This window comes from Tachyglossus aculeatus, chromosome 25 (genome assembly GCF_015852505.1).
Source record: "Tachyglossus aculeatus isolate mTacAcu1 chromosome 25, mTacAcu1.pri, whole genome shotgun sequence".
NCBI lineage: Eukaryota > Metazoa > Chordata > Mammalia > Monotremata > Tachyglossidae > Tachyglossus > Tachyglossus aculeatus.
Window position 1 is genome coordinate 5,663,548 of NC_052090.1, and position 259,517 is coordinate 5,923,064.

The 259,517-nt window shown below is 47.9% G+C and overlaps 4 protein-coding genes and 1 non-coding gene across 9 annotated transcripts; 4 read left to right on the forward strand and 1 right to left on the reverse strand.

Moving 5' to 3' along the window:
* Positions 1–6,636: 6,636 nt before the first annotated feature.
* CABYR (calcium binding tyrosine phosphorylation regulated) lies at positions 6,637–27,344 on the forward strand. Of its 3 annotated transcripts, none has more exons than XM_038766608.1 (6): positions 6,637–6,714; positions 19,694–19,878; positions 22,680–22,733; positions 23,410–24,702; positions 25,488–26,090; positions 27,225–27,294. In XM_038766608.1, the coding sequence occupies exons 2-5, from the start codon at positions 19,731–19,733 to the stop codon at positions 26,075–26,077; spliced, it is 2,085 nt and encodes a 694-aa protein (XP_038622536.1). In that variant the 5' UTR covers positions 6,637–6,714; positions 19,694–19,730; the 3' UTR covers positions 26,078–26,090; positions 27,225–27,294. The 3 variants fall into 3 exon arrangements, with proteins under 3 accessions (XP_038622536.1, XP_038622537.1, XP_038622538.1); XM_038766610.1 differs by having other exon boundaries at positions 6,648–6,714; positions 23,410–23,811; XM_038766609.1 differs by lacking the exon at positions 25,488–26,090 and having other exon boundaries at positions 6,645–6,714; positions 27,225–27,344.
* An 80-nt stretch (positions 27,345–27,424) lies between these two features.
* Positions 27,425–203,664, reverse strand: OSBPL1A (oxysterol binding protein like 1A). Of its 3 annotated transcripts, XM_038766494.1 has the most exons (29): positions 203,641–203,664; positions 185,457–185,583; positions 183,792–183,877; positions 183,207–183,281; positions 181,693–181,804; positions 177,015–177,100; positions 173,402–173,546; positions 171,214–171,275; positions 170,519–170,563; positions 167,628–167,701; positions 167,456–167,519; positions 163,971–164,069; positions 162,222–162,347; positions 153,196–153,277; positions 136,203–136,309; positions 91,306–91,468; positions 73,974–74,136; positions 61,275–61,350; positions 51,984–52,118; positions 50,817–50,914; positions 49,198–49,380; positions 48,446–48,553; positions 43,581–43,670; positions 41,346–41,472; positions 39,694–39,810; positions 38,249–38,372; positions 37,068–37,158; positions 34,616–34,636; positions 27,425–28,746 (listed from the first exon to the last, which is right to left on the reverse strand). In XM_038766494.1, the coding sequence occupies exons 2-29, from the start codon at positions 185,575–185,577 to the stop codon at positions 28,644–28,646; spliced, it is 2,883 nt and encodes a 960-aa protein (XP_038622422.1). In that variant the 5' UTR covers positions 185,578–185,583; positions 203,641–203,664; the 3' UTR covers positions 27,425–28,643. The 3 variants fall into 3 exon arrangements, with proteins under 3 accessions (XP_038622422.1, XP_038622423.1, XP_038622424.1); XM_038766495.1 differs by lacking the exon at positions 34,616–34,636; XM_038766496.1 differs by lacking the exons at positions 183,792–183,877; positions 203,641–203,664 and having other exon boundaries at positions 185,457–185,534.
* Positions 73,432–73,569, forward strand: LOC119945653. The gene has a single exon (XR_005456311.1). It is a non-coding gene; the product is annotated as a small nucleolar RNA SNORA7 (small nucleolar RNA).
* A 1,335-nt stretch (positions 203,665–204,999) lies between the features above and the next one.
* IMPACT (impact RWD domain protein) lies at positions 205,000–231,492 on the forward strand. The gene is made up of 11 exons (XM_038766695.1): positions 205,000–205,083; positions 207,270–207,398; positions 214,824–214,876; positions 216,298–216,360; positions 222,014–222,099; positions 223,319–223,441; positions 224,031–224,128; positions 226,201–226,274; positions 229,389–229,479; positions 231,096–231,230; positions 231,342–231,492. Exons 1-11 carry the CDS (start codon positions 205,054–205,056, stop codon positions 231,408–231,410), a joined length of 951 nt encoding a protein of 316 aa, XP_038622623.1. The 5' UTR covers positions 205,000–205,053; the 3' UTR covers positions 231,411–231,492.
* A 9,540-nt stretch (positions 231,493–241,032) lies between these two features.
* LOC119945396 (histamine H4 receptor-like) lies at positions 241,033–246,179 on the forward strand. Its single transcript, XM_038766445.1, has 3 exons — positions 241,033–241,285; positions 244,172–244,338; positions 245,221–246,179. Exons 1-3 carry the CDS (start codon positions 241,033–241,035, stop codon positions 246,004–246,006), a joined length of 1,206 nt encoding a protein of 401 aa, XP_038622373.1. The 3' UTR covers positions 246,007–246,179.
* The last annotated feature ends 13,338 nt before the right edge of the window (positions 246,180–259,517 follow it).

The window sequence follows — 259,517 nt, forward strand, 5'->3', positions numbered from 1 at the left end:
TTTTTTTAAAATGGGCAGTTCTCTTATAACATCTGTTCTCACTCCGAGTTTGGGATAGAACACTGTTTTTGTTTTGGGTTTTTTTTTTAATGGTATTTATTGAGTACGTGCTGTGTGTAGACTGCTGTAAGTGCTTGGGAGAGTACAATATAACAGCGTTGGTAGACGTGTTCCCTATGCACAAGGAGCTTACAATCTAGACTGGGAAATAGACATTAATATAAATAAATAAATTGCCAATTTGGACATAAGTGCTTTGGGGCAGAGGGAGGGGTGAATAAAAGGAGCAGATGTAAGTGCAAGGGTGACACAAAAGGAAATGTGAGAAGAGGAAATTCATTCATTCATTCATTCAATTGTACTGTGTGCAGAGCACTACTAAGCGCTTGGGAAGTACAAGTTGGAATTCATTTTTAGTTCTAATACTGGTGCTTGAAATAACTTATTGGGAAAATTTCAGTCCTTTCCTTCCAATTATCTCAAAAGAAAAAATATTAATTTTCAATCAGTCTGTGGTATCCAGAGCTTACAGTATAGTAGGAAATGAATGGCTCTTGGAGGAGATGAGCTTTTAAAAAGGATTTGAAGAGGGAGCGCATTCCGGGCCAGAGGCAGGACAAAGGGAAGGGGTTGGTGGCGAGATAGATGAGATGGAGGTACAGTGAGAAGGTTGGCATTGAGGAGCGAAGAGTATGGGCTGGGTTGTAGGAGGAGAGCAATGATGTAAGGTAGGAGGCGGGCAAGGTGATTGACTGCTTTAAAGCCGAAGGCAAGGAGTTTCTGTTTGATGCAGAGGTGGATGGGCAGCCACAGGAAGTTCTCGAGGAGCAAGGAAACACGGACTGAACGGTATTGTAAAAATGATCCCGTTAGCAGAGCAAAGTATGGATGGAGTTAGGAGAGACAGGAGGCTGGGAGGCTGATCAAGGCGGGATAGGATCAGTGTTTGGATTAATGTGGTAGCAGTTTGGATGGAGAGGAAAGGACAGATTTTAGTGATGGTGCGAAGGATGAATGGACAGGATCTGGTGACAGATTGAGTATGTGGGTTGAATGAGAGAGATGAGTAGAACGAAGCCAAATTTCCGGGCTCGCGGGACAGGGAAGATGGCAGTGCTTGCCCAAGTGGCTTGCCCAAGGTCACACAGCAGACTTGTGGCGGAGCTGGGATTAGAACCCAGGTCCTATGACTCCCAGCCTGTGCTCTTTCCACTAGACCATGCTGCTTAAGGACCTAGGATCGTTCCTAGTGGGGAGAACGCTATGTGATGTCGGAAGAAACGGCGCTCCCCAAGTGCTTTCCAAGAAACTTCCAAAAGAGTGAGTATTTGAGGGCAAGTTTTCCTGAATACAGGGTTTGTCAGGACTGTATTAACCCTATGTTCTAGGAGGACTGACTGTTTCTCAATTTGTATTCTGCTCCACTCTGAGCCACGGAGGAGAGTAGCAGGAGTTAAGCAGGTAATGCCTTTAAATTTAAATAACCCCTTGTCTTTTGAGGCAAGTTCATAAACACTTAATTGGTCCTAGCTTGTTCCCTGCCCACATGTCTACCAACTCTGTTATATTGTATTCTCCCAAGTGCTTAGTACAGTGCTCTGCGCACAGCACTCAATAAATATGATTGATCGATAGGGACTTGAGGACGAAACACTGCTCTGCCTCTTTCACGGGGAAGGAAACTGAAGGGAAGAGGGATTTTCTGCAGAAGCAGCAGCGGCAAGTCAGAAAACGTGGGTGAAATGCTGAGAAATGTTGGTGTTGGGTGGCTGTGATGGGCTTCTGTGCTTTGGTTTCAAGTCGAGACAAGATGCTTTTGCATTTTCCCTGGTTCAAAGAATCTTCTGGGATAATAATAATAATAATAATGATGGTATTTGTTAAGCACTTACTATGTGCCAAGCACTGTTCTATCCTATTTGTGTCCCCACTAAGGTTCTCCCAGGGGGTCTCACTGGAGTTAAAGAGATAATAATAATAATAATAATGACATTTATTAAGTGCTTATTATGTGCAAAGCATTGTTCTAAGTGCTGGGGGGATACAAGGTGATCAGGTTGTCCCATGGGGGCTCACAGTCAATCCCCATTTTACAGATGAGGTAACTGAGGCACAGAGAAGTTAAGTGACTTGCCCAAAGTCACACAGCTGGCAATTGGCGGAGTTGGGATTTGAACCCATGACCTCTGACTCTAAAGCCCGTGCTCTTTCCACTGAGCCACCCTCTGCGGGCTTCTTGACCCAGAGTGGAAAGTCAGAGAGATTGCTCCCTTTCTAGGAAGTAAGCATTGGGAACAATAATTACCCACTGAAACTCCCCAAATGATTGAGGTTCCCCCACCTCAATCAATCAATGGCATTTATTGAGCACTTACTGCATGCAGAGCACTGTACTAAGCGCTTGGGAGAGAACAACAGAGTTAGCAGACATGATCCTTGACCTCAAGGAGCTGAAAATCTAGCGGAGAATGTCATCGTCATCAAGTGCTGTCGAATCATTTCCGATTCATAGACAGATACTAAAATAATCTTCAGGCGAGAGGAAGAAGGAAACGGGGTTATAGAGTTAGGATTACAACCTTTCTGGCTTTCTACTCTGGGGGTGTAAGGTGGGGAGTTCAGAAATGAAATCAGAAATGAAATCAATACTGTTGTATTCTCCCAAGTGCTTACTTAGGACAGTGCTCTGCACACTGTAGTTGCTCAATAAATTCCATGGATGGATTGAAGCAAGAAAGGACTCCGGGAGGAGTCTTGATTTCAGAAGGCCTTTGAAGACGGGGGGAGCTGAGCTCTGCCAGATTTGAAGAAGGGAATTCTAGGCAGGGGGAGGGTGTAAGCAAGAGGATGAATGAAGAGTGTGAGCAGGGGTGTGGTGGGAGAGGAGACTGGATATGAGAGAGAGAGAGAGAGGGAGACAGAGTGCGGATGGAGCGCCTTAAAACCCACTGCTCGGGGGATTCTGCTTGATCCAGAGAGGATGGCTCAAAGACCCTCTACACCAAAAACTCATTGTGGGCAGGGAATATGTCTGTCGACTCTGTGGTATTGTCCTCTCTCAAGCGCTTAATACAATGCTCTGCACACAGTAAGCACTCCATAAATACCGTTGATGGACTGGTTGATTGATTGGATGGGGGAGAGTGTCAGGTTGAGGTGACAAGGGTTATTGGGAATTAATTAGGGAAGGCTCCCAGCAGGAGGTGGGATTCCAGGAGAACTCTGAAGGGGGAGAGAGCTTGGGATCTATCAGGTCCTGAAGGAAGGGAATCGAAGGCATAAATGAGTGTTTGGAAGCGGGCAGAGCAAGGCCATTAGGCGAGCCTGGGAGACGTGGGTGAAGCACGGGCTCTTTCCACTAAGCCACACTGCTTCCCCTTAATAATAATAATAATAATAATAATAATAATGATGGCATTTTTTGAGCACTTACTATGTGCAAAGCACTGTTCTAAGCGCTGGGGGGGATACAAGGTGATCAGGTTGTCCCACGGGGGGCTCACAGTCATCATCCCCATTTTACAGATGAGGTCACTGAGGCTCCGAGTGACTTGCCCAAGGTCACACAGCAGACATGTGGTGGAACCGGCATTCGAACCCATGACCTCTGTCTCCAAAGCCCGTGCTCTTTCCGCCGAGCCTCTCCCAAGCGCTTAGTACAGTGCTCTGCTCAATATATTCAATTGATTGAGTGAGAGCTGAAACAGAAGGAGGTGTGTAAGCGGCAAATCCGGGGTCCTGCACACAGGTAGCTCACAATCCATACCATTTCGTGACCGTCAAGGAGGATGCTGAGGTTGGATCCCGGAATAGGGAGAACGGTGTTGCCCTCGATGGGGAAAGGGGAGTTACGAGAAGTGGGTTTAAGAGGGAATGGATCTGAATCTCTCAGTTTCTTTGATCTGTTGAAGATTTGGGTAGAATCTCGAGGTCCTCGAAATCCGGCTGACTTGGGACCTGGACATGTCTAGTTTTGTTGGAATTTTTCTGGTTTTCTGAGTAGCGTATGCCTAGTTACACATAGTTTTGTTGCTGGCAGCAACTCTCAGACACACAAACACATACGCACACACACGTTTGACCCCAACTTTCTTCTGATGGCAGAGGCCACACGCACAAACCCACAATTCTATTTTATCCCGACTGCCTCCTAATGGACATCTGCCAACCTGGTGGGGTTCCCTTTTGGCCTTGGAGGTGGACTCTGGCCCCTCCTACCCCTCAACCCCTTCCTTCACCCGCTCGAGGGGCATCAGGATCATCATGAATGGTGTTTACTGAGTGCTTTACTGTGGGCAGACCACTGTACTAAGCGCTTAGGAGAGTGCACTATTCATTCATTTAATTGTATTTATTGAGCACTTCCTGTGCGCCGAGCACGGTACTGATTGGGAGAGTATAATAGAACAATAAACAGACACATTCCCTGCCTGCAGTGAGCTTGCAGTCTAGAAGGGGAGGCAGATATTAAAATAAATAACATATATAAGTGCTGTGGGGCTGGAAGGTGGGTGAATAAAGGGAGCAAGTCAGGGTGACGTGGAAGGGAGTGGGAGAAGAGGAAAGGAAGGCTTTGCTGTTCAACCTTCTTAGCTTCTTTTGAAACACTAAAGCCCATTACTAAATAAATACCACTGTTTGCGTGGAGAGATGTACCAATTAGTTTGGTAATATTTCCCCTATCTGTACTTCATTCAATCGCGTATTTATTGAGCACTTACTGTGTGCAGGGCACTGCCCTAAGCGCTTGGGAAGTACAAGTCGGCAACATACAGAGACGGTCCCTACCCAACAACGGGCTCCCAGTCTAGAAGGGGGAGACAGACAACGAACCAAAACATGTGGACAGGTGTCAAGTCATCAGAATAAATAGAAATAAAGCTAGGTGCACGGGATTAACAAAATAAATAGAATAGTAAATATGCACAAGTAAAATAAATAGAGTAATAGATCTGTACAAACATATATACAGGGGCTGTGGGGAGGGGAAGGAGGTAGGGCGGAGGGATGGGGAGGGGAGGAAAAAGGGGGCTCAGTCTGGGAAGGCCTTTTGGAGGAGGTGAGCACTCAGTAGGACTTTGAAGGGAGGAAGATGGCTAGCTTGGTGGATGTGCGGAGGGAGGGTGTTCCAGGGGAAGGGTGTGGGCCGGGGGTAGACGGCGGGACAGGCGAGAGTGAAGTACGGTGAGGAGGATAGCGACAGAGGAGTGGAGGGTACGGGCTGGGCTGGACAAGGAGAGAAGGGAGGTGAGGTAGGAAGGGGTGAAGTGATGGACAGCCTTGAAGCCGAGAGTCAGGAGTTTTTGCTTGATTCGTAGGTTGCCAGGCAGCCACTGGAGATTTTTGAGGAGAGGAGTAACATGCCCAGAGCGTTTCTGCACAAGGATGATCCGGACAACAGCGTGAAGGTATAGACTGAGGTCTGTTAAACGTAGACTTTATTTAACGTCCCACTTTTCTTCTTACAGCGAGGGCTGTGAGGACATGACTTTAATAGTGTCTGGCTCTGGGGGGAAATCAATTGATGGTGTTTATTGAGCGCTTCCTGTATGCACAGCACTGTACTGAGCACTTGGGAGAGTACGATACGACAGCGGGGGTAGGCATGTACCCTGCCCAAAACTTCCTTCCTGCAGTCCAGAGGGGTCAAGAACACTCACCATTGGCGGGTTAATCAATCAATCAATCAATCATATTTATTGAGCACTTACTGTGTGCAGAGCACTGTACTAAGCGCTTGGGAAGTACAAGCTGGCAACATATAGAGGCAGTCCCTACCCAACAGTGGGCTCACAGTCTAGAAGGGGGTGACAGAGAACAAAACCAAACATACTAACTGACCTATCCGGGCAGACGCTTCTTGACGGGGGTAGACCGTGACTGTGAGCCCATTGTTGGGTAGGGACCGCCCCTGTAAGTTGCCGATTTGTATTCATGCATTCATTCCATCGTATTTATTGAGCGCTTACTGTGGGCAGAGCACTGTACTAAGCACTTGGGAAGTACAAGTCAGCAACATATAGAGATGGTCCCGACCCAACAACTGACTCACAGTCTAGAAGGGGGAGACAGACAGCAAAACAAAACATGTGCTCAGGTGTCAAAATCGCCAGAACAAATGGAATTAAAGCTATATGTACATCATTAACAAAATAAATAGTAAATATGTACAAGTAATAAATAGAGTAATCTGCACAAATATCTCTCTCTCTCTCTCTCTATATATATATATGTCAGGTGCTGTGGGGAGGGGAAGGAGGTAGGGCGTCGAGGATGGGGAGTAGGAGAGGAAAAATTGGGCCCCAAGTGCTTAGTACAGTGCTCTGCACACAGTAAGTGCTCAATAAGTACAATTAAATGAATGAAATGAATGGTAGGCCGGATGGGGCCAAAGCGTGGGGGCGGGCTTTATAATAATAATAATGATAATAATGGCATTTATTAAGTGCTTACTATTTGCAAAGCACTGTTCTAAATGCTGTGGATGTTACAAGGGGATCAGGTTGTCCCACAGGGGGGCTCACAGTCTTAATCCGCATTTTACAGATGGGGGAACTGAGGCCCAGAGAAGTGAAGTGACTTGCCCAAAGTCACACAGCTGCCAATTGGCGGAGTTGGGATTTGAACCCGTGACCTCTGACTCCAGAGCCCGGGCTCTTTCCACTGAGCCACACTGCAGAGTTCCAACCTTAAACCTGCCCCTGGCTTCGAAGTGTGAGTATCTATCCACAATTTTATTGATTGATCTTGATGGCATTGGCACCTGTCTACTTGTTTTGTTGTCCGTCTCCCGGCTTCTGGACTGTGAGCCCGTTGTTGGGTAGGGACTGTCTCTATCTGTGCCGACTTGTCTTTTCCAAGCGCTTAGTCCAGTGGTCCGCACACAGTAAGCGCTCAGTAAATTTGATGGAATGAAGGAATGAAGAGGACTGCGGGGAATAATCAGCCAGGCGAATGCAGTTGGCAGGAATCAGGCCTTGGGCACTCTACTGAGAGCTCACCTCCTCCAGGAGGCCTTCCCAGACTGAGCCCCCTCCTTCCTCTCCCCCTCCTTCCCATCCCCCCCGCCTTACCTCCTTCCCCTCCCCACAGCACCTATGTATATGTGTTTGCATGTATTTATTACTCTATTCATTTTATTTGTACATATTCTATTTATTTTATTTTGTTAATGTTTTGTTCTGTTGTCTGTCTCCCCCTTCTAATAATAATAATAATGGCATTTATTAAGCACTTACTATGTGCAAAGCACTGTTCTAAGCGCTTGGGAGGTTACAAGGTGATCAGGTTGTCCCACGGGGGGCTCACAGTCGTAATCCCCATTTTCCAGATGAGGTAACTGAGGGCCAGAGAAGTGAAGTGACTTGCCCAAAGTCCCACAGCAGACAATTGGCAGAGCCGGGATCTGAACTCATAATAATAATAATGATGGCATTTATTAAGTGCTTACTCTGTGCAAAGCACTGTTCTAAGTGCTGGGGAGGTTACAAGGTGATCAAGTTGCCCCAAGGAGGGGCTCACAGTCTTCATCCCCATTTTACAGATGAGGTAACTGAGGCCCAGAGAAGTTAGGTGACTTGCCCAAAGTCACACTGCTGACAAGTGGCAGAGCTGGGATTTGAACCCATGACCTCTGACTCCAAAGCCCGTGCTCTTTCCACTGAGCCTCTCCCAAGCGCTTAGTACAGTGCTCTGCACATGGTAGCGCCCAATATATTCAATTGATTGAGTGAATGTGAGAGCTGAAACAGTACTCTATTATCTTGTACATATCTATTCTATTTATTTTGTTAGTACGTTTGGTTTTGTTCTCTGTCTAGACTGTGAGTCCGCTGTTGGGTAGGGACTGTCTCTATGTGTTGCTGACTTGTACTTCCCAAGCGCTTAGTACAGTGCTCTGCACACAGTAAGCGCTCAATAAATACAATTGATTGATTGTAAGCGGCAAATCCGGGGCCCTGCACACAGACAGCTCACAATCCATACCATTTTGTGACCGTCAAGGAGGATGCTGAGGTTGGATGGATGAATGAATGTTGCCAACTTGGACTTCCCAAGCGCTTAGTCCAGTGCTCCGCCCACAGTAAGCGCTCAGTAAATAGGACTGAATGAATGAGTCATTCATTCATCCCTGCCGCCGGCCACGTGCGGCCGCGGGCGCCCCCGTGCGGCCCCCTCCTTTGTCCCCCCGTCGCTTTCTGATTGGCCGCGGGCTGCCGGGCCCCGCCCCTCTCCCGGGGTGGGGGCGTGTGCGCGTGCGCGGCGGTGTCTGTGACGCATGCGCCGTGGGTTGGGGGGCGGGGGGGGGGGGGTCTTTCTCCCCTATAAAAGGCGTGGGGCCGCCCACACCTCGCCTCAGAAGCCGCCCCGACGGCCAGGGGCTCACAGGGTCTCGACGCCCGGTCCGCGGCCCCAGGCACAACCGTAAGCGGGGCCCGAAGGGGAGGGAACGCCCCACACTGTGCCCCACAACCCCCCCATCTCCCCTTTCCATCCCCTCCTTCTCCACCTTTCTCCTCCTCCGGAGAAGCATAGTGGCTCAAGTGGAAAGAGCATGGGCTTTAGAGTCAGAGGTCCTCAAATCCCGGCCCTGCCCCTCCATCCCCTCCTTCTCCACCTTTCTCCTCCTCTGGAGAAGCAGCGTGGCTCAAGTGGAAAGAGCCCGGGCTTTGGAGTCGTCAGAGGTCTTCCAATCCCGGCTCTGCCCCTCCATCTCCTCCTTCTCCACTTTTCTCCTCCGTGGGAGAAGCAGCGTGGCTCAAGTGGAAAGAGCACGGGCTTTAGAGTCAGAGGTCCTCAAATCCCGGCCCTGCCCCTCCATCCCCTCCTTCTCCACCTTTCTTCTCCTCTGGAGAAGCAGCGTGGCTCAAGTGGAAAGAGCCCGGGCTTTGGAGTCGTCAGAGGTCTTCCAATCCCGGCTCTGCCCCTCCATCTCCTCCTTCTCCACTTTTCTCCTCCGTGGGAGAAGCAGCGTGGCTCAAGTGGAAAGAGCCCGGACTTTAGAGTCAGAGGTCCTCAAATCCCGGCTCTGCCCCTCCATCCCCTCCTTCTCCACCTTTCTCCTCCTCCGGAGAAGCAGCATGGCTCAAGTGGAAAGAGCCCGGGCTTTGGAGTCGTCAGAGGTCTTCCAATCCTGGCTCTGCCCCTCCATCTCCTCCTCCACTTTTCTCCTCCGTGGGAGAAGCAGCGTGGCTCAAGTGGAAAGAGCCCGGGCTTTGGAGTCGTCAGAGGTCTTCCAATCCTGGCTCTGCCCCTCCATCCCCTCCTTCTCCAACTTTCTCCTCCTCCGCCGGAGAAGCAGCGTGGCTCAAGTGGAAAGAGCCCGGGCTTTGGAGTCGTCAAAGGTCTTCAAATCCCGGGTCTGCCCCTCCATCCCCTCCTTCTCCACCTTTCTCCTCCTCCAGAGAAGCAGCATGGCTCAAGTGGAAAGAGCCTGGGCTTTAGAAAGTCAGAGGTCCTCAAATGCCGGCTCTGCCCCTCCATCCCCTCCTTCTCCACCTTTCTCCTCCTCCTCTGCCAGAGAAGCAGTGTGGCTCAAGTGGAAAGAGCCCGGGCTTTGGAGTCAGAGGTCTTCCAATCCCGGCTCTGCCCCTCCATCTCCTCCTTCTCCACCTTCCTACTCCTCCTCCGCCAGAGAAGCAGTGTGGCTCAAGCAGAAAGAGCCCGGGCTTTGGAGTCAGAGGTCATGGGTTCTAATCCTGGCTCCGCCATTTGTCAGCCATTTGACTTCGGGCAAGTCACTTTTCTGGGCCTCTGTTCTCTCATCTGGAAAATGGGGATTAAGACTGTAAGCCCCACGTGGGACAACCTGATCAGCGCTTAGAACAGTGCTTCTCATATAGTAAGTGCTTAATAAATGCCATTATTGTTATTATTATTCTCCATCTCCTTCTCTACCTTCCTCCTCCTTCCCTATCTCCTCCTCCTCTGTCTCTACCTCCTCTCTACCCTTCTCCTCCTCCTCCTTCCCTACCTTTCTCCTCTATCTCTATCTCCTCTTCTACCTTTCTCCTCCTTCTCTATCTCCTCCTCCTCTATCTCAATCTCCTTCTCTACCTTTCTCCTCCTTCCCTATCTCCTCCTCCTCTATCTCTATCATCTCCGTCTCTACCCTTCTCCTCCTCCTTCCCTACCTTTCTCCTCCTCCTCCTTCCCTACCTCCTCCTCCATCTCTATCCCCTCCTCTACCTTTCTCCTCCTTCTCTATCTCCTCCTCTATCTCTGTCTCCTCCTCTACGTTTCCCCTTCTCGATCTCCTCCTCTACCTTTCTCCTTCTCTATCTCTAACTCTACTTTTCTCCTTCTCTATCTCCTCCTCTACCTTTCTCCTTCTCTATCTCCTCCTCTATCTCTATCTCCTTGTCTACCTTTTTCCTTCTCTATCTCCTCCTCTACCTTTCTCCTTCTCTATCTCCTCCTCTATCTCCTTCTCTACCTTTCTCCTTCTCTATCTCCTCCTCTACCTTTCTCCTTCTCTATCTCCTCCTCTATCTCTATCTCCTCCTCCACCTTTCTCCTTCTCTATCTCCTCCTCTATCTCTATCTCCTCCTCTACCTTTCTCCTCCTCTATGTGCTCCTTCTTCTCCTTCCCTACCTTTCTCCTCCTCCTCCTTCCCTACCTCCTCCTCCATCTCTATCCCCTCCTCTACCTTTCTCCTCCTTCTCTATCTCCTCCTCTATCTCTGTCTCCTCCTCTACGTTTCCCCTTCTCGATCTCCTCCTCTACCTTTCTCCTTCTCTATCTCTAACTCTACTTTTCTCCTTCTCTATCTCCTCCTCTACCTTTCTCCTTCTCTATCTCCTCCTCTATCTCTATCTCCTTGTCTACCTTTTTCCTTCTCTATCTCCTCCTCTACCTTTCTCCTTCTCTATCTCCTCCTCTATCTCCTTCTCTACCTTTCTCCTTCTCTATCTCCTCCTCTACCTTTCTCCTTCTCTATCTCCTCCTCTATCTCTATCTCCTCCTCCACCTTTCTCCTTCTCTATCTCCTCCTCTATCTCTATCTCCTCCTCTACCTTTCTCCTCCTCTATGTGCTCCTTCTTCTCTGGCCCTTCCTCCTCTATCTCCTCCTCATTCATTCATTCACTCATTCGTGTTTGGTGAGCACTTACCGTGTGCAGAGCAGTGTACTAAGCGCTTGGGAAGTACAAGTTGGCAACATATAGAGACAGTCCCTACCCAACAACGGGCTCACAGTCTAGAGTGGGGAGACAGACAACAAAACAAAACGTATTAACAAAATAAAATAAATAGAATAGTAAATATGTACAAGTAAAATAAATAGAGTAATAAATCTGTACAAACATATGTACAGGTGCTGTGGGGAGAGGAAGGAGGGGGCTGAGTCTGGGAAGGCCTCCTGGAGGAGGTGAGCTCTCAGTAGGGCTTTGAAGGGAGGAAGAGAGCTAGCTTGGCGGATGTGCAGAGGGAGGGCATCCGGGCCAGGGGGAGGATGTGGGCCGTGGATCGACGGCGGGACAGGCGAGAACGAGGCACAGTGAGGAGGTTAGCGGCAGAGGAGCGGAGGGTGCGGGCTGGGCTGGAGAAGGACAGAAGGGAGGTGAGGTAGGAGGGGGCGAGGGGATGGAGAGTCTTGAAGCTGAGAGTGAGGAGTTTTTGCCTGATGCGTAGGTTGATTGGTAGCCACTGGAGATTTTTGAGGAGGGGAGTAACATGCCCAGAGCGTTTCTGCACATAGATGATCCGGGCAGCAGCACGAAGTATAGATTGAAGTGGGGAGAGACAAGAGGATGGGAGATCAGAGAGGAGGCTGATGCAGTAATCCAGTCGGGATAGGATGAAAGAATAAACCAGCAGGGTAGTGGTTTGGATGGAGAGGAAAGGGTGGATCTTGGCGATATTGCGGAGGTGAGACCGGCAGTTTTGGGTGACGGATTGGATGTGAGGGGTGAACGAGAGAGCGGAGTCGAGGATGACACCAAGGTTGTGGGCTTGTGAGATGGGAAGGGTGGTAGTGCCATCAACAGTGCTGGGAAAGTCGGGGAGAGGGCAGGGTTTGGGAGGGAAGATAAGGAGTTCAGTCTTGGACATATTGAGTTTTAGATGGCAGGCAGACATCCAGAAGGGGATGTCTTGAAGGCAGGAGGAGACACGAGCCTGAAGGGAGGGAGAGAGAGCAGAGGCAGAGATGTAGATTTGGGTGTCATCAGCGTACAGATGATAGTTGAAGCTGTGGGAGTGAATGAGTTCACCAAGGGAGTAAGTGTAGCTCGAGAACAGAAAGGGACCAAGAACTGACCCTTGAGGAACCCCTACAGTAAGGGGATGGGAGGGGGAAGAGGAGCCCGCAAAAGAGACTGAGAATGAATGGCTGGAGAGATAAGAGAAGAACCAGGAGAGGACAGAATCTGTGAAGCCAAGGTTGGATAGTGTGTTGAGGAGAAGGGTACCTTTCTCCTCCTCCCCTATCTCCTCCTCTACCTTTGTCCTTCTCTATCTCCTCCTCCTCTATCTCTTTCTCCTCCTTCTTCTCTAGCCCTTCCTCCTCTATCTCCTCCTTCTCCTCTTCTCTTTATCCTCCTTCTCTAGCTCTTCCTCCTCTATGTCCTTCTCCTTTTTTTTATAATGATGGCGTTTATTAAGCGCTTCCTATGTGCAAAGCACTCTTCTAAGCACAGGGGAGGTTATAAGGTGATCAGATTGTCCGTCGGGCTCACAGTCTTCATCCCCATTTTACAGATGAGGGAACTGAGGCCCAGAGAAGTTAAGTGACTTACCCAAAGGCACACAGCTGACAATTGGCGGAGCCGGGGTTTGAACCCATGACCTCTGACTCCAAAGCCCATGCCTTCTCTAGCTCTTCCTCCTCCTCCTTCTCTAATCTCCTCCTCCTTCTCCTCCACCTCCCTCTGCCCTCCTCCTCTCCAACCCCCCTGCCCGGCCCCAGCCCTGGCCTGTCCCTCCTTCACCTCCTGCTGTTTTCCAGGGCAAGGGGAGATGGGACTCGTGCCCTGACTCCTCCAGGTGACCCTCTCCTCACCGGCCTCCCTGTAAGCGCCCGAAGGGCAGTGCTCATATCTCTTAGCACGGTTGTATGCTCAGTAGAGTGCTGTGTTCACAGTAGGCGCTCAGATATGCTCAGTGTTCCCATAGGGGTGTCACACCAAGACGTACATACACACAGAGCTTGCCCCCCACTTTTGGACTGTGGCTGTGTTGGGCCAAGCCCTGTGGAGACCCTCTATTCCTGAGCAGAGGAAGCAGCAGACTCCAAGTTCTTCCTGCCCTGCCCTGGGCCCAAACTGGTTGGGGAACTCGGAGCAGGAGATGACACCAGGACTGTCAGGGGGATGGAGTGAAATGGGCCAGAGCGGGCTGCTCCCAGCCCTGCCTTAATTGGGGGGTGGGGGAGAGAGACAGAGAGACAGACAGAGCCGCCCCTCGAGTCCCCTTGTCAGATGGGTGTGAAATGAACACAACTCGCTGCAGGTGGGAGCATCCCTGTTCGGGCACCCCCTCAACTGCCCTTCTAGACACTGGGGATCCAAACCCAAAACAAGCTTTCCAGTCTTTTTTCTCTCCTCTGGAACAGGGCAGGGGCCTCCCGATCAACTCCCCGGTGGAGCTGCCGCATCGCCTTCTCGATTTATATTTATTAGGTTACGCGGGCGGGTCTCCAGCACGCTAGAATGATGTGGGCGTCAGCTGAGAATTGTAGAGTCTTGGGGTGGCCAGGATTGGGAATGGCCACTGGGTCACGTGACGGGTCTCCTGAAAGCTTTGTTCTCAGTCAGGGCCAGAGGGGTTTTCCCTGCTGCCTTCCAGGCTCTGTTTCTTTCAGCTCCTTCGCTGCACGCCGTCCCTGGCTGGGAAGCCGACTCTGATCCTTCACCTCTGACCCGGTCCGTCCTCTTAGAGGCCCCAGGGAACTGGGGAGAGGTGGACCTTGGACCCAAGACAGTTGGAGAGAATTTGAGAGAGAAGCTCTGCCCGCCCTCCCTAGTAGCCACTCCAGTGGCCGCGCTCTTCCAGCCTCCGAATGACCAGTTGTGAGTCGGGGCGTCGGAAAGAGGCTCGTGTCCGAGGCGTGCAGAGATCACCCCTGGGACAACCGAGCGGCTCACAGCGGAGACTGTGGCTGGGCAGGGACAAGGGTGCTCTCTCACTTCTTAGTTCGCGGCGCAGTTGTCAGGAAAGGGTGGCCCCTAGCTCACCCCTTCTAGTCCTCTCTACTGCCAAGTTTTCTGTCTGAGCCCCTGCCCACCCCTTCTCCTTCAGCCCGTTCGAGGCCGCCCACCAGCGTCAGGCACAGCCGGGTTCCTGGGCAGGGCTTCTGTCGGGAATCCACCCCACTCGGCTCTCACGGCTGTCCATTCCGGGAGCTGCTACTCAATCGGGCCTCGTCCGCTAAAGCAGGGAGCCTCTGTCTCCTCCTGGCTTCAGGGGGCTGATGCCGGTTCCTCTTGCCCGTAAGTCTCGGGGAATGTGGAGTTGTCCCTTGGGCCATTTTGTAGTTCCAAGCGGACCTGTGACACCTGGGGGACATGTCCCACCAGTAGGACTTCTAGAGAGGTCAGTTCTCGTTTACACAGGCACATCCTTAGGACCGTGTTTGATTTAGATATCCACCTATCCAGTTATTGGGCCGTTTCATCTCGCTGCGTTTGAACTCCTTTCTACTTTGTCCTTGTTCTTCTTCCTCCTGTTTTCACTGCCTTTAAGTGATTTTGCTCTGGCTCCCCTCATTCATTCATTCAATCGTATTTATCGAGCGCTTACTGCGTGCAGAGCACTGTACTAAGCACTTGGGAAACTGTCAGCTCCTAGAGGGCCGGGAGTGCACAGCTACTGTCGTGCTACCCTCCCGAGCCCTCAACCCTGGGCTTAACACTCAGTAGGTTTGATCTTCTCCTCATGTGCCTCCGATATGTAATTGTGGGAAGCCACTGGGGCTGGAACTTTCCGCGGCTTTTCCAGGATACAGTAGGGTGGTGTGTCACCGTTTTATTGACTTGGAAATGACAGCCGTAGGTGATTATCCCAAGAGGTACTCGTTTTAAGAGCTGCTGAACCTGCCCCTTAGCCGTGGTTGGGAGATTCAGCCACCCCTGGAAGATCAGAAGACCAAACGGTCACCCACGGGTCTCCTCCCGAAGCCCTGAGCTTCAGGGCTATAGGGGGTTCTGCTTCAGGAGGACCAGAGTGTCTGATGGGTTGGCAGGTGTGTCCATCCTTCGGTGTGACAGGGCTTGCTCTGCTTGAAATGTATCGATTTAGGTGTCGGGGTCCTCAGAAACCCCACAGTCTTGCACACTTTCAGAATCTCCAGCTGATCAATCATGTTTATCGAGCGCTTACTGGCGTCATTGTTTCTTGTTTTTTACGGTAGTCCTAAAGTGCGTACTGTGTGTTCGGCGCTGTTCTAAGCCCTGGGGTGGCTACAGGTGGATCGGGTGGGACACGGTCCCCTGTCTCATAAAGGGCTCACAGTCTAAGTAGGAGAGAAAACGGGTAGTGAATCCCCATTTTACAGTTGAGGACGCTGAGGCCCAGAGAAGTGAAGTGGGTCACAACAGACAAGTGGCGGAGCCGGGGTTAGAACCCAGGTCCTTTGATTCCCAGGCCGGGTCTCTGTCCATGAGGCCGTGCTGCTTCCCAGTTGAATTGTAGGCTCAGGTCTGGTTGCCAGCTTGTACTTCCCAAGCGCTTAGTACAGTGCTCTGCACACAGTAAGCGCTCAATAAATACGATTGAATGAATGAATGAATGGCTGTCTCTCGAGATCGGCGGACAATCGCCAGAGGGGCCATGGTGATTTGTCTTCCTGCCCCGGGGTAATTAATGAGGGTATTTGTTAAGCGCTTACTATGTGCAAAGCACTGTTCTAATTCTTCTCAGTCGGTTGGCCTGGATTTGGCCCGCCATCCAAGTGTCGTCCTCATCCGCGGTGTGAATTGAGCCCCCGGGAGTCGCGCTCAGTTTGGACATCGCGGGTTTCCCCGATATCCATCAGGCTGTGACCTGGAAGGAGGGGAAGATGCAACGGTCCGGGTTCGCACCTGGCCCCTCTAGCCAGTCACCGGTCCCGACACACATTCATTCATTCATTCATTCAATCGTATTTATTGAGCGCTTACTGTGTGCAGAGCACTGTACTAAGTGCTCGGCAACATATAGAGACGGTCCCTACCCAACAGCGGGCTCACAGTCTAGAAGGGGGAGACACACAACAAAACAAAACATATTAACAAAATAAGATAAATAGAATAAATATGTACAAATAAAATAGAGTAATAAATACGGACAAACATACACTTCCGGTCCACGCCGTACCCCGACTTCCTTGGGCCGGGCCCCCGTCAACCCAGTGCTTCCCTGTTCCTCTCCCGGGGGGGCGGGGGGGGCCTTGCCCTGATGACAGCATGGCTCGGTGGAAAAGAGCATGGGCTTTGGAGTCAGAGGTCATGGGTTCAAATCCTGGCTCTGCCAATTGTCAGCTGTGTGACTTTGGGCAAATCACTTAACTTCTCTGTGCCTCAGTGACCTCATCTGTAAAATGGGGGTTAAGACTGTGACTGTGTTAAGACTTTTAACCCCCCCAGCGCTTAGAACAGTGCTTTGCACATAGTAAGCGCTTAATAAATGCCATTATTATTATTATTATTACTATGACAACCGGGGCCACAAAAGCTTGGTCAGATTCCTGGAGAAGCAGCCTGGCCTAGCGGATAGACCCCGGGTCTGGGAGTCTGATGGTCATGGGTTCTAATCCCGGCTCTGCCGCTTGGGCAAGTCACCCCACTTCTCTGGGCCTCAGTCCCTTCATCTGTCAAATGGGGATTAAGACTGGAAGCCCCATGGGACTGTTCAACCCGAGTTACTTGTATCCACCCCAGTGCTCAGTACAGTACCTGGCACGCCGTAAGCGCTTAACAAATACCATTATTATTACTTGAGTTAGAGGGGCGGGGGAGACGGTGGCTCTAATTCCGGCTCTGCCAGTTTTCTGCTGGGTGACCTAAGGCAAGTCACTTAACCGCTCACCGCCCCGATTTCCTCATTTCTAAAATGGGGAGTCAATACCTGTTCTCCCTTCTCCTCAGATTGCGAGCTCAGTGTGTGACAAGGAACTGTGTCTTACCTGATCATCTCACCTTCACCATTGCGCTTAGTCCAGTGGTTGGCACCCACAAGTCACCCAACGGACACAATTATTTTTTTATAATGTTTTGTCTTGTCAGTTATTCCTGGAACATTTGTTTGAATAGTCCGTAAGCATATTTCCCTCCCTTTCTGACCTGGCATTTTTAGTGGATGTATTCATTAGTCATTTGCTTCATTTGATGCAAGGCAATTAATGCTGTTGGTTAATTAATTTGATCAGAAGTTGTTTTTGTTCTGAGAGAGGCGTTTTAGGGTGCCTGTGAGTTGGCTGTGTTTTCCATTTGTCTTTCCAGGTATACATTCCGCTGTTTTTAATCCCTTCACTTCTAATAGGATGATTTTAGTAGCTCTGTTTTTATGAGATAATCACTATTGGTGATATTTATTAAGTGCTTACTGCATGTCAAGTACCCTGCTAACCAGTGGGGTTGATACAGTATAATTACTATGCGGTCAAGAGCGTTTACTGGTTGATTATCATAAATAATCTGTTTCCAAACCTCTCTCCCCACTTTCAACCTGTTACCAACCATCCTTCAGCTCCTTGGTTTCTTGCTCTTCTGTTGCTTCCTGTCTCTATCCTTTCTAATACTTTCATTTTATATCCTCCTGTTTTTTCACATATTTCTTATGGTCCTTCCGGATGTGATGCTTTATTCCTATATGAAGTTATTGATATCTCAGTGAAATGTGGGAGGCTGCTGGCCTAGTGGGGAGAGAATGGGACTGGGAGTCCATCACACGCGTGCTGTGTGATCTTGGGCGAGTCACGTAACCTCTCTGGGCCTCTGTTTCTGCATTTGTGAAAGGGAAAAAAATAAATCCCTTTCCTCGTAGGCCGAGAGTCCCATGTGGTATAGGAAATGTATCCGACCTGATTTTTTCCCCTCTCTCTCTTTTGTGGTATTTAAGTGCTTACAATGTGCCCAGCACTGTACTAAGTGCTAGGGTAGATCGGCCATAGTCCCTGCCCCACAAAGGGCTCACGATCTTAATCCCCATTTTACATGTGAGGTAGAGAAGTGAAGTGACTTGCCCAGAATCACACAGCACGCATGTGATGGATTCCCAAGCCCATATTCTGTCCACTAGACAACACGGCTGCTTGTTTACTCTCACTAGATACAAGAGAATCCAGTGCTTAGTGCACTTCTTGGCAAATAATAAGCACTTAATAAATAGCATTGTTGTTGTTGTTATTATTCAAGAGGACTGTTTCTGAGCCTGCCTATTGAGGTGTGTTTCTTTGGAGGTAGTTGGTTGTTGAGTGGCATTAGCATATTTAAACCTGGTCCAGGCATGCTTTTATAATATTAATAATAATGGCATTTATTAAGCGCTTACTGTGTGCAAAGCATTCCCAGTTCCCGCTTGTTTTCCCTTCCTTCCCTTGTACTATACTCTTCTGAGCACTTAGTGCAATGCCCTGAACACAGTCAGAACCCAGTAAACGCCATTGATTGGTTCCCTAAGAGGTAAACATCCACTTGCTGCTAGATTATGACGGTGGCTTCTTCCTCTGCTTTTCTGTTGATTCCCAACTCTTCTGGAGCTGAGAGTTTTGAATTCTAGAAAGCAGGTCTGTCTCCCCGCCCATTGGCCTGTTTTCCATCTGCTCCGTTTGGTTCAGCTGACCAGACTATACTGGCTGACATTTTGGTGCGGGGGCTATTATCTTGATTTCCAACTTATGTGGCTTCCAAGTCCGTTTCTTTCCTTGGTCTTTGCTCCAGTCCTAGGGGCTGCGTAGCTCACAATCGAGAGCGATTGCAACTTGTCGGTCTCGGTGCCGACCGTTCTCGTTTTGTTTCCGATGGGGGCAACTCCACCTGCTCCACCGGGGAAGTGGCGTTGGCCCTGCCGGAGGTCCTGATCCCTTAGGGCCTCCCCGCCAAGCCCCCCCAACCCACGGCCTGACGGCTCTGAGCTCACCTTTCTCCTGAAGAACATGGAGTCACTCCTTGGCCATCCCCCTTCGCTTCCACGGAGAGGAAGAGGGATAATAATAATAATAATAACGGCATTTATTAAGCGCTTACTATGTGCAAAGCACTGTTCTAAGCGCTGGGGAGGTTACAAGGTGATCAGGTTGTCCCACGGGGGGCTCACAGTCTTCATCCCCATTTTCCAGATGAGGTAACTGAGGCCCAGAGAAGTCAAGTGACTGGCCCAAAGTCACACAGCTGACAGTTGGCGGAGCCGGGATTAGAACCCATGACCTCTGCCTCCAAAGCCCGGGCTCTTTCCATTGAGCCACGCTGCTTCTCGTGATCAGATTATTACAGGAGGGAAACTGAGACGGAAGGCCTATAAACTGCCACTCTGTAGGGGCTCTGGGAGGGACGTAGACAACACTATCCTGGAATGGGACCAAGTCAGAGGTGTGTATGTGTGTGTTTTTGGGGAGGGTTTCTCTTGCAGCCTCAGGTCAGAAGGTCGTGCGGCCTCACTCGGGCCTCCCTCTCCCTCCGGGCAGCCCGGGCGGGTCGCCAGGAGGCGTCTCCCTCACTTCCCGAGGGGGGCCGGGGGCGAGCCGGGCCTCAGACTTGGTTTCTGTTGGATGCAGCTGAGAGACTCGAGCCACTGCCACCCCACCCGCCAGCATGATTCCTTCCAAGCCCAGACTGGTTGTCCCCTACGGCCTGAAGACTCTGCTGGAGGGCGTCAGCCGGGCCATCCTCAGAACCAACCCGCCCAACATCACCCAGTTTGCCGCTCTCTATTTCAAAGAGCTGATTCTGTTCAGAGACGGTTAGTTCTGCCGACCTGTCCACTGCGCGTGTGGAAATGCCCGGGTCTGAGAGCACGGCCCAGAGCTTCCTCCTCTTCCCCTCCCTTTTTCTCTCCTCCCTCTGGCTCGTCGCCCTCTTCTCCTCCTCCTCCCTTCACGTCCTCTCTCTCTCTCCCTCCATGTCTTTTCCCATCCTCTCTCTGTCTCTCTCCCTCTCTTTCGTCTCTTTATCCGTGGTATTTGTTAAGCGCTTACTATGTGCCAAGCACTGTACCAAGTCCTGCTCCCTGTCGCACGTGGGGTTCGCAGTCTTCAAGAGGGAGGGAGAACTGAATGGGTAACGAACCCCCATTTTACAGGAAGGGAACCTGAGGCACAGAAAAGTCCAGGGTGCCACCCAAGGGTCTCCCGACTCCTAGGCCTGTCCTCATTCATTCATTCATTCAATCGTATTTATTGAGCGCTTACTGTGTGCAGGGCACTGTACTAAGCGCTTGGGAAGTACAAGTTGGCAACATTTAGAGACGGTCCCTACCCAACAGTGGGCTCACGGTCTAGAAGACTTTCCTCATCCCCCAGCTCGCCCACACGAGACAGGAGACCATGCCCGACTCCATCACTGGCTCAGACCAGGACTGTGCCTGCCCTCACCCATTGGTGTTGAAGCGGGGGTTGGTGGCTGTCCTCAAAACACCTGACCCTTTAATTCATTCATTCGATCGTATTTATTGAGCACTTACTGTGTGCAGAGCGCTGTACTGAGCACTTTGGAGAGTATGATATTCATTCCTTCATTCGGTTATAGTTATTGAGTGCTTACTGTGTGTGCAGCGCTTGGGAGAGTATAATACAACAATAAACACAGTCCCTGCCTACGATGAGCTTAGTCTAGAGGGTGGGAGATGGACATAAATACAAATAAATACAAATATGTACAAAAGTCCAGTGGGGCTGAGATGGGGGGGGAGAATAAAAGGAGCAAGTCAGGGTGACGCAGAGGGATGGGGAGAAGAGGGAAGTGGGGGCTTAGCCTGGGAAGGCCTCTTGGAAGAGATGTGCCTTCAATAAGGCTTTGAAATGGGGGGAGAGCAACTGTAGGTTGGATTTGAGGAGGGAGGGCATTCCAGACTAGAGACAAGAGGTGGGCCAGGGGTCGGCGATGAGACAGGTGAGACCGAGGCACAGTGAAAAGGTTAGCACTAGAGGAGTGAAGTTTGCGGGCTGGGCTGTAGGAGAGAAGCCAGGTCAGGTAGGAAGGGGTCAGGTGGGGGAGAGCTTTAAAGCCAACGGTGAAGTGTTTCTGTTTGATGCGGAGGTAAATGGGCAAACTCTGGAGTTTTTGGAGGTGGGGACGGGGGTGACGTGTCCTGAACATTTCTGTAGAAAAATGATCGGGGCAGCTGAGTGAAGTACGGACTGGAGTGGGGAGAGACAGGAGGCTGGGAGGTCAGCAAGGAGGCTGATGCGGTAATCAGATGGGATGGGATGAGTGATCATCATCATCATCAGTCGTATTTATTGAGCACTTACTATGTGCAGAGCACTGTACTAAGCGCTTGGGAAGTACAAATTGGCAACATATAGAGACAGTCCCTACCCAGCAGTGGGCTCACAGTCTAGAAGGGGGAGACAGAGAACAAAACCAAACATACTAACAAAATAAAATAAATAGAATAGATATGTACAAGTAAAATAGAGTAATAAATATGTACAAACATATATACATATATACAGGTGCTGTGGGAAGGGAAGGAGGTAAGATGGGGGGGATGGAGAGGGGGACGAGGGGGAGAGGAAGGAAGGGGCTCAATCTGGGAAGGCCTCCTGGAGGAGGTGAGCTCTCAGCAGGGCCTTCAGCAGAGTGATGGTATAGACACATTCTCTGCCCACAACGAGCTAACGGTCTAGAGGGGGAGACAGATAAATGAATTACAGATATAAATACATAAATTATAGATATAAATAAATGAATTTCAAGGAGGCTCCACCTTCCCCGAACAGTCCCCAACCCCCTCGCCACCATCTCCCCTTCAGTGAGAACATACCATGGGGACGGGAAGGCTGGCTGGGGATTCCCCACCCCCGCCCCCCACCCATCAGGGATGTCGGACCCTGCCCGATCCCCTTTGAGGACAAACCCGCTGCGCCGACCACGGGCCGGGCCACCCAAACCACTCAGCCGTGCGCTGCCGCCCGGACCATCCTACTGGACTGGGCCTCCACGGGCCCACTGAGTCGGGCCCATGTCCGCAGGTCAAGGAAACGGGAGGCTCCGGGCCACCCCTGGATGGGGGGAAGAAACACGATGCCCGTGCAGATGCCCTCTGTCATCCTCGCCCTGAGCGGTCCGCAGGGTCCCGCTGGCTCTTCGTCCGTGTTCCCATGCACCTTCACTCCTGGACGTGGCTACCCTGGGTTTCCCCCTCCTTTCCTTCTCCTCTGTCCTTTTCGGGTCTCTCTTCCTGTCCATCTCCTGGTGTCCACCCAGTCACGCCTCGTCCAGCCCGTGTCTCTCCAGCTTGTCTTTTGTGTGTGAAAGCGGCGGATGGGGAGAGGGTTCGTGGGTCTTGTCCCAGTATATAAACAGAGACAGAGAGAGAGAATGTGTGTCAGTCAGTCCGTCCGTCCGTCCATCTTTCTGGGCGAGTGCGTCTGTGTCTCCGGATCCTGTCTACGCTGAGGGGTGGATGTGTGTGGTGTGTCTGTGCGGCAACGGTGCTGTGATGGGGAGTGTGTAAGGACAGGGATTTCCCTCTCCCTGGGACGGCTAATGGCAATGGCTTTAATAAGGGTTCTTGGTTTCCTCCGCCTGCCCTTCCAGCAAACTCTTCACTGGATATAAAAGACCTGGTCAAGCAGTTCCACCAGATTAAAGGTAAGAGGCCCTCACTCCTCCTTCCCCTTGCCCCTCGCTGCCCCCCACCGCCCCACTTCCAGGCAGGCTGGCTCCTGGCCCCCGGCCAGCTGTGGTCACCGTGTGAAGAAGGTCTGGGTGCCCTCTCTGTGCTGACCTGGGATTTGTCTTGGCCGGTCGGGTCAGGCAGTCAATTGCTAATATTGAGCGCTTACTGTGTGCAGAGCACTGGGCCGAGCACTTGGGAGAGTACAATACAACGAGTTTACAGTGTAGCGGGGGAGGCGGACGTTGATGGAAATAAATTACAGATACGGGCATAAGTGCTGTGGGGCTGGGGGGAGTCTAGCTGCGGGCCGGGGGTTGGTCAGCGGACGTGAAGAGAAGAGGAAGGCCAGAGGTCAGGGAAGAGGGTGGGATGGACCTCGGGGCCCACGTCAGGGGGCAGATTGCACAGAGAGTGATCCGGGAATGACGGGACCCGCCGGGGAGGCTTCTCCGCCTCCTCCCCGCCCTCACCTAGCACCACCCCGACTCCCGGCTGTCGGGAACCTTCCCCGCTCCCGAACCGCCGTCCCCGCTCTGGTGGCTCTGGTCCCCGGGGCCGCCCGGGATCCGGGGAGGCCGGCCCGCGGTCCAGACTGGGGCCGCCTGGTCTCCCGGCCCCGCTGACGCCCCGCCGCCGTGTTCTTTCCAGTAGAGAAATGGTCGGAGGGAAGAGAAGAGGCGAAGGCGGAGGATGAGGCGTCCAGGGAGGTGCCGCCGCCGCCCCCACCGCCCCAGCCGACCCCCGCCAGCCTCGAAGAAGAGAAAAAGGAAGTGTCGCGGCAGGAGAAGTCGACGGACACGGAGGAGGACAATATCGCGGGGCTGCTGTACAGCAACAAGACCACCCAGTTCCCGTCCTTCCACGCTGAAGTGTCGGAGCCGGAGGAGAGGCCGGAAGCGGCCGTGGCGGCGCCGTCGCCCAAGGCCTCCAGCCCCAAGCTGTCCTCGCCGCCGCCCTCCCCCTCGCCGCCGCCGCCGCCGTCGTCCGCGGCCTCCCCCGAGCTGGTCTACGTCCCGGCCGACCCGGCCCAGCTGGCCGCCCAGATGTTAGGTAACATTGCGTCGTCTTACTCTGAGGTGTTAATGGTGGACGTGGCCACGGGCGTCCCTTCCCTCCCCGAGGTGAGCTCCGGCTCCGAGCAGGCCAGCGGCGTCCCCTCCTCCGAGAGCGCCCTGGGGGCCATCACCACCGTCCGCATCTCCGGGACCTCGGCCGAGTCGGTGGCGTTGGGCCCGGCCTCGCCCCGGGCCGAGGAGGGGCCCGCGGCCGAGCCGTCGGCGGGCCCCCCTCCGGACGACCCGCGGCGCTCCGCCGACCGGCTGGCCCCCGAAGCCCCCTCGCCGCCGGCCGATCTCGAGGTGACGTCCACCGTCGAGATCACGCCGGTCTACGACGAGGAGCCCGGGCCCGAAGGGGAGGCCTATGTGGAGCAGATCCCCGCAGAGATAGTCATCCCCTTCACTGACCAGATTGCCCGTCTTCAAGACACCACGCAGTCGTCGCCGGTCCAGAGCCGGGTGGCCGTCCGGACCCCCTCGGAGGGGTCAGCCGAGTCGGCCCGCCCCGGGGCCGCCGCTGCCCCGGAGGACGGCGGCGAGCCTCCGGGGCAAAGCGACCGGGCGGGGCTCTCCACCGGCTCCTCCGACACGTTCGTCCCCTCGGCCGAGACCGTGCCCTCGCTCGAGGGCGTTGGGGCGGACCCGTCCGCGAGATCGCTGCCCTCGTCCCTGTCGACCTTCCCCGAGGCCGAGTCCTGGGCGATGTCTTCCGCCCAACCCGTGCCCCCGCAGGAGGGCGTAAAGCCCGCCGAGCCTGCACCATCCGCAGTGGCGGAGGCCGAGGCGGCCCCTTCCTCGGGGTCCGTGGCTAGCCGGGGCCCCGCCGACCCGCAGAACGACCCAACCGGGGACCCCGCCCCTTCAGCAGGTTTGCCATCCGGAGGTAAGGAAGGGAGCGGGCTTAGGCCGTTGATATTCCGGGTGAGGTTAGCCACCCGCGCCGCCCGCCTCCCACCTCCGGCCTAGCACGCTCCGCCCGGGCCCGCCTCAGGTTTCCTCCCCACAGGCGGAGGGGGGCCGGAGGAGGCGGCGAAGCCGGGTGCGGCCCGTGTTTCTGGGCACCCCCCCCCGCCACCACCGGCTTCCCCCCGCCCGCCGGGAGGACCCTCCGCCGGACAGTCGTGGTGTCGTCGTCGCACACACGTAGGGACAGAAAGGGAGAGAAATGGTGGTGTTTGATTCTGCTGTTGCACTGGGCCGGGGGACTGTGGGCGGCGGTCCGGGGGGATGGGGGTGGGACTCAGCTGGAGAGGCGGGGGACCGCGTCGGGGTCACGGCCCGGAGACCGGGGCTCGGCTGGCCAAGGGCCCCCTGACGTTCTCTGTGGCTGACGATGTCCACGCCCAAGCCGAGGGCCCATTCCCTTCCTGGGGTTGGCAGCCCGGTGGGGTGCGGTGGCTTCGGGGGGCTCGGGCCCGGGACCTCCCCCGACCCTCCGCCTGCTGTCCCGCGGGAAGGGAACGGCCCCGGTCTGGGACCCCGGCCCATCCTCAGCCACCGGGCACGTCGCGGCCCAGCCGGTTGCCCGCCTCCACCCCCACGGGACCCCCTCTCTTCCTCCAGCTGGGCCCCGCCCCCGTTCCCCTCCCCGCTGCCCACACCCCGGCCGGAGAGGCCGCCCCGGAGAGCAGCCCTCTAATGCCCGCCCGTTGTTTTTGTGTCTTGTAGCAATCGCGGCAAGCGAAGCGGGACAACCACCACCATACTCTAACATGTGGACTCTTTATTGTCTAACCGATCTGAACCAAGCGAGCCACGCCTCACCGCCTCCGCCGGCCGGGGCGCCCCCCCCGCCCCAGCCCGGCCTTTACCTAGCCAACGCTAAGGAGCCACAGTCCGTGCAGCTGCCTCCGAAAGTCACCTCTCCGACTTACGTGATGCTGGACGACGGCAAGAGGACCCCCGCCCCGCCCTTCATTCTAGTGGGCTCTAACAGGCAGGAGGCCCAGGACTGGAAGCCCCTCCCGGGACACGCCGTCCTCTCGCAGCCGGACGCCACCAAGAGATTTGCCGCCGTCCAGGTGCCCGTGGCCGTCCCGGCCGAGCCCGGCTGCCCCCGGCCCCCGCCGGGCCCCCCGCGGCCGGACGGCCCCCACAGGCCGCAGAGCCCGGTGTTCCTCTCGGTCGCCATCCCTTTAGAAGACGTAAAGAAAAAGGGGTCTGGATCTGGAGACAGACGCACCCCCTTTGCAGGGAGTTACGGTATCGCGGGAGAGATTACCGTGACGACCACCCCCGTCCGCAGAGCAGACACGTAGAGCGTGTTGGCAGGTGAGCTCGCCCGCCCCGGCGGCGCAGAGGGCGGGACCCACCCGGCTCCGTCCGGGCTAGCGGGAGGTGAGGCCACCGCCCTGCCGCTCACCCACCTAGTCGAGCCCAGCCGGTGGGAGTCGTGGCTCTAACCAGGTTCAGCCCAGAGTCCAGTTAGGGGCAGGAATGCGGACGAGCCCGCGAGCGGAGGCGGACGCGGTGCTCCGGCAGCAGCTGGGCCGGGGCTGGGGCCGGGCGCGTGGTGGGGGGGGATGGGAGGGGATGGGGGGCTCGGCCTCGAGCCAAACTCGACCGCTGTTAGCGGGGTGGGCTTTGGGTCAGTAACCCGACCTTTCCCTGCTGACTGCAAAGGAAGCTCAGTGGGTAGCCAACGGGGCGGTCGGCAGGCTGAGGTGGGTAGAGAGGTTGGCCCTTGAACCGAGTGTTGACCTGAGGCGGCCTGCGTCCGCGGTCTGTTTCTCTCCTCTCCCCGCCCCCGATCACTGGTATTTAGCGAGTGCTTCCTCTGTGCCGAGCACTGGACCGAGCACTTGGGAGGGAACAGAGTCGGGAGACGCGTTCCCTGCCCGACGCTTGCCGACGGCCCCCGTAAGCCTGGGCGCCGGCCTCGGATCCCACACCCCGGAGCACCCGGGCAGCCTAGCTCGGCTCCCCGTCCGGCTCGGTTTCAGCCAGCGTCGGATTCCAAAGAACATCCGGCAGATCCCCACCTTCAGGGCTGCTGAAATTTCCGGCTGAACGTTTCTGGAACTCACCAGAATCGGCCCTGGATTCCTCCCCGTCCAAATGTGGAGGCTGGAGCCGACGCCCCCCGAGACGGGCGCTGCTCCGGGCTGAGGGAGATAACAGAAGATCCCAAACGGGCACCTAAAGCCACCCTTTCCTCCTCCTCCTCCTCTTCCAGTTGGAGCAGGCCAAGGCCTCAAAAGCCAGGAGGTAGAGGAGAGTTCTCTGGCTGAGTCACAGCTGCCCTTAAGGGTTGGGAGAGACACATAGACACACACACAGAGGTTCAGAGGCCTTCCTGTGAAATCAATTTAGTTTGTTAGTCTCAGGCAATTTAAAAAAAAAAACAACTACTTCACACCGGGCCTAAGCTGAAGTATTCAACATGCCTACCATTCCCTCCCACAGATGCTGAAAATGATGATGATGATGAGGCTGTTTAAGCCAGGATTCAAGGTGGACTCACCCACCCTGGATGGTTTACTAATAAACTTCATGCAAGCAACCCCGCTCTCCGCCCCTGCCCGGCTCCTGGTTCTGTTCCAGACATTGAGGTTAGGCCCGGGGCGGGTGGGGGGGACGTCTTGCAGGGACAACAGGCCGCAATCTGAAACAGTTTAAAGCCTTTATTTAGAAGCAGTTCAATTACTTGATTTGACAGCATTAAAACATTATGCAGAGTGTCAGGCTTTCCTCCCAGAGCGGGGTCTCAGTTTAGACGAGGTAAATATACATATATATTTTATATATATATATATATATATACACACCCGGAGAGAGAATGAGCCATCACTTTTTTTTAATATCTATATAAATACCATTAGATTACACACCCCAATTAATGGGGTCAAAGGTACTGTACAGTTGGTCTCCATCCATCCATCCTATCCGACTACACGGGAGCCTCGCGGATGTGGAAGATGTGCAAGCACTCCTCTGCTACTTCCGATACCTACGCTTGTGCAATTGGCTTTCCCCGGTCCCTAGGGGCCGGCGAAACCCCGACGCATTGGAAGGGTTTTGCCGCGACAAATGAGGTGGTCCGGCACCTAGAGTGTCCTAGTGCAGTTTTTACAGGTTACTGGGGGTCATTTTGTTTTTTTTTTTTTTAAAAAGTCCTATTTGCATCTACATTTCATTCAACATTGCAAGATTTCAGTGGCTTTGACTCTTTCATGATCCACATGAGACTGATTACGCAGAAAGTGGAAAGCAAAATTTCCCGGGGTGCTAAGCTTAAGAAGAAGGCCAAAAACCTTATTAGGTCAGATATTGCCAGCGACCTCCCACCAGATGCATTTTACTTTGGAGGGTTGAGGACCACCGTGATGGGGGAGATGGAAGTGGGCTGGCGGTGAACGGAGGGACCGTCTTCACCAAGGAAAACCCGTATTTCTTTCATGAATGACCTCTTCCCTGCCCTAGCTCTGACCGCGGCTTGGCAGAGGCAGGCTAAATCCCTCCAAGACACCGTCCTATACGTAGGACGGCGGTCAGAAGCCTTAAGGGGTGCGTCCCGGGAGCAGACGCCCGTTTTTCCCAAATTCATCCTCCCCAGCAAATATGGCAGCAGCAAACTGAAAAATCAGCCCCTCGAGGGCTCCCTCCCTTCCCCGCCCACAGTCCGCCTTCTAAAAAGGCATTTTTTCCACTCATCCGAACTCCCACCTCGGCTGCCTCGTTCACTAGCGGGCACGCACCGGGAAGAAGCGGCATCTCGCGGCCGGGAGTTTCTTCGAGATGAACAGAAACAGAGGAAAGACAACCTTTTTGAAAAGAACCGAGGCGTGGGGCTCTCTCGGGTGAGCCCGGCTCCCGGCCTGTGCTTCAGTAGATGTCGGGCAAGTTGAAGTAGTTTCTGTCCCAGTAGTTGCCGGAGAAGAGCCAGTCCTGGGCGCCGCTGTAGGGGTTCGGGCCTTGGTGGAACCACCTGCCGGGAGGAAACACACAACGGCACCCGGCTCGTGAGTGCCAGGGCTTCCCGGGGCAAAGGGCATCTCCAAAGTGGCGAACCGCCCCGGGGTCGCGTAAGGGCCGTGCCCGAGCCTGCCCGCCGCGGGAAGGGGAGTGGCGGCCACCCCGGGGCGCGTCTGTGGTCAGCAGAGCGGCTCGGCCGGCCCGGGAGCTTCAGGGCACGTTTGAAGGAGCAAGCTGCGCTCGGCCGGGCACTGACCTTGTTGCCCAGACACCCCCCACTGCCAACATGCACGCGCTAAAGCAAGCACTTCTCCCTGGCACCCCCACCTAGTCTGGGGGGGATGGAAGGAGAAAGGCCCCACGGTTAGCCGCGCTTGGTCCTTTCTGCCCTTGCCCCCCACAAATCACGAGCAGAAGAGGCCGGGGGGCAGAACCAACAACACGGCCGAGGAGCCAGCGCTTTCTGAGGCCTTGCTTAAGTCATCCTGCCCTCCCCGGCATCACTCGATGCTCACCTGCTACAGCTGGAGCCCGACGAGTCCAGCTGGCGCTCTTTAAGCACTCAGGATGTGCCATGCATTGCCCTAAGCGCTGAGGTAGATGTGAGCCTGCTGTTGGGTAGGCGTCTCTATATGTAGCCAACTGTACTTCCCAAGCATTCAGTACACAGTAAGCGCTCAATAAATACGACTGAATGAATGAATATAAACTAATCAGGTCGGACACAGTTCCCGTCCCACGTGGGGTCACAGTCTTCACCCCCATTTTATAGATGAGGGAACGGAGGCCCAGAGAAGCGGCGCGGCTTGCCCAAGGTCACACAGCAGACAAGTGATGGAGCCAGAATTAGAACCCAGGTCCTTCTGACGCCCAGGGCCGTGCTCTAGCCGCTCTGCTTCCCTATCCGTAACAGGGTTCGGCGATTGCAGGGATAGGAAGAGGACGGGCTGCCCGAATCTCCCGCCTCAAACGGAGGGATTGAGGGACCTTGGGCCGGTGACAGAGGTTGGGGGGCATCTATCAGAACTGAGACATGCAGGGCTGCCTCTGGAGACCAGCGCACCCCCGCCAAACAGGTTTGGGCCTTCACAGCGCATCGTCTCTAGGCGGGCCCTCATTCATTCAGTCGTATTTATTGAGCTCTTACTGTGTGCAGAACACTGTACTAAGCGCTTGGGAAGTACAAGCCAGCAACGTATAGAGACGGTCCCTATTTCCCTCACCTGAAGGGACTGGAAAAAAGAGGAGAGGGGAGGAGACACCAGACACCCGTTTTTCCCAAATTCATCCTCCCCAGCAAATATGGCAGCAGCAAACTGAAAAATCAGGGAGCCCCTCGAGGGCTCCCTCCCTTCCCCACCCACCGTCCGCCTTCTAAAAAGGGATTTTTTTCAGTCATCCAAACTCCCACCTCAGCTGTATTCCCACCTCGTATTCATTGAGCGCTTACTGCGTGCAGAGCACTGTACTAAGCGCTTGGGAAGTACAAGCCGGCAACGTATAGAGACGGTCCCTATTTCCCTCACCTGAAGGGACTGGAAAAAAGGGGAGAGGAGACGCCAGACAGACAGATGGCTACATCTGGGCTCCTCGCCCTGAGCGTCCACACCACCGTGAGCCAAGCAGAGCGGCTATTGGCAGGCCCTTGCCTCGCCGGCTGACGGACAGGGCGGCAAAGGGGACGGTCTCCGCCGCCACCGGCCACACACGTGCCGGCTACGAGAAGAAAGACACCCAGCACAGGAGGACCCGCACGGATCCGACGTGCGACAAGCCGACCGGCCAACAACCAAACAGTCCCATCATCTAGGGAGGACACCCACCCGCTGGGTCTCGAGCTCGTCTCTCTCTGCCGGTCCGGTCCTGGCTCAAATCTTCCCTCTGATCTGCAAGTCCCTCTTCACATCTCCCGGGCCACCGCTTTCCGCATCTTCACGACCCTCCTAAAAACCACCACTCCAAGAAGCTCTCCACGACTAACCCCTCCTTTCCCCACCCAATCTGCCCTCCGCACTTGGCTCTCTACCCCTTGACCCCTTTAAGACTCTCGATAACCTCTGCTCTTTCTCTCAGCTCCAATTTACTTTCGTGTCCGCCTCTGCCACCTTATAAAGGCAGGGATCGCATCTACCAGCTCTCTTTCCCAGCGGCTTCGTAGGGTCCCGCGCCCACAGTAAATGCAACGGATACCCCGGACTCGCCGATTGACTCACACGAGCATTAGTGCCTCATTTTAGCGACCGCGTTGGCCACGGGAATGGGTCACTGGGGCGGACTAGAAGGCGGATTCCTGCTCGGCAGCCGGGCCGAGCAGCGACAGCAGGCATCAGCGCGACCCGTCTCTCGCCTGGCACCAGGGCCTCGCCTCTCCTGGCTCACCAAGCCCTCAGCGTGGCTCAGCGGAAAGAGCCCGGGCTTTGGAGTCAGGGGTCACGGGTTCAAATCCCGGCTCCGCCAGTTGCCGGCTGGGTGATTTGGGGCACGTCACTTCACTTCTCTGGGCCTCAGTTACCTCATCTGGAAAAAGGGGATTAAAACTGTGAGCCCCCCGTGGGACAACCTGATCACCTTGTAACCTCTCCAAGTGCTTAGAACAGTGCGTTGCACATAGGAAGCGCTTAATAAACTTGTACTTCCCAAGCGCTTAGTACGGTGCTCTGCACACAGTAAGCGCTCAATACGATTGAATGAATGAATGAATAAATGCTATCATCATTATTATTATTATCTCCCTCTTCCTCCCTACGCGAGCCTCTCTCTGAGCCTCCTGTGGACCCCTCCCCTCGCTGACGAGCCGCTGCTTTGCCCTATCCTCGCTCGGGGTGATGCTCTGGCCCGGGGCTAACTCACGGCCCGTTGGGGAGGGTCCCCGAGAGCTGAATGATGAACAGACCCGGGCATAGAAGGCGGATTCCACAGCTCGTAGACGAGCGTGTCCCAGGGGCCCTAAAGACGCAAGGCAACCTTCCCTTCCCCCTGCAGAATCCCACCAGAAAGACCGAGGTCCAGAGATAATGACGGTATTTGCTAAGCGCTTACCCTGTGCCAAACATTATTCTACAGGCTGGATCTCTGTAGGCTGGTGATAGAGGAGCAAAGTCTGCGGGCTGAGTTGTAGTACGAGATGAGCCAGGTTCGGTAATAATAATAATGATGGTATTTGTTAAGCGCTTACTCTGTGCAAAGCACTGTTCTAAGCGCTGCAGGGTGATCAGGTTGTCCCCCGTGGGGCTCACAGTCTTAATCCCTATTTTACAGATGAGGGAACTGAGGCCCAGAGAAGTGAAGTGACCTGCCCAAAGTCACCCAGCTGACAATTGGCGGAGCCGGGATTTGAACCCCTGACCTCTGACTCCAAAGCCCGGGTTCTTTCCACTGAGCCACGCTGAGAAGCAGCGTGGAAAGGAAAGGGAGGAAAGGGAGAGCCCATCGAGGGCTTAAAGTCAGTGGCAAATTTGATGTGGGAAGAAAGGGTGGAAACACTGGAAGGCTTGGACGTGGGGACTGAACCGTTTTTTCATCATCATCAATTGTACTTATTGAGCGCTTACTGTGTGCAGAGCACTGTACTAAGCGCTTGGGAAGTACAAGTTGGCAACATATAGAGACAGTCCCTACCCAACAGTGGGCTCAAAGTCTAAAAGGGGGAGACGGAGAACAAAACCAAACATACTAACAAAATAAAATACATAGAATAGATATGTACAAGTAAAATAAATAGAGTAATAAATATGTACAAACATATATACATATATGTTTTTTGACTAAAAAACGGGAGTGACATATGGACTGGAGAGGGGAGATGCCCGAGACAGGGAGGTCAGAGTCAGGAGGCAGGTGCGGTCATCCAACTTGTTACCAACTTGTACTTCCCAAGCGCTTAGTACAGTGCTCTGCACACAGTAAGCGCTCAATAAATACGACTGATGATGATCCAGGAGTGAAAGGAGAGGGTAAGTGCTTTGGTGAACGTGGTAGCAGTTTGGATGGAGAGGAAGGGGTGGATTCTAGTGGTGCCGTCAAGAAAGAACAAGCAGCACGAGAAGCAGCGGGGCCTACTGGGAACACCACAGGGCTGGGAGTCGGAGGATTGGGAGCCCCACGTGCGACAACTTGATCACCCTGTATCCCCCTCAGCGCTTAGAACACTGCTCTGCACATAGTAAGCACTTAAGAAATGCCATTATTATTATTATTATTATTATTATCTGGGTTCTAATCCTGGCTCTGCCACTCGCCTGCTGTGTGATTTTGGGCACAGCCACAAATTCCCTGTTCCTCTGTCAAACGGGGATCATCTGAAACCCACATGGGTCATGGACTGTGCTCCCGAACCTATCTACCCCAGGGCTTAGTACAGTGCCTGGCATAGAGTAAGTGCTAAACAAATACCATTAGGAAAAAAAAAATAAACAAGGACAGGATTTCGTAACAATCGGAATATTCACGATGAACGAGAGAGGTGAACCGAGGACAATGCCAAGGTTATGGGCTAGTGAATCAGGGAGGGTAGAGGTGTTGTCTACAGTGACGGGAAAGTCGGGCGGAGGGCAGGGTTTGGGGGGGGAGATGAGGAGCTCTGACCTTTCTCCCTGGCGGCATCAGCCGGACCACAGCTCTCCCCATCTTCAAATCCTCCTAAAATCCATCTCCTCCAGGAAGCCTCCCCTGATTCATCTCCCGGCACCTGAGCCATGTCATTCCTCTAGCCAACTCTACCACTTCAGAAATACCTCTCACTCCCCTTAGTGCACCCGTATATATGCCTGCTTCGTTTGCACTGTACTTTCCCGAGCGCTTAGTGCAGTGCTTTGCACTCAGTGAGCGCTCAATAAATATGATGGACTGAACTAATATACATATTATCTAAGACCCTAGATTCCTTGTGGGCAGGAAGTGGGTCGATTTGTTCTTCTGTACTTTCCAAATCAATCAATCGTATTTATTGAGCGCTTACTGTGTGCAGAGCACTGTACTAATCAATCAATCAATCGTATTCATTGAGCGCTTACTGTGTGCACAGCACTGTACTAAGCGCTTGGGAAGTCCAAGTTGGCAACCTATAGAGACGGTCCCTACCCAACAGTGGGCTCACAGTCTAGAAGGACTGTGAATGCTTAGTACAGCGTACTGTACCAGGTGGCCACTCAAATCCGCTGCTGCTACTTCAACTATTAAACGGCTTCTACTCTCGTTTTCCTCCTCCCCCTCACCGTTCATAAAAATAAAGCACTGGGTTCGGACGGCTCCGGTCACGTCCCGTCAGGGCCCCTTCTGCAGGTTGGACACGCAAGGGAGCCCTTCACCCCGGGGGGACGGAGCAGTCAAATGTGGATTTCATTGTGGTGGGGATCATTTTGAGGACAATAAAATGGAACTGGTGACCTTTTGAGGACAATAAAACGGAACTGGTGACCTCAGGGGCTGGGGGGCCGCTCAAGACATCTCTCGCGTTTCAAAGGAAACAGAAGCCAAAGGCGAGAAGTCGAGACGGTCTCCCCAGTTTTCAGGATGGGCCTTTGACTTCCCCGGGCAAGCCTTCAAGCGGCCCGGAGTGATGGTGGGGGTATCTCCTATCTACCCTAGCGCTCAGGATGGCTCCCGGCACAGAGTGAGCGCCTCAAAGCTGCCCCAGTTACCATTATCATTAGTCACCAGCTAATAAGAAGACAAAAACCATTTCCTTTTTGAAGTATGGAGTGGAATGACTTGCTAGAAACAGGGGCTGAGGTCCCCGGGGTGGTCCCTGCCCTCTCCCGGGGGTCCCACCCACGTTCTCCCCCGGCTCTCAGAAGCGCCAGCAACGGACACGCTGCTCGGTTCACGCTCAGCGCAGCAGGCGAGGCGGAAGCGAGAGAGGCAAAAAGTGTAAATGGTCAAACCTGGGTCCCTGCGCCGGATTTCTTCCGTTTCCCGGGGAGAGGAAAAAGAGAAAAATCACATTGCGGTGAGACGGTTCACGGAAGCGTTGGCCCCGGGGGTTGGGGGGCTGGAGGGGGCAGGGTTCTCGCTCCTTTTTGAGTCCAGACCCCCTTAGGTGGACAGCGACCTCCCCCTTCTAGACTGGGAGCCCACTGGTGGGTAGGGACCGTCTCTAGATGTTGCCAACTTGGACTTCCCAAGCGCTTAGTACAGTGCTCTGCACCCAGTAAGCGCTCAATAAATACGAATGAGTGAATGAAGTCCCCGAGGAGGCCCCGCCCACCCTCTCCGAAGGGGGATCTGAACGGCCGATTCTATTAAGACGCAGGAGTTTGGGCCCGCCCAACCGGCGAAGAGGCTTGGGGACTGGGGTCCCTAGGTCTGGGGGTCCTGCCCCAGGGGCTGCGGCGAGGGGGGTCTGCTCCCGGCTCACATCGGAAAGATGCCCACGCAAAACGAAAGGAAGAAATCCAGCGCGGGCTCTGGACTCGAGAGGAGAACGTCAATCCTGGAGTGGCCCTGAGCTGCAGGAGGGGTTTTAGGGCTGAGCCCCGTCCACCACCGGCCAGGGTACCAGCTCAGGAAAACCCCCCGCCTCCACCATGGCTGTGCTCGCCAAGACTGTAAATGTCCAGTGGGTCCTAGGCTCTCTGCTCTCCCGAAGCTCCCTGTGGGCAGGGCCACGCCTGAGGAGACCCTGAGCCCTTTGGGGGCCCCGTCCACCATCCCCCCGAACCCCAATCCTTGGAGGAAGCCCAGGAGATGGCCAACCGTTCCTTCCTTCCTGCTGCTCCTTCCTTCCTCTGTCCCTTCCTTCCTTCGCTCTGTCTTAGACTGTGAGCCCACCTTTTAGACTGTGAGCCCACTGTTGTGTAGGGACTGTCTCTATATGTTGCAGACTTGTACTTCCCAAGCGCTTAGTACAGTGCTCTGCACACAGTAAGCGCTCAATAAATACGACTGATTGATTGATTGATTGAAGGACAAGAGGTGGTGGGTAGGGACCGTCTCTATATGTACAGTGCTCTGCACACGGTAAGCGCTCAATAAATACGACTGAATGAATGAATGAAAGAGGGGAAGTCTTCCCTCACAGGCACACTGGGCTTCCCGAGCTGAAGACTCCCACCCCGCTCACCCCTGGACTAAACATCCCCTCCTCTTCCTCTCACTGCCGGGAAGTAAATGTGGGCGGGCAGAGGCACTGAAAGAGGCAGTGAGGCCGGCTGGACGGCGAGCGGGAAGAGAGGAAGGTTGGGGGTCGTGGGGAGCTGCAGGGCCACAAACGTCACTGGCTTCCTAGCCCACGGGCCGGAGCTCAAAACATTTCTAGCCTTCTCAGAATAATAATAATAATAATAATGTTGGTATTTGTTAAGTGCTTACTATGTGCCAAGCACTGTTCTAAGCGCTGGGGTAGATACAAGGTAATCAGGTTGTCCCAGGTGGGGCTCACAATCTTCATTCCCATTTTACAGGTGCCAGGGGACAAGGGGCATTTGGAGAGACCCTGGCCCCTTGAGAAGCGGCATGGATGGAGCACGGGCCAGGGAATCGCCACTGGTCTGCTGTGTGACCCCGGGCAAGTCACTTCCCTTCTCTGGGTCTCAGTTACCTCATCGGGAAAATGTGGGAAGGGGACTGTGTCCAGCCTGATTAGCTTGTAGCTACCTCAGTGCTCCGTACTGTGCCTGGCACATAGTAAGCGCTTAACAGATACCATAAACCACCCCGCCAAAAAACCGCAGAGCCGCAGATGGGGTGGGATGGAGAGGCGGGAGTTGAAGGGTCCCAAACATGATTGGAAAAGGACATTTTCCCACAAACTCTATTGGAAACACAAATGCAAACTGCAATATCAAGATGCACCCAAGGCACTCTCTGCGGCTTAGTAAGCAGAACACCGGAGTGTGAGCGAGCAACAACGGTGGAAGGATTCACGGGTGCCTTGGGTCCGAGCAGAAGGCCATTCTCCAGCACTGGGGGTGTCACCCCCTCCAATCTGGATCAAACCTGGCACCCCGCCACCTCCAATACTGTTCTCCCTCAAATTCGCGACCTAGTCTACATGAGAGGCCGGCTGTCAGCCAGCCGGAGGGCCTTCTCCCCCTCCTTCCCCCTTTAACCAACCCCAGCCTCCTCTCCCGGGCCCAAATCCGCCCACTTGTCGGCCCTTCCAGACTCCTGCAAGCCCAGGGAGCTTCTGATGACTTCTCGGGGCCTGCTCTAACCTCAAGTTAGGGAGAGGAAGCCTCCGGGGGGGCAGAGGGGTGAGGGATTGGAGACAGGCCCCGTCAGGGGTGGCCAGTGGGAGGAGAAGGAGGGACGAGGGCAGGCTCGGAGGAGCGTGGCAGAGGAAGGGGGAGAGAGAGACAAAAATCACATCCCACCGCCACGGTCCCAGCCCCTCACCTCGTTTTCCAGTCCTCCTCGCTCTTGGATCTGTTTTTGCGGGCCGCTCGCTGTTTCTCTTCCAGGCGCTTCTTTTCTTCGCTGGCTTGGTCTGAAGGAGAGACTGTTTTCAGCTGCCGGTCCCAATTCTCTCCCGCCTTTCCCCCGGACCTCCCTCTCTCCCCGCCTTCGGCTTGGAAGCATCCCGGATCGTCCCCAGGGCTCTGTGTTTTCCTGACCCGCCCCCAAGGGCTGGACCGGAGTGGGTGGGGTGGGGTCTGCCGCCTGGCGAGGGGACCCAACTCCTCGCTGGGGGGTCGGCAGCACCGACCCCTCCCTCACATGGCCCTGACGGACGGACGGCCAAACGATAATACACCCCCGGGGCGCGGCGAGACTCGAGCTTGCCAACCCCGGAGGAGCAGCGTGGCTCAGTGGCAAGAGCCCGGGCTTTGGAGTCAGAGGTCATGGGTTCAAATCCCGGCTCTGCCAATTGTCAGCTGTGTGACTTTGGGCAAGTCACTTCACTTCTCTGGGCCTCAGTTCCCTTATCTGGAAAATGGGGATGAAGACTGTGAGCCCCCCTCGGACAACCTGAGCACCTTGTAACCTCCCCGGCGCTTAGAACGGTGCTTTGCACAGAGTAAGCGCTTAATAAATGCCATCATTATTATTATGATTTTTAAGAGAGGGAGTGATCCTCTTTGAGCTTCCCTGCCCCAGCTGCAAAGCAGTAGCATGGCCTCATGGATCGAGCTCGGCCCTGAGAGTCAGAAGGACCTGGGTTCCAATCCCGGCTCCGTCACTTGTCTGCTGTGCGACCTAGGGCAAGTCACTTCACTTCCCTGAGCCTCAGTGACCTCACCTGTAAAATGGGGATGAAGACTGCCATCTCCATGGGGGACAGGGACTGTGTCCCCCCTGATTCGCTTGTACCTACCCCGGCGCTTAGTACAGTGCCCGGCACATAGTAGGCACTTATAATAATAATAATGATGGCATTTATTAAGCGCTTACTATGTGCAAAACACTGTTCTAAGCGCTGGGGAGGTTACAAGGTGATCAGGTTGTCCCACGGGGGGCTCACAGTCTTCATCCCCACTTTACAGATGAGGTGACTGAGGCCCAGAGAAGTGAAGTGCCCAAGGCCACACACTTAATAAATACTGTAAAAAACCAAAAAAAGAAGCGGGCCCTGGTACCGATCTCTCCGTTCTCCATGGCGCGGATGTCGGGTCGCAGCCTGCAGTCGGTTTTGGGAATCACGCTCTCCATTTCTTTATCCACTTCGTTCAGGACCATGGCGAAGCTCGTGAAGTTGTACATCTGAAAGGAGGAAGGAGGCTGAGCGGGCGGGTGCCTGCCCGCTACCGAGAACCGCTCGCTGAGTGCAAGTCCTACGCTGGAGAGGGCCCCTTAGACTGCAAGCTCGTCGTGGGCAGGGAAGCTGTTATGTTCTAGCATCCTCGCCCGAGTGTTCTGCACAGTGCTCTGCATGCAGAAAGTGCTAGATAAATACGCCTGACAGACTGACTGACCCGGCGGGCAGAGCCCTTGAGGTCAGAGGTCTAAATGTCTCTGTCCTCCTGGAGAGTTCTCCCAGAGGCGGTATCATCATCAATCGTATTTATTGAGCGCTTACTATGTGCAGAGCACTGTACTAAGCGCTTGGGAAGTACAAATTGGCAACATATAGAGACAGTCCCTACCCAACACTGGGCTCACAGTCTAAAAGAGACTTCCAGAGAAGCAGCGTGGCTCAGTGGAAAGAGCCCGGGCTTTGGAGTCGGAGGTCATGGGTTCAAATCCCAGCTCGGCCATCTGTCAGCTGTGGGACTTTGGGCAAGTCACTTCACTTCTCTGGGCCTCAGTTCCTTCATCTGGAAAATGGGGATTAAGACTGTGAGCCCCACATGGGACAACCTGATCACCTTGTAACCTCCCCAGCGCTCAGAACAGTGCCTTGCACATAGTAAGCGCATAATATTATTATTATCCAAGGGGTTGGACCGGATGAGCTCCCACCACCTTGAACCACTGGCCTGGGGGGGGGAAGGGTTTGAGGGTGGGAGGGGTGTGTGTCTGTCTCCATGGCAACCCCCCTCCACCCCATCCTCCTCTAAGCAGCTAGAAGGATGGAGCAGGACACCCGATGCAGGGCTGTCCAGTGAATGTCCCCAGCCTGGGGCAGGGAGGAACCCTCCCTCCCCCGCCACCCCACCCAAAAAAAGTCCACACTCAGGGCTCGACTACCACTTCCACCCCCCCAAAAACGGTCCACACTCAGGGCTCCACTACCACTTCCATGGGGATGACTTCCCAATGTTCCTCTTTCCTCCTCCTCTGCAATCCAGGCATCCGGAATGTCTCTACCTGGATGTCCCGCTGGAGCCCGAAGTTGGACGTGTCCCAACATGCCTGCCTGCATGTCATTCATTCAATCGTATTTATTGAGCGCTTACTGTGTGCGGAGCACTGTACTAAGCGCTTGGGAAGTACAAGTTGGCAACATATAGAGATGGTCCCTACCCAACAGTGGGCTCACAGACTAGACATGTCTGTCTGTGCCCCTCCAGCCCCCCGCCTCCGACGCCGGTGCCGGGCCGCAGCCGCGTGCCGCGGTCTCTCACCGCGGCCGCGGACTCACCTGGGCCGAGTTGGGAGGCCTGGGTGAGATCCTCCAGAGCAGGACGCTGCCCGGGATCACCTGGACGCCCTCCGAGTCCGGCAGGGGCATTTCGTCCGGCTCCTCCGAGCCGCCCACCTGCCGGAAGCAGACAAAGGAGCCCCGCTGACGGCGCCTCTCGGCTTCCGAGGCCGTTCCCTGAGCGGCCGGCGCCGGGTTCCCGCCTGGCTCGAGGTCTGGGCTCAGAGGGGACCCCGGCACCCGCCCGCCCGTCCCGGGGGGCCCCGCGGCAAGCCTCACCCTGGCCTCCCTGTTCGACTTTTCCGGCAGCCACCGACACCGCGGATCGATAAGGCGATCGATCGGCCAACGGAAGGAGGAGAGAACGGGCCCTTTCGGCCCAGGTGCGAGACCCCGCCGGGAGCTCGTCCACGGGTGGGCAGAGTTTCGGTAAAATGACGGTTTTGTGGCCCGGGGGAAGAGGAGCTGGCCTGGGGTTGGCGACCGGAGGATGCCACGGAAGTAGCAGGACGGGAGAGAGAAAGAGGGAGTCCCCCGACCCAAGACAGGGAGGTCGGCATGGGTGCTGGGGGGCTGACTGCGGGGGAGACACAGAGATGCCGAGGAGGTCCGGGAAGGCACCAGCCAGCCCGGGGGGGAAGCCACAACACCGGACCGCCGTCGGGGCTACCCGAGCAGGCAACGGAGGGAAGAGTGACACCACCAAGTGACACTACTGAGACGGCTGGACAGAGGGGAGAGACAAAAGGGAGTGAGGCGGGGAGAGAAGGGGAGGAGAAAATGGGGAAACAGGAGGGAAAGTCAGAGGGAGAATGGGGGGCAAAATAAAGGGGATGGGGGAAGGGAGAGGGGTGGAGGGAAATGGAGAGGGAACAAGAGAGAAGCAGGAGAGCAAGTGCCTCAGCTGTAGAAAGAGTGGTAATGGACGATAATCAGCCTGTTTAAGAAGCAATGACGCCTTTACCTCTACCACCACTGCGATAAGTAATTACTTCATTTTCACGGAAAATGTTGTCGTTTGAGACGTTTAGCATAAAGGTAGGCAATACGATGAACAATCGTGAAAAGACGCTGCACAAACCATTACAGTTTAAAGGACCACATTGGAAGGTATGGTTTTTTTAATTTCCCCCCTCCAACTTTCAAACTATCACCCTAAAGCGTGAGGCTGGGTGTCGGGGCCTCCGTCGGCACACGGGGCCTCTGCTCCAAGAAACCTGGGCACACGACATGCCCTAAAGGTTGCCAAAAGCCTGCCCCCCATCCACCGTCTTCTCAGACCCTGAAGCTTCGAAGCAACTTTGGAAAACCTCTCTGCCTATTGCTGTCTGTTCTGAACTAGCTCATGAGACTTTGAGCCCCACGAGGGGCAGGAGACTGTTTTTGAATTCCCACCGGTGTATTTTCTCCCAGCGCTTAGTACCATAGTTAGTAAGCACCTAACAAACACCATTACTACTACTACCACCCAGCTCCAAACCCGCCCAGCCAACTGCCGCCAAAATTCGCTGGTTGAGAAGGAAGCTTTTTCCCAAGGAAGGAAGATGCAGAAGCGCAGCGGCTGCGAAATTCTGCCCCGCTGCTCTGAAAGCATCGTGAACCACCCGGGGAGCAGCCCACGACTCCCTTTCCTAAACGGCTCGCAAAGTCACCTGTTTGCTGGTTTTCTTCTCTTCGGTGTTTTTCTTGTCATTTTTTTTGTAAGCGTCGTAGGTGGCGGGGTCCACGCTGTACAGGCACTCGGTCCACTTCCCGTACAGCACACGCAGTTTCTTTTTGCTGCCGAGAGAAGGCCGTTTGGCGAACTGTTAAAGAGATCCTCTGCCCCGATAATAATTATGGCACTCCCAGACTGAGCCCCCTCCTTCCTCTCCCCCTCCCCATCCCCGCCGTCTTACCTCCTTCCCCTCCCCACAGCACCTGTATATATGTATATATGTTTGTATGTATTTATTACTCTGTTTTATTTGTACTTATTTATTCTATTTATTTTATTTTGTTAATATGTTTTGTTGTCTGTGTCCCCCTTCTAGACTGTGAGCCCGCTGTTGGGTCAGGACCGTCTCTATATGTGGCCAATTTGTACTTCCCAAGCGCTTAGTACAGTGCTCTGCACACAGTAAGTGCTCAATAAATATGATTGAATGAATGAATTATGGTACTTGTTAAACGCTTAACTATAATAATAATAATGATGGAATTTAAGCGCTTACTATGTGCAAAGCACTGTTCTAAGCGCTGGGGAGGTTACAAGGTGATCAGGTTGTCCCATGGGGGCTCACTGTTTTAATCCACATTTTACAGATGAGGCAACTGAGGCCCAGAGAAGTGAAGTGACTTGCCCAAAGTCACACAGCTGACAAGTGGCAGACCCGGGATTTGAACCCATGACCTCTGACTCCAAAGCCTGGGCTCTTTCCACTGAGCTATGCTGCTATGTGGCTTAACTGTAATTCTATTTGTTCTGATGGTATTGACACCTGTCTACATGTTTTGCTTTCTGTCTCCCCCTTCTAGACTGTGAGCTTGTTATTGGGTAGGGACCGTCTCTATATGTGGCCGATTTGCACTTCCCAAGCGCTTAGTACAGTGCTCTGCACACAGTAAGCGCTCCATAAATACGATTGAATGAATTGAATGAATGAATGAAGCCCTGATCTAAGCGCTAGGGTTGATAACAAGATAATCGGGTTGGGCCCAGTCCCTCTGTCGGGCTCACAGTCTTAGTCCCCATTTTCCAGATGAGGTAACTACAGCCCAGAGAAGTGAAGTGACTTCCCCAAGGTCACACAGCAGACACGTGGCGGAGCCAGGATTAGAACCCAGGTCCTTCTGACCCGCAGGTCCGTGCTCTATCCGCTAAACCACGCGAAGCCATGAGGATTTTCCCCAGGCGAACTGTAGGATCTGGAAGACCGAATTCTCGGCTCGTGAAATCGGGGGAGCCCTCAGAGATCTGCCTCCAGCCTCTGGGAAGGTTTTTTCGAAAGCTCTGTTGTTGGGAGCCCCGCCACCTGCTGCCCCCAACCTCTTTTATTCATTCATTCATTCAATCAATCATATTTATTGAGCGCTTACTGTGTGCAGAGCACTGTACTAAGTGCTTGGGAAGTACAATTTGGCAACAATCTCCCATTCCTTAATTTATTTATATAAAATGCCTCTCTCTCCTTCAAGACTGTAAGCTCATAATGGGCAAGAAACGTGTCTGCCAACTCCATCATTATGTTTTTACTCTACCAAGCGCTTAGTATAGTGCTCTGCACTATAGTACTATACTATATATATATATAGTATAGTACTATAGTATAGTGCACACAGTAAGCGCTCAATATGATCAATTGATTGAAAACATTCACTAAATTTTTTTGAATTAACAGAAAGATACTACATTAAAGTTTTTAAATTTTAAAAAGGCACATGTTTTACAGAAAGAGGTCACTGTGGAGCTTCAATCCCATGAGACATACAGGAAAATTGCATCTCCTCCAAGAGGCCTTCCCTGACTACACCCTCATTTCCCCTATTTGGCTTCCCCTCCGCATCACCTATGCACCTGGAACAGAACCCCTTAAGCATTTGATATTTATCCCCCTCTCAGCCCCACGGCGCTCAGGGACATATCCATCTCCTATTTACCTGATTACGTCTCCCCCTGGGGACTGCAAGCTTCTTGTGGGCAGGGACCATATCCGCCAAATCTATTGCACTGTCCTCCCCCAAGCACTTAGTACAGTCCTCTGCACACAAGAAGCACTCAACAAATACCATGGATTGACTGACTGGAATTTTCTGTCTACCACAACAAAAAAGCAAATGCGTCGGTACTAGTGCTCTTCGGGGTGTCTAGAAGCCCGCTCGGTCTGCATCTCACGGAGGAACTTTACCTTTTATCTTGAATGTAGCCTTCAACTTTGTGCAACTCCTTTCCAAACAGGCCACAGGGCTTAAAGTTCAACACGCATTTCTCTCCGGTCCTGTAAATGAAAAAATCTCAAGGCTCGGATGATCTTTCCACATTCCCCTAACCTCGTGGACTAGATAAAGCTGCTATTCACCGCGCTTATCTGGATAAGGTGCGGAAGGCCCAGATGGGGAGGGTGGAAATTAGATGGGGGTTGGGTTTCAGTGGACTTAACGCTTAGGATGTTGCGATGGATTGATCGGTTTTGGCCGCGTTACGGGCTTACTATGTGTCAAGGAGCGTTCTGAGCACTTAGGGAGAATCGAGTTAAGCCGGTTGGACGGCCCCTGTCCCTCCCGGGGTGCGCGGTCTCAGTCGGAGGGAGAATGGGTTCTGAATCCCCATTTTACAGATGCTGAAACTGAAGCCCAGAGAAGTGAAGGGACTTGGCCAAGGTTACCCAAGCAGGTAACTGCCGGAGCCAGGATCAGAGCCCAGGTTCTCCAACTCCCAGGCCTGTGCTCTTTCCATTAGGCCACACTGCCTCTCGAGCTGCTTCTCTGCAGTACCTGAGCTTCTTCCTGGGTGTGTGTGTGTGTGGGGGTGTCTAACCCGGCTACTCTAATTCATGAAGAGTCTTTAGAACTAAAGGTCCATGACCTGGATAGAAAAACTGGGGTGGGGAGGGGGTGTGAAAAAAAAAAACCCATCAAATCAATAGTACTTATTAAGCACCTAGCATTCATTCAATCATATTTAATCATCATCATCATCATCATCAATCGTATTTATTGAGCGCTTACTATGTGCAGAGCACTGTACTAAGAGCTTGGGAAGTACAAATTGGCAACATATAGAGACAGTCCCTACCCAACAGTGGGCTCACAGTCTAAAAGGGGGAGACAGAGAACAAAACCAAACATATTAACAAAATAAAATAAATAGAATAGATATGTACAAGTAAAATAAATAGAGTAATAAATAGTGTGAAAAAAAACCCATCAAATCAATAGTACTTATTGAGCACCTAGCATTCATTCAATCGTATTTAATCATCATCATCATCAATCGTATTTAATGAGTGCTTACTATGTGCAGAGCACTGTACTAAGTGCTTGGGAAGTACAAGTTGGCACCATATAGAGACGGTCCCTACCAAACAGCGGGCTCACAGTCTAGAACGTCCTAAGTACAATTAAATTAACAGTCACGATCCCTGACCTCAACGATTTTACAACCTAGGTGGGAAGACAGACATTACAATAAATGAGAGGCAAGAAGGAGCCGGAGTATAAAGATACTGACGTAAATGCTGTGAAGCAGGCCGGGGGTGTCAGTAGCCAAGTGCCTAGGTGATGGAGAACTGCCCAAGTGGCATTAAGGGGAGGAAATGGGGTGGGGAGATAATAATAATAATGGTGGTATTTGTTAAGCGCTTACTACGTGCCAGGCCTGTGCTAAGTGCTAGGGTGGAAACTGTCACAGTCTCGATCCCCGTTTTAAGGATAGCTGAAGCCCAGAGAGGTGAAGCAACTTGCCTAAGGCCCCACAGCAGACAAGTGGCGGAGCCCGGATTAGAACCTCTGATTTCCTGACTCCCGGGCTCTATCCACTATTCCACGCGGCTTCGAGAAGGCCTCACGGAGGCACGATTTCAGAAAGGCTTTGACGACGGGGAGGGTGGTGTGGCCTGCCCGATCCGAAGGGAAGGGAGTTGGAGCGTGTGAGGGTGAAGCCACGGAGTGGCTTGGCCTGAGAGCTGAGGCAGAGCGGGAGAAGAGAAAGGATACATAAGGGGATACCAAGGACACTGAAGCTGATGGTCAGGAGTTTCTGCTGACGTAGAGATGGCCGGGCAGCCTCTGGAGGGTTTTGAGGAGTGGTAGATGTGCGCAGGATGATGGTTCACATGTATATATGCTTGTACATATTTATTACTCTATTTATTTTACTTGTACGTATCTACTCTATTTTATTTTGTATGTTTGGTTTTGTTCTCTGTCTCCCCCTTTTAGACTGTGAGCCCACTGTTGGGTAGGGACTGTCTCTATATGTTGCCAACTTGGACTTCCCAAGCGCTTAGTACAGTGCTCTGCACACAGTAAGCACTCAATAAATACGAATGATTGATTGATTGCAGAAAAGCGATCCAAGCAATAAAGTAGGGACGAGAGAGACAGGAGGCAGGGAGGACAGCCTTCTAGACCGTGTGAGCCCGCTGTCGGGTAGGGACCGTCTCTATATGTTGCCGACTTGTCCTTCCCAAGCGCTCAGTCCAGTGCTCTGCACGCAGTAAGTGCTCAATAAATACGACTGAGTGAATGAATGAATGACAGTGAGCAGGCCGCCGCAGTAGTCAAGGCGGAATACGACGAGCAATTGGATCTGCCCTGTGGAAGCTCTTATGGGGCGGGAGGGGTGAGTTCAGGAAACGCGGTAGAGGGAGAACTGAGGGGACAGACTGACTGTGGAACTTTAAAGGAAGGGAGGAGACAGGGATACTGTCAATAATAATAACAATAATGATAACTGCGGTATTTATTAAGCGCTTACTATGTGCCAGGCGCTGTTCTAAGCGCTGGGGGAGATAAAAGCAAATCGGGTTGGACACAGCCCGTCCCGCACGGGGCTCACCGTCTTAATCCCCATTTTACAGATGAGGTAACTGGGGCCCGGAGCAGGGAAATGACTTGCCCAAGGGGTCACAGCAGACAAGTGGCGGAGCCGGGATTAGAACCCAGGTCCTTCTGACTCCCGAGTCATGGGCCCTGTCATCACTGACACCCCTTTGAGACTGTGAGCCCGCTGGTGGGTAGGGACCGTCTCTATATGTTGCCAGCTTGTACTTCCCAAGCGCTTAGTACAGTGCTCTGCACATAGTAAGCGCTCAATAAAAACGACTGAATGAATGAATCGGTGATGAGAAGGTTAGGAGGAGGCAAGGTTTGGCGAAGGCAGATGAGGAGAGCAATTTTGGATATGTTGATCTTGAGGACAGTCCCAGACTGAGCCCCCCTTTCTCCTCTCCTCCTCCCCATCCCCCCCACCATTCTACCTCCTTCCCCTCCCCACAGCACTTGTATATATCTGTACAGATTTATTACTCTATTTACTTTACTTGTACATATTTAATATTCTGTTTATTTTGTTCATGATGTGAATGGAGCTATAATTCTATTTGTTCTGATGATTTTGACACCTGTCTACATATTTTGTTTTGTTGTCTGTCTCCCCCTTCTAGACTGTGAGCCCGTTGTTGGGTAGGGACCGTCTCTAGATGTTGCCGACTTGTACTTCCCAAGCACTTAGTACAGCGCTCTGCACAGAGTAAGCGCTCAATAAATACAGTTGAATGATTGACAGTCACGGACCATCTCTATATGTTGCCGACTTGTACTTCCCAAGCGCTTAGTACAGCGCTCTGCACACAGTAAACGCTCAATAAATACAAATGAATGAATGAATGAATGAATCACAGTCACGTGTTGATGTTGCCGGAGGTGGGAGGAGATGTGGCTCAGTGGAAAGAGCCCGGGCTTTGGAGTCAGAGGTCACGGGTTCGAATCTCAGCTCTGTCAATTGTCAGCTGTGTGACTTCGGGCAAGTCACTTCACTTCTCCGGGCCTCAGCTACCTCATCTGTAAAATGGGGATTAAGACTGTGAGCCCCACGTGGGACAACCTGATCATCTTGTAACCTCCCAGGGCTTAGAACAGTGCTTTGCACGTAGTAAGCGCTTAATAAATGTCATTATTATTATTATTATGTGCAACTGCAGGGATGTTTTGTTTTGTTGTCTGTCTCCCCCTTCTAGACTGTGAGCCCGCTGTTGGGTAGGGACCGTCTCTATATGTAGCCGACTTGTACTTCCCAAGCGCTTAGTACAGTGCTCTGCACACAGTAAGCGCTCTATAAATACGATTGAATGAATGAATGAATGAATGAGAGTGGTCAGGGTGGGAGTCAACAGTGACTAGACTGAAAGGTCCCCCCTAAACTGTCAGCTCCCTATCCACTGAGCCATGCTGCTTCTCTGTCTAGGTTGCGGGCTTGACAGACAAAGCTGTCATCAGTGACACCGCTTCGAGACTGTGAGCCCGTTGTTGGGTAGGGACCGTCTCTATGTGTTGCCAACTTGGACTTCCCAAGCGCTTAGTACAGTGCTCTGCACACAGTAAGGGAAGGGGGCTACCAACTGCGTCGTATCAGGCTCTCTCCCGAGTGCTTAGTGCGGGGCTCGGCACACAGTAAGCGCTCAATAAATACCAGTGATTGACAGAGATGGTAGTGAAAGTTGAGAAGAGAAGGGGATCCAGAACTGAGCTTTGAGGGACCCCCACAGTTAGGGGATGGGAGGCAGAGGAAGAGCTGGTGAAAGGGACAGAGGGAGCGGCCGGAGATGGAGAAGAGAAAAGGCTTTCAATGAAACGACAGGGTTTCCAGGAGAAGAGATTGATCCACAGGGAAGAAGCGTGGCCTACTGGCTAGAACACGGGACTGGGAGTCAGAAGGTCCTGGGTTCTAGCCCAGGCTCTGCCACTTGTCTGCTGTGTGACCTTGGACAAGTCACTTCAATTCTCTGGACCTCAGTTCCCTCACCTGTAAAATGAGAATCAAGCCTGCGAGCCCCACGTGGGACACGCACTGCATTCAACCTTGTATCCACCCCAGCCCGACAAACAGTAAGCGTTTAAATCCCGATTTTTAAAAAAAGGCAGCCGAAGGATGGAGGAGGATTAGGATAGAGTAGAGTCCGTTCGATCTGGCCACCAGGTCACCGGTGATTTGACAGAGAACGGCCTCAGTGGCCTCAGGAAATGTCTGCACGTTCAAAGAGCTCGACCTTACTTGTGATTTGTGATTTCTACGTTGCCGTACTGTTCGATCCAGAGTTTCCCCACGATGATATTGTGCACACAGCACGTAGGGTTCGTCCACGTGTAGGCTTCGTTGTGTCTACAAATGCAGGAAAAAAAAGGAGTCAGGCTCTGACTGAGAGAACCTCAGCGTGAATAACCCTCCAACCTCCTTTCCCCCGTGCAGCTCTGGGACTTTGGAAAAATGAAACGAAGCCACCCTGGGATGGCTGGGGGCCTTCGATGACAATGACCTGTGCTTTTTGGGAGGAGGCGGGAGAGGAGGGAAAATTCTGCCTGGGTCCTGGGAGAACCAGAGGCTGATTTTGGGCCCTTACTGGGACAACCGATGGGCTGACTCGGCTCATCGACAGCATTCGCTGGCCAACCCCCCTGGCCAAAGGGAAAGCACAGGAGAAGTGTGGCCTTGGACGCTAATCGCTTCTGTCACCCACCCGGTGGAAGGGGTCGACTAAAGACCACGGGGAAAGGCCGTCGAACCGGCTAAGCTTAAGAATCTCGTCTCCGACGGCCCGATCGGGACGCTTGAGAGGATGGGGCGGGGACTCTGGGCTGTCAGAGCCCTGCCATCTCCCGTTACTCGTGAATTTACGCAGCCCATTTATGAGCCTGGAGGGTTTAGTACCAACGAAGCCTTCTTCCCTAAGAAGCATCCGGGCGGCTCAGTTTCTCCTCGGGCAGGAGAGAACGTCTGGGGCGCGGGCTTGACGGCGGCCGACTTACTCAAGAAGCTCCAGCGTGATGGTCCCCTTGGGCTCCGCTTCCACGCTCTTGCCCCAGAACTTGAGTTTGGGGTAAATGGAGCCGTGGAAAACAAAATCGTTGTTCAGGCCTTCGGCGTGGAACGCGCTCACGGGCGGGTGGTGGCTGACTTGCTCGGAGATGAGTCGGAATCCCAGGTCATCGCTGCCGGGGAGGGGAGAAGGGTGGAGAGACGTGAACCCAGGATCTGGGGAGGGGAACGCGGGTGGGGGTGCTTTGCTGTCAGAGCCCAGATGCGAGCACCACTCAGGCAACATTTAAGCCATTCCACATTCGGAGACGAGGAAAGGTGCGGAACCGTGTCGGCCACTCGGGCCCAACAGGATAAAATCAGGGTAACCAAAATCAGACCGTGTTACCATTCGTGCTATCGTTTGGGCTTACGGCTAAATCGATTCACATACATCCTGTCAAAATGGATACTTCCTTCCAGGGGTCCCAGGGTCTAAACTCTGGAGGAGGGCCTGGGAGACAGGCTGGGATTAGGGGAAAGGAGGGAAAGCAGATAAAACATGACCCTCAGGGGCTTGGAAAACAATCACCTAACAGTGCTGGTAGGTGTGAAGAAACACTCAATGCCAATATACTCATCCAGACGCCCACTCTTTTCACTTAATCAGCTGGACTTTTTGTTTTAAATTGGTAAAAAAAAAAAAAGTTCTAGGGCACTCTGGTGGTTTGCCAAGCCTCCCTAAACCTGGCAGAGGAGGTCCAAGACAAATGCCACGATAAGCAACGATCGGTTTGGATCCAAAGCGCTTAGTACAGTGCTCTGCACACAGTTAGCACTCAATAAATACGACTGAATGAATGAATCCTCTTTTGGCTTATACCCGGAGAACCCGTTCCTCCCTTGGGAACTCAGAACGCCGGCAAAATGCATTCTTTTATTAATTCTGATGCTGTCGTAAGGCCCACCGAAAAGGAGGTCCTTTTGCTGGGTAGGAGAAAATTGGGAAACCTCAAAATTATTCCTTTTGGATAAAGGCAAAATTTGGGTCCAAGAAAACTGTGTGAAAAATCCCAGGAAACCAGATACCCTTGAGAAGAAGGCCAGAAGAACGGGGAATAAGTAGGATACGAAGTGGACAATCTGCAAGCCGCATCTCAAAAGGCCTAAGAGACCCTCCGGACTGGGCCCACCCCATCTCAAGCGCAGCCAGAAGCAGCGTGGCTTAGTGGAAAGGGCACAGGTTTAAGAGTCAGAGGTCGTGGGTTCTAATCCTGACTCCGCCACTAGTCAGCTGCGTGACTTTGGACAAGTCACAACTTCTCTGTGCCTCGGTTATTTCATCTGTAAAATGGGGAATACGACTATGAGCCCCACGTGGGACAACCTGATTACCATGTTTCTACCCCAGTGCTTAGAACAGTGCTTGGCACATAGTAAGCGCTTAACAAATACCACCATTATTATTATTATCAATTCTACTATGCCTACTATGTGCACAGCACTGTACCAAGCGCTTGGAAAAGTACAGTATAATCGAGTTGGTAGACACGATCCTTGTCTCGGAGAAATTTAAAGTCTACAGGACGAGATAGGTAACAAAATAGATTACGGAGAGAGGAAATATTACCGAATTAATTCGTATGTCTCTCCCAGCAGAGGGTTGAATGGTTTTCCTGTTCGCTCCCACTGAGAAGCCACGGCAGACACAGCAAAGGTGGCCACACACTGGGGACAGAATATTCACACAAGATTAAATACGTCACCTCTTTAAAACAAAAACCCACTGCCCCCGCTTTCAAAATAAAAATCAAAGCACTGAAATGGAGTCAAAGACACTTTCTTTCAAAGTTATTTTGAATTTCTTCAGTACCCTTGGTTCTAACGCTTCTCCGGGAAAACGGGACAAATTTGGTTAACGGGCCAGGAAGAGGCCAATTGTGCGCTTTGCTGGAACAAAATGGACTTTCATTCCAGGGGAAAAGATCCATTCAGCTTAGAGGGTCATTTTGCTAGGGTTTGGAGGGGCAAGGTAGCCCAATAACCCCTGCTCGAGGTCAAAGAGAAGAGGGCCAATTCAAACGGATTCGGAATCCAACTCATTTCCTTAGGGGCTGGCTTTCTTTGGATAACCGCTTCAAGGCCTTCGGGGAAAAATCGCTGTGAAAATGGTTTGGGGTGAATCCGGCGGCCCCTCTGAGTTCTTCCAGGTTAAGGACACCTGTACTCTGTAGAATTCAATTTCCAGGGAGAGGAAGGAGCGGGGTGGCGGGCCGGAGATGTGTGGATTACCCCACCTTCCCACCTCCTCTCCGCTGCGGCCTGCACGACTGCACTCGAGAATGGATGGGGATGGATGGATGGAGGGAATGGATGTGTCAACGCGGCTCGGCGCCGGCAGGTCTGGTCTGGGGAAAGGCCCCAGTGGGTCGGAAAGGGAGAAACTAGAGATTTCGGGGGATTTCAATGAGCCGGGCCCTCGTCGAGGTAGCCGAACTGGGCTCTCGGTGGCGTTCTCTTCAGAGAACGCCCTTTGGTGACGAGTCCCCAGGACGACGCACGTCCCACGGAGACGCGACAGGAAGGGAGAGCGGAGGCAACGGGGTTTGCCGATTCCCTTGTGGGACCACAGTCTCCCTGGGGACACTGATCTGGACTGGATCCCCAGACCACCCCCCTTCCCTCCCCGCAATGGGAGGAGACCCCAGGAGCCTCCTGCAAACGGCTTCGAAGCTGTGGGTGGGCCCGGTTCCGTCCGGAGGAAGGGGAGGAGGCCCGGGGGAGAGGCCGGCAGTACCTGCATCCTTTCCACGGTGTCGGAGAAGCCGCTGGCCTGGTGGATGAGGTACGTGTGCTCCATGTACTCGGTGAGCCGCTGCAGGAAGCTCAGGGGCTCGTTGAAGATGACGGGCATGGTGATCTTGGACAGCTCCTAGTTTGGATGAGAGCGAAACGCACGGTGGAAAATCATCCCAGTGGAAACTCGGGGGAGGTCCTGGGAGCAGGGGGTGTTTCCTCTGACTTGGGGCAGACTGATCCCTCCTTCTCCTCCGAGGTGCTCTGCTCACCAAACCCCCCACCCCGTTTAGAGCTTTCTATGTGCCCAACACTGAGGTAGATGGATACGGGTTGGGCCCAGTCCCTGTCCCACAGCGGGCTCGAAGTCTAAGTTGGAAGGAGTAAGATTTCATCCCCACCGTAACGATGAGGAAACTGAGGCCCAGAGAAGTTGAGTGGCTCGCCCAGGGTCACAGAGCATGGAAACGCCCAGACCGGGTTCTTCGTCAATTTAGAAAACCCAGGGTTTGGCTCGGGCAGGGAACCTAGACTGAAATCCTGCATCCTTAAAACTCAGTCTGCCCCGACGGAAAAACGGCAGAAGCCTCAGGACCCACCAGCGGGACGTAAAAGGAGGTTTCACCCCGTTACGATCCCTTGGCCACGTCCTCCTTCGGATCTGGAATCCCGTCCCCAGTTATGTCTGCCAGATCACCACTCTCCCCATCTTCGAAGCATTATTCAAAAATCACATCTCCTCCAAGAAGCCTTCCCTGACTGCGCTCTCTTTTCCCCTGCTCCTCCTCCGCTCCGCGACACTTACGCGCTCGGCTCTGTTCCCTTCAAGCAGCTGATAGCCGCCCCACGGCACTCATGTACGAATTTGTAGTTTATATTAATGTCTGCCTCCCCCTCTAGACCGTAAGCTCGTTCAGGGTAGGGAATGTGTCTATCGACTCTGTTCTACCGTACGCTTAATTCGGTGCTCAATAAGAGCTTAACAAGCATTCGATAAATACCACTGATTGATTGATTATGAGACTAAAGTAGTCATGTGTTCACCTATAAGCAACCTCCTTCCCTCATGATCCATCTGCAATATTCTGACTTCTTGGATGGGTTTCTCAATCGGCTGGGAATTTTTAGAGCCAGTCTAGGCTTCCCTGGAAATATGAAGGGGAACCCTCCGACAAACGACGACCCCTCCAGGGCTACTGACCCTATCCGATCCGGCCTGGAAGACGACCCAATCTTCGGGCGATTCGGGAAAAAGCCTCGATTCAATTTCCCGGGTGGACGGGCCAACACGACTCTAATTTTGGGGACTCCACCCACCCCAAGCAGTCCAAGAGTTAAAAATGATAATAACCACAACTGCGATATTTGTTAAGCTCCGAATTTGTGCTAAGCGCTGCACCTAAGCGCTAGGATAAAGAAAAGTCGGTGGGACCCACACGAAATACCGAAGAGGGAGAGGAGGGTGGTGGGAGTCAAGGAGGACAGGTAGTTCATCCCCATTTTACGGAAGAGAAGAAACCTGAAGCCCAGGGAAGTTAAATGATTGTGTTCAACGACGGTCAGGTTTCCAGGAAGAAACATTAGCCAGGAGGGGGTCTCATCATAGAGCGTTTCATTCAGTCAGTAGGATTAAATATTCATGTCAACCATCCTCGACTCCTGACCCAGCCAGAGGTCAAGGTTTAAACTGATCCATGCCACAGAAGAACCGCCAGTAATGAAACTGGAGAAAGACTCATTGTTCTCTGCCACCTGATAAACTGAGGAAAAAAAAAAAGAGAAAACTCCCACGAGGAGAGGCATCCAATTCACCAGTGAGGTGAGTTCTGACGGGTAAGTAATAAACAAGCCTTGGAAAGTCACAGGCTAGCCAACTTGCAAAGACAGGCTGGAATCGTGCACTTCCGGGTGCGAAAATGAGTTTTGAAGAGGAAATCCCTTCGAGGGTCGGCCCGGATTCGGCTTCCCTGGTGCCGAGGAAACCGGCACTGAAAACTGGGCTTCCCCATCTGCTGCCCTGCTCTTTCTGAGGACCCGGGTGACGAAGGCTAGGGTGCAGGCCGGCTGACCGCGGCCCATTCTGGACTACTTCAGCCCCGAGTGGCCCGTCCAACACAACCAGGCTGTTGGGGCAACGATGCCCATTAATGGTGGCTCTCAGGGGGCCGGTTCCTAAGGCACCATCAACCACTCAATCTATCAATCAGTGGCGTTTAGTAAGCGTTCACTAAGTGCAGAGCACTGTCCTAAGGAGAAGCAGCGTGGCTCAGTGGAAAAATCCTGGGCTTTGGAGTCAGAGGTCGTGGGTTCAAATCCCGGCTCCGCCAACTGGCAGCTGTGTGACTTTGGGCAAGTCACTTCACTTCTCTAGGCCTCAGTTACCTCATCTGTAAAATGGGGATTAGGACTGTGAGCCCCCCGTGGGACAACCTGATCACCCTGTAACCTCCCCAGAGCTTAGAACGGTGCTTTGCACATAGTAAGCGCTTAATGAATGCCACCATTATTATTATTACTTAGTGCTTGGGAGAGTACGATCCAACAGAATTAGTCCCCGGCCCATAACAACCTTATGGTTTAGAGGGGGAGACAGACATTAATCTGAATAAATTAGGAATGCATTTGTTACAATTCCCTCCCTAGCACCGCCTCCACCGCCACCCCCTCCCGGGCTGGGAACTGGGACGGGTGATTTTTAAGGCAAGAAGGGGGTGTGCGCCAAATGGTGGAGAAGCAGTGTGGCCTACGGGAAGCGCCTGGGACTGGAAGCCTGGCTACTCGGGTTCTAGTTTCAGCTGAACTTCTCCCTTGCCCCTTTGGGGAGCCTCCCCACCTCGGGGGATCCCACCACCAGCCTCCCCGGGACCCAGGCCCGGGGCCTTGGTGTCATTCCCGACTCCTCGTCACTCAGCCCTGCCGCCCGCGTCATCTTTCCGGAACGCCGCTCCACTTGCGTCTCCCTTCTCCCTCCGAGCCCTGCAGGAGCAGCCCACCCCTCTTCACACCAAGAGCTCCTGACCGTCCACTTCTAGGCTCTCTGCCGCCTGTGTCTGCCTCACTCACCGCCTCTCCTGCTCCCTATCTTGTCTTCTGCAGGGCCCAGGCATGCTCAGGTTGCAGGCTTTAACCCTCTTTCACATGACCCCCGGGCCCGTTCCTCCCCATATCTCCTAGGTCTCAGCTCTTAGGAGTCGGGGAATAGAAAGGGAAGAAGAGGGGGAGGGTGGAGGGATAGAAAAAGGGGAAGGAGGAGAAAGAGAGGAGAGGGAAGGGGCTTCACGTCACCCCACATCTTACCACTTGTTTCGGTCCAGTATTTCTTTGCCTAATTTTATTTTTTATCATTTCTGCCGGTGCATACTGCTCTTCTGCCTGTCTACTTGTTTCTCCCATTAGGCAGGAATGATTTGGCAGGCAGAATTAAGTCTTTTTCTTCTTTTTTGTGTTCCCAAGGGCTTCTACAGCACGGAAACGGCAGTCGGGATAAGATGACAATGCAGAGATGACCTGCGGGTGACCAGTGTAAGGGAGAGGGCGAACTGGCATTTCATTCCCCTTTCAAAGATGAGGAAACTGAGGCACCGAGATTGTGACTTGCCCCAGGTCGTGTGAAGATGGTTTCTCAAGGAAGCCCCTCCTACTCCGGTGCATCTTCACACGACCTGGGGCAAGTCACAATCTCGGTGCCTCAGTTTACTCATCTCTGAAAGGGGAATGAAATACCAATTCTCCCTCTCCCTTACACTGTGAGCCCTGTGTCCGACCTGATTATTTTGTTTCAGTCCTAAGCGCTTGGCCCATAGTAACTGCTTAACAAATACCACTATTACCATCATCATCATTGCGAGCATGCTGTTTCAAAGTTACCAAAACCAGGGTGACAAAAAACCATTAAAGACTCAGGAGGTAAATTGATTTCTGCCACCTAGAGTGTCCAGACACACAATATGACTAACATCTGATTCCTTTAAATTTAGAGCGGCTTCTACTTCAGACAAGGTGAGCCTTGCTTTCTCCCAACGCTACACAACTGGCCTCGGAAAAGGTTAGAAAGGAAGACTTGTGGTATTCAAAAAAGATCAGACACCATTCTCCCCTTAGGACCGAAAAACGCAAGAATATACTAATGAAAATATGCCTTTAAATGGACTCTGTCCTCTGTTCTTAACTCCGCCTCAGAGGATTTTTAAGATTATATTTTGCCGAGAGCGTTTATAGTCTTCCCACATCCACGGAAAGAAGTGAGAGGAGCAGGCGTTACAGATTGGAGGAACTGAGGTCCAAAGAGGGGCAGTGAATTGCTCCAAGTCAGAGGTTGGCCATCATCATCATCACTTTTGAGTCTCCGCGAGCCACATCGGGTTCCAAGTGGCAGAGAGAGGTTGGGCTCCCTTCGTCGAACGGTGGCTGGGGGAAGACTGTGGCGGCGGGGTCTGAGACGAGAACCTTACAGCCGCGGGATGAGCCAGGGGGCATCTCACAGGGAGATGGAAGTCTGGCTGAGGGTCCGGGCTAACATTTTAATAATTATGGTATTTGTTAATCAATCAATCAATCGTATTTATTGAGTGCTTACTGTGTGCAGAGCACTGTGCTAAGCGCTTGGGAAGTACAAGTTGGCAACATATAGAGACAGTCCGTACCCAACAGTGGGCTCACAGTCTAAAAGGGGGAGACAGAGAACAAAACCAAACACACTAACAAAATAAAATAAATAGAATAGATATGTACAAGTAAAATAAATAGAGTAATAAGTATATACAAACATATATACATATATACAGCTGTCCCTATGCAGCAGACAAATGGCAGCAAACCTTCTGACTCCCAGGCCCGTGCCCTGTCAATCAATCAATAAATCAATCAATCGTATTTATTGAGCGCTTACTGTGTGCAGAGCACTGTGCTAAGCACTTGGGAAGTACAAGTTGGCAACATATAGACAGTCCCCACCCAACAGTGGGCTCACAGTCTAAAAGGGGGAGACAGAGAACAAAGCCAAACACACTAACAAAATAAAATATATAGAATGGATATGTAAAATTAAAATAAATAAATAAATAAATCGAGTAATAAATATGTACAAACATATATACACATATACACCTGTCCCTACGCAGCAGACAAATGGCAGCAAATCTTGTGACTCCCTGGCCCATGCCCTAACCCCATGCAGCAGACAAATGGCAGCAAATCTTCTGACTCCCAGGCCCGTGCCCTGTCAATCAATCAATCAATCAATCGTATTTATTGAGCGCTTACTGTGTGCAGAGCACTGTACTAAGCGCTTGGGAAGTACAAGTTGGCAACATATAGAGACAGTCCCTACCCAACAGTGGGCTCACAGTCTAAAAGGGGGAACACAGAGAACAAAACCGAACATACTAACAAAATAAAATAAATAGAATATATATGTACAAGTAAAATAAATAAATAAATAAATAGAGTAACAAGTATATACAAACATATATACATATATACAGCTGTCTCTATGCAGCAGACAAATGGCAGCAAACCTTGTGACTCCCAGGCCCGGGCCCTAACCCCATGCAGCAGACAAATGGCAGCAAACCTTCTGACTCCCAGGCCCGTGCCCTGTCAATCAATCAATCAATCAATCAATCGTATTTATTGAGCGCTTACTGTGTGCAGAGCACTGTACTAAGCGCTTGGGAAGTACAAGTTGGCAACATATAGAGACAGTCCCCACGCAACAGTGGGCTCACAGTCTAAAAGGGGGAGACAGAGAACAAAACCAAACATACTAACAAAATAAAATAAATAGAATGGATATGTACAAGTAAAATAAATAGAGTAATAAATATGTAGAAACATATATACATATATACAGCTGTCCCTATGCAGCAGACAAATGGCAGCAAACCTAGTGACTCTCAGGCCTGTGCCCTATCCCCATGCAGCAGACAAATGGCAGCAAACCTTGTGACTCCCAGGCCCGTGCCCTAACCCCATGCAGCAGACAAATGGCAGCAAACCTTCTGACTCCCAGGCCTGTGCCCTGTCAATCAATCAATCAATCAATCGTATTTATTGAGCGCTTACTGTGTGCACAGCACTGTACTAAGCGCTTGGGAAGTACAAGTTGGCAACATATAGAGACAGTCCCTACCCAACAGTGGGCTCACAGTCTAAAAGGGGGAGACAGAGAACAAAACCAAACATACTAACGAAATAAAATAAATAGAATAGATATGTACAAGTAAAATAAATAAATAAATGGAGTAATAAGTATATACAAACATATATACACATATACAGCTGTCCCTATGCAGCAGACAAATGGCAGCAAACCTTGTGACTCCCAGGCCCGTGCCCTATCCCCATGCAGCAGACAAACGGCAGCAAACCTTCTGACTCCCAGGCCTGTGCCCTGTCAATCAATCAATCGTATTTATTGAGCGCTTACTGTGTGCAGAGCACTGTACTAAGCGCTTGGGAAGTACAAGTTGGCAACATATAGAGACAGTCCCTACCCAACAGTGGGCTCACAGTCTAAAAGGGGGAACACAGAGAACAAAACCAAACATACTAACAAAATAAAATAAATAGAATAGACATGTACAAGCAAAATAAATAAATAAACAGAGTAATAAGTATATACAAACATATATACATATATACAGCTGTCTCTATGCAGCAGACAAATGGCAGCAAACCTTGTGACTCCCAGGCCCATGCCCTATCCCCATGCAGCAGACAAACGGCAGCAAACCTTCTGACTCCCAGGCCCGTGCCCTGTCAATCAATCAATCAATCAATTGTATTTACTGAGTGCTTACTGTGTGCAGAGCACTGTACTAAGCGCTTGGGAAGTACAAGTTGGCAACATATAGAGACAGTCCCTACCCAACAGTGGGCTCACAGTCTAAAAGGGGGAGACAGAGAACAAAACCAAACATACTAACAAAATAAAATAAATAGAATAGATATGTACAAGTAAAATAAATAAATAAATAAATGGAGTAATAAGTATATACAAACATATATACATATATACAGCTGTCCCTATGCAGCAAATGGCAGCATACCTTGTGACTCCCAGGCCCGTGCCCTATCCCCATGCAGCAGACAAACGGCAGCAAACCTTCTGACTCCCAGGCCTGTGCCCTGTCAATCAATCAATCAATCATATTTATTGAGCACTTACTGTGTGCACAGCACTGTACTAAGAGCTTGGGAAGTACAAGTTGGCAACATATAGAGACAGTCCCCACGCAACAGTGGGCTCACAGTCTAAAAGGGGGAGACAGAGAACAAAACCAACCATACTAACAAAATAAAACAAATAGAATAGACATGTACAAGTAAAATAAATAAATAGAGTAATAAGTATATACAAACATATATACATATATACAGCTGTCCCTATGCAGCAGACAAATGGCAGCAAACCTTGTGACTCCCAGGCCCGTGCCCTATCCCCATGCAGCAGACAAACGGCAGAAAACCTCCTGACTCCCAGGCCCGTGCCCTGTCAATCAATCAATCGTATTTCTTGAGCGCTTACTGTGTGCAGAGCACTGTGCTAAGCGCTTGGGAAGTACAAGTTGGCAACATATAGAGACAGTCCCTACCCAACAGTGGGCTCACAGTCTAAAAGGGGGAGACACAGAACAAAACCGAACATACTAACAAAATAAAATAAATAGAATAGACATGTACAAGTAAAATAAATAAATAAATAGAGTAATAAGTATATACAAACATATATACATATATACAGCTGTCCCTATGCAGCAATCAAATGGCAGCAAACCCTGTGACTCCCAGGCCCGTGCCCTATCCCCATGCAGCAGACAAATGGCAGCAAACCTTCTGACTCCCAGGCCCGTGCCCTGTCAATCAATCAATCGTATTTCTTGAGCGCTTACTGTGTGCAGAGCACTGTGCTAAGCACTTGGGAAGTACAAGTTGGCAACATATAGAGACAGTCCCTACCCAACAGTGGGCTCACAGTCTAAAAGGGGGAAGACAGAGAACAAAACCGAACATACTAACAAAATAAATAGAATAGATATGTACAAGTAAAATAAATAGAGTAATAAATATGTACAAACATATATACATATATACAGCTGTCCCTATGCAGCAAACAAATGGCAGCAAACCTTGTGACTCCCAGGCCCGTGCCCTAACCCTATGCAGCAGACAAATGGCAGCTAAGCGCTTACTACGTGCAGGCACCGTCCCGAATCCCGGGATTGGATACGAGCAGATGGGGATGGGCACCCGGGTGGGGCTCACATTTTGTAGATGAGGCAACCGAGGCCCAGAGAACTGAAGTGACCCACCCGAGGTCACAGACAAGCAGACGAGTGGTGGAGCTGGGATCAGAACCCATGACCTTCTGACTCCGCCCGAGCTCCATCCACTAGGCCAGGCTGCTTCTTTCGAACAAAGAAACAATTCAGTTACAACAGGGACATTCTGGAAGGGCTTTCGGGCGGCTGAGAGCTCAAGTTTTTAAAGACTTTGCTCGCTCATGTGGGTAGAGACCATTCGGAGCAGCGCGCGTGACCCATTCACACGAGATTCTACAAGAGACTGAGATAAGGGAAGGGAGGAGTGGAAGTGAATCCCCAAACAGGCTGACGGACTGGTGAGTCAGTTCTGTCCAGGGATTCAGACGCCGGTTCCGAGAGACGAACGAGAACGACTGAAGATCAGCCTGCTAAAATCTCCTGGCTCTATCGCTCGCTTCATTTATTGTTATCTACTGGACAAAGGAAATCTCCAATGCCGAAGCTTAATTTGGAATATTGACACGGACGGAAGTTAGAGAGGAAAATCAGCTCTCTGCATTCACCCCAACATCGTCATAATCCAACCTATCTTCAGCACGGGCCTGAGACCTGGGTTCTAACCCCGGCTCCACCGCTTGTCTGCCTTGTGACCTTGGGAAAGTCACTTCGCTTCTCTGGGCTTCAGTTCCCTCATCTGTCAAATGGGGAGTAAGAACGTGAGCCCTATGTGGCACAGGGGATCGTGTCCAGCCTGATCAGTCTGTATCTACCCCAGTGCCTGGAACATAGTAAGCGCTTAACAAAGACCACGGTTATTATTATTATGGTCAGTATTCTTACTATCCCTCACCTTGGAAGTTTCCTCTTTCCCATTTCGAGACCCAGGAAACCCGGTTTCCTTTCCCACACCCGAGAGTCGCTGAAAGCGTTTCAATGGTTCTGGCCATGGTTCACGGTGAACTCGGCGAAATCCCGCATCCCCACAGCTGCGCTTTTCTCCCCTGGATCGGGGAGGTTGGCGTACTCACCATCCCAATGCACTTCCGGAGGATGCTCCATATGCTGAAGTCATTTCGCGAAAACATCGGAGAGGGCAAGCTGGTTCTGGGAAAAGAAAGCAAGCCAGAGTTTTCATTTCAGTGGCCTCGCCAAAGGACACAAGATCCATTCTCATTTATGGCCGAGACGGATTCGGGCCAAGGAGCCGTGGGTTCTGAAGATGGTTTTGAAACTGTTATGGAAGACGTGACTGGCTTCTTTAGCTCTGGGAGAGGCAAGCCCAATCTGATGTACAGTTGGATAAACATACATATAACATCCCAGCTCCGCCACTTGTCGGCTGTGTGACTTTGGGCAAGTCACTTCATTTCTCTGGGCCTCAGTTCCCTCATCTGTAAAATGAGGATTAAGACTGTGAGCCCCCCGTGGGACAACCTGATCACTTTGTAATGTCCCCAGCGCTTAGAACGGTGCTTTGCACATAGAAAGTGCTTAATAAATGCCATCATTATTATTATATAAGGGTAATAATAATCATAATTATGGTGTTTGTTAAGCGCTATGTGCCAGGCACTGTACTAAGGGCTGGGGTGGCTACAAGCAAATTGGGTTGGACACAGTCCCTGTCCCACAGAGGGCTCACAGTCTCAATCCCCGTTTTACAGATGAGGTAACTGAGGCACAGAGAAGTTAAGATGGATGAAAATAAGAACGAAAATGCTAGCCAAGAAGTTTAACAATCACTGGCATTTAATGCACGTTTGGCGTGCGGAGCATTGTACTAAGCGCGGTACGATAGAGTCGGGATAATTGAACCTCGCCCGCAAGGATTTGCCGTTTACAGTTTATACGACTTGGGGTGCTGGGAGTTAATTGGGGAAGGCTTGGAGAAGATGGGGTTGTAGGAGGGCTTCCTCTAGGATGTGAGCTCGTTATGGATAGGCAATGTGTCTACTAATTCTGTTGCGTGGTTCTCTCCTAAGGACTTGGTACAGTGACTGATTGATTTGAATGTGGGGAATGGCCGTGCTCTTTTAGGAAGTCAGGGGAACAGAGTGAGGGAGAGGCTGGGGGTGGGAGAGTTTGGGAGCAAGGTGGAGTTGGAAGGTGGGCTTGGGATGAGCAAACAGAGCCAACTGGGGAAAAGTCGGGGAAGGGAGCAGAGGGGTAAGCTGGGGCCTGAGGGTGGAAGCTGAACGTGATGGGGTCTGTGGAAGGACACGGGGTTTTGGGGGACAAGAGAGCGATGGGCTGAGGAAGGCGATGTGGCCAGGGGCGATGATCGCCGTCATCTCGGGCAGGGGAGCGAGACTGGAGACCGAAAGACCAGCGAGGAGACTGAAGCCATCGTCTAACTGCCGTGAAACCACAGCTCGGGCCAGGCCGGTGGCTCTTTGCGGGGAGAGGAGCGAGCGGCTCTGGATTCCGCTCCCCAGATGTTCTCTGGAATAACTACACAAAATGGTCAACTGTTTTCATTTAAACAACACTACAACCCAGCCTGTACAGTCCGCTCATCAGATGCCAATCTACTCTCCATAACTTCATCTCTTCTATATCTCATCCGACTCCTGGCCCAAATTTTGTGGCCCAATTGTACTTTCCAAGTGCTTAGTACAGTGTTCTGCACACAGTAAGCGCTCAATAAATAGGACTGAATGAATGAACAGTAGGACAGGCGCATCCCCTGCCCGCAACGAGCTTCAGAGCCCACAGTCCAATCTGCTTATATTCCATTTCCCCCAATGCTTAGCACACGGCACCTCGCGAATACCTTGTATCCGACAGCCCATCGCTCTCCCCATCTTCGAAACCCTCCTAAAATCTCATTCCTCCAACTGGCCTTCCCTAAGCCCTTTACTTCCCCAGCCACCCTCACCCCCAAGCGCTTAGAACAGTGCTTTGTACATAGTAAGCGCTTAATAAATGCCATTATTATTATTATTTTTATTACTCACCCGATTCATAGTACTTTCGTAACTACTCCTATACTTGCCCGTTTCCTCTATCTGCCTCCCCTCCAGAGTCTGAGAGTTCCCTGTAGCCATCTCCCCACTCTGCCACCCTGTACTTTCCCAAAGCACTTAGTACAGTGCTCTGCGCACAGTAAGCACTCAATAAATACCAGTGTTTGACTGAGTGATTTAAAAATACCCTGGTGTTAAAAGTAAAACCATGGAAATTTTTTTTTAACAACCCAAAGATTAGCTATAGTGAGAAGCATTACCCCTGCATTGCTGGAGTGATTTTAAATATGTGGGTGCTGAAAGTAAAGCCACAGAATTTTTTTTTAATATCCCAAAGATTTGCTCTAGTGAGAAACATTACCTCTGAATTTACAGAGGTGAAGCCTGTCCAAGTTTTTTTTTTTTTTTAACTGGGTGCTCGCCTCCCTCGGACAAAACCATTTTCTGGACCTGCTTTTTAACCTTTCTGACACTCCTCTGCAGGGGCTTGCAGGCCCTGTTTAACACTCGGTTAGAGTCAGTGTTTCAGACAGCTTTACTCGGCGCTCAATTTCCGCAAACGACCGTGAGGAAAACCTCACTGACTGAGGGATACCAAACGTCGGCTGAAGGTCCTAACCCGTCTCCTCGCCCCCAAACCAATCCCCCACCCCTGCGAAACTGTGCTCTCCCCTCAGAGGCCTCCGATCTCCAGATGGCTCCTCACAATGCCTTGGCTGTGCTCCCTGCTAAACCTCTCCTCCCTCAGTTGAGGCACGGGGCCTCAATACCATTTTCTTTCTCAAACCACCCCCTCGCTCCACTGAATCGCTCCTTCGATTCAGGTCCACTAACTCGCAGCTCTGGTTCATCTCCTCAGTACATTTCTTCCACTCCTTCCCTCACCTTCCTTCACCCTGTAAAAACTCCATGCCTCCACTCTTCTTTCCTCCTTGGCCTCCATCTTCAATTGCTTGCTCTCAAGTGGCTCCTTCACCCATGTGTTCCCTATTCTAAAAAAAAATAAAAATACAAATCCTGCTCTGGATCCCTCAGCCCCCTTTGGCTGTCTTCCCACCTCCCTGTTAATAATAATAATAATGGCATTTGTTAAGCGCTTACTATGTGCAAAGCACTGTTCTAAGCGCTGGGGAGGATACAAGGTGATCAGGTTGTCCCACAAGGGGCTCACAGTCTTCACCCCCATTTTACAGATGAGGGAACTGAGGCACAGAGAAGTGAAGTGACTTGCCTAAAGTCACACAGCTGACACTTGGAGGAGCCGGGGTTTGAACCCATGACCTCTGACTCCAAAGCCCGGGCTCTTTCCATTGAGCCACTCTGCTTCTCTGTTCTCTTTTGTTTTTTTTAAATGGTATTTATTAAGCACTTACTGTGTGCCAGACACTATCCAAACTCACCAATTGGCTCGTACGCTCCTGTTGGCTCCACTTCCCCATACTAACTTCCTTCGTGTGATCGACCACCCCTTTCATTCCACTGAACCCATGATAATAATAATAATAATAATAATAATAATGATGATGATGATGGTATTTGTTAAGCACGTACTATGTGCAGGCACTGTACTAAGCGCTGGGATGGATACATGCAAATTGGGATGGACACAGTCCCTTGTCCCATACGCGACTCACAGTCTTAATCCCCATTTTACAGATGACGTAACTGAGGCACAGAAGAAGAAGAGAAGCGGCTTGCCCAAGGCCACATCACAGATGGGTGGCAGAAACCCCAGGTCCTTCTTCTAGGGCCATGCCCTTTCTATTCACGAGGCCATGCTACTTCTCATCCTCTCGGGGGAATCGATGCCCTTCTCCTTGCTGAATCTCATCAATCAATCAATCGTATTTACTGAGCGCTTACTGTGTGCAGAGCACTGTACTAAGCGCTTGGGAAGTACAAGTTGGCAACACATAGAGACGGTCCCTACCCAACAGTGGGCTCACAGTCTAATCTAATGGACTCGACTCTACCCTCCTCGATCTCTAGCCTGTGTAGACCACTCCCTTCTCCCGTACAGTTATCTAATCTTGGTTTTATCAACGGCTCTCTGCTGGTTGTCCTCAAGTGGCTCGGCCCCTTGCCCGCTCGGTGAACTTGGGCAAGTCACTTACCTTCCCCATGCCTCGCTTTCCTCCTCTGTAAAATGGAGAAAAGATATCCGTTCTCTTTCCCGCTTAGCCTGTGAGCTCCACGTGAGACACGGACTGTGCCCATCTCATCATCCCTCCCAGTACTTGGTGGGGAATGTGTCGGTTTATTGTAATACAGTAATAATAATAATAATGATGGCATTTGTTAAGCGCTTACTATGTGCAAAGCACTGTTCTAAGTGCTGGGGGGATGCAAGGTGATCAGGCTGTCCCACGTGGGCTGCTCAATCTTAATCCCCATTTTACAGAGGAGGCAACTGAGGCCCAGAGAAGTGAAGCGACTTGCCCCAAGTCACACAGCCGACGAGTGGCGGAGTCGGGACTAGAACCCGTGACCCCTGACTCCCAAGCCCGGGCTCTTTCCACGGAGCCACACTGCTTTCCCAAGCGCTGCGTGCCGCGCTTTATGACCAGAAAGTGCTCAATAAATATTACCGACTGAATGAATCCTAAGTACTTAATAAATACCACCATCATTGTCATCGTTATTCTGTTTCTAATTACTCTTGGTGCTACCGCTCTCTTAGCCGCTCTTTCTCGTGCTCATCAGTGGGCCTTCTTTCCACCTCTCACCACCTGCGGGTGTCCCTTAAGGCTCTGTTCTACGTCTCCTTCTCCCTCACTCCCTTGGGGAGCTCATCAAGTGCTCAGATTTAAAGCTCCCATCCCTCTGCAGACGTTTACCGAACCGACGGGCTGCGTAACGCACTGCCTCAGCTATGCGGTTTACGCCCTTCCTCATCCATGCCGCTGTCTTTCTGGCCTCTTTTTCCTCCCGCAGCTAAACTGTTTTGGGTCGCACTCCCTCTCATCTGCTAGACCGTCAGCTCCTCCAAGGCCGGGACTGTATTTTCTAGCCCTCCGGGAGTCAGTCAATTGTATTTATTGAGCGCTTATTGTGTGCAGAGCGTACTGAGCGCTTGGGAGCGTGTCATGCAACCATTGACAGGCCCATTCCCTGCCCACGACGAGCTTTCTGAGCACTCAGTGTAAGCACGCGATAAATTCTATTGCTCAAACTGGAGAAAATGTTTGGATTGAATAACGACGACTATCATTATTGTGGTATGTGTTACGCGCTTACTATGTGCCAAGCACTGCTCTAAGCGCTGTGGTAGAGACAACTTAATCAAGTTGGACACAGTCCCTGCCCCCCACGGGGCTCACACTCTTAATTCCCATTTTACAGATGAGGTAAGTGAGGCCCAAGAGGTTGAAAGTGTCTATCTCGGTGCCAGGGGAGTCCGGTTTTCTCTCGCCCACAAGGCAAGCCTCCTGGCACTTGCCCGGGGCCAAAGAGAAGCAGCGTGGCTCAGTGGAAAGAGCCCGGGCTTTGGAGTCAGAGGTCATGGGTTCAAATTCTGGCTCCGCCAATTGACAGCTGTGTGACTTTGGGCCGGTCACTTCACTTCTCTGGGCCTCTGTTCCCTCATCTGTAAAATGGGGATTAAGACCGTGAGCCTCCGTGGGGCAACCTGATCACCTTGTAACCTCCCCAGTGCTTAGAACAGTGCATATATACAGTGCACTGTATATATGTATATGTTTGTACATATTTATTACTCTATTTATTTTACTTGTACATATCTATTCTATTTATTTTATTTTGTTAGTATGTTTGGTTTTGTTCTCTGTCTCCCCCTTCTAGACTGTCAGCCCACTGTTGGGTAGGGACTGTCTCTAGATGTTGCCCACTTGTACTTCCCAAGCACTTAGTTCAGTGCTCTGCACACAGTAAGTGCTCAATAAATACGATTGATTGATTGATTTGCACATAGTAAGCGCTTAATAAATGCCATCATCATTATTATTATTACAGCGCTTGGCACATAGTAAGCGCTTAACAAACACCATTATTATTATTGTTATTAGAACCCACGACCTCTGGCTCCCAAGCCCGTGCTCTTTCCACTAAGTCACGCTGCTTCTCACACACGAAAAAATGAAACTTCATCCCCCCAGGTTATCATTAATGGATATAAAAAAAACATTTTTCAAGGCCCTGGGAGGCCAGGAAGTCGTCAACCACGGAAGAACAATAGAAAAGGAACCTGAGAAACATCCGAGGCCACAGACCTATTTTAAGGTTAGAAGTCATATCCCAGGGCTCAGGCATCTGCTGGACCCATCCAAGAATTGCACACCGGCAGAATTTTCTTAGCAACCGAGATGGACGTGGTCCTATTACAGCGGCACAGGGCGGGAGGACGGAGTAGCTATCGATAAATGGAGGCTGTCATCATCATCATCATCATCAATCGTATTTATTGAATGCTTACTATGTGCAGAGCACTGTACTAAGCGCTTGGGAAGTACAAATTGGCAACATAGAGAGACAGTCCCTACCCAACAGTGGGCTCACAGTCTAAAAGGGGGAAGTCAGAGAACAAAACCAAACATACTGAGCCCCCTCCTTCCCCTCCCCACAGCACCTGGATATATGTTTGTACGGATTTATTACTCTATTTATTTTGTACATATTTTTTCTATTCATTGTGTTTTGTTAATATGCTTTGTTTTGTCCTCTGTCTCCCCAACTGTGAGCCCGCTGTTGGGTAGGGACTGTCCCTATATGTTGCCAACTTGGACATCCCAAGTGCTTAGTACAGTGCTCTGCACACAGTAAGCGCTCAATAAATACGATTGATTGATTGATTGATTAGTACAGTGCTCTGCACACAGTAAGCGCTCAATAAATACGACTGAATGAATGACTGAATGGATCGTAACTGGGATTCCTTATGCCGGCTCTGGGCTTTCTTCTTCTGTCGCGTCTCCCCGCTTAAAATCCCACAGTGGGCGATGAGCCATCCTCCTCCACGTCGAGCAGAAACTCTGAGTGCCGGCTCTAAGGCCCTCATTCAGCTCTCTCCCACGGTGCCCACACATTCATCATGGGCAGGGAAGGTGCCTGTCCCTGCCAAGCGCTTAGTACAGTGCTCTGCACACAGTAAAGGCTCAATAACTACGACTGATTACCTGGCTGGCTCTAACTGGGCCTCCTTTTCATCCCTCGCCATCCGGCTGTTGGCCATGCCCACCCTTGCTTCCTCACAGTCCCTCCCCATTTAAGCTGGGAAGTAATTGCTCTCTCCATCTTCCAAGTTCTTCTAACGCCACATCTGCAGGAGGCCCTTCCAGATTCATCCATTCAGTCGTATTTATTGAGCGCTTACTGTGTGCAGAGCGCTTGGCAAGTCCAAGCTGGCAACATATAGAGACGGTCCCTACCCAACAGTGGGCTCATGGTCTAGATTCCTTCCCTGCCCTTCAGCTGACACCTCTCTGTTCCCCAAAGCCCTCCCCTGGCTCCCCAGGTCTCTTTGGAAGCGCAGGAAACTCCGCCGATCAGCTTCAAGCTCTCCGCCACCTGGCCCCTCTCTGCTCTCACCTGGCAACTAAGACCCTACGCCCCACGTGGGACAGGGACTGTGTCCAATCCAATTTGCATGTACCCACCACAAGGGCTACATGCCTGGCATACAGTACGCGCTTAACAAATACCACAATTATTATTACCATTACTTCGTTGTTGACTCTCCCACCGCCATGACCCTGCTCACACTTTTCCCCTGGCAGGGAACTCCCTCTCTCCCCACATCAGGCGGACCACCGCCCTCCCCACATTCAAATCACAGTTTTCTAGACTGTGAGCCCACTGTTGGGTAGGGACCATCTCTATATGTTGCCAACTTGTACTTCCCAAGTGCTTAGTACAGTGCTCTGCACACAGTAAGCGCTCAATAAATACGACTGAATTAATGAAATCCTCCTAAAATCCCATCTCCTCCAACCAGCTTTCCCCCGATTCCTTTCCCGGCACCCGAGCCACATCATCCCTTTGGTGAAATCTAGCTCTGAAGGCGTTCTTTACGCCCTCCTAAGTACACTTGAATAGGTGCCTGCTCAATTTACTTCCAACGCTGCCAATATAAGTACTTTCGGTTGTCTCTCCCCATTAGAGTTAAAGCTCCTTGTGGGCAGGGAACGTGTCACTTTGTTATTCGGTACTTGCCGAGCACTAAGTACATTGTGCAACACCGAGTGGGCGCTCAATAAATGCTCTGATTTACTGCTCCAATTGTGCTGATACCCTAGGCAAAGGCCCAAAATGTCCATTTGGGAATTTGGTCTCACCATTCAGAAGCTGGATTCCGTGGACTCCGTTACAACAAATCCCAAAAAACTACCTGGAAATCAATCAGCCATATTTATCGAGCACTTACTGTGTGCAGAGCACTGTACTAAGTGCCTGGGAGAGCGCCTAGTACATTGCTCTGCACACAGAAAGCACTCGATAAAGACGATTGAATGAATGAATGAACAGTAGGACAGGGGAATTCCCTGCCAGCAACAAGCTTCAGAGCCCACGGTCCAATCTGTTTACAATCCGTTTCCCCCAGTGCTTAGCACACAGTTGGTACCTCGCGAACACCTCGAGTGGCATAAACAGATCAAATGGCACCTCTTTTCCCTGCTCCATTTCCAGCAGAGAAACAGACTGAGCTCAGGCTGAGGTGATTACTGTCACTTGCTCTCAAAGAGACACCAAGACGGGCGCTGTTCAGAACCTCACCCAGAAAACTTGCTCTAATCACGGTCACCCCGACATCGAGACAAAACAGACACATCTTATCATTCCTTCGTGACTTTTCCTCTTCAGATTAACGAAGCCGGCAATTTAGACTCCTCAAATGTCTGAGTTCCCCTCTAGAAGGACGTGCTGAAAGTACCACTCAATCACCTTTGATGTCCTCCACCTAAAACCCTCCTCGCCTGTCTACGGTGTGGTGCCGAGCTGGATTTTGCGTTCTGCCCGGGAAAGAAAGCAGCCGCGAAATTGGCTGCGGCCTTCGTTTCATCTCAAGTACATTCACAGAGCGGAAGGGGAGTTGGGGGAAAAATCTCCACGGAAAGAACAGCACGGTGAGACCCGCGAAGGACAGATCGGGGAGCTCCAGTGGGGGAGGGGGTCAAAATCTTCATTTAAAAAAACCGGGCCGCACGAGCCGTTCGAACTGCAAGAAATATCACTGTCCCCAACTTTCCCTTCATGTGAAGAGCTCATAGTTGAGAGTAGGGGAAACTGAGCTCTGAAGAGGAGCCTGTTTTAGAAAGGCCATTCTTTTTTCCTGTTTTTTATATGGTTGGCACGTCTCACAGCTGCAGTGCTGCTATTAATGTGTACTGCACTGTAGCTCTATCACAAATTAACCTGGACAACTTCAGTATTTGCACAGGAGTCCCAAGGCGGAATGAGCAACCCCGAACAACTCTTCTTCCCTTGAGGAAGTGTTCTCTTCAAGGCAAAAGTGAGACTGACTGATCTCCGATGGGAAAACTGTGCTTCGGAGTATCTGTGGATCCCAAATCCCAGGTCAACGGAAGCCAGGTAAACTCATCTCTTTGGTGCACTTCGAGAAGGGATGAAATAGGGGTGAGAACTGCCAGCCGAACACCTCGCTGCACCCGGAAAAGGACTTCTTAAGCCCGGGGGAGGGAATGTGCCTTTGTATATCAATACACGGAGCAGAGGTCTTGGGTACAAATATCCCTTCCAAAGTAAGACCGGGAACACGGAAATACTTTTAGGAAAAATAGGTTTCGGCCCACCTCCTCCCATCCTGCGGTATTACGGGGTTTATGAGGCACGTTCAAATAGGGAGAGGATATTTACCAGAAGTTTCAAAAGCTCTAATGATCAGGTAAGAAGAATAACGAGACCCAGGGAACCCAGGGAACAAATTCTACAGGGCTTAGAGGTTACAGTCACCTCTTGTTTACGATTCTGACAACAGAAGTTCACGGCTACCTTCGGGGAAGCCAGCCAAGTGCTTGTTTCCTAAACCTGAAGGGTTTCAACTGAACCTCTCCAGGAGGTTTTGCGAATACGACCGGCACCAAATTAAACGCTCTGACTTTGTTTCACCCAGCCTTGCTTAGCCTCTCCTCTGAGCTCGCTAACCTGACCACCCCGTTCTTCGGATGCCGGTTTCGAAACCCGAAAACGTAATCCTTCCTGTCCACTGTAGTAGTGGGCAGCTCGCTCCTCTGCCTTCTTAGCCCCACGGTTCAGGATGGAGAGCTGGGCTTGGCGGGTGGGTTGGACTAGGAGTGAGGCGGACTGAGCCCTGCTGTGGGAAGCCCCCTCCCCGCCAATGTCTGCCCAGGTGGAGAGTGGGGAGGTGCTGAGAGGGTCCCAGTCTTCCCCAGGGGCAGGGCGGGAAGCAGGTTTGGAAAAGGGAAGGGACTTCTCCCAATTCTCCGTTTCCTCCCCCAATCTACCTAGTTCCCCCAATTCCTCTCTTCTTATTTCTCCCAGTTCTCCCAGCTCCCCCCTCCAATCAGTTCCTGCAGTCTCCCTCCCTCCAGTTGCCCCAGTTCTCCAAGTTTCTCCCTCCAATCCCCCCAGTGTTCCTAGTTCCTCCCCTCTTATCTTTCTCAGTTCTGCCAATTCCCCTCCCTCCAATTCCCCAGTTCTCCCGCTTTCTCCCCTTCTGATCCCCCCAGTTCTCCTAGTTTCTTCTTCCAATCCCTCCAGTTCCTCCCACTCTGACTTCCCCTAGTTTTTCCAGTTCCGCTCTCCCATCCCCTCAGTTCTCCCAGTTCCTCTCTTCTTATTGCTCCCAGTTCCTGTCCCTCCAATCCCCCCAGTTCTCCCAGTTTATCTCTCTGATCCCCCATTTTCCCAGGTCCTCCCCTCTTATCTCTCTCAGTTCTTCCAATTCCCCTCCCTCCAATTCCCCAGTTCTCCCACTTTCACCTTCTGATCCCTCCAGTTCCTCCCACTCTGACTTCTCATTTTTCCAGTTCTGTTCCCCCTGTAGACTGTGAGCCCACTGTTGGGTAGGGACCGTCTCTATATATTGCCAACTTGTACTCCCCAAGCGCTTAGTACAGTGCTCTGCACACAGTAAGTGCTCAATAAATACGATTGAATGAATGAATGACTGAAATGCCATCGGGAGGTTCTCCCTCAGAGTCTGATGGAAATGGGCCTCCCTCATTTTGCAATGAGGCTGCATTCCAGAGAAACACACACAAGGTGAAACCAGGTAGCTGGAATCCACTTGCACCTAGGGAGGCAGAGATTAAGTTCTGGATGCCTGTGGGCCGTTAAAAAGGGGAAAAAAAGGAAAACTAAAAGTCCGTTCGTCTCGTTCCTTAGTTACCCAACCTGATTCCTATTCTTTGGGGCACTCGTTTGCCTTTCGGGTCTCTGCAAAACTCTGGATTTGGCTATCCAGGAAAAAAAACTACGGGAGGTGAGCTTTTACCGTCAAGAGGACTAATAACTAAGGCAGAGGTTACTGCATATAAATGATAACCCCCCCCCTTAAGAACCGTCTTCACCATACCCTCGCCTCTCTGCCCGCTGATTGAAATTTGTACCATAAAATGACAAGTTCGGATTTTCAAAAATTTCCCAGAGCGATGGATGTTGACCGTTTGACCGGCCCCGAAATGCGCACCGAAACCAGAGAATGGGAGTGTGAATTACGTCTTAATTGCTTCTTTGGGTACCGGCAGAGGAAAAGGATCCTGAGGTTATGACGCACTACGAAACAGGTGCAGGACGCAGAAAGTCTTATTAAAAGCCTTTGTTTAAATGTAACTCGGTGTCGCCCGGCTGGCGGCTTCGATTGTTCACCCTTGACAAAAACTCAACAAGGTGATCGGGTGACTGGCAACGAAAATGGCAGGCGGAGGCCGGGTCATGAAAAATGGATAGAGAAACGACAACCCAGGATCCAATTCGGGTGACGTGTTTAGGCAAGGCAGACCAGAGACGGCATCGCCTAAAGCCTGACGCGTTGTACAGTAGTTGATTCCTTTTTGTGTCGTTCCCCTCGCCCTCTCCCCCAAATCTGGCGATGTTTCCGGGGGGGGAAACTACACCTGATGCCACCGAGAATGGTCTCTTTTAGCAAAGGGATAGGAGGCAGGGGCTAGTGAGATAGACAAGCCGTGAAGCCACATTCTCATCCAAGAGCTGAAATGAACTGTAGGGAGAGGTGTTCCACTTTCTTTTATGGTTTTTGTTAAGTGCTTACTATGTGTCAAATCCCCTCTCAGGGCCACACCTGAAGGGTTTCCAGTACTCTACCAGCCTTGACTACGGGAGGGAGAGTCAAGCAGAGGCCTACCCATTCCATTCCTAGCTTGGCCAGTGGCTAGCGAGTGGAAGGCAAACTGCCACAGATCAAAACTCACCAGTGCTGGGCAACAGCGGCACGGGAGAGAGTCGAGGGCGGAGACTCAGTTTACTGTGCGGAAGGAGGTGGTGGTAAATCACTTCCGTATTTTTACCAAGGAAACTCTACAGATCCACCACCAGAACCGTTACACATGGAAGTGGGGAGTTCTGGGAGAGATGCATCCCTGGCGTCGCTATGGGTCGGAAACGACTCGACAGCATAAGACAAAACAGGATGGATCCAACACCGTATGAGTTAATTAGGCCGGACACAGACCCTGTCCCGCTTGGGGCTACAGTCTAAACAGGACTCCCCATTTTATGGGTGCGGCAGCCGAGGCCCAGAAAAATGAAGGGACTAACCCAAAGTCTCTCAGAGTCACCTGGTGCCTTCGGAGAAGTTTGGCCTACCTGTGCTTTTTGATGCCATTGGCCAGAGAACCTCCTCCGCCTCCGCCAGAATCCTTGCCGTCCGACATCCCGGCGGTCGGAGGGCTCCCGCTCTCTGCCTCCTCTTCGAACGAGTACGTCGTCGCTGCTTCGAGCCCACTCAGCGAAAGCTCCGACGCGGAATCTGCCGGGAAACAGGGGCATGTGAACGGACCTGACTTAGGTGCCCGCCGCTCAGACGCCCCCTCCTGCGCCGCGCTCCCGAGAGGCGATTGGGTTTCTCCGCCCTGCTGACGGACCCCGGGGGAAGCCCCTCTTTTCACGGACAAAGGCTCGAGATCGCAGACCCTCCATTAAGCCTTCATTTTACTGGCTCTGCCGCTGAAGCCTCAGTTTTTCTACCGGGACTGAGGCGGCCGAAGAGGGAAACCTTACAGACTGAGGCTAAAATCCGAACGGCAGCTACTTCTTTCCACGGTTATTTTCTTGTTCTTGAAGAAAGAGCACGAGTTGCTTTTCAGCACATCCTCCCTAACCGTATCCCGCTCTCTCCTCACCCGTCTCCTGCTGCTGATCCGCCGGCCTGGAATTCGGTCCTCTCCTCCTTCAAATCCTCCTCCTAAAACCCTCTGTCCTCCAAGAAGCCTTCCCTCACCGATTACCCCCACCCACGGCACACAGACCCAAAAACCGCCTCCTGTTCTGATATATTTGTTTATACCCATCTCGGTCCCTGTCCCAAGCAGCCAAGCCGTGCGCGTACGTATGCATGTTTGGATTGAATGTTCCATTTTGTTTACTTGGATTTTCACTGTTGGTAAATATCTGGATCTCTGCCTTCCCTCACCGGAATGTAAGCTCCGTGCGGGCGCAGGGAATGCATCTGTGGGACTTCCCAAGCGCCGAGTATGGTGGCACAGCTCCTCACCACAGACGGGCACTGTTTTCCCGGAGAGGGGAACGAAGCAGCGAGAGGTCAGGTGTCTCAGCGGGCCAGGAGCAGGATTGGGACAAGAAGAGAAGGAGCGTGGCACAGATCCTAATCCTGCCACTTGCCTGCTGTGTGACTTTGGGCAAATCACCTCCCTTCTCTGTGCCCTCATCTGTAAAATGGGGGTTGAGACTGAGTCCCACCTGGGACAGGGACTGTGTCCAACCCGATTTGCCTGTATCCACCCCAGCGCTAAGTACAGTACCTGGCACATAGGAAACGCTTAACAAATACCACCATTATACCACAGTGCTCTGCACACAATAAGCGCTCAATAGACGTGACTGAATGAATTATTATTATTATCATTATTATTATTAAGTCAGCTCCCAGACTCCAAACTGGTCTCTCTCTCGCCACTATGTCACGTTACCACCAACAGTAGCCGGACAGTTTGCTTCCTTGTCCCTCGTCCGTTAAACACATTAAACAGTCTTCTAGCCTGTGTTGCCAACTTGTACTTCCCAAGCGCTTAGTCCAGTGCTCTGCACACAGTAAGCGCTCAATAAATATGACTGAATGAATCACCACCTGCCCTAGAGCTTTCAACTTAAAAGTGACACGCATTACCTGGGAGGAAACAATCGACTGCAGCAGTTGTGGCCTCGTGGAAAGAGCCCGCGACTGGGAGTCAGAGGACCTGGGTTCTAATCCCGGCTCTGCCAGCTGCCGGCTGAGTGACCTCGGGCAAGTCACTTCACTTCTCTGGCGGTTTCCTCCTCTGAAGGAAAGGGGAGGTAGAAAGAACCCTGCTCTCTTTCCCCCTTGGACTCTGGGCTCCACGTAGGACATGGACTGTGCCCAACCAGATAAACTTGTATCTGCCCCAGCGCGGGGTACAATGCCAGGCACATTGTAAGCACTTGGCAAATGCCCTAATTAGGATTATTACAACTATTATTACTGTTTATTACCCGTTCTTCCCCTGTTGGCACGGGGCATCAAAGGTCACTGTGGGCACAGTAACCCTTGCCCTGGTTGGGGCTGCTTGCCTCCCGGCTCTAGAGGATCCGGCCCATATCCCCAGAGTACACAGAGAATACCGACCCATGCCTCTAGCACAGTTAGAATAACTCAATGGTTTTGCAGAATAACGATCCGGGCAACTGAGGAAAGTATGGACTGTAATGGGGAGGGGTGGGAGGAGGGGAAGCTGATTCAGTCATCAAAGTGGGACAGGAAAGGCGCTTGGATCAACGGGGTAGCAGTCTGGAGGGAGAGGAAAGGGAGGATTCTAGCGATGCTGCCAAGGGTGAATGGGCAGGATTTGGTGACGGACTGAATGGGAGAGATGAGTCGAGGATCACGCCAAGTTTACGGGCTTGTGAGGCAGGGAGGACGGTGGTGTGGTCTACAGTGTTGGGAGAGTCGGGGCCGGGGGGACAGAGCTTGGGAGGGAAGATAAGGAGCTCTGTTTGGGACATGTGAATTTTGAGAGGTCAGCGGGAAAATCCAAGTAGAGACATCCTGAAGGCAGGAAGTCGGCGGGAGAACGGGTACTTAATCCTCACTGCGCAAGATGAGGAGTCCCCCTCTCCATCCCCCCCATCTTACCTCCTTCCCTTCCCCACAGCACCTGTATATATGTATATATGTTTGTACATATTTACTACTCTATTTATTTATTTTACTTGTACATATCTATTCTATTTATTTTATTTTGTTAGTATGTTTGGTTTTGTTCTCTGTCTCCCCCTTTTAGACTGTGAGCCCACTGCTGGGTAGGGACTGTCTCTATATGTTGCCAACTTGTACTTCCCAAGCGCTTAGTACAGTGCACTGCACACAGTAAGCGCTCAATAAATACTATTGATGATGATGATGATGATGATGAGAAGTGAACTGACTTGCCCGAAGTCACATATCAGAGCTGGAATTAGAACGCAAGTCTCCTCTCAGGGCTCCACTGGGCCACTTTGCTTCTTAGAAAAGAGGGGTGGGGAAATGATGAATGCTTTTCCTTTTCAGAGCCCATACATCAAGCTTCACACTGAACAACCCAGAAAACAGCGTTTTGTAAAACATGAGCTTGACTGGGGAATATCCATTTCCAGGACTCTAATTCCCCTCTAGACTGTAAACTCCTTGTGGGCAGGGAATGTGCTCGTTATACCGTTGCGTTGTACTTTTCCAAGCACTTAGTTCAGCGCTCTGCACATTCATTCAATCGTATTTATTGAGCGCTTACTGTGTGCAGAGCACTGTACTAAGCGCTTGGGAAGTACAAGTTGGCAACATATAGAGATGGTCCCTACCCAACAGCGGGCTCACAGTCTAGAGGGGGGAGACAGATAGTAAGCGCTCAATAAATACGATTGATCGATTAAAGGATGGTAGGAAATTCCCAAAGAATCCATTATGATAATTGTGGGTTTTGTTGAGCGCTTACTGCGGGCCACGCACTTAGATACCAGATAATCGGGTTGGACACAGTCCCTGTCCCACAAGGGGCTCACAGTCTAAGGAGGAGGGAGAACAGGAGTTGACTCCCCATTTTACAGATGATGAAACTGAGGCCCGGCCAAGCTCACACAGCAGGCAAGTGGCAGAGCTAAGATTAGAAGCCAGATCCTTTGACTCCCAGCTGTTGAGTACATTAAGTGCTCAATAAATGCCAACGATTATCTGACAATCAACCGTTTGGATGTTATTCTGGTGCTACTGGACACCTGAAGAAACTCATTCTAATAAAATCAGCAAGATGCTCCCTCTCTTTTTTTCCACCCCTCCCTCCTACTAATAAGTTGGGAGTAAAATAAGTGAATAGACATGGGAAGTTTTTGAGGAGGGGAAGAGGTATTTGTTTTCTTCTACAAAGCTTTGAAGTAACAGGGAATAAGTAATTCATGGCCCAGAATACGGATGGCAGAGACACCACCCTCTGGCTTAGGATTTGGGGGCCTGAAGGATTTTAAAAAGATTTTTTTCACACCTCAGTCGTATGATTTCAAGGCTACGAAAGCGACCTTGAAATCCTGTGAACATAATTTGGGATCTAAACTCTTCCTGGAAGAGCAGTGAGTGCATTCCTATTTCCCTCCTTCCTTCATTCAGTCGCACTTATTGAGCGCTCACTGAGCACAAAGCACTGTACTACGCGCTTGGGAGCGTACGATATAACAAACAGACACATTCCTGCCCACAACGAGTTCACAGTCTAAAGGGGGAGGCAGACATTGATATAAATAAATAAATCGCAGATTTCCTGTAATGTATGCCAAAGATCCAGTTAATGGAAGAGTATATTTGGGAATCGATTTCCCTTTCCTTGGCCATTTTAGGTAGGCATTCCAGCCTGCCCATCTCACAAGGCCAATCGCTGTGGGTGAATCAATCGATCGGTTACTCGGCCGGTGGAATTTTTTAAGCGCTTACTGTGAGCAGGGCGTCGGGAGGGAACAATATGACGGAGTTGGTAGACCCATTCCCTGCCCACAAAGCACTGACAGCCTGGAAGGGGAGACGGACATTTATGTAATATGATGGAGATGTGCTAAACGGCCAGAATGTCAAGGCATTAACTTCCACCCAACCGAGCCCCGTCTCGGAAATCACTTGCCACGGGGTCATCACTCCTCTTGGGGTTCAGAGCCCACTCAAAAAAGTCTAAGCAACAGCAGCGTGGCTCAGTGGAAAGAGCCCGGGCTTTGGAGTCAGAGGTCACGGATTCAAATCCCGGCTCCGCCAGTTGTCAGCTGGGTGACTTTGGGCAAGTCACTTCTCCGGGCCTCAGTTCCCTCATCTGGAAAAATGGGGATGAAGACTGTGAGCCCCCGGTGGGACAACCTGATCACCTTGTAATCTTCCCAGCACTTAGAACGGTGCTTTGCACATAGTAAGCGCTTAATAAATGCCATCATCATCATCATCATCAGCCCTCCGGAGAGACCCAACCCCTCTCGATCAATTGGTTAAGCGGTTACTCTGTGCCAGGCGCTGGAGTAGATAGAAGCTGATCAGGTTAGACACAGTCCCTGCCCCAAAAGGGGCTCACAACTTTAATCTTCATTTTACGGATGAGGGAACTGAGGCCCAGAGAAGTGAAGCGACTTACTCAAGGCCATACAGCAGACAAGTGCCAGAGCCAGAATTAGAACCCAGACCCTTCTGACTCGCAGGTCTGTGCTCTATCCAGTGGATGACACTGCTTCTCATCTACTTATTGAGCACTTACGGCATGCAGAGCACTGTATTAAGTTCTCAGATGAGTATTAGACTGTGAGCTTCTAGACTGTGAGCCCACTGTTGGGTAGGGACTGTCTCTATATGTTGCCAACTTGGACTTCCCAAGCGCTTAGTACAGTGCCCTGCACACAGTAAGCACTCAATAAATACGACTGAATGAATGAATGAATGAAATTATGGACTTGATAGACACCTGATGGTCTCCAAGTCAATTGAAGCCCTTCTTGAACTGCCAGAATAATTACCCGGGCCTTTCCCAGACTATCCAGGATCTGAACCTTCTTCTAGAACCTTATTCTAGACCGTGAGCCCGTCCTCTAGACTGTGAACCCACTGTTGGGTAAGGACCGTCACTATATGTTGCCGACTTGTACTTCCCAAGTGCTTAGTACAGTGCTCACAGTTTAGAAGTCACCTCTCTGGGCCTCACTGCCGGGCCTGAGAGCCCCACATGGGACCTGATGATCCTGTACCCACCCCGGCGCTTAATACAGCGCTCAACACGCAGTAAGCACTTAAATCCCACAGTTCCTATTATCACCATTATTACTATTCCGCTCGGGCCACAACCCCGGTCTCTAAAACAACAGACTATTTCGGTCTGTCACACTAGAGAAGCAGTTTCCGGAGGTGCAGGGGTCTCCTGACTTCCGAGGGCAAGGCGCCCCGGAGGAGGGGCAAGTTTCTTGAAGACTGAAAATGTTCCCTTCGGTTAGACCGGGAAAGCATTCCAACGGACCAGCTGATCTCCCTGCGACTCTTGGAGAGGATACAGAATCCCGGCAGGAGGGGGGCGGAGAGGGGATTGAGTTGTTTCCGCCAGCCAAGCCTGAACCAGGAGTTGAAACCCAATTTGGTGTGATGCTTGGAATTTGCAACAACAAGGGACTCTTGTCTGGGATGCCAAGCATCTGAGGGGACAGGCTGTGGGAAATTCCCATCCTGCTTTACCGACAACCGTTGCTGTTTTTTCGGCTTTTTTTGCATTCTGTTTTTTGAAAAACAAAAAAAAAATGGACAGGAGGGAGACTCCCCCAACACCCAAGAATCAGGATGACAGTTGGCTCGTTTGAAAATCCATTTTTGCTGCCCGGCAGGCACGAAGGCTTTGACTTAGGGCTGGGCGAAACCTCTGGCTTCGTCCAAACTGGGAATCGAACAAGCGTCGCCTGAAAAGGGTCTTGGCGTGAATGACTTCTCTCTCCCTTAAAGCCGCAGCAGAAGAGCATGGCTGAAAATAGCAGGGAGCATGGAAAGTCTGCAGGGGGTTGGGGGCATTCCCGGATTAAACAGAGTAATAGTCGTTAATAATAGTAAATAGAATTGATGTATATTAATGCCTGTCTCCCCCTCTAGACGGTGAGCTCCTTGTGGGCAGGGAATGTGACTCTTTATTCTTATATTGTACTCTTAGTACAGCGCTGTGCACTCGACAAGCGCTCGATAAATATGACGGAATCCAAGTTTTGCGGTCATCTTTCCCCACTGACCCCTCTGCTCGCACAGTGGGGTGACTTGTCCCGGTCAGACGGCAGGGAAACGGGAGAGCTGGGATTAGAAGGTGGGCCCTCTCCCAGGCCCGTACTCTTTCCAATACGCTCAGCTGCTCTCCATTGCTGAGTACAGTGCTCTGCACAGAGTAAGCACCCAAGTTGTTACTACTATAGATTGATTGACTGAGCGGGTCTTTCAGCTGTCGCCAAGTCGCCATGGTTTAGTGGCTATGGCCCGGTCCTGGGTTCTAATTCCGGCTCTGCCACCCGTCTGCTGTGTGACCTTGGGCAACTCACTTCATTTCTCTGGGCCTCAGTCCCATCATCTGTAAAATAAGGATTAAGACCGCGAGCCCCATGTGGGCCAGGGACTGTGTCCAACCTGATTACCTTGCATCTACCCCGGCACTTAGAACAGTTCTTGGCACATAGAGAGCTCTTAACAAATGCCATTATTATTATTGTTATTATAGCAGGAGTTTGCTTCAGTTGGTTTTTAAATTCCCTCACCTACTGAAGCAGAAAACACCACCTTTGGTACCCAAGTGAAAAATAGCATTTATGGTTTACTCTCAAGAGAATTCCCCTAAAATGCAGATAGAAGACTTCCCATCCTTTATACAGCCTGACCAACCCTCACACGATAAGAATCTTTAGATACACTGGCTTCTCATTGTTCCTTGATGAAGGAGAAAAAAAACAAAAGCACAAACAATCCCTGGAAGCAATTCGAGGAACAGTTTCATTTTGTGCGTTTAAAAATAGGAGCACAGCAACTGGCAGGTGGATGCTGGCTATCCCGCACGGATCCAGAAACTTCCAGGGTGAAAATCAAACCCACGGGGAGACCAGGAAACTTACCCACCCTAGCAAGAAAGCTAGAAGAAGCCATCAAGGCTCTGGCCTTTGGGGTACGGGTGGACCGTCCGACACGCCCGCAAGACCACGCTAAAGGCCGTGCCGGTGCAACTGGACGTTAGGGTCGCCGCCCGCCACGGCCCCACAATTATCACCCCATCCATCGCGGCCTTTCTCGCCTCTCGGGGATGACTCGAAGCCGTTGAAACCCCCTTCCTGCTTTACTTGAGAGCTCTCTGCTGGAATCTCCATGATGCCCCGTTGCATCTTGTGGTGAATTATTTACGAGCCCCTCAACCAAAATAGCACTAAAAGGAAACCCTAGCAAGAAAGTATTTCTTTAGCAACTGATCTCATCTTGTTTCTAAAAACCACCACGGGACTGAGCAGGTACAGGACGGCTGTATATTACAAATGCGATGGGCATTTGGCCCCTCCTTGCTTCTCCTTGACCACTCGATCTTCAGCCAGTGGATTATCGGTGAACTACTAACGTGAGCTCTGGGAACATCTTGACACAAAAAGGAGCCACCAAAAAAGGCACGAGGCTTGACGGGAAGAGACGCAGCGTGGCCTAGCGGAAAGAGCACAGGCCTGGGAACCCTGATCCCGGCTCGGCCGCGTGTCTGCCTGGGCAAGTCACTTCACATCTCTGTGCCTCAGTTACCTCATCTGCAAAATGGGGATGAAGACTGGGAGCCCCATGTGGGACAGGGACTGTGTCCGACCCGACTGCCTTGGATCCACCCCAGCGCTTGGCACATAGGAAGCGCTAAACAAATACCGCAGCCACTATGAGTGATTAAAATGCCCCAGGGCAGCAAGGGGCAGTCAGAAGACGCGCTCAGTCCGGCGTTGATTTTGTCTGTTCCCACGCACAGTTAAAACATCACCTTCGAGTGGGGCGTCTCCCAACTCCACGGACAACTGGTCGCTCAGAAGTCCTCAAGAAGGAGCGGGTGACACAGACGAGGATCCCCGGGAGGAGTTAATTTCGACAGCCGGCATCCCGGGACCTCGGCACCGTTCTCGTGAGGGCGGTCGAGGCGCGCGTTTTATTCTCCGCGCCCCGTCTCCGGGGAAGTTCAACTTTTGCGAGCCGTGAAACCAACCCAGCCGGCCACTTCTCCTCCGGCTCGCGCTCTGCTCGGCACGGTGACCTCTCGGGGAGAGTCCTGCTACGCTGCGAGGCCTGCCTCTCTGCCCCCAGAATTAAATAGGGCAAGTTGAGCAACGGCCGCCCCGGCCGCATTCCAGAAATGTTTAGAACGGCTGAGTCGCCTACTTATTGGACTCGGTCCGAATGGGAAGGGAGGTTCCTTGTTTGGGCAGCGAAGCCACGAGGCCACTTAAGCCTGCCGAGAGAGAACCTTTACTCACTCTGGGGGGACCAGCCCTCAGTCAGTCAGATTTATTGAGCGCTTACTCTGCGCACAGCCCTGTACTAAGCGCTTGCCGAGGGGCAATGGAACAACATAATAGGCACACCTGTCCACAATGAGCTTCCAGTCTAGAAAGCCCGCTCTATGAGAAGCAGCATGGCTCAGTGGAAAGAGCCCGGGCTTTGGAGTCGGAGGTCGTGGGTTCTAATCCCAGCTCCGCCAATTGCCAGCTGTGTGACTTTGGGCAAGTCACTTCACTTCTCTGGGCCTCAGTTCCCTCATCTGTAAATGGGGATGAAGACTGTGAGCCCCCCGTGGGACAACCCGATCACCTTGTAACCTCCCCAGTGCTTAGAACAGTGCTTTGCACATAGTAAGCATTTAATAAATGCTATCATTATTATTATTATTATTATTATTACTGACCCCTCTGACCCCTGCAAGGATCTTCACGGAGGGATGAAGCAGACCAGAACGACCCCGTCTTCAAAGCCCTACTGAAATCACCTCCTTTTCCAGGAAGCCTGCCCTGACTAACCTCTCGTCCCCCAACCTCATCACCCTACGGTATTGATTGAGCGCTATGTGTGGAATACTACTACTACTACTACTAATGATGACGACATTTATTAAGCGCTTACTACGTGCAAAGCACTGTTCTAAGCACTGGGGAGGTTACAAGGTGACAAGGTTGTCCCACGGGGGGCTCACAGTCTTAATCTCCATTTTCCAGATGGGGTAACTGCGGCCCAGAAAAGTGAAGTGACTTGCCCAAAGTCACACAGCTGACAATTGGCAGAGCCGGAATTTGAACCTGTGACCTCTGATGCCAAAGCCCGGGCTCTTTCGACCGAGGCATGCCGCTCCCGAGTACCACCTTTGCACTTGGGTCTGTACCCGTTAAGCCCTCTGCTATGCCACCCACAGCCCCGCGGCGCTTTCGTTGATATCCTCAGCCTGCTGCTTCCCCTATTCACAATTTATTTTTACGGCCTTCTCTCCCATTCAACTGCAAGTTCCGTGGCGGCAGAGGCTGTGTTGACCAAACCGTACTTAGCACAGGTGTTTAGTACAGCGCTCTGCACAATACGAGCACTCAGGAAATCACTGAGGATTTTTCTTTTCTTTAACGGTTTTGTTAAGCACTTATTACATGCCAGGCACCGTACTGGGCACGGGGACAAGACACAAGACAATCAGGTTGGACATGGCCTCTGTCCCACCTGGGGCTCACAGTCTCAATCCCCGTTGTACAGATGAGGGAACTGAGGCACAGAGAAGTTAAGTGACCTGCCCAAGGTCACACCGCAGATGAGTGGCGGAGCTGAGAGGAGGAACCAGCTCCTCTGATTCCCAGCCTGTGCCCTTTCCATGCTGCTTCCCCGCTGATCCACCTTAAAGGCTATTCTTCCACCCTACAAAAACCGGGACATCCTAAACAACGAGGACGTCTAACATTGAGCAGGGCCGAGTCTGGGAGTTATTAGGGCACAGAAAAACATCTGTTGCAATAAGATCAACTGAAAGTCCCACCCAAATACTCCCGCTTCATCCTAGAAGCAAGTCACCCATGGCTCAGTCAGTCAATGGTATTTATGGAGCGCCTGCTGTGTGCATTCATTCATTCATTCATTCATTCAATCCATATTTATTGAGCGCTTACTGTGTGTAGAGCACTGTACCAAGCGCTTAGGAAGTACAAATCGGCAATCAATCGTATTGAGCGCTTACTGTGTGCAGAGCACTGTACTAAGCGCTTGGGAAGTCCAAGTTGGCAACATCTAGAGACGGTCCCTACCCAACAGTGGGCTCACAGTCTAGAAGGGGGAGACAGAGAACAAAACCAAACATATTAACAAAATAAAATAAATAGAATAGATATGTACAAGTAAAATAAATAGAGTAATAAATACATACAAACATATATACAGGTGCTGTGGGGAAGGGAAGGAGGTAAGGTGGGGGGGATGGAGAGAACCTATAGAGACGGTCCCTACCCAACAGCGGGCTCACAGTCTAGAAGGGGGAGACAGAGAACAAAACAAATTAACAAAATAAAATAAATAGAATAGATATGTACAAGTAAAATAAATAGAGTAATAAATACGTACAAACATATATACATATATACAGGTGCTGTGGGGAAGGGAAGGAGGTAAGGCGGGGGGGATGGAGAGAACATATAGAGACGGTCCCTACCCAACAACGGGCTCACGGTCTAGAAGGGGGAGACGGACAACAAAACCAAACCGTACTAAGCGCTTGGGAGAGTACGATACAACAGACACACTCCTTGCCCGCAATGAGCTTTCAGTCTAAAAGCTCAGTATAACAAACACACTGGCGGGGTGAGGTGGGACATGGCCTGGATTAGAATGGAAATTCCCACTCCTTGCCCACAATATGCTTTCAGTCTAAAAACTCAGAATAACAAACACACTGGCGGGGTGAGGTGGGACATGGCCTGGATTAGAACGGAAATTCCCAATGGGAGGGGCGGCGATTCCTTCAAGTTCCCAACAGTGCTCATCTTCTATCCCTGCCTGCTTTCCTCAATCCCATCCCGTGGGCTCAGCAGCAGTGATGGGGATTACTGATCGGCCGGTCAGATCCAAGACCTTCTATTTAGTAGTTGAGAAGGTGCAGCAGAACAGAGAGACATGCTCCCTGCCCACAGAGGAGCTTACCTCCAGGCAGGGGACAGTATTCCAAATAAGTGAATGTATCCAAAGACTGTGTCCAACCGCTTAACCAACTGATTGAGCGGGGTCGGGTCTCTCCGGAGCGGCGATGACGATGATGGCATTTATTAAGCGCTTACTACGTGCAAAGCGCACTAAGCCATTGTGGTCTTTGGAAGGCCAAATGACGCGGACTTAGACGAGCGTATCTTGGACACGTCGTCGGGAGGACTGATTCTCTGGAGAAGACACTGATGCTAGGAAAAGTCCGGGGAAAATACGGAAGAGGCGGTCCAGCAGCTCGACGGAGAGAAACCATTACAACAGTAACGGAAAAATGGACTATGGCAGGAGACAGGACATTCTGGAAAAAATACATCCATAGAGTCGCTATGAATTGGAAATGACTCGGCAGCACTTGATAATAATGATAGTAATAATAGTACTCTCCCAAGTGCTTAATACAGTGCTCTGCAGGTCAATAAATACCATCGATGGACTGACTAATGTACATCTGAATAAACATATATACCCCGATGCTGAGGGTGGGAATGAAACACCACCGGTAGCTGGGAGATGATGCCGCTTGGAGTCTTGGGAATCCTTTGGGGTGGGTTCATTGGAGGTGGGCTATCAGAGGAGCTTTGTACACAGGGACAGAGCTGTGGTCTGTCAGATTTGAGTTTGGGGATGGGAGAGTTGAGGGGGAGATACAGTTAAAAAGTTTGTTTGGGAGGAACGGAGGGAGAGAGGTGGAGGGAGGGAAGGCGGTGAGAGAAAGAGTCTCCAGGGAGAATACTGAGAGCAACAGTCTCGCCCCGCGAGAATCAGAGCTGGGACTAGGCAGGGGAAGAGGAGGATCTGGGAAAGGCTGTGTGGGGAGAAACTGGCAGGATTTGGCAGGAAGTTGGCATGGAAGAGCTGAGACACTGAGGAGATGAGGATTCGGGAGGTGTGCTGTCAGCAGTGTTGGGAGAGGCTAAGAGGAAGAGAGGATTGGGGAGGGAAGATGAGGAGTTCAGTTTTGGGCCTGGAGAATTTGTGGGCTGGGCCGGGCGGCTGAGCGGAGGGCTCCTATGAGGCAACAGGAGGGAGTTACGTCACATCAGGGGTCAGCCTTGTGAGCTAATGTAACAATAACGACGGTATTTGTTAAGCACCTCCTGCGTGTCCAACGCTGCTCTAAGCACCGGGGTAGACCTAAGCTAATCAGGTCAGACAGTCCCTGTCCCACACGGGTCCCACAGTCTATGCGGGAACAGGGTTGGAACCCCCATTTTACAGCTGAAGAAACCGAGGCCCAGGGAAGGGGCGTGACTCGCCCAAGATCACACGGCCGACAAGCGGTGGATTCGGGATTAGAACCCAAGTCCTCTGACTCCCAAGCCCGGGCTCTACCCACTAGGCCACAATGAGCGTCAGAAGAGCGCTTTGCACACAGTAAGCGCTTAATGACCTTACTTTTTAAGGTATTTGTTTAGTGCTTTCATTCATTCATTCATTGTCGTATTTATTGAGCGCTTACTGCGTGCAGAGCACTGTACTAAGCGCTTGGGAAGTCCAAGTTGGCAACATCTAGAGACGGTCCCTACCCGACAGTGGGCTCACAGTCTAGAAGGGGGAGACGGAGAACAAGACAAAACATATTAACAAAATAAAATAGAATAAATATGTACAAATAAAATGAATAGAGGAATAAATCCGTACAAACATATATACATATATCCAGGTGTTGTGGGGCGGGGGGGGAGGAAGGGGAGAGGAAGGAAGGGGCTCAGTGTGGGAAGGCCTCCTGGAGGAGGTGAGCTCTCAGTAGGGCTTTAACGGGGGGAAGAGAGCTAGCTTGGCGGATGTGTGGAGGGAGGGCATTCCAGGCCCGGGGGATGACGTGGGCCGGGGGTCGACGGCGGGACAGGTGAGAACGAGTGCTTGCCATATGCCAGGCACTGTACTAAGTGCTGAGGTAAATACAGATGATCAGATTGGACAGAGTCCCTGTCCCACGTGGGGCTCACAGTCTTACTACCCATTTTACCGATGAAGCAACCAAGGCCCAGAGAAGTGAAACGGCACAGCAGACCGTCGGGTCCTCCGGACTCTCAGGCCCGTGCTCGAGCCACTAGGCCACGCGGCTTCTGCTGACGGCAGAAAGTCCAAGGGTAAGGGATTACAGACAGGCGAAGGGCCAGTCGGTGAACCTACAGCGCGTTCGGAGAAGTAGCGGGGCATCGAGTCAGCACCGTGTCAGCAAAACAGAGACACGGCAGCGATTCCGGACGGAGGAAGTGGCCTGCGGTATCAAAGGGAGGGGGAAGGTCTCTGGACTTGACTATGAGGAGGTCACTGTTGGTCATTAGAGAGGACAAGTCAGACGCTGCCACGGGGCCCAAAACCTGATTGCAAGGAGTCACGGACGGAACTGGGGAAGAGGAAATGAATTAATTAATGATGGCATTTATTAAGCGCTTACTATGTGCAAAGCACGGTTCTAAGCGCTGGGGAGGTTACAAGGTGATCAGGTTGTCCCACGGGGGGCTCACAGTTGTAATCCCCATTTTACAGATGAGGGAACTGAGGCCCAGAGAAGTGAAGTGACTTGCCCAAAGTCACACAGCTGACAATTGGCGGAGCCGGGATTTGAACCCATGACCTCTGACTCCAAAGCCCGGGCTCTTTTCCACTGAGCCACACTGCTTCATGAATGAAATGAAATGAAGCATTTCAAGCATGAAATGAAGAGCCAGGATGCATTGTCTAGGCACTTGGTTCTGACCTCGTTGGGCGGTTGGCATCCACCCACACCTCTCAGCCCCACGGCACTTCACTCCTTCATTCAATCGCATTTATTGAGCGCTTACTGCGTGCACAGCACTGTACTAATCAATCAATCCATCAATCATATTTACTGCGCGCTTACTCCGTGCAGAGCACTGTACTAAGCGCTTGGGAAGTCCAAGTTGGCAACACAGAGAGACGGTCCCTACCCAACCGTGGGCTCACAGTCTAGAAGGGGGAGACAGAGAACAAAACCAAACATATTAGGTAAAATAAATAGACTAAATATGTACAGATAAAATAGAGTAATGAATACGTCCAAATATAGATACATATATCCAGGTGCTGTGGGGAGGGGAAGGAGGGGGAGAGGAAGGGGCGGGCTCAATCTGGGCACTTATGTCCATCGCCATAATTTATTTATTTCTCTTCACGCCTGGCTCCCCCTCTAGACTGTAAGCTCGTTGGGGGCAGGGGGCGTGTCTACCCACTCTTGTATCATCATCATCACCATCAATCATATTTATTGAGCGCTTACTATGTGCAGAGCACTGTACTAAGCGCTTGGGAAGTACAAATTGGCAACATATAGAGCCAGTCCCTACCCAACAGTGGGCTCACAGTCTAAAAGGGGGAGACAGAGAACAAAACCAAACATACTAACAAAATAAAATAAATAGAATAGATATGTACAAGGAAAATAAATGAATAGAGTAATAAATATGTACAAACATATATACATATCTTGTACTCTCCCAAGCGTTTAGTACAGTGCTCTGCACACAATCAGGGCTCCGTAAGTACAACTGGTTGACAATTTCAGGAGTTTGAATAGGAATGTGAGAAAGGAGATGGGGGTGAGAGAGTGAGTGACGGGTTCAAGAGAGGACCATCATCATCATCATCATCAATCGTATTTATTGAGCGCTTACTATGTGCAGAGCACTGTACTAAGCGCTTGGGAAGTACAAATTGGCAACATATAGAGACAGTCCCTACCCAACAGTGGGCTCACAGTCTAAAAGGGACCATGTCCTCCTTCCTCACATCTGCCAAACTAGCAGACTTCCTCCCTTCAAAGCCCTACTGAAAGTTCACCTCCTCTGGGAGGCCTTCCCAGACTGAGCCCCCCTTTTCCTCTGCTCCTCCTCCCCTCCCTGTCGCCCCCGCTCCCTCCCTCTGCTCTCCCCCCTTCCCCGCCCCACAGCACTTGTGTATATAGGGCCACATTTATTATTCTATTTTATTAATGGTGTGGCTATATCTATAATTCTATTTATTCATACTGACGCTATTGATGCCTGGCTACTTGTTTCGTTTCGCCGTCCATCTCCCCCCTTCTATACCGTGAGCCCGTTGTCGGGTAGGGATCGTCTCTAGTTGCTGCCGAATTGTACTTTCCAAGCGCTTAGTACAGTGCTCTGCACACAGGAAGTGCTCAATAAATGCGATTGAATAATAATAATAATAATAATAATAATAATAATAATGGCATTTATTAAGCGCTTACTACGTGCAAAGCACTGTTCTAAGCGCTGGGGAGGTTACAAGGTGATCAGGTTGTCCCATGGGGGGCTCACAGTCTTCACCCCCATTTTACAGATGAGGGAACTGAGGCCCAGAGAAGTGCAGTGACTTGCCCAAAGTCACATAGCTGACAATTGGCGGAGCCGGGATTTGAACCCATGACCTCTGACTACAAAGCCCGGGCTCTTTCCACTGAGCCACGCACGCTGCTTGAATGGACGAATGAATGAGAGACGTGGGCAGGTTTGAAAGCAGGAGAGGTGGAGTCATCAGTACTGTGTACTGAGTACCTCCTGGGTGCTCAAAATTCTTCTAAGCGCTTGAATGAGTAGAACAGAGTAAAGAAAAATGATAATACCAGCACCTGTTAAGCGCTTACTATGTGCCAAGCACTTTACTAAGGACTCGGGTAGATACAAGTCAGTCAGGCAGTCATATGATGCTCACAATCGAAGTAGGAGTTTCTTCCCCTCTAGAATGGAAGCTCCTTGTGGGCGGGGAATATATTTACCAACTCTGCTATACCTTACTCTCCTCCAAGCACTTAGTACAGCTCTCGGTGCACAGTAAGTGCTCAAGAAATACCACTGATTGACTGATTGATTGATTGGGAGGGAGAAGGAACAGACATGATCCCTATCTTAAAGTAAACAGCTTACCATCTATCGGCGGAGACTAATTTTAAAACCACTTTCAGACAGGAGGAAGAGGGTAAAGGGGACAAGGTACATGAGTCGTACTTATCTTCGGAATAAGCCTCCTAAGATGGGCTGCGAGGGGCTGCTGTGAGTTTCCTAGGGGGTTTAGAGTTTACTAGTGTTTAGGATGAAAGATTCATCGGGGAAGACTGCAGGAGAGGAGATTTCAAGAGGGCTTCGAAGATGGGGCGAGCTTTCCTCTTCTTTCCCCAATCCCTCTCCTGCTCCAATAATGACAATATCAATAATAATAATAATGAGATTTAAACGCTTACGACGTGCCAAGCACTGTATCAGCGCTACGGTAGATACAAAGCAATCAAGTCCCCCTTGGGCTCACAGTCTTGGAGGGAGAACAGGTACTGAGTCCCCATTGTGCAGAAGAGGGAACTGAGGCACAGAGGAACTGAAGTGACTTGCCCCAAGCAACACAGCAGGCAAGTGAGAGAGCCGGCATTAGAACTCAGGTCGTCTGACCTCCAGGGCTGTGCTCTTTCCGTTTTACCGAGGGAAAATTTTCTTGCCCTTCCTCATCCATTGCTTCCACTTCCCTGGACTTTCGCTCTAACTATCCCCCGCCGGGTTATTTCCAGTTGGCTCGTATCATGCAAAAAATGAACAGGCAGCACGGGGATGACGGAGAGTATGGGAAAATAAAGATCCCAAGCCAAGAAAAGAGAAATCGGTTACGGGGCTAGTTAAGAGGACTGGGACGGCAACGAAAGACGGGCGCTCGGACAGGCCGGAGGAAGCCTTTACTTACCCGAAAGCGCATCGTAAAACTCTTCTTCACTAAGAATGCTGAGCGGAGGGGAGCCTTTAACGAGAGACTGCTCTAGCTCATGATGCTCGGTGGCCAACGTCTCCAAGGCTTCTGACAAGATCTTGTTTTTCTCTTGTTCGTGCTCCAATTTTAAATTCCTCACCTAGAAGCAAGCAGATGCCTGAATAAAGCCTCGCGTCTTCCAGAAGGGGAGGGTGGGGACGGGTCCCAGTGCTTGGCCTTTATATTCCCTCTTACTCCTAGACAGCTGGGGTGTGGAGCTCAAACCGCCCAATGGATTGGTATTTTATTTTCCTTATAAAAAATTTCCATCATCATCATCATCAATCGTATTTATTGAGCGCTTACTGTGTGCAGAGCACTGTACTAAGCACTTGGGAAGTACAAGTTGGCATCCAAGTTCTCTTCGAATTATTAATAATAATGATCGGGGCATTTGCTTACTATGTGCCAAGCACTGCATAAAGTACTGGGAAAGATAGAAGCTAACTGGGTCAGACACAGTCCCTGTCCCACACAGGGCTCACAGGATTTTTGTTTCATTTTTTAAATAGTATTTGTTAAGCACTCACTGTGCCATGGTCTGTACTAAACCCTGGCGTAGATACAAGATAATTAGGTTGGACACGGTCCGTGTCCCACGTGGAGCTCACGGTCTTGATCCCCCTTAGCCAGATGAGGTAACTGAGGCACAGAGAAATGACGTGACTGGCCCAAGGTCACACAGCAGACACGTGGAGGAGCCGGGATTAGAACTCAGATCCTTTCGACTCCCAGGCCACGCTGCTCTTACCATCCTGAAATTCTCCTCCTCTAGACCGTAAGCTCCTTGTGGGCAGGGAATGTGTCTCTGCCAAGCCTGGCATACTGTACTCTCCTAAGCGGTCAGTCCAGTGCTCTGCACACAGCAAGCGCTCAATAAATAGCATTGATCGAGAGCTGCCCCTTCTTTTAACTGGGTTCTGCTCAACGACAACAACAAAAATGACAGTATTCCTGTTCTGCATGGGCGAAAGAGGAAAATCATTCTATAATTTGGTTCTTCTCACTGCTTTTCTTATTTCGGCTCCAACAGAAATAGACCAAGAACCGGAACTCCAAAACTGAATTCTCGTTCTGAAGTAAAATTCAATTATCTCATTGGCTGGCTAGAGCTGTAAATTTGAGGGCTCTCTTTTCTAACTCACTTTTAATTAAATTAAAAGCAACATTCCATTCAACATGCTCTAGCTGTGTAAATTTCTCTGGTGTTTCTGGTCCATTTTCAATATGAAGAAAATACCTTGTAGCTATCCCAGGGGTAGGCCCCTAATAAGAACTTAATAAATTCTATCACCATCATCATTATGTCTTAAATTCTTGTTTTTACTAAGAGATGGTTCAAAAGATATTCTACATACAGGGCTTCCTCCTAAAATAGCACAGTTGCACTCCTGCAAGCCTCCATGTTTTTCAAAAAAATCATATTTCATTAACAGGTATTTCAATGGGAACTAAGGTGGGTCGGGGGCAAGTTAGTTTGAAACAATAATACATGACTTCTATCACACCGTGGGCCACTCAAAAGATTGTGAAAAATGAAAAAAGCTTTTATGAAGTTTCAGAAGGCGAAAACCAAGTGGGCTACTCGACTTTACAAGTTCACAAATGCTTGAGGATGGTTTCTAGAAAATAATAAGCTTTAACAGTTGCAACTGGTTCCCTCTGCAATGCTACTGACTAGATGACAGGGTTACCACATGATCCTGTCATCTGCTTATCACAGCATTCCCAGCAGAGCCGCATTGAGCAATGCACAATTTATTGCACAACGTCCTATGGAGATCCATATTGTGGTGATCCTGTTCCTCTATTTGTCCACTGTGCTCTAACCAGATCACACTCGAAAAGGCCAAACCCCGCCTGGAACGCTTGTATCGTTATCACCGGGATTAGTGGCATTGAACAAGGGTCTGCTGTGTACAAAATTTGTTGGGTAGGGATTGTCGTTGGGTAGGGATTGTCTCTATTTGTTGCTGAACTGTCCTTTCCAAGCACTTAGTACAGTGGTCTGCACACAGTAAGCGCTCAATATGATTGAATGAATGAGTGGTCTATGTAATTTCGTAATATACAGGAATATAAACAAACTAGTGACCTCAGAATCTTCTCATTATAAATTACATTGTGTATATATGTACCTATACATACATGCATACGCACATGTGTACCTATATACACACACAATGTAATATATATACCTATGTACAATATATATGCACATATTTACATGTACATATATATACTGTACATAGGCATATATGTATATATGTGTACATATATTAATAAAACGATCCAGTTAAGCACTGGTGGTTTCTGCCAACTGCAGAAGACACTGAACCTCAATACACATAAAATGCACTTAACAACTACCATAGTCATACGAATGCTTGCTGAAAGGACCTTTACCCTCAGCTCCAGAATATGATCCAGCTTTGGGTGGACAGCAGATCTCTGGACATATTTCCAACGGTCAAGCCCAAAACTCTCGATAACCATTCGTGGACAAAGGGATCGTGCCTACCAACTCTATCGGATTGTCCTTTTCCAAGCGCCTATTTCAGGTCTCTCCCCACAGTGAACGCTCAATAAGCATCGGTGGTTGTTTGAGGGCCAGTTCCTTCCCTCCACCTAGAGGACCTCTTTCCCTCTAATTCTCCCTGTACGGATCCGACGGATGACTGCTCTTTCCCACCTCCTTCAGAGCCTTAATGAAGGCATATCTCCTCCCGGAGGTCTTCCCTAAATAGGCTTTCCTCTTCTCCCACTCCCTTCTGCGTCGCCCTGACTTGCTCCCTTTGATCTTCCTCCTTCCCAGATGTACAGATCTGTAATTTATTTATTTTTATAAAACGTCTGCCTCCCCCGCTCACTGTGGACAGGGAATGTGTCTGTTTATTCTTATATTGTACTCTCCCAAGTGCTTAGTACAGTGCTCTGCACCCAGTAAACGCTCAATAGATATGATTGAATGAATAAGGTCAGGACACACCGAGACTGCATTCGTATTGCGTACCTCGGCTCTAACGATGCAACCAGCAACGAGTACGTTCTCTTTGAGAGGTTGAAAGCAGAAGTTTGAAATCACTGGCTGACTCCAAACATTCATTCAACTTTGAGGGGTCTCTCAGAACAAGGATTTCCTCAATCTTGAAGAACCTCCCCCGATGTCTCCCAGGGCTCTTGCCCCGAAGATGCCCTGGGCTTGTGGCAGCCCAATCCCACACGTTTGAGGAAGTTTTTTGATTCTGACTGGGCCCAGTCCCCTTTATCAACCGATCTGCTGAATTCTGATGTGTCTTTTACGCTGTTTTTCTACTTATATTGGCTTCATCTTTTCAATTGCGCCTGTCATCCCCAACTTGACTAGTTCTCACCTATGTATCTTTTTTTCTCCCCAGTGCTTTGTACCAAGCGCTAAATGATTATCATTGCTACAAAAGCAAGGATTTAGCAACCGGCAACCTCTTTGAAAAGGAAAAAATAAAAAGAGACGTCTGCCATCACGTTTTTACCCTTGAAGAAAACAGCAAAGACCATCTCACTCCAATCTAAATCGATATACTCTAAAAGAGCAGTATATTTTAGTCTCTCACGTACAAGAGGGACAGTCAGTAATAATCATAAGAAATAATATTAATAATAATGGTACTAGTTAAGCACTCATCATCATCATCATCAATCGTATTTACTGAGCGCTTACTGTGTGCAGAGCACTGTACTAAGCGCTTGGGAAGTACAAGTTGGCAACATATAGAGACAGTCCCTACCCAACAGTGGGCTCACAGTCTAAAAGGGGGAGACAGAGAACAAAACCAAACATACTAACAAAATAAAATAAATAGAATAGATATGTACAAGCAAAATAAATAAATACATGAACGGTAGGGTTGATACAAGATAGGTTGGACATAGTCCTTTGTCCCACATGGGGTTCACGGTCTAAATGAGAGAGAAAACTGAATCCCCACTTTACAGCTGAGAAAACTGAGGCCCAGAGGAGTGATTTGCCCCAGGTCCCACGGCAGGCAAGTGACAGAACCAGAATTAGAACCCAGGTCCCCGAACTCCCAGACCCCTGCTTAAGATTGTGGGCCCTCACAGAATACAAAGATTTTCAATATATTCATTTATCTTACGGTAGTTCAGTGAACAATTATGAAGGGGAAAAAAACCATACTGACCTAGAATGCCAATGTATCGGCAAACGCAGGGAACAAAATAATTCATCTTCCTAAGAACTCAACTTCTCTCTCAATTAAAAACAGCTTCAAAAAAAAAAAAAAACCCAACCCAACCCACGGTTCTCCAATTATGTGGCACCTACTTCTGTTCTCACTTGTTCTTAGAGTGGGAGTGAAAATCAGGGGGTGTGGGGAGGAGGGAAAGGAGAAAAGTGGATTTGGTGATGCTTCGTTTTCAACTGCGTTTTTCTCATTCAACGTTTCCAACTCTAGCTTGCCCTGGTGACAGACGCAAGGATAATAATCTGCAGTGAGGGCTGAAAGTTACGTAGTGTCTTGTTCTCTTAACTATTTCTTATATCTAGCCCCTTAACTCTTCTATTTCTATCAATTTACGTCTCCTGGTGTTGGAGAGTCCCTCTAGATTCTACGCTCCTTTCAGACTGTCAGCTCGTTGTGTTGATTGCTCTATTGTATTCTCCCAAGTGCTTAGTACAGTGCTCTGCACACAGTAAGCGCTCAATAAATACGACTGACAGACCGATGTCTCGCAACCCCGCCAGCGTCTTCGTGGCTGCGGCAGGCTGACAGCACCAGACGGACGTGCCCATCTGGGAGACGCGGCGGTAGAGAAGCAGTGTGGCTCAGTGGAAAGAGCCCGGGCTTTGGGGTCAGAGGTCATGGGGTCAAATCCCGGCTCTGCCACTTGTCAGCTGTGTGACTTTGGGCAAGCCACTTAACTTCTCTGGGCCTCAGCTACCTCACCTGGAAAATGGGGATGAAGTCTGTGAACCCCACGTGGGGCAACTTGATTACCTTGTATCTACCCCGGCGCTTAGAACAGTGTTTTGCACATAGTAAGCGCTTAATAAATGCCATTATCATTATTATTAGTAGTAGTGGCAGAAATAATTCACAGAATCACACGCGAACAGAAATCCAACAGCACACCCTGATGGGACACTGGCAAGGTGAGGTCCCGGGAAAGGCCACACAAGGATAACGGCCAATTAAACCTCGCCAAGAACAGTTTGCAATTGGGACATTGACATTTTACTATTCACAGCACACCGCATCCAATTATCGCACTCTTTCGACAGGTGAGCTTTGGTCGATTCTGCCCGGCCCTTTGGACTGACATGGCTTTCCCGTGAAGACAGCTGCTGGGGCTTGTCTCTACTATTCTTGGCTCCTGAATGATAATTGTGGCATTTGTTCAGCGCTTATTGGGGGGCAAGGCACGTTCCTAAGCCCTGGGGTGGACACGGTCAGGTTGGACAAGGTCTCTGTCCCACATGGGGCTCAAAGTCTCATGCTCCGTTTTACAGATGAGGTAACCGAGGCACAGCGAAGTGAAGCCCCTTGTCCGAGGTCCTACAGCAGACGAGTGTCCCCCTTCTAGACTGTGAGCCCACTGTTGGGTAGGGACTGTCTCCAGTTGTTGCCAACTTGGACTTCCCAAGCGCTGCACACAGTAAGCGCTCAATAAATACGATCGAATGAATGAATGAAAGTGGCGGTGCGTGGGATTAGAACCCACGACCTTCTGACTCCCGTGCTCTAGCCACTACGCCACGCTGCTTCCCTACATGAAGCTCCAGGAACCACTCATTCATTCAATCGTATTTATTGAGCGCTTACTATGTGGAAAGCACCGTTCTAAGCGCTGGGGGGGGGGGATGCAAGGTGATCAGGTTGTCCCACGTGGGGCTCAGTCTTCATCCCCATTTTACAGATGAGGTCACTAAGGCTCAGAGAAGTGAAGTGACTTGCCCAAGGTCACACAGCAGACATGTGGCGGAGCCAGGATTCGAACCCATGACTCCAAAGCCCGTGCTCTTCCCACTGAGCCCCGCAGCTTCTGTTACCTCAGAGAGAAATGGTAGAATTTCGGAAGCTCTCCGGTGTTATCTGCTCCATGAAGGAGAGCAGGGATCTCGCCTTGGGATTACAGACCAGAACAGTCTTCTAGACTGTGAGCCCACTGTTGGGTAGGGACCGTCTCTAGATGTTGCCAACTTGGACTTCCCAAGCGCTTAGTACAGTGCTCTACCCACAGTAAGCGCTCAATAAACACGATTGAATGAATGAATGAATGATCCCGGCCCCTCCACACGTCAGCTGTGTAACCATCAGCAAGTCGCTCAACTTCTCCGTGCCTGAGTCACCTCCATCTGTAAAATGGGGAATAAACCTTTCCTCCGACTCAGACTGTGAGACCCACGTGGGTCGGGGACTCTGTCCAACCTGTTTAGCTTGTATCAGCCCTAGCTCTTAGTACAGTGCCTGGCACATAGTGAGCGCTTAGCAAATACCAAAAAAAAGAAATGGTTTATGTTTAAATTTTTAAGAGTGTAGCTGCGAGAGCCTCTGTATATAGCTTACTGATTGCAACAAGCACTTAGCGAATACCAAAAAAAAATAGGTTTATGTTTGAATTTTTAAGAGTGTAGCTGCCAGAGCCTCTGTATATAGCTTATTGATTGCAGGCCGGACACCCACATTCAATCGAGAAGGACCCAAGGCATTTGTTTCCAAAGAAGCTGGAGAAGTCATCTAATTGTCTCCCATGTTTTTAGCATCTGGGTGGACAATGGAAGGTATTTATTGAGTGCTTACTCTGTGCAGAGCTGAGCTCTTGAGAGAAGACCACACAGCCACAATCCCTGCCCACGAGGAGCTTTCCGTCTAGAAGGCAGAGGGTTCCCAGGTGTCCTTATAGATTAATTTAGCAGCTACAACTGCTGGATGTTGGGAGGAACCCAAATGCACTCCTTTCATTCCTAATTAAAATTGAGCCATGTCTCTGTTTAGAAGGCCATCTTCTCGGGTGCAAAACTGATCTGAAAGGAGTCATGGAAAAGGGAGACAAGTGTGACTTCCAGGGAGGAATGGAAAACTAGGCTTGCACTAAGAGGAACTTAATGAGAGGGTCTTTCTTGTACCCAACTCCCCCTCTTAAATTTAGCTATCCTGATTTCAGGGCAATGTTAATAATTAAAGTTCTGTTTGGCCACATTACCTTTTATGAAAACTATTGAAATTTTCAGGTTGTACTGATGTTAAGGAACATTTTCAGAGGCCACCTATGCTCTAGACTTTTAAAAACATGTTTTCCCCGCTCGACCCATTCCCATACTCTTCCGATAATTAAATGTACTGCACTTCCATCACTTCTTACGTCGAATATTAAACCAATTATTTGGGAGTCACCCTCTTGCCCTTTCTCCCTAAAGCCATCATAAATGCCACGGAAGACCGATAATGCATTTTAGGAAATGATTAACAGAATTACCCGATCTATACCTGAGTTTCCCCAGTCTGCCTCCCCTCTCATTGTTCAATCAATCAATTGAATTTCTTTAGCCTATCAATGTGTCTGTTGTCACATCATACTCTCCCGAGCGCTTAGTACAGTGCTTTGCATGCAGTAAGTGCCTCAATAAATATGACTAAATGAATGATGCTTACTGGGCCTTCACTGGAGCAGGGCACCATACTAAGTGCATGGAAAAGATCGATACAGTAGAGTTGATCTTTCCATCATATTTATTGCTTGCTGATTGTGTGCAGAGCACTGTACTGAGCGCTTGGGAGAGTGGAACAGAGTTGGTAGGTTCCCTGACCACAAGAGGATAGTGCTAAACACTTGGGAAAGTCTGATGACTGGACACAGTTCTTGCCCGCTGGGAGCTTAAAGTCGAGTAGGGGAGAAAGACGTTACAATAAATGACAGGAAGGTAAGACACACAAGGCGTGAGGACATGTGTACATAAATGCAGTAAGCGTGGGGAGGTGGATTGAGACCCTAAGCGGTTAGAGGGCAGGACTAAGTTCATGAAACAGTAGGGAGGGAAAAGAGGGTGGAGAAATGAGAGGTTTCCAGGAGATGTGATTCTGGTCGGGTTTTACAGGTGGGGGTGTGGTGGTGGACTGTCAGATTCATTCATTCATCCATTCAATTGTATTTATTGAGCGCTTACTGTGTACAGAGCACTGTTCTAAGCGCTTGCAAAGTCCAAGTTGGCAACATATAGAAATGGTCCCTACCCAACAGTGGGCTCACACTCTAGAAGGGGGAGACACAACAAGACAAAACATATTAACAAAATAAAATAAATAGAATAAATATGTACAAATAAAATACAGTAACAGAGTAATAAATCCGTACAAACATATATACATATAGACAGGTGCTGTGGGGAGGGGAAGGAGGTAAGGCGGGGGGGGATGGGGAGGGGGAGGAGAGGGAGTGTGGGAAGGCCTCCTGGAGGAGGGGAGCTCTCAGTAGGGCTTTGAAGGGAGATGTGAAGGGGAGGGAATTCCAAGCAGGAGGCAGGATGTGAGCGAGGGGTCGACGGGGAGAGAAAGGAGAGGAGAGAAGGCTGGTACTGAAGCGAAACGGGCAGGCTGAGTTGCGGTGGGCGAGGAGCAAGGATCGGTTATGGGGAGAGGATTGACCGAGCAGTAGGTGAGGAGGAGTTTCTGTTTCATGCTGAGAGGGCTGGGCCACCCCTGGAGGTTTGTGGGCAGTGGGAAGGTAAGAGCAGAATGATTTTTCAACAACAACAACAAAAAATCGATCTGGGCAGCAGAGTGGCATGAAGGACCCCGGAGAGGAGAGCGGGGAGGTGGCAGCTGAGGGAGGATAAGATGAGTGGCCATGAGTGCCAGGTGGAGAACCGGGAGGAGGATGCTTCCCCTTGCGGGGGAGTGACGCTAACTAACTTCAAGAAGCTACCAGACCGACTCACATGCAGGCGGCGTGGTCTAGTGGATAGAACAGAGGCCGGGCAGTGAGAAGGACCTGGGTTCTAATCCCGGCTCTGCCACGAGTCTGCTGGGTGACCTTGAGCAAGTCGCTTCACTTCTCTGGGCCTCAGTGACCCCATGGGAGGTTTGCAGGCAGTGAGGAGGGGAGAGCAGAATGATTTTTCAACAACAACAAAAAAACGATCTGGGCAGCAGAGTGGCATGAAGGACCCCGGAGAGGAAAGCGGGGAGGTGGCAGTTGAGGGAGGATAAGATGAGTGGCCATGAGTGCCAGGCGGAGAACCGGGAGGAGGACGCTTCCCCTTGCGGGGGAGTGACGGCAACTAACTTCAAGAAGCTACCGGACCGACTCACATGCAGGCGGCGTGGTCTAGTGGATAGAACAGGGGCCGGGCAGTAAGAAGGACCTGGGTTCTAATCCCGGCTCTGCCACGAGTCTGCTGGGTGACCCTGAGCAAGTCGCTTCACTTCTCTGGGCCTCGGTGACCTCATGGGAAAAATGGGGCTAAGAGTCTGAGCCCTGTGTGGGACGGGGACTGTGTCCAACCTGATTAACTTGTATCTACCCCAGCGCTGGGATAGATAATTATAATAATGATAATGAAGCGGAGACAGAAGCTAGCACATCTGACCACCTTTAACCCGACTTAGATAATAATAATAATAATAATAATAATAATAATAATAATGGCATTTATTAAGCGCTTACTAAGTGAAAAGCACTGTTCTAAGCGCTGGGGAGGTTACAAGGTGATCGGGTTGTCCCACGCGGGGCTCACGGTCTTAATCCCCATTTTACAGATGAGGGAACAGAGGCCCACAGAAGTTAAGTGACTTGCCCAAAGTCACACAGCTGACGAGTGGCGGAGCCCGGATTCATTCATTCAATAGCATTTATTGAGCGCTTACTGTGTGCAGAGCACTGTACTAGGCGATGACCTCTGACTCCAAAGCCCGTGCTCTTTCCACCGAGCCACGCTGCTTCCCATTCTTTTATCGATAAAAGTGTCCAAACTGACTGCCATATATCTACCTCAGCGCTCAGAAGAGTGCTTGGGACATAGTAAGTGCTTAAAAAGCACCACGATTATTATCAGTATTATTATAATACTGAAAAGGGAAGGAGAGAAAGGGAAAAGCTCTTCCCTATATTCAGACCAATATCGTTACAAGTTCCGTTGCTCTGAGCATGAACAATTATTCACCTTTAAATTAAAATGAACTCAAAACTCCAGTGGGTCTTTTTTTCAAGATGAAATACCGCAGATGCAGACATTGGGTTCGTCTGCAAACGGATCCCTGTTCTTCCTCAGGTTTTTTATTTACTTTAGGGTCTGCCTCCCCCCGCTAGACTCCAAGTGTCTTGAGGGCAGAGATCGTGCCTGTCCAGTGTCCCCTGAACTCCTCGAAGTCCTCGGTACAACTCTCCGCGCCTGGAAAGTGCTCGAAATTTATCTCGGCTTGGTGAGTAGATTAATTAAGGAAAAGACACACAAGGGTGGTGAGACCGCATTCGTTATTTAGAAATAATTGGCAATTCAGGAGTGAAAATGATGGACTGGCAGGGAGATTTTAGCAGGGGCCGACCAGAAAAGCACGTAACAGCCTCTCTCTTTTATGATACGGCACTGTTGCCTTTTTTTTTTCCTTGGGGATTGGACTCAGGTATTAGTGTGAGAATTAGATTCTAAATCAGAGAGACGTCCTGTCTGTGGTCCACTGTGGGGAGGCAGGCTCTGTTGTGGTAGCTAATCATTGTTGGGTAACCTTGGGCCAGTCACTGAACTTCTCTGGGCCTCGGTTTCCTCATCGCCACCCGTTCTCCTCCCTGCTTAGACTGTGCGGGGGGCAGGAGCCGCGTCCGACCCGATTATCGGTCGGGGTTGGGGGGTGCTCACAAGCTGCAGGTGACGAGGGACCCCACTTTAAGGGGAAACGTCCCCCAGTAAACCTACCCAGGAGACCGTTCTTTTTGAAAATTAAAAATAAAAAGAAAGGTTTGGAGTTCGGCTGGTTTTTCAGTCATTTGGAGGTGAGGTGGCTGTGCACTGAATACTGCATTTCATTTTTACATCTCTATGATTTCTACGTACTATATAAATACGTAATTGTTCAGGGAAATATATTAATGCTGCTCATCTAGGATCAATTGAGGACAAAATTCTGAGTCATTTTGGGAGGAATGGAGTATCGGGCCTTGGTCCAGGAACCAACTCCTGCCCCCATGTATAACATTGTTCTTGGAGAAATACAATGTTTCATCAAATCAATTAATGGCATTTACCGAGTTCTGACTGGGCAGAATCAACCCATCCACGGCATTTATTGAGCGCTTCCTGGGTGCAGAGCTTTGTCATTATGCGCTTGGGAGAGCACAAAGTATCACAACTGGTAGCCCTGTTCCCTGTCCATTAAGAGCTACGCTGTTGGTAGACTGCATCCGTGCCCTCAAGGAGCTTGCAGTCCAGTGGGGATAACAGACACTGAAATAAATTTCAGAAGGAGGAACTGAGGCGGCGATTTTCAGGACGCAACTGTTCCTTAGGGACCGGGGCCAGCCCGTTGTCTAAAAATGATTCTGGGACCCAAAATGGATGCGAACGGCATCTTAAAAAAATGGATAGCGCCTATACGTCCTCCTGTTCCATAGAAACATAATCCATATGGTGGATAAATAATAAATAAATTCTATTTATTTTATTTTGTTAATACGTTTGGTTTTGTTCTCTCTCTCCCCCTTCTAGACTGTGAGCCCACTGTTGGGTAGGGACCATCTCTAGATGTTGCCAACTTGGACTTCCCAAGCGCTTAGTACAGTGTTCTGCACACAGTAAGCGCTCAATAAATATGACTGATTGACTGATTGATTGGAAGCTAGCTTGGGGGATTGTGCCCGCTGTGGGACAGACTGATTTCTACTGGTAACGGTCAGAGCGACAAAGCTGGTGCTTTAGTCCGGGAACAGGAAAAACTAAATTTTCCAAACTGATCTGACCATCCACTGAGTTCAGAGTAGAAACATTTATTCAACTTGGCGCATATAAGCAGCGTAGCCTAGTGGGAAGACCACGGGTCTGGGAGCCAGGAGGACCTGGGTTCTAATCCCGGCTCCGCCACATAATAATAATAATAATAATGATAATAAGAATAAGAAGAATAAGAATAAGAATAATAATAATGATGGGAAGTACAAGTTGGCAACATATAGAGATGGTCCCTACCCAACAGTGGGTCAGCTGTGTGACTTTGGGCAAGTCACTTCACTTCTCTGGGACTGTTACCTCATCTGTAAAATGGGGATGAAGACTGTGAGCCCCTCGTGGAACAACCTGATCACCTTATATCCCTCCAGGGCTTAGGACAGTGCTTCGCCCCCTTCTAGACTGTGAGCCCACTGCTGGGTAGGGACCGTGTCTCTATACGTTGCCAACTTGTACTTCCCAAGCGCACACAGTAAGCGCTCAATAAATATGACTGAATGAATGAATGAATGAAAGTAAGCGCTTAACAAATGCCATCATTATTATTATTATTATAATTGACAAATCCGACTCAGCAAATGAACCAAGGGCTGTCGAGCGGCACATCGGTCCGAACTCAAGGTCTGCTGGAGAACTCAAGGCCCTACTGAGCGCTCACCTCCTCCAGGAGGCCTTCCCAGACTGAGCCCCTTCCTTCCTCTCCCCCTCGTCCCCCTCTCCATCCCATCTTACCTCCTTCCCTTCCCCACAGCACCTGTTTATATGTATATATGTTTGTACATATTTGCTACTCTATTTATTTACTTATTTTACTTGTACATATCTATTCTATTTATTTTATTTTGTTAGTATGTTTGGTTTTGTTCTCTGTCTCCCCCTTTTAGATTGTGAGCCCACTGTTGGGTAGGGACTGTCTCTATATGTTGCCAACTTGTACTTCCCAAGTGCTTAGTACTTGTGTACTCTGCACACAGTAAGCGCTCAATAAATACGATTCACGATGATGATGATGGAGGGGGGAAGCGGGAAATCCCTCCCCCAGCCGAATCCACTCCGGGTAAAGACAACTCAGTTTTCGAGATGAGCGAACCACAGGCTCCCCCCCGTTCTTCTCTTTCCCCATTTATTGATAACAATCACGCCGACGATCGTGCCCCTTGCTCTTGAGAGGATAAAACGCACAGAGCCTGACCACCGATCTCACCGCCAGCCACGGGCCCAACTGGCCTGCTCAGCGTCGCCCTGCATCAGAGCACTGTACTAAGCGCTTGGGGAGATACGAGGTAATCAGGCTGGACGCGGTCTTAATCCCCATTTTACAGACGAGGGGACTGAGGCCCCGAGGCGTTAAGTAACCTGCCAAAGGTCCCACAGCCAACGTGTGGGATTAGACCTCCAGGCCTGTGCTGTCTCCACTAGGCACATTCCCTGACCGCAACGAGCTTACGGTCTATAGGGGAAGGCAGGCAATGAGATAAATAACTATCTTGCCCCTTTACTAAAAAGTTTCCAGCCTTTCTTTATCCTTTCCATGAGCAACCAAGTGACCCTTGCAAAAACAAATCACTGATCTCGCTGATTCCTGGACATTCCCGCCGCTTCCTGGAAAACCATCTTTAATTTTGGCTTTTCCAAAACGGGAACTAGAAGATTCATTCATTCACTCATTCGCTCGGATTTATTGAGCACTTACCGTGTGCAGAGCACTGTCCTAAGCGCTTGGGAAGTACAAGAGAAGATATGGATGAAAGAGACCGTAAAGGGAATACCAAAGGCATTCCCGAGTGAAAGTGACATACTCATGAGGATTTAGGAAAAAAAACACCCATTTCCCCAACACGGCAGTGCACTGTGAGCTTAAAAGAAAATAAAAAAAGCCAAGAAAAATCAAACCAGTGAATGCCAAGCTAGTAGTTACGCAAAAATAGTGGCCCCTGTGTGCACAGCCCTGATCTAAGCACTGTGGGCGGTTGAAAAAGCAGAACAAGACTAGTCTTCAGCATTGGGGAACTGAAAGGGTGGAAGGAGGAAGAGGCTGAGAGAAGACCGGGCATGTGATACACAACCAATTATCTCAGTATTCACTCACTCATTCATTGAATTCATGAATGATTGAATATTCAATCCTATTTATTGAGCGCTTAATGTGCGCAGAGCACCGTATTAAGCGCTTGGGAGAGCAGTACAGTACAACAATAAAAGGACACGTTCCCTGCCCACGACGAGCTTACTACAGTCTAAGGGTGGGGGACAGTCATTCACTCAATTGTATTTATTGAGCGCTTACCGTGTGCAGAGCACCGTATTAAGTGCTTGGGAAGTACAAGAGAAGATATAGATGAAAGAGACCGTAAAGGGAATACCAAAGGCATTCCCAAGTGAAAACGACATACTCATCAGGATTTAGGAAACAAAAGCACCCATTTCCCCAATAATTATTATTATTATTATTACAAGGTGATCAGGTTGTCCCAAGGGGGGCTCACAATCTTAATCCCCATTTTCCAGATGAGGTAACTGAGGCACAGAGAAGTGAAGTGACTTGCTCAAAGTCATACAGCTCAATGGAAGGAGCCCGGGCTTTGGAGTCAGTGGTCATGGGTTCAAATCCTGGCTCCACCAACTGCCAGCTGTGTGACCTTGGGCAAGTCACTTCACTTCTCTGTGCCTCAGTTACCTCATCTGGAAAAAGGGGGTTGACTGTGAGCCCCCCGTGGGGCAACCTGATCACCTTGCATCCCCCCGCCAGCGCTTAGAACAGTGCTTGGCACACAGTAAGCGCTTAATAAATGCCATTATTAATTAAATTAATTGGCGGAGCTGAATGAGAACACTAAAGCTAAGAACCCGAATTTGCAGGGATAAAGCCCAAGTCGAAGGGGTTTCCGCCACCCAAGACGCAATTCAGAAACTGTGCTCGTCGTGTAACTACCAAATAAGCACTTAACAAATCCCATCTGAAAGAACTATCAGTCCCCCCGCTCCAAACTAAGAGCAGGCTTAATCTCCTGAACCTACTCAGCACATAGATCAGGGTTTATCTATGATATCTATGATCTATGATATCTTCAGCATGTAGTAAGTGCTGAAGACTAGCCACAGGGATGGCTAGGGAAAAAACCCCATTGGAGCCTGGAATGCCTGCCTCAAAAATGAGCTTTAAAAGTGGTTCCCCTCGCGGTAACATTTCTACGGGGCTCGAGATGTCGGAACCAACAGCGGGGTCTCTCGTCCACAAGCGCGGCTACTGAGGGAGACAACGGCTCATTCTTCCCAAGTGCCAGGCTCTCCCGGCATACGCCACCCAGACAACCCCCACAATCGCTCTCCTCTTCACGGCTTTGGGGCTGTGAAAGTGACCAAAATGACTTGCGGCCTTTTTTTTTTCCCCCTAAATGCAAAGCAGAAGCGATCACCCTGCAGCCCACACCGTACAACACTCCTCAAGACCTTCCAGGAGCTGCCCGCCCACTTCCGCGTCCAACGGAAACTCCTCGCCAGAGGCCCAGCGCTTAGTACGGTGCTTTGCACATCGTAGGCGCTTAATAAATGCCATCGTTATTAGTATTATTATTAAGCCACTCAGTCGGCTTGCCCATTCATCGCCTCCTGGAACGCCCCCTCTCCATCATCCTGCCTCTCACCTGGGACTCTCCCCCCACTTTATATCCGAAGCCACCACTCTCTCCGACTTCAAATCGCGTCTCCTCCAGAGGCCTTCCCCGATTAAATCCTCATTTCCTCTACTCCCTCTCCCTTCTGTGTCGCCTATGCGCTTGGCCTAGCAGACTTTAAAATCAATCAATCAATCAATCGTATTTATTGAGCGCTTACTGTGTGCACAGCACTGTACTAAGCGCTTGGGAAGTACAAGTGGGCAACATATAGAGACAGTCCCTAAATGCTAAATTCACACCCACCCTCGGCACCCACGTACCAATGTGTCATTTATTTTACCTCCGGTCTTTTCCGGTAGACTGTAAGCTCCTTGTGGGAGGGGATGTGTCTACCGGCTATCGCACTGCGCTCTTCCACTCGCCCAGCGAGTGCTCAATAAATATCAACGATGGACCGATCTTCAAAAACCAGGTATCGTACAGAGAGAGACGGCAGAAAAGAATTATGAGCTCTGACTTCTCTCCTCCCCAGCCACATGATCCTCATTACATGCAGTCTTCTTGATGCTAACGGGAATTCAGAGCCACAACGCCATTATCAATCCATGGTATTTATTGTACCAACAGCACTGTACTAAGCACTTGCTGATAAAACACCCACATTTAATCAATCTGATCGTACTTTGCTCGTTTCCCCCACTGTAGGATCTGATGATTGCCTCCCCATCTAGGCTGTCGGCTCTTTGCGGGCAGGGAAGGTGTTTACTGACTCTGTCGCGTCGTGCTCTCCCGAGTGCTTAGTACAGTGCTCTGCGTTCAGTATGTGCTCAAAAAATGACTGAGTGAGCCCAGATTAGGTTCCAAAATGCTTAATTTTAGGGGCTGTTCATAAAATGGGAAGTCAGTTTATACCCCCTATGGTGAAAAATGGGAGGCAACACAAAAAGTTGAAATGGATCAACAACTTTTCTTGATTAATTGATTAATTAATTAATTAATGATGGAAATTTATTAAGCGCTATGTGCAAAGCACTGTTCTAAGCGCTGGGGAGGTTACAAGGTGATCAGCTTGTCCCACGGGGGCTCACAGTCTTAATCCCCATTTTCCAGATGAGGGAACTGAGGCCCAGAGAAGTGAAGTGTCTTCCCCAAAGTCACAGAGCTGACAATTGGCAGAGCCGGGATCTGAACCCATGACCTCTGACTCCAGAGCCCGGGCTCTTTCCACTGAGCCATGCTGCTTCTCTGTACCTCAGGTACCTTGATCTTCATGGTGTATTATATTATTGATACAATAATAATAATGGTATTTTTAAAGTCTCTACTATGTGCCAGGCACTGTAATAATACCAATAACTGTGGTATCTGTTAAACGTTTACTACGTGCCAGGCACCGTACGAAGTACTGGGGTGGATATGAGCAACTCGGGCTGGACCCAGTCCCTGCCCCAAGTGGGGCTCCGAGTCTCAATCCCCGTTTTACAGACGAGGTAACTGAGGCACAGAGAAGTTGAGAAGCAGCGCGGCTCAGTGGAAAGAGCCCGGGCTTTGGAGTCAGAGGTCGTGGGTTCACACCCCGGCTCCGCCAGTTGTGTGACGCTGGGCAAGTCACTTAACTTCTCTGGGCCTCAGTTCCCTCATCTGTAAAATGGGGCTGAAGACTGGGAGCCCCACGTGGGACAATCTTGTCACCTTGTCACCCAGCGCTGAGAACAGTGCTTTGCACATAGTAGGCGCTTAACAAATGCCATTATTATTATTACTATTAAGTGACTTCCCCAAGGTCATACGGCAGACAAGTGGCAGAGCGGGGATTAGAACCCGTGACCTTCCGAGTTCCGGGCCCGTGCTCTATCCGCCAGGCTGCACCGCTTATCATCGAATGACATGATTCCTGGCCATAAGGAGTGCATTTTTACTGGTGCATACACACTAGTGGGGTGGGGGAAAGAAGATGGAGAGAAGAAATAGGGCATACGGGGCGGCTGGAAGGAGCTGTATTAGATCACCCTGATGTTTGGTTCTCTGGGGCTCAACTTCGCCTCTGCCCAACACCCCAAGGGAGCGGGTCCAGGGAATGGATCAATCAATCAATCGTATTTATTGAGCGCTTACTGTGTGCAGAGCACTGTACTAAGCGCCTGGGAAGTACAAGTTGGCAACATATAGAGACGGTCCCTACCCAACAGTGGGCTCACAGTCTAAACGATACGCTATGGATATGCTATTTAACCACGCGGCGACTCCAGAACAGCAGGGAGCTGGGTTCCCTCCTGCCAACTGAGCTTCAGCGGACCTGCCTTTAGCTTATAATAATTGTGGTACCTGCTAAGCGCTTACTATGTGCCAGGCACTGTACTGAGCGCTGGGGTGGACACCAGCAAGTCGGGTTGGGCACATTTTGCAACCAGTCCAGGGAAGAGAAGGATCCCTCCCCCCAACCAAATCATCATCATCAATCGTATTTATTGAGCGCTTACTATGTGCAGAGCACTGTACTAAGCACTTGGGAAGTACAAATTGGCAACATATAGAGACAGTCCCTACCCAACAGTGGGCTCAACCAAATCCGTCTCAAGCTGAGAAGCAGCGGGGCCTAGTGGAAAGAGCCCGGCCCAGGAGTCCCAACACCTGGGTTCCACTCTCGGCTCCGCCGACTGCTTGCTGTGAGACTTTGGGCAAATCGCTTCACTTCTCTGTGCTCGGATTCCTCAAATGAGGACTCCCTGCCTGGCCTCGGCTTCCCCTAATGAAAAATGGGGATTCCGTACCTGTTCTCCCTCCTAGTCGGACCGTGAGCCTCATGAGGGACAGGAATCGTAAGCTCGTCCTCTAATAATAATAACAATGGCATTTACTAAGCGCTTACTATGTGCAAAGCACTGTTCTGAGCTCTGGGGCAGTTACAAGGTGATCAGGTTGTCCCACTGGGGGCTCGCAGTCTTCATCCCCATTTTACAGATGAGGGAACTGAGGCCCAGAGAAGTGAAGTGACTTGCCCAAAGTCCCACAGCTGACAACTGGCGGGGCCGGGATTTGAACTCATGACCCCTGACTCCAAAGTCCGGGCTCTTTCCACTGAGCCACTCTACTTCTCTAGGCTGTAAGCTCACTGTCGACAGGGAATGTGTCTCTTTATCGTTAAATTGTACTCTCCCAAGCGCTTAGTACAGGGCTCTGCACCCGGTAAGCACTCAGTAAATATGATTGAAGGGAATGAATGGGAAGCACCGTGGCTCAGTGGAAAGAGCCCGGGCTTTGGAGTCAGAGGTCAGGGGTTCGAATCCCGGCTCCGCCACGTCTGCTGCGTGACCTTGGGTAAGTCACTTAACTTCTCTGGGCCTCAGTGACCTCATCTGTAAAACGGGGATTAAGACTGGGAGCCCCCCATGGGACAACCTGATCCCGTTGTAACCTCCCCAGCGCTTAGAACAGTGCTTTGCACATAGTAAGCGCTTAATAAATGCCATCATTATTATTATTAACTGCGTCTGACCTGATCAGCTTGAATCTACCCTAAAGCTCAGAACAGTGTTTGACCCAAAGTACTTAAACACCCCCCAAAAAAAGCTTTGCTTCCCAGTCTCCGCTCTGAAAACCCGCAGCATTTCTCATATACTTCTCCTCTCCGGCAAATGCCTAACTTCCATTTGAAGTCCAGACCGTTTTTTGATAGTTTTACTGCCGGAATGTTGACTTCTTTTATAAAATAAATTCTCTACATCATTCAGTGGTTTTTATTGAGTGCTTACGGTGTGCGGAGCACTGAACTAAGCACTCGGGAGAGAATAATACAACAGAGCGGGTAGATACACTCTCTTCCACGACCCACACTCTTAAGCAGTTCCCCGGTTGTGAGGCAGGCAGTTGGGAAGCTTCATTAACTGTTTCAGACACCGAAATCTGGCCTGAAAGACCTTTCGGTTCTGAGCATAAATCACACCCTGCATACACCAGAAACGAATATCACGGAAGGGGAAGTCTAATTTAAGCCATCAGGATCATTTATGTGCTTATACTTTAGAGCCATTACTCAATTTTTTGGCTCTTTTTGGAACAACTGAGAACCGGTAAAACATTTGACTTTGCTAAGATTAGCAATCTTAAACACAATGTAGAAAAGAATGATGTTTGGAAAAACGTTCGGCGTGCAACTATGTTACTAGAACGCATTTGGGATAAATGATCCTCCAAGGTTCTGGCACGGTTGAGGGGAATCTATTTAGCAAAAAAGCCACCCTGCTGTATAGCCCAGGGAAGAGGGTATAAAGTCATTTCCACATACCGATCAATGGTATTTATTGGGCGCTGACTGCGTGCAGCAGACTGTACTAAGCCCTTAGGAGAGGACGATACAACAGAGTCCGTAGATGCGTCCCCTGCCTGTAAGGAGCTTAACATCTACAGGGATTACCGTGGGATTTGGGAAGCGCTTACTATGTGCCAACCCCTGTTCAAAGTACTGGGAAAGCTACCGGAAAATCCCACGTGGGGCTTACAGTCTACGTACGAAGGAGATCAGGCATTGAATCCCCATTTTGCAGATGAGGGAACTGAGGCCCGGAGAAGTGAAATGACTCGCTCAAGGTCTCAAAGCAGACAAGTGGAGGAGTCAGGATTAGAAGCCAGGACCTCTGATTCCCAGGCCCGTGGTTCTTTCCACTAGGCCACGCTGCTTCTCCGTCATCACCCTCCGAAGTTATAAAGATAATTCCGGGCAGTCCCTGAAAGTTGCTTATTAACTCCCCCTAGGAAGAAGGCCAACTTGGTCTAGAGAGAATCCAAGATGCCGAAAGAAAAGGTTGATAAGAGGACGCCTTGGGTCAAAGCCAAGACCGACTGCCTGCGGCTCTTCTGCTGTCCGGGCTGCATTTTGCAAGCGGATCAAAACGACTCCCATCCCACAGCCTTAGCTCCTTTCCCTAGCAGGAAACCGCACCCCGAAAATTTAGACCCACGGAGCGCTTTGGAGAAGCCGGGTGAGAACGAGAGCATCGACGCCGGCGGAGGCCATTTTTCAGTTGGTTTCAAGACAAAGAATTCAGCCCCAAAATGTAATTCTCTCGGAAAGCGAAGGGGAAGTGACCTTTCGGTCGGCCTTGAAAGCCCACACAGCTTGCCCTTGGAATGACCGCTAAAACTGCGGCTGGCTCGCCCACTCTGATGTTTGGGGTCAGCTTCTGGGCTTGGAGCAAATGTTAGAAAACAAAGCATCACATTTTCCATCCCAGCTGTTTTCCAAGAAAAACACCTTCAAGACCAATTTGTCTGTTAACGGTCCCTCACGCTGACCAGAAATGATGTTAGGAACCAACTACCTAATATTGACAACTTTTCTCTATACATAGTTGTCCCAGACCTAGCAGTGTGCATACCAAGCTCGTTGTGGGCAGGGACTGTAACTATTTATTGATATACTATTCTCTCCCAAGCGCTAAGCACAGTTCTCGGCACCCAGTAAGTGCTCAATAAATACGATGGAATGAATGAACCAATGCTATTGATAGATCACTTGGTGCAGAGCACTGTAGTGAATGCTCGGGAAACTACAACACAACAGAGTTGGTAGACACGTTTCCTGCCCACAGCGAGCTTACGGTTTAGAGATATGGCTAGGATGTGTGCGTGTGTGTGTATGTGTATATCAGTTCTTTTTCAAAATTTCAGTCAATCGTATTTATTGAGCACTTACTGTGAGCAAGGCACTGTCCCAAGTGCTTGGGACAGTAGAATACAACAGACATATTCCCTGCCCACAATGGGCTTACAGTCTAGAGGGGGAGACAGACCCTAATGTAAGTAATTTGCAGATACGAACGTAAATGCTGTGGGGCTGGGAGCAGGGGATGAATAAAGGGAGCAAGTCAGGGCTACTTACGGTCTAGATCACGATAAGCCTTACTAAAAACACATCTCCTCCAAGAGGCCTTCCCTGACGAAGCCTTCATTTCCTTTTCCCCCACTCCCTCCTGTGTCACCCTTGCGCTTGGATTTGCCCAATTCACTCCCCCTGACCCCTCAGCCCCACAACACACGTCCATATCCCCCATGGATTTATTTATATTAATGTCTGTCTCCCCTTCTAGACTCATGCCTGTTTTATTTTCCTCTCCCAAGCGCTTAAAACAGTGCTCAATAAATATGACTGATTGAGCTCCTACCCCTGTGTGTGAGTCTGGCCGTGCAGATCAATGTAAGGCAGACATAATCATAATAATAATAATAATCAGGATGGCATGTTAAGCGGTTACTATGTGTCAAGCACTGTTCTAAGCGTTAGGGTAGATACAAGGTGATCAAGTTGTCCCACGTGGGGGCTCACAGTCTTAATCCCCATTTTACAGACGCGGGAACTGAAGCACAGAGAAGTAAAATGCCTTGCCCAAGGTCACCCAGCAGACAAGTGGAAGAGCCAGGATTCGAACCCACAACCTCTGACTCCCAAGCCTGGGCTCTTTCCGCTAAGCCGGGCTGCTTCTCACGGTCCTCCTCGTTACGTGTTCTTCAAAAGATTACTCCATTTTAACAACTGATTCCCCCTCGTAAGGGGCAGGGAAATGTATCTACCAACTCTCTTGTACTGGCCTCTCTCAAACACTTAGTACAATGACAGAGAGGTTTCTGTTGGCAGGGAATGCACCTGTTTATTGTGCCGTACTCTCCCAACTACTTAGTACAGGGCGCTGCGCACACTGAGAGCTCAATAAATTTGACCGAATAAATACGATTAAACAGCTGATTATTCTCTGCACCCGGTACACACTCAATAATTTCAAGGCCCCAATTTGAATCAAATGAGACGGGGACGGAGCCACTCGGTATCACGGCACAAAGAGCCCTTTTGAGCTTTGGGGGTGATGATTTGGGGGTGCCTGGGGTTCAAATCCCCAATCCCCTTTGCAATCGAAAGATTGCAAAGTGTGACAGCCGTCTCTATGTGTTGCCGATTTGTACTTCCCAGGTGCTCAGTACAGTGCTCTGCACGCAGTAAGTGCTCAATAAATACGATTGAATGAATGCATATTGAGTCCTTATTGAGGCAGAGCGCTGGGCACAAGGCAATCTGGCGGCGTTGGGAGCCACGCTCTGCTCAGGGAGTACTTTATGCCAGCACTGGTAGTGTTGACAACGCTACATCCCGCACTCCAGAGAACGGTGTAGACATGTGCCCAGGGTAGAAGAGATTGCCGGTCACTAAAAATAATAATAATAATGATAATAATGGTGGTATTTGTTAAGCGCTTACTATGTGCCAAGCACTGTTCTAAGCGCTGGGGAGATACAAGGTGATCAGGTTGTCCCACGGGGGGCTCACAGTCTTCATCCCCATTTTCCAGATGAGGGAACTGAGGCCCAGAGAAGTGAAGTGAGTTGGCCAAAGTCAACACAGCTGACAAGTGGCGGAGCCAGGATTCGAACCCGTGACCCCTGACTCCAAAGCCCGGGCTCTTTCCACTGAGCCCCGCTGCTTCTCTCACTTCTCGTGTCAGTCCCTTCTTGTGTCAGGGGCTGCAAATCCGGGGGTTAAACTCCCGTCCAGGAGGGTCCCCCCCGGTGAACCTGAAGGGAAGCTCGAGAAGCAGCGGTGACCGAGAGGCCACAGCACGGGCCTGGGGGTTGAAAGGCCCTGGGTTCGAATCTCTGCTCCCCAATCGTCCGCTGGGAAAGTCGCTTCCCTTCCCTGGACCTCAGGTCCCTCATCTGGGAAATGGGGATTGGGACGGACTGTCTCCAACCTGAGCACTTACTACGCGCATCGTAAGCGCTTAACGGATACCTTCAAAAATACCCCAAAATGATGCGTTCACGTACGTGCACCTACGGGGAGTGGCTGTGACCAACTTTTCCTCTCAGCGCTGAGAACAGTGCTTGGCACATAAGCACTTAAATTCCATCATTATTATTCCTTGTTTCAGTGAACATTCCCGGGCTGGGAACCAAAGGCATTAATTGCAGACTCTGTCCAACCTAATCATCTCGTATCTACCTAAGTGCTCGGCACATAGCACGCGCTTAACAAATACCATTATTACTATTATCATCATCATCGGCACATAGCATGCACTTAACAAATACCATTATTGCGATTATTATCATCATCAAATACGGCCCGCTCAAACTTCTAGGGAGCTGAATTTTTGGAAACAGACTAAGAAATGGTCTACAGTGAAATGTCATTCGGAGCCAAACTAACCTTTGTGTAGATGCCCTTGAAGTCGCCGTTACAACCAGAAATGAAACAACTTATTCTTTACTGAAATTATGAAGGAACATTTTCACTACTCCAGATGCAAATTATATTATGCTTTTGCAAACAGAGTCAGCCCACAACAGAGGCCGGGTTATCTTCCGTCACTTGGCAGAAAAAACGGATCAGTCGGCGGTACTTATAGGGCGCCTACTGTGTGCAGAGCACTGCAGTACCTAGCAATAGAGGTATCCAGCGCTTAGAACAGTGCTTTGCACATAGTAAGCGCTTAACAAATACCAACATTATTATTATTATTATAGCTACCTTGCTGGTTCAATCTCTCATTTCATCCCGACTGGATTACTGCATCAGCCTCCTCCCTGATCTCCCATCCTCCTGTCTCTCCCCACTTCAGTCTATACTTCACGCCGCTGCCCGGATCATCTTTGTGCAGAAACGCTCTGGGCATGTCACTCCCCTCCTCAAAAATCTCCAGTGGCTGCCTGGCAACCTATGCATCGAGCAAAAACTCCTCACTCTCGGCTTCAAGGCTGTCCATCACTTCACCTCCCTTCTCTCTCTCCTTCTCCAACCCAGCCCGCACCCTCCGTCCTCTGCTGCTAACCTCCTCACTGGGCCTCGTTGTCGCCCGTCCCGCCGTCGACCCCCGTCCCACGTCCTCCCCCTGACCCGGAATGCCCTCCCTCCGCACATCCGCCAAGTTAGCTCTCTTCCTCCCTTCAAAGCCCTACTGAGAGCTCGCCTCCTCCAAGAGGCCTTCCCAGACTGAGCCCCCTTTTCCCTCTCCTCCTCCCCATCCCTCCCGCCCTACCTCCTTCCCCTCCTCATAGCACCTGTATATGTGTTTGTACAGACTTATTACTCTATTTTACTTGTACCGATTTACTATTCTATTTATTTTGTTAACGATACGCATTTAGCTTTAATTCTATTTGTTCATTCCTTCAATCGTATTTATTGAGCACTTACTCCGTGCAGAGCACTATACTAGGCGCTTGGGAAGTCCAAGTTGGCAACATATAGAGACGGTCCCTACCCAACAGCGGGCTCACAGTCTGGCCGACGACTTGACACCCATCCACATGTTTTGTTTTGTGGACTGTCTCCCCCTTCGAGACTGTGAGCCCGTTGTTGGGTAGGGACCGTCTCTAGATGTTGCCAACTTGGACTTCCCAAGCGCCTAGTAGAGTGCTCTGCACACAGTAAGCGCTCAACAAATACGACAATGAATGTGGTAAGCACTTGGGAGAGTGCGGTACAACAGAGTTCATTCATTCAGTCGTATTTATTGAGCGCTTACTGTGTGCAGAGCACTGTACTAAGGACTTGGGAAATACAAACTGGCAACATATAGAGACGGTCCCTACCCAACAGTGGTCCCCGCCCACGGTGAGTTTACAGTGTAGGAGGGGAGACAGCCATTAAAAGAAATGAAAAAAACCACAAATACGTATAGAAGTGCTGTGGGGTTGAGGGTGGGGTGAATAAACAGTGCAAACTCAAGTGGGATGTGGAAATCTGACGGGAATGAGCACCCGACATCTCGACTTAACCTGATAAACACTGGTTAAAATAGCTAGAAAAAATGGCTTTTTTTCCTTAACGTGCCAAACTCACGGGAACAAAAAGTGTCTCAAGTCGCGCTATGTCTGTAAGATACCTTCATATGCGGTAGTTCCACTTTTCTTACTCTCGTTTTGACGCTTGCCCGAGAAAACAGACTCAAGGAAATAACTCACGCGGTCCCAGCCGGAGGATAATGCTAATTACGGCGCTTGTGAAGCGCTTACTATGTGCCAAGCACCGGTCTAAGCGCTGGGGCTGATACAAGTTAATCAGGCTGCACGCTGAGGGGAGACAGTTCACGGTCTCAGTCCCCATTTCCCAGATGGGGTGGCTGAGGTCCAGAGGTCACGGAGCAGACACGTGGCAGAGCCAGGATTAGAACCCAGGTCCTGCTGACTCTCCCGTCCACTAAGCCAAGCTGCCTCCAGGAAAATTTCTGTTGCCTGCTGGCTCTGACCTTGGGCTATCAGAACCAGGAGAAGCACCCGAAACGTACTCCTCAAAAATTAGGGCTGGGGCATTTTAGTACATTTTAATATATTTTTAAAGGGGTCCCTGGGGGATTCTGAGAGGGGTCCAGATCTTCTCCGGGGGATGATGGGACTAATGCTCCCTAACTGGGCTCCTCCTAAACAATCACCGAAGGGCTCTTCTCGCCACGGTCCCTGCTTCGATGCCCCCTCCCCTCATTCATTCATTCAATAAATACGACTGAATGAATGAATGAATGAAATTCAATCGTATTATTGAGCGCTTACTGTGTGCAGAGCACTGTACTAAGCGCCTGGGAAGTCCAAGTTGGCAACATCTAGAGACGGTCCCTACCCAACAGTGGGCTCACAGTCTAGAAGGGGGAGACAGAGAACAAAACAAAACATTATTAACTAAGTAAAATAAATAGAATAAATATGTACAAATAAAATAAATAGAGTCAATTCCCTCTCCGCTGCCCCCCACCCGCTTTGATCACCTATGATGCCCCGTTGGACTCTCCCCTCATGGGCAAAGGAAGGATATTTCCACTTCTCTCTCGCCAGATTTTCTTTTTTTAATGGCATCCGTTGAGCTCTGAGTATGTCTCAAACGCCACTCTAAACCCAGGAGGAGAAACAAGCTCGTGGGCCAGACGCAATCCCCTGTCACACGTGGGGCTCACAGTCTAAAAAGGAGGGAGAGCAGGGGCTGAACGCCCATTTTACAGTTGAGGAAACTGAGGCCCAGAGACTCGCCCAGGGTCGCGGGGCCAAACGAGCGGCGGAGGTGGGATAGTGAAGAAATATTAGGTGAGATAGAGAGCACAGATATCTATACCAGGCATATTTTAAATTCACGCATTTCAGCCCAAGGCCTACTTTTAGGAGCTGATAGATGGCTCTATACCATATCAGGAAATAAACTTCCTCTCGCTTTCAAGTTTGAGTCATCAATACTGTTGTTTGTGCTGTGTTGTTTAAGTGCTAACGTAGCACTTAGAACAGTGCTTTGCACATAGTAAGCGCTTAACAAATGCCATTATTATTATTATTATTATTGTTGTGATGTATCCTGGGGGTGGAAGACTTGTCTTGCTGCTATGATTTCTCTCTCTATCCACAACTTGGAGGATTCCATCATTTGTCCCTCCCCATTTTCTTACTGAATTTCATTTCTACGTCTATTCCCCTTTCTCACCGACAACCGTCATTTAGGACAGACCACGACTTTAAAAAGAGCTCCTTTAGGACCGTATGTTGGTTGTGGGCAGGAAACGTGTCGTTATAGTGTATTCTCCCATGCGCTTGGTATTCATTCAGTCGATCGTATTTATTGAGTGCTTGGGAAGCGCTGTGCTAACCGCTCGGGAAGTATAAGTCGGCAACATATAGAGACGGTCCCTACTCTGCATGCAGCAAGCTCAATAAATACGACTGATGGACTGGACAATGAAGTGGGTGTTTGAGTTGTAGTGGGACAGTTTTAAATTCAGTTCATTCATTCATTCAATCGTATTTATTGACCGCTTACTGTGCGCAGAGCACTGCACTAAGTGCTTGGGAGGTCCAAGTTGGCGACATATAGAGACGGTCCCTACCCAACAAAGGGCTCACAGTCTAGAAGGGGGAGACAGACAACAGAACAAAATGTGTTAACAAAATAAAATAAATAGAATAAATATGTACAAGTAAAATAGAGTAATAAATATGTACAGACATATATACAGGTGGTGTGGGGAGGGGAAGGAGGTAAGGTGGGGGTGGTGGGGGAGGAGAGGGAGAGTACAGTGCCTGCCATCTAGTAGGCGCCTAAGGAAGACCATAAAATAAAATAAAATAAAATGAAATAAAATAAAAACCAAAACAGCGTGGTAGCAGGGGTGCAGGGAGGGCAGGGTTTTGGGGTCGCTCATGGCCAGGGCCGGGCAAAGACGGTCCCTACTCTGCACTCAGCAAGCGCTCAATAAATATGACTGATGGACTGGAAAATGAAGCGGGTGTTTGAGTTGTAGTTCATTCATTCATTCATTCAATCGTATTTATTGAGCGCTTACTGTGTGCAGAGCACTGTACTAAGCGCTTGGGAAGTACAAGTTGGCGACACATAGAGACGGTCCCTACCCAACAGTGGGCTCACAGTCTAGAGTTCACATTTGACAGTCTCCCGAAATACATCAAGAAACCAGGTTTTCGCTTCAAGTCGAGAAGCAGTGTGGTCAAATGGAAAGAGCGTGGGCCTGCGAGACAGAAGGACCTGGGATCTAATCCCCATGCCACCCCCGTCTGCTGTGTGACCTTGGGCAAGTCATTTCGCATCTCTGGACCTCTGTAAAATAGGGATTAAGACTGTGAGCCCCACGGACTGTATACAACTTCATTATTTTATACTCCCTCAGCACTTAGTATGGTGACTGGCACACAGTAAGGGCTTAACAGATACCACAAAAAAAGGAGAAATCAGATTCACGCTAATTTCACCAAAAAAAAACCCCAAACTAATTATATTTACAAGTTCAAACCCCCAACCGCCCCGGAAAGCACGGGACCACAATGGTCAGATGTATTTTAGAAACAGGGATCTTTTTGTAAACTGGACCTAATTAATGAAAATTCATTTTGAAATTCATGCAAATTGCACTGAAACGGCAGCTCGGTAATTTATAAACGCGCGCTTCCCCCTTTAGCGCTTCCATTTAAGAACCGGAAACCGACAGTCCTGTTACGCTACCCAAGACTCCTCTCGCGTCTGAATTCGTTCCAAAAAAAAAAACCAATTCCGATAATTTCCACACGATGAGTTTCCAATAGCGATCGGAATTTTGTACCGCATAGAGAGAATAATTAAAGAACTGGTTAAGAGGGGAAGAGACAAAAATCAAACCTGACCTTTCAAACGTGAATTAGGACAATTTTTCCCATGAATATTTTGTTGGAAATCTGGAGGGAGCTGGAGAATTACACTGTTGAGCTGAGATGTGTTTTAACATCATGAAGGCAACACTAAATGCCACACGGCAGTAGATTAAACTTTCAATAGGCCATTTGTCGCTTAAAAAGGAAGTTTAAGAATCATCCTTGTCTTATCCGTACCGAACGAAGAATGTACCGAACTTTTTTCAACGTGAAAAGGTAAACGAGGGCTCGAGTGTGAAAAGAAAAATCCTTAAACAATTGGAGGGAGCCGGAGAATCACATTTATTGAGCTAAGATGTGTTTTAACATCAGGAAGGCAACGCTACCGACTAGAATGGAGGGGAAACGCCACATGGCAGTAGATTAAACTTTCAATAGGCCGTTTGTCGCTTAAAAAGGAAGTTGAAGAATCATCCTTGTCTTCCCAAGCGCTTAGTACAGTGCTCTGCACACAGTAAGTGCTCAATAAATAGATTGAATGAATGAATGAATGAACCCCTGCCTTATCCGTACCAAACGAAGAATGTACCGAACTTTTTTCAACGTGAAAAGGTAAACGAGGGCTCGAGTGTGAAAAAAAAGTCCTTAAACAATCCAGGGAAATCTAAAACTGAAATACCCGATTCCCTTGAATTAGAAGTTGCAATACCGAGTTGACCATAAATACCCGATTCCCTTGAATTCGAAGATGCAATACCGAGTTGACCGTGAATACTCGACTCCCTTGAATTAGAAGATGCAATTCATTCACATTTATTGAGCGCTTCCTGTTTGCAGAGCACTGTACTAAGCGCTTGGAAAGTACAGATCACCAACAGATAGACACAATCCCCATCCAAAAACGGGCTCGCAATGCCGAGCTGACCACGAATACCCAATTCCCCTGAATTAGAGAAGCGGCGTGGCTCAGCGGAAAGAGCCCAGGCTTTGGAGTCGGAGGTCATGGGTTCAAATCCCGGCTCCGCCAACTGTCAGCTGGGTGACTTTGGGCAAGTCACTTCGCTTCTGTGTGCCTCAGTTACCTCATCTGTAACAGAGGGATTAAGACTGTGAGCCCCAAGTGGGACAAGCTGATCACCTTGTATCCCCCCAGTGCTTAGCACATAGTAAGCGCTTAACAAATACCATCATTATTATTATTAATTAGAAGTCGCAATGCCGAGTTGACCACAAATACCCGATTCCCTTGAATTAGAAGTTGCAATGCCGAGATGACCGTAAATGCCCAACTTCCTTGAATTTGAGGTCGCGATGCCGAGTTGACCATAAATACCCGATTTTCCCTGAATTAGAAGTTGCGATGCCGAGTTGACCATAAATGCCCCATTCCCTGGAATTCCAAGTCGCGATGCCAAGTTGACCATAAATGCCCAATTCCCTGGAATTCGAAGGTGCCCTACCGAGATGACCATCGCTGTGGTTTTATTTGCATGGCCATCTCCGCCCCCCCGTGAACGTAAACTCCTTGTGGGTGGGAAATGTGACTGGTTTTTGTTGCCTTGTCCTCCCCGGAAATGTTTGGTACCGTCCTCTGCACACAGTAGGTGCTCAATAAATAACGACCAAATGAGGGGCTGCAAAAAGAAAAGGAAATTCTTCCGGTGGCAAACATCGAGCCACCGGATGGTCCCTCTCAATAATCATAAATGTAATAATAATGATACTGATGGTAAACATTGAGCCACCGGATGGTCCCTCTCAATAATAATAAATGTAACAATAATGATAATGATGGTAAACATCGAGCCACCGGATGGTCCCTCTCAATAATAATAAATGTAATAATAATGATGGTAAACATCGAGCCACCGGATGGTCCCTCTCAATAATCATAAATGTAATAATAATGATAATGATGGTAAACATCGAGCCACCGGATGGTCCCTCTCAATAATAATAAATGTAATGATAATGATAATGATGGTAAACATCGAGCCACCGGATGGTCCCTCTCAATAATAATAAATGTAATAATAATGCTAATGATGGTAAACATCGAGCCACTGGATGGTCCCTCTCAATAATAATAAATGTAATAATAATGATAATGATGGTAAACATCGAGCCACCGGATGGTCCCTCTCAATAATCATAAATGTAATAATAATGATAATGATGGTAAACATCGAGCCACCGGATGGTCCCTCTCAATAATAATAAATGTAATGATAATGATGGTAAACATCGACCCACCGGATGGTCCCTTTTAATTATAATAAATGTAATAATGATGATAATGATGGTAAACATCGAGCCACCGGATGGTCCCTCTCAATAATAATAAATGTAATAATAATGATAATGATGGTAAACATCGAGCCACCGGATGGTCCCTCTCAATAATAATATAATAATAATGGTATTTATTAAGCACTTTTTATGTGCAAAGCACCGTTCTAATAATAATAATAATAATAATGATGGCATTTATTAAGCGCTTACTATGTGCCTTGTATGTACTATGCCTTGCATGTACTTGTATGCCTTACTACGTACACTGTTCTAAGCGCTGGGGTAGATACAAGGTAATCAACTTGTCCCACGTGGGGCTCACGTACTTAATCCCCATTTTCCAGATGAGGTCACTGAGGCCCGGAGAAGTCAAGTGACCTGCCCATAGTCACGCAGCCGACAGTTGGCGGAGCCGGGATTTGAACCCAGGACCTCCGACTCCAAAGCCCGGGCTCTTTCCACGGAGCCACGCTGCTTCTCTGATAGTTAAGCATTTCCTATGTGCCAAGCACCACAGTAAGCTCTGGGGTCATCGGGTTGTCGCACGTGGGGCTCATTTGTTTGTTCAATCACATTTATTGAGCGCTTACTATGTGCAGAGCACTGTACCGAGTGCTTGGAAAGTACGATTCAGCAATAGAGACGATCCCTGCCCACAATGGGCTCACGGTCTAGAAGGGGGGAGACGGACAACAAAACAAAGCCGGTAGACAGGCATTGATGCCATTAAAATAGACAGAATTATAGATGTATACCTATCACGAATAAAATAGAGTAATAAATAAGCACTCAATAAATACGATTAAATGAATGAATGAGCCCCACGTGCGACAACCTTATGACCTTGGATCTGTCCCAGCACTTATATATATAATAATAATATTACATTATATATATATAAATATAATGTATATGTATATATATGTATATATGTTTGTAGGTATTTATTACTCTATTTTATTTGTACATATTTATTCTATTATATATAATGTATATGTATATATATATATGTATATATGTTTGTAGGTATTTATTACTCTATTTTATTTGTACATATTTATTCTATTTAATTATAGATGTATACCTATCATGAATAAAATAGAGTAATAAATAAGCACTCAATAAATACGATTAAATGAATGAATGAGCCCCACGTGCGACAACCTGATGACCTTGGATCTGTCCCAGTGCTTATATATATATATATAAATAATATTATATATATATTAAATATAATGTATATGTATATAAATGTATATATGTTTGTAGGTATTTATTACTCTATTTTATTTGTACATATTTATTCTATTATATATAATGTATATGTATATATATGTATATATGTTTGTAGGTATTTATTACTCTATTTTATTTGTACATATTTATTCTATTTGATTATAGATGTATACCTATCATGAATAAAATAGAGTAATAAATAAGCACTCAATAAATACGATTAAATGAATGAATGAGCCCCACATGCGACAACCTGATGACCTTGGATCTGCCCCAGCACTTATATATACATGTATATATGTTTATAGGTATTTATTACTCTACTTATTTTATTTGTACATATTTATTCGATTTTGTTAGTATGTTTTGTTTTATTGTCTGTCTCCCCCTTCTAGACTGTGAGCCCGCTGTTGGGTAGGGACCGTCTCTATACGTTGCCGACTTGGACCTCCCAAGCGCTTAGTACAGTGCTCGGCACACAGTAAGCGCTCAATAAATACGATGGAATGAATGAATGAATGAATGAATGAATGAGCGATGCTTGGCACACAGGAAATGCTTAACAAATACTATTATTTATGACTAAATAATTATTAATATATATTATTACTCTATAATAAGTATTTATTGCACACAGTAAGCGCTCAATAAATACGATTGAATGAATGAATGAATGAATGAGCGGTGCTTGGCACACAGGAAATGCTTAATAAATACTATTGTTTATGACTCTAAATCATTATTAATATTCATTATTACTCTATAATAAATGTTTATTGCACACAGTAAGCGCTCAATAACTACGATTGAATGAATGAATGAATGAATGAGTGAATGAATGAGTGCTGCTTGGCACACAGGAAATGCTTATCAAATACTATTGTTTATGACTCTAAATAATTATTAATATTCATTATTACTCTATAATAAATGTTTATTGCACACAGTAAGCGCTCAATAAATACGACTGAATGAATGAATGAATGAATGAGCAGTGCTTGGCACACGGGAAATGCTTAACAAATACTATTATTTATGACTAAATAATTATTAATGTTTATTATTACTCTATAATAAATGTTAATTATTACTCTATTATTAAATATTCACAAGTGCTGGGAACTGAGGCCCAGAGAAGCGCAGTGACTTGTCCAGGGTCACCCAGCGAAGAAGCCGAGTGATTTGGACGCGGAAAGTCGGGGTCCCTGTGCTCCCGGGGACGTGATCCATCTAACGCCGGCTCCTCCACTTGCCTGCTGTGGGACCTTGGGCAAGCCACCGCACCCCTCTGGGCCTCGGTTTCCTCATCTGGAAAATGGAGATTAAGACGGGGAGCCCCAGGAGGGACAACCCCGATTACCTTAGATATGTTGCCAACTTGTACTTGGACTTCCCAAGCGCTTAAGTACAGTGCTCTGCACACAGTAAGCGCTCAATAAATACGATTGATTGATTGCAGCAGGAGATGCAGCGTGGCTTAGCTGCAAGGGCGCGGAAGGCGGAGGCTGTGGGTTCTAATTCATTCATTCCTTCAATCGTACTTATTGAGCGCTTACCGTGTGCGGAGCACTGTACTAAGCGCTTGGGAAGGACAAGTCAGCAACATCTAGAGACGGTCCCTACCCAACAGCGGGCTCCCAGTCTAGACAGGGGAGACAGACAACCAAACATATTAACAAAATAAAAGAAATGGAATAAATATGTACAAGTAAAATAAATAGAGTAATAAATCCGTACAAACATATATCCAGGTGGTGTGGGGAGGGGAAGGAGGTAAGGCAGAGGGGATGAGGAGAGGAAGGAGGGGGCTCAGTCGGGGAAGGCCTCCTGGAGGAGGGGAGCTCTCAGTCTGCTGTGTGACCTTGGGCAAGTCACGTCACTCCTCTGGGCCTCAGTTCCCTCCTCTGTAAAATGGGGGTGAAGCCTGTGAGCCCCCCGTGGGACACCCTGATGACCTTGTATCTCCCCCAGCACTTGAAACAGTGCTTTGCACATAGGAAGCGCTTAACAAATGTTGCCAGCTTGTCCTTCCCAAGCGCTTAGTACAGTGCTCTGCACACAGTCAACGTGTTCACGAAATACAGTTGAATGAATGAATGAATGAACCAATGCCATCATTATTATTATGGTGGCAGAGTGGACAGAGCACGGGCCTGAGAGTCAAGAAGGTCATGAGTTCTAATACCACCATGGCCACTTGTCTGCTGTGTGACCTTGGGCAAGTCACGTCACTTCTCTGGGCCTCAGTTCCCTCATCTGCAAAATGGGGATGAGGCCTGTGAGCCCCACGTGGGACAGCCTGATGACCCTGTATCTCCCCCAGCACTTAAAACAGGGCTTTGCACATAGGAAGCGCTTAGCAAATGTTGCCAACTTGTCCTTCCCAAGCGCTTAGTACAGTGCTCTGCACACAGTCAGCGCTCAAGAAATACGATTGAATGAATGAATGAATGAACAAATGCCATCATTATTATTATGGCAGCATAGTGAACGGAGCACGGGCCTGAGAATCAAGAAGGTCGTGAGTTCTAATCGAACCTTGGCCACTTGTCTGCTGTGTGACCTTGGGCAAGTCACATCACTTCTCTGTGCCTCAGTTCCCTCCTCTGTAAAATGGGGATGAAGCCTGTGAGCCCCACGTGGGACACCCTGATGACCTTGTATCTCCCCCCAGCACTTAAAACAGTGCTTTGCACATAGGAAGCGCTTAATAAATGTTGCCAGCTTGTACTTCCCAAGAGCTTAGTACAGTGCTCTGCGCACAGTCAGCACTCAAGAAATATGACTGAATGAATGAATGAACAAACCAATGCCATCATTATTATTATGGTGGCAGAGTGGACGGAGCACGGGCCTGAGAGTCAAGAAGGTGATGAGTTCTAATCCTGTCTTGGCCACTTGTCTGCTGTGTGACCTTGGGCAAGTCACGTCACTCCTCTGGGCCTCAGTTCCCTCATCTGCAAAATGGGGATGAGGTCTGTGAGACCCACGTGGGACACCCTGATGACCTTGTATCTCCCCCAGCACTTAAAACAGGGCTTTGCACATAGGAAGCGCTCAACAAAAGTTGCCAGCTTGTACTTCCCAAGCGCTTAGTACAGTGCTCTGCGCACAGTCAGTGCTCAAGAAATACCACTGAATGAATGAATGAATGAACGAACCAATGCCATGATTATTATTATGGCGGCAGAGTGGACGGAGCACGGGCCTGAGAGTCAAGAAGGTCATGAGTTCTAATCTCACCTTGGCCACTTGTCTGCTGTGTGACCTTGGGCAAGTCACGTCACTTCTCTGGGCCTCAGTTCCCTCATCCGCAAAATGGGGATGAAGCCTGTGAGCCCCACCTGGGACACCCTGATGACCTTGTATCCCCCCCGGCGCTTAGAACAGTGCTCTGCACATAGTAAGCGCTTAATAAATACCATCATTATTATTATTATCTGGCTGTGAGCCCCACATGGGGCAGAGACTGTGTCCAACTGTGACTGTGTCCCGGGCTGGGGAGCCTGATGTCATGGGTTCTAATCTCGGCTCCGCCACTTGTCAGCTGTGTGACCTTGGGCAAGTCACTTCACTTCTCTGGGCCTCAGTTATCTCATCTGTACAATGGGGATTAAGACTGTAAGCCCCACATGGGACAACGTGATCACCTTGTATCTCCCCCAGGGCTTAGAACAGTGCTCGGCACATATTAAGCGCTTAAGAAATACCAACATTATTATTATCATTATTACATAATCAAGTGCTTAATAAATACCATTATTATTATTCATCATTATCATTATTATTAGTATTGATCATTATTATTACCATCAAACCTGATCACCTTGTATCCCCCCCAAATGCTTGGAACAGTGCTTTGCAGAGTAAGTGCTTAATAAATGCCATTATTATTGATCATCATCATTATTATTTACCATCATCATTATCATCATTATTATTGATCATCACCATCAATTCTGATCATCATCATCATCATTGATCATCATCACCATCAATACTGATCATCATCATCATTATTACTGATCATCATCACCATCAATACTGATCATCATCATCATCACTGATCGTCATTATTGATCATCATCACCATCAATACTGATCATCATCATCATCATCACTGATCGTAATTATTGATCATCATCATCACTATTGATCATCATTATTGATCATCATTATCATCATCATTATTGATCGTCATCATCATTATCGATCATCATCATCATCATCACTGACCATCATCATTATTGATCATCATCATAATTGATCATCATCGATCATCATCATTGATCATCATCCTCATCATTACTGATCAACATCATCATCATTATTGATCATCATCATTATTGATCATCATCATCGATCATCATTGATCATCATCCTCATCATTACTGATCAACATCATCATCATCATTGATCATCATCACCATCGATCGTCATCATCATTGATCATCATCATCATCATTACTGATCGCCACCATCATCATCATTATTGATCATCCCCATCATCATCACTACTGATCATCACCATCGCTATTATTATTGATCACCATCATCATTGATCATCATCATCATTACTGATGGCCACCATCATCATCATTATTGATCATCCCCATCATCATCACTATTGATCATCACCATCGCTCTTATTATCGACCACCATCACCACCATCATTATCGATCATCATCGTCATCGGTCATTATCATCATCATCATTATTGATCACTGTCATCATCGCCATCACTATCGATCACCATTATTACTTATCATCGTTATCATGGTTATTAAGCTGCGGGGCCGGGCGCGATGGGAGCGGGGCCAGGGCTCAGCCCCTTCCAGCTCCGAGCCCGCGCCGGCCGCCTCTCTATGTTGCCAACTGGCACTTCATCATCACCAATCGCATTTATTGAGCGCTCACTGTGTGCAGAGCACAGTGCTCTGCACACAGTGAGCGCTCAATAAATACGATTGATTGACTGATTGATTGAGCACAGCCGGCTCTCTCTCTCTCGCTCAGTCCAGCGCCCACCTACCAGATGCTTATGAATTACGGCTGCCCGGGCCGGGCCCCGACGTCGGGCCGGGCGGGGGATCGGCGCGGAAGGCGCTCAGCGCGGTGGCCGGCACGTAGTAGGCGCTCGCTCACTCACTCACTCACTCGATGGGGGGGGGCGGGGTGGGGATGTGTGCGCCCTCCTCACCCGCCGTCGGGGCCCGGCTCCTCCGCTGCAGCCGAAGGCACTGGGCTCCGCTCCGCTCCGCCGCCGCCGATCGGCCCCGAGGCCCCGCCCCCTCGCGCCCTCCACCAATCCCCGGCCCCGCCCCTCGGTCCCTCCACCAATCCCCGCCCCCGCCCCTCGTTCCCTCCTCCAATCCCCGGCCCCGCCTCCGCATTCCCGCCTACAGCCCTCGGCCCCGCCCCCTCGTTCCCTCCTCCAATCCCCGCCCACACCCCTCGTTCCCTCCTCCAATCCCCGGCCCCGCCCCTCGTTCCCTCCTCCAATCCCCGGCCCCGCCTCCGCATCCCCGCCTACAGCCCTCGGCCCCGCCCCTCGTTCCCTCCTCCAATCCCCGCCCACACCCCTCGTTCCCTCCACCAATCCCCGACCCCGCCCCTCGTTCCCTCCTCCAATCCCCGGCCCCGCCTTCGCATTCCACCCTACAGCCCTCGGCCCCGCCCCCTCGTTCCCTCCTCCAATCCCCGGCCCCGCCCCTCGTTCCCTCCACCAATCCCCGACCCCGCCCTTCGTTCCCCCCTCCAATCCCCGGCCCCTCCTTCGCCTTCCCGCCTACAGCCCTCGGCCCCGCCCCCTAGATCCCTCCTCCAACCCCCGGCCACACCCCTCGTTCCCTCCACCAACCCCCGGCCCCGCCCCTTGTTCCCTCCTCCAATCCCCGGCCCCGCCTTTGCATTCCCGCCTACACACCTAGGCCACGCCCCCTCGATCCCTCCTCCAATCCCCGGCCACACCCTGCGTTCCTCCACCAATCCCCGGCCCCGCCCCTCGTTCCCTCCTCCAATCCCCGGCCCCGCCTTCTCATTCATTCATTCATTCAATCGTCTTTACTGAGCGCTTACTGTGTGCAGAGCACTGTACTAAGCGCTTGGGAAGTCCAAGTTGGCAACATATAGAGACGGTCCCTACCCAACAGCGGGCTCACAGTCGAGAAGGGCCCTCGGTGCCCTCCTCTAATCCCCGGCCCCGCCTTCTCATTCATTCATTCAATCGTACTTATTTATTAATAATAATAATAATAATAATAATAATGATGGCATTTGTTAAGCGCTTACTATGTGCAGAGCACTGTTCTAAGCGCTGGGTGGGGGGATACAAGGTGATCAGGTTGTCCCACGTGGGGCTCACAGTCTTCATCCCCATTTTACAGATGAGATAACTGAGGCACAGAGAAGTGAAATGATTTGCCCAAAGTCACCCAGCTGACAAGTGGCAGGGCCGGGATTTGAACCCATGACCTGTGACTTCCAAGCCCAGGCTCTTTCCACTGAATGAATAATGATGGTATTTGTGAAGCGCCGACTATGTGCCAGGCACTCTTATTATTAATAATAATAATAATAACAACAATAATAATAATAATGGTATTTCGTTTAGCGCTATGTGCCAGGCACTGTACGAAGCGCCGGGGTGGATACAAGCAAATCGTGGTGGACGCAGTCCCCTGTCCCATGTGGGTCTCTCAGGCTGGGCTCCCCATTTTGCGGATGAGGGAACTGAGGCCCAGAAAAGTGAACCTTTAGACTGTGAGCCCACTGTTGGGTAGGGACTGTCTCTATATGTTGCCAACTTGGACTTCCCAAGCGCTTAGTACAGTGCTCTGCACACAGTAAGCGCTCAAGAAATACGATTGATTGATTGAACCGACTTGCCCAAGATCGCACAGCTGGCAAGCGGCGGAGGTGGGATTAGAACCCACGTCCCCTGACTCCCAAGCCCGGGCCGCTAGGCTACGCTTGGCTGCGAGGAAAAGACCCCCAAACCACATCCTTAATAGTCCAACACGGCAGCACTAATAATGATGATGATAATAATAATAATAATAATAATGGCATTTGTTAAGCGCTTATTATGTGCCAAGCGCTGTTCTAAGCACTGGGGTCTTGTCTTATGCCGTCGAGTCGTTGCCGACCCAGAGCGACACCACAGACACATCTCTCCCAGAACGCCCCCCCTCTCCATCTGTGATCGTTGTGGTGGTAGATACAACGTCATCAGGTTGTCCCACATGGGGCTCACAGTCTTAATCCCCATTTTACCGATGAGGGGACTGAGGCACAGAGAAGCTAAGGGGCTTGCTCAAGGTCACACAGCAGACAGATGGCAAATTAGAACCCACGTCCTCCGACTCCCAAGCCCGTGCTTTTCCCACTAAGCCACCCTGCTTCTCCGCAAGACCCGAGGGGCTCAAATCCCTGCGTCCCTGTCGTATTTATTGAGCGCTTACTGTGTGCGGAGCACTTCGCTGAGCGCTTGGGACAGGACCGCACAGCGATAAACAGACTCATTCCCAGGCCACAACGAGCAAAAGCGATGTTCCCACCCCGAAGCGGCTCTGTGGGAGGGTTCCCCGCCCTAGGCTAACCCCGAGCCCAGATGGCCCCGCTCCACGCTACTGCAAAACACGAGACGCATTAAAAATGGCATCACGAGGTCTCGCTTGGAAACCCGCGTCTCCTGCCCTCTACTCTTGGCATGCCTTTGTGGACGTGTGCGCGGCACCACGGGACTCTCAATTCACCACCCAAAAATGGGCGGCAGACATGGGCTTTTAGGGATAAAACAGTGGCTCTGCACGTAGTAAGCGCTTAACAAATATTACTATTATTATTATTATTATTATTATAAAGCGGGTTCGCCAAACTGCAAACTTTGTTGTCGCATCAACTCGACATCGGGGAGACTCGGAAGCTCCTCCTCCGGACTGTAAGCCACTGGTGGGCAGGGAATGTGTCTACCAACTCCATTTCACCGTACGCTCCCAGGGTTCGGCACACGGAAAGCCCTCAAATGCCACCGAAGCTCATTCTCGACTTCGGGCCTTGCTTTTGGGCATCTCCTGCACTGAACTTAACCCTCCTTTCTTTCTCCCCGAGGCCTGCAGACTTACAAAGAAATCAGCCACCAAAGTTCTGTCGGTGATGACTTAAAATGCGCCCGAAAAGCCAACACCCAAGTAAGGAGAACGAGAGACACTAGAGGATGTCCCAAAATAAGCTCCTGAGTTCTTCTGATGGAATTTTGAACACGTTTGCCAAGACAAACTGCGAAAGAAACAAATTACACCCATCCATCTTTCTACCGCGCCTATCCGTATGTTTCTAAATAAACCATTCTTCTAGTTTTCCAGGAGTCATCTCTTTTAGGGGACAGCAAAGTACCGCAAGCAAACCTCTCGCGAACCGGTCGATGTTCAAAAACTTTTTAAAAATTAAGTTACCGGAAAAAAGGTATCTGCGCTTATAAAGTCCCCAGGCGAAGGTCGGGCCGATACCTTCGAACATCGGTAAAGGTTAGCTTGGATGATGTCACTGACCCTCAAGATGATTTTAATTTGATCATTTTGCCACACCAAAACTCTGATTATCAGACCTCTAACCCGGAGTCCTCAATCCTAACAACATGCCCAAGCTCACTGTGGGTTCCCAAAGCCTAGGTCCCAATACCGCGTAGGAAAGAATTGGCATTTGAAGGGCATTAGTGGTGACGGGAAAATAATACAGCACATCCCCAATCCTACTTAATGCTTTTTCTACTGCCTTTACCCTTTGTCTAAACTCCACCTAATCCAAAGTTATTAAGAAAGATCAGCGTCCACCCCTGCAAATAAACGTGTTTGTCCAGTTCGGAGTCTAATCTCTAAAATTACATAACGAGCCATTTGAAAGGTATCTCCGAACATCAAAGATTCCCATGTTCATCTGATAGACACATGTAAGCAACCTGGAAACCGTACACTTATGGGAACCAAAATTTTCTAAGACCTAGTTTATGAGAACCTTGGATTTCATTTTGCTCCGCAACAACGATAAGAAGAACGACGATTATGGTATCTGTGAAGCACTTACGAGCGCCAAGCACTCGTACCGACCTCTGGGATAGACGCACGATAATCGGGCTGGATAAAGCCCCTGTCCGCAAGGCGCTGACAGTCTAAAAGTACGAAGGAGGATGGGTATTCAATCCCCATTCTGCCGAGGAGGAAACCGAGGCACAGAGAAGTTCTGTGACTTGCCCAAGTTCACACAGCAAGCAAGAACTGCGCTCTTTCTAGCAGGCCAACCTGCTTTCGGTCAAAATACGTCATCGGCCGTGTGATCGCTCGATTACAGCATCATCTTTTAACATGAAGGACAACTCTGCAGAGCAGCTGAACATTTAGCAGGGCAGAAAGAGATCCTTTGGAGGTTGGTGACGTCTCAAACATGACGGGACTTACTTCAGAGCTCGCTCTCTCTACGTCACCGCATTGCCCTGGGTGTTTTTGACCCTACATATGCTTCAATAAATTAGAATAACATAGCTGCAGTTACCGAAAACACAGCACTGCAAGACGGAACCCTCTTGGTTAACAGTTGGAGGGCACCGATATTCCAAAAACATTCCGCTGCATAATTATATTCCTCTGCAGTAAGTAAGTTAAGTCGCGGAAAAGAAGAATTCTATTCAAAGAGGAATGCCGTTAGGGATTAGTTTTAAATAGAGACTCTCACTTTCCCCCTAAGCAGTTATCTAACTGAATGGCTGGAAGATTAGATATAAGAAAGTTGCCTTGATTTAGTCTGACAAAACCGGCTCTTTACATGAATCTGAATGGTGACTAAATTGACAACTTTGACTGTGAATCCGTGAATCATACTGCACGAGGCCGAATGCTTCCAACACATCCTGTTGACGGCAACAGCAGATTTTACTACTATTTTAACCTTCTCATAAAGTACCGAGAAGCAAAAATTCCCACTCTGGGACTAAAGCGCCTTCAAAGAGCCCAATTCGCCATCCCGGGGAAGGGGCAGGGAGTTGCCCCCTTCACCCTGGCGTTCCAACTCCTTCGCCCCAGTTCGATGTTGCCAATTTGTACTTCCCAAGCGCTTAGTACAGTGCTCTGTACACAGTAAGCGCTCAATAAATACGATTGATGATGATGGTGATGATCAACGCTCCCGATAACGATCTTATTTTAGGATGTTAGGGTGTTTTAGCACTGGTGAGGAGCAGAAGGGAATCAACCTCAACCGACTAAGACAGAGGAGACGGGGGCAGGTTTGTGCCTCCTGATGAGAGTCCCAAAAAGCAGTGTGGCCTAGTGGAAAGAGCACGGGCCCGGGGAATCAGAGGTCCTGGGTGCTAATCCCGGCTCTACCTGCTTGCTGGGTGACCTTGGGCAAGTCACTTCACTTCTCTGGGCCTCAGCGACCTCATCTGTAAAACGGGGATTGAGACCGTGAGCCCCATGTGGGACGAGGACTAAGTCCACCCCAATTTGCTTGTATCCACCCCGGCGCTTAGTACAGTGCCTGGCTCCTAGGAAGTGCTTTGTGAGCCCGTTGTTGGGTAGGGACCGTCTCTATATGTTTCCTACTACTTCCCAAGCGCTTAGTACAGTGCTCTGCACACAGTAAGCGCTCAATAAATATGACTGAATGAATTTCTAGACTGTGAGCCCACTGTTGGGTAGGGACTGTCTCTATATGTTTCCTACTTGTACTTCCCAAGCACTTAGTACAGTGCTCTGCACACAGTAAGCGCTCAATAAATATGACAATGAATTTCTAGACTGTGAGCCCACTGTTGGGTAGGGACCGTCTCTATATGTTTCCTACTACTTCCCAAGCTCTTAGTACAGCGTTCTGCACACAGTAAGCGCTCAGTAAATATGACTGAATGAATTTCTAGACTGTGAGCCCACTGTTGGGTAGGGACCGTCTCTATATGTTTCCTACTTGTACTTCCCAAGCACTTAGTACAGTGCTCTGCACACAGTAAGTGCTCAATAAATATGACTGAATTAATTTCTAGACTGTGAGCCCACTGTTGGGTAGGGACTGTCTCTATATGTTTCCTACTTGTACTTCCCAAGCACTTAGTACAGTGCTCTGCACACAGTAAGCGCTCAATAAATATGACTGAATGAATTTCTAGACTGTGAGCCCACTGTTGGGTAGGGACTGTCTCTATATGTTTCCTACTACTTCCCAAGCGCTTAGTACAGTGCTCTGCACACAGTAAGTGCTCAATAAATATGACAATGAATTTCTAGACTGTGAGCCCACTGTTGGGTAGGGACCGTCTCTATATGTTTCCTACTTGTACTTCCCAAGCACTTAGTACAGTGCTCTGCACACAGTAAGTGCTCAATAAATATGACTGAATTAATTTCTAGACTGTGAGCCCACTGTTGGGTAGGGACTGTCTCTATATGTTTCCTACTTGTACTTCCCAAGCACTTAGTACAGTGCTCTGCACACAGTAAGCGCTCAATAAATATGACTGAATGAATTTCTAGACTGTGAGCCCACTGTTGGGTAGGGACTGTCTCTATATGTTTCCTACTACTTCCCAAGCGCTTAGTACAGTGCTCTGCACACAGTAAGTGCTCAATAAATATGACAATGAATTTCTAGACTGTGAGCCCACTGTTGGGTAGGGACCGTTTCTATATGTTTCCTACTACTTCCCAAGCGCCTAGTACAGTGCTCTGCACACAGTAAGTGCTCAATAAATATGACTGAATGAATTTCTAGACTGTGAGCCCACTGTTGGGTAGGGACCGTCTCTATATGTTTTCTACTTGTACTTCCCAAGTGCTTAGTACAGTGCTCTGCACACAGTAAGCGCTCAATAAATATGACTGAATGAATTTCAAGACTGTGAGCCCACTGTTGGGTAGAGGCCATCTCTATATGCTGCCAACTTGGACTTCCCAAGCGCTTAGTACAGTGCTCTGCACACAGTAAGTGCTCAATAAATACGATCGAATGAATGAATGAATGAATGAAAGATAGCATAATGGTTAATCATTATTAATAAGCAGGTTGCTTCCCTTCCCTTCACCGGTGCTTCCTTTTTGGGTGTTTTCTCTCTCTCTTGTTTTTTTTTTTAATTACTTTTAATTTGCAGGCAATCTAAGAGGCCAGGTTCATACTTCCCTACTTCTCCAGAACCTGGTACAGGGCAACAGAAAAATCACTGAGGAAACAATCATTTCTGATGACAATGGCGAGGATAATGAGGACACTGTATCCTCTCGTAGTGGAAAAGATACGCTTCTATCTATTGGGTTCAAATCCCGGCTCCGCCAATTGACTCTGGGCAAGTCACTTCACTGGGCCTCAGTTCCCTCATCTGGAAAATGGGGATGAAGACTGTGAGCCCCACGTGGGACAACCTGATCACCTTGTATTCCCCCAGCGCTTAGAACAGCACAGAGTAAGCGCTTAACAAATACCATCATTATTATTATTATTATTATTATTATTATTATTATTATTATTATTATTATTATTCTACTTTCTCTGACGGAACGCGCGCTGGTAGCCCCCATCCTCCAGCAGTTCAACAGCCTTCACCTTTCGGCCGCAAACTCTGCGAGACGGCTTGCAACGCGAGAATCACTCTGAGCGCGCTACCTACCTCTTCTTGCGCTGTGAAGAGATTAAGGCAGTCGCTTAGAGCGGCACATGTCTCTCTGGAGGCCTCGGAGACAACTTCCACCTTCTGAAGAAACCAGGGAAGGATTTCTGCAAAGGGAAAAAAGACGGGATTTTTTTTAGCCGACAGCAATTCAGTCATTTTCGCGCATTGGCTAAAAAGTATGGGTCCCCAAAATTTCTTGGACGTACTGAGGGGCGCGTGGCACTGAGAAACAGCATGGCCTAGTAATTTCTGCAAAGGAAAAAAGGACGGGATTTTTGTAGCCGACAGCTATTCGATCATTTTCGCGCAATGGCTAAAAAGTATGGGTCCTCAAAATTTCTTGGACGCACTGAGGGACGCGTTGCACTGAGAAACAGCACGGCCTAGTAATTTCTGCAAAGGGAAAAAAGACGGGATTTTTTTAGCCGACAGCTATTCAATCGTTTTCGCGCATTTGCTAAAAAGTATGGGCCCTCAAAATTTCTTGGACGTACTGAGGGGTGCGTGGCACTGAGAAACAGCGTGGCCTAGTAATTTCTGCAAAGGGAAAAAAGACGGGATCTTTTAGCCGACAGCTATTCAATCGTTTTCACGCATTTGCTAAAAAGAATGGATCCTCAAAATTTCTTGGACGTCCTGAGGGGTGTGTGGCACTGAGAAACAGCATGGCCTAGTAATTTCTGCAAAGGGAAAAAAGACGGGATTTTTTAGCCGACACCTATTCGATCATTTTCGCACATTGGCTAAAAAGTATGGGTCCTCAAAATTTCTTGGACCTACTGAGGGACGCGTGGCACTGAGAAACAGCACGGCCTAGTAATTTCTGCAAAGGGAAAAAAGACGGGATTTTTTAGCCAACAGCTATTCCATCATTTTCACGCATTAGCTAAAAAGTATGGATCCTCAAAATTTCTTGGATGCACTGAGGGACGCGTGGCACTGAGAAACAACATGGCCTAGTGGATAGAGCACGGGTTTGGGAGTCAGAAGGTCATGGGCCCTAATCCCGGCTCCACCATGTGTGTGTTGCGTGACCTTGGGTAAGTCACTTCACTTCTCAGTGCCTCAGTTACCACATCTGTAAAAAATGGGGATTAAATCTGTCAGCCCAATGTGGGACATGGACTGTGTCGGTTAACGCGTTCGGCTGTTAACCGAAAGGTTGGTGGTTCAAGCCCACCCAGGTTTTGCCCTTCCCCACAGCACCTTATATATATATACATACGTACAAACGTACAAACGTACAAACATATATATATATATATATATATATATATGTTTGTACGTATTCATTACTCTATTTGTTTTACTTGTACATATTTATTCTATTTATTTTATTTTGTTAAGATGCTTTGTTTTGTCCTCTGTCTCCCCCTTCTAGACTGTGAGCCCGCTACTGGGTAGGGACCGTCTCTATATGTTGCCAACTTGTACTTCCCAAGCGCTTAGTACAGTGCTCTGCACACAGTAAGCGCTCAATAAATACGATTGAATGAATGAACCTGATTAGCTTGTATCTACCCCAGTGTCCCCCTCTCAGGGTGGCGCCTGGAGCGTTTCCAGTACTCTACCAGTCTCGACTATGGGACGAAGAGTCAAGTAGAGGCATACTAAGCGCTTAGCACAGTGTAAGTGTAAGTAAAGTCAATAAATATGACTGAACTGCTGTGTACCTCAGTTTCCTCATCTGAACGATGGAGAGTCAATACCTGTTCTCCCTATCAATCAATCAATCAATTGTATTTATTGAGCGCTTACTGTGTGCAGAGCACTGTACTAAGCACTTGGGAAGTACAAGTACAAGTCCCTACCTCTTTGACTGTGAGCCCCTTGTGGGGCGAGGGACTGTGTCCAACCTGAGTATCTTGCATCTACCCCAGCGCTTAGTACAGTGATGATGATGGCACTTATTAAGCGCTTACTATGTGAAAGCACTGTTCTAAGCGCTGGGGAGGATACAAGGTGATCAGGTTGTCCCACGGGGGGCTCACAGTCTTAATCCCCATTTTACAGATGAGGGAACTGAGGCCCAGAGAAGTGAAGTGACTTGCCCAAAGTCACACAGCTGACATTTGGCGGAGCTGGGATTTGAACCCATGACCTCTGACTCCAAAGCCCGGGGTCTTTCCACTGAGCCACGCTGCTTCTGTGTAGCACTCAGAGTAAGTGCTTACCAAATACCACAATTATTAGGATTAAATTTGCTACCCTGTATGATCGTACAGTGTGGAAAGAGTGTGGGCCTGTGAGCCGGAGGATCTGGGTTCTAATCCTTATACCACTTGTCTGCTGGGTGATTCTGGGCAAAACACCTAACTTCTCTGGGCCTCAGTCCCCTCATCTGTATAATGGAGAGTCAATACTTGTTCTCCCTTCTTCTTAATAGTCTGAACCCCATGTGACACCTGATTATCTTGAATAATAATAATAATGATGGCATTTATTAAGCGCTTACTATGAGCCAAGCACTGTTCTAAGCTCTGGGGAGGTTACAAGGTGATCAGGTTGTCCCACGTGGGGCTCACAGTCTTCATCCCCATTTTCCAGATGAGGCAACTGAGGCCCAGAGAAGTGAAGTGACTTGCCCAAAGCCACACAGCTGACAAGTGGCGGAGCTGGGATTTGAACCCATGACCTCTGACTCCAAAGCCCAGGCTCTTTCCACTGAGCCACTCTTACCCCGACACTCACAGAGAAGCAGCGTGGCTCAGTGGAAGGAGCCTGGGCTTTGGAGTCGGAGGTCACGGGTTCGAATACCGGCTCCCTCACGTGTCTGCTGTGTGACCTTGGGCAAGTCACTTAACTTCCCTGAGCCTCGGTGACCTCGTCTGTAAAATGGGGATTGAGACTGTGAGCCCCATGTGAGCCCACTGTTGGGTAGGGGCTGTCTCTATGTGTTGCCGACTTGTACTTCCCAAGCGCTTAGTACAGTGCTCTGCACACAGTAAGTACTCAATAAATACGATTGATTGATTGGCAACTTGATCACCTTGTATCCCCCCAGCGCTTTGCACATAGTCAGCGCTTAACAAATGCCATCATCATTATTATTATCATTATTATTATTATTATTACAAGGCTGCGCACAGATCAAGTGCTCAACAAATACCACAAATATTATGATGATCATCTGATCGGTTCCAAATACCCTTTCACCCCTAAACATTTGGTGAGACTGAGCCCCTCGTGACTTAGAACAGTGCCTTGCACATAGTAAGCGCTTAATAAATGCCATTATTATTATTAAACGGGAACATCTGGATTACCACACTTGACAAGGCTGCCACGCAAAACCAGCTTTCCTTTCAGCTCGCGTTTCCCCCGGCGGTGCTAGAAACTCTTGCCTGAGAAAACACTTCTGCCTTACGTGAAATGTCTCCCGTAATCATCATCTTCATCATCAATCGTACTTATTGAGCGCTTACTATGTGCAGAGCACTGTACTAAGCGCTTGGGAAGTACAAATTGGCAACATCTAGAGATGGTCCCTACCCAACAGTGGGCTCCCAGTCTAAAAGGGGGGACAGAGAACAAAACCAAACATACTAACAAAATAAAATAAATAGAACAGATATGTACAAGTAAAATAAATAAATAGAGTAATCACCTGAAACTTTTAATGCCGAAGGGAAAGAAAGCTGAAACGGGCTTACCCCAGAGCTTCCTCGGAGCATCGTGAGACTCCACTCCCTTTTTTTTTTTTGGAATAGGGCAGAAAAGAGGAACATGGGTTCAATTCGGACCAAGCTGGCATTAAGAAGTCCATGGGCTCTTTCATGCCACCACTCCGTTAGCACGGAGGATGCAAATGGTGATTTTGCGCTTCGCCGTATTTGGAACAGTGTTTTTAGACTGTTCATCATCATCATCATCATCAATCGTATTTATTGAGCGCTTACTATGTGCTGAGCACTGTACTAAGTGCTTGGGAAGTACAAATTGGCAACATATAGAGACGGCCCCTACCCAACAGTGGGCTCACAGTCTAAAAGGGGGAGACAGAGAACAAAACCAAACGTACTAACAAAATAAAACAAATAGAATAGATATGTACAAGTAAAATAAATAGAGTAACAGATATGTACAAACATATATACATATATAAAGGTGCTGCGGGGAAGGGAAGGAGGTAAGATGCAGGGATGGAGAGGGGGATGAGGGGGACAGCACTTATGTCCTTATCTGTCATTTATTTATTGATATTAAAACTCTCCTGTTGATTGTAAGCTCATTGTGGGCCGGGAATGCGTCTGTTTACTGTTATACTGTACTCTCCCAAGCCCTTAGTACAGAAAACGCTTACTGTGTGCACAGCACTGTACTAAGCGCTTGGGAAGTCCAAGTTGGCAACATATAGAGACGGTCCCTAACCAACAGTGGGCTCACAGTCTAAAAGGGGGAGACATACTACTAAGTAAGGGGGAGACAAACATACTAACAAAATAAAATAGAATAGATATGTACAAGTAAAATAGAGTAATAAATATGTACAAACATATATACATATATACAGGTGCTGTGGGGAAGGGAAGGAGGTAAGATGCGGGGATGGAGAGGGGGACGAGGGGGACAGCACTTATGTCCGTATCTGTCATTTATTTATTGATATTAAAACTCTCCTGTTGATTGTAAGCTCACTGTGGGCCGGGAATGCATCTGTTTATTGTTATACTGTACTCTCCCAAGCCCTTAGTACCGTGCTCTGCACACAGTAAGCGCTCAATAAACACTACCGAACGAACTCGATTTGTTTTTCTTTCGAAGCACTGTCACTATATGCCAGAGAGCTCCCCTAACACATCGGCCATTTATTAATTCCTTGTGTAACTGACATTTTTAGTTCCTGGAAGCGACAGCGGAGTTAGTCAAGGAGAGAGGGAAGCACCAGAGGGAAGTGAAGGATTTCACTACATCACGGAGAGGTGTGAGGAGCTTAAGTCTGTCAGCCCTCCTGTCCCAAAGCTATTTCGCTCCCTGGAGACAAGATATAATCCAGAGGAGACCAACACTTGAGGATGATGCCAAATTGGCTGAAAGTCACCTACGTATAGATCCTTAAAATACCAAGAATCCTCTTCTTTCCCCCAACCCAAGGGGGGATGACTATGAAATGACAAGTTATTTTGGGAAACACGAATTCGGGTCCAAAATCTAAATCCGAAATTCACGGGATGGAAAAAAAAAAAGTTTAAGCATCATCAAAAAGAGTAGGAAAGGCAAGACTATACTCCATACTTGGTTAGTATCAGTCAACCCGCAATCCATTTTAATAAAAAAAAAAGTTATATAAATCTGGACCTCGAGAAAGGGACAGGATGTTTTTAATGAAGGGAATCAACGTATGTTTCATTATATGTTAAAACTACAGTGTTATCAGAAAATATTAACTCACCTAATGTATATTCCTTGGCTGGGGGAATTGGCCGGCTTTGGCTAAAATCTACTTTAAAATTGCTAGGGCTGCACAAATTGACCAAAATGACGGGAATCTATTACCCCATGCGGGGATTTAAAGGGTCTGTTTTCCTAGCGAGGTAGTGGCACTTAAGAAAACCCCAGGATTAGTTGGAAGAGAAGGATGGAGGGAAGCAGCATGGCCTGAAAGTCAGGGGACCTGGGTTCTAATCCCGCCTCTGCCACCTGTCCGCTGTGTGACCTTGGGCAAGTCACTTAACTGCCCTGTGGCTCAGTTTCCTCACCTATAAAATCGGGATTGAATCCTACTCCCTCCTGCCTAGGCGGTGAGCCCTAGGTGGGACAGGGATCGCGTCCGACATTAATCTGCATCTACCGCAGCGCTCGGCACGTAGTGAGCACTTTAAGATCATAATTATTAATGATCATCGAAAAGCTGCTTGCAGCAGGTAACGTATCATCAACACCCTGTAGGGCTGCAGGGCCGATAATGGGTAAATTCAGGGAACAAGATCTCACGTGATGTCTTTAGATGTCAGAAAAGCATTTAACACCAACAACAGACCTGGATGAACAATATGTGGCTGTCCTAAAGTTTATCAAGACTTTGTGGTCATCATTCATTCATTCATTCGTATTTATTGAGCTCTTACTGTGTGCAGAGCACTGTACTAAGCGCTTGTGCAGCGCTACTTCAAAAGCAACTCTGCCAGGAGGACCTGGCTTTTCTCTCCCAGACGTCGGCATCCCAAGTGTCAACGGACCGGAAAAGGTGTATTTTCCTGGACGGAGAGTGTATTCAATCCACTCCCTGATGACAGCATGGCTCAGTGGAAAAGAGCATGGGCTTTGGAGTCAGAGGTCATGGGTTCAAATCCTGGCTCCGCCAATTGTCAGCTGCGTGACTTTGGGCAAATCACTTAACTTCTCTGTGCCTCAGTTACCTCATCTGTAAAATGGGGGTTAAGACTGTGAGCCACCCGTGGGACAACCTGATCACCTTGTAACCCCCCCCATTGCTAAGAACAGTGCTTTGCACATAGTAAGTGCTTAATAAATGCCATTATCATTATTATCATTCATTCAATCGTATTTATTGAGCGCTTACTGTGTGCAGAGCACTGTACTAAGCGCTTGGAAAGTCCAAGACGGCAACATATAGAGACGGTCCCGACCCAACAACGGGCTCACAGTCTAGAAGGGGGAGAAAGACAACAAAACAAAACATATGGACGGGTGTCAAGTCATCAGAACACTTCATTAACAAAATAAATAGAATAGTAAAAATGTACAAGTAATCCTGCCTCGGGGCTGGTTGAATAGGAACTGGAAAGGGACTATTCAAGTGTGAATAAAACAGGGCTAGGTCTTTGATCCTTTCCCCTCGGCCTGAGTAGCATCTAAAGTTCCTGATTTGTTCGCTCAGGGGTAGCCCTGGGCGCGACTGATACGGAAGGACTCACGCATAAAGCCACGAGTGCCGATGATAATAATAATAAACGATAATAATAATGAACGGATCCTCGGAACCAGCAATGGACTGTGGATTGGCGCGATCTTAAGAAGCCTGAGATGGTCCACTGGGCTGTACCTACACCGGACCAAGGATCTCCATCGGCATCACGTGGTTGAGGCCTTCTTTCAGGGCATCTGTCAGGCGCTTACTATGTGCCAGGCCCTGTGCTAAGCGCTGGGGTAGATACAAGCTAATCAGGTCGGACAGAGGGGTTCACAGTCTTAATCTTCCTTCCCTAAGCCCTCCTTTCCTCTTCTCCCACTCCCTTCTGCGTCGCCTTGACTTGTTCCCTTTACTCAACCCCCCCTCCCAGCCCCACACCACTTATGTCCATATCCGTCATTTATTTATTTCTATTATCGTCTGTCTCCCCCTCTAGACTTGTGAGCTTGTTGTGGGCTGGGAACGTGTCTGTTTATTGTTATCTTGTACTCTCCCAAGCACTTAGTGTAGTCCTTTTAGACTGTAAGCCCACTGCTGGGTAGGGACTGTCTCTATATGTTGCCATCTTGTACTTCCCAAGAGCCTAGTACAGTGCTCTGCACACAGTAAGCGCTCAATAAATACGATTGATTGATTGATTGCTTTGCACACGGTAAGCGTGCAATAAATACAAGTGGATGAATGAATGAACTAATTCATCCCCATTTTGCAGAAGAGGTAACATGCACTAAACTTCTAGACTGTGAGCCCACTGTTGGGTAGGGACCGTCTCTATATGTTATCATCATCATCAATCGTATTTACTGAGCGCTTACTATGTGCAGAGCACTGTACTAAGCGCTTGGGAAGTACAAATTGGCAACATATAGAGACAGTCCCTACCCAACAGTGGGCTCACAGTCTAAAAGAAACCGCAATCTCAAAAGTTGTTGCCAACTTGTACTTCCCAAGCGCTTAGTACAGTGCTCTGCACACAGTAGGCGCTCAATAAATACGATTGAATGAATGCACAGAGAAGTTACAGGGGTTGGAGTACGAAATCAGTGAGTAAATCAGTTATAAGAGGGGGTAAGGTGATTCAGTGCTCTAAAGCCGAGGGCAAGGCGTTTGATGCAGAGGTGGACGGGCGTCCACTGGAGTGAGGAAATGCGGACTGAAAGTTATTTTAGAAAAATGATCAGGGCAGCAGAGTACGGACCGGATTGGAGAGAAACCGCAATCTCAGAGGTTGCCAACCTGATAGACCCTACTCTACCCTAATCCTCCTCGACCTCTCGGCTTCTTTCAGCACCGCGGATCATCCCTTTCTCCTAGAAATACAGTCCAACCTTGGCTTCACTGACGCTGTCCTCTCCTGGCTCTCCTCCTACCTCTCTGGCCGCTCATTCTCCCTCATTTGGCCCTCCTACCTCCTCCATCCCGATGACTGCAAAATCTACGATTGGCCTGGTGGAGACAGCATGGGGGCCTCGGAGTCAAAGGACCTGGGTTCTAATCCCGGCTCTGCCACTGGGACTGTCAGCTGGGTGACCTTGGGTGAGTCACTTCATTTCGCTGGGTCTCGGTTCCCTCACCTGCAAAATGGGGATTCAACGCCTATTCTCCCTCCCCCTTCGGCTGTGTGCTCCACTATCATCATCATCATCAATCGTATTTACTGAGCGCTTACTATGTGCACAGCACTGTACTAAGAGCTTGGGAAGTACAAATTGGCAACATATAAAGACAGTCCCGACCAAACAGTGGGCTCACAGTCTAAAAGACAGTCCACTAGAGACAGGCCGGCGGCTGACCTGACGATCTTGTATCTACCCTAGTGCTCAGAGCGGCGCTCTGTACATAGGAAGGGCTTAAGAAGTAACATTATTTATCTTCCTAACATCCTCAAGCTTCGCCCTTGAGGAAGAAGGCAGTCAAGCTCAATCCTGTGGCTAATTCAAGTCACTAGATTTAGCAGTGGAAGATGACGAGTGGGGGGAGTGTGAGTGCAGAAAGAAACGGTCGGAAAGACAACGTGGGAGGGGAAGGAGAGAGGATTTGAGAGGTGACGTGTGCGCTTTCTAAAATCCAAGCTCCCGCCTTCGGAGAGCCTTCTGAAGTCTGGCTTCTTGCAGAAGAGGCCCTGGCTTGAAACTCCGCTTAATGACTTAAACGATTTAATAAGCCTCATAATAATAATAATAAAAATAATAATAATAATAATAATAATAATGGTACTTGTTAAGCGCTTACTATATGCCAAGCACTGGAATAGATACAGATTAATCAAGCTGGACACAGCCCCTGTCCCATCTGGGTATTCGCCGGGCCTCACTCTTGTCTCTCTCCCCGTCGACCCCTCACGCACGCCCTCCCTCCTGCCCGGAGCTCCCCCGGCCCCGATCTCCATCTTCATCGTCTTACTAAAAAATCCCACCTCCTTCAGGAAGCCTTCCCTGACTCATCTCTCCTCCCCAACCCCCACCCCCAGGCCTATTTTCCCTCCCTCTTATTTTACTCAAGCATTTGAGTCCAAACCCCCTAAACGGCGTGGCTCAGGGGAAAGGGCCCGGGCTTGGGAGTCGGAGGTCATGGGTTCTAATCCCGGATCCCCCACACGTCTGCTGTGTGACCTGGGCAAGTCACTTCACTTCTCTGAGCCTCAGTTACCTCATCTGGAAAATGAGGATGAAGACTGTGAGCCCCAAGTGGGACAACATGATCACCTTGTATCCCCCCAGCAGCACTTAGAACAGTGCTTCACAAATAGTAAGTGCTTAAATGCCATCCTTATCATTATTATTATTAGTAGTAGTAGTAAACGCTTAGGTCCTTACCCCCTCTTCCACAGCACTTAGGTACATATCCTTACACTCCCCTAGAAGCTTGCCTGCTTTTTCAAGTAGTCCCCCTGAACCTCAGTCAACTGTATTAAACTGTAATGTGTCCCTCTCCCCTGCTAGACTGGAAGACTCCTGTGGGCAGGAACTGGGGCTACTTTAGCCCCCCACCCACCACCACTCCCACCTATACAGCATTTCAGCATATATCCTCATTCCCCCTTGCTTCCCCTACTTGCAATTGAGTTTAATATCTATCCCCACAGAGAAGTAGCGTGGCTTGGTGGCAAGAGCCTGGGCTTAGAAGTCAGAGGTCATGGATTCAAATCCCGGCTCCGCCGCTTGTCAGCTGGGTGACTTTGGGCAAGTCACTTCACTTCTCTGGGCCTCAGTTACCTCATCTGGAAAATGGGGATTAAGATTGCGAGCCCCACACGGGACAACCTGATCACCTTGTATCCTCCCCAGCGCTTAGAACAGTCCTTTGCACATAGTAAGCACTTTACAAATACCAATCAATCAATCAATCAATCGCATTTATTGAGCGCTTACTGTGTGCAGAGCACTGTACTAAGCGCTTGGGAAGTACAAATTGGCAACATATAGAGACAGTCCCTACCCAACAGTGGTCTCACAGTCGAGAAGGGGGAGACAAGAAGAGAAGAGAAGAGAGAAGAAAAGGCAAGTTTGCCCGCACTGTGCAATCTAAAAGGCTACGGCACGTGGGTGCTTGGGGCTTGGCTTTTCTGCAAAATATTATCATAATCAATGGTATTTATTGAGTGCTAACTGTGTACAGAGGACTTTACTAAGCACTTGGGAGAGTACAACAGAGCTGGTAGATAAGTTCCCTGCCCACAACCAGAATCAAATACTAACCTTACCCTTTCTCCCTATTTGCCCACAAGACCGGGAATAGGACATATGTTGCCAACTTGTACTTCCCAAGCGCTTAGTACAGTGCTCTGCACACAGTAAGCACTTAATAAATACGATTGATTGATTGACATTCCAATACTGCTGCTTTCCTACGCTTTTCAGCAACTCCCCATCCAGTACTGCAAGACAACTTATCCTCTTTGCCAGAATTACCAAAATTACCAAAATTATTATTATTATTCTTATTAGTCTGTAAGCAACTCGAGAGCAGGGACCGAGTCTACCAACTGAACTATACTCTCTCAAGCACTTAGTAAGTTTTGGTTTTCAGACCTGGAAATTGCCAGATGCTTTCTAACCTCGAAATTACTCAACTACATCTGTTTCTCAATTGTGGGGATTTAAGTCGGGTTATCATACTGTGGGCACAACTCATGTGCATTACAGAAAGAAACTCAGAAAATACTCTACTCCCCAACCTTTTTCAGGTCACTTTCCCCCCCACCAACAACATACATGGAATTTAGGATCGCAGGCTATCACGGGGTAAGCCACCCGGCTCGCTGGAAACGGGTTCCGTTTAAAACGTAATCAAAATAGGATACTTCCGAGCACTTAGTACAGTGCTCTGCGCATAGTAAGTGCTCGATTACTACGATTGACAGGATACTATGCATGTTTTATCCAACAGCGGACAGAGAAGAGCAGCAGCATTCTTTCGTGCAATATGAGTGACTAATAATAGTAACAGTCTTTGTTGAGCACTTGTGAGTCAGGTACTATGCTACATGCAGGGATAGATTCATTCATTCATTCATTCATTCAATTGCATTTACTGAGCGCTTACTCTGAGCAGAGCCCTGTACTAAGCGCTTGGAAAGTACAATTCGGCAATAAAGAGAGACGATCGCTGCCCACGCCGGGCTTACAGTCTAGAGGAGAAAACAGATGTTAATATAAATAAATTATAGATAGGTATGTAAGTGCTGTGGGGTTGGGATGGGGGAAATGAATAAAAGAACCTGAGGCCTAGAAAAGTGAAGCGATTTGCCCAAGGTCACACAGCAGACGAATGGAGGAGCCGGAATTAGAACCCAGGTCCTCGGACTTCCAGTCCCGTTCGGCAGCACGCCGCAGGGGACAGAGCATGGACGGGGCTGGGAGTCTGAGGACGTGGGGTCGAATCCCGGCTCCGCCACTCGCCTGCTGTGTGACCTTGGGCAAGCGACTTCACTTCTCTGTGCCTCAGAGACCTCGTCTGCAAAACGGGGATTGAGACTGGGAGCCCCATTTGAGACACGAACCGTCTCCAACTTGTACCCACCCCAGCACTTAGTATGTTGCCGGGTACACAGTGAGCGCTTAACAAATGCCACAATTAATTAATTTCCACTAAGTCACGCCGCTTCTGAGACAAATCTTGGTTAAACCAGTTGCGCAAAAAAACAAGCAAAAAAATCTGGCCAGCTGTTCGGGGCAAGATGACCTCCACCCTCATGCTGGGCAGATTTAAAGGACACCAGACCTGCTAAGAGCAGATCCAGTCCAGTGCTAAGCGCTTAGTACAGTGAAAGAAAGGAGGCTTACCCCGAGGGAAGGCAAAACAACCCCTCCGCCTGGTCCTCCAACCGCCATCCTTTCACACCTCATCGAAACAATGACCCCCCAGAGAAGCAGTGTGGCTTACTGGAAGGAGCCCGGGCTTGGGACTCAGAGGACGTGGGTTCTAAGCCCGGCTCCACCACTTGTCTGCTGTGTGACCCTGGGCAAGCCACTTCGCTTCTCTGTGCCTCAGTTGCCCCATGTGTAAAATGAGGATTAAACTGAGCCCCGTGTGGGACAACCAGATTACCTTGTACCTACCCCGATGCTTAGAACAGTGCTTGGCACATAGTAAGCGTTTAACAAATACCATATTTATTCTTCTTCCCTCCCTGATCACCATCGTCAAATGCTTGCTTCCCAGTGGCTCCTTTACTGCTTTCAACCATGCAACCATATTCCCAATCCTAAAAAAAAGACCCTCCCTTGACCCCAAAGCTCCTTCCAGTTATCGCCCCATCTCCCTCCTACCATTCCTCTCCAAATTCCTTGAGCGACTCGTCTACACTCACTGACTCCGCTTCCTCTCCTCCAATTCTCTCCTTGACCCCCCTCTAATCTGGCTTCCGCCCCCTTCACTCCATGGAAAGGCCCTCTTTGAGGTCACTAATGACTTCCTCCTTGCCCAACTAGCCGCCGCTATGCCATCCCACCTCTCCTTGACCTCTGAGCTTCGACACTCTGGACCACCATTATCCCTTCTTGGCGTCACTGATGCTGTCTTCTCCTGGTTCTCCTCCTTCCTCTCTGACTCAGTCTCTTTGGGGGGGCTCCCTTCCTCTCTCTGCAGGGCTCAGTTCTGGATCCCCTTCTATTCTCCATCCACTCCCTGGGAGGACTCATCTGTTTCCCTGACTTCGTCTCCTGCCGCTAGGCCGATGATTCCCAAATCTACAGTTCCGGGCTTGACCTTCTCTGCAGTCTCCCATTTCCTCCTGCCTTCAGGACATCTCTATGAGAAGCGGTGTGGCTCAGTGGAAAGAGCCCGGGCTTGGGTTCAAATCCCGGCTCCGCCGCTTGTCACCTGTGTGACTTTGGGCAAGTCACTTCACTACTCTGGGCCTCAGTTACCTCATCTGTAAAATGGGGATGAAGACTTTGAGCCCAACGTGGGACAACCTGATCACGTTGTATCCTCCCCAGCGCTTAGAACAGTGCTTTGCACATAGTAAGCACTTAATGAATGCCATCATTATTAGTAGTAGTGATAAGCACTTAACAAATCCCATCATTATTATTATTATTATTATTATTACTTGGATGTCCTGCTGACGCCTCAAACTGAACATGCTCAGAACAGAAATCTTCCCATCCAAACTTGTCACCGTAGGGAGCACCAGAATCCTTCTTGTCTGTCTCACAGGCCCGTAACCTTGACAAAATCCTCTACTCGTTTCTCTCATTTACACCCCACATTCCATCTGTCACCAAATCCTGTCGGTTCCACCTTCACCGCATCTTTGGAATCTGCCCTTTCCTCCCCATCCAAACGGCTACTATGCTGATCCAACTGCCTTGACCTCTGCATCAGCCTCCTTCGCTGAGCCTTGCCTCCCGCCTCTCCCTTCACCAGTCCGTTCTTCGCTCTGCTGCCCGGATCACTCTTCTGAGAAACCATGCGGTCCGCATCGCCCCATCGGCCGAGGGCCTCCAAAGGTGGCCCGTCGTTCTCCACGTCCAACAGAAACTCCTTACCGTGGGTTTTAGGAGACGCCATCCCTCCTTCCTATCCTCCGCACCTTCATCTCGTCTCTCTCCCCGGCGACCCCTTGCCTGCGTCCTCCATCTGGAAACTCCCTCCCTCTTCATATCTGACCGTCCTCCGCTCTCCCCGCCTTGGAAACCTTCCTAGATGAACCATCTCCTCCAAGAGGCCTTCCCAGACTAAGCCCTCATTTCCTCTTCCCCCACCCCTCAGCGCTTGGCTGTTTACCCCGTAAGCACTGTGATATCCACCCCAGCCCCTGTGCGACACTGATGTAAATAGTCTTAAATTCCACCATCTGGCCTATGTGTAATCTATTTTAATGGCTCTCTCCCCCTGGAGACTGTAAGATCCTCAGGTCCATGGATCCTGTCTATCAGCTCTGTTGTATTGTCCTTTCCCAAGTGCTCAGCACAGTGCTCTGCCCACAGTAAGCGCTCCACATCTGATGGTTTGATTGATGGCCATCCTTCAGAGTACATCGAATTTCCCAGCCCTGATTTCGCTGGCCGTCCCGAGACCAAAACGCCTCTTCTCCTTATCCCGAGACAAGCACGCGACGGTGGGCCTAAGGCAATAAAGATTGGGAGGAAGGGTCGACCTTGGTCTAGGACTAATTACCTGGCTGGTTGCCTGGATGTTAAGAACCACAGTTTCCCTTACTCCTAAGCTGCAGAAGAGCTCGGTCTGAGAGTATACGGGATCCGGCCAACGTTAGCTATTTCGGGTCTTCCTTTCTGAAAAGTCCCCGGCAGGTTACGTCAGCCGGAAGAAGCAGGATGCGGGCACTGGTTCCCCTCTTAGGGACACGTGAACCGGGGTTATTTGGCACAGTTTCTTGGCAGTACGATCAAATCTCCCTCGTTCTCGGAAATCTGCGCGACCCGCCTCGGATCTTTCTGCAGTTCCCTTTCTGGAATGGGGCTTGTTCAACAGTCCCCCGGGATTGTACTGAAGTTGTTGGGTAAAGAGACCGAAGGGAAGGGGAATAAAGAGCCTCTTTTCAGCGGGGGTTAACCGGGAGCCCGGCTAGGCTTCGCCCAAAGCACCCTTGGTATCATCTACAAGCCTGACCTGTGTGGGATCTTCCCTGAGAAGCAGCGTGGCCTAATGGAAAGAGCCCGGGTTTGGGAGTCAGAGGACCTGGGTTTTAATCACGACTCAGCCGCCTGCCTGCTGGGTGACCCTGGGAAAGTCACTTAACCTCCCCGGGCTTCAGTTTCCCTGCAAAAATGGGGATTAAATCTTTATCCTTCCTACTTTGACTTTGAGCCCCATGGGAGGCAGGGAATGGGTCCAAACTGATCATCTTGTATCCATCCCAGTACTTAGAATAGTGCTTGGAACATAGTAAGTGCTTAAATACAGCGTGGCTCAGTGGAAAGAGCCCAGGCTTTGGAGTCAGAGGTCATGCATTCAAATCCTGGCTCTGCCACGTAGCTGGGTGACTTCGGGCAAGTCACTTCACTTCCCTGTGCCTCAGTTGCCTCATCTGTAAAATGGGGATTAAGACTGAGAGCCCCACATGGGGCAACCTGATCACCTTGTAGGTTCCCCAGTGCCAGTGCTTTGCACATGGTAAGTGCTTAACAAATGCCATTATTAGTATTAAATACCATAACTATTATTATTATTGTTAATAATCACCATCATCATCATTCCAGTTCTGCCACTTGCATATGTGATCTTGGGCAAGTCACTGACCTTCTCTGACCTTGGTTCCCTCATCTGTAAAATGGAGACTCAATATTCATTCATTCAGTCGTATTTACTGAGCAATTTCTGAGTGAAAAGCACTGTTTTAAGCACTTGGGAGAGTACAATACAATATCTGTTTTTCCTCCTACTAAGAGTGAGCCCTAAGAGGGACAGGGCTTATGTGCACGTTGATTATGTTGTGCCCCAGCATTTAGCACAGTGCTTAATATCACAATTATTATTATTTACATTATTATCAGAAGTGAGAGAGGGACAAAAAAGAAGAGACATTTCAATTCTGGCCCTGGAAAGGTCTCTCCGTCTCTCTCTCTCTCTCTCTCTCTCTCTCATTCATTCTGGGGTCTTGGAAAAATCGCGTGGCTTTTAATCAATCAATCAATCATATTTATTGAGCGCTTACTATGTGCAGAGCACTGTACTAAGTGCTTGGGAAGTACAAATTGGCAACATATAGAGACAGTCCCTACCCAAGTTTAGGTTCACACCTCAGCTCTTCATCAGTGTCTATGATGCCTGAAGTTTGAAGAGGGTGGCATATATAGCTATATTATCAATGTATTTATAACAGTTTATTTATTTTACTTGTACATATCTATTCCATTTATTTTATTTTGTTAATATGTTTTGTTTTGTTCTCTGTCTCCCCCTTCTAGACTGTTGGGTAGGGACTGTCTCTATATGTTGCCAACTTGTACTTCCCAAGCGCTTAGTACAGTGCTCTGCACACAGTAAGCGCTCAATACGATTGATTGATTGATTGATGTATGAAGCTCACGAAAATAGAGCATATGCCTAAGACTGTAAGCTGGTCCCTAGACTGTAAGCTGCTCGCAGACAGGGGATGTGTTTATTGTCATATTGTACTCTCCCAAATGCTTAGTACAGTGCTCTGCACACAGTAAGCACTTGATAAACACGACTGAATGCATGAATGAATGTGTTTTTATAGGGTAGGTCTGTTAACTCTGTTCCAGCTTTCTTGATTTGGAAAGGAGCAATTTATCCACCTACTATGTCGAACTCTTAATACTGAGAGGGCAAGACATCAAAATTAGCAAAGTATCAGGCGGGTCATAAGCTTCAATATCTTATCTGTGTTGAATATGCTTCTCGGGAAATACCAGCAGACTATTCTGAACTAGAGAGATCTAGTTCAATTGTCCTGCTTTTTTTAAAAAGTCTCCTATGAAAATTAAAGCAGGCTTATCAGCCCCTAAATCATAATCATCCTTAATTGACATAAATTAAAAAGCTCTTAGTTTTCAAGAGTGAGATTGTGATGTTCAAACAAAAATCAATTGGATGATCTGAAGACATTAAGCAACCGTTTATGCCCAACTTTCAGCAGTGAACAGCTCTTAAAATATTTTGTAATAAAAATATTGGTTTTACCTTTGGTTGTATCACACTCTTTTATCATTTTGAGAAAGGTGGAAATCTCCTCATCAAGTCTCTGTTGGCACGCCTGAGCGTTCTGGAAATAAAATCAGAGTAAAGAACACTCAAAAATGGAGTCTATGGCACACATTGAATCGTGATAGCTCCAATCAGTAATTTTGCTTGGTTTCAGACTTAAAATGACTCAAGGATTTCCCCCTTTTAGACTGTGAGCCCACTGTTGGGTAGGGACTGTCTCTATGTGTTGCCAATTTGTACTTCCCAAGCGCTTAGTACAGTGCTCTGCACATAGTAAGCGCTCAATAAATACGATTGATGATGATGATGATACTGAAAGGGCCAATTTCAACAGCAATCGCTAGGTTTCCATACTGGAAGGAAAAGGGGGCTAGAACATTAAAAATCTTGTGATTTATGCTCAGCCTTTCCACTTCCTAGAAGTTATTTACATACGAAAGGGGTTTCGGGTCGCTAAATTGTCCCCTACCCACTCGTAATATTAGTAACCTTGGCCTTTATTAAGCGGTTACTTGGTGCCAAGCACTGTGCTAATAACCGGGACACATATGAGGGAATCAGATTGTGACAGGAGGGAGAACAAGAATCACAGTCCCATCAACAGACGAGGCTCAAAGAAGTCCAGTGATTTGTATCCACCCCGGCACTTAGAATGGTGCTTCGCACATAGTAAGCGCTTAACAAATGCCATTATTATTATTATTATTATTATTATTATTATTATTATTATTATCTGCCCCAGGTCACCAGCCAGGGAAGCGGCCAAGCTGGGATTCGAATCTGGCCCCCCGGCTTCTGGTCCCACACTTTAAGGTGAAATGAGCAGGGAGACACAGCAATGACTTCTTCACGATGCGCGGAATAGAAAAACCAACCAAGTCGGACAGCTGTCGGAAACCGTGGAAAGGAAGTGGGTGCGAACATCAACTCCAAAGGTAGAGTTCGCTCATCCGATCGTATTTATTGAGCACTTACCGTGTGCAGAGCACTGTACAAAGCGCTTGGGAGAGCACAGTCTAACAAAAAACAGACAGATTCCCCGCCCACAACAAGCTTACAGTCTAGAGTTCTCTCTTGTGGACAAACCCAACGTTTCTAGCCTTCACTGTTGAGATCATTTCACGATGGCGTCCACCCTCAGTGGATGTAATGTCATTTGGGTCGCCAACTTGTACTTCCCAAGCACTTAGTACAGTGCTCTGCACACAGTAAGCGCTCAATAAATACGATTGATTGATTGATTGGGTGAGATAGTCTTCCCCTAGCACAATCTGGGCTGGTTTTCATGGCCTTCCCCTTCCAGGGAGGGATTCCCCCTCTCCTTCCGAGAGCCCACAAGGCATCTATGGTTCCCCTGAATACGTGACGCATGGATTCCCTGCCTAGTCCCCCTTTAGACTGTAAACTCATTGTGGGCAGGGAATGGATCTACAGTAATAATAATAATAATGATGATGGCATTTATTAAGCGCTATGTGCAAAGCACTGTTCTAAGCGCTGGGGAGGCTACAAGGTGATCAGGTTGTCCCATGGGGGGCTCACAGTCTTAATCCCCATTTTACAGGTGAGGGAACTGAGGCCCAGAGAAGTGAAGTGACTTGCCCAAAGTCCCACAGCAGACAATTGGTGGAGCCGGGATCTGAACTCATAATAATAATGGCATTTATTAAGCGCTTACTATGTGCAAAGCACCATTCTAAGCGCTGGGGAGGTTACAAGGTGACCAGGTTGTCCCAAGCAGAGCTCACAGTCTTAATCCCCATTTTCCAGATGAGGGAACTGAGGCCCAGAGAAGTGAAGTGACTTGCCCAAAGTCACCCAGCTGACAAGCGGCGGAGCCGGGATTTGAACCCACGACCTCTGACTCCAAAGCCTGGGCTCTTTCCACTGAGCCACGCTGCTTCTCTGTTATGCTCGATGGGTTTCAATCAATCAATCAATCGTATTTATTGAGCGCTTACTGTGTGCAGAGCTCTGTACTAAGCGCTTGGGAAGTCCAAGTTGGCAACATATAGAGACAGTCCCTACCCAACAGTGGGCTCACAGTCTAAAAGGGGGCTCACATGTTTATTGAGTGCTGATGGTGTGCAGAGTCCAGTACTAAGCTCTTGGGAGAGTATAATAAAACCAAGCTGGTAGACCCGTTCCCTGCCCGCGAGGAGCTTACAGTCCAGAGACGGCCTTAACCCCGGTTCTGCCGCTTGCCTGCTCTGTGACTTTGGGCAAGTCACCTCATTTCTCTGTGCCTCAGTTTCCTCATCGGTACAATGGGGTTCCTCAGTTTCCTCATCCGTACGATGGGGTTTCAATCCCCGCTGTCCCTCCTACTGACATGGGGAGCCCCACGGGGGACAGGGACTGCGTCCTATCTGCTTCCCTCTAGCCTCGCTGTAGGCAGGGAGAGTGTCGGTGACTCTGTTGTGCTGTACTTCCTTCGATCGTATTTACTGAGCGCTTTCCCAAGCGCTTCGTACGGCGCTTAAAAATTGTGGGGGGCTGTCTCCCCCTTCTAGACCGCGAGCCCGTTGTTTAGGGAGGGACCGTCTCTATATGTTGCCGACTTGGACTTCCCAAGTGCTTAGTACAGTGCTCTGCACGCAGTAAGCGCTCAATAAATATGATTGAATGAATGAATGAAAGATACCACAGTTATTATTATCATTATTAGCATTATCCCATTTGATCCCATCAAGGGACACCCCACAGAAACTACCCACTTGCAGGGAGCACTGTCATCAGGGAGCACCCTCCCATCAGAGGAGTGGCTTCGTTTGATTACTTCAAGAGGGCACGGGTGAGCGTGAGCCGCTCCAATTTCACATCCTAAAGCCCTAATGAAGTAAGCTTCGCTCAGCGGCAGCCGAATTATTCACGCTGCCACGTGAGTGACGGGCCGCAGGCCTTCTCGGAAAACGGGAGAATGACAGCAATCCGTTGACTTCTCAAACCGGAGTGCTCAACTCCACCAGAGAGAGAACCAGACCGGATGAATCTCCGGGTGCCGAATGGCAACCGAAGCGTGACATCCTTCATCCGTCGATGCCTGGACCGAAAAGGGCTATTTCTCAGTAATTTCCACTACGCACCCACGTTCTGGCTTCTCATTTTCTCTCTCTGATGAAAGTAACATCTATACTCTGTGTGGGAAATGAGCTTCGAATGGACTGAGGCGATCACTATTCTGTGGCACTCCGTACGGAATGAGAAAAAAAAGTCTGTCCATAAGAGTACATTTCCAAACTATAAATCAATCGCATTTATTGAGTGCTTACTGTGTGCAGAGCACTGTACTAAGCGCTTGGGAAGTACAAGTTGGCAACATATAGAGACGGTCCCTACCAGGGAACTAGGTCCAATATCAATTGTAGAGCTACGCATTTGGATTCATTCATTCATTCGATCGTATTTATGGAGCGCTTACTGTGTGCAAAGCACTGTACTAAGCGCTTGGGAGCACACGATATAACAACGGACATATTCATTCATTCATTCATTCAATTGTATTTATTGAGCACTTACTGTGTGCAGAGCACTGTACTAAGTGCTTGGGAAGTACAAATCGACAATGTATAGAGACAGTCCCTACCCAACAACGGGCTCACAGTCTAGGAGGGGGAGACAGACAACAAAACATGTGGACAGGTGTCAAGTCACCAGAATAAATAAAAATAAAGCTAGATACACATCGTTAACAAAATAAATAGTATTCCTACCCAGCCTGGGCTCACAGTCTAGAAGGGGCGACAGACGTTAATAAAAATAGATAAATATATTATATACAGATGATGATGATGATGATGATGGTATTTGTCAGGTGCTTCCTATGTGCCAAGCACTGTTCTAAGCGCTGGGGTAGATACAAGCTTATCAGGTTGTCCCACATGGGGCTCACAGTCTTAATCCCCATTTTACAGATGAGATAACTGAGGCCCAGAGAAGTTAAGTGACTTGCCTAAAGTCACGCAGCTGACGAGTGATGGAGCCGGGACTCAAACCCTCGACTTCGGATGCCCAAGCCCGGGCTCTTTCCATTAAGCCACGCTGCTTCTCGGATCTGTGACCTTAGGGCGTTTACTATTATTCAACCCTCCAGCACTTAGGTACATATTTATTACTCTATTTATTTATTTATTTATTTATTTTATTTGTACATATCTATTCTATTTATTTTACTTTGTTAGTACGTTTGGTTTTGTTCTCTGACTTCCCCCTTTTAGACTGTGAGCCCACTGTTGGGTAGGGACTGTCTCTATATGCTGCCAACTTGTACTTCCCAAGCACTTAGTACAGTGCTCTGCACACAGTAAGCGCTCAATAAATATGATTGATTAGGTACATATTTATGAATTATTGAGTTATATTAGCATCTGCCTCAAGCCTAGTTGTAGGTGGGGAAATGTGTCGACCAACTCTGTCGCACTGTACGCCCCCAAGGCTCGGTTCGGTAGTAAGCTCTTAATAAATATCCCCAATTGATTAATTCTTACATACGACTGCCTTACATGTGCTAACAAAAAGTTCACCATTCAATCAGCGGCTGCCTTTAAAAGGTATTTAATAGGTCAGTTGCCGGGGATTCATCTGTCCTGCCTCTTTTACATTGGATTCCGTGTGTGCCTTGCTCTAAAGCTGTTGAATGGACTTAGGGAGAAGAGAAAAGGGTTATTACTGTAATAAGAGAAGTTCTTTAATCACTTTTCCCACTACCAACCCAACGGACAGATTATCACCAGGCAGGTGGATTTTTTTTTTCCCCTTTCAGACCTTAAAATCTGCTTAGGGTGGACAGAAGAGAACAACTTCCTCTTCAATTCAAGATCACCTTTTCGTGGAGGATTCCCAATACATTTGTCAGCTTGGGTTGACATATTTTGGTAGCTGCGTCCTGAAGAGACGGGGGGAAAAACTTACTTATTCGGGACTCAAAAAATTGAGTTCCCTCACCCGGTTTCTGAATCTGTGCTGGTCAGGGTTTTGAAAATACATTTTTTGAAGTGCACTTTGGGCTTTAATCTGTTGCGATCATCTGTGTTCATCCATCCATCAGTCTGTGGCATTTATTGAGCGCTTACGGTCGGGACAGTACTGTACTAAGCGCTTGGGAGGGGACAGGATAATAGATTTGGTAGCTGTGTTCAATCTCGACTGGATGAAACCTTCCTACAGTCTCACATCTGAAGCACCCTGAGAGCACAAGCAGTCAGTCCATCATATTTATGCAGCGCTTACTTTGTGCAGAGCATTGTACTAAGCGCTTGGGAGCGTACAATGGAGAGCACGGGCGTGGGAGACAGAGGGTTAAAGGCTCTGATACTTGTCTGCTGTGTGGCCTTGGACAAGTCACTTCACTGCTCTGGGCCTCAGTTACCTCATCATCATCATCATCATCATCATCATCATCATCATCATCATCAATCGTATTTATTGAGTGCTTACTGGGTGCAGAGCACTGTACTAAGCGCTTGGGAAGTACAAGTTGGCAACATATAGACAGTCCCTACCCAACCTCATCTGCAAAATGGGGATCGAGCTTGGGAGCCCTATGTGCGACAGGGACTGTGTCCACCCCGGTTTGCTAGTATCCATCCCGGTGCTCGGCGCGTAGTCAGTGCTTAACAAATTCCACAATTAATAACGGTCAATTATTGTACTGAATTGAATTATTGTTAATTGTTAACACATTCCCTGCCCACAACAAGATTACAGTCTAGAAAACCAGCCCCTGGCTGGCTGACGAGGCTCCTCGGACATCTCCCCCCCGGCATTGTTGTCCAGGGGGTGGGGGCGGACAGGTGGCCTCGCCCTAGCCTCACTGACCAGGTATATGGGATAATACAGAAGCAGCTGTGGCTTAGTGGAAAGATCATGGGCTCTGGAGTCAGAGGTCATGGGTTCGAATCCCAGCTCCGCCACTTGTCAGCTGGGTGACTTTGGGCAAGTCACTTCACTTCTCTGGGCCTCAGTTCCCTCATCTGTAAAATGGGGACTAAGACTGTGAGCCCCATGTGGGACAACCTGATAACCCTGTATCTTCCCCAGTGCTTAGAAAAGTGCTTTGCACATAGTAAGCGCTTAACAAATACCATTATTATTATTATTATTATTATTATTATTATTATTATTATTATAAATATGTCTCCAGCACCGCAGCTGGAATTCATTCATTCAATCGTATTACCTCATCTGGAAAATGGGGATGAAGACTGTGAGCCCCCAGGGGGGACAACCTGATCAATCAATCAATCAATCGTATTTATTGAGCACTTACTATGTGCAGAGCACTGTACTAAGCGCTTGGGAAGTACAAATTGGCAACATATAGAGACAGTCCCTACCCAACAGTGGGCTCACAGTCTATAAGGGGGAGACAGAGAACAAAACCAAACCTACTAACAAAATAAAATAAATAGAATAGATATGTACAAGTAAAATAAATAGAGTAATAAATATGTACAAACATATATACGTATATACAGGTGCTGTGGGGAAGGGAAGGAGGTAAGACCGGGGGGGATGGAGAGGGGGACGAGGGGGAGAGGAAGGAAGGGGAGGTTACAAGGATCACCTTGTAACCTCCCCAGCGCTGAGAACAGTGCTTTGCACAGAGTAAGCCCTTAATAAATGCTATTATTAATAATAATAATAATAATATTATATTATTATATATTATATTATATTACATATAATAATAATTAATAATAATAATAATGCGCAAAACCGGCCAGGAGATCATAGAAGGCCTCAATCAAAAGCTTCTTGCTCCCCCTACTGGCAAAGGTGTGCAGGCAGCTTGAGTACGCTCAAACAGTGATTATTAATCGACTAATACTGGAGCTATTTGTTAAGCGCTTACTAGGTGCCAAGCACTGTTCTAAGCGCTGGGGTAGTTACAAGGTCACCAGCTTGCCCCACGTGGGGCTCACAGTCTTCATCCCCATTTTCCAGGTGAGGCAACTGAGGCACAGAGAAGTCAAGTGAGGTGCCCAAAGTCACCCAGCTGACAGGGGGTGAAGCCGGGCTCCGAAGTCCGGGCTCTTTCCACTAAGCTCTTTTAGACTGTGAGCCCACTGTTGGGTAGGGACCGTCTCTATATGTTGCCAACTTGTACTTCCCAAGCGCTTAGTCCAGTGCTCTGCACACAGTAAGCGCTCAATAAATACGATTGATTGATTGAAGCCACGCTGCTTCTCCGGTGAGCGCTGTGTGCAGAGCACTGTACAAAGCACTTGGGAACAGCGTTGGTAGACACGTTCCCTGCCCACAACAACCTTGCAGTCTAGAGGGATGAGATGTTCTTTTATAGACAAGCACCTGTTTCCTGAGGCTGGGAGCTCCTTGTGGGCAGGGAATGCATCCATCTGTTGTTATATCGTGCTCTCCCAAGCACTTAGTACATTGTTTAGCATGTAGTAATAATAATAATAATAATGTTGGTATTTGTTAAGTGCTTACTATGTGCCAAGCACCGTTCTAAGCGCTGGGGGAGATACAAGGTTATCAGGTTGTCCCACGTGGGGCTCACAGTCTTCATCCCCATTTTCCAGATGAGGGAACTGAGGCCCAGAGAAGTGAAGTAACTTGCCCAAAGTCACCCAGCTGACAAGTGGCGGAGCCGGGATTTGAACCCATGACCTCTGACTCCAAAGCCCGGGCTCTTTTCACTGAGCCACGCAGCTTCTCTAGTAAGCACTCAATAAATACGGCTGAATAGGACAGTGTTCCCTAGTGGAAAGGGAACAGGACTGGGCATCAGAGGACCTGGTTTCCAATCCCACGTCTGTCATTTGTCTGCTGTGTGACCTTGAGTGAGTCACTTAACTTCTCCGGGCCTCAGTTCCCTTACTGGTAAAACAGGGCTTCTCCTTCCTACCTAGACCGTGAGCCCCGTGTGGGACTCATTTATTACTCTATTTTATTTGTACATATTTATTCTATTTATTTTATTTTGTTAATATGTTTGGTTTTGTTCTCTGTCTCCCCCTTCTAGACTGTGAGCCCACTGTTGGGTAGGGACCGTCTCTATATGTTGCCAACTTGTACTTCCCAAGTGCTTAGTACAGTGCTCTGCACACAGTAAGCGCTCAACAAATACGATTGAATGAATGAATGAACGACAGGGACTGTGTCCTAAATGTGCCCCCAGACTGAGCCCCCTCCTCCTCCCCACCCCGCCTTACCTCCTTCCCCTCCCCACAGCACCTGGATATATGTTTGTACAGATTTATTACTCTATTTATTTTACTTGTACATATTTACGATCCTATTTATTTTATTTTGTTAATATGTTTTGTTTTGCTGTCTGTCTCCCCCTTCTAGGCTGTGAGCCCGCTGTTGGGTAGGGACTGTGCCAACTTGTACTTCCCAGGCACTTAGTCCAGTGCTCTGCACACAGTAAGTGCTCAATAAATGATTGAATGAATGAACGAATGAATGAAATGGACAGGGACTGAGTTCTACATGATCACCTTGTATCTACCCCAGCACTTAAAACACTGCTTGACACACTGTAAATGCTTAACGAATACCACAATTCTCATCAGTATCACCTACAAAATATACTACAGAAGACGGCAACAGAATTGGTGCAGTCCAGACAACAAAAACAATAACAGAACAATATAGCAAGAGGAGAAAAAAAGCATTCCCACTCCCATGATGGGAAGCGCTTAGTAGAGTGCTCTGCACACAGTCAGCCCTCTATAAATACGATTGAATGACTGTATTCATTCATTCAATCGTATTTATTGAGCGCTGACTGTGTGCAGAGCGCTTGGGAAGTCCAAGTTGGCAACATATAGAGATGGTCCCTACCCAACAGCGGGCTCACAGTCTAGAAGGGGGAGACAGAGAACAAAACAAAACATATTAACGGAATAAAATAAATAGAATAAATATGTCACTACTGATCTGAAAAGCCTCCAGGACGTTTTAAAATTCTTGGTAAGAGCACACAATTAGGGAGGGAGCGGCGGATGAATTTCAGATTCCCAGTCGATATTTACCTTCAGAGATTCTTTCAAATCTCCTGCCGAGATGCCATCCTGGTCCTCTTCCTCGTCGCTCAGTTGGTCCTGGGAGCAATAGTGGGTACTGTATGCGGAGTGCTCTTCTATGGCCTCTATCCAGTTCTGAAAGCAGAGCGAGTTTCGGCAAGAAAACGTGAGTGGGGATCAGCAAAAGAGCAACCTGAGCATCCTAGAAGAGTAAGAAAAATCACAAGCAGAAAAACAAAAATGGGGGAAAACAGCAGGTCGGGGGATCTGGGTTCTAATCCTGTCAGCTCTGCCTCACGGCTCTGCATCTCAGTTTCCTCATCTGTACCATGGAAACGCACTATCTGTTCTCCCTCCTTTTTTAGACTGGGAGCCCCATGTGGGGCAGGGACTGTGTCAGACGTCCTTAGCGTGCATCTACTTCAGCACTTAATACAGTGCTTGGCACACAGTAAGCGCTTAACAAATACCATTATTATTATTATTATTATTAAATCAATACCAGCATCAGAAAGAAACAACAGTTTATATTCAAAAGTGACTTGGGACCTTGGTTCAGATGAGAATTTGTTTTCGTTGCATTTGAAAAAAAAAAAAACACAACATTTCCAAATTCACATCATTCCTCGGATGGTTGTACAGTATTATGAGGATAGTAGTATCATTCAGACACTCTAAAGAAACTGACTACCAGAAGGACAAAAATTACTAGATTTTTGTCTACTTTACTTGTAGAGTAAAAACAAAACATATTAACAAAATAAAATAAATAGAATAAATATGTACAAATAAAATAAATAGAGTAATAAATGAGTCCCACATGGGGCTCACGGTCTAGGTAGGAAGGAGAAGCTTTTAGAGATAGTATCAGGGTTTAATACAGTGCTTTTCGTGAATGCCATGTGATAATCCCGGCGTTCGATATGGTGCTTTGCACATCATAATGCGCAAACAATGGTTAATAATAAAAAAAGGAAAATAGATGACGAGTCTGACCACCTCAAAAAACAACAGAATGTAAAATATGACTAATCCAGATATTAAATGAGATTTAAGCTGGACAGAGCCAAGATGGAGGTTCTGGAATTTGGAATCCTCAAACTGCCAAACTTTTATTGCAATTTGAAGATGACTGGCTTATCTTCAGGCACAGAGACTATCTCAATGTGGTCTGGTTTTCTTTCAGTTACTCCAAGCCAACCCCCTGAAGGCAAAATACTCCCCTTTAGTCTATAAAACAGGCAGGAACCGTCTCTACCTACACCATTGGACCGTCCTTCTCCAAGCATTTAGTACAGAGCCCTGAACATAGTAAATGCTCAATAAATACCACTGACTGTGGGAGCCACCAACCCCTTAAATCTTAACTCTGCCACTGAGTCGCTAGTTACTTTAGCTGCCCTACATCTTTGCTGATCACAAAAAGGAGAAAGAACCACTGATGTGCCAAGATAATCAATTATTAATTGCAAAAAGCATTTGGGGGAAAAAAAGAATCATTGTAATGATCCCAAGGGTGATTTTTCATGGGCCAAAAGTGCCTGTAAAAAGGGAGAAAAAAACCTACTTATGTGACCTAGATTCAAAACAAAAGACCACAATTTTTTAATCATTTATATTTTCCCCAGTTTTAACAAGACTAAGAGACGTCCCCATGGCAAAACTTCAATGTCCCTCTAATTAAATCAAAATAAAGTGTGTTTGCCCCCAATTTTATAGCTATTTTTTTTAAAAAGGAGCTTGAATCTGAAAAGTTACCTCTCTTGACTGCTGAAGGTTATTTTTAGGAACTCGGAAACAATGAATACTGTCATCGAAGCATTTAACAAAGAAAAGGCTGCTGTCGGTGGATTTTACCTTGGATAAAAAGGAAAACAGTAGTAGACATGAAACATCCCATCTCTTTTAATACTGTACATCTCTGAACATATCTGACTGTGAAACTGGAAATACAAATGGGTTTCAGTTTGCTCTTGCTGGACAGTTTGAGAAAACGGCTGAAAGAAAAAAACAGGGGGAATCTTAAAATGAAAGTTCACAGTGGGAGGGGAGTATGGAAGTTAACTGGAAGACTGACAAAGCTCTAGTAAAAAAATGGCAGGCCCCAAATCCAAAGAATTAATCCAAAAATGAAATTGGCTTCATGGCCTGACAACGGTTTCACATTCATCACCGGCTTAAAATACATTTGATACTCCCCTATAGAATTAGAGGCTGCATGCTTAGGAAAAAGCTAATTTAATCTTATAGGACAGTATGCTTTTATTTGTGCAGCACTAGCAGAACTCCAATATTATTCCCAGAATCAAAGGGCCGAAAAATTACTCGAGCTCAGTCTATTAACCGGCAGGACCACGCTAGAATTACCCCAGACTGGTCACTGTTTATCTTATTCTTAAAAACTTCCAGAAAAGACTATTCTAACCTTAGAAGGCAGGGTTCGTGTCTACCGACTCGGTTGTATCGTCCTCTCCCAAGTGCTTAGTTCAGGGTTCTGCATGCAGTATGCGCTCAATAAATACGACTGATTATTTAATTCCCCCCAAATTAGTCAGGAACAGTGGCAAAATGCCAAATCATTTTAAATTACACTGTAAGCTCAGGGAACGTGAGCAGGGAACGTGTCGCCCAACTCTGTTATATTGTAATAATAATGATAATAATAATGGCATTTAAGCGCTTACTATGTGCAAAGCACTGTTCTAAGCACTGAAGTCTCCTAAGTGCTTAGTACAATGCTCTGCACATAGGAAGTGCTCAATAAATATGATTGAGTGGTTAACTTGGGCTGAAATTTTAGCCCGAGTTAGCTTGAGGAGACACTTGCATATGCCACAGAGCAGCCCCCAAAATAAGGCCTCGTCCGCCTGCACAGAACTTGGGAAAAATAAAATTAAGATGAGCCTAAAATAAATTTGGTAGTAGGGCCTTCAAAAGATTTAACGTACTCTGCCTCTCCTTCCTGTTTTTTATTTGGTTAACCTCAGGGTCTGTGTTTGAGGGGATCTGAGTAGATTTGATGCCAGTGGGTGTATGTATTAAATATCTAAATATATGAATAAAATTTCTAAATAGATTCCTGTACATACCTGTAATTTATTTACATTAATGATCTGTCTCCCCACCCACCGGAGACTGCAAGCTCATTGTAGGCAGGGAATATGTCTGTTTTTTTTTTATGGCATTTATTAAGCGCTTACTGTGTGCAAAGCACTGTTCTAAGCGCTGGGGAGGCTACAAGGTGATCAGGTTGTTCCACGGGGGGCTCACAGTCTTAATCCCCATTTGACAGATGAGGTAACTGAGGTCCAGGGAAGTGAAGTGACTTGCCCAAAGTCACACAGCTGACAATTGGGGGAGCCAGGATTTGAACCCATGACCAATGACTCCAAAGCCCGTGTTCTTTCCACTGAGCCACGCTGCTTCCCTAATAATAATGATGGCATTTATTAAGTGCTTACTATATGCAAAGCACTGTTCTAAGTGCTGGGGAGGTTACAATAATAATAATGGCATTTATTAAGTGCTTACTATGTGCAAAGCACTGTTCTAAGCGCTGGGGAGGCTACAAGGTGATCAGGTTGTCCCACGGGGGGCTCACAGTCTTAATCCCCATTTGACAGATGAGGTAACTGATGCCCAGAGAAGTGAAGTGACTTGCCCAAAGTCACCCAGCTGACAATTGGGGGAGCCAGAATTTGAACCCATAACCACTGACTCCAAAGCTCGTGTTCTTTCCACTGAGCCATGCTGTTTCCCTAATAATAATGATGGCATTTATTAAGTGCTTACTTAAGAGCACTGTTCTAAGCGCTGGGGAGGTTACAATAATAATAATGGCATTTATTAAGCGCTTACTATGTGCAAAGCACTGTTCTAAGCGCTGGGGAGGCTACAAGGTGATCAGGTTGTCCCACGGGGTGTTTACAGTCTTAATCCCCATTTTCCAGATGAGAGAACTGAGGCCCAGAGAAGTGACTTGCCCAAAGTCACACAGCTGACAATTGGGGGAGCCGGGATTTGAACCCATGACCACTGAGTCCAAAACCCGTGTTCTTGCCACTGAGCCACACTGCTTCCCTAATAATAATGATGGCATTTATTAAGTGCTTACTATGTGCAGAGCACTGTTCTAAGTGCTGGGGAGGTTACCAAGTGATCAGGTTGGCCCACGGGGGGCTCACAGTCTTAATCCCCAGTATAGTAGTCTCCCAGGTGCTTAGTGCAGTGCTCTGCACAGAGTAAGCGCGCAATAAATACGACTGAATGAAAGAATGAACTCCCACTCTAATAATTCACCCTCCCGTCTGCGATGGCCTGTGCACTTGTGTCTGGGCTCAAGGCCCTACTGAGAGCTCCCCTCCTCCAGGAGGCCTTCCCAGACTGAGCCCCCTCCTTCCTCTCCCCCTCATCCCCCCCACCTTACCTCCTTCCCTTCCCCACAGCACCTGGATATACGTATATATGTTTGTACGGACTTCTTATTCTATTTATTTATTTATTTTACTTGTACATAACTATTCTACTTATTTCATTTTGTTAATATGTTTTGTTTTGTTCCCCCTTCTAGACCGCGAGCCCACTGCTGGGTGGGGACCGTCTCTATGTTGCCAACTTGTACTTCCCAAGCGCTTAGTACAGTGCTCCGCACACAGTAAGCGCTCAATTATTTTACTTGTACATATTTATTCTACTTATTTTATTCTGTTAACATGGTTTGTTTTGTTCTCTGTCTCCCCCTTCTAGACTGTGAGCCCACTGCTGGGTGGGGACCGCCTCTATATGCTGCCAACTTGGACTTCCCAAGTGCTTAGTACAGTGCTCTGCACACAGTAAGCGCTCAATAAATATGATTGATTGATTGATTGACTGGGCCCCTTAACCACTTGGACATTCACCCCACTGGCAGCCCCTCAGCACTCCAATCCTCTGAAATTTCCCCTCTCCGAAATTTCTTTTCACGTCCGTCTTCCCCTCTTTGGGCAGGGGCCATGCCTATCCACTCCATTGTACTGTTCTTGCCCAAGCGCTTAGTTCAGAGTGCTGCACCCAGAAAGCACTCAGTAAACGCCACGGACTGACCGACCAAGGGGCCACGGGGAAAGATTAAGGTTGGAAACGGTGAGGGAGGGTGGGATCATCTAGTTTCTTGTGCCGAACGGAGCTTCCGAGAGCCCGACGGTCTCGGGAAGCCACGTCCGGTTGGGAATGTGGAATCATTTCCGCTTTCCTTCCTCTCTTACCGTGCAGAGGGCTTGAGTCAAGTGCTTGCAACCTTGGCGGTGAGCGTTATTCCCTGCGTCAGCCCTTCAAAGGGAAAGGAGAAATACCGTTACCACTCGGAAGCAGTTGGGATTGATCAAATCTCCGTCCGAGGCAATGAAACGGCAGGACGCGGGAGGTCTCCGAACTTACTGTTTCCTGTACCACGAGAGGACTCCGTGCTCTAACACAATCCAGAAAAGTCGCCAACCGAAAAATCTTGAGCTCTGCGGGGAGGAAACGATGAACCGTTTAGAGTCCCCCCCCGTAATTTCACATCTCTGGCCCTCGGCTGTAAAATGGGGATTTGAGACCGGGAGCCCCAGGCGGGAAAGGAACTGGGTCCAACCCGATATGCGTGGATCCACCCCAACGCTTAGTACGGTGCCTCGCGTATAGTAAGAACTTCACAAATCCCATAATTATTTCCATTAACAACAAAATAGCGGGCACTGCAGAGGTCAGTCGGCCAAAGTTATTATTAAGGCATGACCCAGGGCCAAATGTGAGTTTCGATATCATAAAAGAGCCATAGCAATTACACGTCAAACCTGGCTCTCTGATATCAACTGCCAGCTGTGTGACTTTGAGCAAGTCACTTCACTTCTCTGGGCCTCAGTTACCTCATCTGGAAAATGGGGATTACGACTGTGAGCCCCATGTGGGACAACCTGATCGCCTTGTAACCTCCCCAGCGCTTAGAAGAGTGCTTGCACATAGTAAGCGCTTAATAAATGCCATCATTATTATTATTATTATCCTTCTCAGTTACCTCATCTGTAAAATGGGGATTAAGACTGTGAGTCCCATGTGAGACAACCTGATCGCCTTGTAGCCTCCCCAGCGCTTAGAACAGTGCTTTGCACATAGTAAGTGCTTAATAAATGCCATCATTATTATTATTATTATTATCCTTCTCAGTTACCTCATCTGTAAAATGGGGATTAAGACTGTGAGCCCCACGTGGGACAACCTGATCACCTTGTAACCTCCCCAGCGCTTAGAACAGTGCTTTGCAAGCGCTTAATAAATGCCATCATTATTATTATTATCCTTCTCAGCTACCTCATCTGTAAAATGGGGATTAAGACTGTGAGCCCCATGTGAGACAACCTGATCGCCTTGTAGCCTCCCCAGCGCTTAGAACAGTGCTTTGCACACAGTAAGCGCTTAATAAATGCCATCATTATTATTATTATTATTATTCTCAGTTACCTCATCTGTAAAATGGGGATTAAGACTGTGAGCCCCATTGTCAGCTGTGTGACTTTGGGCAAGTCACTTAACTTCTCTATGCCTCAGTTCCCTCATCTGTAAAATGGGGATTAAGACTGCGAGCCCCCCGTGGGACAACCTGATCACCTTGTAACCTTCCCAGCACTTAGAACAGTGCTTTGCATGTAGTAAGCGCTTAATAAATGCCATCATTATTATTATTATTATGTGGGACAACCTGATCACCTGGTAACCTCCCCAGCGCTTAGGACGGTGCTTTGCACATAGTAAGCGCTTAATAAATGCCATCATTATTATTATTATTATTGTCCTGGAGAGTTCAGTACATTAAGAACTCCAATTAACTACGGGTAAGGGCTGCCCATCCAGGGGCTTACTTAGTAGAGTCCTACAGACGATGAGCGAAGCAACGTGGCCTAGAGAACAGAGCACAGGCCTCGGAGTCAGAAGGGCCCGGCTTCTAAACCGGACTCCGGCACTTGTCTGCCGTGTGACAAGCCGCTTCCTTTCCTCCGCGCCTCAGTTACCTCACCTGTGAAATGGGGATTAAGGCGATGAGCCCCACGTGGGACTCATCCCACCCGATTAAAGCTTGGATCTCCCTCTGTGCCTGGCGCCGACCAAGTATTTATGCACCCTTCAAGAAGACACAACACAACAAAACAAACAAGCCTCCAACCTGGATGGAGTTTGATCACTCAGCAGAAGACTGCGAGCTCATTGCGGGCAGGGAATGTGTCGGTTTATTGTTGTAGTGTACTCTCCCAGGCGCTTAGTAGAGTGCTTTGCACACAGTAAGCGCTCAGTACATAGACGAATGAATTGAGGGTGCTATCAAAAGTCAAGGTGGCTTCTGCGATGGAGAATATCAAAAAATCATATGGCTGATTGTTATTCTGCCTCTAGATCCTAGGGCTGCGGCTGGGACAGAAGTTACCTGGATCCCATTTAGGGCCTCTGGAAGATTAGGGATTTGCGTTGGTCTCCTGGGAAAATGGAGATTTTAATCACGCTTCAAATTCAGGCGCTTGTTTGAACGGGCGCGCCTTTCGACCACCCCCTGAGAAGAGGCGTTAAGACGTTCAACCCCAGGAATGGGAGGAAATCACTTCGACGGTCGCGCTAATCGCATCTCAGTGCACCACGAGGAAAGGCGTTCTCCTTTTTGGAGAAATTGGGCTGTGGTACAAGAGCGGAGGAAGATGTAATAATAATAATAATGATGGCATTTGTTAAGCGCTTACTACGTGCAAAGCACTGTTCTAAGCGCTGGGGAGGCTACAAGGTGATCAGTTTGTCCCACAGGGGCTCACAGTCAATCCCCATTTTACAGATGAGGGAACTGAGGCACAAGGAGTCAAGTGACTTGCCTAAAGTCACACAGCTGACAGTTGGCAGAGCTGGGATTTGAACCCAACTCCAAAGCCTGGGCTCTTTCCACTGAGCCACGCTGCTTCTCAATGTTGCCAACGTGTACTTCCCAAGCGCTTAGTACAGTGCTCTGCACACAGTAAGCGCTCAGTAAATACGACTGAACGAATGAATTAACCCAACAAGATTCCTCTTCCAAACACCTGCTCCAAGTCTGTCTCCCCCTTCTAGACTGTAAGCCCGCTGCTGGGTAGGGACCGTCTCTATATGTTGCCAACTTGGACATCCCAAGCGCTTAGTACAGTGCTCTGCACCCAGTAAGCGCTCAATAAATACGATTGAATGAATGAATGAACTGCCCCAGACTCCAGAAACACTTTCAAAAGGCTGTTTCCGACAGCAAACTCGTCGGCGGCGGGAGGCTAAAACTCACGTACCTTCCAGAGAGGGCCTTCGTAACGTCTCAGAAGTCTGTGGAAAACCTGTAAGAGACATTCTCCTATTAGTTGGGCGTCCTCTCTTCTGTCAATAATAATAATAATAATAATAATAATGGAATTTATTAAGCGCTTACTATGTGCAAAGCACTGCTCCAAGTGCTGGGGATGTTACAAGGTGATCAGGTTGTCCCACGGGGGGCTCACAGTCTTAATCCCCATTTTACAGATGAGGGAACTGAGAAGGATAATAATAATAATAATAATAATAATGATGGCATTTATTAAGCGCTTACTACGTGCAAAGCACTGTTCCAAGCACTGGGGATGTTACAAGGTGATCAGGTTGTCCCACGTGGGGCTCACAGTCTTAATCCCCATTTTACAGATGAGGGAACTGAGAAGGATAATAATAATAATAATAATGATGGCATTTATTAAGCGCTTACTACATGCAAAGCACTGTTCCAAGCGCTGGAGATGTTACAAGGTGATCAGGTTGTCCCACGTGGGGCTCACAGTCTTAATCCCCATTTTACAGATGAGGGAACTGAGAAGGATAATAATAATAATAATAATGAGGGCATTTATTAAGCGCTTACTACGTGCAAAGCACTGTTCCAAGCGCTGGGGAGGTTACAAGGTGATCAGGTTGTCAACATTTGCGACTGACGTAAGCCCGTTCACACACGTACCTTATTACCTCCGAGCATCTGCTTCATTTCGGCTCCTTGGGCAAGGTCAAAGGGCCGCTGATCTGTAAGGGGTGAGATAAAACAGCGTTATTCTACGCATCCGTCAGTACGCGCCTTCATGAGGAGGAGTGCGGCCTAGTGGATAGAGATCTGGGTTCTAATTCCGGCTCCACCACTTGCTTGCACTTAACTTCTCCATGCCTCAGTTTCCCTATCTGTAAAACGGGGATTAAATACCTGTCCTCCCTGCCCCTAAGACCGTGAGCCCCATGGGGGACAGGGACTGTGTCCAATCTGATTAGACTGCATCTATCCCAGTGCTTACCACGTAGTGGTTACCAAAACTACAATTATTACTGCTCTCAAAGGCATACACGGTTATGAATTAAATCAGTGGTATTTATTGAGCACTTACTGTGTGCTTGGGAGTACTTGGGAGTGATTTTCCGTTTTGCGGGGAGGGGAGTGCTGGGCGCAAAGTCAGGCTGGGCTTTGAGCTGCGGTGACGCCGGACCTCAGAACTGTCCTTAGGCCCAAGCTTCAGGACAAGGGCATCACGGGCACAGGACTCGGTGCTTAGTACAGCGCTCTGCCCACAGTAAGCGCTCAATAAGTACGACTGAATGAATGCCTGGACCGGTTTCTTGGCACTTGCTCGGAACTTTGGGCTTGATCAGCTCAAACGCGTTATGGAGTCGCAGAATAATTTGCTCAGATCTTTATATTTAGACGGGAATTTTGTTCTCTTTGGGCACTGTGAACACCTAGCTCTCGCTAGACTGTAAGCTCACTGGAGGCAGAGAATGTGTCTATCGCTATAGTGTACTCTCCCCAGGGCTTAGTAATAATAATAATAATACTGATAGCATTTAGCAAGCACTTACTATGTGCAAAGCACTGTTCTTACAGTGTTCTGCACACAGTAGGTGCTCAATAAATTCCCTCAGCCTCATGTGAGCCCGTTGTTGGGTAGGGACCGTCTCTATTTGTTGCCAACTTGTACTTCCCAGGCGCTTAGTACGGTGCTCTCCAGACAGTAAGCGCTTAATAAATCCGATTGAATGAATAATAATAATAATAATGGCATTTGTTAAGCGCTTACTATGTGCAAAGCACTTTTCTAAGCGCTGGGGAGGTTACAAGGTGATCAGGTTGTCCCACGGGGGGCTCACAGTCTTAATCCCCATTTGACAGATGAGGGAACTGAGGCCCAGAGAAGTGAGGTGACTTGCCCAAAGTCACACAGCTGACAGTTGGCGGAGATGAATGAATGAATGTGAGACAACCTGATTCACTTGTATCTACCCCAGTGCGTAGATCAGGGCTTGGCACATAGTAAGCGCTTAGCAAATATCATTATTATTATTATTATGGCTTGTTAGGCACTTCCCATATAATAATAATAATGATAATGATAGCATTTATTAAGCACTTACTATGTGCAAAGCACTATTCTAAGCGCTGGGGAGGTTACAAGGTGATCAGGTTGTCCCACAGGGGGCTCACAGTCTTAATCCCCATTTTCCAGATGAGGGAACTGAGGCCCAGAGAAGTGAAGTGACTTGCCCAAAGTCACCCAGCTGACAAGTGGCGGAGCCGGGATTTGAACCCATGACCCCGACTCCAAAGCCCGGGCTCTTTCCACTGAGCCACGCTGCTTCTCTAAGGGTGCGGATGTGCGGAGGGGAGGGCATTCCAGGCCAGGGGGAGGGCGTGGGCTCCAGCCACTGAGCCAGGCTGCTTCTCTCAATCAATTGCATTTACTGAGCGCTTACTGTGTGCAGAGCACTGTACTAAGCGCTTGGGAAGTTCAAGTTGGCAACATCTAGAGACGGTCCCTACCCGACAGTGGGCTCACAGGCTAGAAGGGGGAGACAGACAACAAAACAAAGCATATTAACAAAATAAAATAAATAGAATAAATATGTACAAGTAAAATAGAGTAATAAATATGTACAAACATATTCATTCAATCATATTTATTGAGCACGTACTGTGTGCAGAGCACTGTACTAAGCGCTTGGGAAGTCCAAGTTGGCAACATCTAGAGACAGTCCCTACCCAACAGCGGGCTCACAGTCTAGAAGGGGGAGACAGACAACACAACAAAACGTATTAACAAAATAAAATAAATAGGATAGACATGTACAAGTCCAGCGCTGGGGCGGGGAGAGCTGTTTGGACGTACCGTTTTGGTTCCTTCTGCCGGGATCGGCCCCGCTCTTTAGGAGCTTCAGGGCGCACTGCTTGTGGGCCCGGTAAGCCGCGCAGTGCAACGGCGTGTTCCCCAGCGGGTCTGAGCAGTTCACGTCCGGAGGGTTGGCACGGTTCAGCTGCAAACCAGAGAGGCGAGTTCAGGGAGCGTGCAAGGAAGTAGCCGGGGGGTGTGGAATGATCGGCTATTTAAGAGACATTCATTCATTCATTCATTCAATCGTATTTATTGAGCGCTTACTGTGTGCGGAGCACTGGACTAAGCCCTTGGGAAGGACAAGTCGGCAACATTTAGAGACCCACCAGTGGGCTCCCGGTCTAGAAGACTGTGCTGAAAATGCAATTGAGACTTTTTCCTCGAGGCTGGGGCATCACAACACTACGTTGGGAAATATTTTTTAGACTGTGAGCCCACTGTCGGGGAGGGACTGTCTCTATATGTTGCCCACTTGTACTTCCCAAGCGCTTAGTACAGTGCTCTGCACACAGCAAGCGCTCAATAAATCATCATCATCAATCGTATTTATTGAGCGCTTACTATGTGCAGAGCACTGTACTAAGCGCTTGGGAAGTACAAATTGGCAACATCTAGAGACGGTCCCTACCCAACAGTGGGCTCACAGTCTAAAAGGGTCACCGGCCCCTGCCCCTTCCCAAAGAAGCGGGCCACTCGGCACCCCCGGGAGGGCTCTCCTCGGCCTGGTGGCCTGTTCTCCTCTGAGAACAAGGAGGAAGGAGCAGGAAGCACCGTTTTTTCCCAACGGCCGAGGGATTTTCCTGACTGGAAATCTCACTCCCTTCCCTAGGTGGGCCACCCGGCCCCCGCGGGCTGGGTGGCCGTCCCCAGGCGGCGAGGAGAAGGCCGCTTTTCAACGGTTCCCGGTCCGTGAACCTTCCCGGTTTTGGACAGTGTTAACAGCCATAGGAAAACGTCTAGCACGTTTTTACTATTCTTTTTATTTTGTTAATGATGCGCATATAGCTTTAATTCTATTTGTTCTGATGATTTTGACACCCGTCTCCGTGTTTCGTTTGGTTGTCCGTCTCCCCCTCCTAGATTGGGAGCCCGCGGTTGGGTAGGGACCATCTCTCTATGTTGCCGACTTGTACTTCCCGAGCGCTTGGTACAGTGCTCTGCACATGGTAAGCGCTCAATAAATACGATTGAATGAATGAATGAATATACATATACATGTATATATATATATATATATATATACATATATGTATATATGTTTGTACACATTTGTTACTCTATTTATTTATTTTACTTGTACATATCTATTCTATTTATTTTATTTTGTTAGTATGTTTGGTTTTGTTGTCTGTCTCCCCCTTTCAGACTGTGAGCCCACTGTTGGGTAGGGACTGTCTCTATATGTTGCCAACTTGTACTTCCCAAGTGCTTAGTACAGTGCTCTGCACATAGTAAGCGCTCAATAAATACGATTGAATGAATGTATATGTTTGTACATATTTATTTCTCTATTTATTTTACTTTATTTTATTTTACTTTAATCCCTCCTCTGCAAAATGGGGATTAAGACGGGGACGGGGCCTGCGTCCAACCTAATCATCTTGCGTCTACCCCAGCCCTTGGTACGGAGCCGGGCACACAGGCTGATGCTGATCTGGGGACGGAAGATGTCAACGTCGGGTGGGCGGTGAGAGAGACGAGATGGAGGTACGATAAGTGGGAGCAAAGTGGGGAGGTGGTGGGAGAGGAGCGAGGTTGGTACGATGGGGAGAGCTGATTGGGTGCCCTAACGCCACCTGATTGATACAGAGAAGGATAATGATAATAATAATAATAATAATAACAATAATAATGATGGCATTTATTAAGTGCCCCACATGCTCACAGTCTTAATCCCCATTTTACAGATGAGGAATATGAGAAGGATAATAATAATAATAATAATGATGGCATTTATTAAGCGCTTACTATGTGCAAAGCACTGCTCTAAGCGCTGGGGAGGTTACAAGGTGATCAGGTTGTCCCATGTGGGGCTCACAGTCTTAATCCTCATTGTACAGACGAGGTAACTGAGAAGGATAATAATAATAATAATGATGATGGCATTTATTAAGCACTTACGATGTGCAAAGCACTGTTCTAAGCACTGGGGTGGTTACAAGGTGATCAGGTTGTCCCACGGGGGGCTCACAGTCTTAATCCCCATTTTATAATAATAATAATAATAAATTAATCCCCATTTTACAGATGAGGTAACTGAGAAGGATAATAATAATTATAATGATGGCATTTATTAAGGGCTTACTACGTGCAAAGCACTGATCTAAGCACTGGGGAGGTTACAAGGTGATCAGGTTGTCCCACATGGGGCTCACAGTCTTAATCCCCATTTTACAGATGAGGGAACTGAGAAGGATAATAATAATAATAATAATGATGATGGCATTTATTAAGTGCTTACTATGTGCAAAGCACTGTTCTAAGCGCTGGGGAGGTTACAAGGTGATCAGGTTGCCCCATGTGGGGCTCACAGTCTTAATCCCCATTTTCCAGATGAGGTCACTGAGGCCCAGAGAAATGAATTGACTTGCCCAAAGTCACACAGCTGACAATTGGCGGAGCCGGGTTTGAACCCATGACCTCTGACTCCAAAGCCCGGGCTCTTTCCATTGAGCCATGCTGCTTCTCCACTGTGACTGTGAGCCCCATGTGGAACACCCTGATTACCTTGCATCTACCCCAGCGCTTAGAACACTGCTTGACACATAGTAAGCACTTAAATACCACCAGTATAATTATTATTATTAATAGTAGTAGCGTAGTACAATGCTTTTTACACAGTAAGCCTTCAATAGTCCTGACTGATCGGTTGATTAGTAGTTGAGGGCCCGGGACTCAATGCTGTCTGGAGTCCCGTTGCCAAGAGGGGTAGGATGGCAGCAGGAATTTGGGGAAGTTTAGGAAGCCTGCAGAGGGACAGAAGGTGGGAAGACTGTTGGGAAACACTTTCCTCCTTTACGTCTTCCTAATCCACTAGATCCCGTGCAGGAAACTAGGAGCGTTCCTGGATTCATTATGAAGCCTTCCCGGCCGAAACCCTCCTCTCCTCTTCTCCTACTCCCTTCTGCGTCACCCTGACTTGCTCCCTTCATTCGGCGCCCCAAAGCACTTACGTATATATCTGTAATTGATGTATTTATTTATTTAAGTCTGTCTCCCCCCTCTAGATTGCGAACTCGTCGTGGGCAGGGACTGTATCTATTTATTGTGATACTGTACTCTCTTACGCGCTTAGTAGGGTGCCTTGCACAGAGTAAGCACTCAATAAATATGACTGAATGAATGAATTCATGCCTTCTAAAAAAAAAAAAAAAAATCAAACCATTAAGGTAACAGTTTTCTTCCACTACAAATACACTCAAGAATGGCCCCCCAACCCCAGGCAAACAGCCCAAAAGAGTATGTTTTATAACTGGTTTCAGGGCCTTCTTTTTCCTGCTGCATTTCTGCTCTAGATCACTCCTCCGGTGTTACTTTGCCGACAGCATCCAGGGAAGGGACGTCGTCGCAAAACGCGCAACCCACAAAATAAACTGAGACCGGTTCTTACCAACGCTGTGAGCTTGGCTGTGTTTCCTTCCCGGGCTGCTGCCAGAAGCAATTCTTCAAGTTTTCTTTGTTGGGTCTTTTCTACCGCTGTTGGAGACCAAAAAAAAAAGTTAATAGAGGTATTACTCTACTGTCACTCAGGAAAACTCGAGCAAATTTCAACGTGAAGTTGATGAATGCAATGTAGCAATGATGACAGAAAGAGAAAGATGCACTCTGGATGTGGTTTCTGAGCCTGGAACTGGCAGACGGATGGGGCTGTCTACAGTGAGATCCAGCCATCGATCAATGGTATTTCTGAGCGCGTATTATATCATCATCAATCGTATTAATTGAGCGCTTACTGTGTGCAGAGCACTGTACTAAGCGCTTGGGAAGTACAAATTGGCAACATATAGGGACAGTCCCTACCCAACAGTGGGCTCACAGTCTAAAAGAGTGGGCTCGCAGAGCACTGCACGATACAACACAATTAGCAGACACGTTCCCTGAAAAAAAACAGGTTTACAAGGCCGAGGAAGCCGGAGAAGGGCTAGAAATGCAACTCAGAAACATTTCCTCTAATTTTAGCAGACACACAGGTGATCATGGAGAAGCAGCGTGGCCTAGTGGAAAGAGTACGGACCTGGGGGAGCCAGAGGACTTGGGTTCTAATCCCGACTCTGCCACTTGTCTGCCGTGTGACCTAAGGCACATCACTTAACTTCTCTGCGTCTCGGTCACTTCATCTGCAAAATGGGGATTAAAACTGATCTTCATTTGGGGTACGGACTGTGTCCAACCTGATTATCTTGTATCTATCCCAGCCTTTTAGACTGTGAGCCCACTGTTGGGTAGGGACTGTCTCTATACGTTGCCAACTTGTACTTCCCAAGCGCTTAATACAGTGCTCTGCACACAGTAAGCGCTCAATAAATACAATGGATTGATTGATTAGTTCAGTGCCTGGCACATAGTAAGCACCTTACAAGTACCTTTTGGGGGGATGCCCAACAGGAGAGAATGGAAAGCCGGACCTATAGCCACATGAAGACTTTTACAAGTGCTGCTTTCTATTACTTATGTTGATTATCAATCAGTGGTACTTATTGAGCACTTACTGTGTGCAGAGTATAGTACTAAGCACTTGGGAGAGTATACTATAACAGAGTCGGTAGACACGTTCCCAGTTCAGGTTGTGGGGAGAGACAGACATTAGTATAAATATATTGACAAGTGCTTAGTACAGTGCTCTATACCACAGTAAGCGCACAATAAATACAATTGAATGAATGAATGAATGTGGGGTTTGGGTGACTAACTTCTCTGTGCCTCAGTTACCTCATCTGTAAAATGGGAATTGAGACTGTGAGCCCTATGTGGGACAGGGACTGTGTCCAATCTGATTGCCTTGTATCTACTCCGATGCTTAGAACAGGGCTTGGCACATAGTGAGTGCTTAACAAATCCCATAATTACTATTATTGATATTAAGGGCTTAGAGGGGTCAGAACCTGGTCCAGGACGGGAGCCGGGAAGCCACGGGATTTCCTCCCCCACCGGAGCAGGCGGCCCGACTGAGCCCCCTCCTTCCTCTCCCCCTCCTCCCCATCCCCCCCGCCTTACCTCCTTCCCCTCCCCACAGCACCTGTATATACGTTTGTATGGATTTATTACTCTATTTATTTATTTTACTTGTACATACTTATTCTATTTATTTTATTTTGTTAATATGTTTTGTTCTGTTGTCTGTCTCCCCCTTCTAGCCTGTGAGCCCGCTGTTGGGTAGGGACCGCCTCTACATGTTGCCAACTTGTACTTCCCAAGCGCTTAATACAGTGCTCTGCACACAGTAAGTGCTCAATAAATACGATTGAATGAATGAATGTATACGTTTGTACATATTTACTACTCTATTTTACTTGTACATATTTATTCTATTTATTTATTTTGTTAATATGTTGTTTCGTCGTCTGTCTCCCCCTTCTAGCCTGTGAGCCCACTGTTGGGTAGGGACCGTCTCTAGATGTTGCCAACTTGGACTTCCCAAGCGCTTAGTACAGTGCTCCGCACGCAGTACGCGCTCAATAAATATGACTGAATGAATGAATACGTTTGTACATATTTATTACTCTATTTATTTTACTTGTACATATTTATTCTATTTATTTTATTAATATGTTTTGTTTTGTTGTCTGTCTCCCCCTTCTAGCCTGTGAGCCCCCTGTTGGGTAGGGACCGCCTCTAGATGTTGCCAACTTGAACTTCCCAAGCGCTTAGTACAGTGCTCTGCACACAGTAAGCGCTCAATAAATGCGATTGAATGAATGAATGAACCAAGTGTCAGGGGAGAAGGGAGTAGGGGAAACGAGGGCTTAGATGGGAAAGGTCTCTTGGAGAAGATGTGATGTTAATAAGATGGGGAGAGTGGTGGTCTGTTGGATATAATCAATCAATCGTATTTATTGAGCGCTTACTGTGTGCAGAGCACTGTACTAAGAGCTTGGGAAGTACAAGTTGGAGGAGTTCCATGCCAAAGGGAGACCGGTGGCGAGATAGTCAAGATCGAGGTACGGTGAGGACATTGGTTTTGAAGGAGCGAAGCTTGCCAGCTGGGCTGTAGTAGGAGCTCGGTGAGTGGGGTATTAGTGTATTAGAGTATTAGTGGGGGATGAAATGATTGAGTCTTTCAATGCTGACGGTGAGGGGTTTCTGTTTGATGTGGATGGCCAACCGCTGGAGGTTCTTGGGGACTAAACAAGTGTAGAAAAACGTTCTGGGCAGCAGAGTGAAGTGTGATCTGGACTGGTGAGGGAGGAAGCAGGGAGGTCAGTGAGGAGGCAGAGGCAGCAGTCGAGGCGGGCGAGGGTAAGTGCTTGGATCAGCGTGGTAACTTCATCCATTCAGCCGTATTTACTGAGCGCTTACTGTGTGCAGAGCACCGCACGAAGCCCTTGGAAAGTACAATTCGGCAACAGATAGAGACAGTCCCTACCCAACGACGGGCTCACAGTCTGGAAGCGGGAGACAGACAACAGAACGCAACAAGTCGACAGGCAGGTAACCATCGGGATGGAGAAGAAAAGGGGAATTTTAGCGATGCTGTGGATAGGCTGACCAGATTTACTGAGGGCTCACGGTGTGCACAGCACTGTCCTAAGCGCTTAGAAGAGTACAATATAAGCGTTGTGGACACATCCCCGGCCCACAGTGGGTTTACAGTCTAGAGGGAGCAGGATTTGGTGACAGATTGAATACATGGGTGGAATGGGAGAAGTGAGGCAAGGATAATGCCAAGGTTACAGGCTTGTGAGACAGGGAGGGTGATGTCTACAGTGATTCTATTTTATTTTGTAGTATGTTTGGTTTTGTCTCCCCCTTTTAGACTGTGAGCCCACTGTTGGGTAGGGACTGTCTCTATATGTTCCCAATTTGTACTTCCCAAGCGCTTAGTACAGTGCTCTGCACACAGTAAGCGCTCAATAAATACGATTGATGATGATGATGATGGGCAAGATGGGGGAGGAGTTAAGATGAGCAGTTCTTTTCTGGACATATTTAGTTAGTCAATCATATTTATTGATCGCTTTCTGTGTACAGAGCGCTGCACAAAGCGCTTGGGAGAGTACAACAGAACAGACGCACTCCCTGCCCACAGTGAGCTTACGGACTAGAGGGGGAGACAGACGTTAACAGAAATAAATAAATTACAGATATAGACGTTTACTTTGCAGTGCCTGAGGGCCAGCCAATTAGCAAAGTCCTGAAGACGGAGGAAATACAAGACTGCAAAGGAGGAGAGGGGTTGGGGCTGGAGATAGAGATTGGAGAATCAGCTGCTATTTGGGGGGTGTCACTGATTGGCAGAAACCCACCAAGCACACCCCAACTCTACAGGAAGGGTTTGGACAAGCAGATGCATTTTTCCCTGCATCTCCGATACTTGCGTGCTGCAAAGGGATGCTTTCCCGGAGCTGTGAGCGATGGAAAGGAAATCACAACTGGGTGAGGGCTTTGCAACGCAAGTCCTTTCATCTCTGAACCACTAAGCCGGTAATAAAAAAAAAAAAAATACCGTTCTCTCGCTCCTGGGGCATTTTGAAGTTTAGATCATCGTCAGTGGTTTTTATTGTGTGCTTTCTGTGTGCCGAGCCCCGTACGAAGTGCTCAGGAGAGTACAACAATTAGCATATTCCCTGCCACAAGCTTATACTCCAGAGGGGGAGACAGATAATACAAATAATATATTTATAATATACGGTGTATACATAAGCACAAAATGGGGTTGAGAGTGGGGCTAATATCAAATGCCCGAAAGTCCCAGAACTGGGTGCCTAAGTGACGCAGAAGGGAGAGGAACCTGGGGGAAAGACAGCTCAATCAGGGAGGGTCTCTGGGCAAGGGATGAGACCTTAATAGTTGACTGTGATGTAAATTTTACTCACCAGAAACAGAATTAAGTAGTATTGGTACTGAGCATCCCACTTTGTGCAGTCCAATTCACTCACTCATTCAGCTGTATTTGAGCACTGTACTGAGCTCTCGGGAAAGTACGATACAACAAGAAACTGTGACATTCCCTGCCCAAAAGGAGCTCACAGTCTAGGGGCGTGGGGAGACAGACATCAAAGTCCACTGTAGCAGGCGCTTGGTAGGACAGAATAACCAGGTAGCACCTTCCCTGTCCACAGAGGGCTTACCTTCCAGCATGTTTCTGATTTCTTTGTCATGGGTAACATCTTTGGCAGTCTGGCCACTCCCATTCACAACAGCTGTATCTGCGTTGTACTGTAAAAGCAGCATTACCAATTCCTGAAAAGCCAAAAAAAAAAAAAGTGCAAGAAAAAATTACTAAATTACCACAGTATTGAAAGCGACCCTCTAAACTGGTCGTGGGTTCTAATGCCAACTTTGCCACTTCAATCAATCAATCAATCAATCAATCGTATTTACCGAGTGCTTACTGGGTGCAGAGCACTGTACTAAGCGCTTGGGAAGTACAAGTTGGCAACATATAGAGACGGTCCCTACCCAACAGTGGGCTCACAGACTAGAAGGGGGAGACAGAGAACAAAACAAAACATATTAACAAAATCAAATAAATAGAATAGAACTGAATTGGCGTTAAAAGAATGAAATGTGTTGCTTGAATTGTAGTAGGAATTAAGCAATGAGAGGGGGCGAGTTGAATGAGTATTTTAAAGCCAACGGTAAGGAGTGTTTCAATGGAAGTGGACAGGAAACCACTGATGGTCCTTGAGGAATGGGGCGATGAAGACAAGGTTTTCTTTGAAAAATGATCCGGGCAACAGAGTTTCAGTACAGATGGGGTGGGAAGGGACAGGAGGCAGAGAGGTCAGGGAGAAGGCTGGGTTGAATGAGAGAAACGAGTTGAGAATGATGCCAAGGTGACGGGTTGTGAGACACGGAGGATAGCGGTACTGTTGATGGTGCCAGGAAAATGAGGGGGAGGGCAGGGTTTGGATGGGAAGATAAAGGAGCTCAGTTTTGTACAGGTTAAGTCTGAGTTGCTGGTGAGACACCCAAGTCGAGAAGTCCTGAAGGCGGGAAGAAATGTGAGATTGCAGAGGAGGAGAGAGATCAGGGCCAGGAGAAGTTGATTTGGGAATCACCTATACAGAGATGGTACTTGTACCCCCCTCCAGCGCTTAGAACAGTGCTTTGCACTTCGTAAGTGCTTAATAAATGCCATCCTTATTATTTGTTACTGAAGCCATGGGAGCAAATGAGTTCACCAAGGGAGTGCGTGTAGACAGAGAACAGAAGAGGGACCCAGAACTGAAACTTGAGGGGCCCCCATGGTTAGGGGGTGGGAGGCAGAGGAGGAGCCCATGAAGGAGAACGAGAAGGAGCGGCCAGAGAGATAGGAGGAGAACCAGGAGAGGACAGTGTCAGTCAAGTCAAAGTTGTTTCCGGGAGAAGGGAAAGGTCGACAGTGTTGAGGGGAGCTGAGAGGTCGAGGAGGATTAAGATGGAGTTGAGGCCACTGGATTTGGCAAGAAGGAGATCGGTGACCTTTGAGAGGGCGGTTTCTGCGGAGTTAAAGGGGTGGAAGCCAGACTGGGAGGAGAGAATTGGAGGAGAGGAAGTGTAGACAGCCTCCTCAAGGATGTTCCTATTAGTTGGATATCTGAAATGTTACCACCTTCCAAATTGCCGATGTCCCGTTCTACACCGAGAACAGGCTTCTCACCTTCCGCCCGGTGAAGGCCGCCCGATGGAGCGGAGTATCTCCCATGTCGTTCAGCACATTCACTTCTGCTCCCGCCTGGCAAAAACAGAAACAGGCCTGTATGAGATGAACGTCGCATTTCGGGTAAAAAGTCTGCAAGAATGCCATTCTTACGTCCTTTATCAAGGAGACAAGAGTCAAACGCAAAGAGAGAGGGTAAAATTAAAAAAAAAAAACAATCCATATGTGAGACAGAGGTCATGGGTTCAGATGCCGGCTCCACCAATTGTCAGCTGTGTGACTTTGGGCAAGTCGCTTAATTTCTCTGGGCCTCAGTTCCCTCATCTGTAAAATGGGGATTAAGACTGTGAGGCCCCCGAGGGACAACCTGATCACCTTGTAACCTCCCCCGCACTTAGAACAGTGCTTTGCACATAGTAAGCGTTTAATAAATGCCATTATTATTATTATTAAAACAATTTATTCAAATGAACTAAAGCAATGGGGTTCATGAGGCCGTGCAGGAACTTGTAGCTTGGGGCGGAGGCTACTAGTTCACGTTCGTTTCGAGGATTAAAAATGAAGGGCGGCAGTCGGCTCATGTACCTTCAGCAAATCCTGAACCACTTGGCCATGTCCAAAATAGCACGCCAGGTGAAGCGGTGTCCAACCCAAGTTAGATTTGCTTCTACCTGAAAACGGAACCAGACAAGGTGAGCCAAGTTTCCCATTTCCCAAAAATGCATACACATTTGGATTTTTCTTTAAAAAAGAAATAAAATGGATTTATAAAACAGTCTGTCCCCATAAGGCCAATTCAACCATTTTTTTTTTTTTAAAAAAAAGGTGGAGCAAGACAAGTATAAAGGGATTTCTTTTGTTTTTTTCTGAACCACTCCACTACAATACAACTGACTGGCTGAGGATGACTGGATTTGAATGCTGGTTTTTCTTCTAGGACACACTCACTTTGAAATAACTTGGCAAAACTTACTTCAGTAGTAGAGGACTAGACAGTAAACTCATCTCTAGACCAGAAGCTCCTTATGGGCAGGGAATGTGTTTGTTATATTGTTGTCTGGTACAATCCCGAGTGCTTAGTACAGTGCCCTCCAAACATTAAGCGCTCAATAAATACCACTGATGATGACAGTAGTAACTTCTGGGTACAATATGCTGTCCTGAGCGCTTGGTAAAGTACAAAGATATGAAGACATGCTCCCTGCCCACAAGGAGTTTACAGTCCATTCCGGTTTAAAGACTTCCCTCCCCCTCCTCCTAAATCTTTCCAGTATTTTCAGTGACTTGAATAAAGTGCCTAAAGCCCATTTCAATTGGGCATTAGATACCGGCAGATCTATTTAGCAAAGATGATGAGGAAACTCTAAGCAACTGATTAGACCACAGTGCCTTTGTGCTGAATAGGCAGTGAAAGATAACAGAGAAAACGATGTATTTAAAAATCTACGCGTTTTTAAAAATCTAATGAAAAAACGTATCATTGGTGCATATCTACATAGCTATTTGACCACGTAACTCTATTGTTCATATATTTATGTTGTTTTGGTCCCTTTTTTGAATTTTATGAACACACGAATATACTCTACATTATTCCTTATGGGAATTACAAATCATTTCACTTAACCCTCAGTTTTTCCAGAAACGAATTAAAGACACTAACCGGAGTACGGGGATGTTCTACTATTCCAACTATATTAGCGCCTACAGGAATTGACAATGGGGTGATCTAATGCACAGACTCTTCCAGACTGTGGAGAATCAAACTCCGAAGTACCCTGGAAGTTGAAGGTAATATAGAAGGCCAGTTCTTCTCACTAACAGATTTACCCTCTCCTAACTCTAATAATAATAATAATAATGGCATTTATTAAGCGCTTACTATGTGCAAAGCACTGTTCTAGGCGCTGGAACAGACTCTCCCACAGACCAAGGAGAAATGAGAGCTCTTCATTTCAGCTGCAGAAGGAAAGGCAGGATGAGACCATAAATGACGGGACTGATTTGCCCAAAGCTGAAACGTATTCAGGGAGATCATAATCCTACAAGTATTCAGGGAGATCATAAACTGCTTGTGGGCCCTGTGAAGGAGAGAGGGAAATCCCTCCGTGTAAGGGGAAGGCCATGAAAACAAGCCCAGGTTGTGCTGGGGGAAAATTCCCTCGCCCAAGAGGCATTACATCCATCGTGAAATGAATTTAAGTGTAGGCCAGAAACGCTGGGCTTGCCCTCAAGAAAGAACTCTAACTCTACCTTTGCAGTTGATGTCGGCAACTACTTCCTTTCTCTCCACGGTTTCCAACAGCTGCCTGACTTCTTCGGTTTTTCCATTCCGGGCATCGTGGAGAAGTTGTTGTTCCGCCTCCGTGCTCATTTCTAGCTGAAAGGACACAGATTACTGATCGTTCGCTGAAGGCTTTTAAGAGTGATTTTTCTTTTCCCCCCCCTTAAAAGACACAGTCCAGTTTGTGCGAATTCATGCACTCATTCAATTAATTCATTCAATGGTATTTCCTGAGCGCTTACTGTGTGCCGAGCACTGTACTAAGCTCTTGGGAGAGTACGATATAAGAATAACAGACACATTCCCTGCCCAAGAATGTGGAGGATGCGATGGCATGCCCTCCAAAGAGCACTATGAGCAGTGGATTTTGGACGTCTCATTTTGGACAAAATGGTCTTGGTCAGTGGATTCTCCGCTTTTTTGCGGCCACGAGAAATTGCTAAACGTTCAGAACGTGTGGTGGATTCACACCTAAATTCCATATTTATTATAGTACTCGTTCAGTGCTTACTATATGCCAAACACCGTACTAAAGTGCTGGGGTGGATATGACACAATATGGCCCACGGCCCCTGTCCTGAATGGGGGATCCGGGCCTGTTCTGGAGGGCGGGGGTGGCCTGCAGAAGAACGAGAATTTAACTCCCATTTTGCAGACGCATTCGTTCATTCAATCGTATTTACTGAGTGCTTCCTGTGTGCAGAGCACTGTACAAAGCGCTTGGGAAGTACAGGTCGGCAACATATAGAGATGGTCCCTACCCAACAGCGGGCTCACAGGCTAGAGGAGACAGGCACGGAGAAGCTAAGGGGTTTGCCCAGGGTCTAAAAGCAGGTAAGTGGCATGGCCAGAATTAGAACCCGGGTGGATTGCGCCCAAAGGGAAGAGAGAGCGCAAGGGAGGACGCAGAAGCGACCATCAGCTTCCAAATGAGGCGAGGCCGGAGGATGCTCCATCAGTATGCCCTCTCTATCCCACGTGCTGTTCTCTACAGCCAGTCAATCGTATTTATTGAACACTTACTGTGCGGGGAGCACTGTACTAAGCGCTTGGGAGGGCACGATAACAGACGCATCCCTTCCTTCAAAGCCTTAGTGAAGGCCCATCTCCTCCAAGCGGCCTTCCCTAACTAAGCCCTCCTTTCCTCTTCTCCTACTCCTTTCTGCAGCACCCTGACTTGCTCCCTTTATTCAGCCCCCGTCCCAGCCCCACAGCACTTATGTCCAGGCCTGTAATTTTATTTATAGTCGTCTGTCTCCCTCTCCAGACTGTAAGTTCATGGTGAGCAGGGAATGTGCCTGTTTATTGTTATACCGTACTCTCCCATGCGCTTAGTACAGTGTGCTGCACACAGTAAGCGCTTAATAAATACAAGTGAATGAATGAATAAAAGATATCTGGAAGGGAGGGCATTTTTAAAACTTACAATAACGTCTGGCCCATGGAATGTAATTTTTACACTTGGAAGGGAGCCGATTTCTCTCCCCAAATGCCCGATTTCTGGCTCAGTGGAAATAATAATAATAATAATGGTACTTATTAAGCGCTTACTATGTGCAAAGCACTGTTCTAAGCACTGGAGAGGTTACAAGGTGATCAGGTTGTCCCACAGGGGGCTCACAGTCTTCATCCCCATTTTACAGATGAGGGAACTGAGGCCCAGAGAAGTGAAGTGACTTGCCCAAAGTCACACAGCTGACATTTGGCAGAGCCAGGATTTGAACCCATGACCTCTGACTCCAAAGCCAGTAACGCCAGAAAGAGCCCGGGCTTTGGAGTCACAGGTCAGGGGTTCAAATCCCAGCTCCACCCCAGTCAGCTGTGTGACTTTGGGCAAGTCACTTCACTTCTCTGGGCCTCAGTTACCTAACCTGTAAAATGGGGATTAAGACTATGTGCCCCCCCACGGGACAACCTGATCACCTTGTAACCTCCCCAGCGCTTAGAACAGTGCTTTGCACATAGTAAGCGCTTAATAAATGCCATCATTATTATTATTTACTGACTAATGCTAAAATGATGAAAATGCAAACTTCATTCTCTGTTGACACACAATGGTAACAGAGAAATTGAGCCCTGAATCATTTCTCCCTCTTACTGAAATACAGTCGCAAAAGTCAAATAATAATAATAATAATGATAATGATGGCATTTATTAAGCACTTACTATGTGCAAAGCACTGTTCTAAGCGCTGGGGAGGTTACAAGCTGATCAGGTTGTCCCATGGGGGGGTTCACAGTCTTCATTCCCATTTTACAGATGAGTGAACTGAGGCCCAGAGAAGTGAAGTGACTTGCCCAAAGTCACGAAGCTAAGTGGTGGAGCCGAGATTTGAACCCATGACCTTGGACTCCAAAGCCCGTGCCCTTTCCAGGGAGCCGCGCGGCTTCTCAATCACCAAATGATCCACGACCCTGTGGCCGAGCAGATAAAGGACAAGCCTGGGAGCCAGCGGACCTGGGTTCTGATCCTGACTCTGCCACTTGCTGGCTGTGTGACCTTGGGCAAGTCACCTTACTTCTTTGTGCTTCACTTTCCTCATCTGCCAAATGGGGATGCAATACCCGTTCTCCTTCCTTCCTAGACTCAGGTCCCACTGTGGGACCTGATTATCTTGTCTTTACCCCAGGGTTTAGAAGAATGCCTGACACAGTAGGAATTTAACAAATATCACTGAAAAAACTTCCATTTTAGCAGCAAGAGGAGTTTATACGGTATAATTTATTGGAAAACAAGAGTTAAAATATCACCTGCCTTACCCGGGGACCATGAGACTTCTGCCTAATCTAACCTTCTGTCAGAAAGTGAGATTAGTGAGAATTACAGTGCTTGTTTTACTGCTAAATCAACACTGATAAATACTTACTCAACTTGTGGATTAGGCTTTTTAATTAAATATTCACCGAAGAGCACAGATTCAGGGAAAGTCCAAATACGCTAGTAAGGTCAGGTAGAGAAGCTACCTGGTTTGGGGGCCACAAGACTATTTTCGGTTCCTGCTTTGACCAGGATGTAACGCTAATAATGGTACTTGTTAAGCACTTACTAGGGGCCAAGCACTGTGCTAAGCGCTGGAGTGGATACAAGTTAATCAGGCTGGACCAGTCCCTGTCTCCACTCCTATGTCCATTTTACAGACGAGGTAATTGAGGCACAGAGAAGTGTAGGGACTTGCCCAAGGTTTCCCAGCTGACAGGTGGTGGGGCCAGGATTTGAACCCAGATCCTTCCGAGTCTCAGGCCCCTGTGTGTGACTTGTCCTGGAAACAATCCCTCAACAGGACTGGTGGAGAGACACCAGATCTGGGAGCTCTTAGGTTCCAGTCATGGCTCTGCTTTGGGGCCTGCTGTGTGACGCTGGGGAAATCACAACTTCTCTGGGCCTGTTTCCTCATCACCAAGGCAGGAAGAACAAGACCTGCCTCACTACCTCTAAAGGGGCTTTGAGAGGAGAAGAGGAGAAAACCGATAAAAATAATAATAATGGTACTTGTTGAGCACTTACTATGTGCCAAGCACCGCTCTAAGCACTGGGGTAGATTCAAGTTGGCCAAGTTGCCCCACATTGGACTCACGATCTTAATCCCCATTTTAAAGATGAGGGGACTGAGGCACAGAAAAGCGAAGTGACTTGTCCAAGGTCACACGGCCGACATGTGGAGGAGCTGGGATTAGTCCCAGCTGAGTCCCAAGCCCGGGCTGTATCAACTAATCCAGGCTGGGCTTCGGAAAAAATACGAGTCCCGAGTCAGTTACTTTGGGGTTCGCTCATTTTGGCTAATAATGTGTGTCTTTGCTTTCTACGACAGCGTCAGCACCTCTTAGATCCCCCAAATCTGGCTTCCGCCCCCTTGGCTTTACAGATATTGTCCTAAGGTCACCAACGAACATCTCGCCAAATCTAGCGGCGTCTACTCCATCCTAATCCTGGAGCTCTCGGCAATCTTTGACACTGTAGACCACCCCCTTCTCCTTGAAAGTTTATCCAACCTTAATAATAACCGTGGTATCTGTTAAGTGCTTACTATGTGCAAGGCACCGTACTAAGCGCTGGGGTGGATACAAGCAAATCGGGTTGGCCAGTCCCTGTCCCAGTGGGGCCAGTCTCGATCCCCATTTTACAGATGAGGTCACTGAGGCCCAGAGAAGTGAAGTGACTTGCCCACGGTCACACAGCAGACAAATGGCGGAGCCGGGATTACAACCCATGACCTCCCAGACTAAGCCCCCTCCTTCCTCTCCCTCTCCTCCCCCTCCCCATCACCCCCGCCTTACCTCCTTCCCCTCCCCACAGCATCTGTATATATGTATATATGTTTGTACGCATTTATTACTGTATTTATTTATTTATTTTATTTGTATATATTTATTGTCCCTTCTAGACTGTAAGCCCACTGTTGGGTAGGGACCATCTCTGTACGTTGCCCACTTGTACTTCCCAAGCGCTTAATACACAATAAGTGCTCAATAAATACGATTGATTGATTGATTTTCTTTTGTTAATATGTTTTGTTTTGTTGTCTGTCTCCTCCTTCTAGACTGTGAGCCCGCTGTTGGGTAGGGACAACCGACTGTGTTGCCGACTTGTACTTCCCAAGCGCTTGGTACAGTGCTCCGCACACAGTAAGCGCTCAATAAATACGATTGATTGATTGCTTCCAGGCCTGTGCTCTAGTCACTACGCCATGCTGCTTCTCTAACCTTGGCTTCACGGACTCCGTCCTCTCATCTCTGGCTGTTCATTCTGTCTCCTTCACGGGCTCCTCCTCCCCCTCCTATCCCCTTACTGTAGGGGTTCCTCAAGGGTTCTTAATAATAATAATGTTGGTATTTGTTAAGCGCTTACTATGTGCAAAGCACTGTTCTAAGCGCTGGGGTAGATACAAGGTAATCAGGTTGTCCCACGTGGGGCTTACAGTCTCCATCCCCATTTTACAGATGAGGGAACTGAGGCCCACAGAAGTGAAGTGACTTGCCCAAAGTCATACAGCTGACAACTGGCGGAGCCGGGATTTGAACCCATGACCTCTGACTCCAAAGCCCGGGCTCCTTCCATGGAGCCAGGGTTCTTGGTCCCCCTCTGTTCTCCATCTATACCCACTCCCCTGGAGAACTCATTTGCTCCCACAGCTTCAATCACCATCTCTGTGCAGACGATTCCCAAATCTACATCTCCAGCCTCTCTCCTTCCTTGCAATCGCACATTTCTTCCTGCCTTCAAGGCATATCAACTTGGATGGACCCGCCACCACCTCACATTAAACCTGTCCAAAACTGAACTCCTTATCTTCCACCCATCCATCCTCCCCCCATCTTTCCCTTCACTGTAGACAACACCAGTATCCTCCCTGTCTCACCAGCCTGTAAGCTTGGCCTCGTCCTCAAATCATCTCTCTCATTCATTCGTTCATTCAATCGTATTTACTGAGCACTTACTGTGTACTGAGCGCTTGGGAAGTACAAGTTGGCAACATATAGAGACGGTCCCTACCCAACAGCGGGCTCACAGCCTAGAAGGGGGAGAATGATGGCATTTATTAAGCACTTACTATGTGCAAAGCACTGTCCTAAGCACTGGGGAGGTTACAGGGTGGTCTCACGGGGGGCTCACAGTCTTAATCCCCATTTTACAGGGAGGTACTGAGGCACAGAGAAGTTGTGACTTGCCCAAAGTCACACAGCTGACAACTGGCGGAGCCAGGGTTGGAACCCATGACCTCTGACTCCAAAGCCCGGGCTCTTTCCACTGAGCCATGCTGCTTCTCTGCTTCTCATTCCATCCACATATTTAATGCCATCCAATCCTGTTGGTTAAATTCACAAATTATTGAAATCCACCCTTTCCTCTCCATCCAAACTGCTACCCTGCTGATCCAAGCGGATCCTGCCTTGATTTCTGCATCTGCCTCCCGGCCTCCCGTCTCTCCCCACTCCAATCCATATTTCGCTTTGCTGCACGTATTATTTATCAACAAAAACGTTCAGTCCGTGTCTCTCCACCAAAGAGCCTCCGACGGTTGCCCATCCATCTCCACATCGAAAGGAAACTCCTTGCCATCGGCTTTAAAGCCCTCAATCGGCTCATCACCTCACTGATCGCCAACTCTAGTGCCAGCCGACGCTTTCCCCACATCCTCCCACTCCATACACACCAAACCACCACTCTCTCCACCTTCGAAGCATTATTAAGCTCGCGTCTTTTCCAAAAGGCATCCCCTAATTAAGCTCTCTTTTCCTTCTGCGTCATCTAAGTGCCTGGATCTGTGACCTTTGGACATTCGGTATTCACCCCCACGCCACAGCACTTAGGTACCTATCTTGAAATTATAATAATAATAATAATAATAATGGCATTCATTAAGCCCTTACTATGTGCAAAGCACTTAGAGAAGCAGCGTGGATCAGTGGAAAGAGCCCGGGCTTTGGAGTCAGAGGTCATGGGTTCATATCCCGGCTCTGCCACATGTCTGCTGTGTGACCTTGGGCAAGTCACTTAACTTTTCTGAGCCTCAGTTACCTCAGAAGCAGCATGGCTCAGTGGAAAGAGCGCAGGCTTTGGAGTCAGAGGTCATGGGTTCAACTCCCGCCTCTGCCAATTGTCAGCTGTGTGACTTTTGGGCAAGTCACTTCACTTCTCTGGGCCTCAGTTACCTCATCTGTAAAATGGGGATGAAGACTGTGAGCCCCCCGTAGGACAACCTCATCACCTTGTAACCTCCCCAGCGCTTAGAACAGTGCTTTGCACATAGTAAGCGCTTAATAAATGCCATTATTATTATTATTATTCTAAGCACTGGGAAGGATACAAGGTGATCAGGTTGTCCCACAGGGGACTCACAGTCTTCATCCCCATTTTACAGATGAGGGAACTGAGGCACAGAGAAGTTAAGTGACTTGCCCAAAGTCGCACAGCTGGCAATTGGCGGAGCCGGGATTTGAACCCATGACCTCTGACGACTCCAAAGCCCACGCTCTTTCCAAAAAAAAAAAAAATTATACAGTACAAATTACTTATTTATTCATATTAATGTCTGTCTCCCCCTCTGGACTGTAAGCTTGTTATGGGCAGGGAACGTATCTGCTAATTCCGTTGTACTGTACTCTCCCAAGCACTTAGTACACTGCTCTGAACACAGTAAGTGTTCAATAAATACCACTATGTCACCAATGTTACTTTAACAAAAACCCACAAAATTTTCTTCCAGATGCACTTAATACCCAAGTAACCACCAAAGCAGAATCAGAAATAATTCATTATGTACTGTTGTGTACATTTTCAAAACATTTGTGAAATTATACATCACAAATGCAATGTTAGGTTACATCTTCTAGACTGTGAGCCCACTGTTGGGTAGGGACCGTCTCTCTGTGTTGCCAACTTGTACTTCTCAAGCGCTTAGTACAGTGCTCTGCACACAGTAAGCGCTCAATAAATACGATTGAATGAATGAATCTAACTTCTAGACTGTGAGCCCGTTGTAGGGTAGGAACCGTCTCTATATGTTGCCAACTTGTACCTCCCAAGCGCTTAGTACAGTGCTCTGCACACAGTAAGCACTCAATAAATACGATTGAATGAATGAATCTTAAAATATAGCTTTTTTCATTACTAAACTTTCGCAGTATTTACACCAAAATTACTGTGACTACTTGAAATCTGTGCTATAAATTTACCCACTCAGAATTTACCACAGAATTTCTGCTTACCCACGCAGAATTAGAAGCAGAAATAATTCATACACCAACAAGCCTTATGTACTGTTGTGTACATTTTCAAAACATTTGTGAAATTACACATCATAAATACAATGTTAGGTTACCTCTAAAAATATAGCTTTTTTCATTACTAAACTTTTGCAGCATTTACCCCAAAATTAGTGTGAATACTTGAAGTCTGTGCTATAAATTTACCCACTTAGAATTTACCACAGAATTTCTGCTTACCCACGCAGAATTAGAAGCAGAAATAATTCATACGCCAACAAGCCTTATGTACTGTTGTGTACATTTTCAAAACATTTGTTAAATTAGACATCATAAATACAATGTTAGGTTACCTTTTAAAATATAGCTCTTATAATTACTACACTTTTGCAGAATTTACACCAAATTAGGGTGACTACTTGAAGTCTGTGCTATAAATTTACCCACTCAGAATTTACCACAGAATTTCTGCTTACCCACGCAGAATTAGAAGCAGAAATAATTCATACACCAACAAGCCTTATGTACTGCTGTGTACATTTTCAAAACATTTGTGAAATTAGACATCATAAATACAATGTTAGGTTGCCTCTTAAAATATAGCTTTTTTCATTACTAAACTTTTGCAGTATTTACACCAAATTAGTGTGACTACTTGAAGTCTGTGCTATAAATTTACCCACTCAGAATTTACCACAGAATTTCTGCTTACCCACGCAGAATTAGAAGCAGAAATAACTCGTACACCAACAAGCCTTATGTACTGTTGTGTACATTTTCAAAACAATTGTGAAATTACACATCATAAATACAATGTTAGGTTACCTCTTAAAATATAGCTTTTTTCATTACTAAACTTTTGCAGTATTTACACCAAATTAGTGTGACTACTTGAAGTCTGTGCTATAAATTTACCCACTCAGAATTTACCACAAAGAAGCAGAAATAATTCATACACCAACAAGCCTTATGCACTGTTGTGTACATTTTCAAAACATTTGTGAAATTACACATCATAAAAACAATGTTAGGTCACATCTTAAAACATAGCTTTTATCATTACTAAACTTTTGCAGAATTTACACCAAAATTAGTGTGATTACTTGAAGTATGTGCTGCAAATTTTAGATCACTCGGTTGCCCAAAATTCATTCATCCATTCATTCATTCAATTGTATTTACTGAGCGCTGTGTGCAGAGCACTGTACTAAGTGCTTGGGAAGTACAAAATACAGCTTGCCAATTTATTTGAAGCAAATGTTAGCACTCTGGGAATTGGGCACCACTAAATAATTTATCTTACGTGCTAAAAGAGCACGTGGCTCAGTGGAAAGAGCCCGGACTTTGGAGTCAGAGTTCATGGGTTCGAATCCCGGCTCTGCCAATTGTCAGCTGTGTGACTTTGGGCAAGTCGCTTAACTTATCTGGGCCTCAGTTACCTCGTCCGTAAAATGGGGATTAAGATCACCTTGTAACCTCCCCAGCGCTGAGAACAGTGTTTTGCACATAGTAAGAGCTTAATAAATGCCATCATTATTATTATTAAAAGAAAGTGCAACACATTCTACCTTACACTAAAACTAAAAAGCATGCCTACAAAAATACATCCATGCACATCAGGAAAAAGAAATCCGTCTCTAAATATCGCCATTCCCCAATAATAACCGGTAAAGAACAAAGCCATCTGCAGACAACCCTGATGTGAGAAATGTTTGTGAATCCAGAGGAAACAATGCCTTGGGTGGGTTCTAAATGATCCTTCAAATATGCAACCCTTTAGACTCCCAAATCCCTAAATCTGGCAGGAATTCCACACTGGTGCCTAGCAGCACTGTGATAGGAAGAGGAAAAAACAATTAAAAAGCTGTAAAACAAGTCAACTGCTGAGCTTGCCAATTTTCCTGCTAACACTGAGTGAACCCCCATCTTACCTCCTTCCCTTCCCCACAGCACCTGTAGATATGTATATATGTTTGTACATATTTATTACTCTATTTATTTATTTATTTTAGTTGTACATATCTATTTATTTTATTTTGTTAATATGTTTGGTTTTGTTCTCTGTCTCCCCCTTCTAGACTGTGAGCCCACTGTTGGGTAGGGACCGTCTCTATATGTTGCCAACTTGTACTTCCCAAGCGCTTAGTACAGTGCTATGCACACAGTAAGCACTCAATAAATACGATTGATTGACTGACTGATTAAGAAACTTGGCCTTTTACGGTGGTTTGCACCCTTTAGACTAAGAAACTTTAATTTCAATGGTGCAGGGAACCAACTCAGACCAAAGTCTACACAGCCTGTTTCTAAAGCCTACTTCTCAAACACAAGATATTGGAGGAACTTAGTCGACACTGACTTAAACAGAATCTGGGGGCTGCATTTTGACTCGGCTTCGGTAAATCATGGAATTATTTTAAATAGCGCATTACCTTAATCACATTACACTCTTGGAATATTGCTATTCTTAACGTTCATTATGAATCCAGACAGTTGAACAGTCTGTTTCTGGCTTCTGTGTTCAATGAACCACTTTTCAAAGTTGGTAAAAGTCGGATAGTCCTGACTTTTATAAAATGTTACCTGGGGAATAGCATAAGGACTTCTAACCTATAATCATCTAGCCCCAACTGGGAATCCAAGAGGCATTCCCGATGGCTGGCCAGGTTTGCCGGGGCTTCTCAGTGAGAGCCACGAGGGGGAAAATCATTCAACCCTCTGTTGGGAGAGACACCCGAAGTCATTTGGTAACACTTTTCCTATCCGCACCTCAATTTTGTCCACTCCCTGGCCTTCATCCTCCCTCTTCACATCCAACAGATGGGTCACTCTCCCAACCTTCAAAGCACATCCAAGAGGTCTTTCCCCACCAAGTCCTCATTTCCTCTTTTTCCACTCCTTTCTGTTTCACCCTTGCACTTGGATTTGCTCCCTTTATTGACCTTCTCCCTCAGCGCCACACCACTTATGTACAATTCCCTAATTCATTTATTTATATTCATTAGCCGCGCTATTCGATCAATCCATCAACCAATCGATCACTGGGGTTTATTGAGAGTCTACTGAGGCCTAGAGACTCTAGGAAGCCGTTTGGAGAGTACCATAGTAGCACACGACTCTTGGCCTCAAGGATTTTATAATCATTATTACCTGTATATATGACTGTACATATTTATTACTCTATTTTATTTGTACATATTTATTCTATTTATTTTACTTTGTTAATATGCTTTGTTTTGTTGTCTGTCTCCCCCGTCTAGACTGTGAGCCCGCTGTTGGGTGGGGACCGTCTCTAGATGTTGCCAACTTGGACTTCCCAAGAGCTTAGTACAGTGCTCTGCACACAGTAAGCGCTCAATAAATACGATTGAATGAATGCATTTGTACATATTTATTTTACTTTGTTAATACGTTTTGTTTTGTTGTCTGTCTCCCCCGTCTAGACTGTGAGCCCGCTGTTGGGTGGGGACCGTCTCTAGATGTTGCCAACTTGGACTTCCCAAGCGCTTAGTACAGTGCTCTGCACACAGTAAGCGCTCAATAAATACGATTGAATGAATGCATTTGTACATATTTATTTATTTTACTTTGTTAATACGTTTTGTTTTGTTGTCTGTCTCCCCCGTCTAGACTGTGAGCCCGCTGTTGGGTGGGGACCATCTCTGGATGTTGCCAACTTGGACTTCCCAAGCGCTTAGTACAGTGCTCTGCACACAGTAAGCGCTCAATAAATATGATTGAATGAATGAATGTCCGTTTCCCCTCCTTGGCTGTAAACTCTTTGTGGACAGGGGAACATATTTACCAACTCTGTTATACTGTGCCAAGAGTTCAGTACAGTGTTTTGCACACCGTTAACTGCTCAATAAATACAAATGATTGATCTGTAATTTGTGTTAATGTCTGTCTCTTCCTGTAGACTGTAGGTTCCTTTGGGGGTGGGAGGCAGGAATTCCATCTACCAACTCTGTTTTCTTTCCCAAGCGCTTAGTACAGTACTCTGCACACTCTAAGCACTCGATAACCTTGCTCCTTTTAATTCCCCTGCCTCCCAGCCCCATAGTACTTCTGTATGTATCTGTAATTTCTTTGTATTCATGCCTGTCTCCCCCTCTCAAGACTGTAAGCTCATTGTGGGCAGGGAACGCCACTGATTATTGTTGTCCTGTACTTTCCCAAGCACTTAGTAAAGAGTTCTGCACACTATAAGCGCTTAATACGACTGAATGAATAATACCATTGACATTAATTAATTGATTCAATCGTATTTATTGAGCGCTTCCTGTGTGCAGAGCACTGTACTAAGCCCAACAGTGGGCTCCCAGTCTAGAAACCAAGGTAAGCATTTAAATACCAATCGACTGAGCATAACCATTTATTGAGAAAACATATTTAAAACTATTTTCCTAACCTTTTTATCTTCCCCCCCACCTTAAACACCCCGATTCTGTTGTCTTTATTTCATGCCACAGATTAAGCTTCTAGACTGTGAGCCCACTGTTGGGTAGGGACTGTCTCTATATTAATTCATTCAATTGTATTTACTGAGCGCTTACTGTGTGCAGAGCACTGTACTAAGCTCTATATGTTGCCAACTTGTACTTCTCAAGCACTTAGTACAGTGCTCTGCACACAGTAAGCGCTCAATACGATTGAATGAACCTGATCACTTTGTATCCCCCCAGCGCTTAGAACAGTGCTCTGAACATAGTAAGTGCTTAACAAATGCCATTATTATTATTATTAATTATATATGTATATATATAATAAATAATATATGTATATTGTATATGTATATGTGTAAATGTTTGTACATATTTATTACTCTATTTATTTTACTTGTACATATCTATTCTATTTATTTTATTTTGTTAATATGTTTTATTTTGTTCTCTGTCTCCCCCTTCTAGACTGTGAGCCCACTGTTGGGTAGGGACCGTCTCTGTATGTTGCCAACTTGTACTTCCCAAGCGCTTAGTACAGTGCTCTGCACACAGTAAGCGCTCAATAAATACTACTGAATGAACCTGATCACCTTGTATCCCCCAAGCGCTTAGAACAGTGCTCTGAACATACTAAGCACTTAACAAATGCCATCATTATTATTAATTATATATATATGTATATATAATACATAATATATGCGTATTATATATGCATATATGTATATGTTGATACATATTTATTACTCTATTTATTTATTTATTTTACTTGTACATATCTATTCTATTCATTTTATTTTGTTAATATGTTTTGTTTTGTTCTCTGTCTCCCCCTTCTAGACTGTGAGCCCACTGTTGGGTAGGGACCGTCCCTATATGTTGCCAACTTGGACTTCCCAAGCGCTTAATACAGTGCTCTGCACACAGTAAGCGCTCAATAACTACGAATGATTGATTGATTAATTAAGCCCAAAGAGACAAGAATGCGAACGCGTTATACGTCAGATAACCAACTTCCTTGTTTTTGATGGAAAACTTCACCCGACAGTGAAAATGTGCGGTCCCTTTCCATTTTCAAAACGCAGAAAAGGATGGTGATGGAAAAATGACTGTTTTTATGCACCATTCCTACTCGGGGGAAAAAGGAAAGGACAAAGGCAAAAACTGCCAACGTAATCGACCAACAGCACCTAATTCCAAGAGGATGCCAAGCATAAAAAATTAACTCTTAATACTTGTATTTAAGTAACTCCAAGAAGGGAGCCTCTATACTCACTCCTTTTGGGTAGTTTACTCAACACCTACCAAGAATGAATAGACCAGAAAAAAAAAATTAACTGAAGTCTTTAAGGGGCAACAGCATTCACTCATCCAATCGGATTTATTGAGGGCTTACTGTGTGCAATATATGTTTGTACGCATTTATTACTCTATTTTATTTGTACATATTTATTCTATTTATTTTATTTTGTTAATTTGTTTTGTTGTCTGTCTTCCCGTTCTAGGCCGTGAGCCTGCTGTGGGTAGGGACCGTCTCCATATGTTGCCGACTTGGACTTCCCAAGCGCTTAGTACAAGTGGTGTGCGCACAGTAAGCGCTCAATAAATACGATTGAATGAATTAAACCCAATGCGAACGAGTTATACGTCAGATAACCAGCTTCCTTGTTTTCGATGGAAAACTTCACCAGACTCAGTGAAAATGTGCGGTCCCTTTCCATTTTCATGGAAAAATGACTGTTTTTATGCACCATTCCTACTCGGGAAAAAGGAAAGGCCAAAGGCAAACTGCCAACGTAAACTACCACCTTGTAACCTCCCCAGCGCTTAGAACAGAGCTTTGCACATAGTAAGCGCCTACTAAATGCCATTATCACCGGCGCTTAGAACAGTGCTTTGCACATAAGCGCTTACTAAATGCCATTATCAGCGGCGCTTAGAGCAATGCTTTGCACATAGTAAGCGCTTACTAAATGCCACTATCACCAGCGCTTAGAACAGCACTTTGCACATAGCAAGCGCTTACTAAATGCCATTATCACCGGCGCTTAGAACAGTGCTTTACACATAGTAAGCGCTTACTAAATGCCATTATCACCAGCGCTTTGCATAGTAAGCGCTTACTAAGTGCCATTATCACCAGTGCTTTGCACATAGTAAGCGCTTACTAAATGCCATTATCACCGGCGCTTTGCACATAGTAAGCGCTTACTAAATGCCATTATCACCGGCGCTTAGAACATAGTAAGCGCTTACTAAATGCCATTATCACCGGCGCTTAGAACAGTGCTTTACTAAATACCACTATCACCAGCGCTTAGAACAGTGCTTTGCACATAGTATGTGCTTACTAAATGTCACTATCACCAGCGCTTAGAACAGTGCTTTGCACATAGTAAGCGCTTACTAAATGCCATTATCACCCGCGCTTAGAACAGTGCTTTGCACATAGTAAGCGCTTCCTAAATGCCATTATCACCAGTGCTTTGCGCATAGTAAGCGCTTCCTAAATGCCATTATCACCAGTGCTTTGCACATAGTAAGCGCTTACTAAATGCCATTATCACCGGCGCTTAGAACAGTGCTTTGCACATAGTAAGTGCTTACTAAATACCATTATCACCGGCGCTTAGAACACTGCTTTGCACATAGTAAGCGCTTCCTAAATGCCATTATCACCAGTGCTTTGCACATAGTAAGCGCTTACTGCCATTATCACCAGTGCTTTGCACATAGTAAGCGTTTACTAAATGCCACTGGCGCTTAGAACAAAGTTTTGCACATAGTAAGCGCTTAATAAATACCATTATCACCGGAGCTTAGAACAGTGCTTTGCACATAGTAAGCGATTACTAAATACCATTATCACCGGCGCTTAGAACACTGCTTTGCACATAGTAAGCGCTTCCTAAATGCCATTATCACCAGTGCTTTGCACATAGTAAGCGCTTCCTAAATGCCATTATCACCAGTGCTTTGCGCATAGTAAGCGCTTACTAAATGCCATTATCACCAGTGCTTTGCACATAGTAAGCGCTTACTAAATGCCATTATCACCGGCGCTTAGAACAGTGCTTTGCACATAGTAAGTGCTTACTAAATACCATTATCACCGGCGCTTAGAACACTGCTTTGCACATAGTAAGCGCTTCCTAAATGCCATTATCACCAGTGCTTTGCACATAGTAAGCGCTTACTGCCATTATCACCAGTGCTTTGCACATAGTAAGCGTTTACTAAATGCCACTGGCGCTTAGAACAAAGTTTTGCACATAGTAAGCGCTTAATAAATACCATTATCACCGGAGCTTAGAACAGTGCTTTGCACATAGTAAGCGATTACTAAATACCATTATCACCGGCGCTTAGAACACTGCTTTGCACATAGTAAGCGCTTCCTAAATGCCATTATCACCAGTGCTTTGCACATAGTAAGCGCTTCCTACATGCCATTATCACCAGTGCTTTGCACATAGTAAGCGCTTCCTAAATGCCATTATCACCAGTGCTTTGCACATAGTAAGCGCTTACTAAATGCCATTATCACCGGCGCTTAGAACAGTGCTTTGCACATAGTAAGTGCTTACTAAATACCATTATCACCGGCGCTTAGAACACTGCTTTGCACATAGTAAGCGCTTCCTAAATGCCATTATCACCAGTGCTTTGCACATAGTAAGCGCTTACTGCCATTATCACCAGTGCTTTGCACATAGTAAGCGTTTACTAAATGCCACTGGCGCTTAGAACAAAGTTTTGCACATAGTAAGCGCTTAATAAATACCATTATCACCGGAGCTTAGAACAGTGCTTTGCACATAGTAAGCGATTACTAAATACCATTATCACCGGCGCTTAGAACACTGCTTTGCACATAGTAAGTGCTTACTAAATGCCATTATCACCGGCGCTTAGAACAGTGCTTTGCACATAGTAAGTGCTTCCTAAATGCCACTATCACCAGTGTTTGGCACATAGTAAGCACTTACTAAATGCCACTATCACCAGCGCTTAGAACGGCACTTTGCACATAGTAAGTGCTTACTAAATGCCACTATCACCAGCGTTTAGAACAGTGCTTTGACATAGTAAGCGCTTACTATATACCATTATCACCGGCGCTTAGAACACTGCTTTGAACATAGTAAGCGCTTACTAAATACCATTATCACCGGCGCTTAGAACAGTGCTTTACAGAGTAAGCGCTTAGTAAATGCCATTATCACCGGCGCTTAGAACAGTGCTTTGCACATAGTAAGCGCTTACTAAAATACCATTATCACCGGCGCTTAAAACAGCGCTTTGCACATACTAAGCGCTTACTAAATGCCATTATCACCGGCGCTCAGAACAGTGCTTTGCACATAGTAAGCGCTTACTAAATGCCACTATCACCGGCGCTTAGAACAGCGCTTTGCACATTGTAAGAGCTTAATAAATACCATTTAAAAAACCCCAAAAAACACACACATACAGACACACATACGTAGCCCCAACACCTTGAGCTTCACGTTCCACCCCCCAACACACAAATGCACAAAACCTGATGCCCAACGGCCCCCACCCCCATTCGCACCACCACGCACACACAAACACAGGCCTACACAAACCCTGATGCCCAAGGCCCCCCACCCCCATTAGCACCACCATGCACACACAAACACACGCAGACACAAACCCTGTTGCCCAAGGGCCCCCACCCCCATTAGCACCACCACGCACACACAAACACAGGCAGACACAAACCCTGTTGCCCAAGGCCCCCCACCCCCATTAGCAGCACCACGCACACACAAACACACGCAGACACAAACCCTGTTGCCCAAGGCCCCCCCACCCCCATTAGCACCACCACGCACACACAAACACACGCAGACACAAACCCTGTTGCCCAAGGCCCCCCCACCCCCATTAGCAGCACCACGCACACACAAACACACGCAGACACAAACCCTGTTGCCCAAGGCCCCCCACCCCCATTAGCACCACCACGCACACACAAACACACGCAGACACAAACCCTGTTGCCCAAGGCCCCCCGCCCCAATTAGCACCACCATGCACACACTAACACAGGCAGACACAAACCCTGTTGCCCAAGGCCCCCCACCCCCATTAGCACCACCACGCACACACAAACACACGCTGACACAAACCCTGTTGCCTAAGGCCCCCCACCATTAGCACCACCACGCACACACAAACACAGGCAGACACAAACCCTGTTGCCCAAGGCCCCCCACCTCCATTAGCATCACCATGCACACACAAACACAGGCAGACACAAACCCTGATGCCCAAGGCCCCCCAACCCCATTAGCACCACCACGCACACACAAACCCTGTTGCCCAAGGCCTCCACCCCCATTAGCACCACCATGCACACACTAACACAGGCAGACACAAACCCTGTTGCCCAAGGCCCCCCACCCCCATTAGCACCACCATGCACACACAAACACAGGCAGACACAAACCCTGTTGCCCAAGGCCCCCTACCCCCATTAGCAGCACCACGCACACACAAACACAGGCAGACACAAACCCTGTTGCCCAAGGCCCCCTACCCCCATTAGCAGCACCACGCAAACACAAACACAGGCAGACACAAACCCTGTTGCCCAAGGCCCCCCAACCCCATTAGCACCACCACGCACACACAAACCCTGTTGCCCAAGGCCTCCACCCCCATTAGCACCACCATGCACACACAAACACAGGCAGACACAAACCCTGATGCCCAAGGCCCCTCACCCCCATTAGCACCACCATGCACACACAAACACAGGCAGACACAAACCCTGTTGCCCAAGGGCCCCCACCCCCATTAGCAGCACCACGCACACACAGACACAGGCAAACACAAACCCTGTTGCCCAAGGCCCCCCACCCCCCTTAGCAGCACCATGCACACACAGACACACGCAGACACAAACCCTGTTGCCCAAGCCCCCCACCACGCACACACAAGGACACACACACAAACACACACTCCCTCTGTCACTCACCGGGCGCCCAGGTCCCTCCTCCTCCTCCTCCTCCTCCTCCCCCCGCCTCGGGCTCCTCGGGCTTCTCCCGCGCGCAGGCGCACCAGCCCCGGCTTGTCCTCGTGCGCCACCCCCCCCCCGCGCGCGCGCGCGCGCCACGTGACCCACCAGAAGCCGCGCGCCCGCCCGCCCGGCGCGTGACCGCCCCCCTCATTCAGTTACGTATTCATTCACTCCCTCACTCAATCATTTACTCACTCACACATTCAGTTACTTATTCAATCACTCATTCATTCACGCCCTCACCCAAACATTTACTCACTCACACATTCAGTTATTCAATCACTCATTCACTCACTCACTCACTCACTCAATCATTTACTCACTCACTCACTCATTCAGTGACTTATTCATTCAATCACTCACTCATTCATTCACTCATTCCGTTACTTATCCATTCAGTCCCCCATCATTCATTCAGTTACTCATTCATTCAGTTACTCATTCATTCAATCACTCATTCACTTACTAATTCACTCATTCATTTACTCACTAATTCACTCATTCACTCACTCATTCACTCATTCAGCCACTCATTCATTCATTCATTCATCCAGACACTCATTCATTCATTCATTCACTCAGACACTCATTCATTCATTCACTTATGCATTCATCCAGACACTCATTCATTCATTAATTCATTCATTCACTCATGCATTCATCCAGACACTCACTCATTCATCCATTCATTCATCCAGACACTCACTCATTCATCCATTCATTCATCCAGACACTCACTCATTCATCCATTCATTCACTCACTCATTCATCCATTCATTCATTCAGTCACTCATTCACACATTCATTCAATTCACTCACTCACTCACTCACTCACTCACTCATTCATTCACTCACTCTTTCACGCATTCATTCATTCATTCATTCATTCACTCACTCATCCAGCCACTCATTCATTCATTCATTCATTCACTCATTCATCATCCAGACACTCATTCATTCATTCAGTCAGTCACTCATTCATTCATTCACTCACTCATTCATTCATTCATTCAGTCAGTCACTCATTCATTCACTCACTCATTCACTCACTCATTCACGCATTCATTCATTCATTCATTCACTCACTCACTCATTCAGCCATGCATTCATTCACTCACTCATTCACTCACTCGGAAGTGACGTCAGGGGACTGGCAAGGGCTGCCATATTGGGTTGGGGCGGGAGCACCGGACGTGACGTTTAAGAGGCGGGGCTTGACTAGTCAGTCCTCCTGGGTGGGGCGCCGGAAGTGACGTCGTCGAGGGGGCGGGGCCCGGGCTGTCAGTCATCCTGAGCTGTCAGTCATCCCGCGCTGGGGCCGCCGTGTCGCCCTGGGCCCGGATCGGACCGGTTGGGACCGGAAGTGGCCCCATGGCGGAGCCCCACAGCTGCCAGAAACAGGTGAAGGGCGGCCTGCACTCCAGCCACACCATCATCAATCAATCGTATTTATTGAGCGCTTACTATGTGCAGAGCACTGTACTAAGCGCTTGGGAAGTACAAATTGGCAACATATAGAGACAGTCCCTACCCAACAGTGGGGAAATAGAAATAGAAGCCATCCATCCAGAACACCATCCATCATTTATCCCTTCGCACTTACTGAGCGCTTCCTGTGGGAATACAGTATTAAGTACTGTATTCAAGGCCCTACTGAGAGCTCACCTCCTCCAGGAGGCCTTCCCACACTGAGCCCCTTCCTTCCTCTCCCCCTCGTCCCCCTCTCCATCCCCCCATCTTACCTCCTTCCCTTCCCCACAGCACCTGGATATATGTTTGTACAGATTTATTACTCTATTTATTCATCTTGTACATATCTATTCTATTTATTTTATTTTGTTAGTATGTTTGGTTCTGCTCCCTGTCTCCCCCTTTTAGACTGTGAGCCCGCTGTTGGGTAGGGACCGTCTCTCTATGTTGCCAACTTGGACTTCCCAAGCGCTTAGTACAGCGCTCTGCACACAGTAAGCGCTCAATAAATACGATTGATGTGATGTGATATTAAGCGCTTGGGACAGTACAATGGGGCAACAGATAGAGACAATTCATTCAATCGTATTTATTGAGCGCTTACTGTGTGCAGAGCACTGGACTAAGCGCTTGGGAAGTCCAAGTTGGCAACATCTAGAGACGGTCCCCACCCAACAGCGGGCTCACAGTCTAGAAGGGGGAGACAGACGACAAAGCATGTGGACAGGTGTCAAGTCATCAGAATTAATAGAAGTAAAGCTGGATTCATTCATTCAGTCGTATTTATTGAGCGCTTCCTGTGGGCAGAGCACTGGACTAAGCGCTTGGGAAGTCCAAGTTGGCAACATCTAGAGACGGTCCCCACCCAACAACGGGCTCACAGTCTAGGTGGGGGAGACAGACAGCTTGGCTTAGTGGAAAGAGCCCAGGCTTTGGAGTCAGAGGTCGTGGGTTCAAGTCCCGACTCCGCCACTTGTCAGCTGGGTGACTTTGGGCAAGTCACTTCACTTCTCTGGGCCTCAGTTACCTCATCTGTAAAATGGGGATCGACTGTGAGCCCCACGTGGGACAACCTGATCACCTTGTAGCCTCCCCAGCACTTAGAACAGTGCTTTGCATATAGTAAGCGCTTAATAAATGCCATTATTATTATTATTATTATTATATGGAAAGAGCCAGGGCTTTGGAGTCAAAGGTCATGGGTTCAAATCCCGACTCCGCCACTTGTCAGCTGTGTGACTTTGGGCAAGTCACTTCACTTCTCTGTGCCTCAGTTACCTCATCTGGAAAATGGGGATTGACTGTGAGCCCCACGTGGGACAACCTGATCACCTTGTAGCCTCCCCAGCACTTAGAACAGTGCTTTGCATATAGTAAGCACTTAATAAATGCCATTATTATTATTATTATCATTATTATTATTATTATTCTTATGTGGAAAGAGCCAGGGCTTTGGAGTCAGAGGTCATGGGTTCAAATCCTGGCTCCGCCTCTTGTCAGCTGGGTGACTTTGGGCAAGTCACTTCACTTCTCTGAGTCTCAGTTCCCTCATCTTTAAAATGGGGATGAAGACGGTGAGCCCCCCGTGGGACAACCTGATCACCTTGTTAACCTCCCCAGCGCATAGAACAGTGCTTTGCACATAGTAAGCGCTCAATAAATGCCATCATTATTATTATTATTCTCTGTGCCTCACTTACCTCATCTGTAAAATAGGGATAGACAGTGAGCCCCATGTTGGACAACCTGATTACCTTCTATCTACCCCAGCGCTTAGAACGGTGCTTGGCACAGAATAAGCGCTTAACAAATACCATCATTATCATTCATTCATTCAATCGTATTTATTTAGCGCTTACTATGTGCAGAGCACTGTACTAAGCGCTTGGGAAGTACTAGTCGGCAACAGATAGAGACGGTCCCTACCCAACAACAGACTCACAGTCTAGAAGGGGGAGACAGCAAAAGAAAACATGTGGACAGGTGTCAAAATCATCAGAACAAATAGAATTATAGCTATTTGTTTTGATATAGATATAGCTATATCATCATCAAATACGATTGACTGACTGACCCAATTCTGACCATTAAAAAAAAAAAATCTATCCTTGTTTTAGATTGACGAAATAGAAGCCCTCTCCTCTATCTATGGCGACGAATGGTGTGTTATTGATGAAGCTGCAAGAATATTTTGCATTCGAATTAGCGATCACTTAGATCATCCTAAATGGACACTCTGCCTACAGGTAATCTTTATTTTTTCTTCATTGGATTGTATACTAGCCTGTTTGGAATCCTTGTAAAGGGTTCCCCTTTTATGAAAAAGGCTTTTCCTGGTGTGATCATTCTTTTGAACGTCCTTTTTCCTGTAATAGCCCTAGTGAAATTATGATTTTCCTTCTTTAATTGGAGCAATTGTGGTATATATTAAGAGCTTATAATGTGCCAAGCGCTGGGGTGGATACAAGATAATCATTCCCACATGGACCTCACTGTCTAAGACAGAGGGAGAACAGGTATCGAATCGCCATTTTACAGCTGAGAAAACTGAGGCCCTCTCCATCCCCCCTGCCTTACCTCCTTCCCCTCCCCACAGCACCTGTATATATGTATATATGTTTGTACGGATTTATTACCCTATTTATTTATTTTCCTTGTACATATTTATTCTACTTATTTTATTTTGTCAATAAGTTTTGTTTTGAACAAAACAGTCGACTGTGAGCCCACTGTTGGGTAGGGACCGTCTCTATACGTTGCCAACTTGGACTTCCCAATTGCTTAGTACAGTGCTCTGCGCACAGTAAGCGCTCAATAAATACGATGGATTGATTGATTGTTTTGTTCTCTGTCTCCCCCTTTTAGACTGTGAGCCCACTGTTGGGTAGGGACCGTCTCTATATGTTGCCCACTTGGACTTCCCAAGCGCTCAGTACAGTGCTCTGCACACAGTAAGCGCTCAATAAATACGATTGAATGAACGAATGAATGAAATTAAGCGACTTGGCCGGTGGCCACGCTCTGTCAGTCTCAAAATAACCTGTCAAGTCCTTCCGACCTCAGCCCTCAAGGCAGTGTCGTTTCCTACCGACCCGCCTATGGTAATCAATCAATCGGTGGTATTTATTGAACGCTTATTATGTGCAGTACAGTGTATTAAGCTCTTGGAAAAATACAGTACAATAGAGTTGGCAGACGGGATAGCCACGAGGAGTGAAGAGCTTGTGAATATCAGTCAATTCATCAGTGGTATTTATCGAGTGCTTACCATAGGCGAACCCGTTGTTTCGTCGGGACTGTCTGTATATGTTGCCGAATTGTACTTTCCAAGCGCTTAGTACAGTGCTCTGCACACAGGAAGCGCTCAGTAAATACAATTGAATGAATATTATGATGTTGGTAGACACATTCCCTGCTCACAAGGAGCGTAGAATCTAGAGGAATTGCTTTGGTTAAAAAAAAAAAAAAAACCAAAGGAATGAGAAATAAATTACACAGTATTGTGGTGACCGCTGAAATGGACCGCCCTTGAACCGCTGTGATTTTTTTTTTTGAATTTTGATGCTATTTTAAGAGCTGAATCCCGAACCCCATGAGAGTGGAAATATTTTGAACGGGACTTGATCGCTTCCAACTGTACTCAGCCCCCCCCATCCCCCCCCAAAAAAGCAAGGAAGTTGTGATGCAACTTATAATAATAATAATGGCATTTATTAAGCGCTTACTATGTGCAAATCACTGTTCTAAGCGCTGGGGCGGTTACAAGGTGATCAGGTTGTCCCACGGGGGGCTCACAGTCTTAATCCCCATTTTACAGATGAGGGAATTGAGGCCCAGAGAAGTTAAGTGACTTGCCCAAAGTCACCCAGCTGACAAGTGGCGGAGCTGGGACTTGAACCCATGACCTCTGACTCCAAAGCCCCGGCTCTTTCCATTGAGCCACGCTGCTTCCCCACTTATGCCCTCATAACTGCGACCGTCTGGATGAAATGAAAACTGGACGGGTAAAGATTTTCCCACCCCTTTCATTCATTCTGTCGTATTTATTGAGCGCTTACTGTGTGCAGAGCACTGTAATAAGCGCTTGGGAAGCACAAGTTGGCAACATATAGAGACGGTCCCTACCCAACAGTGGGCTCACAGTCTAGAAGACCCCTCCTCGGGCTTTCCAGCCGTGCTGGCCATTCGGAGACAGCACCGTTTATAAAGTAATTAGCGACAGATTTTTAATTCTCCACCTTTTTTGCATTCTGGCAACGGTTCTGTTATGGCGAGCCACGTGGAGACTCTTAATAATAATGATGATGGAATTTGTTAAGCGCTTATTATGTACCGAGCACTGTCGTAAACACTGGGGCAGGTACGCGGGAATCAGGTTGTCCCACGTGGGGCTCACAGTCTTAATCCCTGTTTTACAGAGGAGGTATTTGAGGCCCAGAGAAGTTAAGTCACTTGCCCAGAGTCACACAGCCGATGTGGCGGAGCCGGGATTCGCACCCATGGCCTCTGACTCCCAAGCCCGGGCTCTTTCCGCTAAGCCACGCTGCTTCTCCGACTCTGGGAATGAGGAATTAGGATTTGACTCTTGTCCCACCTCCAGCCTCCTGGAGCGACGGAATTACGGCAGAAGCCGGCGGAGTGCGAAACGTGAGCCACGGGAATATCATTCCATTTTTATAATAATCATCGTGGCATTTGTTCAGCGCTTACTATCATCATCGTCATCAGTCGTATTTATTGAGCGCTTACTATGTGCAAAGCACTGTACTAAGCACTTGGGAAGTACAAATTGGCAACATATAGAGACAGTCCCTACCCAACAGTGGGCTCACAGTCTAAAAGGGGAAGACAGAGAACAAAACCAAACATGCTAACAAAATAAAATAAATAGAATAGATATGTACAAGTAAGATAAATAAATAGAGTAATAAATATGTACAAACATATATACATACTAGGTGCCGAGCACTGTACTAAGCGCTGGGGTAGATTCAAGCAAATCGGGTTGGACGCCGTTCCTGTCCGACATGGGGCTCACAGTCTTAGAACGGTGCTTTGCTCATAGTAAGCACTTAGCAAATGCCATTATTATTATTATTACTCCCCGTTTCCCAACTGAGGTAGCCGAGGCCCAGAGAAGTGAAGTGACTTTCCCAAGGTCACACAGCAAACAAGCGGCAGAGCTGCGATTAGAACCCAGGTCCTTCCGACTCTCAGGCCTGTGCTGTATTCATTAGACCGCACTGCTTTTCGTGTAATAATAATAATAATGATGGCATTTATTAAGCGCTTACTATGTGCAAACCACTGTTCTAAGCGCTGGGGAATTTACAAGGCTCACAGTCTTAATCCCCATTTTACAGAGGAGGTAACTGAGGCCCAGGGAAGTGAAGTGACTTGCCCAAAGTCACTTTGGCAGAGCCGGGATTTGAACCCATGACCTCTGACTTCAAAGCCCGGGCTCTTTCAGGCCTGTGCTGTATTCATTAGACCACACTGCTTTTCGTGTCATAATAATAATAATAATGATGGCATTTATTAAGCGCTTACTATGTGCAAAGCACCGTTCTGAGCGCTGGGGAATTTACGAGGCTCACAGTCTTAATCCCCATTTTACAGAGGAGGTAACTGAGGGCCAGGGAAGTGATGTGACTTGCCCAAAGTCACTTTGGCAGAGCCGGGATTTGAACCCATGACCTCTGACTTCAAAGCCCGGGCTCTTTCCACTGAGCCACGCTGCTTCCCCACTTCCACTGTATTTGTGAATTGTGTATGGGGACGGAGGCAAACTGCTCCTCTTTCACGTTCCTGAAATCAGTTCATCTTTGCCTGTGGTGTTACAGGCCTTTGTGCATAATGGGTGTGATAGAAAATGAGAATATTATAACCCAGAAGGACTCGTGAAAATTGTTCATCCGCGTAGAACGGTGAAACCAATCCCTATATTGAGCACTTTTTGCACCCAAAACACCTGTAAACTCCTCCTCCACACTGCTGGCTCCTTGTGGGCAGGGAGCGCGTCTTTCGACTCTGGAAGATTGTGCTCTCCCAAGGGATGCGGATCCGAAGCGCCTAGGCGACGCGGAGGGAGAGGGGAGAGGGGAAATGGGGGCTTAAATAGGGAAGGCCTCTTGGAGGAAATGGGATTTTAATGAGACTCCAAAGAGCGGTGTTCTGTAATACATGAAGGGGGTGGGGGATCATGATGATGATGATGATGATGATGATTATGGTATTTGTTAAGCGCTTACTATGTGCCAAACACTGTTCTAAGCGCTGGGGTGGATACAGGGTAATCAGGTTGTCCCACGTGGGGCTAATACTTTTAATCCCCATGCTACAGATGAGGTAACTGAGGCACAGAAGTTAAGTGACTTGCCTAAGTTCGCACAGCAGACAAGTGGCAGAGCCAGGATTAGAACCCATGTCCTCGGACTCCCAAGCCCGGGCCTTTCCGCTAAGCCACGCTGCTTCCCTTTTTTTCTTAAGAAAAAAATATGCTTCCTCATCATCAATTGTATTTATTGAGCACTTACTGTGTGCAGAGCACTGTACTAAGCGCTTGGGAAGTACAAATTGGCAACATCTAGAGACCGTCCCTACCCAACAGTGGGCTCACAGTCTAAAAGGGGGAGACAGAGAACAAAACCGAACATACTAACAAAATAAAATAAATAGAATAGATATGTACTAGGAAAATACATAAATAAATAGAGTAATCAATATGCACAAACGTATATACATATATACAGGTAAGTGGGGAAGGGAAGGAGGTAAGATGCGGGGGATGGAGAGGGGGACGAGGGGGGGATCCAAGCCAGGGGGAGGATGTGGGATAGGGTTCAGAGAAATCGATGAGATCAGGGGACCGTGAGTGAGTTGGCGTTTCGAGGAGGGAAATGCGTGGGCGCAGGAGATGGGTGAAAGAAGACAGGAGGGGCCGACCCGGGCTTTAAAACCGACGATGACGGGTTTCTGTTCGTTGCGGAGGCGGATGGGCAACCCCCGGAGGATATCGAGGACTGGCGAGACGTGGACTGAACCGTTTTGTGGGAAAGTGATGGGAGAGAGTCCAGATGCGATCACGTCGCTTCCCTGTGCCTTAGTTACCTCGTCTTTCAGAACTGTGAGTCCCACGCGGCCTTCTCCAACTAGGCTTTCATTTCCCTGCTCCCACTCATCATCATCATCGATCGTATTTATTGAGCGCTTACTATGTGCAGAGCACTGTACTAAGCTCTTGGGAAGTACAAATTGGCACTCCACTCTGCGTGCCCCCTGGGCCTGGATTTGCACCCTTTATTCACGCTTCCTTCAACTCCACAGCACTTCTGGACATATCAATAATTTATTTATTTATATCAATGTCTGTCCCCCCCCGCCCCGCCTGGACTGTAAACTCATTGAGAAGGGTGGAGAATGTGTCTACCACATTCTCGTACGTATTGTGTCTTGCACATGTTTACTGTTCTTCAACAGTACAGCTTGTTCTTCAAGCGCTTAGTACAGTGCTCTGGACATAGTAAGCGCTCAATAAATACGATTGATGATGTTCTATTTATTTTGTCAGTGATGCCCATCTGGCTTTACTTCTATTTATTCTGATGACTTGACACCGGACCACGTGTTTTGCTTTGTTGTCCATCTCCCCCTTCTAGACTGTGAGCCCTTCGTTGGGTGGGGACCGTCTCTATATGTTGCCAACTTGTACTTCCCAAGCGCTTAGTACAGTGCTCTGCACACAGTAAGCGCTCAATAAATACCATTAAATGAATGACTGCGATAGTCAAGACTGGAAATCCCTTGTGAGCAGGGAACATGCCTACCGACTCCATTTTCTTGTACTCCCCCGAGTGCTTAGTACAGTGTTCCAAACATAGCCGAGCGTTCAATAAATGCAATTGTTTGATTAAAAAATACGCTGGGTTGATTGATCACTGCATGAGCAAGAGGCCGGGCTTGGAAGTCAGAGGTCATGAGTTCTAATCCTGACTCTCCCACATGTCTGCTGTGTGACCTTGGGTAAGTCACTTAACTTCTCTGAGCCTCAGTTACCTCATCTGTAAAATGAGGATGAAGACTGTGAGCCCCACGGGGGACAACCTGATTACCTTGTATCTACCCCAGCGCTTAGAACCGTGCTTTGCACATAGTAAGCGCTTAACAAATACCAACATTATTATTATTATTGTTATTATTATCAGTGTAGTGTCCGGTCTGATCAGCTTGTTCAGTCAGCCCTCCCGCAATGCTCATCGTAAGCGCTTAACTAATACCATTAAAAAAAGCACAGTAAAGTATTGCTTGACTTTTGCCGAGAAGCCGCGGGCCCTTGTGGACTGAACACGGGCTTGGGCGTCAGAGGTTATGGGTTCTAATCCCGGCTCTGCCACTTGTCAGCTGTGTGACTTTGGGCAAGTCACTTCACTTCTCTGGGCCTCAGTTGCCTCGTCTGTAAAATAGGGATTAAGACCGTGAGCCCCACGTGGGATTACCTTATACCTACTCCAGGAATCAGAATAGTGCTGGGCACCTAGTAAGCGCTTAACAAATATCATCGTTATTGTTGTTATTACATAGATACATAAGGGTGATGGGGAGGGGCAGCTGAGGAAAAGGGGGCTTAGTCTGGGAAGGCCGCCTGGAGGAGGTGAGCTTTCAGTAGGGCTTTGAAGGGGGGAAGTGAGCTAGTTTGGTGGATCAATCATATTTATTGAGCGCTTACTGTGTGCAGAGCACTGTACTGAGCGCTTGGGAAGTACAAGTTGGCAGCAGGTAGAGACAGTCCCTACCCAACAGCGGGTGGATGTGAGGAGGGAGGGCATTTCAGGCCTGAGGTATGATGTGGGCCGGGGGTCAATCAATCAATCAATCAATCGTATTTATTGAGCGCTTACTTTGTGCAGAGCACTGTACTAAGCGCTTGGGAAGTACAAGTCGGCAACATATAGAGACAGTCCCTACCCAACAGTGGGCTCACAGTCTAAAAACGGTGGCGGCGGCAGGCAAGATGGAGACCCAGTGAGAAGCTTTGTTCGTGGATCGTCCCCGATCTACTTCCTCTAGACTGTTGAAGGCAGGGAATGTGTCAGTTTATTCTTACATTATACACTCCCTAAGCGCTTAGCACAGTGCTCTGCACACCGTAAGCGCTCAATAAACACGATTGAATGAATGAATCTCAGGCGCTTGGTAAACGTTAGCAACTGTGACCGTTAACTGGGTCAGTAATAATAATAATAATGATGGCATTTATTAAGTGCTTACTATGTGCAAAGCACTGTTCTAAGCACTGGGGAGGTTACAAGGTGATCAGGTTGTCCCATGGGGGGCTCACAGTTTTCGCCCCCATTTTTCAGATGAGGTGACTGAGGCACAGAGAAGTGGCTTGCCCAACGTCACGCAGCTGACATTGTGTGGAGCCGGGATTCGAACCCGTGACCTCTGACTCCAAAGCCCGGGCTCTTTCCACTGAGCCACGCTGCTTGTCCGGGTCAAGACAACAGGTCGGCTTATTTCACGGAGGCTGGGAAGATGCGGACAGAAGAGCAGCTCCCTGCATCATCAGGCGGGGAAGAAATAGATCCGTGACTCGCCTTTTAAATCTGTTTTTCTGTGTGTTTGGGTCCTGATCCGAACTGGCGTGAACGGGGTTTTCCATGATCTTGCAGGTGATTTTGCCGCCTGAATACCCAGGCACAGCACCGCCTCTGTATCAACTGAAGTAAGCGATGTTTCTCTCTATTCGTGTCTGATAAAATGATCGTTTGTATTGTCTTTCCAAGTTGGCTTCCAAGCCTCGTAAATTTTGTAGAGTTTGTATGTGTATATATATATATATGTGTGTGTGTGTGTGTGTGTGTATAAATATATATATATATGTATGTATGTGTGTATATAAATATATATGTATGTATTTATATAAACACATTATTTATTTATTTTATTTATCGTTTATATAAACAATTTATTTATATTAATTGAGAACTTTAAGGAGTTCAGAGTCGGTTGCTTATTGTGAAATTGAAGTTATAGGTTGTAGTTGCAGTCAGTTAAAAAAAAAAAGGAAGGAAATGACTCTCTTTTACTCTGGTTATTTGTTCATTCTGGACTCCAAGGGGAATTTTTTTTTTTGGGGTGGGGGGAGGTCTGCATTATTCATTTGAGGGAATCAATTGGATAATTCTCAACTGGCCACTGCACTTGGTCTTTCCAGACCCAGCTTCTGTTCGGGGAAGATTCCTCAGTCCGCTCATGGAGTGAAGCGCAAGTTTAAATCGGAGGAGTAAAATTCATTCCTTCATTCATTCAATCGTATTTATTGAGCGCTTACTGTGTGCAGAGCACTGTACGAAGCGCTTGGGAAGTACAAGTTGGCAACATCTAGAGACGGTCAATCAATCAATCAATCAATCGTATTTATTGAGCGCTTAATGTGTGCAGAGCACTGTACGAAGCGCTTGGGAAGTACAAGTTGGCAACACATAGAGACAGTCCCTACCCAACAGCAGGCTCACAGTCAGAGAACGAAACAAAGCATATTAACAAAATAAAATAAATAGAATAAATATGTACAAATAAAATAAATAAATAAATAGAGTAATAAATATGTACAAACATATATACGTATTTACAGGCACTGTGGGGAGGGGATGGTTTGGGATGGTTCCTTCATTTCTCCGAGCTGTTCAGAAAACGAAACAATGACCTTTTTCGTGGCGCAAGTTTCAATTTGGACCTAAAGAAATCTGTTTTAAAAGAAGCCAATTCAGTTTTTACGAATAATAATAATAATAGTATTTGTTAAGCGCTTACTGTGTGCCAAGCCCTGTTCTAAGCGCTGGGTGGATACAAGGTAACCAGGTTGTCCCACGTGGTTAATCCCCATTTTACAGATGAGGGAACTGAGGCACAGAGAAGTGAAGTGACTTGCCCAAAGCCCCAAAGCCGACACAGTGACAGAGCCGGGATTAGAACCCACGACCTCCGACTCCCAAGCCCGTGCTCTTTCCACTAAGCCACGCCGCTACGAACATCGCTACAGCACGTTTTGTGTGTCTTCGAACATTTTAAAGTGATTCTCTTTGTCCGTGTTTCCAAAACGAGCTTTTCGGGGAGCCTCAAAAATATTCTGTTTTATTCCAGTGCTCCTTGGCTTAAGGGACAAGATCGTGTGGAGTTAGCAAATAGCCTTGAGGAAATCTACGTGTAAGTGGAAGATGATTCTCTCCTAGAATTCCGTATTTCTGTTTATTCCGGAGCATTCTGCTGTTACCGGTTCTAAAAATTTTGTAAAGCTGTTAACTACATAGATTGAGTTTTTACAGCAATCTTGCGAAGTAGGATGACTCTCTATAACCTAACCTCTTAATTGTTCATTTAAAAAAATTTAGTAATTGAATGCAAAGCTGCAAAAGCCTACAAATGTCTGAGCAAAAATGCAGCCGCTTCAGGCTATCTCTCTACTTGCCGGTTTTCCGTTGATGGAGTAGAAATCGGGGGGAAGTCAAACGGATATAATTCCTTGCCAAATCGAGAAATAACCACTCTCACTCCTCAAATATCGGACAATCAGATTCAAATTATGTTGTTTGTAGAGTACCGATGTAAAGGTTCATGTGAAATTTGGGCGAATTTCTAGAAAAGAAGTATTTCGTACCTTGTTTTATTCCCCCCAACTGCAGTTGCAGTGTTAGTGTAACAGATTCAGGGAGTGTGCCATTTAAGTACTCCTAAATGCTTCTGTTTTGTATTTTGAAAGTAAGCACTTCTTACAATAAAAGGATTCTATAAAAAATAAAATAATTTTGAATTTTTCTACTCCGGCCTCATTTTATCATGATGCCCTCCTTTATCAGTGAATGGCATTTATTGAGCGCTTACCGTAGGTTGACCGCTTTGCTAAGAGCTTAGGGGAGAGTACAGTACCACCGAGGTGGTTATAATAATAATAATAATGACGAATTACTGTGTGCAGTGCACTGTACTAAGTGCTTGAATAATGATGATTGTGTCATTTAAGTGCTTACTATGTGCTAGGCACTGTACTAAGCACTGGGGTGGATACAAGCAAATCAGGTTGGACGCAGCTCTACATGGAGCTAACAGATGAGGTAACTGAGGCGCAGAGAAGTGAAGTGACTTGCCCAAAGTCACACAGCAGGCAAGTGGCAGAACTGGGATTAGAACCCAGGTCCTTCTGATTTCCAGGCTGTCCATTGGGCCACGCTGCTTCTCTGGTAGAACATGGTGGACACGGTCCCTGCCCACAGTGAGCTTACAGTCTAGCCTGTGTTGCCAACTTGTACTTCCCAAGCGCTTAGTACAGTGCTCTGCACACAGTAAGCACTCAATAAATACGATTGATTGATTGATTGATAGAAAGGGAGACAGACATTCATTCATTCATTTATCCATTCAGTCGTCTTTATGGAGCGCTACTGTGTGCAGAGCACTGTACTAAGCGCTTGGGAAGTACAATTCGGCAACAGATAGAGACAATCCCATTGATAGGAGGGCGTGGCATTGAAGAAGGCGACAGGGAAAGCATAATAAAAGTGAAAGACATTAACTCTACCCTCAAGGAGCCTCCATTCTAATGGGGGAGACAGGTAGACACATTAATTGCCTACACTGGGGGTAGGGAGAAAACTACAGATAAATCAGCATCTCTAATGATCCTCAGGAGAGATAATAATGATAGTAAGTGTGGTATTTACAGGGAAACAGCGTGGCTCAGTGGAAAGAGCACGGACTTTGGAGTCAGAGGTCCTGGGTTCAAATCCCGGCTCCGCCACTTGTCAGCTGTGTGACTTTGGGCAAGTCACTTCTCTGGGCCTCAGTTACCTCATCTGTAAAATGGGGATGAAGACTGTAAGCCCCCCTGGGACCACTTGATCACCTTGTAACCTCCCCAGCGCTTAGAACAGTGCCTTGCACATAGTAAGCGCTTAATAAATGCCATTATTATCATTATTTGTGTGTGCCAGGCACTGTACTAAACGCTGGGGTGGAAACAGCAAATCGGGTTGGACACAGTCCCTGTCCCACGTGAACGGTCTCCACCCCCATTTTCCAGACGAGGTAACTGAGGTCCAGAGCAGTGAAGTGTCTTGCCCAAGGTCCATCCGACAGCCGAGCGGGAGAGCCGGGATTAGAACCCGTGACCTTCTGGTGCCCAGGCTCTAACCCGTGCGCCATGCTGCTTCTCCATATCTGAGCGTACTCAGGAAGCTCAGGGTACTGCTGACCCAAAGTAAAGGTTAAATGGAAAATTTATGTCTAATTTCTGACCCCTTGGGTTGAATTTTGGCTTGGTTTTGAGGGACGGGGGCGGTCCTCCTCCCTACCCTTCTCTGTCTGCTTGGCTTCAGGTAGGATATTAGGTTCTGACGATTTTGACACCTGTCTACATGTTTTGTTTCGTTGCCTGCCTCCCCCTTCTAGACTGGGAGCCCTTTATTGGGTAGGGACCGTCTCTATATGTTGCCGACTTGTACTTCCCGAGCGCCTAGTACAGTGCTCGGCACACGGTAAGCGCTCAGTAAATACGATTGAATAAAGGAATGCATAAGAACGTCCGCAGTGTCCACCTGGTCAAACCAGTAGCTCCTCAAAGACCATCGTTCTTTTGCTCCCTTTATTCATTCCCCCTTGCAGCCCCCCAGCACTTATGTACATAAATATCATTTATTGATTGATTTATATGAATGTCTGTCCCCCTCTCGAGACTGTAAGCCCGCGGGGGGCAAGGAGTATGTCTGTGTATTGTTTTAGTGTCCTCCCCCAAGATCTTAGTACAGCGCTTTGCGCACAGTAAAGGGCTCAGAATATGCAGTTGAATGAATAAGGAAGGTTGCTTGAAAGTACATCCCTCCTCTTAGTTATATGTTGCCGACTTGTACTTCCCAAGCGCCTAGTACAGTGCTCGGCACACGGTAAGCGCTCAGTAAATACGATTGAATAAAGGAATGCATAAGAACGTCCGCAGTGTCCACCTGGTCAAACCAGTAGCTCCTCAAAGACCATCATTCTTTTGCTCCCTTTATTCATCCCCCTTGCAGCCCCCCAGCACTTATGTACATAAATATCATTTATTGATTGATTTATATGAATGTCTGTCCCCCTCTCGAGACTGTAAGCCCGCGGTGGGCAAGGAGTATGTCTGTGTATTGTTTTAGTGTCCTCCCCCAAGATCTTAGTACAGCGCTTTGCGCACAGTAAAGTGCTCAGAATATGCAGTTGAATGAATAAGGAAGGTTGCTTGAAAGTACATCCCTCCTCTTAGTTATATGTTGCCGACTTGTACTTCCCAAGCGCCTAGTACAGTGCTCTGCACACGGTAAGCACTCAGTAAATACGATTGAATAAAGGAATGAATAAGAACGTACGCAGTGTCCACCTGGTCAAACCAGTAGCTCATCAAAGACCATCATTCTTTTGCTCCCTTTATTCATCCCCCTTGCAGCCCCCCAGCACTTATGTACATAAATATCATTTATTGATTGATTTATATGAATGTCTGTCCCCCTCTCGAGACTGTAAGCCCGCGGGGGGCAAGGAGTATGTCTGTGTATTGTTTTAGTGTCCTCCCCCAAGATCTTAGTACAGCGCTTTGTGCACAGTAAAGGGCTCAAAATATGCAGTTGAATGAATAAGGAAGGTCGCTTGAAAGTACATCCCTCCTCTTAGTTATATGTTGCCGACTTGTACTTCCCAAGCGCTTAGTACAGTGCTCTGCACACAGTAAGCGCTCAATAAATATGATTGAATGAATTAGGACGTACGCAGTGTCCACCTGGTCAAACCAGTAGCTCATCAAAAACCATCATTCTTTTGCTCCCTTTATTCATCCCCCTTGCAGCCCCCCGGCACTTATGTACATAAATATCATTTATTGATTGATTTATATGAATGTCTGTCCCCCTCTCGAGACTGTAAGCCCGCGGTGGGCAAGGAGTATGTCTGTGTATTGTTTTAGTGTCCTCCCCCAAGATCTTAGTACAGCGCTTTGCGCACAGTAAAGTGCTCAGAATATGCAGTTGAATGAATAAGGAAGGTTGCTTGAAAGTACATCCCTCCTCTTAGTTATATTTATAATCATCAATCGTATTTATTGAGCGCTTACTGTGTGCAGAGCACTGTACTAAGCGCTTGGGAAGTACAAGTTGTAATAAAAATCATAGCATTTAAGTGCTTACCGTGTGCCAGGCTAAGTGCTGTACTAATAATGATGGCATTTATTAAGCGCTTACTATGTGCAAAGCACCGTTCTAAGCGCTGGGGAGGTTACAAGGTGATCAGATTGTCCCACTGGGGGGGTTCACAGTCTTAATCCCCATTTTACAGATGAGGGAATTGAGGCCCAGAGAAATGAAGTGACTTGCCCAAAGTCACCCCGCTGACAATTGGCAGAGCTGGGATAGGGAAGCAGCGTGGCTCAGTGGAAAGAGCCCGGGCTTTGGAGTCAGAGGTCATGGGTTCAAATCCCGGCTCTGCCACGTATCTGCTGTGTGACCTTGGGCAAGTCACTTCACTCCTCTGAGCCTCAGTTCCCTCATCTGTAAAATGGGGATTAAGACTGTGAGCCCCACATGGGACAACCTGATCACTTTGCATCCTCCCCAGCGCTTAGAACAGTGCTTTGCACATAGTAAGTGCTTAACAAATGCCAACATTATTATTATTATTATTATTATTATTATTTGAACCCATGACCTCTGACTCCAAAGCCCGGGCTCTTTCCACTGAGCCACGCTGTAATATCTAACATCCTCCTTGTGCCCTTCAGAACCCTTTTTGGGCTTTTCCGTAGATCCAGGAATATTTAAACCCTTCTCAAGCTTCCAACCTTTCCCTCTAATATCCCATTTTGGCTCTCTCGGCCTTGATGTGAAACCCAACGGTCCTTGAATCTATTGATATTTTCAGCCCGAGACGTTGGGATTTGGGGAAGGACAATTCCAGTTCACCCTGCCCACATCCTCAATGATTTTGTGGGATTTAGTCATGGCCCCCTCACCCTCCATTATTTTAGGTTGAAGAACACCAATCTTTTCAGTCTGTCCTTCTGCGGAAGCTTGTCCGTTGCTTTCGATCATCATGACTGCCCTATTAATGATCCTTTTTATTGTTTCCTCGACCTAGAAATGTACCTCTAATTAGCAGTAACTCTCAGAATTAGTGTTGTGATTTATTTCTCTTTTGACCCCAGGATATTTTTCCTCCAGTCTTGTGGGGATTTTTATCACTTCCCTAAGTACAACTTAACAAAGGCCTGGATCTCGCTCTCGTTTGTGTTATTTGGTAGATAATTTTCTTTATGGTGGCTTTTGGGTGCTTTAAAAATACCTGAATGCATACGTCCTTCCAGGGATTTTTCTCCAATTTTGATGGAGATCTTTCTGTAATTTTCAGGGGACATAATAATAATAATAATGTTGGTATTTGTTAAGCGCTTACTATGTGCAAAGCACTGTTCTAAGCGCTGGGATAGATACAAGGTAATCAGGTTGTCCCACGAGGGGCTCACAGTCTTCATCCCCATTTAACAGCTGAGGGAACTGAGGCCCAGAGAAGTGAAGTGACTTGCCCAAAGTCACACAGCTGACAATTGGCAGAGCCGGGATTCGAACCCACGACCTCTGACTCCAAAGCCCGTGCTCTTTCCACTGAGCCACGCTGCTTCATCCTTTCTCCCCACCAAATTATAATTACTGTATATCGACTTCAGAGAACTACCAAATTTTGCAAGTGACAGGTTTGAAAATGCAAAGAATTTTCCAATTTTAGAACGTGGTCAGTAATTGAATGGAAGGTAGCGCTGCTTATTATTTTCTTGTGGATTTTGAACCTACTGCAGGGAGAATCTTGGCGAAAGCATTCTTTATCTATGGGTGGAGAAGATACGAGAGGTTCTGATGGAAAAATCGCTATCGTCTGATTCAGGTAGGATGGACAACGTCATTCCAGAACTCATTTTGTAAATTACAGCGAAAAATCAATTTAAGTTCATCTGTCACTCTGAAGTTTTAGTTTGGTCCCGTGTGTGCTGTTAATAATAATAATAATAATAATAATGATGATGGCATTTATTAAGCACCTACCATGTGCAAAGCACGGTTCTAAGCGCTGGGGAGGTTACGAGGTGATCAGGTTGTCCCACTGGGGGCTCATCATCATCATCAATCGTATTTATTGAGCGCTTACTATGTGCAGAGCACTGAACTAAGCGCTTGGGAAGTCCAAGTTGGCAACATATAGAGACAGTCCCTACCCAACAGTGGGCTCACAGTCTAAAAGGGGGAGACAGAGAACAAAACCAAACATACTAACAAAATAAAATAAATAGAATAGATATGTACAAATAAAATAAATAAATAGAGTAACAAATATGTACAAACATATATACATATATACAGGTGCTGGGGGGAAGGGAAGGAGGTAAGATGGGGGGATGGAGAGGGGGACGAGGGGGAGAGGAAGGAAGGGGCTCAGTCTGGGAAGGCCTCCTGGAGGAGGTGAGCTCTCAGCAGGGCCTTGAAGGGAGGAAGAGAGCTAGCTTGGCTTACAGTCTTCATCCCCATTTTACAGATGAGGGAACTGAGGCACAGAGAAGTTAAGTGACTTGCACCAAGTCACACAGCTGACAATTGGAGGAGCCGAGATTTGAACCCATGACAACCGTCTCTAACGCAGACCCCACATTTCCCTTTTCTCACGCCAACCTTCTCAATGTACCTAGTTCCTTCCCAAGCCCTTGCCCGCGTCCTGCCTCCGGCCTGGAACTCGCTCCCCCTTCATATCCAAGATGATCACTCCCTCACCTTCAAAGCCTTGTAAAAAGCACGTCCAAGAGGCCTTCTCCCATTTAAGCCTTTATTTCCCTTCCCTTCCCTTCTGAGCCACTTGGATTTGCATCCTTTATTCACCCCACCCCCAGCCCCGCGTCACTTAACGTACATACGACTAATTCAATTATTTATATTAACGAGAAGCAGCCTGGCTTAGTAGAGCACAGGCTTGGGGGTCAGAAGGACCTGGGTACTGGGTAAGTCTGTCATTTCTAGGACCTCTCTTGATCTAGTTTTCTTTTTTTTCTAATGTGACTATTAAATCTGCTGATCAAATAGTTACTGGCCAAACATTTGTGCATCTTCTACTTCAGGTCCAGACGTCAAGAAGAAAAGTGAGGAGGAAGATGTTGATTTTGAAGCTGATTTTATTTTGGAGCGTCAGCCGGAAGATGCAGCGAAAACGCTGGACTTTGTTATTCCGGAAAGTCAAGCGGGTATATTGTAATTGAACATTGGAGGGTAGACTTATTGCCTATTTGCCTTTTACTGTATTCACAACTCAGCGTACGACTCAGTAGTATATTCCTTAGAAGTGAGGAAACGGTGAAAAGCAGCATGGCCTGGTAGAGAGAGCACGGGCCTGGGCGTCAGAAGGACCTGGTTTCTAATCCTGTCTCCACCACCTGTCTGATCTGTGACCCTGGGCAAGTCACTCCACTTCTCTGTGCCTCGGTTTCTTTATCTGTAAAATGGGGATTAAGACTGGGAGCCCCATACGGCACAGGGACCATGTCCAACGTGATTAGCGTATATCTACCCCTCCTCTTAGTACAGTGCCAGGCACATAGTAAGCGCTTAACAAATACCATTTAAAAAAATGGTTCCCGGGCCAGGGTGGTGCTTTTTGGGTGGAGAGCAAGGGGTGGATCCTAGAACTTTTATAGCGGGGAAAAAAAAAGAAACACTTGCCGTGTTATCATGCCCCAGTTTTTCGTGATCTTGAGTAATTTGCTATCTCCACCAGCCTTGGAATGAGAGGGTTTGGTGAGAAGAGACTAAGGGAGTCGTGTTTTGGGTTTGTAGACATGGAAGAGATGCCGCCGATTGACCACGGCGTCCCCATCACGGACCGAAGGAGCACTTTCCAGGCCCACTTAGCTCCCGTAGTGACCCCCAAACAGGTAAGGCTGAAGGGAACAGAGAAGACGCGCTCATTCTCTGGTTTTCGGCTTTGTTTTTCTTCCCAAAGCCTTGGGGTTGAGATTAGATAACCAGATTAGACACAGTCCCCCATCCCACACGGGGTTCAATGTCTAAGAGTGGGGGAGAGCTGGTTTTTCATCCCCATTTTACAGATGAGGAAACTGAGGGCCTGAGAAACGAAGTGACAACACAACAGGCAAACGATGGAGCGGGACGTGAACCCAGGTTTCCTGTCTCCCCGGGCCCATGCTCTTTCCACTAGACCGTGCTGCCTTCCAAATATATTGTTTACAGAAGCAACGTGGCGTCGTGGATAGAGCACGAGCCTGGGGGCCCGAAGGTCATGGGTTCTAATCCCGGCCCCGTGGCTTTGGGCAAGGCACTTCACTTCTCTGGGCCTCAGTTACCTTATCTGTAAAATAGGGATTAAGACTGTGAGCCCCACGTGGGTCCAACCTGATTAGCTTCTACTTACCCCAGCCACCAATGCACGTAAATCCAGGAAAATGAAGCGTAAAACAGTAAGGTAAGTCGTGACGGGAATGCTGAGTTTACCCCAGTTGTCTCCTCTGCAGTGGGAGGAGAATTCATTCATTCATTCATTTGTATTTATTGAGCACCTATCGTGTGCAGAGCACTGTACTAAGCCCTTGGGTGAGTACAAAATAACAAGAAACGGACCCATTCCCTGCCCACCACCAGCTTAGTCTAGAGGGCTGGAATAGGCTGCCGGTGGTGGAGGGGGTGGAAAGGATGCTTGCTTGTCCCCTCTAGACTGGAAGCTCATTGTGGGCAGGGAACGGGTCCACCAGCTCCATTAAATTGCATTCTCCCAAGCACTTAGTACACTGCTCTAGACTGTGAGCCCACTGTAGGGTAGGGACTGTCTCTATATGTTGCCAACTTGTACTTCCCAAGCGCTTAGTACAGTGCTCTGCACACAGTAAGCACTCAATAAACACGATTAATTGATTGCTCTGCCTGCAGTGAGCGCTCAGAAAATCCCACGGATGGATCGATCGTCCCTCTGCAGGGTGTGCTGTGTTTCCTCTGATTCAAAAAAAAAAAAGAAAAAAATTCTGCAGAATTTTAACTCATACCTGCAAATTCAAGACCCTAACTCATAATGCCTTAGGAATGATTGTTTTCTTTAACGTACTTCCCTTTTCTTTCCCCTGCATGTGTATTAGGTTTTTTTTTGTTTTCAACATTCCCATTCCCTGCCTCTCGAGTAATATTTGGTGTATGTTTCTTTTCCTCTTAGAAGAAATCTATATAAAACCAAACTCCGCGGCTCACTTTAAATGTCTTTTATCTCAAATTTTAATCTCAAACCTCCATTCTGTGCAAAGGGTGCTTTTAGATGACTCGGTAACTGCCCCTAAATGCTGCCTGCTTCTGAACATGTTATGCTAGGATAATTTTCCAAATGGAAGTTCTTATATTTTACTTGTACATATTTACTATTCTATTTATTTTGTTAATGATGTACATTTAGCTTTAATTCTGTTGATTCTGATGACTTGACACCTGCCTACATGTTTTCTTTTGTCGTCTGTCTCCCCCTTCTAGACTGTGAGCCCGTTGTTGTACGTATTTATTACTCTATTTATTTTACTTGTTCATATTTATTCTATTTATTTTATTCTGTTAATATGCTTTGTTTTGTTCTCTGTCTCCCCCTTCTAGACTGTGAGCCCGTTGTTGGGTAGGGACCGTCTCTATATGTTGCCAACTTGCACTTCCCAAGCGCTTAGTACAGTGCTCTGCACGCAGTAAACGCTCAATAAATGCGATTGAATGAGTGAACATTAAAAAAGGGCAAATTTCAGACCTTTTCACAGGGAAGCGGTGTGACTAAGGGAAAAGTAGGAATGATCGCAGGGGGTCCCTGAGCACCTGTGGGAATTGTCCCTCCTTGAAACCAGCAGATTTTTTTAAAATCATGCTAAATATCTCAAGATTTATGGCATCTGTCATTTCCCAAGCCAACGGGACTCCTGACCGTCCCCACCTACCAGGGGAAAAATGCATTTCTGTTCTTTTCAAGGTGAAGATGGTCCTTGCCAAATTATACGAAAACAAGAAAATAGCCAGCGCGACCCACAACATATACGCGTACAGGTGAGTCAGGGACCAGGTAACCGACCAAATCGGGGAGCTCGAGGCAGAGCAGGTTTTATTTTCCAATCAGCCGGCCCAAATAGCAGCGACTCAGGATCAATCAATCGATCGATGGTTTTTACTGTGGTGAGAAGCAGCGTGGCTCAGTGGACAGAGCCCGGGCTTTGGAGTCAGAGGTCATGGGTTCGAATCCCGGCCCCGCCACATGTCTGCTGTGTGACCTTGGACAAGTCACTTAACTTCTTGGAGTCTGTTACCTCATCTGTAAAATGGGGATGATGACTGTGAGCCCCACGCGGGACAACCTGATCACCTTGTATCCCCCCAGCGCTTAGAACAGTGCTTTGCATATAATAAGCGCTTAACAAATGCCATTATTATTATTATTATTATTGAGCGCTTACTGCGTGCAGAGCACTCTTCTAAGCACTTGGGAGAGTGTGCAGAGCACTGTACTAAGCGATTGGGAAGTATAAGTTGGTAACATATACAGACAGTGCCTACCCAACAGTGGGCTTACAGTCTAAAAGGCTCTAGGGCTGAAGATACAGCTTTGGGGACTGTATCGTTCATTCATTCAACCGTATTTATTGAGCACTTACTGTGTGTAGAGCACTGTACTAAGTGTTTGGGAATAGGATAGTATATAGTATGTTACAGTATAGTATAGTACAGTTTAGAGAAGCAGTGTGGTTCAGTGGCAAGAGCCCGGGCTTTGTAGTCAGACGTCAGGGGTTCGAATTCCGCTCCACCGCTTGTCAGCTGTGTGACCTTGGTCAAGTCACTTCACTGGGCCTCAGTTCCATTTGTAAAATGGGGATGAAGACTGTGAGCCCCTCGGGGGGCAACCTGATCACCTTGTAACCCCCCAGCGCCTAGAACAGTGCTTTGCACATAGTAAGCGCTTAATGAATGCCATCATTATAATTAGCAGACAGTACAGTGCTAAGCGCTTAGTACAGAGCTCTGCCCACAGTAAGCGCTCAACAAATACGACTGAATGAATGAATGAGCAGACAGGCTCCTCGTCCTTAATGAGCTTATGTCGTAGGGTCCAGTCTTTGGATCCTAAGGTCTAAGAGAAATGGGCAGAGATGGCGATAGATGAGGCTGAGTTTTATTTTTAAAAATGGGAAAATGCAACCCAGGAAACTCTGGAAAAATAATAATTGCCTGTCGGATTTGACGGGGGAGGGCGTTCCAGGTTAGAGGCGGGATCGGGGCGAAGACTGGGGGTTAGTGAAGCCGAGGTGGTCGGCGTGGTGGCCCCCGACATCGCGGCGAGGATGCATCCCTTCCGGCAGCCGGAAAGGGAACCGGCAGCACATTGTTGTTTGCTGCTGGGTAGTTTACTGGGATGGTCAGCCCGGGAGCGTTTTCCTCCGGTCCCTCAGGTCGGATTAAATTATGACGGTCGTTCACCATGGTGACGTTCCCGTAATCCGTCAGAGCGACGAATCCCTCGCCTCCTCTGGAAGCATAGCGGCCTAGCAGATGGAGCCCGGACCAGGGAATCGGAGGACCTGGGTCCCCATCCCGGCCCTGCCACTTGACTGCCGCATGTCCCGGGGGCAAGTTCTTTCCCTTCTCAGTTTCCTCAGCCGTAAAATGGGATTCATTCCTTCATTCGATCGTCTTTATTGAGCGCTGACTGCGTGCAGAGCACTGGACTGAGCGCTTGGGAAGTCCAAGTCGGCAACATCTAGAGACGGTCCCTACCCAGCAGCGGGCTCACAGTCTAGAAGGGGGAGACAGAGAACGAAACAAAACACATTAACAAAATAAAATAAATAGATTAAATATGTACAAATAAAATAGAGTAATAAATACGTACAAACATATATACATATGAACAGGTGCTGTGGGGAGGGGAAGGAGGTAAGGCGGGGGGGATGAGGAGGGGGAGAGGAAGGAGGGGGCTCAGTCTGGGAAGGCCTCCTATCTCTGCGGAAAGAGCCTGGGCTTGGGAGTCAGAGGTCATGGGTTCTAATCCCGGCTCTGCCGCTTGTCAGCTGTGTGACTCTGGGCAAGTCACTTCACTTCTCTGTGCCTCGGTTACCTCATCTGTAAAATGGGGATTAAGACTGTGAGCCCCACGTGGGACAACCTGATCACCTTGTATCCTCCCCAGCGCTTAGAACAGTGCTTTGCACATAGTAAATTCTTAACAAATGCCATCATTATTATTATTATTATCATTATTGTTCTCTTTCCTTTTAGACGTTTAGACCCATGCGGGACAGAGACTGTGTCCAACCTGATTAACTTGATTCTAGGCCAGCAGATGGAACAGTTCTTGACACATAGTAAGCACTAAACAAATGCCTCAAAAAAAAAAAAATTGGGACCTGAAATTCTGGCTCATTGCAGCCATTTGTGGGATTTGTTAAGCACCTACTATGCCGGGCACTGTACTAAGCACTGGGGTAGATGCAAGCTGATCAGGCTGGACGCAGTCCCTGTCCCACCTGGAGTTCACAGTCTCAGCCCCCATTTTCCAGATGAGATAACTGAGGTGCAGAGAAGCGACTTGCCCACGGTCACGTAGCTGACGGGTGGCGGAGCCGGGATTAGAATCCGCGTCCTTTTTTTGGTAGCCCAAGAGAGGGCCTGATAACCAGGGACTTGTGGAGTCTTCTGGGAGACCGTGAGCCCGTTGTCGGGTAGGGACCGTCTCTATATGTTGCCGACTTGTAGTTCCCAAGCGCTTAGTACAGTGCTCTGCACACAGCGCTCAATAAATACGATTGAATGAATGAATAAATGAGAGGACACCATTCATTCATTCATTCAATTGAATTTATTGAGCGCTTACTGTACTAAGCACTCGGGGGAGTACAATATAACAATTGTGTAGCCACAGCGAGCTTATAGTCTAGAGGGGGGAAATGCATTAAAGATGTACATAAGGGCCGTGGGGCTGGAAGGGAGGATGAATAAAGGGATCAAGTCAGGGCGACGCAGAAGGGAGGAGGAGAAGAGGAAAGGAGGGCTTCTCTGGATAATTCACCAGATTTGGATTATTCACGCGGTTTAAATGGTGGCCTTTTTTGTTGTTGTTGGTTTGGTGTGGTTTTTCCCATTTCTGCCTCACGTTGTTGTGTGCGCTTCCAGAATATACTGTGAAGACAAACAGACGTTCCTGCAGGATTGCGAAGACGACGGAGAAACAGCAGCAGGTGGCCGTCTCCTCCACCTCCTGCAGGTAAAATCCACAGAGACCGCGGGGCCTGTCCTCCGGAGACGGCGCCACTCTCCCGCTCATCTCTCTGCCCCCATTAATTCCCCTCAATCAATCAATCAATCAATCAATCGTATTTATTGAGCGCTTACTGTGTGCAGAGCACTGGACTAAGCACCTGGGAAGTCCAAGCTGGCAACATACAGAGACAGTCCCTACCCAACAGTGGGCTCACAGTCTAGAAGGGGGAGACAGAGAACAAAACCAAACATACTAACAAAATAAAATAAATAGAATAGATAGGTACAAGTTAAATAAATAAATAAATAAATAAATAGAGTAATAAATATGTACAAACATATATACATATATACAGGTCCTGTGGGGAAGGGAATGCTAGCGAGGCTCTGGCCTGTAATTCCCTTCCCGTACGTATGTGACAGACCACCCATCTCCTTTGTAAAAATCACATCTCTTCCAAGAAGCCGTCCCCAAGTAAATCCTCTTTTCCCCTATTCCTGCCTTTTTTGCCTACATACTTGGGTCAGAAGTCTTTGGGCACTTGGCATTAACCCCACTTGTACGTATCTGTAGTTTTTTATTTATAACAATGTCTGTCTCTTCTAGACTGTGAGCCCGCTGTTGGGTAGGGACTGTCTCTATATGTTGCCGACTTGGACCTCCCAAGCGCTTAGTACAGTGCTCTGCACACAGTAAGTGCTCAATAAATATGATTGAATGAATGAATGTCTCCCCTCCCATACTGTAAGCTCCCTATTTTATCATTTACTGTATTTGTTAAGCGCTTACTCCGCGCCAAGCACTGTACTAAACCCTGGGGCAGATACGAGGCAATCAGTTCCGCGACGGGGCTTACATTCTGAGGAAGTCGGAGAACAGGACTTGAATCCCCACTTCGCAGATGAGAGAACTGAGGCACAAAGAATAATAATAGTAATAATGATGGCATTTGTTAAGCGCTTACTATGTGCAAAGCACTGTCCTAAGCACTGGGGGGATACAAGGTGATCAAGTTGTCCCACGTAGGGCTCACAGTCTTAATCCCCATTTTACAGATGAGGTAACTGAGGCTCAGAGATGTTAAGTGACTTGCCCAAGGTCACACAGCAGGCATGTGGCAGAGCCGGAATTTGAACCCATGACCTCTGACTCCAAAGCCCGTGCTTTTTCCACTGAGCCACGCTGTGAAGTGACTTGCCCAAGGTCACACAGCAGGTGCGTGGCAGATCAGGGATATCGATAATAATAATAATGACGGCATTTGTTAAGCGCTTACTATGTGTGAAGCACTGTTCTAAGCGCCCATCACAAGGTGATCAGGTTGTCCCACCTGGGGCTCCCAGTCTTAATCCCCATTTTACAGAGAAGGCCCAGAGAAGTTAAGTGACGTGCCTGAAGTCACACAGCTGACAAGTGGCGGGGCCGGGATTAGAACCCAGGTCCTCTGACTCTCGTGCCCATTCTCTTTACGCCAGACAACACTGCTTCTCCTTCTCAGCGAGGACTATGAACCGTACTCCACCAAGTGCTTATTAACAATGTTCTACCCACGGAAGGTGCTCAATAAATACCACAGCCGGATCGGTCGATGGATTGAATTTCTTTTTTTTTAAATGTAGATTTTGAATGTGCGAAATGTTCTGGTGGTAGTGTCCCGCTGGTACGGAGGGATTCTGCTTGGACCAGACCGTTTTAAACACATCAACAACTGTGCCAGAAAGATCCTAGTGGAACAGAAGTACGCAAACGCCCCGGTGAGTTTTCATCGATCCAGTTCGGGGTATCGAGGCAGACGGATCTCTTCCTCCACCTTGTCTCTGAAATGCGTTCCAACCCCAAAGGAGGTTAATTTGTGTTTCTTTCAGGAGGAATCATCCAAGCAGTTGGGAAAGAATAAAAAGCTGAGAAAAGACAAGAGGAAGAGTGAACACTAAACCTACCAAAATGTAAAAATAATAAAGAATAAATAAATCCCCCCAGGGACACAGCCGCAGACTCAAAATGAAAAGTCTCTGACGGCTCAGCCGGAGTATTTTAGAGAAAATTCGCCGTCGTTTCTGAAAAATTTTCAACTACTGTTTGATTTTGTGCTACTTTAAGAGAAGAACTCTGGAACAGGAGCATTTCAGACAGAGTGCAGTGAATGAACTTGAATCCAACCACGATAGCGGGCGGTTCTAAAGAGGTAACAGTCGTTTGCCGCAGAATATTAGGTAACGGTCACTGTCATCGTCATCATCATTTTATTTTATTTTATTTTATTTTATTTTTATTTTATTTTATTTTGTTAGTGTGTTTGGTTTTGTTCTCTGTCTCCGCCTTTTAGACTGTGAGCCCACTGTTGGGTAGGGACTGTCTCTATATGTTGCCAACTTGTACTTCCCAAGCGCTTATGCAGTGCTCTGCACACAGTAAGCGCTCAATAAACACGATTGATGATGATCAGTGGTATTTGTTGAGCGCTTAACGTGTGCAGAGCACTGTACTGAGCTCTTGGCAGAGAACGGTACAACAAAGGTGGTTGAAACGTTCCCTGCCGAAATACTCATCAAAGTGCCTCTTGGTGTGGGAAGAAAAGGAGGAGGAATTTTAAGAGTCTACTTACTTTTATCAGGGCATCTATTCGAGCGATCTAAACTTGACTCGGGCACGCGATAGGAGACTGTCGATCTACTTCTTGTTGCCGATGGTTCTTGAACTCTCACTGTTTATGAATTTTTGGTTCTCGAGAATGTCGTCGCTTACATTAAAAGCACTTCTTTTGGGACTGGATGGCCGAAAAACCAATGAGCGGTGGCTCTCTGAAGCCGTCAGCCAGTGGTATTTACTGAGCACCTAGTGTATGTAGAGCACTGTTCTAAGCGCTCAGGAGGGTACAACACAATTCTAGTTTGGAGTTCTTGGAGTTTTCTTTTTTTAAATGATATTCGTTGAGCTCATATCTATCAATCAATCAATTGTATTTATTGAGCGCTTACTGTGTGCAGAGCACTGTACTAAGCGCTTGGGAAGTACAAGTCGGCAACACATAGAGGCAGTCCCTACCCAACAGCGGGCTCACAGTCTAGAAGGGGGAGACTGAGAACATAACCAAACATACTAACAAAATAAAATAAATAGAATAGATATGTACAAGTACGATAAATAAATAAATAGAGTAATAAATATGTACAAACATATATATATTCCCCCTTTTAGACTGTGAGCCCAATGTTGGGTAGGGACTGTCTCTATATGTTGCCAATTTGTACTTCCCAAGCGCTTAGTACAGTGCTCTGCACATAGTAAGCGCTCAATAAATACGATTGATGATATATACATACATACATATGACATGCCAGGCATTTTACTAAGCATTTGGGGGAGATACATGAGCACATATGACATAACAATACTAAGCATTTGGGGTAGATACAAGATAGATTGGACACAGTCCATGGCCCCCATGGGGCTCACAGTCAAAGTCGAAGGGGGTAGGATTCAATCTCCATTTTACAGATGAGGAAACTGAGGCACAGAGAAGCTAAACAACCCACCGGCCAAGTGGCAGAGCTGGGATTAGAACCCAGGTCCTCTGACTCCCTCGACCACTCTTTCCACTTAGACCGTGATGCTTTCATTCATTCCTTCAATCAGCGGACTTTACTGAGTGCTTACTGTGTGCAAATCTCTGTACTAAGTGCTTGGGAGAGTACACCATAAGACAAAAGAGACACATTCCCTGTTCGCAGTGGGTTTACAATCTAGAGGGGGAGGCAGACATGAATATAGATAAATAAATTACAGAGACATACAGAGACATACATAAGCTTTTAGACTGTGAGCCCACTTTTTAGACTGTGAGCCCACTGTTGGGTAGCGACTGTATATGTTGCCAATTTGTACTTCCCAAGCGCTTAGTACAGTGCTCTGTACACAGTAAGCACTCAATAAATACGATTGATGATAAGCTTCTGCTCATTTTCATAATCATCGGTTTGAAGATGCTACTGATGGCGCTTTGGGCTCCGGTGTGCTTGAAAAGGCTGATCTTCAGTCAGTAATCCTGTCCACATAGTCCCTGCAAAAGTCACTCAGTCATTCCTTCAGTCGTACTTATCGTGTGCTTACTGGGCGCAGAGCACTGTACTAAGCGCCTGAGAGCGTGGCTCAGTGGAAAGAGCCCTGGATTTGGAGTCAGAGGTCATGAGTTCAAATCCCGGCTCTGCCAATTGTCAGCTGTGTGACTTTGGGCAAGTCACTGACCTTCTCTGGGCCTCAGTTCCCTCACCTGTAAAATGGGGATTAAGACTGTGAGCCCCCCGTGGGACAACCTGATCTCCTTGTAACCTCCCCAGCGCTTAGAACAGTCCTTTGCGCATAGTAAATGCTTAATAAATGCCATTATTAATAATAATATTAATATTATTATTATCATGATTATTAAAGTGGCTCGGCTGAGGCAAGGAACAGTGGTGAACGCCAGGGGGCGCACTGCCGTGAGAATGGAAGGCCGGGTCATTCATTCATTCATTCATTCGAATTCATTCATTCAATCGTATTTATTGAGCGCTTACTGTGTGCAGAGCACTGTACTAAGCGCTTGGGAAGTCCAAGTCGGCAACGTATAGAGACGGTCCCTACCCAACAGCGGGCTCACAGTCTAGAAGGGGGAGACAGGCAACAAAACAAAACATATTAACCAAATAAAATAAATAGAATAAATATGTACAAACATATATACATATGTATACATATACATATTTATTGAGCGCTTACTGTAATAATAATAATAATAATAATGGCATTTGTTAAGCGCTTACTATGTGCAGAGCACTGTTCTAAGCGCTGGGGGGGATACAAGGTGATTAAATTGTCCCACGTGGGGCTCACAGTCTTAATCCCCATTTTACAGATGAGGTAACTGAGGCTCAGAGAAGTTAAGTGACTTGCCCAAGGTCACACAGCAGACATATGGTGGAGTCGGGATTCGAACTCATGACCTCTGACTCCGAAGCCCGTGCTCTTTCCATTGAGCCACGCTGCTTCTCGCTGCTTACTGTGTGGAGAGCACTGTACTAAGCACCTGGGAAAGTACAATATAACAATAAACAGGCCTATTCCCTGCCCACAATGACCTTACAGTCAAGAGGGAGGAGACGGACATTAACCCAAATAAATAAATTCCAGATAAATACATAAATAATAAATAATGATGGCATTTGTTAAACGCTTACTATGTGCCAAGCACTGTTCTAAGCTCTGGAGAGGATACAAGGTGATCAGGTTGTCCCACGTGTGGCTCACAATCTTAATCCCCATTTTACACATAAGGCAACTGAGGCCCAGAGAAGTTAAGTGACTTGCCCAAAGTCACACAGCTGACAGTCGGCGGAGCCGGGATTTGAACCCATGACAGATATGCCCAGAAGTGCTTTGGGGCTTGGAGAGGGGATAATAATAATAATAATAATAATAATAATGGCATATATTAAGGGCTTACTGTGTGCAAAGCACTAGTCTAAGCGCTGGGGAGGTTACAAGGTGATCAGGTTGTCCCACGGGGGGCTCGCAGTCTTAATCCCCATTTTACAGATGAGGGAACTGAGGCACAGAGAAGTGAAGTGACTTGCCCAAGGTCACACAGCAGGCAAGTGGCGGAGGCGGGATTAGAACCCACGTCCTTCTGACCCCCGGGCCCGTGCTCTGATCCACTAGGGTTCAGAATTGGAAGTGGTAGCTGGAGGAGATGATCTTGGGAAGATGGGACAGTAAATGGGAAAGCCCTCCTGGAGGAGATACGATTCCAGAAGATGAGGAGAGCTGTGATCTGGGGGATGCAGAGCGGGAGGGAGTGGCAGATAAGAAAAAAACATAATAATAATGATGGTATTTGTTAAGCGCTTATTATGTGCAAAGCACTGTTCTAAGCGCTGGGGGGGATACAAGATGATCAGATTGTCCCACGTGGGGCTCACAGTCTTCATCCCCATTTTACAGATGAGGGAACTGAGGCTCGGAGAAGTTAAGCGACTTGACCAAGGTCATACAGCAGATATGTGGCAGAGCTGGGATTTGAACCCATGACCTCTGACTCCAAATAATAATAATAATAATAATGTTGGCATTTGTTAAGCGCTTACTATGTGCAGAGCACTGTTTTAAGTGCTGGAGGCGGGGGGGGATACAAGCTGATCAAGTTGTCCCTCGTGGGACTCACAGTCTTCATCCCCATTTTACAAATGAGGTAACTGGGGAACAGAGAAGTTAAGTGACTTGACCAAGGTCACACAGCAGACATGTGGCAGAGCTGGTATTCAAACCCATGACCTCTGACTCCAAATAATAATAATAATAATAATAATAATAATAATGTTGGCATTTGTTAAGCGCTTACTATGTGCAGAGCACTGTTTTAAGCACTGGAGGCGGGGGGGATACAAGCTGATTAAGTTGTCCCACGTGGGACTCACAGTCTTTATCCCCATTTTACAGATGAGGTAACTGAGGCTCAGAGAAGTTAAGTGACTTGACCAAGGTCACACAGCAGACATGTGGAGAAGCTGGGATTCGAACCCATGACCTCTGACTCCAAATAATAATAATAATGTTGGCATTTGTTAAGCGCTTACTATGTACAGGGCAATGTTCTAAGTGCTGGTGGGGGGGGGGTGATACAAGCTGATCGAGTTGTCCCATGTGGGGCTCACAGTCTTCATCCCCATTTTACAGATGAGGTAACTGAGGCTCAGGGAAGTTAAGTGACTTTACCAAGGTCACACAGCAGACATGTGGCGGAGCTGGGATTCGAACCCATGACCTCTGACTCCAAATAATAATAATAATAATAATAATAATGTTGGCATTTGTTAAGTGCTTACTATGTGCAGAGCACTGTTCCAAGTGCTGGCGGGGATACAAGCTGATCAAGTTGTCCCACATGGGGCTTACAGTCTTCATCCTCATTTTACAGATGAGGTAACTGAGGCTCAGGGAAGTTAAGTGACTTGACCAAGGTCACACAGCAGATGTGTGGCGGAGCTGGGATTTGAACCCATGACCTCTGACTCCAAATAATAATAACAATAATAATAATAATAATAATAATGTTGGCATTTGTTAAGCACTTACTATGTGCAGAGCACTGTTCCAAGTGCTGGGGGGGGATACAAGCTGATCAAGTTGTCCCACATGGGGCTCACAGTCTTCATCCCCATTTTACAGATGAGGGAACTGAGGCTCAGGGAAGTTAAGTGACTTGACCAAGGTCACACAGCAGATGTGTGGCGGAGCTGGGATTTGAACCCATGATCTCTGACTCCAAATAATAATAATAATGTTGGCATTTGTTAAGCGCTTACTATGTGCAGAGCAATGTTCTAAGCGCTGAGGGGGGGGATACAAGCTGATTGAGTTGTCCCACTTGGGGCTCACAGTCTTCATCCCCATTTTACAGATGAGGGAACTGAGGCTCAGGGAAGTTAAGTGACTTGACCAAGGTCACACAGCAGACGTGGCGGAGCTGGGATTCGAACCCATGACCTCTGACTCCAAAGCCCGGGCTCTTTCCACCGAGCCACGAAAAAAAGAGCAAGAATAAAGGGACTCCAGGCGGGAGAGAGAAGAGCAAGGCAAAGTACTTTCGCTAAAGAGGAACAACGAAGATGAAGAAAAGTGTGGCTAAATAAGGGGGGAGAGAGAGCTGACTGGTTGCCTTAAAGCTGATGGTCAAGAGTTTCTGCTCCATGCTGAGAGGAAGGGGTAGCCATTGGAGGCTTTGGAGGAGTGGGGAGATGTGTGAAGACTTGTACTTCCCAAGCACTTAGCACAGTGCTCTGCACACAGTAAGCGCTCAATAAATACGATTGCATGAATGAATGAATGTGTTAGAGAAGCAGCGTGGCTCAGTGGAAAGAGCCCGGGCTTTGGAGTCGGAGGTCAGGGGTTCAAATCCCTGCTCCACCAATTGTCAGCTGTGTGACTTTGGGCAAGTCACTTCACTTCTCTGGGCCTCAGTTACCTCATCTGTAAAATGGGGATTGCCTGTGAGCCTCCCGTGGGACAACCTGATCACCTTGTATACTCCCCAGTGCTTAGAACAGTTCATTGCACATAGTCAGCTCACCTCCTCCAGGAGGCCTTTCCAGACTGAGCCCCTTCCTTCCTCTCCCCCTCGTCCCCCTCTCCATCTCCCCCATCTTTCCTCCTTCCCTTCCCCACAGCACCTGTATATATGTATATATATATCTGTACATATTTATTACTCTATTTATCTTGTACATATTTATTCTATTTATTTTACTTTGTTAACATGTTTGGTTTTGTTCTCTGTCTCCCCCTTCTAGACTGTGAGCCCGCTGTTGGGTGGGGACTGTCGCTATGTGTTGCCGACTTGTACTTCCCAAACGCTCAGTACAGTGCTCTGCACACAGTAAACGCTCAATAAATATGATTGATTGATTGATTATTAGAGAGGGTGGTAATGCTGAAAGGAAACTTAGGTAATCAGGAAGCAGAGTATGAAAGACACAAAATGTTACCTGTCAACCGTCCACAGGCCTGAGGACAGTGATTAGGTTGGGGTCCTGAGTCAGAGAGTCCCACATTTCTTCTTTCCTCAGATCATCAAAGGCTTCCACAGTCCCCTACATTCATTCATTCAATTGTATTTATTGAACGCTTACTGTGTGCAGAGCACTGTACTAAGCACTCAGGCAAGCACGATACCATAATACGCAGTGACATTCCCTGCCCACAACGAGCTTACATTCTGGGGGCGGGGAGACAGACATCAATCCAAATAAAATGCCAGAAATGGACATAGATGCTGTGGGGCACCTAAGAGGAAAGGGAGTGAGTCAGGGCTACGCAGAAGGGAGTGGTAGATGAGACAGATCTTATCTGGGAGTGGGAACAGATATGGAGGGAGGGAATTCCAGGCAGGAGGGAGGGAATTCCAGGCAGGAGGGAGGACCTGAGAAAGGGGACACCAGCAAGAGAGAGACACGTTTGAGGCATAGTAAGCAGGTTGATGTGCGAGGAGTGAAGGCTGGAAGTTGGACTCTAGTGGGAGAGGATCGAGATCGAGTTGATTGCGTGATTGCATGGAGAAGCAGCGTGGCTCGGTGGAAAGAGCACGGGCTTTGGAGACAGAGGTCATGGGTTCAAATTCCAGCTCTGCCAACTGTCAGCTGTGTGACTTTCAGCAAGTCACTTCACTTCTCTGTGCCTCAGTTACCTCATCTGTCAAATGGGGATTAAGACAGTGAGCCCCCCGGGGGACAACCTGATCACCTTATAACCTCCCCAGCGCTTAGAACAGTGCTTTGCACATAGTAAGCACTTAACAAATACCATTATTATTATTATTATGACAAAGCCAATGAAACAGTCATTTTTCAACTTATGGTCCACTCCTGGACCTCTTTAACAACTCGATCATTCTTTTCTTCCATTCATTCATTCATTCATTCAGTCGTATTTATTGAGCGCTACATCAACTTCCCGATCAGTGAGTGCGGCCCGGCCCCCGACCCTCCAGCCCTCCACCTCAACCCCCGGCCAACGGGTGGATTCATTCATTCAATCGTATTTATTGAGCGCTTACTGTGTGCAGAGCACTGTACTAAGCGCTTGGGAAGTCCAAGTTGGCAACATCTAGAGACGGTCCCTACCCAACAGCGGGCTCACAGTCTAGAAGGGGGAGACAGACAACAAAACAAGACATATTAACAAAGAAAATACTCATCTTCTTGCAAACTGATTCACATGGGATTCACTCAGTCCTTATTCTTGCATCTGAGACTGAGGATGTGAATCACTTAGAATTGGCTCGTTTCAAGGAAGAGCTACGCGTTCCTCGTTTCAGGTTAGGGCCCGCCTGCACCCATCTGACCTTGTTCGAACGGCGGGAGGAACCCTGAGGTCGCAGGTCCCGCAAATCGTTCCTTCCCTAAGGAAGCCGAGCCAAACCTGCCCCGCCATCCCAATGGGGGACGTAGAGCCAGGGAACGTGCCCGTTCTCCAGAAGGATCCGCGTCCCCTCTGACCCGCGAGGAAGACGAGGGGAGAGAAGGTAGGAAAGTAAACCTCGAACGCCCAGATCCGTGTTTTCAACGCGTCTTGAGAGCTCATTGTCAACTTTCTTGTGAAAGCTCATAATTAACTCTCCCGGGGAGGGACCTAATAAATGGCAACGTAGTCATAGCCGCACAGGTTTTCTACGATTTTACAAATGCACTGAACTGTGACACTGCTTGTTAATCAAAATATGAGTTGACTCATTTGTTTTATCCCAGTTCCCTTTCTCTGTTCTATCTACTGTGTGTGGTTTTCCACGCATTGTTGTCTGACGACTCTTCTAATAACAAAATTGCTGTCATCTTCACTGATTTGAACTTTTAGGAAGTGATGCATTTTACCTTAAAATCAAGTACCCAAGTATCGTGTCTTCTTTTGTCTCGTGACAGAATCTTACTTTGATCTTTTTTCTTTCCTCCCAGAAAGGGCGTGGTGGCTTTAGGGTTGGAGAGCGCTAGATAAGAGGCATCTTGAGAAAATATCTAGAGTTAGTAGCATTAATAATCATACTTTCTCCAGACAAGACATTCGAAAGGAACGAAAGAGATGTGGAATCTGGACATAATCCCCAAAGTCCTGCCTGAATATTTTAAAGAATGATAAAACTCTGAGTTCTCTTACCTGCAAACGTAATACTTCAGCTGGATAAATAATAATAATACTTGTGTTGTTTATAAAGTGCTTACTATGCTCCAAACACTGAGTTCTCTTACCTGCAAACGTAATACTCGAGCTGGATAAATAATAATAATACTTGTAATGTTTATAAAGTGCTTACTATGCTCCAAACACTGAGTTCTCTTACCTGCAAACGTAATACTTGAGCTGGATAAATAATAATAATAATTGTAATGTTTGTAAAGAGCTTACTATAATCCAAACACTGCACATTAAGCACAGGGGTAGGGACAAGATAATCGGGTAGAGGTTTTCCCTGTCAATCAATCGCTGGTATTTATTGAGCTCTTACTGTGGGCAGAGCACTGTACTAAGTTCTTGGAAAGTACAATTCAGCAATAAAAAGAGACAATCCCTGCCCACACCAGGCTTACAGTCTAGAAACAAGCAAACAGGTTTTGGCAATCCATTCCGGTGAGTTCCCACCAAAAAATGGCCTGCCTTTCTTTAAAAAGGCTAATGGGTAGAACTTTACCGAGCTTTACCAATGTCCAGAAGTGCAACAAAACGACTGGACACGAGGCTACATCAGTGAGGGCGTGGATGTTGCATTTAAAAATATCAAAGTGAAATTTCACGTCCTGTTTACTAGTAATTCCACTGCTCTGTTAAAGGGAAGTTTCTCACAGGTTCGTCTTTTCAAGAATCAAGAAGGCTGAGCGAATAAGAGACTGAAGCGGACTAGCCCCTTGACAGTGTGCTCTCTTAGTCCAAAGGGATCTTTGCCTTTTTAACCAACTCTCAGAAATTACGGTGGGGATCCTGGATTAATTTACCTCACACTTTCTGCCTCATCTGATCTGCAGAGGGAACAGCAGGATGTCCGTCGACAACGCCAGCGTCTTTCAGGAAGAAATGCCAACTTTTCACCGGAATTTCAATTCGCCTTCGGCAGGTCTGAGTTTGAAGTTTTCCACGAGAACTTCGGCGCTTCTAGTGATTACCGTCCTATTAGCCCTCATTACGGTGCTGGGGAACGCTTTAGTAGTCATTGCTTTTGCTGTGGATAAAAATCTTCGGCATCGGAGTAATTATCTCTTTCTTAGTCTGGCAATTTCTGACTTCCTTGTGGGTAAGTAACATTTCGTTATGTGGGGAAAACCTTACTGCTAATTGTGGTGGTGTTAAGTGCCTGCCTAGCATTGTGCAAAGAGCAGAGGTAGATACAATATAATCAGTCTGGGCACAGTTCCCATCCCCTGCGGTGTTTTATCCCGCTTTTACAAATGAGGAAACGGAGGCACAGTGAAGTTAATGGTCTCAGAGCAGGTAAGTAGCAGAGCTTACTTTCAATCAGTACTTCCTTATTTTATGCCCAAAGAGTATAAAGACTTGTTGAATTACAAGACCGAACTAGGGTGGGGATGAGATTCTGGATCTGGGGAGAACTGGAGAGAGGATTTTAATAATCATAACTCGTTAAGTGCTTACTATGTGCCAAGTACTGTACTAAGCGCTGAGGTAGATACAAGATCATCAGGTCCCACATGGAGCTCACAGTTCAAGTAGGAAGGAGAGGGCAGCGCGGAGAAGCAGCGGAAAGAGCACAGGCTTTGGAGTCAGAGGTCATGGGTTCAAATCCCGGCCCCGCCACTTGTCAGCTGGGTGACTTTGGGCAAGTCACTTCACTTCTCTGGGCCTCAGTTACCTCATCTGGAAAATGGGGATGAAGACCGTGAGCCCCCGGTGGGACAACCTGATCACCTTGTAACCTCCCCAGTGCTTAGAACAGTGCTTTGCACATAGTAAACGCTTAATAAATGCCATTATTATTATTAGGGCAAGGGTCATATCTACTAATGTACACTCATTCATTCAGTCATTCAATTGTATTTAACCCTCATTTTACAGATGAAGGAACTGTGGCACAGAGAAGTGAAGTGACTTGCCCAAAGTCACACAGATAAGTGGAGGAGCAGGGAGCAGAACCGAGGTCTTTTTAACTGTCAGGTCCTTGATCTATCTACTAGGCAACTCTGCTTCTCTGTCTCCCCCTTTTAGACTGTGAGCCCACTGCTGGGTAGGGACTGTCTCTATATGTTACCAACTTGTACTTCCCAAGCGCTTAGTACAGTGCTCTGCACACAGTAAGCGCTCAACAAATACGATTGATGGTGATGATGATGATGATTTGTTAAGCACTTGCTATATGTCACGCACTCCTCCTCTAAGTGCTGCGGTAGATTCAAGATTATCAGGTCGGATACAGTCTTTGTCCCACAGTCTAAAGGGGAGGGAGAGAAGGGATTGAATCCCCATTTTACAGATGAGGAAATTAAGGCACAGAGAAGTTAGTTTAGTTGCCCAAGGTCACACAGCAGACAAGCGGTGGATCCGGGATTAGAACCCGGGTCCTCTGATTCCCGTGCCCCTGCTTTTCCCACTAGGCCACGCTGCTCTTTATGTCAAGAACCAAACTCCCCATCTTTTCCCTTAAACCCTCTCGACTGTAAACTCACTGTGGGCAGGAAATTCCCACTCCCCCTTCTAGACTACGAGCCCGTTGTTGGGTAGGGACCGTCTCTAGATGTTGCCAACTGTACTTCCAAGCGCTTAGTACAATGCTCTGCACACCGTAAGCGCTTAATAAATACGATTAAATGAATGAATGAAATGTATCTGTTACATTGCTTGCTCTATTGTACTCTCCCAACTGCTTAGAACAGTACTCTGCACACGGTAAATACGATTGATGGATTGAATGATGGGTTGATCGATCGATTAAACCCACACCCTGCCAACTTTCCCAACTTAGTTGACAACACCATCACTCTCCCCGAGCCAGGAGACGATGTTGCTGGCTTAGAAGAAAAGTGTGGAAAAAAGGGTAGGTTAGCTGGGTAAATTCATTCTCCAATTTATTTTTAAAATAAGGAGCTCTGTCCAGATAAGGAAAACCACGGAGAACAAACTTCTTGACAAGTTTAGGATGCCCTGTGGAAGTTCTCATAAGAAGACTATGACTCCACATGATTCCATAGCCCCGTGAAAACTGCCTCAAGTGACAACACAGTTACAAATACACGGGGAAAGTTAGGAAAAGGAGGGAGTGAAATGCAGTCATTTTTCTCCAGGTGAAAAGTTGCTAGGCTTGGTTCGGGTATCAGTGTGTTACCGATGCATGTTATTGTAAAAAAGTTTCAAAAGTACAGTATGTTGCAGAATTCAATTTAATCAATCGATCAGTGATATTTATTGAGTGCTTACTGCATACAGAGCAGTGTACTAAGCGCTTGTGCTTGCCCACTCTTCATTATCTGCATTCAACACTTCCATTATCGAAGCATTTTGTTGTTTTTTTTGTTAGTATGTTTTGGTTTTGTTCTCTGTCTCCCCCTTTTAGACTGTGAGCCCACTGTTGGTAGGGGCTGCCTCTATATGTTGCCAACTTGTACTTCCCAAGTACTTAGTACAGTGCTCTGCACACAGTAAGCGCTCAATAAATACGATTGATTGATTGATTGGTCCAGTGGATAGAGCCCGGGCCTGGAAATCAGAAGGACCTGAGTTCTAAATCCAGCTCTGTCACTTGTCTGCTGGGTGACATCCAGCAAATCACCCTACTTCTCTGTGCCTCAGTTGCCTCAACCGTAAAATGGGGAGTAGATTGGGAGCCCCGTGTGAGCCCATAGACTGCGTCCAAGCTGATTAGCTTGTATCAATCCCAGTGCTTAGTACAGTGCCTGGCACATACTAAGTGCTTAAAAAATACCATAAAAAAAGCACTTGGTAGAGTACAAAAGAGTTGGTAGACATACTCCCTACCCACGACGAGCTTACAGTCTAAAGATTTAAGTTTTATTATATTACGACAACATATCATTTATTTAATGAGGTGAGTTGTTTCATTAGATGATCAATTTATTGTGTAACCTTATTGTTTTTAGAATCATTTGTATTCTTGTTAGAATAATTTTAGCCTGATTTGAAACTGTCGTTCCTTTTTTACTTTCCATAGGTGCCATCTGCATCCCTTTGTATATCCCGTACACCCTGAGGAAAACATGGTCGTTCGGAAGAGAGCTCTGTAAATTCTGGCTGGTTATCGACTACCTCAGTTGCACGGCTTCAGCCTTTAACATTGTCCTCATCAGCTACGATCGCTACCAGTCAGTCTATAATGCTGTAAGTGGAACTTGTGAACGCTCACTTTTCCTGCCCGGGACTTCAAACCCACAGAAATCCTCTTGGCTCAACGAATTCCAAGTGACTGAAAGCAGGATTATGGGGGTGGTATTTGTTAATAATCAGTGTGGTCCTTGCTAAGCACTTGTTAAGCTGGGGTAGATATCAGCGCTTAGGACAGTGCTTTGCACGCAGTAAGCACTTAACAAATGCCATTATATATATAATATACATTATATAAATGCATTATATATATAAATGTATATACATACACTGTATATATAACATTTTATATGTTTATATAACATAAACATGTTAAAACATGTTTATATATAAACATAAAACATTATATATATAATATTTATATATATATACACACACACACAAGGTAATCAGGTTGCCCCACATAGGGCTCACAGTCTTCATCCCCATTTTACAGATGAGGGAACTGAGGCACAGAGAAGTTAAGGGACATGCCTAAAGTCACACAGCTGACAAGTGGAGGATCCAGGATTAGAACCCAGGTCCTTCTGATTCCCGGCCCCGTGCCCTATCCACTAGGCAACACTGCTTTGACGCCTGTGAATATGTATATATTTTATATGTATATATATGTATATATATGTGTATATGTGTTTGTACATATTTGTTACTCTATTTATTTATTTTACTTGTACATATCTATTTTATTTATTTTATTTTGTTAGTATGTTTCGTTTCGTTCTCTGTCTCCCCCTTTTAGACTGTGAGCCCACTGTTGAGTAGGGACTGTCTCTATGTGTTGCCAACTTGTACTTCCCAAGTGCTTAGTACAGTGCTCTGCACACAGTAAGCACTCAATAAATACAATTGATGATGATGATGATGAATTTCCCTCTTCAGGTGTCTTACTGGAACCACCAAGGTGCAACCGCCAGAGCCGTGGTCCAGTTGGCCGCAGTGTGGATCTTAGCGTTCGCCGTGCACGGCCCTGCCATTATGTTCTGGGACTACGTCGTAGAGGTCGGCCCGGTTGTGAATGGGACCTGCAGAGCCCAATTCCACTCCAACTGGCACTTCCTCATGTGTGTTTCCATCTTGGACTTTGCGGTCCCAACCCTCTCCGTGGCTTACTTCAACACGCAGATCTACCGGAGCATCCGCAAGAGAAGCCAGAGGAGCGCGGCCGAAGACCCCGGCCCTCTCCCCGCCTCCTCCCCCACCTGCCTCGGGGGGCCGGCGAGGCTCGCTCACTTTTTGAGGTCAATCCCGCTCGCGTTGGGGCAGCGGACGCAGACTCCTCATCTGGACTCCGAGGGCCAAGAGGAGGGCCTTCGTCACTCCTCGGAAACCCATTCCCCTTCTTTCGGAGCCCTTTCTCTGGCCCCTTCCCGGTGTGACACCAGATCCCATTTTAAACTGCTCAGGGACAGGAAGACGGCCCGGTCCCTGGCCGTTATATTGGTGGCTTTTGCCATCTGCTGGGCTCCCTATTCCCTGTTCACCATCATCCGTGCGGCCAGCAGGAAGCTTGAGTTTGACCCATGGTACGATTTCGTGTTTTGGCTCCAGTGGGTAAATTCTTCTCTTAATCCTTTCCTGTACCCACTTTGCCACAAGAAGTTTCGGAAAGCTTTTCTGAAAGTCCTGTCCTACAGACGGGTGGTCAACTCTGTCACTCCCAGATAGATTGAACGGAGGGAAGTTTAATCTCACCCTGGCAAACTCAATTCACTTCGGAGTACCGGATCGCTTCTCAACTCTCCAGCCCAGCTCTATCCATTGCAAGGAGATATAATGACTTTTCATTCATTCAGTCGTATTTGTTGAGCGCTTACTGTATGCAGAGACTTTTCAAATTACAGCGCTGAATAATTCTTTAGGAAATGAAAGATTGACGCTTTTTGTTGAAATAGACATCATTTCTGCTAACGCGTTTGAAAAGAAAGATGCCAATTCATCTTTGTCACCCATCAGTTCTTTTTTTTAATGGTATTTGTTGAGCACTTACTAAGCAACAAACATTGTTCTAAGCTCTGGGATAGATACAAGTTAATCAGGCCATTTTTAGATTCGGTCCCTCACGGGGTTCACAGTTGAAGTTGGAAAGAAGTCAGGTATTGCTGCTTGCCTTCACATCGACCCAGCCCGTTTTCACCTAAACACTGGCCTCCTCACTCTCAAAGACCCAAAGACTTGCATATCGTTCAACCATCTCCTCTGGGTATCTCCCGATTAAGTAGTTACGGCTGTTGGGTACATTGCCTACAAAGATTAAACCACACTGACTCCACCGCGATCCCTCCAAACCCCCTCTTCCAGTCAGCCCATCCCAGTCCTCACCTCCCACCACCCCTTCCTCTCTCCGTCCTCCACCGCACCCCGTTCCCCATCCCTGTCATCCTATCCCAGCGCCACTGCTCAGCCCCCTCTCCCTGCGCCGGCCACCCCGTCAACCCACTCCCATCCAACCCCACCCCACCCCGAATTCCCCCTGCAGCCTCAACCAAGTGTGGCCTGTGGAATTCCTGCTCCATCATGACGAAGCTTCCCTTCATTATTGACCTGTTCCTGACCCAATCACTCCTCCTCCTCGCCATCTGGTTCTCCCCAGAGGACACGGTCTCCCCTGCTGCTCTCATCTTCAACCAATCCCCCAGACCAGGAGTAGGTGTCGGCTTCCTTCTCCTACCCCAGAGCCACTTTCACACCAGTCCACCCCCTCCATCTCTCTCTTTCTCTTCCTTCCTTCAAAGCCCTTCGTCCGCCTCTAACCACTCACTCCAGATTGTAGTAGCGGTCATCTACCACCCCCGCCCAGGTCCCGCCTCCAACCATTTTGACCGCTTTCTCACGTTTCTTCTCTCTTTCTCCATCCCTGCATGGATCCTTGGGGACTTCAGTATAATAATAATAATAATAATGGTATTTGTAAGCACTTAAACTGTCTAAGCGCTGGGGTAGATACAAGGTAATCAGCTTGTCCCGTGTGGGTCTCACAGTTTTACAGATGAGGTAATTGAGGCACTGAGAAGTGAAGGGGCCTGTCCAAGGTCACATAGCAGACAATAGTAATAATGATAATGGCATTTGTTAAGCGCTTACTATGTGCAAAGCACTGTTCTAAGCACTGAATAATGATGGCATTTGTTAAGTGCTTACTATAAGCAAAGCACTGTTCATTCAATCGTATTTATTGAGCACTTATTGTGTGCAAAGCACTGTACTAAGCACTAGGGAAGTACAAGTTGTCAACATATAGAGACGGTCCCTACCCAACAACAGGCTCACAGTCTAGAAGGGGGAGACTGTTGTAAGCGCTAGGGTAGATATAAGGTTATCAGGGTGTCCCACGGGGGGCTCACAGTCTTAACCCCCACTTTCCAGATGAGGGAACTGAGGCCCAGAGAAGTGAAGTGACTTGCCCAAAGTCACCCAGTTGACAATTGGCAGAGCCGGGATTTGAACCCATGACCTCTGACTTCAAAGCCCAGGCTCTTTCCACTGAGCCACGCTGCTTCTCTATATCTCTATATCCATATAGATGTTCTTGACCACCCTTCCACTGCCTGCTTTCCATCACTCCTCAACTCCCCTGACCTCCTGCTCCTCCCCACCTCAGCCACTCACCAAGATGGACACACGACTCCATCTCATCATTCCTAGCCCCTCTACCCTCAACCAATTCTGAAATCCCTCTGACCACGACCTCCTCACGTGCCTCCTCTCCCACACAACCTCCTCCCCACAAATCTGCATTATTCCCCCATGGAGACCTCCGTTCTTTTGACCCTATCCCATTTTCTCAAGTCATCATGCCCTATTTTAGCCTCCGTACCCAAACTACCTTCCCTTGATGACCAACTGATGCTCTCAACACCGCCCTGTCTACTGAACTCAACTCACTCACTCATCTATCTCTTCGTCGATCTCATACCGTAGAGAAGCAGCATGGCTCAGTGTGAAAGAGCCCGGACTTTGGAGTCAGAGGTCATGGGTTCAAATCCCGGCTCTGCCAATTGTCAGCTGTGTGACTTTGGGCAAGTCACTTAACTTCTCTGGGCCTCAGTTACCTCATCTGGAAAATGGGGATTAAGAATTGATCACCTTGTAACCTCCCCAGGGCTTAGAACAGTTATGATGATGATGATGGCATTTGTTAAGCACTTACCATGTGCAAAGCACTGTTCTAAGCGCTGGGGAGGATACAAGGTGATTAAGATGTCCCAGGTGGGGCTCACAGCCAATCCCCATTTTACAGACGAGGGAACTGAGGCTCAGAGAAGTTAAGTGACTTGCCCAAGGTCACACAGCAGACATGTGGTGGAGCCGGGATTCAAAGCCCTGACCTCTGACTCCAAAGCCCGTCCACTGGGCCACGCTGCTTCATCCACTAAGCCACGCCGCTCAAGTACCAACTTGTACTTCCCAAGCGCTTAGTACAGTGCTCTGCACACAGTAAGCGCTGAATGAATGAATGAATGAACAGTGCTTTGCACATAGTAAGTGCTTAATAAATGCCATTATTCTTCTTCTTCTTCTTCTTCTTATTATTATTATTATTATTCACTGTTTTCAAACATGCCCATGTCTCTCCTAGCCTAAAAACCCCCCACTCCTTTGACCCCACGGCTCCCTCCAGTTAATACCCCATCTCCCTCCTACCATCCCTCTTCAAACTCCTTGAGCGAGTCATTTACACCCACTGTCTCACGTTCTCTCATCCATTTCTCTCCTTGACCCCTCCTATCTGGCTTCCATCCCCCTCGCTCCACAGAAACCACCCTCTCAAACGTCTACTCCATCCTAATCCTCCTCGTCCTCTCAGCTGCCTTTGATTCTGTCAACCACCCCCTTCACCTGGAAACATTATCCAACCTCGGCTTCACTGGATGCCGTCCTCTCCTGGTTTTCCTTCCATCCCTCTGGCCATTCATCCTCAGTGCCTTTCATGGGCTCCTTCTCTGCTTCCCAACCCCTAAGTGTGGGAGTCCCTCCGAGCAAAGTAGCAACTTGCTTAGTGAATACTATTTTTTGATTATAGTGACTTGCCTGGGGCCACACAGCAGGAAAGTGGTGGAGCTGGGATTAGATCCATGCTCTTGCTACTAGGCCACACTGATTGGGTTGTGTTACTCAAGGTTTTTTTTTTTAAAAAGCATCACAATGTGCCAGGGACTTTACTAAGCTCCGGGGTGGACGCAAGATAATCAGTCCCTCTCCCCCGTTTATAGATGAGGGAACTGAGGCAGAGTGACTTATCCAAGGTCACACTCTAGGCAAGTGGCAGACCTGAGATTAGAACCCAGGTCTTCTTGACTCCTGGGCCCGTGCTCTACCCACTAGGCCACACTGCTTCTTTCGTGTTGTCGGCACGCGCAGTTATGTGCTTCTGCTATCTAATAACTGGAATGACCTAAATGATGAGAGCCCACTGTTGGGTAGGGACTGTCTCTATATGTTGCCAATTTGTACTTCCCAAGTGCTTAGTACAGTGCTCTGCACACAGTAAGCGCTCAATAAATACGATTGAACGAATGAATAGAAAACAGAGCACCCTGAGGTACAATGGAAAAATAATCACGTCGTCCTAAGATGGGAAAGGACCTTGAGAGGTCATCTGGTCCAGCCCCCTGCCTCCAGACCGATGAAAAACTCAACCGGACCGGACAGAGATGCCCCGAGATGGAAATGACACAACCTCCTGTGGAAACTATAAACATCATTCCAGCTAACCCTCAACACGCCGAAAGGGGAACCGGAACCTCTTCATTGATGAGGATGTTGAGTAAACGTGGGTCACAGATAAATTTGAATCCAGAACCTAGGACCCTGGGAAACAGAGTTAACCGCACGGTGGGGACGGGGTGGGGTTTCTGAGAAGCAGTGTGTCCCAGTGGATAGGGAGTCAGAGGACCTGGGTTCTAATCCCAGCTCTGAAACTTGTCTGCTGTGTGACCTCGGACAAGTCTATTACCTTCGCTGTGCCTCAGTTTCCTCAACTGTAAAATGGGGATTCGAAACGTTCTCCCTCCTACTTAGACTGTGGGCTTCATTAGGGACAGAGGCATTCTGTCATTTGGGACAGAAGCAGCATGGCTCAGTGGAAAGAGCCCGGGCTTTGGAGTCAGCGGTCATGGGTTCAAATCCCAGCTCCGCCAACTGTCAGCTGGGTGACTTTGGGCAAGTCACTTCACTTCTGCGGGCCTCAGTTCCCTCAACTGTAAAATGGGGATTAAGACTGTGAGCCCCCCGTGGGACAACCTCATCACCTTGTATCCTCCCCAGCGCTTAGAACAGTGCTTGGCACATAGTAAGCGCTTAACAAATGCCATCATTACTATTACTATTACAGGGACTGTGTCCGGCCTAATTGACTCGTATCTACCGCAGTACTTGAAACGGTGCTTGACACATAGTAAGCACATAACAAACGCCATTAAAAAGAGGAGGTGGAGGGGCAGGAGGAGAGGAAGGACAGTGGCCCCAACCAGGACTTTGTGAATGAAGAAGTTCATCTCATGTCTACAAGCTTTGTTGTACTCACTGTACTCTCCCAAGCGCTTAGTATAGTGCTCTGTAAACAGTAAACCCTCAATAAATACCACTGAGTGACTGATCTGGCCCACTGCTAAGGAAATAAACAGAAAAGCAGCATGGCTCAGTGGAAAGAGCCCGGGCTTGGGAGTCAGAGGTCGTGGGTTCTAATCCTGACTCCGCCACTTGTCAGCTGTGTGACTTTGGGCAAGTCACTTCACTTCTCTGGGCCTCATTTACCTCATCTGTAAAATGGGAATCAAGACTGTGAGCCCCAAGTGGGACAACCTGATAACCTTGTATCTATCCCAGTGCTTAGAACAGTGCTTGGCACATAGTAAGCGCTTAACAAGTGTCATTATTATTATTATTATTATTATTAAATAAGAAGGTGAATGCGTCAAACTTAGTTATGGGTTTTGGGAAAGAGCACTGGCCTGAGAGTCAGAAGACCTGGGTTCTAATCCTGGATCCTCCACTTACCTTGGGCAAGTCAATTCACTTTTCTGTGCCCCTCATCTGCAAAATGGGGTTTCAATACCTGTTCTCCCTCCTGTGTAGACTGTGAGCCCCACGTGGGACCTGATGATCTCATCCACTACAGTGCTTGGCATAGAGTAAGCGCTTAACAAATGCTACAATTATTATTATTATTTTGGAAGAGGAGTCTGCTGTATAAATTCCACTATTTGGAATGATTTCAATGCTGAAACCAGAGCGCAATTTAGGTCTAGTGTATTTGTATTTTACTAAAGTGACTCGCCTCACTGGGCAACCTATTTATTTCAACCTGAAACTAATTCAGTGGATACTAAGTCCCAACCTTAGTATCTGAGCGCAGAGAGAGAGGGAGTTTGGGTGACTTGTACTTACTGGAGAATGTGCGGCTTTAGAACAGAAGGAGAAGGGCAAAACAACATCTCAGGACTCTCAGCACTCCTCATTCTTGAGGCAGACAAGACCCTGAATGATTCTCCCACCCCCTTTTTTTTTAGGCGGCATCTCTTAACCACACACTCTACTTAATGCTGAGGTAGACACAAGATAATTAGGTTGGGACACAGTTCCTGACCCACTTTGGGCTCACAGTCTAAGTAGGAGGGAGTTAATTCACCGTTTACAGATGAGGTAACTGAGGCATAGAGAAGTGAAGTGATTTGTCCAAGGTCATAGAGCAGATAAGTGGTGGGCCTGGATTTAGAACCCGGGTCCTCTGACTCTCAGTAATAATAATAATAATAATAATAATAATGGCATTTGTTAAGCGCTTACTATGTGCAAAGCACTGTTCTAAGCACTGGGAAGGATACAAGGTGATCAGGTTGCCCCACTTGGGGCTCACAGTTTCAACCCCCATTTTACAGATGAGGGAACCGAGGCCCAGAGAAGTTAAGTGACTTGCCCAAAGTCACCCAGCTGACAAGCGGTGGAGTCGGGATTTGAACCCATGGGAATTGTACTTTCCAAGAGCTTAGTACAGTGCTCTGCACACGGTACGCGCTCAATAAATACGATTGAATGAATGAATGACTGACTCCAAAGCCCGTGCTCTTTCCACTGAGCCACACTGCTTCTCTACCGAACTCTTTCCTCGAGGCAGTGCCGCTTCTCATTCCCTGGCCATATGAGACACTTAATTAGAAAGTTAAGGGGTGGGCACAGTGAATTGAGGGGCGACTTTGTTGGGATTTTCTTTGGGGACCTGGAAAAACTGGCCCTGTCCTGGGAAGGATAATTCAAGCCCTTCTAAAGGCAAGTTGAGTAACTTTGGCCAGGGGAGATGCCTGGGAACACCGAAACTATGACAGTATCTCGTTTCTGTGTTTCTTCACCTTGGCCGTGAAGTTCTTTTGAGGATGTGAATCACGATTGGTCAATCCTCCTCAGACACCCTTTGTAGGCTTGAAGACGGTGACTAGTACAGTGCTTTGCACACAGTAAGCGCTCAATAAATGCGACTGAATGAATTCGCCTTAGCTCTCAAAAGGTCCTGGGTCAGTGAATCTCGTATTTCTTCTTTCCTCAGATCGCCAAGGGCACTCCCTGCATGTAACAGCACCCACTCCACCTCTTCGCACATCCACATGTGTATATACATGCACACATGAACACACATATGAAAATTCAGCTCCCAGCTGGCTTCCCTGTTGGCACAGGGGCAGATCCAAGAGTAAAAGCGGGAGGGCCCAGAGTTGGAAGAAGCCGCCTGATACTCTTCACCCACGCTGGACATTGCTGCCGCTTCTCAGAAAATGGAGGAAACGGGACATCGTCTGCCTGATCCAAGCCATCTGGTTCAACCGCATTTGGGCCTCCAACGGAGCGGATCGGCTAAATGCCTCCGTCAGTCATTCTGGTGAGCGTTTTGCTTAGAGCCGGCTCGTTTCAAGGAAGAGCTACACATTCCTCGTTTCGCGCTACCCGACTTGGGGTCGGCCTGCCCCCGTTTGATCTTTTTTGAACGGCGGGAGGAGCCCTGAGGTCGCAGGTCCTGAGTAATCGTTCCTTACCTACGGAAACCGAGCCAAACCTGCCCCACCATTTAATAGTAGTTTTCGTAAGAGTAATATTTACTAGAGGCTTCCTGAGGGCAGAGCACTGTACCTTAGTCCGTTGGGAAAGGATACACAAAGGTGGGAATTCGACTTGCTCTCTGGCCCCCCAGGGGCTCCCGATCTGCGACTAGAAGTGGGGAGAGGGGATAGGAGACCGACACACCAGGAAGGATGAAATGGTGAAACATCAAAGCGGCATAACGGAGAAGGAAACTTCCTTCCCTGATTAATCTCTGAGCTCGCCTCCTCCGCACCCCCGTACCCTCTAAACTGCCATTTCACCACTTCCTCTCCACCTAACCTCCTACATAGACTGTGAGGACAAGGACTGTGTCCGACCTGATTAAGTCTTTGTTGCCGAAGTGGACTTGTGTCCCCAAATTCTTCGTTCCAAGTGCTTAGTACGGTGCTCTGCACCCAGTAAGTGCTCAATAAACACGATCGAATTAACTCGTTCCTATCCCAGTGCTCAGAACAGTGCTTGATTCATAGTAAGTGCTTAATGAATACCACTAAATCACCCTCCCACCAAAAAAAAAACCCACTTTGGTATTTATGCTTACTTATACTTGTTGCCAACTTGTACTTCCCAAGCGCTTAATACAGTGCTCTGCACACAGTAAGCGCTCAATAAAAACGATAGATTGATTGATTATACTTGATCAGAGCATTCAAGTACTCTGATTTCTTCATATTTCTTCCGTATTTCTTCATACTCCATCCTACCTGTAATTTAGTTCAGCGTTGGTCTCCCCTGCTAATAATAATTGTGGTATTTATTAAGTGCTTACTATGTGCCAGGCACTGTACTAAGCGCTGGGCTAAGCAAATTGCCTTGGACCCAGTCCCTGTTCCACTTGGGGCCCACCGCCTCGATCTCCATTTTACAGATGAGGTGACTGAGGCCCAGAGAAGTGAAGCGACTTGCCCAAGGCCACATGGCCGGTAAGTCATGGAGGTGGGATTAGAACCCATGACCTTCTCCCTAGCTCTCTTCCTCCCTTCAAGGCCCTACTGAGAGCTCACCTCCTCCAGGTGGCCTTCCCAGACTGAGCCCCTTCCTTCCTCTCCCCCTCGTCCCCCTCTCCATCCCCCCCATCTTACCTCCTTCCCTTCCCTACAGCACCTGTATATATGTATATATGTTTGTACATATTTATTACTCTATTTATTTATTTATTTTACTTTTGTACATATCTATTCTATTTATTTTATTTTGTTAGTATGTTTGGTTTTGTTCTCTGTCTCCCCCCTTTTAGACTGTGAGCCCACTGTTGGGTAGGGACTGTCTCTATATGTTGCCAATTTGTACTTCCCAAGCGCTTAGTACAGTGCTCTGCACATAGTAAGCGTTCAATAAATACGATTGATGATGATGATGATGCTCTATCCACTACGCCATGCTGCTTCTAGGTTCTGTGATCCTTGAGGGCAGAGATCTACTCTCCCAAGTGCTTAGTACAGTGTTTTGCACACAATAGGCATGCAGTCAAGTCCCCAAGACTAAGGGAGGCAGAACGCTGTTAAGTGTGGTATTTGTTAAGTGTTTCGTTTCCTGCAATTCCATTAAACCCTGAGTCCCTGAAATCAACCATTTCTCTTTCTATCACAAAAGAATGTTCTAAGGCTAATATTGGGCCATGGCAAATCTCTTTCTTTGGATTTTAAAATCTGTGTAACATGTCTGAAGAGATCCTGAACTGAGTTTAGAGTGTGGGATTTCATGCTAATAAAGGAGAGTGTAGAAATTCCAATGATTAACAGAACCCCGACAGAGTCATGGCTGAATAAGTCACTGCAATCACTCGTTCAATGCATTGGAAGAAATCTCTATTAGTTGGACACCTACGATTTATGATTTTTTCTTCGGCTGTTATATCAGGAGAGTGTAGAAATTCCAATGATTAACAGAATCCCGACAGAATCATTGCTGAATAAATCACTGCAATCACTCGTTCACTGCAGTGGAAGAAATCTCTATTAGTTGGACACCTACGATTTATGATTTTTTCTTCAACTGTTATATCAACCAATTTGACTGTGATATTGATTTCCCAGATATGGAAACTTTCCACCAAGAAAAGTACAGCAATCACTAAGGGGGAAAAAATGGCAGTAGAAGATAACTTTGATTGTCTTTGTAATCTTTTGGGGAGGTTGGAGACTTCCCCCACTTCAAATTATACTTCCCGCTGCTTCCCAGATTGCCTCTGTCCAGAAACGCTCTGGGCATGTTACTCCCCTCCTCAAAAATCATGAACGAAACCCATTCCTAACTAGATTCTCATACACTCTGCCTCAGTAATGGCAGGGATTTTAATCATCTGTTTGACCATGGTGTTTTTTGCGGGGGTCAGGTGTTTGACAAAATTTCTATCACGATTCCAAAACCTGTTTTTATTGTGCGGACCTTTTTTGCTTCATGCTCCAGACTTTTGAACTTTTGATTTCACTGAAGTCTTGAGTGAAACTGACATTCTTTTGGAGAAACACAATTATCATACACGTTTCATGTGCCCAAAGAGTTTTGGGGTCTCGACTAGCCCAAGTACAAATAAATGTTGCTGCTTTAATGGGTGGGAGAATAATGGAATGGAGAAAAGAGGTCTGGCTATAAGCAATTCATTCATTCATTCAGTCGTATTTATTGAGCGCTTATTGTGTACAGAGCACTGTACTAAGTGCAATGTCTAGCTTTTGAGGGCTCAATTATGAGCTTTTGGCTATTTCACATCTTCTATTCCTCCTCTTTTCTGCTACCTCATCTGAGGTCATTTTAGTGTTTGTTAATGTATGTGCTAATGGACAGAGAGAGAGAGAGAACTTAAAATAAGTCAGTTCTGCTGTAGTTCAAAGTAGGTGACCTAATTAAAATCACATGTCCTTATCCTGTTGGGGTTTTTTTTTGTGTGGTATTTGTTAAGGGCTTATTAGGTGCCAGGCTCTGTACTAAGCACTGGGGTAGATACAAGCTAATCAGGATGGACACAATCCCTGTCCCACACGAGGCTCCCCGTCTTAATCCCCATTTTGCAGATGAGGTAACAACATAGAAGTTAAGTGACTTTCCTGAGGTCACACAGCAGACAAGTGGGGGGGCTGGGACTAGAACCCAGGTAACTTCTGGTTCCCAGGCCCCTACTAGGCAATACCATTTCTCTGTTTCCTTTGCGAACATCACAGAAGTTTAAACACCTGTTTACTTTTCCCTTTTAATAGCATTCAAGATACAGTGTCTGCAACATGACTTTCAAGAATCTCCTCAGTAACATAGGACTTTGTCCTCTAGACTGTGAACTCGCTGTGGGAAGTATGGTAACTCTACCAAGTGCTTAGCAGAGTGCTCTGCACACAATAGGCACTCAATAAATACCACTGATGATGATTTGTGATGAGAAGCATTCTGAGCAAAGACTTAGGGGTGCAACTGCACCATTAGACAGTGGCTTAGGTTCTCTAGGTTGTTAGCTCATTGTGGGTGCAAAATATGTCTGTTTGTTCTTATATTGTACTCTCCCAAGCACTTAATACACTGCTCTGCACCTAGTAAGCACTCAATAAGTGCTTGGGAGAGTACAATATAACAAAGTTGGGAGACAAATTCCCCGCCTACTAGGAGTTTACAGTCTAGAAGGGGGAGACAGACATTAATATAAATAAATAAATTACAGATATGAACATAAGTGCTGTGGGACTGGGTGTGGGAGGGTGAATAAGGGGTACAAATCCAAGTGCAAGGACAGAACAAAGTAGAACTCAAACTATCCTGGCTCAAAATCATAACTCTGACGAAAGACACACTTAAAGAAAGGCCTACGTCAAGGGATGAGGATCCTACTAAGACCCATTCCTTGCAAACGAGGGAATGCACAGAATGAAAACCTTCAAAGCCAGGATGAGGCTGCCACATCTACTGTGAGGTTCATAATTGTAACATTTCAATGCAATAATAATAATAGAGAAGCAGCGTGGCTCAGTGGAAAGAGCACAGGCTTTGGAGTCAGAGGTCATGGGTTCAAATCCTGGCTCCGCCAATTGTCAGCAATGTGACTTTGGGCAAGTCGCTTAACTTCTCTGTGCCTCAGTTAGCTCATCTCTAAAATGGGGATTAAGACTGTGAGCCCCCCGTGGGACAACCTGGTCACCTTGTAACCTCCCCAGTGCTTTGCACATAGTAAGAGCTTAATAAATGCCATATATAATGGAATTTGTTCACCATTGTGGCAGATAAAAGATAATCAGTTTAGACAAAGTACTTGCCCCTCATGAGGTTCAAAGTCTAAGGGGAAGGGAGAGGAGTTATTTAATCCTCAATCAATCAATGGAATAAACTGAGGGCTAACTATGAGCAGAGCACTATATTAAGCTCTTGGAAGAGGACAATATAACAGAATTAGCAGATGTTCCCTGCCCATAGCAAGCTTACAGTCATGGAGAAGCAGCGTGGCTCAGTGGAAAAGAGCCTGGGCTTTGGAGTTCGAGGTCCTGGGTCCAAATCCCAGCTCTGCCACTTGTCAGCTGTGTGACTTTGGGCAAGTCACTTCACTTCTCTGGGCCTCAGTTCCCTCATCTCAGTTCCCTCATTGAAGCCGTGGGAGCGAATGAGGTCACCAAGGGAGTGAGTGTAGATTGAGAACAGAAGGGGACCAAGCACTAAACCTTGGGGAACCCCCACAGTAAGAGGATGGGAGGGGGAGGAGGAGCCTGCAAAAGAGACTGAGAAAGAACGATCGGAGAGATAAGAGGAGAACCAGGAGAGGACGGAGTCTGTGAAGCCAAGGTCAGATAGCGTGTTGAGGAGAAGGGGGTGGTCCACAGTGTCAAAGGCAGCTGAGAGGTCGAGGAGGATTAGGACAGAGTATGAGCCGTTGGATTTGGCAAGCAGGAGGTCATTGGTGACCTTTGAGAGCGCAGTTTCCGTGGAATGAAGGGGATGGAAGCCAGACTGGAGGGGGTCGAGGAGAGAGTTGTTGTTGAGGAATTCTAGGCAGCACGTGTAGACAACTCGTTCAAGGAGTTTGGAAAGGAATGGTAGGAGGGATATGGGACGATAACTAGAAGGTGAGGTGGGGTCAAGAGAGAGTTTTTTTAGGATGGGAGAGACATGGGCATGTTTGAAGGCAGAGGGGAAGGAACCAGTGGAGAGTGAGTGGTTGAAGATGGAAGTTAAGGAGGGGAGAAGGGATGGAGTGAGAGATTTCATAAGATGAGAGGGAATGGGGTCAGAAGCACAGGTGGCCGGAGTAGCACTTGAGAGGAGGGAGGAGAGTTCCTCTGAGAATACCGCTGGGAAGGATGGGAGAGTAGCAGAGAGTGTTGAGAGCCGGGGGGTTGGAGAAAGGGGGGAAGAGACTTTGGGGAGGTCGGACCTGATGGATTTAATTTTGTTAATGAAGTAGGAGGCCAGATGGTTGGGGGTGATAAATGCCATCATCATTATTATTACTAAGAGCTTAAGTGGGGTTCTCTTTCCACTAGGCCACACTGGTACCTGTGAGCCCCTGGTATCCCAGGAAATATCTCCTTCCTGCCTTTCTCAGATGTTATAGGTGAGCAGACTTTGTCTCCTGCAGAAGCTGGAGACTTCCAAAGTCTGTCAGTAATCCTGTGAGAATGCTGAAGAGGCTGAGGTCTGTGGGGAGCCAATGTATGTGGCCCAAAGGACCCAAAACACCGTCCCCTCCACTTATCGTTCATCTTATCTTTACCCTTAATTTTTGATTCTTGTATTTTTAAAACACTCCTGTCATCTGTAGAGAAGCAGCCTGGCGTAGTGGCCAGAGCACGGACCTCAGAGTCAGAAGGTCCTGGGTTCTGATCCCGGCTCTGCCATTTGCCTGCTGTGTGACCTTGGGCAAGTCAGTTCGCTTCTCTTCTGTAAAAAATGGGGATGAGACTGTGAGCCCCATGTGGGACAGGAACTGTGTCCAACCGGATTTGCTTGTATCCACCCCAGCGCTTCGTACGGTGCCTGATAGTAAGCACTTAACAAATACCACGATACCACAGTTGTTATTATCATTATTAATAATAATAATAATCTATTTCTCCTATGTGCTCAGCCAGAGCACATAAGCCCTGGTGTAAGATTGCTCATTGGTGCTGAGC

Excerpts from the sequence above, each read along its gene's own strand:
- CABYR (XM_038766608.1), top strand. The coding sequence starts at position 19,731 with ATGATTCCTTCCAAGCCCAGACTGGTTGTCCCCTACGGCCTGAAGACT. Across the intron at positions 19,879-22,679 it reads GCTGATTCTGTTCAGAGACG|CAAACTCTTCACTGGATATA; the intron begins GTTAGTTCTGCC and ends CTGCCCTTCCAG. Across the intron at positions 22,734-23,409 it reads GCAGTTCCACCAGATTAAAG|TAGAGAAATGGTCGGAGGGA; the intron begins GTAAGAGGCCCT and ends TGTTCTTTCCAG.
- OSBPL1A (XM_038766494.1), bottom strand. The coding sequence starts at position 185,577 with ATGAGCACGGAGGCGGAACAACAACTTCTCCACGATGCCCGGAATGGA. Across the intron at positions 170,564-171,213 it reads AGATGCTCGGAGGTAATAAG|GTTTTCCACAGACTTCTGAG; the intron begins GTACGTGTGTGA and ends TGTCTCTTACAG. Across the intron at positions 38,373-39,693 it reads GGCCTCCCAACTCGGCCCAG|ATGTACAACTTCACGAGCTT; the intron begins GTGAGTCCGCGG and ends TCCTCCTTTCAG.
- IMPACT (XM_038766695.1), top strand. The coding sequence starts at position 205,054 with ATGGCGGAGCCCCACAGCTGCCAGAAACAG. Across the intron at positions 205,084-207,269 it reads CCCACAGCTGCCAGAAACAG|ATTGACGAAATAGAAGCCCT; the intron begins GTGAAGGGCGGC and ends TCCTTGTTTTAG. Across the intron at positions 231,231-231,341 it reads AGAAGTACGCAAACGCCCCG|GAGGAATCATCCAAGCAGTT; the intron begins GTGAGTTTTCAT and ends TGTTTCTTTCAG.
- LOC119945396 (XM_038766445.1), top strand. The coding sequence starts at position 241,033 with ATGTCCGTCGACAACGCCAGCGTCTTTCAGGAAGAAATGCCAACTTTT. Across the intron at positions 241,286-244,171 it reads AATTTCTGACTTCCTTGTGG|GTGCCATCTGCATCCCTTTG; the intron begins GTAAGTAACATT and ends TACTTTCCATAG. Across the intron at positions 244,339-245,220 it reads ACCAGTCAGTCTATAATGCT|GTGTCTTACTGGAACCACCA; the intron begins GTAAGTGGAACT and ends TTCCCTCTTCAG.